General features: G+C 47.3%; 7 protein-coding genes across 53 annotated transcripts in view; 4 read left to right on the top strand and 3 right to left on the bottom strand.

Moving 5' to 3' along the window:
- Nucleotides 1–17,381: 17,381 nt before the first annotated feature.
- Nucleotides 17,382–24,788, bottom strand: LOC118078657 (BTB/POZ domain-containing protein KCTD16-like). 2 transcript variants are annotated; one of them, XM_060270224.2, is made up of 2 exons: nucleotides 24,466–24,788; nucleotides 17,382–19,750 (listed from the first exon to the last, which is right to left on the bottom strand). In XM_060270224.2, exon 2 carries the CDS (start codon nucleotides 19,692–19,694, stop codon nucleotides 18,891–18,893), a length of 804 nt encoding a protein of 267 aa, XP_060126207.1. In that variant the 5' UTR covers nucleotides 19,695–19,750; nucleotides 24,466–24,788; the 3' UTR covers nucleotides 17,382–18,890. The 2 variants fall into 2 exon arrangements, with proteins under 2 accessions (XP_060126207.1, XP_088521364.1); XM_088665238.1 differs by having other exon boundaries at nucleotides 17,382–19,705; nucleotides 24,466–24,531.
- A 12,765-nt stretch (nucleotides 24,789–37,553) lies between these two features.
- On the top strand, nucleotides 37,554–105,602 carry OGT (O-linked N-acetylglucosamine (GlcNAc) transferase). Of its 3 annotated transcripts, none has more exons than XM_060270359.2 (22): nucleotides 37,554–37,901; nucleotides 44,718–44,868; nucleotides 47,753–47,996; nucleotides 50,035–50,103; nucleotides 55,365–55,481; nucleotides 56,076–56,155; nucleotides 58,912–59,107; nucleotides 61,878–62,018; nucleotides 63,911–64,011; nucleotides 65,145–65,298; nucleotides 65,860–65,961; nucleotides 71,677–71,856; nucleotides 73,005–73,163; nucleotides 75,768–75,857; nucleotides 79,114–79,239; nucleotides 82,471–82,641; nucleotides 82,739–82,855; nucleotides 84,888–85,049; nucleotides 89,380–89,532; nucleotides 94,165–94,417; nucleotides 99,673–99,796; nucleotides 103,748–105,602. In XM_060270359.2, the coding sequence occupies exons 1-22, from the start codon at nucleotides 37,865–37,867 to the stop codon at nucleotides 103,920–103,922; spliced, it is 3,102 nt and encodes a 1,033-aa protein (XP_060126342.1). In that variant the 5' UTR covers nucleotides 37,554–37,864; the 3' UTR covers nucleotides 103,923–105,602. The 3 variants fall into 3 exon arrangements, with proteins under 3 accessions (XP_060126342.1, XP_060126341.1, XP_088521361.1); XM_060270358.2 differs by having other exon boundaries at nucleotides 37,587–37,901; nucleotides 44,688–44,868; XM_088665235.1 differs by having other exon boundaries at nucleotides 37,655–37,901; nucleotides 50,035–52,135.
- A 3,621-nt stretch (nucleotides 105,603–109,223) lies between these two features.
- MAP7D3 (MAP7 domain containing 3) lies at nucleotides 109,224–171,529 on the top strand. Of its 28 annotated transcripts, none has more exons than XM_088665220.1 (21): nucleotides 109,224–109,360; nucleotides 115,321–115,467; nucleotides 115,970–116,071; nucleotides 118,212–118,292; nucleotides 123,508–123,671; nucleotides 125,443–125,554; nucleotides 126,731–126,751; nucleotides 130,804–130,905; nucleotides 135,130–135,207; nucleotides 138,266–138,391; nucleotides 141,781–141,902; nucleotides 143,951–144,078; nucleotides 146,857–147,107; nucleotides 158,173–158,308; nucleotides 160,521–160,671; nucleotides 161,852–161,956; nucleotides 163,696–163,749; nucleotides 166,428–166,509; nucleotides 167,806–167,995; nucleotides 169,190–169,467; nucleotides 171,166–171,529. In XM_088665220.1, exons 3-21 carry the CDS (start codon nucleotides 116,050–116,052, stop codon nucleotides 171,171–171,173), a joined length of 2,211 nt encoding a protein of 736 aa, XP_088521346.1. In that variant the 5' UTR covers nucleotides 109,224–109,360; nucleotides 115,321–115,467; nucleotides 115,970–116,049; the 3' UTR covers nucleotides 171,174–171,529. The 28 variants fall into 28 exon arrangements, with proteins under 28 accessions (XP_088521346.1, XP_088521344.1, XP_088521339.1 ...); XM_088665218.1 differs by having other exon boundaries at nucleotides 135,130–135,228; XM_088665213.1 differs by having other exon boundaries at nucleotides 135,130–135,228; nucleotides 141,757–141,902.
- On the top strand, nucleotides 150,750–154,103 carry LOC148686538 (uncharacterized). Its single transcript, XM_088665234.1, has 2 exons — nucleotides 150,750–151,093; nucleotides 153,134–154,103. The coding sequence occupies exons 1-2, from the start codon at nucleotides 150,892–150,894 to the stop codon at nucleotides 153,769–153,771; spliced, it is 840 nt and encodes a 279-aa protein (XP_088521360.1). The 5' UTR covers nucleotides 150,750–150,891; the 3' UTR covers nucleotides 153,772–154,103.
- A 6,574-nt stretch (nucleotides 171,530–178,103) lies between the features above and the next one.
- On the bottom strand, nucleotides 178,104–219,219 carry FHL1 (four and a half LIM domains 1). 6 transcript variants are annotated; one of them, XM_088665230.1, is made up of 7 exons: nucleotides 219,161–219,219; nucleotides 215,599–215,712; nucleotides 194,937–195,118; nucleotides 189,189–189,363; nucleotides 185,123–185,292; nucleotides 182,195–182,381; nucleotides 178,104–180,819 (listed from the first exon to the last, which is right to left on the bottom strand). In XM_088665230.1, the coding sequence occupies exons 2-7, from the start codon at nucleotides 215,657–215,659 to the stop codon at nucleotides 180,665–180,667; spliced, it is 930 nt and encodes a 309-aa protein (XP_088521356.1). In that variant the 5' UTR covers nucleotides 215,660–215,712; nucleotides 219,161–219,219; the 3' UTR covers nucleotides 178,104–180,664. The 6 variants fall into 6 exon arrangements, with proteins under 6 accessions (XP_088521356.1, XP_060126350.2, XP_088521359.1 ...); XM_060270367.2 differs by lacking the exon at nucleotides 215,599–215,712; XM_088665233.1 differs by lacking the exons at nucleotides 215,599–215,712; nucleotides 219,161–219,219 and adding an exon at nucleotides 204,084–204,183.
- A 17,546-nt stretch (nucleotides 219,220–236,765) lies between these two features.
- On the top strand, nucleotides 236,766–267,132 carry MOSPD1 (motile sperm domain containing 1). 3 transcript variants are annotated; one of them, XM_088665206.1, is made up of 7 exons: nucleotides 236,766–236,873; nucleotides 237,658–237,905; nucleotides 243,077–243,152; nucleotides 244,667–244,884; nucleotides 261,625–261,786; nucleotides 262,609–262,685; nucleotides 266,641–267,132. In XM_088665206.1, exons 2-7 carry the CDS (start codon nucleotides 237,752–237,754, stop codon nucleotides 266,662–266,664), a joined length of 711 nt encoding a protein of 236 aa, XP_088521332.1. In that variant the 5' UTR covers nucleotides 236,766–236,873; nucleotides 237,658–237,751; the 3' UTR covers nucleotides 266,665–267,132. The 3 variants fall into 3 exon arrangements, with proteins under 3 accessions (XP_088521332.1, XP_060126357.1, XP_060126358.1); XM_060270374.2 differs by lacking the exon at nucleotides 262,609–262,685 and having other exon boundaries at nucleotides 261,625–261,763; XM_060270375.2 differs by lacking the exon at nucleotides 262,609–262,685.
- PABIR2 (PABIR family member 2) overlaps nucleotides 247,433–275,658 on the bottom strand; it is a 54,524-nt gene continuing 26,298 nt past the window's right edge. For 4 of the 10 annotated variants that reach the window (XR_009557013.2, XR_015948750.1, XR_015948752.1 and 1 more), the window contains 2 exons: nucleotides 274,384–274,927; nucleotides 273,115–273,550 (listed from right to left, as the gene is read on the bottom strand). Coding sequence is in view for 4 of the 10 variants with exons in the window: in XM_060270372.2 (XP_060126355.1) it covers nucleotides 274,774–274,927 (154 nt within the window). In the remaining 6 variants the exon portion in view is untranslated. Of the gene's footprint in view, nucleotides 247,738–273,114; nucleotides 274,928–275,658 lie in introns of those variants that run through there. The other 6 variants (XR_015948749.1, XR_015948753.1, XM_060270370.2 and 3 more) reach the window with 4 other exon arrangements.

The raw sequence follows: 275,658 nt of genomic DNA, 5'->3' as shown, positions 1-275,658 counted from the left end.
TTATCAGCGACAGGGGTTGGAGGATTTGACACACAAGTCCACAAATCCTTTCCTAGCAACCACATTCTTGCCCTTTCTCTCCACTCTGCATAGTTGTCGCCATTCAACCTCTGGAACGGCACGACAAATGACTCCTGGAGCTGCTCCGCCATCTTGTCCATCCCCGGGCTCCGTGTCCAGCACTGTACTGTACTCACTCAGAATAGCTGACGTTGCTCCTCCGGGTAGACAGCGGATCCCAGCCTCCAGTTCAGGGTCTTTCTGCTAGCTAGTGCATCTGTTAATTGCCGACTGCAAAACAACAGGTTTCTCCCAGCTAGCTCTTTACACCGGCTTTCTCCAAGGCTTTTACAGCTGCAATCACCTTTTATTGCTTTGGTGATTGATTAGGTTCAGGACCTCTTATCTCCCAGAACCTGTCATCCAGAACCTGTGACAGGTGGATCCATGACCTGTGACCCATAACCTGTGATGAATATAGGACTCCTTTGAGTTATTTATGACTCAATTAGGAGCCACTAATTACCGCCCGGCACGCTTTCTCTAGCGCCTCTGCTCCGTAGACCCGGGCTGGCAGTAAAACATACAGCAGAGCCTTCTTCTTCTCTCACACACAGCGGAAACTTGTATAGCCGTTGGATAAAAAGCCTCTTAAGAACACACAGAGTCCAAGGTGTTCTAATAACTACTGAAGTTTATTTTAGAGAGAAAACAACAAACAACCTGGTGAGCTCGCAGACATCTTGTGACCGTCTCCCAGGCAAAAACGAAACCAACTGTTACACAAAGAAAACACTTCCAGTACATTCTGTACATTCTGTAACGTGATATCTTCCTCAGTGGTCAGGTGCTACACAGTACACAGTTAACCCCTTGGTTACTTGTTACTCCTCACAGTCACTAGTACACGTCCTGTGCGTAAACACATGCTGGCTTAGGCAGGGGTAACATAAACAGGGCTATAGGGGACAATGGTGATTTACGCATCTTCCCCCCTCCTCCTTCACATAGTCTATGCATATTGTCAATTCCTGTCAAATTCATATCTCTGGGTGTAGACTCTAAACACATGTTGGCTCAACAAAGCCTTTAGCCTTCAGTTGACGCGTCAAACTAGCAACTTCCAGCAGCCTTGAGTGAGACTACGCGTCAGGCATAGCAGCTGATAAGCCCTCTGTGTTCCAGACAGGGCCAGCTCATCCGGCCTTGATAGCTTAGCATTCTGCCTGGCTTCCCCTTTGGCACACAGAGGCATAGAGACAAAGAAAAAGCATTTTACGCAAGTTATCCCAGGGCTAAAGCCTATACAGTCAGAATTATCATAGAATCATAGAGTTGGAAGAGACCCCAAGGGCCATCCAGTCCAACCCCCTGCCAAGCAGGAAACGCCATCAAAGCATTCTTGACATGTGCCTCTGCTTAAAGAACTTCAAAGAAGGAGACTCCACCACACTCCTGATCAGTTTCTGTTATTTGGTTCTCATGGGAAACTTACAGATTCTTGCTTCACACAATTAACTCAAGGCAGTGTCAATTTACTCTTGGCAGAAAGCCAAGGTCTGCCTGACCTGGAAACTAATCGGTTCACACACGCCTTGATACCCAAACACCCTGGTTTCGAAATGCATTGGTTCGCACACGCCTTGGTACCCAAACACCCTGGTTCTCAAAAACTTTGGTACCCAAATGCCCTGGGTCTCAAACGCCTTGGTAACCAAATGCCCTGGTTCCAAAATGCATTGGTTCCCAAACTCCCTGGTTCCCAAACTCTCTGGTTCACAAATGCATTGGTTCACAAATGCTTTGGTACCCAAACGCCCTGGTTCCCAAACTCTGGTTCACAAATACTTTGGTTCACAAACGCCTTGCTACCCAAATGCCCTGGTTCTCATACACCTTGGTAACCAAATGCCCCAGTTCCCAAATGCCTTGATGCCCAAATGCCCTGGTTCTCAAACACCTTGGTAACCAAATGCTCTGATTCCCAAACACCCCAGTTCCCAAATGCCATGATACCCAAATGCCCTGGTTCCCAAATACAATGTTTCCCAAATGCCTTTGTACCCAAACGCCCGTGTTCCGAAATGCATTGGTTCCCAAACGCCTTGTTCCCAAATGCCCTGGTTCCCAAATGCCTTGTTACCCAAATGCTTTGGTTCCGAAATGCATTGGTTCACACATGCCTTGCTACCAAAACACCCTGGTTCTCAAAAACCTTGGTACCAAAACGCCCTGGTTCTCAAAAAACTTGGTACCGAAATTCCTTGGTACCAAAATGCCTTGGTTCCCAAACGCCCTGGTAGCCAAACGCCCTGCTTCTCAAAAATCTTGGTACCAAAATGCCTTGGTACTAAAACACCTTGGTACCCAAACACCCTGGTACCCAAACGCCCTGGTACCCAAACGCCCTGATTCCCAAATGCATTGGTACCCAAACGCCCTGCTTCTCAAAAATCTTGGTACCCAAATGCCTTGGTACCCAAACACCTTGGTACCCAAACACCCTGGTTTCCAAATGCCCTGGTTCCCAAACGCCGAAAACCCGGAATGAAGTGTTCCGGTTTCTGGATCTTTTTGGGAAGCCGAATGTCCAATGTTGCCGTCGGGGTTTCTTTTCCAGGGTGCCTCAGCTTCCGAACATGTCGGACGTCAAACGGACTTCAGTTTGCCGCTTTTTCATTTCCTTTGTTTTTGCGACTGTGCGGAACCCGGTTCACAAACGCCTTGGTACCCAAATGCATTGGTTCCCAAACGCCTTGCTCCCAAACGCCCTGGTTCCCAAACACCCTGGTTCCCAAACTCTCTGGTTTACAAATGCATTGGTTCACAAATGGCTTGGTACCCAAATGCCCTGGTTCTGAAACGCCTTGGTAACCAAATGCTCTGATTCCCAAACACCCCAGTTCCCAAATGCCTTGATACCCAAATGCCCTGGTTCCCAAATACAATTTTTCACAAATGCCTTGGTTCCCAAATGCCTTGATACCCAAACGCCTGGTTCCCAAACGCCCTGGTTCCCAAATGCATTGGTTCACAAACGCCTCGGTTCCCAAATGCCCTGGTTCCTAAATGCCTTGTTACCCAAATGCTTTGGTTCCGAAATGCATCGGTTCGCACACGCCTTGATACCCAAACACCCTGGTTTCGAAATGCATTGGTTCGCACACGCCTTGGTACCCAAACACCCTGGTTCTCAAAAACTTTGGTACCCAAATGCCCTGGTTCTCAAACGCCTTGGTAACCAAATGCCCTGGTTCCCAAATGCATTGGTTCCCAAACTCCCTGGTTCCCAAACTCTCTGGTTCACAAATGCATTGGTTCACAAATGCTTTGGTACCCAAACGCCCTGGTTCCCAAACTCTCTGGTTCACAAATGCATTGGTTCACAAATGGCTTGGTACCCAAATGCCCTGGTTCTGAAACGCCTTGGTAACCAAATGCTCTGATTCCCAAACACCCCAGTTCCCAAATGCCTTGATACCCAAATGCCCTGGTTCCCAAATACAATGTTTCACAAATGCCTTGGTTCCCAAATGCCTTGATACCCAAACGCCTGGTTCCCAAATGCCCTGGTTCCCAAATGCCCTGGTTCCTAAATGCCTTGTTACCCAAATGCTTTGGTTCCGAAATGCATCGGTTCGCACACGCCTTGGTACCCAAACACCCTGGTTCTCAAAAACTTTGGTACCCAAATGCCCTGGTTCTCAAACGCCTTGGTAACCAAATGCCCTGGTTCCCAAATGCCCTGGTTCCCAAATGTATTGGTTCCCAAACTCCCTGGTTCCCAAACTCTCTGGTTCACAAATGCATTGGTTCACAAATGCTTTGGTACCCAAACGCCCTGATTCCCAAATGGCCCTGGTTCCCAAATACATTGGTTCACAAACGCCTTGCTACCCAAATGCCCTGGTTCTCAAACGCCTTGGTAACCAAATGCTCTGATTCCCAAATGCCCCAGTTCCCAAATGCCTTGATACCCAAATGCCCTGGTTCCCAAATACAATGTTTCACAAATGCCTTGGTTCCCAAATGCCTTGATACCCAAACGCCTGGTTCCCAAATGCCCTGGTTCCCAAATGCCCTGGTTCCTAAATGCCTTGTTACCCAAATGCTTTGGTTCCGAAATGCATCGGTTCGCACACGCCTTGGTACCCAAACACCCTGGTTCTCAAAAACTTTGGTACCCAAATGCCCTGGTTCTCAAACGCCTTGGTAACCAAATGCCCTGGTTCCCAAATGCCCTGGTTCCCAAATGTATTGGTTCCCAAACTCCCTGGTTCCCAAACTCTCTGGTTCACAAATGCATTGGTTCACAAATGCTTTGGTACCCAAACGCCCTGATTCCCAAATGGCCCTGGTTCCCAAATACATTGGTTCACAAACGCCTTGCTACCCAAATGCCCTGGTTCTCAAACGCCTTGGTAACCAAATGCTCTGATTCCCAAATGCCCCAGTTCCCAAATGCCTTGATACCCAAATGCCCTGGTTCTCAAACACCTTGGTAACCAAATGCTCTGATTCCCAAACACCCCAGCTCCCAAATGCCATGATACCCAAATGCCCTGGTTCCCAAATACAATGTTTCCCAAATGCCTTGGTTCCCAAATGCCTTGGTACCCAAACACCCGTGTTCCGAAATGCATTGGTTCCGAAACGCCTTGTTCCCAAATGCCCTGGTTCCCAAATGCCTTGTTACCCAAATGCTTTGGTTCCGAAATGCATTGGTTCACACACGCCTTGCTACCAAAACACCCTGGTTCTCAAAAAACTTGGTACCGAAATTCCTTGGTACCAAAATGCCTTGGTTCCCAAACACCCTGGTACCCAAATGCCCTGGTACCCAAACGCCCTGGTACCCAAACGCCCTGATTCCCAAATGCATTGGTACCCAAACGCCCTGCTTCTCAAAAATCTTGGTACCCAAATGCCTTGGTACCCAAACACCCTGGTACCCAAACGCCCTGGTTCCCAAACGCCGAAAACCCGGAATGAAGTGTTCCGGTTTCCGGATCTTTTTGGGAAGCCGAATGTCCAATGTTGCCGTCGGGGGTTTTTTTCCAGGGCGCCTCAGCTTCCGAACATGTCGGACGTCAAACGGACTTCAGTTTTCCGCTTTTTCATTTCCTTTGTTTTTGCGACTGTGCGGAACCCGGTTCAGCTCTTGATGGTGTGACTGCGGAAATGGATCAACCCCCCCCCTATCCTAACAAGGACTATCACCACTGCAGGTCGGGGTGGGGGAATTGATTTTTATTTTATTTTTCATCTACAAGACTGTCTCCTTTCTTTTATAGCACAGTCCACTGAGGATCACTTCTGTTGGAAGGTTCCACGAGAGACCCTCAGAGCTGGTATTTTTGGAGCAGCTCGCTTTGCCACGCCCGTTTCTTGTCGGGGAACGAGGCGGGCACCTGGATTCTCCGAAAGTCCTCGATGCACTTGCCCAGCTCCGACTGGAGGGCCTTCCTCTCCTCGCCACGCTCCAGCCCGTTCTCCTCAACGCCCACCTGCTTTGCCTCCTCCAGCTTCTGGAGGGGCTTGGAGAAGTCCAAGGTGGTGGGCCGGGGCGGGATGCACTCCTCGGGGGCCTCTGGCCACGGCAAGGACCCCCAAGACCACCCGGTTTCCGGGAGGGGGCCTTGATCCGGAGGAAGGGGCAAAGCCGGATCTGGTTCAGGGAAGAAGTCGGCGGAAGAGAAAGGTCTCTCCTGGGCGGCTTCCTCGGAGCTCTGGAGTGGGTCTGGCGGGGCTGGCTCGGTGGTGGCCCCGGCTGGGAGCGTGGGGAATCTTTCAACGGTGGTGGTTGGGGGGCGCTCTACGGCAGCTGGCGGGGTGGTTGACGTAGTGCTGGTGGGGACGGCCGATGCTGGAGGAGAGGAGGAGGAGGAAGAAGCAGAAGAAAGACGAGGAGGAGGAGGAGGAGGAGGAGGAGGAGGAGGAGGAGGAGGAGGAGGAGGAGAGGAGGGAGAGATGAGTAAATAATCATAGAATCATAGAATCGTAGAGTTGGAGGAGACCACAAGGGCTATCCAGTCCAACCCCCTGCCAAGCAGGAAACACCATCAAAGCATTCTTGACATATGCCTGTCAAGCCTCTGCTTAAAGACCTCCAAAGAAGGAGACTCCACCACACTCCTTGGCAGCAAATTCCACTGCCGAACAGCTCTTACTGTCAGGAAGTTCTTCCTAATCATAGAAATAGGAAATAATTTCTATGCCAAGCAGGAAATAATGATGAATATGGGGTCAAGCCACTCCTCCTACTTCTTTGTAACCTCCAGCCTCCAGCCTGCCTTCCGGGACCCCCCCTGGTTTCTGATCGGGGGCTCGGTTTCTTATTGTACCTTATGCCCCAAACTGGCACGTCTTTATTCGTTGAGGAGGGCCTTTGCCGGAAGCCTTGAACTTCATAGATTCAAACGCGCCTGCAATCAGCTTCCTGCCATGTGATTTCCTCACGTGAATCTTTTGTCTGTCTATGGCGTTTATTTCTACCAAGGTGAGCTCTAAAAGGGTGATTTTTCTATCTCACCTGGAGGCACGGCTGCCGCATCGGTGCAGAGGTCCAAAATGGGCTCGGAGGAGGAGGCAAGGCTTTTCCGGATGTCCTTCTCCGTTCTCGCCGGGGCCGCAGGAGGTGCCACGCCGAGACAGAGGCTTCCTAGGGCGCGGTATAAATAAAAAAAAATATTGTTATTACTACTACTACTACTACTACAGAAAGAGAGAGAGAGGACTCTAGAAAGCAACACTCTAGAAAGGAACGCACCTAGAAAGGAACGCTGTGATCACTAAAAGTCAGCATGGGTTTCTGAAAAATAAGTCATGTCAGACTAATCTGATCTCATTTTTTGACAGAATTACAAGCCTGGTAGATGAAGGGAACGCTGTGGATGTAGCCTATCTTGATTTCAGCAAGGCCTTTGACAAGGTGCCCCATGATATTCTTGTAAATAAGCTGGTAAAATGCGGGCTAGACAATGCTACTATTCAGTGGATTAGTAACTGGCTTACTGACCGAACCCAAAGGGTGCTCATCAATGGCTCCTCCGCATCCTGGAGAGTAGTGACTAGTGGGGTGCCACACCACAGGGTTCTGTCTTGGGCCCAGTCTGATTCAACATCTTTATCAATGACTTGGATGATGGGCTTGAGGGGATCCTGAGCAAGTTTGCAGACGATACCAAATTGGGAATGGTGGCTAATACCTAAGAGGACAGGATCACACTTCAAAATGACCTTAACAGATTAGACAACTGGGCCAAAGCAAACAAGATGAATTTTAACAAGGAGAAATGTAAGATACTACACTTGGGCAAAAAAATGAAAGGCACAAATACAGGATGGGTGACACCTGGCTTGAGAGCAGTACATGTGAAAAGGATCTAGGAGTCCTGGTAGACCACAAACTTGACGTGAGTCAGCAGTGTGATGCAGCAGCTCAAAAAGCCAATGCAATTCTGGGCTGCATCAATAGGAGTATAGCATCTAGAGTTAGGGAAGTAATAGTACCATTGTTTTCTGCTCTGGTCAGACCTCAACTGGAGTACTGTGTCCAGTTCTGGGCACCACAGTTCAAGAAGGATACTGACAAGCTGGAACGTGTCCAGAAGAGGGCAATGAAAATGGTCAAAGGCCTGGAAACGATGCCTTATGAGGAACGGCTTAGGGAGGGAGCTGGGTATGTTTATCCTGGAGAAGAGAAGGTTAAGGGTGATATGATAGCCATGTTCAAATATATGAAATGATGTCATATGGAGGAGGGAGAAAGATTGTTTTCTGCTGCTCCAGAGAAGTGGACACGGAGCAATGGATTCAAACTACAAGAAAGAAGATTCCACCTCAACATTAGGAAGAACTTCCTGACAGTAAGAGCTGTTCGACAGTGGAATTTGCTGCCAAGGAGTGTGGTGGAGTCTCCTTCTTTGGAGGTCTTTAAGCAGAGGCTTGACAGGCATATGTCAAGAATGCTTTGATGGTGTTTCCTGCTTGGCAGGGGGTTGGACTGGATGGCCCTTGTGGTCTCTTCCAACTCTAGGATTCTATGATTCTATGACTAAGACGAGCATCTCCCTCCACGACTTTATTTCGCAGTTGCTGAAAGTACATATAACCAACAATCACATTGAGAGCTGTCCCAATGTGAGCGACTGATTCAAAGATTTAAAATCTCAAGCTGTCGGCGGGGCTGCCAAGAGAGGGTTTCCCCCCCCCCTTCCTGTTATAGCTCAGTCCCTTCTCTCCAGCTAATAGGATTACGGGAAGCTGGGATGACCCGCGACCCAGCTCTCCGTCTCTTTGAAACCAGATTTTTCCTTGATTGAAAAGATCACTGTACACATTTAAAACCACTGGCAGGAAATGTGAAGGTGGCTTGTTATGTCAACATTGATTTCTACATGTGATTTGTATAACTGTTTGGAAAATGCAGAGATGCAGTTAATTGGGGGATATGGTAAGAACCCGTGGAGGGAAGGAAGTCAGTCTGAGGGTTCTAAGAGAGAGAGAGAGAGAGAGAGAGAGAGAGAGAGAGAGAGAGAGAGAGAGAGAGAGGGAGGGAGGGAGGGAGGGAGGGAGGGAGGGAGGGAGGGAGGGAGGGAGGAAGGAAGGAAGGAAGGAAGGAAGGAAGGAAGGAAGGAAGGAAGGAAGGAAGGAAGGAAGGAAGGAAGGAAGGAAGGAAGGAAGGAAGGAAGAAGGACCCTGGCTTGCACATTTCATAAAGATTTGAGCGAGAGAAAGAGAAAGAGACAACAACAACAACAACAACAACAACAACAACAACAACAACAACAACAACAACAATTTATTTATACCCCGCCAATCTGGGCGGCTTACAACAGAAAAATGAAATAAAGTAATCTATTAAACATTAAAAGCCTCCCTAAACAGGGCTGCCTTCAGATGTCTTCTAAAAATCTGGTAGCCGTTTTTCTCTTTGACATCTGATGGGAGGGCGTTCCACAGGGCGGGCGCCACCACCGAGAAGGCCCTCTGCCTGGTTCCCTGTAACTTGGCTTCTCGCAACGAGGGAACCGCCAGAAGGCCCTTGGCACTGGACCTCAGTGTCCGGGCAGAACGATGGGGGTGGAGACACTCCTTCAGGTATACTGGACCAAGGCCGTTTAGGGCTTTCAAGGTCAGCACCAACACTTTGAATTGTGCTCGGAAACGTACTGGGAGCCAATGTAGATCTTTCAGGACCGGTGTTATGTGGTCTCGGCGGCCACTCCCAGTCACCAGTCTAGCTGCCGCACTCTGGATTCAAAGGTAGCCCCATGTAGAGCGCATTGCAGTAGTCCAAGCGGGACATAACTAGAGCATGCACCACTCTGGCGAGACAGTCCATGGGCAGGTAGGGTCTCAGCCTGCGTACCAGATGGAGCTGATAGACAGCTGCCCTGGACACAGAATTAACCTGCGCCTCCATGGACAGCTGTGAGTCCAAAATGACTCCCAGGCTGCGCACCTGGTCCTTCAGGGGCACAGTTACCCCATTCAGGACCAGGGAGTCCTCCACACCTGCCCGCCTCCTGTCCCCCCAAAACAGTACTTCTGTCTTGTCCGGATTAAACCTCAATCTGTTAGCCGCCATCCATTCTCCAACCGCCTCCAGGCACTCACACAGGACCTTCACCGCCTTCACTGGTTCTGATTTGAAAGAGAGGTAGAGCTGGGTATCGTCCGCATACTGATGAACACCCAGCCCAAACCCCCTGATGATTTCTCCTGTCTTTGTATGTTGGTCTCTTTGGGAAGCTGCTGATCTCCAGACGAGTGGAACTCGTCCTGTCCAGTTCTGGGCACCACAGTTCAAGAAGGATACTGACAAGCTGGAACGTGTCCAGAAGAGGGCAACCAAAATGGTCAAAGGCCTGGAAACGATGCCTTATGAGGAACGGCTTAGGGAGCTGGGTATGTTTAGCATGGAGAAGAGAAGGTTAAGGGGGGATAAGATAGCCATGTTCAAATATATGAAAGGATGTCATATGGAGGAGGGAGAAAGATTGTTTTCTGCTGCTCCAGAGAAGCGGACACGGAGCAATGGATTCAAACTTCAAGAAAGAAGATTCCACCTCACCATTAGGAAGAACTTCCTGACAGTAAGAGCTGTTCGGCAGTGGAATTTGCTGCCAAGGAATGTGGTGGAGTCTCCTTCTTTGGAGGTCTTTAAGCAGATGCTTGACAGCCATCTGTCAATAATGCTTTGGTGGTGTTTCCTGCTTGGCAGGGGGTTGGACTGGATGGCCCTTGTGGTCTCTTCCAACTCTAGGATTCTATGATTTTATGATTCTAAGAACAGATTGAGCAAATATTCATCGTTTGGGGTTTTCTTTAACTTCCCCAGAGGGGTAGAAATAATAATAAAATTTTGCTGTTGTTGTTGTTGTTGTTATCATTATTCTTTCCAAAAAAAGCATTTAATACTAAGAGAATGAGATACCACTGTATTTCGATACAGCGACGGGGGAATTTCTACAATCCCTATCCAGACTTTATTTAAATAATAGCAGCCGGCTGGAACTGAAATGGGAGATTGCCATGTTTATATATGAGATAGATCTCTTTCTCTAAAGCTGCCATTTGCTGATTAATTTCCCTCCCTCCCTCCCTCCAGGTCAGGGGTCACCAAACTTTTTCTGCAGGGGGCCAGTCCACTGTCCCTCAGACCTTGTGTGGTGCCGGACTATATTTGGAAAAAAATATGAACAAATTCCTATGCCCCACAAACAACCCAGAGATGCATTTTAATTAAAAGGACACATTCTACTCATGTAAAAACATGCTGATTCCTGGACCGTCCGCGGGACGGATTGAAAAGGCAATTGGGCCGCATCCGGCCCCCGGGCCTTAGTTTGGGGACCCCTGCTCCAGGTCCTCCAGCTTGTGGTCAGGATTACCCAAAGGCTTCAGGAGAACATCCCCATTTCCCAGGTAAGTAGAATCATAGAATCATAGAGTTGGAAGAGACCCCAAGGGCCATCCAGTCCAACCCCCTGCCAAGCAGGAAACACCATCCAAGCATTCTTGACATATGCCTGTCAAGCCACTGCTTAAATACCTCCAAAGAAGGAGACTCCACCACACTCCTTGGCAGCAAATTCCACTGCCGAACAGCTCTTACTGTCAGGAAGTTCTTCCTAATGTTGAGGTGGAATCTTCTTTCTTGTAGCTTGAATCCATTGCTCCGTGTCCGCTTCTCTGGAGCAGCAGAAAACAACTTTTCACCCTCCTCTATATGACATCCTTTTATATATTTGAACATGGCTATCATAGAATCATAGAATCATAAAGTTGGAAGAGACCCCAAGGGCCATCCAGTCCAACCCCCTGCCAAGCAGAAAAGACTGTCAAAGCATTATTGACAGATGGCTGTCAAGCCTCTGCTTAAAGACCTCCAAAGAAGGAGACTCCACCACACTCCTTGGCAGCAAATTCCACTGTCGAACAGCTCTTACTGTCAGGAAGTTCTTTCTAATGTTTAGGTGGAATCTTCTTTCTTGTAGTTTGAATCCATTGCTCCGTGTCCGCTTCTCTGGAGCAGCAGAAAACATTTTCTTGCTAAAATTCTTATGACCTCCTGCCACCCCCACCATGTATTTCCTGATCTGATAAACTATTATTCTCTCTTTTCTTTTCCCACTTTTTTTCAGATTGCTTGATCGAATTTAAAAAAAACACAGCAAAAAATCTGCCGTGACAAAGAGGCAACCAAAATTATCTCTATTTTTCTTTTAATAATCTTTGCCAATGTTATATACGCTTCTATTTGTATGTCCAAACACAGGAGTTGTTCAAACGCTTCGCTAATGTCATCTTCCTGCAATAATCCTCTAAGTATTTTCTGTACACATCCCATTTTTGAATAAATCTCAGCATTATCTCCCAAGTTTTTCTGTTTTTTTGCAAACTCCAATCACTTACTTTCCCCACTCTCAATTTTGTTGGGATTTTCTCTCCCTTCCAATTTGTTGCAATCAATATTCTTGCTGCTTCCGCCACATACAATAATATTCCTTTTTGCATTTTTTTGGTATGTCTGGTCCCGGAATCCCCAGGAGGAAATGGAAAACTGAATATTATTATTTTAAAAAAATCAAATCAATGAAACCGTGTCAAGCTTATAATAGGTGCTATACATCCTATATCAGGCATCCCCAAACTGCGGCCCTCCAGATGTTTTGGCCGACAACTCCCATGATCCCTAGCTAACAGGACCAGTGGTCAGGGATGATGGGAATTGTAGTCCAAAACATCTGGAGGGCCAAGGTTTGGGGATGCCTGTCCTATATACATAGGATGGATATAGGAAGGGTATATATCCATAGGAAGGGTACACATCCTATACCCTTTTTAAAAATGCTGGCTCTTCTTTTAATAGGGTTAGAATCATAGAATCATAGAGTTGGACGAGACCACAAGGGGCATGCAGTCCAACCCCCTGCCAAGCAGGAAACACCATCAAAGCATTCTTGACATATGCCTGTCAAGCCTCTGCTTAAAGACCTCCAAAGAAGGAGACTCACTCCACCACACTCCTTGGCAGCAAATCCCACTTCCAAACAGCTCTTACTGTCAGGAAGTTCTTCCTAATGTTGAGGTGGAATCTTCTTTCTTGTAATTTGAATCCATTGCTCCATGTCCGCTTGAGCAGCAGAAAACAACCTTTCACCCTCCTCTGTATGGCATCCTTTCATATATTTGAACATGGCTATCATATCACCCCTTAACCTTCTCTTCTCCAGGCTAAACATACCCAGCTCCCTAAGCCGTTCCTCATAAGGCATCGTTTCCAGGCCTTTGACCATTTTGGTTGCCCTCCTCTGGACACATTCCAGCTTGTCAGTATCATTCTTGAACTGTGGTGCCCAGAACTGGACACAGTACTCCAGGTGAGGTCTGACCAGAGCAGAATACAGTGGTACTATTACTTCCCTAAATCTAGATGCTATACTCCTATTGATGCAGCCCAGAATTGCATTGGCTTTTTGAGCTGCTGCATCACACTGTTGACTCATGTCAAGTTTGTGGTCTACCAAGACTCCTAGATCCTTTTCACATGTACTGTTCTCAAGCCAGGTGTCTCCCATCCTGTATTTGTGCCTTTCATTTTTTTTTGCCCAAGTGGGTTGTTGGTTTCGTTTTGATTTTATGTATTTGGTATTTTATGTGAACCGCCCTGAGACCTTCAGGTATTGGGCGGTATGGAAATTAATTAGTAATAACAGCGACAATAATACTTGTCTATGATATGTGCTACAACAAAGCAATAATCTTTATAATCTTAATAATAATAATAATAACTTATTTATACCCTGCCCATTTGGCTGGGTTTCCCCAGCCACTCTGGGTGGCTTCCAAAATAAAAATGAAATGAAATAATCTATAAAGATGAAAAGCCTCCCTAAACAGGGCTGCTTTCAGATGTCTTCTGAAAATCTGGAAGCTGTTTATCTCTTTGACATCTGATGGAAGGGCGTTCCACAGGGCGGGCGCCACCACCGAGAAGGCCCTCTGCCTGGTTCCCTGCAACTTGGCTTCTCACAACGAGGGAACCGCCAGAAGGCCCTTGGCACTGGACCACAGTGTCCGGGCAGAACGATGGGGGTGGAGACGCTCCTTCAGGTATACTGGGCCGAGGCCGTTTAGGGCTTTCAAGGTCAGCACCAACACTTTGAATTGTGCTCGGAAACGTACTGGGAACCAGTGTAGATCTCTCAGGACCGGTGTTATGTGGTCTCGGCGGCGGCTCCCAGTCCCCAGTCTAACTTCCGCATTCTGGATTAGGTGTAGTTTCTGGGTCACCTTCAAGGGTAGCCCCATGTAGAGCGCATTGCAGTAGTCCAAGCGGGAGATAACTAGAGCATGCACCACTCTGGCGAGACAGTCTGCGGGCAGGTAGGGTCTCATCCTGCGTCCCAGATAGAGCTGCCCTGGACACAGAATTGACCTGCGCCTCCATGGACAGCTGTGAGTCCAGAATGACTCCCAGGCTGCGCACCTGGTCCTTCAGGGGCACAGTTACCCCATTCAGGACCAGGGAGTCCTCCACACCTGCCCGCCTCCTGTCCCCCACAAACAGTACTTCTGCCTTGTCAGGATTCAACCTCAATCGGAATAATGTCTATGAGATGTGCTAGAAGCAATAATCTTTAATAATAATAATAATAATAATAGGCAAAGTTAACAGAGAAATGGAATAACCGCCCTGATCAAACCTTTACAGTGGAACCTCGGTTTATGAACACCTCGGTTTATGAATTTTCGGCCGCAGACCCATCTGGAACGGATTAATTCACTTTCCATTACTTTCAATGGGAAAGTTCGCTTCAGTTTATGAGCGCTTCAGTTTATGAACAGACTTCCGGAACCAATTACACCCATGCTTCGGGTTAAGTACGCTTCAGGTTGAGTACTCTGCGGACCCGTCTGGGACGAATTAATCAACTTTCCATTACTTTCAATGGGAAAGTTCACTTCAGTTTATGAACGGTTACTCCGCGGACCATCTGGAACGGATTAATTCACTTTCCATTACTTTCAATGGGAAAGTTCGCTTCAGTTTATGAACGCTTCAGTTTATGAACAGACTTCCGGAACCAATTGTGTTCATAAACCGAGGTTCCACTGTATTAGAAAATGGGGCATGGATAAAAAATATCTCATGGATTATTGTAGCGATATGTTGCTGTACGATGTGTCTTATGCCATTGTACCAAGTCCCTACCCAGGACTGATCTTGTCTTGGGTTGGACTTGTAAACCCCGGGGCTGTCCCCCGAAACAGGGGATTAGGCCCCTTAAATGGACTTTGGACATAAGGGGTGTCAGGAAAGGCGCCTGGTTTTGAACCTGTGTGACCGCTGTCTACCCGTCCCCATTTGCGGTGTGCTAGTGATGTCATAGAATCATAGAGTTGGAAGAGACCACAAGGGCCATCCAGTCCAACCCCCTGCCAAGCAGGAAACACCATCAAAGCATTCTTGACATATGCCTGTCAAGCCTCTGCTTAAAGACCTCCAAAGAAGGAGACTCCACCACACTTCTTAGCAGCAAATTCCACTGTCAAACAGCTCTTACTGTCAGGAAGTTCTTCCTAATGTTGAAGTGGAATCTTCCTTCTTGTAGTTTGAATCCATTGCTCCGTGCCCGCTTCTCTGGAGCAGCAGAAAACAATCTTTCACCCTCCTCTATATGACATCCTTTCATATATTTGAACATAGCTATCATATCACCCCTTAACCTTCTCGTCTCCAGGCTAAACATACCCAGCTCCCTAAGCCGTTCCTCATAAGGCATTGTTTCCAGGCCTTTGACCATTTTGGTTGCCCTCCTCTGGACATGTTCCAGCTTGTCAGTATCCTTCTTGAACTGTGGTGCCCAGAACTGGACACAGTACTCCAGGTGAGGTCTGACCAGAGCAGAATACAGTGGTACTATTACTTCCCTTGATCTAGACGCTATACTCCTATTGATGCAGCCCAGAATTGCATTGGCTTTTTGAGCTGCTGCATCACACTGCTGACTCATGTCAAGTTTGTGGTCTACCAAGACTCCTAGATCCTTTTCACATGTACTGCTCTCAAGCCAGGTGTCACCCATCCTGTATTTGTGCCTTTCATTTTTTATTTGTTTATTTATTTATTTGCCCAAGTGTAGTACTTTACATTTCTCCTTGTTAAAATTCATCTTGTTTGCTTTGGACCAGTTGTCTAATCTGTTAAGGTCATTTTGAAGTGTGATCCTGTCCTCTGGGGTATTAGCCACCCCTCCTAATTTGGTGTCATCTGCACACTTGCTCAGGATGCCCTCAAGCCCATCATCCAAGTTATTGATAAAGATGTTGAATAAGACTGGGCCCAAGACAGAACCCTGTGGCACCCCACTAGTCACTACTCTCCAGGATGAGGAGGAGCCATATATGAGCACCCTTTGGGTTCGGTCAGTAAGCCAGTTACAAATCCACTGAATTGTAGCATTGTCTAGCCCGCATTTTACCAGCTTCTTTACAATAATATCATGGGGCACCTTGTCAAAGGCCTTGCTGAAATCAAGATAGGCTACATCCACAGCGTTCCCTTCATCTACCAGGCTTGTAATTCTGTCAAAAAATGAGATCAGATTAGTCTGACATGACTTATTTTTCAGAAACCCATGCTGACTTTTAGTGATCACAGCGTTCCTTTCTAGGTGCTCACAGACCGTTTGCTTAATGATATGCTCTAAAATCTTTCCTGGTATTGATGTCAGGCTGACTGGAGGTATGTTTCCCCCCCCCCTTTTTTTCTTTTTTCTTATAATTTCTTTTTCTTTTTCTTTCAATCTTTGTACTCTTTTGTATGTACATGTTTTCACTCTTTGTGCTTTTAAATAATAAAATTTATTTTAAAAAAAGAATTAGATAGTTGCGCCTTCTCACGAGAAAAAAAGATACCCTGGCGCCCACTCGCCCCTGCCGATCTCGGAGGGGGAGGAGCGGGTCTGAGTAGCCCGATTTCGGGCCGATCCTGGCGCCCCCTCGCCCCCGAACGACCATAGATTTCCTTGCCCCACTGTGGCCCCTCCCCCCATGCCTTGGCCCCTCCCCCCCCGATTTTGATCCTGGCTACACCCCTGCTAAGTAGACTCCAGATGTACATCTTTGTAACTTTTCTACGTAAGCCTGCCTTTCTGAGATTATGCTGTTAACTCAGATTTGAAAAAAGAGCTGTAGAACCGTAAAACAAAACTCATTTCTAAAACGTATAAATTGCTATTGGATTATGAAGGGATTGATGAAACGGTTACAGTTTCTATGATCAAATGGGCACAGGACTCTGCTTATCCGATTACATGCTCGGAGTGGGAAAATTTGTGGAAAATCAATATGAAATTTACTTCGAGTTGTAACATAAGAGAAAACATGTTAAAGATGAACCACAGGTGCTCCGCTGCTCCAGAGAAGCGGACACGGAGCAATGGATTCAAACCACAAGAAAGAAGATTCCACCTCAACATTAGGAAGAACTTCCTGACAGTAAGAGCTGTTCGGCAGTGGAATTTGCTGCCAAGGAGTGTGGTGGAGTCTCCTTCTTTGGAGGTCTTTAAGCAGAGGCTTGACAGCCATATGTCAAGAATGCTTTGATGGTGTTTCCTGCTTGTCAGGGGGTTGGACAGGATGGCCCTTGTGCTCTCTTCTAACTCTAGGATTCTATGATTCTAGGTGGTACCTCACACCTTCCAGATTATCTAAAATGTATAAGAACATCGCAAATATTTGCTGGAGGTGTGGGGGAAACGATGGAAACCTATTTCATATGTGGTGGACGTGTGAAAATATTAAGAAATCCTGGGATAAAATTCATGACGAGATCCAAAAAATCTTGGGAATGAATATTCCATAAAGACCAGATATTTTTTTTATTAAGTATCACCTTTCAAAAAGATATTCCCACACAATCAAGAGAAATCCTTCTATATTCTTTAGCAGCGGCTCGTATTGTTATTGCCAAAGGATGGAAAGAAAGAGAAGCCCCCAAAATTACAGAGTGGCAAAATAAACTTCAGGAATTTGCCGAAATGGCACAGTTAACAAATAGTTTGAGAGGAAAGGTTAAAGAAGAATTTGTTTAAAAAATGGGATAGGTACAAGAAATACATTAAAAAATACAGCGAGAACTAAAATTTTATGATAGCGTTTGAGTAAAAAGGGAAGAAAATTGTCTGGATTTGTAGAAATTGGGATGTTTAAAGCAACATGAGTGTGAAACGATATGTAAATATAGAGACAGCATTGATTGTACATACATTCGACGATAAAAGGAAAAAAAGTATGCTGATGGAGTTAACAGGAAGTCCAAAGATAAAATATTTCTTTTTATTTTATGTATTTGCATACGTAGTTTTTTCTTTTTTGTTTTTTTGTTTTGTTTTTTGTCTTGTTTGTGTGTGTGTGTGTGTGTGTTTGATGTAGTTATATAATTTTCTTTTCTTTTCCCTTTCTCCTTTTTGTTGAGAAAGGAGGGTTGGAGATATTGTATGGAAAGTGGAAAAAAAACAATGTATATGTAAAAAAATGTATAGGTTTGGTGAAGGAAAAATAAATAAATATTATTATTAAAAAGAGAGAGAGAGATTATGCTGTTAACTCAGGATGTCATGTGAGTAAACTCTATCTTATTTTAATGCTATTGTGTCGTGTGTTTCTTTTAAGAGGGACAAAGGGAATTTGCCAGGAAGTATAATATTGTTGCAGAGGTTCTAACAAACCTAATGCTCACGCTTTGCTGCGCACAAAAGGGGAATGTCGCTCTGCTGATATTGGAAGCTCGCTAACACAAGCTTGGATAGGGTCTAATAATATATCCTAATCCACATCCCTAACATTCCCACACAAATTACCGGGCCGGGAATTCCTCCTTTGACTGACCGCATGGACCCGAGGGGGGATTAGCGCCCTGGGGAGCTGGGCTACTGAGGAGTCTCTCACTCCGTCATTTCCCCCCCTTACATGACATCTGCATGATGTATCTGTGCTGGGTGCATGGTGCTTCCTCAGAAGAGAAAGGGAGAACTGATAAAAGAGGGGGCATCCCTTCATTTGGGGGGGGGCGAGTCCTGTTGCAACCATCTTTCAGATCGACACCGCCATTTGGATCCTCTATTCCCGACGGCGTCTCGGTTTGGCAATCTGAGGGAATTCCCCTTGGCGAAACGGATACATCGTTACACACACACACACACCCCACACACACATCCAAGTCCGCAATTCGGAGAAAGCCAGGGAGGAGGGTTGGTGCTACTCTGAAGGATCCAGAGAGGGTTCGGTTCAGGAAGCGAGCGAGGAGAGGCCAGAGGGTTTGTTGGTTTGTCTACACTCTACGGGGTGTGTTTGGGTTTGGCTCAGCCCGAGCGTCACTCACGGTAGAAGACGTATTCGGCATACGAGGTCCAGATCTTGCAGTCCGCCGGCTCGACGGCACAGGTCCCTGTTGAGTTGCTGGCCACCATCTGAAACCCAGCGCCGGCTAGCTGGTCAAAGGCTTTCTCCAGGAAGGTGAACTTGAGGTAGTAGCGGGACGTGTAGCGCCCCGGCGCTCGGTCGGGGTCCCGGCTCTCATTCAGCGCCTCGCCAAAGACCTCCCGGGCCAATGCCGTCTTGCCGCAGACCGTGATCCTCGCCACCCGGCGGAATTTGGCATCTGCCTGGCCGTCTCGGCCCAGGGCATACGAGCCCCGGCAGGCGATCGTGATGAAACCGGATATCCGTGTGCTTTGTCCGCCGGGTGAGATTCCCGGGGCGTCGGGCCCGGGGGAAAGATCCTCGGAGTCACTTTGGCCCTCCTCGTCCGAGTCCTGCTGGCCGGCTTCGGGCGCCAACGTCCGGGCCAGCTCCGGGAGTTGGAAGAACTCAGCTTCGCGCCGCAGCCGGCCTCTCTCCGGGAAGTTTTCTGGCAGCACGAGGCAGCGGTCTCTCATGTAGTCAAGGATGTAGCGGAAGAGGAAACCGTCTCGGTCGACGAAGACGCGGTTCTTGCTGTCCCGGGCCAAGGGCTGGCTGCCGTTGGGGGCGAACATCTCCCAGAGCAACGAGTCGGGGACGCTCAGCAGGGTGCTATGGCGAGTCAGGTAGACTTGACCACCGACGTTCAGCTCCACGATCTCTGGGAAGGCTGAGCCGGGCTTGGGGCTGCCACTCCCGGGGTCCGCCAAGGCCATCTCCTATCCGCCTGAAAAAGAACCAGCCGAGGTTGCAGTATCATCAGAGAAATGACCTGTTTAAACGAGATAGAAAGAATTACGGCTTTGAGAACAGAAAATCAAAATTCCAAACGAAGTTAGTGGAAGGCGAAGAAAAGTTGTTGAACAAGATGTATGACCTCCTGCTAGACTGGAACACAAAAGACGAGGCAACAAAAGAATGTATGATAAAAATGGGCTGTGGACCTGGGACACAATATCAATCTTGATCAATGGCAAAATCTGTGGAACCACCAAATTAAATTTACTGCTTGTACAACATCTTTATCAATGACTTGGATGATGGGCTCGAGGGCATCCTGAGCAAGTTTGCAGATGACACCAAATTGGGAGGGGTGGCTAAGAGCAAAAAGCACGCCGACCTAGTGGTGAGAAGAAAATATCCTTAAATAAGAGATATGGGGGAATGATAAATGATCTTCAATGTCTGTATACTAATGCACAGAGCATGGAAAATAAACAAGATGAACTTGAGCTCTTGGTACAGCAAACTAAATATGACATAATAGGCATTACTGAAACCTGGTGGGATGAGTCTCATGATTGGAATATAGAAATAGAGGGATACAATCTATTTCAGAGAAATAGACCAAACAGGAGAGGAGGAGGAGTAGCGTTATATGTCAGGGATGTGTATACCTGTGAAGAGATCCAGGATTTAAAACTTCAAAGCCAAGTTGAGAGTATCTGGGTCAAAATAAAGGGAGAGAAAAATAACAGTGATCTCATTGTGGGAGTTTACTATAGACCCCCAAGCCAAACTGAGGACACAGATGATGCCTTCCTGGAACAGATGACCAGGCATTCAAAAGGAGGTGAGATAGTAGTAATGGGGGATTTCAACTATCCTGATATTTGTTGGATGTCAAACTCAGCCAAGAGCATAAGGTCGAACAGATTCCTCACTGGCCTTGCAGACAATTTCATTGTCCAGAAAGTGGGAGAAGCAACAAGAGGATCAGCCATTTTAGATCTGGTCCTAACCAATAGTGATGACCTGGTAAGTGGAGTAGAAGTGGCAGGATCATTGGGTGGGAGTGATCATGCTCTTCTGGAGTTTATTGTTCAACGGAAAGGAGCAACCAAGCATACTAAGACTCAACTCCTAGACTTTAAGAAAGCCGACTTCAGAAAACTTAGGGAAACGCTGGGTGAGATCCCATGGACAGAAATACTAAAAGGGAAGGGAGTTCATGATGGTTGGGAGTTTGTTAAAAGAGAGATATTAAAAGCACAACTTCAGGCAATACCAATGAGACGGAAACATGGAAGGTGCCTAAAGAAGCCAGGGTGGCTATCTAAAGAACTTTTAACTGAGTTAAGATTTAAAAGGGATATGTACAAAAAATGGAAAAGGGGGGAAATCACCAGAGAGGAATTCAAACATATAGCCAGCACGTGTAGAGACAAAGTCAGAAAAGCTAAAGCACAGAATGAACTCAGGCTCGCCAGAGAGGTTAAAAGCAACAAAAAGGGCTTTTATGGGTATGTCCATAGCAAAAGGAAGAACAAGGAAACAGTGGGGCCACTTAGAGGAGAAGATGGTGAAATGCAAACAGGGGACAGAGAAAGGGCTGAACTCCTCAATGCCTTCTCTGCCTCAGTCTTCTCCAAAAAAGAAAACAATGCCCGACCTGAAGAATATGGAGCAGATGATTCAGCAGGGGAAACACAGCCCAGAATGAGTAAGGAGGTAGTACAAGAATACTTGGCTAGTTTAGATGTACTCAAGTCTCCAGGGCCAGATGAACTACATCCAAGAGTATTAAAAGAACTGGCAGAGGTGATTTCAGAACCACTGGCAATAATATTTGAAAATTCCTGGAGAACAGGCGAAGTTCCAGCAGACTGGAGGAGGGCAAATGTTGTCCCTATTTTCAGAAAGGGGAAAAGAGAGGACCCAAACAATTACTGCCCAGTCAGCCTGACATCAATAGAAAGATTCTAGAGCAGATCAATGCGCCATCAATAGAAAGATTCTAGAGCAGATCATTAAGCAAATGGTCTGTGAGCACCTAGAAAGGAACGCTGTGATCACTAAAAGTCAGCATGGGTTTCTGAAAAATAAGTCATGTCAGACTAATCTGATCTCATTTTTTGACAGAATTACAAGCCTGGTAGATGAAGGGAATGCTGTGGATGTAGCCTATCTTGATGTCAGCAAGGCCTTTGACAAGGTGCCCCATGATATTCTAGTAAAGAAGCTGGTAAAATGCGGGCTAGACAATGCTACCATTCAGTGGATTTGTAACTGGCTTACTGACCGAACCCAAAGGGTGCTCATATATGGCTCCTCCTCATCCTGGAGAGTAGTGACTAGTGGGGTGCCACAGGGTTCTGTCTTGGGCCCAGTCTGATTCAACATCTTTATTAATGACTTGGATGATGGGCTTGAGGGCATCCTGAGCATGTTTGCAGACGACACCAAATTGGGAGCGGTGGCTAATACCTAAGAGGACAGGATCACACTTCAAAATGACCTTAACAGATTAGACAACTGGGCCAAAGCAAACAAGATGAATTTGAACAAGGAGAAATGTAAGGTATTACACTTGGGCAAAAAAAAATGAAAGGCACAAATACAGGATGGGTGACACCTGGCTTGAGAGCAGTACATGTGAAAAGGATCTAGGAGTCTTGGTAGACCACAGACTTGACATGAGTCAGCAGTGTGATGCAGCAGCTCAAAAAGCCAATGCAATTCTGGGCTGCATCAATAGGAGTATAGCATCTAGATTTAGGGAAGTAATAGTACCACTGTATTCTGCTCTGGTCAGACCTCACCTCGAGTACTGTGTCCAGTTCTGGGCACCACAGTTCAAGAAGGAGACTGACAAGCTGGAACGTGTCCAGAAGAGGGCAATGAAAATGGTCAAAGGCCTGGAAATGATGCCTTATGAGGAACAGCTTAGGGAGCTGGGTATGTTTAGCCTGGAGAAGAGAAGGTTAAGGGGTGATATGATTTTTGTTGTTTAGTCGTTTAGTCGTGTCTGACTCTTCATGACCCCATGGACCATAGCACGCCAGGCACTCCTGTCTTGCACTACCTCCCGCAGTTTGGTCAAACTCATGTTCGTAGCTTCGAGAACACTGTCCAACCATCTTGTCCTCTGTCGTCCCCTTCTCCTAGTGCCCTCCATCTTTCCCAACATCAGGGTCTTTTCCAAGGATTCTTCTCTTCTCATGAGGTGGCCAAAGTATTGGAGCCTCAGCTTCACGATCTGTCCTTCCAGGGAGCACTCAGGGCTGATTTCCTTAAGAATGGATAGGTTTGATCTTCTTGCAGTCCATGGGACTCTCAAGAGTCTTCTCCAGCACCATAATTCAGCCATGTTCAAATATATGAAAGGATGTCATATAGAGGAGGGAGAAAGGTTGTTTTCTGCTGCTCCAGAGAAGCGGACACAGAGCAATGGATTCAAACTACAAGAAAGAAGATTCTACCTAAACATTAGGAATAACTTCCTGACAGTAAGAGCTGTTTGAGAGTGGAATTTGCTACCAAGGTGTGTGGCGGAGACTCCTTCTTTGGAGGTCTTTAAGCAGAGGTTTGACAGGCATATGTCAAGAATGCTTTGATGGTGTTTCCTGCTCGGCAGGGGGTTGGACTGGATGGCCCTTGGGGTCTCTTCCAACTCTATGATTCTATGACAGGCATATGTCAATAATGCTTTGATGGTGTTTCCTGCTCGGTAGAGGGTTGGACTGGATGGCCCTTGTGGTCTCTTCCAACTCTACGATTCTATTGTATTTTGGTGTTTTGTTGGAAACTGCCCAGAGTGACTGGGGAAACCCAGCCAGATGGGCGGGGTATAAACAAACAATTATTATTATTATTATTATTATTATTATTATTCCAAATAGGAAACTGCCTTGTATTAACTACAATGGCATTGTAAACTTTAAAACACTTAATTCTATATCAATAAAGACATTTATTATTATGAATCGTTTGCGTCATAAGTCATCTATTATTCTTTCACGTAGCAGTCTTTGTAAATGGTGTTTCTAAAGGAGCTTTTGCTATCGCCCAATGCCAATGGGCTTGCATTATTAAGTTCATGAATAAAAATAATTCAGCACGCGCGGATTGAAACGCCCTGCCGTCCACCTTGAGCCTGCCTGCAAAAGAGCCACGTGTCCCGTCCTCACGTGTGTGATCTGCCTAGAACCGAGTCTCCCCGGGGGAGGGGATTTTGCGCCGCGTCCCACGCGGCTCCCTCACCCCCGTCGGATCGCCTGGTTCGTCGCGCAGGACGCGGCCGCCGCACCCGTCGGAACGCCCTGACACGCGCACAGACTCCGGCGAAGATGCTATTGGCCCCTCCAAGAACTGCTCCCACAGCACGGCCATCCAGCCTAGGACTTGGGGGGGGGCAGAGAGATCCTTGCACCCGTGGGAAAGGGCTTGGGAAGACCGAGGGGGGCCGCCGGTTTGCGTCCACATGCCCCCCCCCACCCACTCCGAATTCTCTCCTTTCGGATCCTGCGGCGTCCGACTGCGCCAAAACGCGCGCCCGTTCCCACCTGGCCGGCGGCTGGTCCTCTCCAAAGCGGGCGCGCCCAAGCGCGGCACCCTAGGAACCGCCGCCGGTGCTCATCCCTCCTCGTCGTGCCCCCCCCCCGGCGAGAGCCGTTCCCCCCGCTTTGGGTTCACATGCCCCAACGCCCCCGCCCCCACCAAGCAACTTCCTTTCGGATGCGCCAAACGCGCGCCCGGGGTTCCCACCTTTCCAGCCGGTCCTCCTCTCCAAAAGCGAGCGCTCCCACGCGGCAGCCTAGGAATCGCCGCTGCTCATCCCTCCTTAACCCCCCCACGGGAGCGGCTCCCCCCGCGACGCACCCCCCCCCCCCAGCCAGGCGCATCCAGAATGGGGAGCCAGGAGGGATGGAGTAGCGCGCCGTGCGCCTCCGCGACAAGGGCACAGAGATGGCGAGCCGCGGCCTGCAACGTCCGCGCTGCTGCCGCGCGCTCGCCCCCGCCTCCGCTGGCCCCCAGCCCGGCTTGGCCCCGTTTTGATCCGCTGTAATCCTCGGCAGCCCCCCTTGCCCCCCCTCTGCTCGCTGAAGGCGTGCGCAGAGGCGGAAGCGGCATTATCCAAGCAGTCGCCTCGGGTGCCCAAAGAGGGCAACCGAGCGCTCGCTTTTCTCCGCGCGAACTGGGGCTAGGACTAGGGGTTTGGGATAGGAGTTTGGGATAGGGAGGGGTTAGAAATTGAAAGAGGGTCAAAATTGGGAAAGGAGTACGACAAGGTTGTATATTGTCTCCCTGCTTATTTAATTTATATGCAGAATTCATCATGCAAAAGGCTGGATTGGATGAATCCCAAAATGGAATTAAGATTATATATTGTCTCCCTGCTTATTTAACTTATATGTCGAATTCATCATGCGAAAGGCTGGACTAGATGAATCCCAAACCGGAATTAAGATTGCCGGAAGAAATATCAACAACCTCAGATATGCAGATGACACAACCTTGTTGGCAGGAAGTGAAGAGGAATTCAATAACCTTTTAATGAGGATGAAAGAGGAGAGCGCAAAATATGGTCTGAAGCTCAACATCAAAAAAACCAAGATCATGGCCACTGGTCCCATCACCTCCTGGCAAATAGAAGGGGAAGAAATGGAGGCAGTGAGAGATTTGACTTTCTTGGGCTCCTTGATTACTGCAGATGGTGACAGCAGTCACAAAATTAAAAGACGCCTGCTTCTTGGGAGAAAAGCAATGACAAACCTAGACAGCATCTTAAAAAGCAGAGACATCACCTTGCCAACAAAGGTCTGTATAGTTCAAGCTATGGTTTTCCCAGTAGTGATGTATGGAAGTGAGAGCTGGACCATAAAGAAGGCTGATCGCCAAAGAATTTATGCTTTTGAATTCTGGTGCTGGAGGAGACTCTTTAGAGTCCCATGAACTGCAAGAAGATCAATCCTATCCATTCTGAAGGAAATCAGCCCTGAGTGCTCACTGGAAGGACAGATCCTGAAGCTGAGGCTCCAATACTTTGGCCACCTCATGAGAAGAGAAGACTCCCTGGAAAAGACCCTGATGTTCGGAAAGATGGAGGGCACAAGGAGAAGGGGACTCCCTGGAAAAGCCCCAGACGTTGGGAAAGATGGAGGGCACAAGGAGAAGGGGACTCCCTGGAAAAGACCCTGATGCTGGGAAAGATGGAGGGTACAAGGAGAAGGGGACGACAGAGGACGAGATGGCTGGACAGTGTTCTCGAAGCTAGCAACATGAGTTTGACCAAACTGCGGGAGGCAGTGGAAGACAGGAGTGCCTGGCGTGCTCTGGTCCATGGGGTCACGAAGAGTCGGACACGACTAAACGACTAAACAACAACAGGGATAGGAATAGGAATAGGGGTTAGGGAGAGAACTACGGGTTAGGGCGGGGGTCAGCAAACTTTTTCTGCAGGGGGCTGGTCCATTGTCCCTCAGACTTTGTGGGGGGGCAGACTATATTTTGAAAGGAAAAAAAAATGAACGAATTCCTATGCCCCACAAATAACCCAGAGATGCATTTTCAATAAAAGGACACATTTGACCCGTGTCAAAACACCAGGCAGGCCCCACAAATAACCCAGAGATGCATTTTAAATAAAAGCACACATTCTACTCATGCAAAACCATGCTGATTCCCGGACCGTGTGCAGGCCATATTTAGAAGGCAATTGGGCCACATCCGGCCCCTGGGCCTTAGTTTGGGACCCTGGGTTATGGCTTTTCTCTGCGCAAACTGGGCAGAGGAGAGGGTTTACAGCGTCCAGCCCTTGCTCCCCCCTACCCACAAACATGGGATGGGCCTCCTGCTCTCCGTCCTTCAAGGGAGGGGGGGAAGAAGGCAGCATGGTGCAAAGGTTAGAGGGTTGTGCCGAGGGGTCAGCAAACGTTTTCAGCAGGGGGCCAGTCCACTGTCCCTCAGACCTTATGGGGAGGGGGGGCGGACTAGATTCTGAAAATAAAAAAAGAATGAATTCACGTTCCACAAATAACCCAGAGATACATCTTCTATATATATATCATAGAATCATAGAGTTGGAAGAGACCACAAGGGCCATCCAGTCCAACCCCCTGCCAAGCAGGAAACACCATCAAAGTATTCTGGACATATGGCTGTCAAGCCTCTGCTTAAAGACCTCCAAAGAAGGAGACTCCACCACACTTCTTGGCAGCAAATTCCACTGTTGAACAGCTCTTACTGTCAGGAAGTTCTTCCTCATGTTGAGGTGGAATCTTCTTTCTTGTAGTTTGAATCCATTGCTTCGTGTCCGCTTCTCTGGAGCAGCAGAAAACAATCTTTCTCCCTCCTCCATATGACATCCTTTGATATATTTGAACATGGCTATCATAAGCCGTTCCTCATAAGGCATTGTTTCCAGGCCTTTGACCATTTTGGTTGCCCTCTTCTGGACACGTTCCAGCTTGTCAGTATCCTTCTTGAACTGTGGTGCCCAGAACTGGACACAGTTCTCCAGGTGAGGTCTGACCAGAGCAGAATACAGTGGTACTATTACTTCCCTTGATCTAGACGCTATACTCCTATTGATGCAGCCCAGAATTGCATTGGCTTTTTGAGCTGCTGCATCACACTGTTGACTCATGTAAAGTGTGTGGTCTACCAAGACTCCTAGATCCTTTTCACATGTACTGCTCTCAAGCCAGGTGTCACCCATCCTGTATTTGTGCCTTTCATTTTTTTTTGCCCAAGTGTAATACCTTACATTTCTCCTTGTTCAAATTCATCTTGTTTGCTTTGGCCCAGTTGTCTAATCTGTTAAGGTCATTTTGAAGTGTGATCCTGTCCTCTTAGGTATTAGCCACCGCTCCCAATTTGGTGTCGTCTGCAAACATGCTCAGGATGCCCTCAAGCCCATCATCCAAGTCATTAATAAAGATGTTGAATAAGACTGGGCCCAAGACAGAACCCTGTGGCACCCCACTAGTCACTTCTCTCCAGGATGAGGAGGAGCCATTGATGAGCACCCTTTGGGTTCGGTCAGTCAGCCGGTTACAAATCCACTGAATGGTAGCATTGTTTAGCCCGCATTTTACCAGCTTCTTTACAAGAATATCATGGGGCACCTTGTCAAAGGCCTTGCTGACATCAAGATAGGCTACATCCACAGCATTCCCTTCATCTACCAGGCTTGTAATTCTGTCAAAAAATGAGATCAGATTAGTCTGACATGACTTATTTTTCAGAAACCCATGCTGACTTTTAGTGATCACAGCGTTCCTTTCTAGGTGCTCACAGACCATTTGCTTAATGATCTGCTCTAGAATCTTTCTATTGATGGCGCATTGATCTGCTCTAGAATCTTTCTATTGATGTCAGGCTGACTGGGCGGTAATTGTTTGGGTCCTCTCTTTTCCCCTTTCTGAAAATAGGGACAACATTTGCCCTCCTCCAGTCTGCTGGAACTTCGCCAGTACCCCAGTAGTCACTTCTATCCAGGATGAAGAGGAGCCATTGAGGAGCACCCTTGGGGTTTGGTCATATATAAAAATGGTGAAGGTGCATGTGTGTTATTCCCCACTTTTCTCCCACAAGCACTTACCCGATCGTCCACAACCTCAAACTCACATGTAAGCAGGTCATCACCTTACTGTCATTCTCTTAAATGAAAAGCAGAGGAAGTTTTCTTTTTGGGAATATATATATATATATATATATATTACCAGAAAGATATGGAGGTCTCGTACACCCCAGGTAGTGTGGTTGCTGACCTTGAGCCAGACATCTTGGAGAGTGAAGTCAAATGGGCCTTAGAAAGCACTGCTAATAACAAGGTCAGTGGAAGTGATGATATTCCAGCTGAACTATTTAAAATTTTAAAAGGTGATGCTGTTAAGGTGCTACACCCAATATGCCAGCAAGTTTGGAAAACTCAGCAATGGCCAGAGGATTGGAGAAGATCAGTCTACATCCCAATTCCAAAGAAGGGCAGTGCCAAAGAATGCTGCAACTACCGCACAATTGCGCTCATTTCACACGCTAGCAAGGTTATGCTTAAAATTCTACAAGGCAGGCTTAGGCAGTATGTGGACCGAGAACTCCCAGAAGTGCAAGCTGGATTTCGAAGGGGCAGAGGAACCAGAGACCAAATAGCAAACATGCGCTGGATTATGGAGAAAGCTAGAGAGTTCCAGAAAAACATCTACTTCTGCTTCATCGACTATGCAAAAGCCTTTGACTGTGTCGACCACAGCAAACTATGGCAAGATCTTCAATAAATGGGAGTGCCTGATCACCTCATCTGTCTCCTGAGAAATATCTATGTGGGACAAGAAGCTACAGTTAGAACTGGATATGGAACAACTGATTGGTTCAAAATTGGGAAAGGAGTACGACAAGGTTGTATATTGTCTCCCTGCTTATTTAACTTAAAGTGCCTGGCGTGCTATGGTCCATGGGGTCACGAAGAGTCGGACACAACTAAACGACTAAACAACAACAATATAAGGTTCATCCTCTGGATCATAACAAGAAAAATTATTTTGTAAGGGGTGGGGAGAAGCCACACTCCTTAGGATTCCCTATCCAGGAACATATCCAGCCATGGAGATCAATCTCCTGCACTGTGTCGCTGCAATTCTCCTTGTGATTTGCTGGTTCCCGGTCCTCAGAAAAATGTCCCGGGTGCGAATCAGCAAGGGCCTGATCCACCGCCTGGACCACCTGGTGATGATCGTCTGAAGTGTCGAGGAGACGGCCAGATTGTTTTCTGCTGCTCCAGAGAAGCAGACACGGAGCAATGGATTCAAACTTCAAGAAAGAAGATTCCCCCTAAACATTAGGAAGAACTTCCTGACAGTAAGAGCTGTTCGGCAGTGGGATTTGCTACCAAGAAGTGTGGTGGAGTCTCCTTCTTTGGAGGTCTTTAAGCAGAGGCTTGACAGGCATATGTCAAGAATGCTTTGATGGTGTTTCCTGCTTGGCAGTCCAGTTGGACTGGATGGCCCTTGTGGTCTCTTCCAACTCTATTATTCTATGATTCTATTATTCTACTCCCGGGTCTTGGGCATTGAAGTCTTCTCCTTCCAGGGGCTGGGGCTGGAAATGGCGATCCGTTTATTATCTACAAAATCTTATTTATGGTCCCAGCATGGTCCCTGGAGGAACGCTTTTGTTTGAGGGATCAGCAGTCTCGTGAGCGGAAAGTTCATGTTCAAATGGTGGTTTTCTAAAAAATCTTTTAAAAATCTAATTTACATTAAAAAAAACCAACCTGATTGAATTTTTAAAAATCAAAGAAATCCGGGTTCTGGGTATGGAAATTGTTTTCTTTCAGGTGATGGGAATGACTACCCATTTATCATCTCCAAAATAATCTTCTTGTAAAGAAGCTGCTAAAATGCGGGCTAGACAATGCTACCTGTGAGGGAGAGCAGTTACAGACAGCCTCCTCCCATCCTGAGCACAAGTTCATCTCCCAGCGCCAGTGGAAGCGGGGAGGGGGATGTCTCTAGCGGGGAATCAGGAAGTAGAAGGCACAGCTCAGGTAGGGTAGCAGAGCCACTGCTCCGCTCAGGAGAGGAAATGGGAAGCAGGGAAAGCGCGACCAGAAGACCGCTCCCGCCGACCCCGGAATTGCGCAAGAAGTGCCGGGGGCGGAGATTCAATGTGCCCAGGCTACTTTGCTGGAGGAAAACTCGGGAATCTCCATTCGGAGGTTCTGACCCAGACTGACAACATGTACATAGTACTGACTCTGCACTGTAAATAGTTTGCACTGAATAAAAGCATGAAAAGGCAACGTCGTGAGGAGTCTTTACTCTAGAGTAGCCGCTACCGCGCCTGTGACAGCAACCTCCGAATCTTTTTGGCTACTCTGGAGTTAGCAGGATGAGCGCGCAAGAGGTGGAACAATGGCGGCAAGTCGCAGAGAAGGCTGAGCAAGAGTTGAAGAACCTGGCAGCGCAGGCTCAGCAACAGCTTAATGCAGCTAAAGCAGAGACACTGCAATCGCAGGAGGAGATCAAGAAACTTGCCGATCAGGTGAGAGCGCAAGAGGCTAAAGAGCAGCAGCTTAGAACTTTGGTGGGGCAGCTGCAAAGCCAGTTGGATGAGAAGAGACTGAGGGGGTGTGTGTGCCCCAAATGCTGCCAGCAAGGAGGGGACAAGCCCTCGTGACAAAGTTTAACGGAGACCCCAGAGAGTACCTGGGCTTTGAGACTGAAATTCAGTACGCGCTGGAACTGCATGATGCGGAGTTCCCAGATGATGCGCACAGAGTCTCTTTTATAGTGGAGCATTTAACAGGAGGGGTGCGCGAATGGGTGAGACCGTTAATCGCGTCAAAAAATCAGTGCATGAAGAATGTTAAACAGTTTTTAGAAGCCTTAAAAGTGATGTATGCCAGCGATAGCCAGATGGAGGCAACTAAAGAGGAGCTTCACCATTTGACACAGGGGAAAATGACTGTGAGAGAATACTGGGCGAAGTTTACCATGTTGGTCCACAAGCTGGGGTGGGATTTACACAGTGACCCAGTCCAGTCCGCTTTCTACCTGGGATTGCACGCAGATGTGAAAGATGAGCTATCGAGAGGTCCCAAGCCCCAGAATATGGATGAGTTAAGCAAAGCAGCGTTAGCGGTGGGGGTGAGGCAAGAGTCCCGATGGAACGACAAGCAGGCAGCGCGCGCAGCCCGGCCCTGGTTCCCACGCTCACAGGAGAAGGCACCCCCCCGGCAGCACCCCAGGCCCCGCCCCACGCCATCCCAGATCCGGAACCCATGCAAATTGATGGAGCGCGCGCGCGGGCTTTTCAAACCCCAGCGGCGCCAAGACGCAAGGAGGGAAGGGGAGGGAACTGCTTCCTCTGCAACTCCCCTAGCCACCTCGTCAGACACTGCCCCCACCGCAGGGAATGGCAAGGGAGGGCGGGAACGGTCGTGCCCTCCCCAACTGAGTCAGCGCAGATACAGGGAAACGAGACAGCCTGGCTGCAGGAGACAAGGGCAGCAGCCAGGCGCAATTGTCGGACAACAGCCCTAGCCCACCCACCCGTGCAGCGCGGAGCAACATCAGCCCACCCCACCCCAGAGCAGGAGTGGTACTTGAAGTGACGATGATGCTGCCCAATGATTACCCCCTGACCGTTCTGGGTCTGATAGATTCGGGAGCGTCAGCGAACTTTTTTTCGAGAGACTTTGCAGAAGCACATCAGATCCAACTTCTGCAACTGGATTCCCCCCTGCACGTCTCCACCATTGACGGCAGGGAGTTGCTGGGAGGGGCCATCACCTATCAGACCCCCTCCCATGAGAATGACGGTGGGACGGCACTCAGAGATTCAATGTCACCACCATCTCAGACCCCCCTCCCATTGTGCTGGGCATGAGCTGGCTGGCGCGCCATGACCCGTCCATCAGTTGGCACCAGAGATGCCTCACGTTTGGTTCAGATTATTGCCTGGAACACTGCATGCAGCGCCAACCAGGGGAAGGGCCTCCGATAGCCACGGTGGCCACCATGCAAGTCAAGGGAGGGGAGGCCATCCCCAAACCTTACTGGGACCTGCAGGAGGTCTTCAGCGAAGCGGAGTCCGACCACCTGCCCCCGCACAGGCCCTTTGACTGTCAAATCAACCTGGTGCCAGGGGCCATGCTACCCCCAGCAAAGCTGTACTCCATGTTGGATCAGGAATTGGAGGATCTATAGGCTTTCATTGACAAGAACCTCAAGAGGGGGTTCATCAGAGAAAGCAAGGCAGCAGGGGGCAGCCCAGTCTTCTGGGTGGACAATAAAGACACGCACCAGCGCCGCCTGGTGGTGGACTTCAGACGCCTCAACTCCATGTCGGAACCAGTTGCCTTCCCCATGCCGAGGGTGGACGATCTCCTGACAGCGGTACGCCGGGGGAAGATCTTCACCAAACTGGACCTGCGGGGGGCGTACAACCTGGTCAGGATCCGAGAGGGAGATGAGTGGAAAACCATGATGTTTACACCACTGGGATCCTTTGAATATTTGGTGATGCCTTTCGGATTGCAGGGGGGCTCAGCCTGCTTCCAGGCCTTCATGCACCACGTCCTGGGGTCCCTGCTCTTCAAGAACTGCGTGGTCTTCCTGGATGATATCCTTATTTACTCTAGTGACCCCGTACAGCACGTGAAGGACGTCCGAGAAGTCTTGCAGCGCCTCAAAGAGAACCACCTGTACGTGAAACTGGAGAAGTGCAGGTTTCACACCAAGGAGGTGGAGTTCCTGGGCTACAAGCTATCGGACAAGGGGCTAGCGATGGACAAGGACAAGGTGCAGGCTATCCTGGACTGGCAGAGCCCCAGGACACGCAAGGACGCCCAACGCCTCCTCGGCTTTGCCAACTTCTACAGGAAGTTCATCAAGAATTTCTCCCATGTCACGGCTCCCATCACAGACTGTTTGAGAGGCAAGCAAAAGTTCAGGTGGACACCGGAGGCGCAAGCAGCGTTCGAGGGCCTCAAGAGAGTGTTCGCCTCCGACCATAACTTGTTTCACGTGGTGCAGGATGCACCCCTACGTGTTGAAACAGATGCTTCTGATAGAGGGGTGGGCGGCGTGCTGCTGCAACTGGATGCCAACAGGGAGTGGAGGCTGTGTGCCTTTTTCTCCAGGAAGCTGAGCCAGCCCGAACGCAACTACACCGTTTTCGACAAGGAGCTTTTGGCCATCCACGCGGCTTTTAAGCACTGGCGCCACTTCCTGGTGGGCGCCAAGCACCCCATCCAGGTGTGCACGGACCATAAGAACCTGGAGTTCTGGAGAATGGCCAGGGTGCTCAACCAGCGGCAGATACGGTGGGTGGAGTTCTTTTCCCACTTCAACTTCTCCATCCACTACATACCGGGGGAGCAGAATGTCAGGGCAGATGCCCTGTCCCGCAAGCCAGAGTACATGGAGGAGGAGTTGCCACCAGCACCCCGGCACGTGTTTCCCCCATCGACATGGACATGCGGGGCAGCAGTAGTGAGTGAAGCAGAACTCATCGCACTGACGGCAGGAGATGAGTTCGCCACCCGCATCTTCCGAGACCTGCAAGGGGGGAGGGGGCAAGTGAAAGACTTTGAGGAAAGGAGGGGGTTGCTCTTTTACAGGGGAGCCCTGTACCTGCCCACCAACCAGCTCAGAGGTAAGTTCCTCAAGCAGATGCACGACAACCCGATTGCAGGACACTTTGGAAGGGACAAAACCACACACTTGGTCATGAGACACTTCTGGTGGCCAGGGGTGCGGGAGGATGTTCGGGACTATGTAAGGGGTTGTGACACCTGCCAGAGGGCCAAAGTGGTTAGAGCAGCGCCAGCAGGGTTGCTGGAGCCCTTGGCCACGCCACACAGGCCATGGGAAGTAGTGTCCACGGACTTCATCACAGATCTGCCTTCCTCCAGGGGCAAGACCGCAGTGTTGGTGGTGGTGGACCTCATGTCCAAGATGTGCCATTTTATACCATGTGCAAGTGCGGTCTCTGCAGAAGAGACAGCCAAACTTTTTGTGGACCACATATTCCGACTGCATGGATTACCCTTAAGGGTTATATCGGACAGAGGCCGCCAATTTGTTTCCAGGTTCTGGCGGCGGTTCATGAACCTCCTGCAGGTGGAGGTCAGCCTGTCTATGGCCCGGCACCCGCAGACCAATGGACAGGCGGAGCGGGTCAACGCCATTCTGCAGCAGTAGCTGAGATGCTACGTCAGCCAGAGGCAAACGGACTGGGTGGATCGTCTGCCACTGGCAGAGTTTGCCTATAACAATGCAGTGCACGTCTCCACAGGGGTGTCGCCCTTTAAGGCCAAGTACGGGCGGGACCTCCGATCGTTCCCAGAGAGGGAGTGGGAGGAGGAGGAGGAGAGCCCCGCAGCTGAGGATTGGGCAGAGGAACTGGAGTCTGTGCATCAACAGTTGAGGGAGCATTTGGAAAGGGCGAACGAAGCATACAAGAAGGGGGCAGATTGCCACAGGAGACAGGGGGAGGTTATCAGGGTGGGAGACAGGGTTTGGCTGTCCTCTGAGGGCCTTCCGACCCGGGGGAGGTGCAAGAAGCTGGCACCCAGGCCCCGAGAGTGGGGGGGGGAACAAGGAGGCACAAGGCCACTCAACGTAGCCACGGAAATTCTGGATTCCCGATGGGGAGGGGGAGGTCTAGAGTACCTCATGGCATGGGAGGACACCCCACCGTCCCAGAATGAATGGGTGCCCGCCACGGAGATACAGGAGGAATTCTTAGTGGAAGAGTTACATGCCCTCTTTCCTCACAAGCCCAAGCCTTGGCACATGGAAAGGGGAGATGGGGTGGCCTCAGATGGGGAGGGGGGAACCCATCAGACGGGGGCGCCACAAGCAGTTCACCATGGCAATGGGAGGCGAGTTTTGAGGAAGTAGAGGAGGAGGGGTGGTTCTACCCGGTGATGCGAACGCCTGGCCCAGTGGAGGACTGGGAACAAATCTTCACCCCCACGGACTCGGATGCCACTGACTTTTTAGGTTTTATGTCGCCACCGGGGAGGGAGGCGCCGGAACCGAATTGGGAGCAACTTTTCACCCCCACCAGTTCAGACGCCACAGACTTCCAATCGTCACCCTCGCTCTCGGAGCCCTAGAGAGGGGAGGGAGGGGGGCCTGGGGGTGGATGTGAGGGAGAGCAGTTACAGACAGCCTCCTCCCATCCTGAGCACAAGTTCATCTCCCAGCGCCAGTGGGAGCGGGGAGGGGGATGTCTCTAGCGGGGAATCAGGAAGTAAAAGGCACAGCTCAGGTAGGGTAGCAGAGCCACTGCTCCGCTCAGGAGAGGAAATGGGAAGCAGGGAAAGCGCGACCAGAAGACCGCTCCCGCCGACCCCGGAATTGCGGAAGAAGCGCCGGGGGCGGAGATTCAATGTGCCCAGGCTACTTTGCTGGAGGAAAACTCGGGAATCTCCATTCGGAGGTTCTGACCCAGACTGACAACATGTACATAGTACTGACTCTGCACTGTAAATAGTTTGCACTGAATAAAAGCATGAAAAGGCAACGTCGTGAGGAGTATTTACTCTAGAGTAGCCGCTACTGCGCCTGTGACACTACCATTTAGTGAATTTGTAACCGGCTGACTGACCGAACCCAAAGGGTGTTCATCAATGGCTCCTCCTCATCCTGGAGAGTAGTGACTAGTGGGGTGCCACAGGGTTCTGTCTTGGGCCCAGTCTTATTCAACATCTTTATCAATGACTTGGATGATGGGCTTGAGGGCATCCTGAGCAAGTTTGCAGATGACACCAAATTGGGAGGGGTGGCTAATACCCCAGAGGACAGGATCACACTTCAAAATGACCTTAATAGATTAGACAACTGGCCAAATCAAACAAGATGAATTTTAACAAGGAGAAATGTAAAGTACTACACTTGGGCAAAAAAAAAGGAAAGGTACAAATATAGGATGGGAGACACCTGGCTTGACATGAGTCAACAGTGTGAGGCAGCAGCTCAAAAAGCCAATGCAATTCTGGGCTGCATCAATAGGAGCATAGTGTCTAGATCAAGGGAAGTAATAGTACCACTGTATTCTGCTCTGGTCAGACCTCACCTGGAGAACTGTGTCCAGTTCTGGGCACCACAGTTCAAGAAGGATACTGACAAGCTGGAACGTGTCCAGAGGAGGGCAACCAAAATGGTCAAAGGCCTGGAAACAATGCCTTATGAGGAACGGCTTAGGGAGCTGGGTATGTTTAGCCTGGAGAAGACAAGGTTAAGGGGTGATATGATAGCCATGTTCAAATATATTAAAGGATGCCATATAGAGGAGGGTGAAAGGTTGTTTTCTGCTGCTCCAGAGAAGCGGACACGGAGCAATGGATTCAAACTACAAGAAAGAAGATTCCACCTCAACATTAGGAAGAACTTCCTGACAGTAAGAGCTGTTCGGCAGTGGGATTTGCTACCAAGGAGTGTGGTGGAGTCTCCTTCTTTGGAGGTCTTGAAGCAGAGGCTTGACAGGCATATGTCAAGAATGCTTTGATGGTGTTTCTGCTTGGCAGGGGGTTGGACTGGATGGCCCTCGTGGTCTCTTCCAACTCTATGATTCTATGATAGGTAAAAGGTAAAGGGACCCCTGACCCTTAGGCCCAGTCGTGACCGACTCTGGGGTTGCACGCTCATCTCGCATTATTGGGCGAGGGAGCCGGCGTATAGCTTTCAGGTCATGTGGCCAGCATAACAAAGCCATTTCTGGTAAACCAGAGCAGCACATGGAAACGCCGTTTACCTTCCCGCTGTAGCGGTTCCTATTTATCTAATTGCATTTTGATGTGCTTTCGAACTGCTAGGTTGGCAGGAGCTGGGACCGAGCAACGGGAGCTCACCCCGTCACAGGAATTCGAACCGCCGACCTTCTGATCAGCAAGCCCTAGGCTCAGTGGTTTAACCACAGCGCCACCTGGGTCCCAGGTGATTCTATGATAGCCATGTTCAAATATATAAAAGGATGCCATATGGAGGAGGGAAAAAGGTTGTTTTCTGCTCCTCCAGAGAAGCGGACATGGAGCAATGGATTCAAACTTCAAGAAAGAAGATTCCACCTCAACATTAGGAAGAACTTCCTGACAGTAAGAGCTGTTCGACAGTGGGATTTGCTGCCAAGGAGTGTGGTGGAGGTCTTTAAGAAGAGGCTTGAAAGGCATCTGTCAAGAATGCTTTGATGGCGTTTCCTGCTTGGCAGGGGGTTGGACTGGATGGCCCTTGTGGTCTCTTCCAACTCTACGATTCTATGATCATGATTCTACGAATCTTACTTTTGCTTAGTCTCTGCGCGCGCAATTCCTGAGCATCCACCAGGGCGCATGCGCGCTGGGCCAATCTCCCGCAGTGGGTCAGATTGGCTCGGCGGAGGGATACACGCGAACCCGCTTCCAGTCTCGGTCGTTTCGGCTCCTCTAGTCCCGGCTGCTTCGGCGTCCCGTCTCCCTTCTTCTCTCCAACGTCTCCGTCGGCGGCAGGTCGACGCTTCCGCCCGCCCCGAGGAGCGGGAATCGGTGGGACTACGTTTTTCCAAAGGAGATCCGGCTCCAGCTCGCGTCTCCCTCTGCGCCCCCCCCCCCGCCGCCATTTCGCGTGTAGCCGCCGCCGCCGGACGTGGAGCAGCCGAGTCGTTCGCTGGAGCCATGGCGGCCTCCGTGGGCAACGTTGCCGACAGCACAGGTACGGGAGGCCTCCTTCGTGTCTCTCAGGAGGGAGCCGCAAGTCCTCGGCTGCGAGGGAGGCCTTTCCCCTCAGGCGCCGCGGCCGGCCTGGGCCTGCTAGGCCCGAGCGCCTCTGGGAGTAGGCCGTCGACTGAGGGGAAGCTCCGCAGGCCTGGCCTCCGACGGGGAGAGGGCCGGCCCGCGGTGGGGGTGGGGGGAACCTACGGCCCTCTAGTTCAGGCATCCTCCGATCAGTGATTTTTTTAAAAAATTCATTTCCCCATTTAAAAGAAATAGCCATTTTTACAATTTCCGCAATATTGTATCACTTTTTCACATGATATACACACAATATGAATTTCCGACATGTCCGTAGCTACTTAGGGGAGGGGGAAAAGGGGGGAGGGGAAACACACACAAACACACACACAAAGGACAACAACAAATATTGGACTTCCACACTCCCTTTTGCTGTTTTTAAAGGAAATTTTATGCCGGGCATCCCCAAACTTTAGCCCTCTAGATTTTTGGCCCACAACTCCCATGATCCCTAGCGAACAGGACCAGTGGTCAGGGATGATGGGAATTGTAGTCCAAAACATCTGGAGGGCCAAAGTTTGGGGAAGCCTGCTTTATGCAGTTTGTTACTCTTCATGGTTCCAATAGTCTCTTTCGTATTTTGCTTGCTATGTTCTCATTTGCTATGTCCTTTTATCACTTGTTTTCTTTATTAGATATACATTGTATTTTGTCTTTCCCTGGAATTAGCCCAATGAAAGAGTTTTTATTTCCAACTATGAGGTGTATTCGTTTGTCAGTATTTTCTAGTTCAGGCACCCTCAAACCGTGGCCCTCCAGGTGTCTTGAGCGTACAACTCCCATGATCCCTAGCGAACAGGACCAGTGGTCGGGGATGATGGGAGTTGTAGTCTCCAAACATCTGGAGGGCCGCAGTTGGCTCTAGTTGTTTTGGGACTACAACTCCCATCATCCCTACCTAACAGGTCTGGGGGGGCAGGGATGATGGGAGTTGTAGTCTCAAAACAACTAGAGCCAACTGCGGCCCTCCAGATATTTGGAGACTACAACTCCCATCATCCCTGAGCACTGGTCCTGTTCGCTAGGGATGATGGGAGTTGTAGTCCCAAAACAACTAGAGCAAACTGTGGCCCTCCAAATGTTTGGAGACTACAACTCCCATCATCCCTGCCCCCTGGACCTGTTAGCTAGGGATGATGGGAGTAGTAGTCCCTAAACAACTAGAGCAGGCACCCCCAAACTGCGGCCCTCCAGATGTTTGGAGACTATAACTCCCATCATCCCTGCCCCCCGGACCTGTTAGCTAGGGAGAGGGCCGGCCCGCGGTGGGGGTGGGGCGAGGGGCTCCACCTTGGCTTTGAGACAGGCACCCCCACCCTACGGCCCTCTAGTTCAGGCATCCTCAAAGTGCGGCCCTCCAGGTGTCTTGGGCCTACAACTCCCATGATCCCTAGCGAACAGGACCAGTGGTCAGGGATGATGGGAGTTGTAGTTCCAAACAGCTGGAGGGCCGTAGTTTGGGGGTGCCTCCTCGAGTTGTTTTGGGACTACAACTCCCACCATCCCTAGCTAAATAGGTCCGGGGGGGCCAGGGATGATGGGAGTTGTAGTCTCCAAACATCTAGAGGGCCGAGTTTGCCCCCAGGCACCCGCAAACTGGGCCCTCCAGATGTTTTGGGACCACAACTCACATGATCCCTCGCTACCAGGAGCAGTGGTCAAGGATGATGGGAACTGTAGTTTCAAAAGACAGTGGCTGGGGAAGATGGGAATTGTAGTCCAAAACAGCTGGAGGGCCGAAGTTTGGGGGTGCCTGCTCAAGGGCCTAATCCAGCACTCTAACCCAGGCACCCCCAAACTATGGCCCTCCAGATGTTTTGGCCTACAACTCCCACGATCCCTAGCTAACAGGACTAATAGCCAGGGAAGATGGGAATTGTAGTCCAAAACATCTGGAGGGCCGAAGTTTGGGGGTGCCTGCTCAAGGGCCTAATCCAGCACTCTAACCCAGGCACCCCCAAGCTACGGCCCTCTAGTTCAGGCATCCTCAAACTGCGGCCCTCCAGATATCTTGGCCTACAACTCCCACGATCCCTAGCTAACAGGACCACTGGTCAGGGATGATGGGAGTTGTAGTCCAAAACAGCTGGAGGGCCGCAGTTGGGTGCCTGCTCTAGTTGTTTTGGGACTACAACTCCCATGATCCCTAGCTAACAGGACCAGTGGTCAGGGATGATGGGAGTTGTAGTCCAAAACAGCTGGAGGGCCGCAGTTGGGGGGGTGCCTGCTCTAGTTGTTTTGGGACTACAACTCCCATCATCCCTAGCTAACAGGTTCGGGGGAGGGGGCAGGGATGATGGGAGTTGTAGTCTCCAAACATCTGGAGGGCCGGGTTTGTCCCCAGGCACCCCCAAACTGGGCCCTCCAGATGTTTTGGGACCACAACTCACATGATCCCTAGCTACCAGGAGCGGTGGTCAAGGATGATGGGAACTGTAGTTTTAAAAGAGTCGGAGGGCTGAGTTTGCCTATGCCTGACCCTAGTGACAACCATGACAACAATTGATGATGATGATAAATTGATTATTTATACTTCGCCCATCTGTTTTGTTTAAAAAAAATAATTTTTATTCATTTGACATATATTTGCATTGCATGACCTCATATGCTCATATCAAATCTAGTTGGCTCTCCAGAGCCTCCCTTCTGCCCTATGGTTTTTTATAAACATGCATGCCTCCCATGCATTTTGCATCCTTTCCTATTCTAGTGATGTCATTCCCGAAAGTTATTCCATTATCCATCCTGAATTCGGTCGCCATTTCATAGAATCATAGACTCATAGAGTTGGAAGAGACCCCAAGGGCCATCCAGTCCAACCCCCTGCCAAGCAGGAAACACCATCAAAGCATTCTTGACATATGGCTGTCAAGCCTCTGCTTAAAGACCTCCAAAGACGGAGACTCCACCACACTTCTTGGCAGCAAATCCCACTGTTGAACAGCTCTTACTGTCAGGAAGTTCTTCCTAATATTCAGGTGGAATCTTCTTTCTTGTAGTTTGAATCCATTGCTCTGTGTCCGCTTCTCTGGAGCAGCAGAAAACAACCTTTCACCCTCCTCTATATGGCATCCTTTAATATATTTGAACATGGTTATCTTATCACCCCTTAACCTTCTCTTCTCCAGGGTAAACATACCCAGCTCCCTAAGCCGTTCCTCATAAGGCATCGTTTCCAGGCCTTTGACCATTTTGGTTGCCCTCCTCTGGACAAGTTCCAGCTTGTCAGTATCCTTCTTGAACTGTGGTGCCCAGAACTGGACACAGTACTCCAGGTGAGGTCTGACCAGAGCAGAATACAGTGGTACTATTACTTCCCTTGATCTAGACGCTATACTCCTATTGATGCAGCCCAGAATTGCATTGGCTTTTTGAGCTGCTGCATCACACTGCTGACTCATGTCAAGTTTGTGGTCTACCAGGATTCCTAGATCCTTTTCACATGTACTGCTCTCAAGCAAGGTGTCTCCCATCCTGTATTTGTGCCCATCCTGTATTTCTTGTGCCCATCCTGTATTTCCCATCCTGTATTTCTTCTGGCAAATCTTCAGATCACCGTGATAGCAATGTAGATTGCTTAGAGTTGTCTTTCTAATGCAATTTGAATTCATTGCAGTTTTTGTGGAAGGCTTGATCTCACTGGTTCTTCCCGTCAGTTTCGCCTACACCAGGCATGGCCAAACTTGGCCCTCCAGCTGTTTTGGGATTACAATTCCCATTATCCCTGACCACTGGTCCTGTTAGCTAGGGATGATGGGAGTTTTAGTCCCCAAACAGCTGGAAGTCCAAGTTTGGGAAATCTTTACCTATTCCCCGCCCACCTGGCTGGGTTTCCCCAGCTACTCTGGGGAAATATTGAAATAGCCATTTTGTCTGGCTGCAAATCTTCATTTTTAGGGGAGCTTCTTCTTTCCACTAAGCCAGGCATCCCCAAACTTCGGTCCTCCAGATGTTTTGGCCTACAACTCCCATGATCCCTAGCTAACAGGACCAGTGATCGGGGAGGATGGGAATTGTAGTCTAAAACATCTGGAGGGCCGAAGTTTGGGGAAGCCTGCAGTAAGGCAAATAAATAGGAGCAGGAGGGGGAGCTGAAATTGAGGCACTTTTTCTTCTTTCCACTCGTTTGCGCTCTCTTTTTCATGCACGTTTCAACGTGGGTGATGCGCAAGGAGCGCCTTTGTTGAATTCACTTTGCCTATAGAGCCTATGCGCAGTAGGCCTGAAAGAGCTTCTCCACCCCGGACGCCTCTCTCGAGGGCTTTCTGGCACTTCCCTCCCTGCAAGATGTGAGGTTGCAGGGAACAGGCAGAGGGCCTTCTCGGTGGTGGCGCCCGCCCTGTGGAACATCCTCCAATTAGATGTTGAGGAAATCAAGAATTAAAGAAATTATACGGGACGCGGGTGGCGCTGTGGTCTAAACCACAGAGTCTAGGGCTTGCCGATCAGAAGGTTGGCAGTTTGAATCCCCGTGACAGGGTGAGCTCCTGTCGCTCGGTCCCAGCTCCTGCCAACTTAGCAGTTTGAAAGCACGTCAAAAGTGCAAGTAGATAAATAGGGACCGCTCCAGCGGGAAGGTAAACAGTGTTTCCATGCGCTGCTCTGGTTCACCAGAAGCGGCTTAGTCATGCTGGACATATGGCTCGGAATCATAGAATCATAGAATCCTAGAGTTGGAAGAGACCACAAGGGCCATCCAGTCCAACCCCCTGCCAAGCAGGAAACACCATCAAAGCATTCTTAACATATGCCTGTCAAGCCTCTGCTTAAAGACCTCCAAAGAAGGAGACTCACTCCACCACACTTCTTGGCAGCAAATTCCACTGTCGAACAGCTCTTACTGTCAAGAAGTTCTTCCTAATGTTGAGGTTGAATTTCTTATACGGTAGTTTGAATCCATTGCTCCGTGTCCGCTTCTCTGGAGCAGCAGAAAACAACCTTTCACCCTTCTCTATATGGCATCCTTTGATATATTTGAACATTGCTATCATATCACCCCTTAACCTTCTCTTCTCCAGGCTAAACATACCCAGCTCCCTAAGCCGTTCCTCATAAGGCATCGTTTCCAGGCCTTTGACCATTTTGACCATGCGCTGCTCTGGTTCACCAGAAGCGGCTTAGTCATGCTGGCCACGACTCGGAAGCTGTCTGCGGACAAACGCCGCCTCGGCCAGTAAAGCGAGATGAGCGTCATAACCCCAGAGTGGTCCGCAACTGGACCTAATGGTCAGGGGTCCCTTTACCTTTACCTTACGGTCTTATACACTGAAAAATACAGTCACTAGGCAGGGCAGCAGCTTGACCAAGCCGCCCCCTGGGACGTATAGATAAGTGGATTTACGCTTCTTAGATCTTCTCATCTGGGGTTGCCGGTTCACTCTCTCCCCTCCCCCCACCCAAGCTGCACCTCATTGTTCCTACCTCTATTGCGGACTGGCGAAGCGGGGTGGAATTTTTTTACTGTTTTGTTAGAAAAATTTCCATTTCTAAAAATGCATTGCTTTGTAAAGGAAGCAGAAAGAATGGATGAAATGTCAACCACACGGGGCATTTCGGATTCACTTTTTGGAGATCATTATCCACAGCATCTATAGTGCTATACGAAACCCAGGTGTGCTCAGACCCTAGTAGATTTGGGGCACTGGAAAACCTTCGCATTCGGAATTTCCCAGAAAACTCACATTGTCTTCTATTTTGGAAATGTACATACAGGTTTTGTTCCTTTTTATTTTTTGCGGGGGCCCTCAGGAGAGTGAGGCCCTCAGCTAGAGCTTGTTTAGTTTATACAGGCGAAACTCAGAAAATTAGAATATCGTCAAAAAGTGCATTTATTTCTCGCCGCGCACAGCTGGCATGGGGCGCAGCTTCGGAGGTTTCCGAAGCTGCGCCCCATGCCGGGGAAGGCAGGCGAGGCGGCGGCCGGGAGAAGAGAGCTTCTCCGGGCTGCCGCCTCGCACACAGCCGGCATCGGACAGGGCCGCCATCCCCCGGAGCCCATAGGAATGCATTGATTAAGTTTCAATGCATTCCTATGGGAAACTGGGACCCGTGGAACGAATTAAATTTGTCTAGCGAGGCACCACTGTACAGTATATACTTTCAGGTCCTTTTTTGTTGCTCTATATTTTCTTCCAGTGCTTTGAGGCTAGGCAGTACCCTTTCACCTTTACCATGGAGCAGGCATGGCCCAACTTGGCCCTCCAGCTCTTTTGGGATTACAACTCCCATCACCCCTAGCTCACAGGACCAGTGGTCAGGGACGATGGCCACTGTAGTCCCAAAACAGCTGGGGGGGGGCGAGTTTGGCCACCACTGTTCTAGATCAGGCGTGGCCACACTTGGCCCTCCAGCCCTTTTGGGACTACAACTCCCATCGCCCCTAGGTCACAGGACCAGTGGTCATGGACGATGGGCACTGTAGTCCCAAAACAGCTGGGGGGGGGCGAGTTTGGCCACCACTGTTCTAGATCATCATTATTGCTAGCTAGCAGGACCAGGGGTCAGGGATGGTGCAAACGGTAGTTTGCTGACCCCTGCTTTTGACATTTAGCCGATCTGTTTGCGTTCGCCCTGCAGACCCCCTTGGAGTTTTGCATCTCACCAAGCATATTTCCCCTTTTTCTTTGCACACCACCGTCTGTTGGCTTTTGCCTCCCCCCTTCTAACTTTTTGTTTCCCCCCTCCGAATGTCTTGGTGATCCTTCAGAACCAACAAAACGTCTGCTTTCCTTCCAAGGGCTGGCAGAGTTGGCTCACCGGGAGTACCAGGCAGGGGACTTCGAAGCGGCCGAGAGGCACTGCATGCAACTGTGGAGACAGGAGCCCGACAACACTGGTGTACTGTTGCTGCTCTCATCCATTCACTTCCAATGTCGCAGGCTGGACAGGTAGGAGGCTTGTTGTTGTTGTTGTTTAGTCGTGTCTGACTCTTCGTGACCCCATGGACCATAGCACGCAGGCACTCCTGTCATGCACTGCCTCCCGCAGTTTGGTCAAACTCATGTTCGTAGCTTCGAGAACTATGGAGGCTGGGGCCATCTAATTGGTTTTAATTGGATCCTGACTCGTATTCAGGAGGCAATTTCGTTACTGTTTGATTTTATAGCCAGTGTGGTGTAGTGCTTAAGAGCGGCAGACTGGTAATCTGGGGAACCGGGTTCGCGTCTCCGCTCGTCCACATGCAGCTGCTGGGTGACCTTGGGCTAGTCACAGTTCTCTGATGTCTCTCAGGCCCACTCACCTCACAGAGTGTTTGTTGTGGGGGAGGAAGGGAAAGGAGAACAGGAGAACGTTAGCCGCTTTGAGACTCCTTAGTGTAGTGATAAAGCAGGATATCAAATCCAATCTATCTACAGTGGTGCCTCGCTAGACGAATTTAATTCGTTCCACAGGTCTTTTCTTATAACGGAAAATTCGTCTAGCGAATCCCATAGGAATGCATTGATTTTTTAATTTTTTTTTGCCCATAGGAACGCATTAATTGAATTTCAATGCATTCCTATGGGAAACCGCGATTCGCTAGACGGATTTTTCGTAAAACGGATTCGTCTAGTGAGGCAACCTCCGCTCGAAAAATCCTTTCGTTAAGTGGAAATTTCGTTAAGCAGGGCATTCGTTAAGCAAGGCACCACTGTATATAAAAATGGGGAAGGCGCATGTGTGTTATTCCCCACTTTTCTACCACAAGCACTTACCTGATCGTCCTGAAATTTGGCCACAACCTAAAACACACATGTGAGCAGGTCATTATGTACTTGCACTTACCAGCTGACACACCGAACACAGGTAAAAACCTGGATTTGCGGTCAACAAAATTGGACATTCAACGAACAATGGACAAACACACTCCCACAATCCCTCATGCCCAGGAGACCACGCCTCCAACAGAGAGCAAACCGCCCCGAGACCAAGCCGCTCCTCAGGGAACCAAGCTCGACTCGGAGATCGCACATCCGAGACCAGGCCGCTTCCCAGGGACCTGCACCCGCCCAGGGGATCACATACCAGCGACCCCCGGCTAATCCCTGTGACTGCCACCCCCCTGTGTTGATCCATGACATATCCCATCCCCTCCTTCCCCCACCCCTGGCACATATAATAGAATCATAGAGTTGGAGGAGACCACAAGGGCCATCCAGTCCAACCCCCTGCCAAGCAGGAAACACCATCAAAGCATTCTTGACATCTGCCTGTCAAGCCTCTGCTTAACGACCTCCAAAGAAGGAGAGACTACCACACTTCTTGGCAGCAAATTCCACTGTCGAACAGCTCTTACTGTCAGGAAGTTCTTCCTAATGTTTAGGTGGAATCTTCTTTCTTGTAGTTTGAATCCAATGCTCTGTGTCTGTTTCTCTGGAGCAGCAGAAAACAACCTTTCACCCTCCTCACCCTCCTAGGGAGCCAGTGTGGTGTAGTGGTTAAGAGCGGTAGACTCGTAATCTGGGGGACCGGGTTCGTGTCTCCGCTCTTCCACATGCAGCTGCTGGGTGACCTTGGGCTAGTCAAACTTCTTTGAAGTCTCTCAGCCCCACCCACTCCACAGGGTGTCTGTTGTGGGGGAGGAAGGGAAAAGGAGATTGTTAGCCGCTTTGAGACTCCTTCGGGTAGTGATAAAGCGGGGTATCAAATCCAAACTCCTCCTCCTCTATATGACATCCTTTTATATATTTGAACATGGCTATCATATCACCCCTTAACCTTCTCTTCTCCAGGCTAAACATACAACCATCTCGTCCTCTGTTGTCCGCTTCTCCTAGTGCCCTCAATCTTTCCCAACATCAGGGTCTTTTCCAAGGATTCTTCTCTTCTCATGAGGTGGCCAAAGTATTGGAGCCTCAGCTTCACGATCTGTCCTTCCAGTGAGCACTCAGGGCTGATTTCCTTAAGAATGGAGAGGTTTGATCTTCTTGCAGTCCATGGGACTCTCAAGAGTCTCCTCCAGCACCAGAATTCAAAAGCATCAATTCTTCGGCGATCAGCCTTCTTTAGGGTCCAGCTCTCACTTCCATACATCACTACTGGGAAAACCATAGCTTGAACTATACGGACCTTTGTAGGCAAGGTGATGTATCTGCTTTTTAAGATGCTGTGTAGGTTTGTCATTGCTTTTCTCCCAAGAAGCAGGCGTCTCTTAATTTTTGTGACTGCTGTCACCATCTGCAGTAATCAAGGAGCCCAAGAAAGTCAAATCTCTCACTGCCTCCATTTCTTCCCCTTCTATTTGTCAGGAGGTGATGGGACCAGTGGCCATGATCTTGGTTTTTTTGATGTTGGGCTTCAGACCATATTTTGCGCTCTCCTCTTTCACCCTCATTGCAAGGTTCTTGAATTCCTCTTCACTTTCTGCCATCAAGGTTGTGTCATCTGCATATCTGAGGTTGTTGCTATTTCTTCCGGCAATCTTAATTCCGGCTTGGGATTCATCTAGTCCAGCCTTTCGCATGATGAATCCTGCATATAAGTTAAATAAGCAGGGAGACAATATACAACCTTGTACTCCTTTCCCAATTTTGAACCAATCAGCTCAAAAGGAAGATAAGGTAACAATATTTAAAGTACATCAACATGCAGAAAACAAAAACGTTTGTAACAAACCAGAAAGGGAAGATGAGGGAAGTCCCGGGGTGGGGTGAGGGGAATGTAAAAGGTAAAATTGAATAATTCTTGTTTGTGCTTCATTATAAAAGACAAAATTTAATATTTTTTTTTAAAAAAAGAAAGTACCTATTAGATTAAATGCCAGACGATATTGCATCTCCCCCCCCCCCCCAGGTCCGCTCACTTCAGCACTTTGGCAATCAAGCAGAATCCGCTGCTGGCCGAAGCCTACTCCAATTTGGGGAACGTGTACAAGGAACGGGGCCAGCTGCAGGAGGCGATTGAGCACTATCGGCACGCCCTGCGCCTCAAGCCGGACTTCATTGACGGATACATCAACCTCGCCGCTGCTTTAGTTGCCGCAGGCGACATGGAAGGAGCGGTGCAGGCCTACGTCTCTGCCTTGCAGTACAACCCTGTAAGTTGAATTCCACCGGGAGAAGGAGTTTGGGAACCAATGCATTTTGGAACCAGGGCATTTGGTTACCAAGGCGTTTGAGACCCAGGGCATTTGGGTACCAAAGTTTTTGAGAACCAGGGTGTTTGGGTACCAAGGCGTGTGCGAACCAATGCATTTCGAAACCAGGGTGTTTGGGTATCAAGGCGTGTGTGAACCGATTAGTTTCCAGGTCAGGCAGACCTTGGCTTTCTGCCAAGAGTAAATTGACACTGCCTTGAGTTAATTGTGTGAAGCAAGAATCTGTAAGTTTCCCATGAGAACCAAATAACAGAAACTGATCAGGAGTGTGGTGGAGTCTCCTTCTTTGAAGTTCTTTAAGCAGAGGCACATGTCAAGAATGCTTTGATGGCGTTTCCTGCTTGGCAGGGGGTTGGACTGGATGGCCCTTGTGGTCTCTTCCAACTCTATGATTCTATGATTCTAAGTTGCGGCTTTGAACTGGCGCAATTCCAAAAGCAATTCCACCTTCAGATTCTTATTCAGAAAGGACCAAGTCTCTTAGGAAGTGGGAGGTGGCGAGTGCAAGGAGATCAAGAGGTGCCGCTGTGGCGGGAAGGTAAATGGCATTTCATAGAATCCTAGAGTTGGAAGAGACCCCAAGGGCCATCCAGTCCAACCCCCTGCCAAGCAGGAAACACCCATCAAAGCATTCTTGACATATGGCTGTCAAGCCTCTGCTTAAAGACCTCCAAAGAAGGAGACTCCACCACACTTCTTGGCAGCAAATTCCACTGTTGAACAGCTCTTACTGTCAGGAAGTTCTTCCTAAGGTTTAATCTTCCTAATTTCTCCGCCGTTTCACCAGAAGCGGCTTAGTCATGCTGGCCACATGACCTGGAAGCTGTATGCCAGCTCCCTCGGCCAGTAAAGTGAGACGAGCGCTGCAACCCCAGAGTCGTTTGTGATTGGACTTAACGGTATGGGGTCCTTTACCTTTACCTTTTAATAATAATAATAATGATAATAATGATAATAATAATAATAATAATAATAATAATAATAATAATAATAATAATAATTTATTATTCATACCCCGCCCATCTGGCTGGGTTTCCCCAGCCACTCTGGGCGGATTCCAACAGAAAAATGAAATAAAATAATCTATTAAACATTAAAAGCCTCCCTAAACAGGGCTGCCTTCAGATGTCTTCTAAAAATCTGGTAGCTGTTTTTCTCTTTGACATCTGATGGGAGGGCGTTCCACAGGGCAGGCGCCACTACCGAGAAGGCCCTCTGCCTGGTTCCCTGCAACTTTGCTTCTTGCAATGAGGGAACCGTCAGAAGGCCCTCGGTACTGGACCTCAGTGTCCGGGCAGAACGATGGGGGTGGAGATGCTCCTTCAGGTATACTGGACCGAGGCCATTTAGGGCTTTAAAGGTCAGCACCAACACTTTGAACTGTGCTCGGAAACGTACTGGGAGCCAATGTAGATCTTTCAGAGAGCCCTGAGGCACCCCACAAGTGAGAGCCCAGGGGTCCGAACACTCATCCCCCACCGCCACTTTCTGAACACGGCCCAGGAGGGAGCTGGGTATGTTTAGCCTAGAGAAGAGAAGGTTAAGGGGTGATATGATAGCCATGTTCAAATATATAAAAGGATGTCATATAGAGGAGGGTGAAAGGTTGTTTTCTGCTGCTCCAGAGAAGCGGACACGGAGCAATGGATTCAAACTTCAAGAAAGAAGATTCCACCTCATCATTAGGAAGAACTTCCTGACAGTAAGAGCTGTTCGGCAGTGGAATTTGCTGCCAAGAAGTGTGGTGGAGTCTCCTTTGGAGGTCTTTAAGCAGAGGCTTGACAGGCATATGTCAAGAATGCTTTGATGGTGTTTCCTGCTTGGCAGGTGGTTGGACTGGATGGCCCTTGTGGTCTCTTCCAACTCTATGATTCTATGATTCTAAGCTGCTCGAGAACCAAGGCCCCACCGTATATGATCTTTTGATGTTGCCACTGCCTCTTTTTTGGGGACTGACCCAATGCGTTTCAATTTCCAGGACTTGTACTGCGTACGTAGTGACCTGGGGAATCTGCTCAAAGCCCTGGGTCGCTTGGAAGAAGCCAAGGTAGGTGTTCTGTATTATGCGTTTTAAAACATCAGTCTTTTGAGAATGTGAACGCTTGCGCCACGTCTTCGATGCGCCGCTGCTGACCTGCGAGACTCCCGGGAAATGGCTGAGAAAGCCGAAGGCCTCGAATTCCCCCAGCGTAGTTGCGGGGCCCCCCCGTTAATACTTGATTTTAAGACGTTGAGTCTTGCCGCAGAACGAGACTCTTGTGATGTGACTCATTCTCTGATCTGGAAAGAAACATTCCTTCCAAACTGAGGCTTGCCTGCTGACATAGTCCGCGATTCCTGTGTGAGAAGCAGGCGCTCTTCTAAAGGCCTTTGCGGCTTGTAAGTGGAGAAGAACCTTATCGAATGTTTCCTTCTGAATATGGCATTGAGAAAAAAAAGACTATTCTTTAAACTCCCCACCCCCACCCCTCTCCCCGTTTCCACAGTGGAAGAAAGGCTGGCAAACATTCCTGCTCCCGGTTTGCTTCCTTCAAACAATCTTGCCTTTGCCCAAAGGGTCGAGCGACGTGGCTGGTTTGCTCGGGAGATGAGCTGATGAAAGAAAAACGTGCGGCCGAGAGTGGGAAGGTGGCTTCTAGCAGTCTAGCAGGATAATTCGGACCCCAAAACGGCTCTCCGCCAAGCGGGGGAGGCCTTTCCAATGGGACCCCAAATTTGCCTTGTTACAAGCCACCTTAACGCAGCTGCCGGGGCGCGGAGGAACGGGGAGTAACTCCAGAGGGAGGTCCTTCGCTTCCAGCCCCCACGCGCCAGCGTCCGAGTGGGGTGCGTCAGCAGTGTAGCTTCCGACTGGTTGCCGTTCTGGGCGGGGCGGGGCGGGGAGAGGAGAAAGGCTGGTTTCTGGGAGAATCCGCTCTCGGACAAGTTCTAAGCACCGATTGGGCAGGCAGCCGCTCCGGGCAGCCCCATTGCATTGACTCTGAATGGGGGTGTGTGGTGTCCAAACGCCTTCTCCGACGCGCCAGGCGGACAGCTAACTCGAATCGCACGCCACTGCAGCTTCTATTGTGACCGGTCACCGCGCTTGCCTTAGGTTTCTTGACTTCTTCGTTTCAGAGCTCTGGAGAGACCCGCCTAGCTTGAAAGTGTTATTCTGTTTTTTTGCGAGAACACCATTAAACCGGGGGGGGGGGGAGGTTGAAATACATATATATATATATATATTCTGAACAAACGGCAATGTATTTCTTTGGCCATCAGCGCATTTGCGAGACCAAACCAGCCCAATCTTTCCCACCCGAATTGAAATTTCAATCGTTTTGGGAGTTTCGGAGAGCCTTTCTTCCAGTTTACTGTTGGCCCCTCCCCCCATTAACCCCTTTCCCTTCTGCATGCCCCCCGTTACAGACCCCCCCCCCGTGTTAAAGACGTACCCCGAGATTTTTGATTGCTTTGTTGCAACTCTTTACTAATGATCTTGTTTTATTTTCTCTCTCGTTTTTGGTTCTCCACCACTGATATTACATTTAGAAGGTTTCAGGTGGGGGAAAACCTTTTCCATGCGTAAGGATGGAGAGGGAGCTCGCGGGCTGGATGTAAGAGCAGAGACTCTCCTCCTCCTCCTCTTCCAGGAAGGAACGCACCGAAAACTGACATGAGAAATATGGTAACGGGTTTGTAACCGCCACGACACAAAAACACCATTTGTTCCGTGCCTGAATCTTCTGTCTTGTGGCTTCGGAAACTGCTTAAGTATTTTCTGTACGGGCGAGTAACATTAAGAGAGCGATCGATAGTCCTAGCCACACGTTTCTTTCCAAGGAATAAACGTAAAAAAAAAAAAGTACCTTAAGATTTAAGAGAGGTAATTGGGAAAGGACTTATAGCTAAAAGCACCTAACTCTTCCCGGTGGTTCATTTTTTTGATCCTTTTTCCTTCTTTGTTTGGATTGCAGCGTTCTGCTCTGCCGATGACGCGCTGTGGTCCTGCGGTAGCGCAAAGGCGGCGCAGCGGAAACGCGCACAGCGTGCGACGGGGCCCTTGTGAACGGCGGGCCGGACGATTCATCTCCACCCAGGTGGCTCCCTCTAGGCCTCTCGGCAAAATCGGGTCGCGATGCATCGAGGTTTCTGGCACAAATTTAAGGGGAACCCCCCCCCCAGTTTCTATGTGGGCCTGTCCGGCAGATGAATCGGTCTAGTTGTCCGCTCACAGCACCCGGGGCGTTGCGGCAAAGCGTGGCAGTTGGCAGCGAGGGCGCGAGCGGTGTGCTGTTAGGGGGCGCCGGCGACTTCTTGCGCTCGCATTGCAGGGACCGGGCACCTTCGTGCAAAGCTGTCATTTGAGGTTGTGAAGGTAACGTTCAGGTGTGCATCCTACACAGGTGAGTTCAGGGGCGGAGAGCCCGTTTTCTGTTCTTGAAGAAGAGAGAGAGAGACCGTGTATTTCATGAAGCATCCTGGATCTTCTGTTGCAGGCACGTCCAACAGGTAGATCGTGATCTACCGGTAGATCACAGGACGTCTGTAGTAGATCACTGGCTTCCCCCAAATAAGCTCAACAACTATGGCTCCCCTAAAAAAAGCTCAACATTTTTGCCCTGCAGCCCATCAAAATGGCGCTTTCCTCCTCCTTAAGAAAAGCTCAACAACTTTGGCCCGAACCCCCCAAGAGGGGGTAGATCACTGCCAGTTTTAACTCTGTGAGTAGATCGCAGTCTCTTGGGAGTTGGCCACCCCCTGTTCCATTGCAATTTCTATTTCCAGCGGTCCCTTGGTTCTCAAACCGAATCCGTTCCGAAACCAAAGAGTTAATCGACTCCGGACTTTTAAAAACAACCCCGAAAAACAGCCATTGGACACGAATTTTGCTATCTAACGAGATCACGGAAAGCAACAATGTACTGTACTATACGAGAAATAAGAGCATTGCAGATTATAAAAATTAAAAGTAATCCCCCCCCTGACCTTGAAGATAGTCACAAGACGACTGGGCGTATAAGACGACCCTCAACTTTTCCAGTTAAATTACAGAGTTTGGGATATACTCGTCGCATAAGAAATACAACCTGGCGTATAAGACTACCCCAGACTTTTGAGAAAGATTTTCCTGGGTTAAAAAGTAGTCTTATATGCAGGAATATACAGTATTTGGATTGGGGGGGGGCGGCTTTTTTTTTAACCGTTTCTGCAGTCACACAATCAATCAGTAGCTGAACCGGGGTCCACACAGTCACAAAAACAAAATACACTGGGACCTCGACTTACGAATTTAATCCGTTCCGAATGCACACCCGTAGGTGGAAAACTTCGTAAGTCGGGTTTCCCATAGGAAAAGCGGTTTCCCATAGGAATGCGCTGGAAACTGAAAAATTAGTAAGTCTGGGAAACCGCGTCTAAAAACTCGTAAGTCGGGGAAGCCGCGAACGGGTTTTCCGTTTGGGTGTCGGGAAAATCGTAAGTGCGTGGCCACTTTTTCCGCTCGCGACTCGAAAACGTCGGATGTCGAGGAGCTCGTAAGCCGAGGTCCCACTGTAATCGAAAAAGGCTCCGATTGCAAAAACCAAAGCACCAAACTTAATCTGTTCCGGAAGCCCGTCGGACTTCCGAAATGTTTGGAAACCAAGGCACGACTTCTGATTGCGCGCAGGCGCCCCAGAAACAATTGCCGACAGTTCAGTTCAAAACAATTCAACCTCTGGCTTCCCAGAAGCTCCAGAAACCGGAATGCTTCCTTATGGGTTTTTGCCGTTTTGGGAACCAAGGCGTTTTGAGTAGCAGGGATTTTGTGACTCCCAAAAGGGAGCCGCTTGTCCATTAGGGCGATTCATAAAAAGGGATTATATAGATCAGGCACGTTGAACAGGTAGATTGTGATCTACTACTGGTAGATCACTGGACATCTGTGGTAGATCACTGGTAGATCACTGGCTCCCCCCAAAGAAGCTCAACAACTTTGGTTCCCCTAAAGAAAAGCTCAACACTTTTGCCCTGCACCCTCTAAAACAGGCATCCCCAAACTTTGCCCCTCCTGATGTTTTGGACTACAATTCCCATCTTCCCCGACCACTGCTCCTGTTAGCTGGGGATCATGGGAGTTGTAGGCCAAAACATCTGGAGGGCCGTAGTTTGGGGATGCCTGCTCTAAAATGTGGCTTTCCTCCTTTGAACCCCCAAAACAGGGCTTTCCTTCCTAAAAAAAGCTCAACAACCTTGACCTGAACCCAAAAAGGGGGGGGGGTAGATCACTGCCAGTTTTTAACTGTGTGAGTAGATCGCAGTCTCTTGGGAGTTGGCCACCCCTGATATAGATCATGTAGCTATAGGATTATATAGTTGATGCCTATCAGTTGATATCTTAACCCTGCTCCACTGAATTGACATTTTTGCCTTCACGTCATAGGAAAACAGCCAAGTAAACAGCTATATTCGTGGAGGAGGGTCAAGATATTAATTGATACGCATGAAATTTCAGAGAGAGCTATACAATCCCTAGCGTAGTAAGAGAAGACCTTTGGAGAAGGCCTTTTCAAAAAAGAGGTGTTTTTTTATTAACTGCTCTACTGAACACCCAATGCTTTTCAGTAGAGCAGGGTCAAGATATTAACTGATATGCATGAAATTTCAGAGATAGTTCTATAATCCCTAGTGTAGTAAGATAAGACATTTAGAGTAGGCATTTTGTTAAAAAAGTAATTCATAAAATGCCCTATTGTCCATATGAAGAAGATGCCAAACCTTTCTGTAAAAGAAGAATTAACCATTCTGGGTTTTCGGCGTTTGGGAACCGAGGCGTTTGAGTAGAAGGGATTTTGTGACTTCTGAAAGGCAACCCCTGCTCGTCCGTGTGAAGAGGATGGAAGCAAGGTTTTTGGCGTTTGAGAACCAAGGCCCCGCTGTCATTTCGACTTAACTGGAGAATATTTGGGAGAGCCGGGCCCCAAGGTCACCTGACCTCGGCCAGGATGCTCTCCAAACCGCATCACAATCCAAACTGGCGGCGTATCAGAAGCCAGTTGCGAATGCGAAAGCCGAAAGGAATGGCTTGCTAGGAAAGAATTGCTATATATATATTGAAGGGTTAGCTGAACTGACAATGGTGGATTTGCACTCGGGTCCCGGTTTGCGCGGCACAGCATCACCCGCCAGCACGCTAGTTTTGGCGCCAGCGAGCGAGCCTCTACCGCAGGATCACTTTTGGCCGGTCGGAGGAGGGAGACTAACTGTGACTTTTCTCTTGCTTTTCTTTTGTGCAAATACCCCCCTTCCCCCCTGTGCCTACCTACCTACCTTGCGAACCCTCCCAAGGCCTGCTACCTGAAAGCCATCGAAACCCAGCCCAACTTTGCTGTGGCATGGAGTAACCTCGGCTGCGTGTTCAACGCGCAAGGGGAAATCTGGTTGGCGATCCATCACTTTGAGAAGGTAACTGGGACGGGGTTTCTGGGCTCTAGATGGGAAGGCCTGGAAAAATAATAACGAGAATGATAAACAATCCAATCTAAGCCCCATTAATCGGGCTAGTAGCATTCTCCTCTCTTTCCCCCTTTTTGAAAATAGGGACAACATTTGCTCTCCTCCAGTCTGCTGGGACTTTGCCTGTTCTCCAGGAATTCTCAAAGATTATTGCTAGTGGTTCTGAAATAATAACGATAATGATAAACAATCCAATCTAAGCCCCATTAATCGGGCTAGTAGCATTCTCCTTCTTTTAAACCATTTTTTTATTCATTTTTTCATTCATAACAATCCAATCTAAGCCCCATTGGTCTAGTCGCATTCTCGCTGCTGTCGTTGCAGACATAGAATCATAGATAGATAGATAGAATCATAGGTAGATAGATAAGGTAAGATATATAGATTTGATAGGGTAGGTAGTTAGATAGGCAGATAGATAGGGTAGGTAGGTAGATTAGGTAGGTAGGTAGGAGGCAGCCTAGGTCAAAGTTGACCCTCTTACTTGAAAGTAACCATGCTGTTATATTAGTAACCAAAATCTGTTGTCTTCAATATTCTCAGGCGGTGACCCTGGACCCCAACTTCCTGGATGCGTACATTAATCTGGGTAATGTCTTGAAAGAGGCACGTATATTTGACAGGTAAGCAAATAGGCGTATAGCTTATATGGGCGTATATAATGGTTTTTAATAGTTTTGTGTATAATCACATTACCGTATATGCTGGCGTATAAGACGACTGGGCGTATAAGGCGACCCCCTAATTTTCAAGTTAAAATATAGGGTTCGGGATATAATCGCCATATAAGACGATTATAGCCCTTTCTTTGGCAGGGAGGGGAGGCTGTCTTCTCCAGCACTCAAGTCTGCAGCTGGGGAAATGCTGGTTTGTTTGTTTTTTTAGTTATTGAGAGGGGGAAAGAAGTCAGGGAGAGGAGAGAGTGATAAGAGAGGCAGAGACATCGAGGCAGGCAGAGCCAGCGAAAGGGGGAAAGAAGCCATAGAGAGTAGAGCAGAGAGATCCCTTCGCTATGCGCTGACAAAGAGAGAAGAGGCGGCAGCTTGACACTGGAAAAGGGTTGGAAAATGGAATTATTGCTGGACAGTTTTGTACTACAGCATTTAAAGAACTAGGGAGGCATCAAGGGATGATTGAGGAAGAATGGTGGGTAGGCTGGGTCAGGGTGGGAGCGGGTTGAGGGGTAATAATGGAGGTAACTTTCTTGACTTAGATGGTCCGAAACTGGAATGACTTACGGAACTCGCGGAAGAATCTGGGAGACCCTCAGTTTAGATGTTAGTATGATAGAATAATTAATAAATTGATGGAAATTTCTTGGTAAAAATTGTTGAGGCTAAGAGGAGAAATAGAAGATAGAAGGAAGGGAAAATAATTTTTGATTTGGATAAATTGATTAATTGTTGGTGGGAAACAGATGATATTTTTAGCATAGAATATTTGAGTGCTGACGATAAAATGTGTTAGATTAATTTAAGACATAAGATGCAAACTGATTAATTGGAATTTTAAAATGGACCCTGTGAGGGGGGAATTGAGGAAGTCAACAATGTAAAGCAAATAATATAAGATTTGAGATGTTTTTCTTTTTTATGTTTTTGTTTGTTTGTTTTTTTCCCCGTTTTGAGTTTTTTTGTGATTTTGTATTTGGAAAATGAATAAAAATTATTTGGGGGAAAAAGGTTTCCTTTTTGGGATAATCAACCCCCCCCCTTTTTTTTACAGAATGCTAACATTCTCTTAATATTGACAACTGGAAGCAGGTTTCCTTTTTGGGACTAATAAGTTTTCAGAAATGCAGGCTATTAGAAATGCATAGACCAATAATGGTGAAATGATGGTGGGTTTTCACAAGTTAACTGTTTCTGTTTGGACACCTTTTCTGCTGTACTTCACTGGAAGGAGAAAAAGAATCATTTCCTTCATAACAATTTAAACAATCTCTTTCACTAAAACAATAACATTATGGCATAATGTTTGTACCGTTTTATCAAATAGGAAGGTTGCCCTGTCGGAGTCATCAAATCCCTTGTTTACAGAAAGGTTCAGCCTCATTGGCATCCTCTTAACATCAACAACCGGAGGCTTTTTTTTTTTATCATAAATTTTCAGAGTTGTTTTGATCGTTCTATCAAAAAGGAAGGCTTCATTTTCAGAGTACAGTGGTACCTCTACTTACGAATAACTCAACTTACGAATGTTTCTACTTACGAACGGAGCTCCGTCCGTCATCTTGGATGCGGTTTAGATAGGGTTTTTTCTACTTACGAATTTTTAGATAGGGTTGCTTCGACTTACGCATTTTTTCTCCCAATGCATTCCTATGGGATTTGACTTACAATTGTTTTCGACTTACGAATGTGCGTTTGGAACGCGTTAAATTCGTAAGGAGAGGTACCACTGTACAGTGGTACCTCGGTTTATGAACACAATTGGTTCCAGAAGTCTGTACTGAGGCGTACTTAAACCTGTGGGAATGTTCAGGAATGTGGATGAGGAGATATTGTTTAAGATGTCCTATCCCTGCTTGCGCTAGCAAGCACCAAACTTCAGCAGAGTAAAAACATTCCGCTTTTGCAAAATGCACAGCAGAAAAGCGTTTGCGCAGGCTTGATTTAAGCCTGTCAAATAAAGTGTCTTTTCCTGGTATTTTCCCCTTTATCCCTCTTAAAAGAAAAGACACGACACAATGCTCTTAAAAGTATAAAAGATGTTTACTTACAATCTTCCTGAGATACAGCATGCTCAAGAGGTAGACGTGCTTAGGTCAAAGGTAATATATACATTGTGAAGTTCACTTATAAGAAGTGAGACTCCATCTCATCTCTCTCTAGGCTGGAGGCCTTGAGAGAGAGAGTAACCTCACTAGATGTTGAGTCCTTGAAGTGAAGTGATCATATAGAATCATAGAATCCTAGAGTTGGAAGAGACCACAAGGGCCATCCAGTCCAACCCCCTGCCAAGCAGGAAACACCATCAAAGCATTCTTGACATATGCCTGTCAAGCCTCTACTTAAAAACCTCCAAAGAAGGAGGTCCAAGAGTCCATGAGTGAGAGTAAGAGAGGGAAATGGCGTCAAGCTTCTGAATTTATCTCCGCCTGTCCCATCTAATAAGCTAATTAACTAGGCTTAGTCATGTGTTCCTCCTCAGACCTCCAAGTGGACTATCTAGGGATTGTTGTGACTTGACTGCACTTAACCCTTTGCATCCCACAAAACCGAGGTATGACTAATCAAATCCCTTTTTTAATGGGAAGGTTCAGCCTTGCTGGTATCCTCTTCATCATCCTCCCAAACCCATTTTATTTATTTTTTAATCAGATTTTTATCCATCCTGGTGACAATGAAACTAAACCCAGTCCTTGATCTTATTTCAGAGCTGTTGCAGCCTACCTACGGGCCCTGAGCCTGAGTCCCAACCACGCCGTCGTCCACGGCAACCTGGCCTGCGTGTATTACGAACAGGGGCTGATCGATCTGGCAATTGATACCTACAAGCGGGCCATCGAACTCCAGCCCCACTTCCCTGACGCCTACTGCAACCTCGCCAACGCGCTCAAAGAGAAAGGCAGCGTAAGAAACGGGGGGGGTCCCTTTTGACTTGGGGTGCGGGGCATAGCTGCCACGTACCCTGTTTCCCCCGGGAAACCCCTGTTTTTACTTACCTTTTCCCGGTGGTCTCCCGTATCACTTCGTCTCCCGTTTTTCTCCGTTATTTTTTTCTTTCCGATTTGCCCTATGGGCACCAAAAATAGCCGCCGCTGGCTTCAACAGTCGCATCTACGCATGTCTGGAAGTGCATAGACATGACTTCCGGTGTCAGTGGCGGCCATTTTTGGTGCCCATAGCGACTTTCGAAGCCGGTGGCGGCCATTTTTGGTGCCCATAGAAGGGCAAAGCGACACCGGACGTTACGTCGACGCAACTTCCGGTGTCACACGGCTGCCGGTCCCGGATTCTGCAGTCCGGGACTCGGAAGGTAAGGGTGTGGGGGGCACATGTTTTATAGATGGTATTTAAGACCGGCCAAAATAGCTAAAATGTAGAAAGCAAAGGCAAACCTGTGCTGGAGGTGCGGTCAAGCAGACGGAACACTTCTACATGTCTGGTGGGCCTGTGAAAAAAACATTTCTGGGGTATAGTGTATGATAAACTTAAAAAAAAAATGTTTCAATATAACTTTGTGAAAAATACAGAAGCTTTCCTTTTTTAAATATATAAATATTTTTATTGGTTTTAACTTTTAACAGCATAGAATAAGAAGAAGAACAAGATATAAGAAAAACAAAAAAGCAGAAAAAGATAGAAAAAAACAAATTACAAATGAATCGAATAGATTGGCTCGTTTGAGCATACTTAGCAATAAGATCTCGTTTACATAACAATTTAAATGCCCCCTTGCCAATTCTTAACTCCTTCAACTTCCTCCCTTCCACGTTTCTATTTTTATTACTTATTTAGCACCTCTAAGTCTTTATACCATTCTTCCTTAAATTACACATTATAAACCATTATTCTAATTCCCTTTACATCTCTAAATTCCTTTACTTCATCGTATCTTCTAAATCTGGAAAACTAGAAATAAACTATGTACATATTATCTTAATTCCTCGTCCTCAAATCTAAATTGCTTCTGCCACCTCTTTTTACTTCCACCTCCTTTAAAATTTATTTTTGATTTTATAATTCTTCTCCAAATAAATTTCAAACTTCTTCCAATCTTCTTCCTCCGACTCCTCACTCCGATCCCGGATTCTCCCAGTCCAGACAGTTCCATGAATTCTATCGGCTTCATCTGCCAATCGTCGATCGTAGGAATATCTTCTGATTTCCAGTTCCTTGCTAACACAATTCTCGCTGCTGTTGTTTCTTGGGCAGTTCTTTCCTTGTGATACCAAGTAGAAAAGCTTCTGGGTTCTTAACAAACGTGTTTTAAACACTTTCTTCAACTCATTATAAATCTTATCCCAGAAGCTTTCCTATTAGGCGGTGGTGTCCAAACGTTTTTGAAAGAGGGCCAGATTTGAAGAAGTAAAGGGCCATAAGTGATGGCTGACCAAAGTTGTTGACCTTTTTTGAGAATTGTTGAGCTCTTTTTTAGGGCTCAAATCAGGGGTCAGCAAACTTTTTCAGCAGGGGGCCGGTCCGCTGTCCCTCAGATCTTGGGGGGGGGCAGACTATATTTTGGGGGGGGGAATATGAATGAATTCCTATGCCCCACAAATAACCCAGAGATGCATTTTAAATGAAAGGAAATGTTCTACTCATGTAAAAACATGCTGATTCCCGGACAGTCTGTGGGCCGGATTTAGAAGGCGATTGGGCCGCATCTCAGTTTGGGGACCCCTGGCTTAAATTGTTAAGCTTGTTTTAGGATTGAAGTTGCTGAGTTGTTGTGGGTTTTTTTGGATTTTACCCCAGGAAATAAACTCCCACAGGCCAGATTAAACTGATTAGGCCCCCAAAACGGACTTTGGACATGCTTGCTATTAGGAATAACAGACACAGGTACAGCAAAAAAGGATCGGAAAATATTCCATAGCCCCATATAAAATCAACAGTACACAGTAAATAAGGAGGCCATTTACAGCATAAAAGAAGTCTTTTTATTTTTATGTTCTGTTTTCTTTGTGTAAGGGGATAGGAATTTAATTTGGATAATTAAATTTTCAATGGTGGTGAGTTTGTTTGTGTGTATGAGTTGTGCTGAACTATGTTGTAAATAAAATAAAAATTAAGAAATAAAGATACTGGTCCTTTTTGCTTTCTGAATGTCAGAGGGTTTGCTGAATAAAACCTTCCGGATGATGGTGACTTCGAAATCCCCCCTTTTTTGGGGGGATTTGGGGTACAGAAACTTTAAAGAAGTCATTTTTTTTTAAAAAAATACAATTTTTAATAAATGTTCCTATTTTCCTTCTTGTCACGTTCATGTCAAATCATCATTACATACAACTTTGCTCCTACCGAGCGTCGACTCCCACCCCCTTTCTATATCACCCTATAAAAATTGTCCAGTTTCCACTTAATAATAATAATAATAGTAATAATTTAAACACCCAATGTTTAATAGTAAACATTTAAACACCCAATGTTTTTCAGTGGAGCAGGGTCAAGATACTAACTGACATGCATGAAATTTCAGATACAGCTAAATAATCTCTTGTGTAGTAAGAGAAGACATTTGGAGAAGGCATTTTATGAACCACCCTAATACCAAGGGCTCTGTTACCTTCAGGAGCTGAGGGTCACATCAAACCTCAATCTGGCCCCGATTCGGGGGCCATCACAGCCTGCAAAAGAGATACTAATATTCGCGTAAAAACTGTTTTGTGTTTTGAAGGTTGCCGAAGCTGAGGAATGCTACAACACGGCTCTCCGTTTATGCCCGACTCACGCGGATTCTCTTAACAACCTGGCAAATATCAAGCGAGAACAAGGGAATATTGAGGAGGCTGTCCGCCTTTACCGGAAAGCTCTTGAGGTACGTAATAGTACGTAAAAGTAATAGTGCCACTGTATTCTGCTCTGGTCAGACCTCACCTGGAGTACTGTGTCCAGTTCTGGGCACCACAGTTCAAGAAGGATATTGACAAGCTGGAACGTGTCCAGAGGAGGGCAAGCAAAATGGTCAAAGGCCTGGAAACGATGCCTTATGAGGAACGGCTTAGGGAGCTGGGTATGTTTAGCCTGGAGAAGAGAAGGTTAAGGGGTGATATGATAGCCATGTTCAAATATATAAAAGGATGTCATATAGAGGAAGGAGAAAGGTTGTTTTCTGCTGCTCCAGAGAAGCGGACACGGAGCAATGGACTCAAACTACAAGAAAGAAGGTTCCACTTAAACATTAGGAAGAACTTCCTGACAGTAAGAGCTTTTCGACAGTGGAATTTGCTACCAAGGAGTGTGGCGGAGTCTCCTTCTTTGGAGGTCTTTAAGCAGAGGCTTGACAGGCATATGTCAAGAATGCTTTGATGGTGTTTCCTGCTTGGCAGGGGGTTGGACTACAACAACAACTACAGTACAAGTAATGCCAAATGGTGATTTATTTCGCGGCCAGCCTCCGCCACATTTGAGCATCAAAGAGGGGCTCTTTAAAACATGGATCATTTGACAGTCTGATCTCCTATGCATGCTAAACAGGCAGTCCATAGGTCCTCTATTATTACCGTGTTTCTCCGAAAATAAGACACCGTTTTATATTTGTTTTCCCTAAAAACACACACACCGTGGCTTATTTTCAGGGGATGTCTTATTTTTATTATTATTAAGTATGGTACAATTTAACCTACAAGGTTAAACTGCCTATCACTATGGCTTATTTTTGGGGTATGGCTTATATCCCTTGAATGCTTAAAAATTCCGCTATGGCTTATTTTATGGCTACGTCTTATTTTTGGAGAAACAGGGGTATTATTATTATTATTATTATTAACTAGCTGGCCCTGGCACACATTGCTGTGCCTTAGTCTGTTAAATGGAGTCCCGCTTCAGACCCCCCCTGACCTTCAGAGTCCCCCTGTTTTAGACCTTTAGATGTTTAAACAGGCGTATCCCTGTTCCGACCCATTACTTCTCTCGGCCCCTCTTCCCCCCACCCCGCAGCTCATCCCTGTGATTGGGGCCACCCTGTCCTGACCCATGACCTAATCGGCCCCCTTCCCCCCCCCAGTCCCCACCCAGATAGGCCCCCTCCTCCATTCGGGCTTGTCTTGCAAGCGGCCTAGTCTGTACAGTTGAGCCGAAATACAGTGGGGAGGGAATGTTTTCTAGGTGCGTTACCAGTGTAGGCATCTCTAGAGGGCGCTGTTGCGGAATCTCTGGGATTTCCCAGCTTCCCCGGCCCCCTGAGTTTAGTGCTCCAAACCAGTGGAGTTTTACCTGGTTTTCTTGGCACGTGTGCGTGGAAACACCTGCCTATACCCATGTGTCGTTGTGGCCAAGTTTGAACGCGATCGGGCAAGTGGTTTGGGAGAATGCCGCGGTTTAACAAACATGGACTCTCTACATTTTTATATACCATATATATACATTTTATATACCATATATATACCATATAAGACGACTGGGCGTATAAGACAACCCCCAACTTTTCCAGTTAAAATATAGAGTTTGGGATATGTTCACTGTGTAAGATATACAACCCGGCTTATAAGACGACCCCTGACTTTTGAGAAGATTTTCCTGGGTTAAAAAGTAGTCTTATATGCAGGAATATACAGTATTTGGATTGGGGGGGGGGTATATAGATTTTGACAAGTCCTTCCCAATGGGGATTTATTTCACACCCGCCACCTCTGAGCCTCAAAGAACAGCCTCTGTCTCTTTAGAATGCAACCTTCTTGGGGGAACTAAGAGCGAGCTTCTTCCCCACAGGTCTTTCCGGAGTTTGCGGCTGCGCATTCGAATTTAGCCAGCGTTTTGCAACAGCAAGGGAAGCTCCAGGAGGCCCTCATGCACTACAAGGAGGCCATCAGGTGAGTTTCCAAAGCCAAGGGAAAAATAGATTGAAAGGGCTCTTCCTTATTGTATTTTAATCTTTTTCTGGAAGATGCCCAGAGTGGCTGGGTACAAATAAATTATTATTATTATTATTATTATTATTATTATTATTATTATTATTATTATTATTATTCCTCCTCCTCCTCCTCCTCCTCCTCCTCCTCCTCCTCCTCCTCCTCCTGCTCCTGCTCCTGCTCCTGCTCCTGCTCCTGCACTGGTCTGATGCCTGCGGGAAAGCTCTCCTTTTGTGGATAATGCACTTTCTCTTTTTTCTTTTAAGTTTTCTATTTTCAGCTTTTTATGGTTATTTCCATACACTCCAAACATTTTCCATATACTGTATACACGATCAGCAAGGGGGAGGGGGGATGAGCCCGAAATCTGGCTTTTCCCCTCCCCTCCTCCTCCTCCTCCTCCACCGCGATCGCAGGGGCTGTCCCTTCCTCCCCCTTTGCCATGCCGCGGACAGTAGCTCACTCTCACACCCCTTCCACCTGTCCTTCCTTCCTTCTTTCTCCCCTTCTTTCACTCTCTCACCCCTTCTTTCCTTCCCTCCCTTTCTTCTCTTCCTCCCTCCCTCCCTCCCATCCCTTCCCTCCCTCCTTCCCTTTCTCTTCCTCTCTCTCTTTTTCACCCCTTCCTTGCTTCGTTCTCTCTCCTTCCTTCCTTCTCTCTCTTCCTTCTCTCTCTTCCCTCCCTCCCTCCTTCCCTCTCTCTTCCTCTCTCTCTCTCTTTCACCCCTTCCTTCCTTGTCTCTTTCTCATACCCCTTCCCTTCCTCCCTCCCTTCCTCCCTCCCTCCCTCCTTCTTGAGGCCGTCCTCAAGGTCTGCTTGCTTTGGAGGTCTTTAAGCGGAGGCTTGACAGGCATATGTCAAGAAAGCTTTGATGGTGTTTCCTGCTTGGCAGGGGGTTGGACTGGATGGCCCTTGTGGTCTCTTTCAACTCTAGGATTCTATAATCATAGGCATTTTCAAAAAAGAGGTTTTTTTTATGAACTGCCCTTGCTATATAGGATAGCAAGAGCCCTCTCAACCCTTACATTTGCAGCGTAACTTTCAACGTGTTTTTGTGCCAAAACTATGCTTTTTCTCATGCCCTCCGCTTCAGGATCAGCCCCACATTTGCAGACGCCTATTCCAACATGGGGAACACCTTAAAGGAAATGCAAGATGTCCAAGGAGCTCTGCAGTGCTACACAAGAGCCATCCAAATAAATCCTGCATTTGCCGATGCCCACAGCAACCTCGCTTCCATCCATAAGGTGAGCTTTGCGTCTCTGCTAAATCTCTTTAAACAAAAAAACGGCAGGGGGGGGGTGACGACGGGGAAATCTGACCGAGAAGTGTCGCAAAAAGAAAAAGGGGGAAATTGCGAGGAGGCAGAGGGGCACGCTGATACATTTATGGTGAAAAAAACAGATTTTTTTGTTTTTCCCCGGTTTATTCTGGCGCGGCGGCCATTTTGGAATTGGGCAGAACGGAGCATGCTCAGAAGCGACTTTTGATGCTGCTCTGCCCAGTTCCAAAATGGCTGCAGTGCGACTTCTGGCGCGGCTGCCATTTTGGAACTGGGCACAGCAGCATCAAAAGTCGCTTCTGAGCATGCTCCGCCGAGTTCCAAAATGCGGCAGCGCTACTTCCGGTCAAAACATCTGGAGGGACAAAATAGACGAAGCCTGTGCTATCCCCAAATTCTCTCTTATTTTTTTTACAAGTCCAGCGGGTGTGGATTGTCGCGCCTTCTGTTTCTGCTTCATGTTTGGTTTGGATGGTTGAGACAAAAAGCAGGTGGCGATTGCTGAAATATCCCTCCCTTTTTCTAGGATTCCGGAAACATCCCAGAGGCAATTGCTTCCTATCGCACCGCCCTGAAACTGAAGCCGGACTTTCCTGACGCTTACTGCAACCTGGCACACTGTTTGCAGGTGAGGCGGAGTTTTTCACCATATTAAGGGCCAATGCGTCCGGGGTTTCCGGTGTTCCAAGGTACCACGGTAATGGTAAAACCATTACCTAATTCAGGAATTGTCCAGTAGCACCTTAGAGACTTAACTTAGTTTGTTCTGGGTATAAGCTTTCGTGTGTAGGCAGACTTGACATGAGTCAGCAGTGTGACACAGCAGCTCAAAAAGCCAATGCAATTCTGGGCTGCATCAATAGGAGTATAGCATCTAGATCCGGGGAAGTAATAGTACCACTCTATTCTGCTCTGGTCAGACCTCACCTGGAGTACTGTGTCCAGTTCTGGGCACCACAGTTCAAGAAGGAGACTGACAAGCTGGAACGTGTCCAGAAGAGGGCAATGAAAATGGTCAAAGGCCTGGAAACAATGCCTTATGAGGAACGGCTTAGGGAGCTGGGTATGTTTAGCCTGGAGAAGAGAAGGTTAAGGGGTGATATGATACCCATGTTCAAGTATATAAAAGGATGTCATATGGAGGAGGGAGAAAGGTTGTTTTCTGCTGCTCCAGAGAAGCGGACACGGAGCAATGGATTCAAACTTCAAGAAAGAAGATTCCACCTAAACATTAGGAAGAATGGTGTGGGATGTGAGTAAAGCAGTAATGAGGGGCTTCTTAATACAGCAAAACGGTTTCCTGAAAAGAAAGAAAGAAAAGAAAAAAGAAGAAATTCTGAAATGCCTCATGGAGAATGAGAGAACCCTGATTGAGAAACCGGAGGACCGACAAACTAAGAATAATATAAAGATGTTGCAGGCGCAGTTCTCTATGTTAATCAGTCAGGAAATCGAATGGAAAATAAAGCAAATGAGACAAAAGAATTTCGAATCAGCAAACAAAACAGGAAAACTGTTAGCTTGGCAATTACGAAAATGTCAAAACCAAAATATAATTACAAAAATTAAAACAGAAGAAGGAATGACGGAAGACCCGAAAGAAATTAATAAAGCCTTTCAGAATTCCTATAGAGATCTATATTGCAAAAGAAAAGAAGATGAAGGTAAAATCAAAGATTATCTTGAGAAACATAGCTTGAAGCAGATTCCGGAAAAGGAAAGAAGAAAGCTTAATAATAGAATAACAATATTAGAAGTACAACAAGCAATAAAAAGAATGAAACAAGGAAAAGCCCCTGGACCAGATGGACTTTCAGCAAAATATTATAAAGCATTGAATGGACAATTAGTAGAAGTGATGAATAACATTCTTACGGGTGGAAAGATCCCAAACACATGGAAAGAAGCATATATAACACTGATCCCGAAACCAGGTTTGGATGGATTGGAAGTGAAAAATTACAGGCCAATATCACTGTTGAATAATGATTACAAACTATTTGCAGATATAATGTCCAAGAGATTAAAAGAACTTTTGAGTGAGATAATACATAAAGACCAAGCCGGCTTTCTTCTTGGTAGACAGATAAAAGACAACGTTCGACATATAATAGATGTAATTGAATATCTGGAAACCAAGATTGATAAGCCAGCGGTGTTAATGTTTGTGGATGCAGAAAAAGCTTTTGACAATATATCTTGGCAGTTTATGAAGAAGTATCTGGAAATGATGGGAGTAGAGGGATCTTTTCTGAACGGAATCGAAGCGATATATTCGGAGCAAAGAGCAAAATTGATAATAAATAACACATTAACAGAATATTTCGACATCACAAAAGGTACAAGACAAGGATGTCCATTATCGCCATTATTATTCATCATGGTCCTGGAGGTATTACTGAATAGATTAAGAGAGGTCTCACTGATTAGAGGAATTAAAGTTGGTGCCAAACAATTTAAATTGAAAGCTTTTGCAGATGATTTAGTTTTGACATTGGAAAACCCCAACGAAAGTGTTGCAGAAGCTATAGAGGAAATTGATAAATTTGGACAGTTGGCTGGATTTAAGTTGAATAGACAGAAAACAAAAATAATGGTGATGAATATGACGACTGAGGAAAGGGAAGAAATCCAACAGAAATATGGAATCGTTGTGGCGAAGAAAGTACAATACCTGGGTATATGGATGACAACAAAGAATATCAACTTATACAATGATAATTATGAACTAGTATGGAAAGAGGTAAAGAGAGACATGGAAAGATGGACTAGAAGGAAGCTGTCATTCCTGGGAAGAATTGCAGCAATTAGATGAACGTGCTACCCAAGATGTTATTCCTATTTCAGACTATACCTATAATAAAAGGCACAGGACAACTTAAAGAATGGCAAAAAACCCTGATGAGATTCGTCTGGCAAGGGAAGAAACCAAAACTCCATGGTGGATCTCACCAGTAGAGGTATTGACGGTTTAAAAAGTGAATATGGGAGGAGGGCCACATATGAAGAGATTCTGATCAAAACAGAGAAGGGTTGGAGGTTGAAACCTTATGAGGAGATTAAAGAGGTGTTGATGAGATGGATACAATATCACCAAGTAAATGATGTACTTAAGGATGATAAAAAAATAGGTTTTGAGGACAAAAGGTCCAAATTTCAAATAGAATTGTTGGAAGGCAGAGCTAAACTACTGTCGAAAATGTACGATCTGTTGTTAGACTGGTATACAAATGATGAACTGACAAAAGATGCTATGATTAAATGGGCAAAAGATTTTGGGCATAATATTGAATATGATGCGTGGTTGAAATTGTGGAATCAAACATTGAAGTTTACAGCATGTACCGCCTTGAAAGAGAATGTTTTGAAGATGATGTATAGATGGTATTTAACACCAGTAAAATTGGCTAAGATGTATAGAATGAGTAGTAAAACTTGCTGGAAATGTAAAGAAAAGGATGGTGAATTTTATCATATGTGGTGGACATGTGACAGAGTTAAAAGATTTTGGGAAGTGATATACAGTCGTACCTCGGGTTACGAACACCTCGGTTTGCGAACAGTTCGGGTTATGAACTGCGCAAACCCGGAAGTGTTTTCGCCGCGCGTGTGTGCGCAGAAGCGGCGCATGTGCGGTCTGCGCAAAATGGCGCTTCGGGTCGCGTTTGGTTTACGAACTATTCGGGTTACGAACTGCGATCCGGAACGGATTGCGTTCGTAACCCGAGGTATTACTGTATAATGAATTGAAAAAGATTTTTAAATACACCTTTCCCAAAAAACCAGAGACATTTTTGTTAGGAATTATGGGAGGGGAGATTGTGAAAGAAGACCAAATAATGTTTATGTATGCGACAACCGCGGCCAGGACTTTGTTGGACCAAAAATGGAAAAATCAGGAAATACCAACGATTGATGAGTGGCAGATGAAACTGATGCTGAATCAGCAAAACTGACATGCAGGATCCGAAACCAGGGAGAGACAAAGTTCTGAAAAGACTGGAGTAAATTTGTGGATTATATGGAGAAGAACTGTAGAAGTTTAAAAACACTTGCAGGATTGAAATAAATCCTACGAAATGACTGAAGTGAGGACAATAAACTGCGAAACAGGAGTAAATAAGAAAACCGCGGGAAGGGAGGGAGGGAAGTCAAAGCTCGGCAGAGCAAATTGAGATGGGTGAATCTAAGATGAATTGTGTCAAAAATGTTGTTTTGTTTGTTTTATTTGTTAATTTGGAAAAATTGAATAAAAACTATTATAAAAAAAGGAAGAACTTCCTGACAGTAAGAGCTGTTCGGCAGTGGAATTTGCTGCCAAGGAGTGTGGTGGAGTGAGTCTCCTTCTTTGGAGGTCTTTAAGCGGAGGCTTGACAGGCAAATGTCAGGAATGCTTTGATGGTGTTTCCTGCTTGGCAGGGGGTTGGACTGGATGGCCCTTGTGGTCTCTTCCAACTCTATGATTCTATGATTCTATAAGCTTTCGTGTGCAGGCAGAATTCTTCAGATACACCGAAGTGGAAGTTCCCAGACCCTGATATATAGAGGGAGGGCGGGGCGGGGTTTTTCTCTGAAGGGTAGTAGGACTCAATAGGTATGGCCAACCTGCTGGCAACTGTGAACGACTGAAAAAGCAAGGGATGACCCAAAATAGCTTTAGTATGTGCAATGAAACAGAATCATAGAATCATAGAATCCTAGAGTTGGAAGAGACCACAAGGGCCATCCAGTCCAATTATTTTATTTCAGGTTTGGCCTGTTTGTCCGCTCTCTATATTGTTTGTCAGCTCTCTATATTGGACAAACAGGCCAAACCCTACGCCAAAGGATAAATGGACATCAACCTGACATCGGGAATCGCAAGGCAGAGAAGCCAGGAGGAAAACTCTTCCATCTCCCGGGACATTCAATATAGGATCTCCGAGTGGCTGTCTTGTTGCAAAAGAATTTCAGAAATAGACTTGCTGAAATACAACTTATTGCTAAACTGAAAACTATGGAGAGACCCTGGTCTGAATAGAGACATGGGATTCTTGTCTCATGACATATGCTAAAGCTATTTTGGGTCATCCCTTTGCTTTTTCCCACAGGAGTAATTGCAGTCCGTCACAGTCACCAACAGGTTGACCATACCCATTGATTCCTATTACCCTTCAGAGAAAAGCCCCGCCCCACCCTCCCTCCATATATCAGGGTCTGGGGACTTCCTCTTCACTGTCTCTGAAGAAATGTGTATGCACACAAAAGCTTATACCACGCTTTTGGCCTACAACTCCCATGATCCCTAGCTATAAGGACCAGTAGTCAGGGATGATGGAAATTGGTCCAAAACATCTGAACAATCTGAACTTATGAACAAACTTTGTTGGTCTCAAAGATGCTACTGGACCATTTTTTTAATGTCTTTCGGCTGCATCAGACCAACACAGCTACCTGCCTGAATCGAGAACCTTGTTGTTGTTGTTTAGTCATTCAGTCGTGTCCGACTCTTTGTGACCCCATGGACCAGAGCACGCCAGGCACTCCTGTCTTGCGCTGCCTCCCGCAGTTTGGTCAGACTCATGTTGGTAGCTTCAAGAACACTGTCCAACTGTCTCGTCCTCTGTCGTCCCCTTCTCCTAGTGCCCTCCATCTTTTCAAACATCAGGGTCTTTTCCAGGGAGTCCCCTTCTCCTTCTGCCCTCCATCTTTCCCAACATCAGGGTCTTTTCCAGAGAGTCCCCTTCTCCTAGTGCCCTCCATCTTTCCCAACATCAGGGTCTTTTCCAGGGAGTCCCCTTCTCCTTGTGCTCTCCATCTTTCCCAACATCAGGGTCTTTTCCAGGGAGTCCCCTTCTCCTTGTGCCCTCCATTTTTCCCAGTATCAGGGTCTTTTCCAGGGAGTCCCCTTCTCCTTGTGCCCTCCATCTTTCCCAACATCAGGGTCTTTTCCAGGGAGTCTTCTCTTCTCATGAGGTGGCCAAAGTATTGGAGCCTCAGAGTCAGGATCTGTCCTTCCAGTGAGCACTCAGGGCTGATTTCCTTCAGAATGGAGAGGTTTGATCTTGCAGTCCATGGGACTCTCAAGAGTCGCCTCCAGCACCAGAATTCAAAAGCATCAATTCTTTGGCGATCAGCCTTCTTGATGGTCGAGCTCTCACTTCCATACATCACTACTGGGGAAACCATAGCTTTAACTATACGGACCTTTGTCAGCAATGTGATGTCTCTGCTTTTTAAGATGCTGTCTAGGTTTGTCATTGCTTTTCTCCCAAGAAGCAGGCGTCTTTATGGTCCAGCTCTCACTTCCATACATCACTACTACGGTAGAACCTAATTCAGGGTTTTCTTTGCCTCCTTTAAGATCGTCTGTGATTGGACCGATTACGACGAGAGAATGAAGAAGCTTGTCAGTATTGTGGCCGACCAGCTGGAGAAGAACCGGCTCCCTTCGGTGCACCCCCACCACAGCATGCTGTACCCGCTCTCTCACGGCTTCCGAAAGGCTATCGCTGAGAGACATGGGAACCTTTGCCTGGACAAGGTAGGTCTATGCCGTGAAGAGGTCCGCGCCGTTCCGTTCCGCCAGAGGTTGAATGCTTTCATGTTTGCTTTGGATATATAATCATATATAATAACTAGCTGGCCCGGCTACGCTGTGGCCTTTTGTGTTAAATGGACCTTTTCCTGTTAAATGGACCTTCAGAGTCCCCCTTCGTTTTGGACACAATCATTCCTCCCAATACGCGTGTTCTGTTGAACTTTGCCCTGTCCCAACCCTGGCTCGCCTACCCACGTGTTTTGTGAAATCCCCCCACCCCGCCCTACACATTTATGCTACCTAAAGGCACGGACCTTTAAAAGGCCCATACTTGAGAGCAGTACATGTGAAAAGGATCTAGGAGTCTTGGTAGACCACAAACTTGTCATGAGTCAACAGTGTGATGCAGCAGCTAAAAAAAGCAAATGCAATTCTGGGCTGCATCAATAGGAGTGTAGCGTCTAGATCAAGGGAGGTAATCATACCACTGTATTCTGCTCTGGTCAGACCTCACCTGGAGTACTGTGTCCAGTTCTGGGCACCACAGTTCAAGAAGGATACTGACAAGCTGGAACGTGTCCAGAGGAGGGCAACCAAAATGGTCAAAGGCCTGGAAACGATGCCTTATGAGGAACGGCTTAGGGAGCTGGGTATGTTTAGCCTGGAGAAGAGAAGGTTAAGGGGTGATATGATAGCCATGTTCAAATATATAAAAGGATGTCATATAGAGGAGGGTGAAAGGTTGTTTTCTGCTGCTCCCATCTTGTATTTGTGCCTTTCATTTTTATTTTTTTTTGCCCAAGTGTAGTACTTTACATTTCTCCTTGTTAAAATTCATCTTGTTTGCTTTGGCCCAGTTGTCTAATCTATTAAGGTCATTTTGAAGTGTGATTCTGTCCTCTGGGGTATTAGCCACCCCTCCTAATTTGGTGTCATCTGCACACTTGCTCAGGATGCCTTCAAGCCCATCATCCAAGTCATTGATAAAGATGTTGAATAAGACTGGGCCCAAGACTGGGCCCCGTGGCACCCCACTAGTCACTTCTCTCCAGGATGAAGAGGAGCCATAAGAACAACTTCAAAGATGTGGCCTCATCTCCGCCCCCCCCATGTCATTTCTGTAACTTGGCTTCCTTGAAACCCCTTTCCAGATCAACGTGCTTCACAAGCCGCCCTACGAACATCCCAAGGACCTGAAAGGCAGCGAGGGCCGGCTCCGCGTTGGCTACGTGAGCTCCGACTTTGGGAACCACCCCACTTCGCATCTCATGCAGTCCATCCCAGGCATGCACAATTCGGACAAGTTCGAGGTGAGGTGCACAAGAGGGCATCAGAGCGCCGAGACTCTGAACCTCGGGGTCACGGGTCTGAGCCCCACGTTGGGCCACACAAACGAATACGGCTTAAGACCCTCGTACCTATGGAATTGCCTCTCTTGGTATGCCCCACAGAGGATCTTACGGTCTGTAAATAATAACATCTTAGGGGTCCCAGGCCTTGGGGAGATTAGGCTGGCCTCGACCAAGACCGAAAAGGCCTGGTGGAACGCTCGGCCACAAGAGATCAAGGGCCCTGTGGGATTTGACTTATTTCCGCAGGGCCCGTAAGACGGAGTTGCTCCGCCGGGCCTTCGGTCATGGCTCAGCCTGATTCCCCTTCTCCGTTTGTATAAAAACTAGTGTGAAAGAGGCCTCCCAGCATTCTCCCAGGCCTTACCTTCCAAGTCCCGGATTTTTGAAGCCGGCGGCGGCCATTTTTGGTGCCCAAAGAAGGGCAAATTGAAATGTTCTCCTACTGGTTTCTCACAAGACAGAGAAATCAGTAGGAGAACCCTTCAATCTCCCTGGACATTCTATACAACACTTACCTTCCAAGTCCCGGACTGCAGAATCCAGGACCGGCAGCCGTTCGACACTGGAAGTTGCGTCGACGCAACTCCCGGTGTCGCCCCGCCCATCTATGGGCACCAAAAATGGCCGACACTGGAAGTCGCGTCTATGCACTTCCGGACATGCGTAGACGCGACTTTTGAAGCTGCCGGCGGCCATTTTTGGTGCCCATAGAAGGGCAAATCGGAAAGGAAAAAATTGGCCGCCGGCAGGAGAAAATAACGGAGAAAAACGGGAGACGAAGTGATACGGGGGACCACCGGGAAAAGGTAAGTAAAAATGGGGGTTTCCCGGGGAAAACGGGGTACTTGGCAGCTATGTCCCAGGCCCATATAAGAGCGGCGCAAACAGTTGGGCCTGATTAGCGTTGACTGTTCCCAACTCTAATCCTGCGGAAAGCCATTTAATTGGATTTGAATTTAATCCCGACTTGGTTTTAGGAGGTAATTTCATTATTGCTTGATTTTACACCAGTGTTATATAGTTGATGTTATCCGCCCTGAGTCCGGTTTCGGCCGGGGAGGGTGGGGTACAAATTAAAGTGTTGTTGTTGTTGTTGTTGTTGTTGTCATTGTTGTCATATTGATTAGACGAGGCATCCCCAACCTTCAGCCCTCCAGATGTTTTGGACTACAATTCTAGGGTGGATTTGATTAAATTACGATTTAAATCACGATTTAAATCACTTGTCAGTAAAGCTTGATTTAAATCATAGTTTTCTACATAAAGACTAATTCGTGCCGGTATAACTTGAATATGCAAGTAGATGAAGATTTTTAGAATAACAACTTTTCAGATTAGTTTTTTTACCCCCAGTTTAATAGGTTAATCATTCATATTTGGACAACTTTTCTGTTGTACTTAGGAAGGAGAAAAATAATCATTACCTTAATAATAACAATTTAAATAGATTTATTCAACTGAAACAGTAACATTACAGCATATGTTATTTGCTTAAACAAACATCCATGTTTGTTAACTAATTTGGCTTAACAAAAACTCATATATATATATATATATATATATATATATATATATATATATATATATACACACACACACACACACACACATACATACATACAAACTTTGACTGTCAGCCCAGCCCACACATGAAAAACTTAAATACTGTCCACTCCAAACAATCAGAAAAATAATTGTTTCTATTCTATTCACTGAACTTCTTGAAACTTGGCACTGAAGGGGTTGTTTCTGTATTCATAGGTTTGTAGAACAATAGGATTAAGGTCTTTTTCTCAACTCTGTTCATGTTATATATAACATTTTTGCTGTGAAGAAGAGGCATGTGATCTCTGCTGAGTCAAATTCAGCTTTGAGAACTGCAAAAGTAAACCAAGCATCTGTGATAATATGTTGTAGGCAGAGAAACTGCCCAATAATCTTACAAAAACCTCTGGAAGAGCATGACATTGTGAATGGATGAATGGAATTTATTTACCCCCAAAATTAAACATATACAACCTTATTCTACGTAATTAAAAAACCAATCTTTATTTCACGATGGAATAACCTTTAGATGGTAATATATTTTCCTCAAAAAGCATTTTATTTTTTAAAAAATCCGATTTAAATAAAAATAAAATAAAATCAAAATAATCGGATTTTTTTTATTTTTTTTCAAAAAATCATTGATTTTTATCCACCCTGTACAATTCCCATCATCCCTGACCACTGGTCCTGTGAGCTAGGGATCATGGGAGTTGTAGGCCAACACATCTGGAGGGCCGCAGGTTGGGGGTGCCTGGATTAGACTGTTTGCTTCACTAAAACCCAAAGTCAGGAGCTGTTGTGGGGATAAGCCACAAGAGGGAAGGTCTTGGGCAAAGATTCCCGCATTGCAGGACTAGATGAGCCCCGTGGCCCTTTCAAACTCCCCAGTTCTATGATTCCATATTAGCGATTGCTTCGTCATAGAGGAAAGCTGTGATGGTTCATGCGCTTCGTAAATTCTGGCCTTTTCCTGCGACGCTTGGGAAAGTTGTAAGCAATTCCTCTCTTTCCTAGGTCTTCTGCTACGCCCTCAGCCCCGATGACGGCACAAACTTCCGGGTCAAGGTGATGGCTGAAGCAAATCACTTTATCGACTTATCTCAGGTGAGAGCTCTCTCTCTCTCCCCCCCCCCCCATATATTCTAAATATGCTCTTGGCCGGGCAACCTTTTCCGGAAGATATTTGTCATTCCGAGGAGTTTAGTGATCTGATATAATAATAATAAGAATAAGAATAAGAATAAGAATTTTTTTATTTATTTATACCTCGCTCTCCCCAGCCGAGACCGGGCTCAGGGCAGCTAACAGCAAATATAGGTAAAGGTAAAGGGGTTCAAATATATTAAAGGATGCCATATAGAGGAGGGTGAAAGGTTGTTTTCTGCTGCTCCAGAGAAGCGGACACGGAGCAATGGATACCTAAACATTAGGAAGAACTTCCTGACAGTAAGAGCTGTTTGACAGTGGAATTTGCTGCCAAGAAGTGTGGTGGAGTCTCCTTTGGAGGTCTTTAAGCAGAGGCTTGACAGGCATATGTCAAGAATGCTTTGATGGTGTTTCCTGCTTGGCAGTCCAGTTGGACTGGATGGCCCTTGTGGTCTCTTTCAACTCTATGATTCTATGAAATATCCCGGGGGTTCTCAGAATGGTAGACTGGCAAAGGCTTAAAATCTCCAATTGCATTTGCACAAAACAAAAGGGTTATTAGCCTGTCTTTCATGGGCTTGTGTCCTGGCAATGCTTGCTCCTCTTTTGTGATGTCAGTCCTCTTTGGCACTTTCGTCCAAAAGAGGCATGTCTCATCACAGTTGAAAAACTCGCTGGGGAACGAAGCCCTGCGACTCGACATAATCTTTAAATCCCAAAACAAATTCGTCATCATTAATTTGTTGGCACTGGCAGCTTCATCACGTCTCACAACACTGTGGATGCCAGTTCTCGTCTTAAATTTTTCAAACCACCCAGGGCTTGCCTTGAAACTCTCAACCTCAGCACTTGCTCCGGGGGGGGGGGAGGTTGCGATGAGCTCAGCATGCAACTGTAAAGCTTTTTCACAAATGATGCTTTCAGGAATGCTGTCGCCAACCTCCTGTTTTCCAGTTATCCAAATTAAAAGGATTTATTTTCCCATTTCTTCCATTGTCTTTTAACACCCTTTCCAACACCGGCCCCCTTAATAGCATCCTTATTTTTTTTAAAGATGGTACCAATTGTAGATTTGGGCATCCCAAACTGCGTTGCCAGATCACTTATACGGACCCCGCTTTCATGTTTGGAAATAATTTCCTTCTTCACCTCAACACTTACCAGAGTTTTCTTGCCTTTGCTCCTTTTCTTCATGTCAGCAGTCCCAGGAAGCTGAACTGGGCTCCACACGATCCCCAAATCAATTTAAATCACTAATTGGTGTCCAAACTTCATTCAAAGAGGGCCAGATTTGATGAAGTGAACAAAGTTGTTGAGCTTTTTTTTAGGATTGAAGTTGGATATGAACTTGGGACATGCCTGGCCTTCGCCCTAAACCTAAATAGCCCTTGCCCTGGCCTTCAATCTAACCCGATCCCCAACACTCACCTTTGCCCTAACTGTAAACCCTAAGCCAGGCACCCCCAAACTGCGGCCCTCCAGATGTTTTGGCCTACAACTCCCATGATTCCTAGCTCACAGGACCAGTGTTGTTGATGTCTTCTGCTTCTGTTAGGTCCTTACCACTTTTGTCCTTTATTATGGTAATCTTTGTACGAAATGTTCCTTTCATATCTCCAATTTTCTTGAACAGATCTCTGGTTTTTCCCCATTCTGCTGTTATCCTCTATTTCTTTCCATTGCTCGTTTAAGAAGGCCGTCTTGTCTCTCCTTGCTATTTTTTTGGAAATCTGCATTCAATTTCCTGTATCTTTCACTATCTCCCTCACATTTTGCCTGCCTCCTCTCCCCCGCTATGTGTAAGGCCTCATTGGACAGCCATTTTGCTTTCTTGCATTTCCTTTTCCTTGGGATTGTTTTCGTTGCTGCCTCCTGTATAATGTTACGAGCCTCCATCCATAGTTCTTCAGGCACTCTGTCCACCAAATCTAAATCCTTAAACCCGTTCCTCGCTTCCACTGTGTATTCATAAGGGATTAGTTTTACATTGTGTCTTACTGGCCCAGTGGTTTTTCCTACTTTCTTCAGTTTAAGCTGGAAGTTTGCTATAAGAAGCTGATGATCTGAGTCACAGTCAGCTCCAGGTCTTGTTTTTGCTGACTGTATAGAGCTTCTCCATCTTTGGCTGCAGAGAATATAATCAATCTGATTTCGATGCTGCCCATTTGGTGATATCCATGTGTAGAGTCGTCTCTTGTGTTGTTGGAAAAGAGTGTTTGTGATGACCAGCGTGTTCTCTTGACAGAACTCTATTAGCCTTTGCCCTGCTTCATTTTGAACTCCAAGGCCAAACTTGCCAGTTGTTCCTTTTATCTCTTGATTCCCTACTTTAGCATTCCAATCCCCTGCAATGAGAAGAACATCCTTCTTTGGTGTCATTTCTAGAAGGTGTTGTAAGTCTTCATAGAATTGGTCGATTTCAGTTTCTTCAGCACCGGTAGTTGGTGCATAAACTTGGATTACTGTGATGTTAAAAGGTCTGCCTTGGATTCGTATCGAGATCATTCTGTCATTTTTGAGATTGCATCCCAATACAGCTTTCGCCACTCTTTTGTTGACTATGATGGCCACTCTATTTCTTCTACAGGATTCTTGCCCACAGTAGTAGATATGATGGTCATCTGAACTGAATTCATCCATTCCCGTCCATTTTAGTTCACTGGTGCCCAGGATGTCAATATTTATTCTTGCCATCTCATTTGTGACCACATCCAGCTTACCATTATCCATGGTTCTTAGATTCCAGGTTCCTATGCAATATTTTTCTTTACAGCATTGGACTTTCCTTTCGCTTCCAGGCATATCCGCAACTGAGCGACCTTTCGGCTTTGGCCCAGCTGCTTCATCAGCTCTGAATCTACTTGTACTTGTCCTCCGCTCTTCCTCATTAGCATGTTGGAAGCCATCCAACCTGAGGGGCTCATCTTCCAGCGTCATAACTTTTATATGCCTGTTGTCTTTGTCCATGGAGTTTCTTGGCAGGGATCCTGGAGTGGCTTGCCAGTTCCTTCTCCAGGTGGATCACGTTTAGTCTAAACTCTCCACTAGGACCTGCCCATCTTGGGTGGCCCTGCATGGCATAGCTCATAGCTTCTGAGTTATTCAAGCCCACCCATCTGGCTGGGTTTCCCCAGCCACTCTGGGCGGCTTAAAGACATGAAAACATCAAGCATTCAAAACGTCCCTAAACGTGCTTCTCATGTTTGTGTTTTAGGTCCCGTGCAACGGGAAGGCGGCCGACCGCATTCACCAAGACGGCATACATATCCTGGTCAACATGAACGGCTACACCAAAGGAGCCCGCAACGAGCTGTTTGCTCTCCGGCCGGCCCCAATCCAGGTAAAGGAAGTCAAAGGGAAATGTTCATCGTACAGTGGCCCCGTGGTTCTCAAACTTCATCTGTTCCGGAAGTCCGTTCCGAAACCAAATATATAACAGCTTAGGGAGCTGGGTATGTTTAGCCTGGAGAAGAGAAGGTTAAGGGGTGATATGATAGCCATGTTCAAATATATTAAAGGGTGCCATATAGAGGAGGGTGAAAGGTTGTTTTCTGCTGCTCCCGAGACTTGGACACGGAGCAATGGATTCAAACTACAAGAAAGAAGATTCCACCTCAACATTAGGAAGAACTTCCTGACAGTAAGAGCTGTTCGACGGTGGAATTTGCTGCCAAGGAGTGTGGTGGAGTCTCCTTCTTTGGAGGTCTTTAGGCAGAGGCTTGACAGGCAGATGTCAAGAATGCTTTGATGGTGTTTCCTGCTTGGCAGGGGGTTGGACTGGTCTCTTCCAACTCTAAGATTCTATGATTCTAACTGTTTTAAGAACGTATTGGAAAATGGAGAAAGAATAAGGTAAAAATGAAGTACATTACACACACACACACACACACACACACACACACACACACACACACACCCCTCACCCATCTGGCTGGGTTTCAACACTAGAAAGAAACTTTACATCGGATAATGATAGGAAGTCTGGTTTACATTAGGAAAAAGGAGACTGCGCAAATTTAACCCAAGCTTAATTTTTGCCCGTTCATAGAAGATTTGCACATGGACCCTTTCTATTTTGTTGAATTAAGAGTAGTCTATTGTTAATTCAGGTAGGTAGCCGAGTTGGTCTGACAGAGCATATATATATATATATATATATATATATATATATATATATATATACCGTGTTTCCCCTTTTTTAAGACGTAGTCATAAAGTAAGCCAGGGCAGCAATTTTAAACATTTGTAAAATGTAAGACATACCCCGAAAATAAGACGTACCTCCGTGCCTGCCAGCTCATGGCCTGGAACTGGCGGCTGCTGCAGCAGCAAGCGTGCGGAGCACCCAAGCCAGCGGCTGGCCCACTGCCGAGCCTGGCCGAGGAGCCTTACACCCCGCCGCCCGGAATCGGCTGCTGCTGCAGCGCCGAGCACGCGACATCGCCGAGCACTCGGAACGCGCGGCAGCGCCAAGCAGAGTCCCTGAAACAGCGGCCAGGCCTCTGCTGAGCCCGGCCGAGGAGCCTTACACCCCACCGCCCGGACCCGGCGGCTGCTGCAGTGCCAAGCACGCGACATCGCCAAGCACTCAGAACGCGCGGCAGCGTCAAGCAGAGTCCCTGAAACAGCGACCGGGCCTCTGCCGAGCCCGGCCGAGGAGCCTTCCACCCCGCTACCCGGAACCAGCAGCTGCAGCGCCAAGCACGCGGCATCGCCAAGCGCTCGGAGCATGCGGCAGCGCTGACCGGAGCCCCCGAACCAGCGGCCGGGCCTCTGCTGAGCCCGGCCGAGGAGCCTTCCACCCCGCCGCCTGGAACTGGCGGCTGCTGCAGTGCCGAGCGCGCGGCAGCCCCGAGCGGAGCCCCTGAGCCTGTGGCCAGACCTCTGCCGAGCCTGGCCGAGGAGCCTTCCATCCCGCCGCCCGGAACCGGCAGCTGCGGCAGCGCTGAGTACTCGGAGCGCACGGCAGCGCCAAGCGGAGCCCTTGAACCAGCGGCCGGGCCTCTGCTGAGCCCGGCCGATGAGCCTTCCTCCCTGCCGCCCAGAACCGCCGCTGCTGCATCGCCGAGCGCGCAGAAGCGCCAGGCGAAGCGCCAGGCGGAGCGGCCCGCCACCCTGAACCAGCTGCTGGAGCGCACCGAATGCTCAGCAGCTCGGAGCACCCAGCAGCGCCCTTGCCCCTTTCTTCTTCTTCTTCACTCTCTTTTTTTCCCCATACGCCCATCCTGTCAACAGCATATCCTCTGCTTTACCGGTAGGTGATAGAGATAAATGAGAGAAAAGCTACATCAGCAGAAAATAGACAGATTTCTGTCTGACCTTTATTTCCTAGGAAAGTCTTCCCACTGCAAAAGTAGACTGCAGCATTAACTCAGATCTCATGCACATTCAAAGAACTTGCTTTCCCTCAAAGAATTCTGGGCATTATACAGTAGTTTACTCCTCATAAATTTACAGTTCCCAGCCAACCCTTAACAAACTACATTTTTGCATACATTGTATTGTTCTAATACATACAACAGCCTTGTCAGGTAGGACAGAGCCCAGCAGCGCCGTGTGCAGCGCCCAGCAGCGCTCTGAGCCAGCGGCCCGGCCCGGCCAAGGAGACCGTAAGGTAATAAAAACCATAATAAAAAAATAAGATATCCCACCAAAAATAAGCCACCCTGTGTTTTTTTGAGGAAAAAAAGTTATAAGACGGTGTCTTAAAAAAGGGGAAACACGGTGTGTGTGTGTATATATGTGTATATGTGTGTGTGTGTGTGTGTGTGTGTATATGAGAGGGCAGTGCCAAAGAATGCTCCAACTCCCGCACAATTGCGCTCATTTCACACACTAGCAAGGTTATGCTTAGAATTCTACAAGGCAGGCTTAGGCAGTATGTGGACCGAGAACTCCCAGAAGTGCAAGCTGGATTTCGAAGGGGCAGAGGAACCAGAGACCAAATTGCAAACATGTGCTGGGGTTATGGAGAAAGCTAGAGAGTTCCAGAAAGACATCTACTTCTGCTTCATTGACTATGCAAAAGCCTTTGAGTATGTCGACCACAGAAAACTATGGCAAGCTCTTAATGAAATGGGAGTGCCCGATCACCTCATCTGTCTCCTGAGAAATCAGACAGGAGATAAACAACGCACTCAGATTTCTGTTGTAGACCGCCTTTTCTGTGATGTAGGTATGGGGTATGGGGTGGCCTTGGACATAGACTTGGATATAGACTTAAAAAGTCTATTTGTCCTGGGTCCTCTTCCTGCCTCCTGTGTGGGGGGAGGGAGCACCCTGTTGCAACAGCTTTAATAAACATCAGGCTTACTAGCAGCTCTGCTTCTCAATATTCTCTGTTTGGTCTCTTTGTTATTTTCTCCTACCGATAGAGAACCTACAAAAGGACTCCGTACGGGCTCTTGGGGTACCCCATAATGGAAAAGGAACAGTTTTCTTTATTTACAGCATTCTTATTCTGTTGGAAGTCACCGAAAGTGGCTCGGGAAACCCAGCCAGATGGGCGGGGTAGAAATAAATGATTATTTTTATGATGATTCTTAACAACCCTCATTTCTTTGCCTTCCAGGCAATGTGGCTGGGTTACCCGGGAACCAGCGGGGCCTTATTCATGGATTACATTATCACTGACCAGGAAACGTCCCCGGTGGAAGTGGCGGAGCAATATTCGGAAAAACTGGCTTACATGCCCCACACCTTCTTTATTGGCGATCACGCCAATATGTTCCCGCACTTGAAGGTATTTGGGAAGAGGGCAACGGCCTGGTTCGTGTCACAGTCTCCCCCCCCCCCAAATTGCCGCGGTTTTTCAGACTCATGACATGTCTTTCTTTCAGAAAAAAGCCGTCATCGACTTCAAATCGAACGGGCACATCTATGACAACCGGATTGTTTTGAACGGCATCGACCTGAAGGCATTCCTCGACAGCCTGCCTGACGTGAAAATAGTGAAGGTCAGGGAAATCCGGGCTTTGGAGTCTAGCTCCTATTAATGATTAACGACAATGACAACAACAACTTTTATTTGTATCCCACCCTTTCCAGCTGAAACCGGGCTCGGGGCGGCTAGCATCAAATAGATCACATTACCGTGTTTCTCATATTATAAGACACGTCTTATATTTATTTTTTCCTCAAAAAAACACACTATGGCTTATTTTCAAGGGATGTCTTATTTTTTTCCTCCTCCTCCTCCTGCCGCGGCCGGCATTGCTGCTGCGCCTATCACTATGTCTTATTTTCGGGGTATGGCTTATATTCCTTGAATGCTTAAAAATCCTGCTATGGCTTATTTTATGGGTATGTCTTAAAATATGAGAAACAGGGTAGTATAAAATCAAACATTATTATTATTATTATTATTATTATTATTATTATTATTAAATCCTTACTGCAAAATAAATGCCTCCAAAGAAAACCATACATAAAGAATAATATCCAATAAAACAGAAAGAAAAAATAAACAAGGAAAAGAAAAAATGCAAAGAAAAGTAGACAGGAAAAGAATAAAGAAAAGTATTGTACAGTTGCCTGTTGATTTCCTCTTGAAGGCCAAGACAGAGAGAGCAAGGCAGGCAAACTGAAATTAAAACTGCAGCGCAGACACGCAGGCAGTTTTTTTTTAAAAAAACTGACATCCCCTCCCGTCTCAGGTGAGGTCTGACCTATTACTTCCCTTGATCTAGATGCTATACTCCTACTGATGCAGCCCAGAATTGCATTGGCTTTTTGAGCTGCTGCATCACACTGCTGACTCATGTGAAGTCTGTGGTCTACCAGGACTCCTAGATCCTTTTCACATGTACTGCTCTCAAGCCAGGTGTCTCCCATCCTGTATTTGTGCCTTTTTTTTGCCCAAGTGTAGTACTTTACATTTCTCCTTGTTAAAATTCATCTTGTTTGCTTTGGCCCAGTTCTCTAATCTGTGAAGGTCATTTTGAAGTGTGATCCTGTCCTCTGGGGTATTAGCCACCCCTCCCAATTTGGTGCCGTCTGCAAACTTGCTCTGGGTGCCCTCAAGCCCTCAATTAATAACAATAACAAAAAAATTCCTTCAGTAGCACCTTAAAGACCAACTAAGTTTTTATTTTGGTATGAGCTTTCGTGTGCCAAAATAAAACTTAGTTGGTCTTTTAAGGTGCTACTGAAGGAATTTTTTTATTTTGCTTCGACTCAGACCAACACGGCTACCTACCTGTAACAATAACAATAATAATAGATTATTTATACCCGCCTATGTGGCTGGGTTTCTCCAGCCACTTTGGGCAGCTTCCAGCAAAAGATTAAAATAGAATAAGGAGGAGCTCTTTCAATCGTATTTTTCCCCATGGCTTTTAAAATCGTGGCATGTTGCCAAATGCAAGATGGTTCTTCTAAAGCCATAGTGGTTTCTTGGTTCTCAAATTTCATCCATTCCAGAAGTCTGCTTGGAAACCATGGCGTTCAAAAACCAAGGTGCACTTTCGCATGGAAATAATAATAATAATAATAATAATAATAATAATAATAATAATAATAATAATAATAATTTATTTATACCCCGCCCATCTATCCGGGTTCCCCCAGCCACTCTGGGCGGCTTCCAACAGAATATTAAAATACAGAAATCCATCAAACATTAAAAGCTTCCCTAAACAGGGCTGCCTTGAGATGATTTCTAAAGGTCTGGTAATGCAAAACGGATTAATTATTTCCCCCCCAGTTCATTATATATCATTTCCCTTTTTTAAAAAATCGCCTTGCAATCCCGCCGTGTATGATAGCTCCCCCCCTTTAAAATGCCCGAAACACGGACACAATAAAGCCACAAGAGGGGTTGCCGCATCGGAAACCAGATTGTAGCCAACTTTGTAGCCAAATCCTTTTCACTCTCTGTGCTATGCTTCTCATGCACAGGAATGGCAGCGAGGCAGTGAACCTGCGGCCGGATGGGCGGGGTGTGTGAATGCCGAATTCTCATTATTATCCCGTTATCTTGCCTTCCAGATGAAATGTCCGGACGGTGGGGATGAAGGCGCCGCAGGCCTCAGCATGCCCGTCATTCCCATGAACACCATTGCCGAAGCCGTGATTGACATGATCAATCGTGGACAGATTCAGATCACCATCAACGGCTTCAACATCAGCAACGGGCTGGCAACGACTCAGGTGAGAGGGTTGGGATAACGACCATTTGTTATTTACACCCCATCCATCTGGTTGGCTTTGGGGTGGAAGGGACTTTCTGTTTAAAATATTTTTTGCTCCCTCCACGTATACATCCTCTAACAATATTTCTCTAACCGTTTTCCCTATTCCCTCCCCCCCCCCTCTCCGAGACTTCCCTCCTATTCCCATTTTGTTTTATTTCCATATTACTCGCCCTGTGTGTTGTCTTGCTTTTGGTGATATAAAATTGGGTTGGTTTATTCCAGGCATCCCCGATCTTCTTCCCTACAGATGTTTTTGAGACTACAGTTCCCATCACCCCTGACCACTTGTCCTGTTAGCTAGGGATCATGGGAGTTGTAGGCCAAAAACATCTGGAGGGACAAAGGTTTATTCAAACCCTGGCAGTGAGTCCAATTTTTTTATGTTGCCTCTTCATATAAGTTGTAAATGCTATCCTTTTCATGTAATTTATCTGTTAATTTTGCTGGCCATTCTTCTTTCGCTGGTATTTCTTCTGTTTTCCAAGCTTGTGCTAATATAATTTTTTTAATGATAATTTTTATTGATTTTTAATATAAGCAAAACAAAACAAAACATAACATACATAATCCATCCCCCTTCCCTCCCTCCCCCCACAAGTCCACTTCTGCCACCAGTAGACCCTGCGGGTGTTGAGAGCCGAAGGCGGTCCATTTTAAAGCTGAGTTTGTCCTCCCCCCCTCCCTCCCCCAACCCCCACCCTGCCACCAAGGGGCCCGGGGGTGGAGAGAGTATTGAGGTTTGGATTTCCCCCAGCTATTCCTTCAAGATAAACACACAAACAAACAAACAATTAAAAAATCTCCTATTCTAAATTTCTTAACATTGTATTTGTGACTTCCTCAGATCCCTTCTTCCTGGTTTTCTTAGTTTCTTAATATAATTGTGGCGGGTTTTCTCAGTGCTAATATAATTTTTGCTGCTGTTGTTGCATGTTGTTGTTAATCGTGTCCGATTCTCCGTGACCCCATGGACCATAGTACGCCAGGCACTCCTGTCTTCTACTGCCTCCCGCAGTTTGGTCAGACTCTTTGCTTGGCAGGGGGTTGGACTGGATGGCCCTTGAGGTCTCTTCCAACTCTATGATTCTATGTTGGTGGCTTCAAGAACACTGTCCAACCATCTCCTCTGTCATCTTCTCCTTGTGCCCTCCTTCTCCTTGTGTCATCTCCTTCTCCTTGTGCTCAATCTTCCCCAACATCAGGGTCGTGATTTAAATCATCTTTTTTACAGAATTTTTTTAGTGGAACTCTGAACAAGGCAAAAAGAACTATTACTCGGAGACTTGACAATGCCGAATTAGAACAATAAGATGCCTTACTCCCGGAGAATTATAGATGTCTAAAATCGTGGCCGGATGTTACAGCTGCCCCTTGCTTATCTAACATCCCTAACGAAGCTTATAGATGGGCCTTCTCTAGAGCCCGCTGTGAGGCAATTTGCCGGTGCTGAACGGCAAATTTACGCGGGTACCAATTCATGAGCGCCTTTGCCCTTGCAGGTCTAACAAGGTCGAATCTGTCACTCCCGTTATTTTATTTTGTGAATTTTATCATGAAGAAGGAGCTCAACTTATTTTACCCCTTTTATCAAAATTTAAACCCTTACAATTTATTTGGAATCCCCCCCCCCCGAATCTGGAAGATTCCTCAAGCCCAGTGTCATATGACGTGGCCAATTTCTGCAATTTAGCTATTGTTGTTGTTGTTGTTTAGTCGTGTCCGACTCTTCGTGACCCCATGGACCAGAGCACACCAGACAACTCCTGTCTTGCACTGCCTCCCGCAGTTTGGTCAAATTCATGTTCGTAGCTTCGAGAACACTGTCCAACCATCTTGTCCTCTGTCGTCCCCTTCTCCTAGTGCACTCCATCTTTCCCAACATTAGGGTCTTTTCCAGGGAGTCCCCTTCTCCTTCTGCCCTCCATCTTTCCCAACATCAGGGTCTTTTCCAGGGAGTCCCCTTCTCCTTGTGCCCTCCATTTTTCCCAACATCAGGCTCTTTTCCAGGGAGTCCCCTTCTCCTTGTGCCCTCCATCTTTCCCAACATCAGGGTCTTTTCCAGGAAGTCCCCTTCTCCTTGTGCCCTCCATCTTTCCCAACATCAGGGTCTTTTCCAGGGAGTCTTCTCTTCTCATGAGGTGGCCAAAGTATTGGAGCCTCAGCTTCATGATCTGTCCTTCCAGTGAGCACTCAGGGCTGATTTCCTTCAGAATGGATAGGTTTGATCTTCTTGCAGTCCATGGGACTCTGAAAAGTCTCCTCCAGCACCATAATTCAAAAGCATCAATTCTTCGGCGACTAGCCTTCTTTCTGGTCCAGCTCTCACTTCCATACGTCACTACTGGGAAAACCATAGCTTTAACTATAAGGACCTTTGTCGGCAAGGTGATGTCTCTGCTTTTTAAGATGCTGTCTAGGTTTGTCATTGCTTTTCTCCCAAGAAGCAGGCGTCTTTTAATTTCGTGACTGCTGTCACCATCTGCAGTGATCAAGGAGCCTAAGAAAGTCAAATCTCTCCCTGCCTCCATTTCTTCCCCTTCTATTTGCCAGGAGGTGATGGGACCAGTGGCCATGATCTTGGTTTTTTTGATGTTGAGCTTCAGACCATATTTTGCGCTCTCCTCTTTCACCCTCATTAAAAGGTTCTCCTCACTTCCTCCTCCTCACTTTCTGCCATCAAGGTTGTGTCATCTGCATATCTGAGGTTGTTGATATTTCTTCCGGCAATCTTAATTCCGGCTGGTAAATGACTTTATCTCAGCTGAATTGATCATATCAAATTAACACTGGTGGGCTCCTCTTCTGGCGGCACTTTTTACGATAGTCAATAACTCAGGCGAAATACCGTCTAGCTGGAAACTTGCAACCGTAGTCCCGATCTTGCCTTCTCATTATAGGCCAATCAGTCTGATTTCAGTTCTAGGAAAACAATATCAAAGGCAACACAATGACCATAAACCATATACAATATGGAAATCTTTATGGAATTCCTCAAAACATCAAAAGTAACAAATTATAATCTTTGAAAATATCCTAATGTTTCTTGAAAGTCTTTAAATGAGGCGCCAGGCCAAACTTTATCCAATGGCAAACAAGCTGCAAATGTGAACACTTTGAACAGTGATTCTGGATAACGCCCACTGTTTTGTAGAACTCTTCATCAGCACAATTGAAGGATATAGAATTGCTTCATTAAACCAATCTTTTGTTCTATTAGAAGTGTATCCTTCATAGCATTTGTCATACACATCTAATAGAACAAAAGTCCTGGTATTTGAGAAGAGATTCTCCCTGAGTAAATGGGTACCGGGCGGTCACAAACTTTTGTTGTTGTTTAGTCATTTAGTCGTGTCCGACTCTTCGTGACCCCATGGACCAGAGCATGCCAGGCACTCCTGTCTTGCACTGCCTCCCGCAGTTTGGTCAAACTCATGTTGCTAGCTTCGAGAACACTGTCCAACCATCTCGTCCTCTGTCGTCCCCTTCTCCTTGTGCCCTCAATCTTTCCCAACATCAGGGTCTTTTCCAGGGAGTTTTCTCTTCTCATGAGGTGGCCAAAGTATTGGAGCCTCAGCTTCAGGATCTGTCCTTCCAGTGAGCACTCAGGGCTGATTTCCTTAAGAATGGAGAGGTTTGATCTTGCAGTCCATGGGACTCTCAAGAGTCTCCTCCAGCACCAAACTAAAGCAGACTAAATTCTTCCAGTACCTAGGGCTTCTATTCCATCATTCTATTCTATTCTATTCTATTCTATTCTATTCTATTCTATTCTATTCTATTCTATTCTATTCTATTCTATTCTATTCTATTCTATTCTATTCTATTCCATCATTCCAAGTTTAAGGTTTGATGTTTTATTCTGTTTTTATTCTGTTTTTAATCACCCAGCTGGATGGACCAGGTATAAATATAAATAAATTATTATTAGAATCATAGAGTTGGAAGAGACCACAAGGGCCATCCAGTTCAACCCCCTGCCGAGCAGGAAACACCATCAAAGCATTCTTGACAGATGGCTGTCAAGCCTCCGCTTAAAGACCTCCAAAGAAGGAGACTCACTCCACCACACTCCTTGGCAGCAAATCCCACTGTCGAACAGCTCTTACTGTCAGGAAGTTCTTCCTAATGTTGAGGTGGAAGCTTCTTTCTTGTAGCTTGAACCCATTGCTCCGTGTCCGCTTCTCTGGAGCAGCAGAAAACAACCTTTCACCCTCCTCTATATGACATCCTTTGATATATTTGAACATGGCTATCATATCACCCCTTAACCTTCCCTTCTCCTTCAGATCAACAACAAGGCAGCGACAGGCGAGGAGGTGCCGCGCACGATCATCGTCACCACCCGCTCCCAGTATGGTCTGCCGGAGGACTCCGTTGTCTATTGCAACTTCAACCAGCTTTACAAGATCGACCCAGCCACCCTGCAGATGTGGGCCAACGTGAGTGGCAAATCCTATTATTATTATTATTATTATTATTATTATTATTATTATTATACATTTTATTCATTTCAAATCACAACATAACACAAAGGAAACTCACATCATATTCCATAACAACAGTAATCTTCATTTTTACAAAAGGCAAATCAAAAAAGGAAAAAAGGAAAAAAGAATCCCCCTCCCTTTTCACCCCCCTTCTTTCCCCCTCCCTCTACCCCTCCCCCTCCCTGGACTTCCTGTCAGTACCTGATATATGATCAATATTTTAACCCAGATGTACATAAGTCAATAAGATCTTCTACATTCAACATCTAATACATTATTTTTTCCTTGGGGCGTCTCGGTTAAACAAAAGTTCTAATAATCCATTCTCCAAGATCATTCAAATGCTTGCATAGACAACAAACCTTTACTATACGTTTGCACCTATTGTTTGTATCTTCCCCAAAGTGCCTCTTCGATTGCACGGAGCCCGGACAGCCCCATGGTTTCCCCCCAGAGCTGAGGGTGATGAAACAATCGCTGAGACAGCTAGAAAAATTCCTTCAGTAGCACCTTAAAGAGCAACTAAGTTTTTATTTTGGTATGAGCTTTCGTGTGCATGCACACTTCTTCAGATATCTGGTACCTGAAGAATACCATGGTATCTGAAGAAGTGTGCATGCACACGAAAGCTCATACCAAAATAAAAACTTAGTTGCTCTTTAAGGTGCTACTGAAGGATTTTTTTTTATTTTGCTTCGACTCAGACCAACACGGCTACCTACCTTTAACTGAGACAGCTAGAGCGCCGGTGGCGAGAAACTCGTTCTGAATCGGACCAGACACGGGTTAGACTAGCTCAACGTCAAGCCTGCCAAGTGGCGATGGCGAAGGCGAAGAGAACTTCCTTCGCTGCCTCTATTGCATCTGCAGAAAACAGCAGCAGGAGACTTTTCAGGTGGTTCGCAATTTCACAGAGCCATCTCGTAAAGACCCCAAGATCTCCTGCGATGATTTTGCAAAGGTTTTTTTTGCAGATAAAGTCGCTCAGATTCCACCATGGGATCAGGGATGGGGCAGGAGAGTGCTAAGAGTCCTGACTGGTCGAGTTAGGTAAAGATACAACTCTAGGGTCGCGATGCTCATCTTGCTCCTATAGGCCGAGGGAGCCGGCGTTTGTCTGCAAGCAGCTTCCGGGTCATGTGGCCAGCGAGATTAAGCCGCTACTGGAGAACCAGAGCAGCGCATGAAAATGCTGCCGTTTACCTTCCCGCCAGAGTGGTCCCTATTTATCTACTTGCATTTTGACGTGCTTTCAAACTTGCTAGGTGGGCCGGAGCCGGGACCGAACCACGGGAGCTCACCCCGTCGCGGGGATCTGAACCACCAACCTTCTGATCAGCAAGCCCTAGGGCTCTGTGGTTTAGACCACAGCGCCACCCGCATGGAATCCATTCCAGTCTGTTCCACTTGCTTGGACAAGTGAAACCAACCACCTGTCTCCTTGATCCTTGCACATCCTGGCTCATGAAAGCGAGCTGGGAAGGGCTGGGCGATGGGACCCACTGGGTGGCGAATGCGGGTTGGTAAATGCTTCCCTCTATGAGGGAGTCTTCCCACACCCGCTGAAAGAGGCAGTCATTAAACCACTTCTTAAAAAAAATATCTTTGGACCTGGCCAATATGGCCAACTATCGCCCAGTCTGAAATCTTCCATTCTTGGGCGAGGGGATTGAACAACTCCAAGCACGCCTGGAAGATGCGGACCATTTGGATCCCTTCCAGTCGGTGATTCAGGCCTCATCATGGGACTGAAACTGCCTTGGTCGCACTGGTTGATGATCTTCGGTGGGCTAGGGACAAAGGGGAGAGCTGTTTCCTAGTCCTGCTGGATCTCTCGGCAGACTTTGATACAATCGGCCATGACAACCTTCTGGACCGTCTAGAGCAGGCATAGGCAACCTTGGCTCTCCAGATGTTTTGGAACAACAACTCCCATGATCCCTACCCACTGGCCCTGTTAGCTAGGGATCATGGGGCTTGTAGTTCCAAAAGATATGGAGAGCCAAGGTTGCCTATGCCTGGTCTAGAGGGGCTGGGAGCTGGGGGCACTGTTATACAGTGGTTCCGCTCCTTCCTTCTGGGCCATGTTCAGAAAGTGGTGGTGGGGGATGAGTGTTCGGACCCCATGGCTCTCACTTGTGGGGTGCCTCAGGGCTCCGTCCTCTCCCCCATGCTTTTTAACATCTTGGAGAGATCATCAGGGGGTTTGGGCTGGGTGTTCATCAGTATGCGGATGATACCCAGCTCTACCTCTCTTTCAAATCAGAACCAGTGAAGGCGGTGAAGGTCCTGTGTGAGTGCCTGGAGGCGGTTGGAGGATGGATGGCGGCTAACAGATTGAGGTTGAATCCTGACAAGACAGAAGACGGAACAGGCTGGTGTGGTCCTGAATGGGGTAACTGTGCCCTTGAAGGACCAGGTGCGCAGCCTGGGAGTCATTTTGAACTCACAGCTGTCCATGGAGGCGCAGGTCAATTCTGTGCCCAGGGCAGCTGTCTATCAGCTCCATCTGGTACGCAGGCTGAGACCCTACCTGCTTGCAGACTGCCTCGCCAGAGTGGTGCATGCTCTGGTTATCTCCCGCTTGGATTACTGCAATGCGCTCTATGCAGGATGATACCCCACCTGAAGGGGCATCTCCACCCCCATTGTTTGGCCTGGACACCGGGGCCCCTCTCTCTCCCGAGGTCCTTCTGGTGGTTCCCTCCCTGCAAGAAGCGAGCGTACAGGGAACTAGGGTGATGCCCTTCTCAGTGGTGGCTCCCTTTCCCATCGGATGTCAAAGAAATAAACCAGCAGACTTTTAGGAGGCACCTGAAGGCAGTCCTGTTTAGGGGAGTTTTTAATGTTTGATTTTTTTTTACTCTGTTTAATATTCTGTCGGGAGCCGCCCAGAGTGGCTGGGAAAACCACTGGAAAAAATATTATTATTATTATTATTATTATTATTATTATTATTATTATTAATCAAATGCCATTAGTCAGCCAACTTTTTCCTGAAGCATGGGTTTTGCGAGATGCTGCACTGTGAGTTCACGCCATCTCTTGACTTAAGGCAGCCCTGTTTTGGGAAGTTTTGAACGAAGGGATGTTTTAATGTATTTCTAACCCAGGTGGCGCTGTGGGTTAAACCACAGAGCCTAGGTCTTGCCGATCAGAAGGTCAGCGGTTCGAATCCCCGCGACGGGGCGAGCTCCCATTGCTCGCTCCCAGCTCCTGCCAACCTAGCAGTTCGAAAGCACCTCAAAGTGCAAGTAGATAAATAGGGACCGCTCCGGCGGGAAGGTAAACGGCGTTTCCGTGCGCTGCTCTGGATCACCAGAAGCAGCTTTGTCATGCTGGCCACATGACCTGGAAGCTGTACGCCGGCTTCCTCGGCCAAATACGTGAGATGAGCGCCACAACCCCAGACTCGGTCATGACTGGACCTAATGGTCAGGGGTCCCTTTACCTTTAACCTTTTGTTGGAAACCGCCTATACCTGCCAAGTTCCTGGCTGAAAAATAAGGGACCGGACCGGAAGTAGCAGACCGGAAGTAGCGCTGCTGCCATTTTGGAACTGGGCGGAGCATGCCCAGAAGCGACTTTTGAGGCTGCTGTGCCCAGTTCCAAAACAGCTGCCGCGCCAGAAGTCGCGCTGCAGCCATTTTGGAACTGGGCAGAGCAGCATCAAAAGTCGCTTCTGGGTTTTATTATTTATTATATTGGGTTTCTTCTTTATATTTTCCCTTCACTCTTCTATATAAAATGAATAAGAATCCTTTATGAATAAGGTATGAAATGGGAGATAAGATGTAATTCTATGATGTCTAGTTAAGATTTGGAAATGTTATGAGTTAATTATTAATAAGGATGGAAGAAGGGGAAGGGAAGAAGTTCGAAGAAATAAGATGTGGTAACATTATCCTGCATTTTTGCATTTCTTTTTTAAATTTTTCTTTTCTTTTTCCTTGTTTTTTCTTCATGTAAAACCTAATAAAAATTACAGTATTCAAAAAACCCCAAAGTCGCTTCTGGGCATGCTCCGCCCAGTTCCAAAATGGCCGCCGCGCCAGACTAAACCGGGGGGAAAAAATCCGTTTTTCCGGCTGGGAACAGCCGGGAAAACGGGGGTTTCCCGGGGAATACGGGAGACTTGGCAGCTATGAAGCCGCCCAGAGTGGCTGGATGGGCAGGGTAGAAATAAATAACAACAATGATAATAATTACTACTACAGTACTACTACTCCTGGAAGCCATGCAGAGTGGTTGGGGAGACCCAGCTGGATGGGCGGGGTAGAAATAAATAATAACAACAACAACAACAATAAGAACAACAACAATAATAACTACTACTACTGGAAGCCACGCAGAGTGGACGGGGGTTTCCCGGGGAATACGGGAGACTTGGCAGCTATGAAGCCGCCCAAAGTGGCTGGATGGGCGGGGTAGAAATAAATAACAACAACAATAACAATAATAAAAACAACTGCTATTACTACTGCTACTGGAAGCCACACAGAGTGGCCGGGGAGACCCAGCTGGATGGGCGAGGTAGAAAGAATAAATAATAATTGTTCTTGTCGTTGTTGTTATCTCTTGCAGATTCTGAAGCGTGTCCCAAACAGCGTCCTGTGGCTGCTGCGTTTCCCGGCCGTGGGGGAACCAAACATCCAGCAGTACGCGCAGAACATGGGCCTCCCCCAGAACCGGATCATCTTCTCTCCGGTGGCCCCCAAAGAGGAGCACGTGAGGAGGGGGCAGCTGGCCGACGTCTGCCTGGACACCCCCCTCTGCAACGGCCACACCACTGGCATGGATGTCCTCTGGGCTGGAACCCCCATGGTGACCATGCCAGGTGAGGTGGCGGTTCGAAGTCGGTATTGGGGTGATGGCGACGATTGTGCATACCGTGTTTCTCATATTTTAAGACATGTCTTATATTAATTTTAACTCAAGAAAATAAGCCTATGGCTTATTTTCGGGGATGTCTTATTTTTTGCCGAGCCCCGACTGAGCGGGAACCAGCAAAGGCAGCAGCCCGCTGGGCTGGGGTTTGCCTTCCTTGTGAGTCTGTTCTTTCACCTCTTGGCGTCGCTATCACTCACTCACGTCAGTCTCTTTCTCCTCCTCTCTCTCCTCCCGCTTTGCAATACTATGCACTCTGTCGTCTTCCTTCCTGGTTGTTAATCAGCCCAGCCCAGCTCAGAAGCACGCTACTCCATTTTTCTGTTCTTACTCATTAATTGCACATAAAGGTATTGTCCATTTTATTCAAGATTTGGAGGTTGGAGTTTAAAATTCAATGTCTCTTCGACGTTATCCTCTTTTGTATAACTAGAAGGGCTTCCTTTGTTTTCTCCCTTCTGGTCCCCGATATAAACTCCACCGGCGCCTCTTCCTTGAAGTGGGGTGGGTGGGCTTCAGGGGCTTCTCCAGCCGCGCTGCAGGCTATTGTTTCGCCCTGGTTCACCCCAGGGCTTTTAGGGGGTCGCTTAGCCTCGCGTTGCCCCTAGACCCCTTAGGCAGCGGCTTTGTGCACGGAGCTTTTCTCGGAGCTCCCGCAGAGCGCGTCCGATGCGAGCGCGAGGAAACTGGAAGTCGGCTCCCGCGCGCTTTGCCGAGCCCCAATGGAGCGGGAACCAGCAAAAGCAGCAGCCCGCCGCTGGCTTGGAGCTTGGCAAAGCGCGCGCTGCTGCCTTTGCCGGCTCCTGCTGGGTCGGTACTTTGCGCGGCGTGCCCTGCCATACCGTACCAGCATGTCTTATTTTCGGGGTATGCCTTATATTTCGCCAGGTCTTCAAAATCCTGCCATGCCTTATTTTTTAGGGATGCCTTAAAATATGAGAAACACGGTACTGTCCTGGTATTGGGTACCCAGACACAGTGCGTCGAGTCAGACCTGGGGTTCCCACTGGGCGAGTGGGTTCTGGGGGGCGGTCGGGAGGTTGGCCGGCGTATCCCAAGGGCTCAGTTGTGAGCCAGGTGGTTAAGCTAGTGGGAGGGAAGGAAGACTCAGGGGTTATCCAGTTTGTTTTTTAAAAAATAATAATTTTTATTGAGTTTTACATAAAGAAGAAGAAAAAAAGAAAAATTAAAAAAAATACAAATAATAAAAAAGGCAAAAAGACAGTATTATCACATCTCTTCAAACTACTTCCCCTTCTTACAATCCTTGTTAATAATTAGTTCTTACCATATCCAAATTTTAATGAAACATCATAATATTACATCCTATCTCCCAATTCATAACCTTATTCTTAAACTAGTGTATTTCAGCCCGTTCAATAACGGGCGCTAGAACATCCCAGGGTTCGGAGAAGTGCTTGCGCAGCGCTTCTCCGAACCCTGGGACCTGTCCTTGCTGTCGGCGATGGGACCCTTGGTCTGACCTAGTGCAGCAGTTCTTGTGTTCCTAGGCAGCAATGATTTCTAGAAGAGTTTCACCAGAAGTGCGAGGGCAGCTGTGCCATTAAAGATCAAGGGACCATTGATAGCCCCACCAGGTTTGGGGGCTCTTGCATTAGCTCAGCATTACATTAGCAATTTATTTCAAATTATAAATTCATTATAGTGAGAGAAGAACAGAGTGTGGGACACATTTAGAGGAGGAGTTATTTGCATAATTTGCCTCCTGTAATGTGCAACTATATTCTTGGATGCCAAAACCCATGATTGCAACGTGGTGGATTTTTTTTTTAAAGCAAACCCTTTTATTTTCCAATATGTACTGTATGAATACAAAATACAAAAAAGAAGAAATACAAAAACTTTCCAACCGAAATACAGAGTCAACTTATAAAATAAACAGGCGCTAGAACATTCGGCCTTTTTCGGTGGCAGTGGTGCGTGGGGGGCTTTTATTCCTTGTCTAATTGATTGTTCCTTCTCCCCTCCCTTTGATCCTTAATTTATCCCTATCCCCCCCCCCCGTTCTCAAACCCGAAGCCAAAGTCCCCCCCCCTTTTTTACCTTTACAGCCCGGGCTCGGCTGGGGGGGTATTTCTTCCTTTACCCCCTCCGAAGCTTGTGTTTGGAGTGCAGATCCCTCCCCACCCTGTTTTCGCGCACTTTTTGCGCCTGCCGTTTCCTAATTTTTCCCTGTCAATAGCGCTGCTGCTACCAGGGCCCAGTGGCCGAATTCTGGCTCCTGGATGGCCCGGGCGGCTGCTCCGGGGTGTATGCCCAGTTTTTCGGGGTGGGGTGGGGGCTCCCGCTACTTTTGTTGGCCTCCGCGGCTGTTTTTCAGTCACCTGCTGCATCCGGGAGGGAGCTTTGCCGTCGGGGGGGCTTGCGCCCACCCCGGCGCTTTCTGAGGGTCCCACGGTTGGCGCCGAGCATTCGGTGGCCTCCCCCGTGCCTTTCCTGGCCGTTCCGGCCCAGCGGGGGTCTCCCGGTTGCTTGCGCTGTTTGTGCCTCAATTTTGGGCCTGTTAGTGAGGAGAAGCCGGGGCCTCGATTTTTTGGTCATCCCGGCTTCCTCCTCAGGCCCTTGGGCACGTTGAGAAGAGGGCCTGCCCTGCTTAGGGGCCTTGCTGCCTGCTCCTGCCTTCCACTGGTGGCCTGCTTTATCTTGCGCTGCCTGGGCCTCCATTTTGGGCCTGTTGGTGAGGAGAGGCCGGGGCCTCGATTTTTTGTCACCCCGGCTTCCTCCTCAGGCCCTTGGGCACGTTGAGAGAGGGCCTGCCCTGCTTAGGGGCCTTGCTGCCTGCTCCTGCCTTCCACCTGGTGGCCTCTGTTTTAACTGCTTATTGAGCCAGTGCAGGGCAGAGGGGTGGGGGGTGGGGTGGGGAGAGTGTGCGTGCGTGCATGCGTGCAGTCTCTGCGTCCAATCCCTGTGTCCCTGGGGCACTTGCTCAGTAGCGCGGAAAACGGGACACAGGGAATCTGGATGCAGAGACATAGGGACTTTATTATATAGGATAATTCCTACTCATCTTACATAAAAAAGTGAAAGAGAAATAGAAAGAAAAAACCCAAGTAAAAATATAAAAGACATACTGTACTCATATTTTCCAATTTGATTGATTGATTGATATTTATTACGGCCATTGGCCCATCACACAACAATTCCCATACCAACATATATGTACTTAAACCTCCAAATTTAAAACAGCCATAAACTTACAAAAAAACAAAAAACCAAAACAGGAACAAAAACAAAAAACCAACAACATACAATACAATAAATTTGCAACATAACCATCGCCCTCTGCTCATAAATTAATAAAAGACATCAATGATGATATCACCTAATTACATCCTAAAGCATAAATTAAACATTTCGGACTTCCTCATTTCCCCTTCTTGATTTCCTTATTAATAATTAATTGTTGCAGTTTCCAAATCTAAAATAACGTTCTTTCTCCCAATTTTAAACTTCTTTTTAATCATTTACCCTTCATACTTCTCTTTACTTTTATTACCTAATATTCTTTACCCAAAAATATTCATAATTAATTTTCAAAATCTTTCCCCCCCTTTTTATTCCCACCCTCAAAACTAAATCTACCCCCTTTCCTTGGAATCGATGTCTCCAGAGATTTCAGCCAGCTCCTTAATACTTTCCGAGTTCAGACCGTGTTTTATCCTCCTATAAAAATCACCCCATTTCCTCCTCATCCCACTCCTGCTCTGTCCCAGTCCCAATTTTGCTCAGCCCTCCCCCCCTGCTGTATTCCCCACATATTATCTTCAATCTCATTCTCTTTCTGCCCCCCAGAAAGGGGTTATCAAGTTTGGGCAATGGGCCCTTCTGCTCGGGCCACCAAGATGTTGCCCAACAATTGCATTTTAAATTTTAATGCGTTTTAATCTGCATCTTAATTAATTGCTTTTTATGTTTTATTGTAATTTCATTGGTGATAGCCGCCCTGAGCCCGGTTTTGACTGGGGAGGGCGGGGTATCAATAAAAATGTATTGTTACTATTATTATTAACAACAGGGGCCTGCAAACTTTGTCGGCAGGGGTTAGGGATAGGGGTTAGGGATGGGGCTAGGGGCTAGAGATAGGAGTTAGGGGTAGGGGTTAGGGCAGGGGCTCCCAAACTAAGGCCCGGGCGCCGGATGCGGCCAATCGCCTTCTAAATCCGGCCCACGGACAGTCCGGGAATCAGCATGTTTTGATATGAGTAGAATGTGTCCTTTTATTGAAAATGCATCTCTGGGTTATTTGTGGGGCCTGCCTGGTGTTTTTACATGAGTCGAATGTGTCCTTTTATTGAAAATGCATCTCTGGGTTATTTGTGGGGCCTGCCTGGTGTTTTGACATGAGTAGAATGTGTTGTCCTTTTATTGAAAATGCATCTCTTGGTTTTTTGTGGGGCATAGGAATTTGTTCATATTTCCCCCCCAAAAAATATAGTCTGGCCCCCCACAAGGTCTGAGGGACAGTGGCCCGGCCCCCTGCTGAAAAAGTTTGCTGACCCCTGCGCTAGAGATAGGAGTTTGGGGTTAGGGGTTAGAAATAGGAATTAGGGTTAGGGGCTTGACATAAAAGGTTAGGGATAGGAGTTAGAAATATAGGGCAGGCATCCCCAAACTGCGGCCCTCCAGATGTTTTGGCCTACAACTCCCATGATCCCGAGCTAACATATGTCAAGAATGCTTTGATGGTGTTTCCTGCTTGGCAGGGGGTTGGACTGGATGGCCCTTGTGGTCTCTTCCAACTCTATGGTTCTATGATTCTAGGACCAGTGGTCGGGGATGATGGGAATTGTAGTCCAAAACATCTGGAGGGCCGATGTTTGGGGATGCCTGGGCTAGAGATAGGAATTATGGATAGGGATAGGGGTTAAGGATAGGACCACCTCAGCAGGGGTCCGGTCCACTGTCCATCAGACCTTGCGGGGGGCCGGATTGTATTTTTGGGGATAAATACGAACGGATTTGTATGTCCCATAAATCACCCAGAGATGCATTTTCAATTAAAAGGACACATTCTATCCGTGTCAAAACACTCCCGATTCCTGGACCACCCGCAGGCCGGATTTAGGAGGCGATTGTGCCAGATCCAGCCCCTGGGCCTTAGTTTGCCGACCCACGCTCCACAAGACGAGGACAGACCATGTTTGCGAGGGAGCTTTTCATGACCGGCTGCCCTCCGTTTTGCAGGGGAGACCCTCGCCTCGCGTGTTGCCGCCTCCCAGCTCAGTTGCCTCGGGTGCCCCGAGCTCATTGCGAAGAGCCGGCAGGAATACGAAGACGTCGCTGTGAAACTGGGGACCGATCCGGAATAGTAAGTAGACGTGCAACTAGGGGTGGAAGAGGCCGCAGCACTGGCTGCGCAGCTCACGAAACCCAATTGTAGCATTCAGCATCCTATTTATTTCTTTGGAGAAAAACCTTTCTGCAGTACAGTGGCGCCGTGGCGCTCAAATACTTTGGCACTCAAAATGACTCAGAAGCCAAACGCTGCAAGCCCAGAAGGAAGTGTTACGGTTTGTGGACTTTCCCCCCGGAAGCCGAATGTGCTCTGTTCTGAAGGCCACACTTCCTTTTCGAGTGCCACACTTCTGTTTTCAATGCCGCACTTCCGTTCCGAGTGCCACATTTGCGTTTTGAGAGCCACACTTCCGTTTTGAGTGCCACACTTCCTTTTTGGTGCCACGCTTCCGTTTTGAGTGCCACACTTGCGTTTTGAGTGCCACACTTCCTTTTTGGTGCCACGCTTCCGTTTTGAGTGCCACACTTCAGTTCTGAGTGCCACACTTCAGTTCTGAGTGCCACACTTCGGTTCTGAGTGCCACACTTCGGTTCTGAGTGCCACACCTCCTTTTTGAGTGCCACACTTGGTTTTGAGTGCCACACTTCCAATTTCAGTGCCACACTTTCGTTTTGAGTGCCAGACTTCCGTTTTGAGTGCCAGACTTCCGTTTTGAGTGCCACACTTCTGTTTTAAATGCCACACTTCCGTTTTGAGCGCCACACTTGCGTTTTGAGTGCCACACTTCCATTTTGAGTGCCACACTTCCGTTCTGAGTGCAACGCTTCCAATTTCAGTGCCACGCTTCCAGTTTCAGTGCCACACTTTCGTTTTGAGTGCCAGACTTCCGTTTTGAGTGCCAGACTTCCGTTTTGAGTGCCACACTTCCGTTTTCAGTGCCATGCTTCCAATTTCAGTGCCACGCTTCCGTTTTGCGTGCCACACTTCCTTTTTTTGTTCCACACTTTTGAGTGTTGCAGTGAGGTCTGTCCGTTTTTGCTATGTTTTTTGCGTGTTTGTGGCTCTCTCCGTTTTGTTTTTGTGACTGTGTGGAGCCCAGTTCAGCAACTGGATTGATCGATTGCGTGGCTGCGGTACATTAGCTATTGCTTTCCTTTTACGGATCCATGGTCTTGTTGGAGAGCAAAATTCATGTCAAATGACTGTTTGAGGAGTTGCTTTTAAAAGTCTGGAAGGGATAAATCCCTTTTGCATTCCTTTCCATGGGAAAGCGTGCCTTGGTTTTGGAACAGACTTCGCAAACGGGCTACCTGTTTTACAGAAAGGTTACCTGTACCTGTTTTACAGAAAGGTTCAGGCTTGCTGGCCTCCTTGGTTTCGGAAGGCTTTGGTTTTGGAAAAGACTTCCCAAACAGGTTAAGCTTGAGAACCAAGGGACCACTGTATATAGGAGAATTTGCAAGGTTGAAAGCGTCACTGGAGAGAGCAAAATTAGTTTCTTTATTTTCCCTTTAAAAAAAAACAATTTATTAAATTTTCAAATAAACACATTTTGTTGTTGTTTAGTTGTGTCCGACTCTTCGTGACCCCATGGACCATAGCACGCCAGGCACTCCTGTCTTGCACTGCCTCCCGCAGTTTGGGCAGACTCATGTTCGTAGCTTCGAGAACACTGTCCAGCCATCTCGTCCTCTGTCGTCCACCTCTTTCCAGGGAGACTTCTCTTCTCATGAGGTGGCCAAAGTATTGGAGCCTCAGCTTCAGGATCTGTCCTTCCAATGAGCACTCAGGGCTGATTTCCTTCAGAATGGATAGGTTTGATCTTCTTGCAGTCCATGGGACTCTCAAGAGTCTCCGCAAGCACCAGAATTCAAAAGCATCAATTCTTCGACGAACAGCCTTCTTTGTGGTCCAGCTCTCACTTCCATACATCACTACGGGGAAAACCATAGCTTGAACTATACGGACCTTTGTCGGCAAGGTGATGTCTCTGCTTTTTAAGATGCTGTCTAGGTTTGTCATTGCTTTTCTCCCGAGAAGCAGGCGTCATTTAATTTCGTGACTGCTGTCACAATCTGCAGTGATCAAGGAGCCCAAGAAAGTAAAATCTCTCCCTGCCTCCATTTCTTCCCCTTCTATTTGCCAGGAGGTGATGGGACCAGTGGCCATGATCTTGGTTTTTTTTGATGTTGAGCTTCAGACCATATTTTGCGCTCTCCTCTTTCACCCTCATTAAAAGGTTCGCCCATTCCCTTCCATTTTAGTTCACTGATGCCCAGGATGTCAATATTTATTCTTGCCATCTCATTTTTGACCACATCCAGCTTACCATTATCCATGGTTAAATAAACACATTAAACAATAACAAAACATTCAACAACAAACACAACACACGATAAACACAAACCTTTCTCCTTTTAGCATCTATTCAACTATCTCAAATTCCCTGTGCTCTGCCGAGCTTTGACTTCCCTCCCTCCCCTCAATCGGTTTTCTTATCCACTCCTGTCTCGCAGTTCCTTTACTCCCTCTGCTTAGTCATTTCGTAGGATTTATTTCAGTCCTGCAAGTGTCTTTAAACTTCTACAGTTCCTCTCCATATAGTCCACAAATTTACTCCAGTCTTTTTGGAACCTTGCCTCTCCCTGGTTTCGGATCCTGCTAGTCAGTCTTGCTAATTCCGCATAATCCATCATTTTCGTCTGCCGCTCTTCAATCGTCGGTAACTCCTGAGTTTTCCATTTTTTGGGCTAGCAAAGTCCTAGCCGCGGTTGTCGCATACATAAATAGTACTTGGTCTCCTTTTACAATCTGCTGTCCTATAAGTCCTAATAAAAAAGCCTCCGGTTTTTTGGGAAAGGTGTATTTAAAAATCTTTTTCAGTTCATTATAGATCATTTCCCAAAATCTTTGAATTTTTTCGCATGTCCACCACATATGATAAAATTCACCGTCCTTCTCTTTACATTTCCAGCATGTTTTACTACTCATCCTGTACATCTTAGCCAGTTTTGCTGGTGTTAAATACCACCTATACATCATCTTCAAAACATTCTCTTTCAGGGCGGTACATGCAGTAAACTTCAATGTTTGATTCCACAATTTCAACCACGCATCGTATTCAATATTATACCCAAATTCTTTTGCCCATTTTATCATCACATCTTTTGTCAAAGCAAAATAAAAAAATTCTTTCAGTAGCACCTTAAAGACCAACTAAGTTTTTATTTTTGTATGAGCTTTTGTAAGTTCATCTTTTGTATACCATTCTAACAACAAATCATACATTTTTGACAAAGAGCAAAATCAGTTTCATGGTGAAGCCTTTCCTCATACAGTCGTATCTCAGAAGTCAATCGGAATCCGTTCTGAAAATCTGCCCAGCTTCTGAAACGTTTGGAACCCCAAGGGTGCGGCTTCCAGTATCGGAAGCCCCGTCGGGCGCTCGGGTTCTCGAAGAGCACGCGCAAAGCGGAAAAGTCCAGAGGAGGGCAACCAAAATGGTCAAAGGATGTCATATAGAGGAGGGTGAAAGGTTGTTTTCTGCTGCTCCAGAGAAGCGGACACGGAGCAATGGATTCAAACCAAAAGCAGAGGCGTTTCCTGCTTGGCAGGGGGTTGGACTGGATGGCCCTTGTGGTCTGGAGCAGCAGAAAACAACCTTTCACCCTCTATATGACATCCTTTTATATATTTGAACATGGCTATCATAGAATCATAGAGTTGGAAGAGACCACAAGGGCCATCCAGTCCAACCCCCTGCCAAGCAGGAAACACCATCAAAGCATTCTTGACATATGGCTGTCAAGCCTCTGCTTCAAGACCTCCAAAGAAGGAGACTACACCACACTCCTTGGTAGCAAATCCCACTGCCGAACAGCTCTTACTGTCAGGAAGTTCTTCCTCATGTTGAGGTGGAATCTTCTTTCTTGTAGTTTGAAAGTCCTTTTCTTTTAGGAACGTTGATTAAGAAACAAATGACTCGTAATTAATTCTTACTAAACGAAGGCTTTTCTCCCCTAGCCTGAAGAAGATCCGCGGCAAGGTATGGAAGCAGAGGATATCCAGCCCCCTCTTCAACACCAAGCAGTACACCCTAGAACTGGAGCGCCTCTACCTCCTGATGTGGGAGCACTTCTCCGCCGGCCACAAGCCGGACCACATTCTCAAGCCCGCCGAGACCGGGGAATCGGCCTAAAGAACCCGGAGCCGCAAAATGGAAATCCGTCAGGATAGGCATCCCTCCTTCCGGAGCAGAGGGAAGCGGCAGCCCAAGGATACGATTTGGGTGGCGACCGGAGACTCTAGCTCTTGCATGACCGGGAGGCCAGTGATTTCCGACCCCCCCCCCCGAAAATCCCTATTTTCCCAGATCTTCTTGCTGTGAGGAGGCGCGAACGAACGGGCAGTCGATTCGGATTTCCCGTGAACGAGTCTCTCCCCCCCCCTTCCTATACGAATCTGGAGCTTTTAAAGATAACGTTTTTAAGAATTCCTCTCGGTCCGCCAGTGGCTCTCTTTAAGTCCACCAACCTTCTTCTGAGGTTGGCGGGAGGGAAAACGTGCCGCCGCTGCTTTTACGGGTTTTATAAACCACTTAAACCGACATCCGCTTTCTTACTGTCGGACTTCTTGCTGGTTTCTTTGGCTTTAATTCAGGCCAGGTCGGCTGCGCGCAAAAAGCAAACGCGATTTTAAGGCCGAAAGTTTTGGGTCCCCCCCCCCCAGCTTCAATCCATGCTGGTTCAATTGTGCCGAAAAAGCAAACGCAATTTTTTAAGACGTAGCAGTTTGCATTTTTCCCCCAGCTTCAACTCGCGCTGGCTTAACCGCACAGGAAAAAGCAAACGCAATTTAAGACGTAACATTTAGGCTTTTTCAGCTTCAATTTGTGCCGGGTTGACTGCGCTGTAAAAAAAAAAAGTAATTTAAGGCGTAAAGTGGGGGGGCATCCTTCCAGGGCGGCGTCAAATTATGTACAGAGGCTGAAAACAGAATAAAAAGAGCGTTGGTTTTTGCCCAGGTTGGCGCATTCGGACGTGCATTTCTCAGTTGACGGAACAATTACGTGCTTTGGCTTAGTCAAATGCAGCTCTTCCAGGTAAGTATGGGTTTCCACCTCCGCTTCAGTGAGCTTGTTGGGAAGATTGTGGTTATTTTTTCACGTCCGAAGTGTTGTTCAACGGCTTTCAGCCCATCAAATGATCGATTGGAGGGGAAAGTGTGTATACTTTTTATTTCCCAATGGGCTATTTTCCAAATGGCTTCCCCGCCCGACGCCGAAAAGATTCAGAGCGGCGCATTTCCCACGCTCTCAGTGCCGATAATTGATAACCTGTGGCCGGCCGGACGCGCCTTTCGTTATATTCCCAATTTGAACCTCAGGTGCGTCGCCCCGAGCTGTGCTTAAACCTTTTGTAGTTTCCCTTTGTTTGGGCTTAATATAGGCTGGATTATATCGATTATCTGTATATAGTTAAGATCAGCGAGAAGCATCGGTCCCAAGCCCCGAGGTTAAATCTTCAATCTTTGCAGCGCCAGTTCTCTTCGTTTGGGCTGGATATAGATAATAATACTGGCGAGAAGCATTTAGTCGCCCCCCGAGCCCAGTGCTCAGAAAATTCTGAATTTTGCCACCAGCGGAGAAAGGCTATGCATCTACTTGGGAGTAAACGAGGGAGATTAGGCCCGGAGATGAGGGAATTAAGCTTTTGCTTTCCACCAGAAGATGTTCTGGAAAGGTTAACCACTGTGTGTAGTTTTTAAAAGGCGAGGGAAGAAGGGGTCTTCCCTCCTCTTGTGTTTCTTTCTGCTTGCTCACTGTAACGGCTTCTATTTCCAGATAAGTGTCGGACAAATAAAAATGAAAATCACTGACTCGGAGCGTTTCCTCTGTATTTTTGGCAATACTTTTTGTTGAGTTTGCTTATTCCTGCGGTTATTTGGATTCATTCTTCAAAACAAGAGGCAGCTCGGGAAAGGAATCCGCCCCAGGACCAGCCCATAATAATTCATTATCATATTTATACCCGGCTCATCTGGCTGGGTTTCCCCAGCCACTCTGGCCGGCTTCCAGCAAAGACTAAAAAGACATTGAAACATTCTGGAGATTTCATCCTGGAGAGTAGTGACTAGTGGGGTGCCACAGGGTTCTGTCTTGGGCCCAGTCTTATTCAACATCTTTATCAATGACTTGGATGATGGGCTTGAGGGCATCCTGAGCACGTTTGCAGACGACACCAACCCCACTTCCCCGCCAAAAAAGGGCTAGAAAATAATGTATGAGTTTCAGCACAGGGAGGAAAAGAGAGGGGGGAGGGAAGGGGGGGGGTCACTCAGCAAAGCAGTACATTCCGAACCTACACAGTATTTATATCGTCTTTTTCCCTTTCCATGGTGCAGGGGTCCCCAGATTATGGCCCGGGGGCACATATGGCCCCCAAGGCTCTTTTATGTGGCGCCCGGGGACCCCCGCTGCAGCCGCCCGCTCTTACCGGCGCGGCTACTGACTTCCGACCTGGAAAAGCAACGGAAATAGCTTGTGCGCACGCTCGGCTCCCCGGTTTACAGACACTTGACAGGAGAGGACTGTTTTAAAAGAAAATGACCATTGAAAAGAAGAAGTGAAGGCAACAAGCCCTGCCCACTCCCACATTCCACACTATCTAATCCTCCCTCCTCCCCTCCCTTACTAGCACTGTCTCTCCTACTACATACAGCCATTGTGAAGGCTAGAAATTCCTCAATGTTGTGACTGTGATCGCTGCCCCCCCTTAGAAAACAAATAGCATGGCAGCTCCCATGGGTTTATGGTCTTCTCCTTCCTTTCAGCTTTAGAGTGAATTAGGAAATTAAATTAGAGTGATTTAGGAAAAGTCTAATCCACTTGCACTGTTTTATCTAGGAGTCTTGGTAGACCACCAACTTGACATGAGTCAACAGTGTGATGCAGCAGCTCAAAAAGCCAATGCAATTCTGGGCTGCATCAATAGGAGTATAGCGTCTGGATCAAGGGAAGTAATAGTACCACTGTATTCTGCTCTGGTCAGACCTCACCTGGAGTACTGTGTCCAGTTCTGGGCACCACAGTTCAAGAAGGATACTGACAAGCTGGAACGTGTCCAGAGGAGGGCAACCAAAATGGTCAAAGGCCTGGAAACGATGCCTTATGAGGAACGGCTTAGGGAGCTGGGTATGTTTAGCCTGGAGAAGAGAAGGTTAAGGGGTGATATGATAGCCATGTTCAAATATATAAAAGGATGTCATATAGAGGAGGGTGAAAGGTTGTTTTCTGCTGCTCCAGAGAAGTGGACACGGAGCAATGGATTCAAACTACAAGAAAGAAGATTCCACCTCAACATTAGGAAGAACTTCCTGACAGTAAGAGCTGTTTGGCAGTGGAATTTGCTGCCAAGGAGTGTGGTGGAGTCTCCTTCTTTGGAGGTCTTGAAGCAGAGGCTTGATGGGCATATGCCAAGAATGCTTTGATGGTGTTTACTGCTTGGCAGGGGGTTGGACTGGATGGCCCTTGTGGTCTCTTCCAACTCTATGATTCTATGATTACCACAGACGTCCAGTGATCTACTGGTATATCACGATCTACCTGTTGGACCTGGCTGGTATACAAGATCTCAAAGTATCTGTCATATTACAGAAGAATTTCAGAAACAGACTGGAAAGAGAAGTTGCCGAATTGCAATTTTAGGATTCTATGAACCACCCTCTTGCCCCTTACATCATCATCACTTTTAATTGGTGGTGTTGTTGTTAAGTCGTTGAGTCGTGTCTAAGAGCAGGCATTTAAAAAAAAAAAAAGTTTTTTACAAGAAAGAAGATTCCACCTCAACATGAGGAAGAACTTCCTGACAGTAAGAGCTGTTCGACAGCGGGATTTGCTGCCAAGGAATGTGGTGGAGTGAGTCTCCTTCTTTGGAGGTCTTGAAGCAGAGGCTTGACAGCCATCTGTCAAGAATGCTTTGATGGTGTTTCCTGCTCGGCGGGGTTGGACTGGCTGGCCCTTGGGGTCTCTTCCAATTCTAGGATTCTATGATTACCACAGACGTCCAGTGATCTACTGGTATATCACGATCTTTCTGTTGGACGTGGCTGCTATACAAGATCTCAAAGTATCTGTCATATTATGGAAGAATTTCAGAAACAGACTGGAAAGAGAAGTTAAACAGGGAGGGGGGAAAGTATTTGATTCCCTGCTAAATTTGCCCAAAGAAATGTCCAGTCCATAATTTTAATGGTCGGTTTATTGGTTCAGCCCTTCGCAACATTAGCTGCTGCCTAAGTGAAGCGCGTGTCCAGAGCATGTTTTGTTTACTGCAACTGAGTGTTCTAGCGCACATGAGCAACTTCAATAGAGGAGGGGTACATTTATTTCGGGACATTATCATACAGGTTATAACACTTCTTTTCATATTAATAACGCTATTTTATATATAAATTTATATACATATAAGTGTGTTTTTGTTTATATACACACACATATATATATTATATATAAAATTTATATACATATAAGTGTGTGTTTGTTTATATATATACACACACACACACACACACACACACACACATATATATATATATATATATATATATATATATATATATATATATATAATATAAAATTTATATCCATATAAGTGTTTTTATATAGACACACACACACATATTTTATATATAAAATTTATATACATATAAGTTTGTTTTTATATATACACACACACACACATTTATATATTTTATATATAAAATTTATATATATATATATATATATATATATATAAGTTGTTTGTTTTTATATATACACACACACATATTTATATATTTTATATATTTATATATATATATAAGTGTGTGTGTGTGTGTGTTTATATACAGACACACACACACACATTTATAATTCATATACATATAAATTTTCTGGGGGCCCCGCCGCCGCCGAAACCGCCTGGCTTCCCCCGACGAATCCTGGCAACTGCCGTGGACGCCGGGCGTCTGGGAACCGCAGCGCCCCAAGGAGGAAACTACAGTTCCCGGCAACCCCGGAGGAGAAGCGAGCGACGGGCTTTCCACGTCAGGATGACGCGGCACGTGTACGTCCTCCTCCGGCGGGGGACAAGAAGCGACGCGCGACTCCGCGGGGTTTCAATTTCCCGGGTTTGAGGTAATTTTTGGCGGGCAAAAGGGAGATTCGAACCCGCCGCTCCAGAGAGAGAGAGAGAGCTCTAAAGGGGGAACGAGGCGCCGCCGGGGGCGGAGTCAGGCGCGCACGCACGCACGCACGCCACGCCCCCTAAACCCACGGGCGGGTGCGAGGCGTGACTGCGCGTGCGCCTCCCGTCCGTCCGCCGAAGTCGGGTGAATTTTTGGCGGGAAACACTGCCGAGGGCGGGGCTCGAGCGGACGCCGCTCCTTTTCTCTGACGTAGTCCCGCCGGACGCACGCACGGCGGGGCGCTGAAGGGCGCATGCGCAACGCCGCCGCCTCCGCGCCTCAAAGTCGGTGGCCGCCGCCTCAGGGGTCCGAAGATGGCGGAGGGCAACGGCGTCGCCGCGGGCCCCGAGAGCCTCGCCGCCGCCTCGCCTCCGCCCCTGCCGCCCCTGAGGGGGCTCCGAGAGAAGATGGGTGAGGGGAAGGGGAAGGGAGGGGCAGGGGCGGGGCAGGATCCGACTCTTCTCGCCCCACACGCATAGGCACCCCTGCGACACCCCCCCCCCCCCGACGGGATATGCATGAAATTTCAAATATAGCTATATAATCCCTAGTGTAGTTTAAAAAACAACAACACGTTTTTTTACAAGAAAGAAGATTCCACCTCAACATGAGGAAGAACTTCCTGACAGTAAGAGCTGTTCGACAGTGGGATTTGCTGCCAAGGAGTGTGGTGGAGTGAGTCTCCTTTGGAGGTCTTGAAGCAGAGGCTTGACAGCCATCTGTCAATAGTGCTTTGATGGTGTTTCCTGCTTGGCAGGGGGTTGGACTGGATGGCCCTTGGGGTTTCTTCCAATTCTAGGATTCTATGAACCACCCTCTTGCCCCATCATCATCACTTTTAATTGGTATTGTTGTTGTTGAGTCGTGTCCGATTCTCGCCCCACTCACATAGGCACCCTGCGACACCCCCCCCCCCACGGGATATGCATGAAATTTCAAATATAGCTATATGATCCCTAGCGTAGTAAGATAAAGACCTTTGGAGCACAGAAGGCTTTTTTTTTAAAAAAAGTTTTTTACAAGAAAGAAGATTCCACCTCAACATGAGGAAGAACTTCCTGACAGTAAGAGCTGTTCGACAGTGGGATTTCCTGCCAAGGAGTGTGGTGGAGTGAGTCTCTTTCTTTGGAGGTCTTGAAGCAGAGGCTTGACAGGCATCTGTCAAGAGTGCTTTGATGGTGTTTCCTGCTTGGCAGGGGGTTGGACTGGATGGCCCTTGGGGTCTCTTCCAACTCTCGGATTCTATAATTCTATGAACCGCCCGCTTGCCCCTTACATCATCATCACTTTTAATTGGCATTGTTGTTGTTGAGTCGTTGAGTCGTGTCCGACTCTTCGTGACCCCGTGGACCATAGTCAACCTTGTCTTCCACTGCCTCCCGCAGTTTGGTCAAACTCATGTTCGTAGCTTCGAGAACACTGTCCAGCCAGTCCGCTTCTCCTTCTGCCCTCCATCTTTCCCAACATCATTGTCTAACCCTAACCCTGCCCTGATCTCCTGACAGGGAAGTCCCCACTTCATTGATCACACAGAAAGCAAATGGTTTAGTTGTGGAGGTGTGGGGGTGGGCTAGCCTCTCACAACCCCAAAATGAGGTCCATATCTGAGAAAGGAGGTCCCATTATGAACTGTGCCGTCTTGGACAGGAAGATAGCCCTTTTGTGGGCTTCCCTACATTAAAAAATCATCTGAAAATGGAAACCTAACGTCGTCGCCTTCTACTTTTTCTTTGGCGATCCCTCGTAGCTGAGGGATCTCAACATGGATTTTAACAGTGAGTCTGTACGTGACGGCGAAGGCCAATTCCGGATCCGCACCAGGGATCTCAACATGGATACTGACAAGCTGGAACGTGTCCAGAAGAGGGCAAAGGCCTGGAAAAAATGCCTTATGAGGAACGGCTTAGGGAGCTGGGTATGTTTAGCCTGGAGAAGAGAAGGTGAAGGGGTGATATGATAGCCATGTTCAAAGATATGAAAGGATTTCATATGGAGGAGGGTGAAAGGTTGTTTTCTGCTGCTCCAGAGAAGCAGACACGGAGCAATGGATTCAAATTACAAGAAAGAAGATTCCACCTCAACGTTAGGAAGAACTTCCTGACAGTAAGAGCTGTTCGGCAGTGGGATTTGCTGCCAAGGAGTGTGGTGGAGTCTCCTTCTTTGGAGGACTTTAAGCAGAGGCTTGACAGGCATCTGTCAGGAATGCTTTGATGGTGTTTCCTGCTTGGTAGGGGGTTGGACTGGATGGCCCTTGTGGTCTCTTCCAACTCTATGATTCTATGATTTGTGTATCTTTTCGTATTAGTGATGGCATGTTTGTTAACTATCTGAACCTTAAAGACTTGGCAGTGCCGCAGAGTTAGGGCGAAGGGTACCACGAACATGAATGCATGGGCAGAGGAAGAATGCGAACTCACTTATGAAGGAAGAAGCTCGGGGGGGGGGGGTCTAAATACAATAGTAATGCTTTTATCCACTCACATAATAGAGACATCATTGTGAGTTATTTCAGAGTTGGACTGGGAATGCGTTGTGATTTGCACCACTAGGATCTATTGTCTCGGGAAGTTTCGAACGACTGAGGTTTCCGTGCATTTTTAATCTTGTTGTTTAGTCGTTTAGTCGTGTCCGACTCTTTGTGACCCCATGGACCAGAGCACGCCAGGCACTCCTGTCTTGCACTGCCTCCCGCAGTTTGGTCAAACTCAAGTTCGTAGCTTCGAGAACACTGTCCAACCATCTCGTCCTCTGTCGTCCCCTTCTCCTTGTGCCCTCCATCTTCCCCAACATCAGGGTCTCTTCCAGGGAGTCCCCTTCTCCTTGTGCCCTCCATCTTTCCCAGCATCAGGGGCTTTTCCAGGGAGTCCCCTTCTCCTTGTGCCCTCCATCTTTCCCAACGTCAGCGGCTTTTCCAGGGAGTCCCCTTCTCCTTGTGCCCTCCATCTTTCCCAACATCAGGGTCTTCTCCAGGGAGTCCCCTTCTCCTTGTGCCCTCCATCTTCCCCAACATCAGGGTCTTCTCCTAGGAGTCCCCTTCTCCTTGTGCCCTCCATCTTCCCCAACATCAGGGTCTTCTCCAGGGAGTCCCCTTCTCCTTGTGCCCTCCATCTTTCCCAGCACCAGGGTCTTCTCCAGGGAGTCCCCTTCTCCTTGTGCCCTCCATCTTTCCCAACGTCTGGGGCTTTTCCAGGGAGTCCCCTTCTCCTTGTGCCCTCCATCTTCCCCAACATCAGGGTCTTCTCCAGGGAGTCCCCTTCTCCTTGTGCCCTCCATCTTTCCCAACGTCTGGGGCTTTTCCAGGGAGTCCCCTTCTCCTTGTGCCCTCCATCTTTCCCAACGTCTGGAGCTTTTCCAGGGAGTCCCCTTCTCCTTGTGCCCTCCATCTTTCCCAACGTCTGGGGCTTTTCCAGGGAGTCCCCTTCTCCTTCTGCCCTCCATCTTTCCCAACGTCTGGGGCTTTTCGAGGGAGTCCCCTTCTCCTTGTGCCCTCCATCTTTCCTAGCATCAGGGTCTTCTCCAGGGAGTCCCCTTCTCCTTGTGCCCTCGATCTTTCCTAACATCAGGGTCTTCTCCAGGGAGTCCCCTTCTCCTTGTGTCCTTCATCTTTCCCAACATCAGGGTCTTTTCCAGGGAGTCCCCTTCTCCTTTTGCCCTCCATCTTTCCCAACATCAGCCTTGGCATTCCCTCGCTGGATTTAAGCAATGTTCGCTTCCTGTCTAGAACGGCGTTGCTTAAAGGCCTTCCGTAAGCCACGCAGAGCTGCGTTCCTCTTAACCAGGCAATTGCTTGCATGCAACTGACTTGCTACTTCCTCTTTGGGATCGAAGGAATTCATATGACCTGCTTGCTCATTATTGTATACATTGCATGGAAACCTTAGGTATTGTTTAGTCGTTTAGTCGTGTCCGACTCTCCGTGACCCCATGGACCAGAGCACGCCAGGCACTCCTGTCTTCCACTGCCTCCCGCAGTTTGGTCAAACTCATGTTCGTAGCTTCGAGAACACTGTCCAACCATCTCGTCCTCTGTCGTCCCCTTCTCCTTGTGCCCTCCATCTTCCCCAACATCAGGGTCTCTTCCAGGGAGTCCCCTTCTCCTTGTGCCCTCCATCTTTCCCAACATCTGGCTCTTTTCCAGGGAGTCCCCTTCTCCTTGTGCCCTCCATCTTTCCCAACATCAGGGTCTTTTCCAGGGAGTCTTCTCTTCTCATGAGGTGGCCAAAGTATTGGAGCCTCAGCTTCACGATCTGTCCTTCCAGTGAGCACTCAGGGCTGATTTCCATCAGAATGGATAGGTTTGATCTTCTAGCAGTCCATGGGACTCTCAAGAGTCTCCTCCAGCACCAGAATTCAAAAGCATCCATTCTTCGGCAATCAGCCTTCTTGATGGTCCAGCTCTCACTTCCATACACCACTACTGGGAAAACCATAGCTTTAACTATACGGACCTTTGTCGGCAAGGTGATGTCTCTGCTTTTTAAGATGCTGCCTAGGTTTGTCATTGCTTTTCTCCCAAGTAGCAGGCGTCTTTTAATTTCGTGACTGCTGTCACCATCTGCAGTGATCAAGGAGCCCAAGAAAGTAAGATCTCTCACTGCCTCCATTTCTTCCCCTTTTCTTTGCCAGCAGGTGACGGGACCAGTGGCCATGATCTTAGCTTTTTTTGATGTTGAGCTTCAGACCATATTTTGCGCTCTCCTCTTTCACCCTCATTACAAGGTTCTTGAATTCCTCCTCACTTTCTGCCATGAAGGTTGTGTCATCTGCATATCTGAGGTTGTTGATATTTCTCAACCATTTAATTTGTATACCGTCTTTTTATCTTATATCAAGGTGGTTTACAAGCTGGAGAAACAAAGATGACCTTTAAAGCCCTGTTTCCTGAATCTTCTCCAACCTCGCTCCTCTGTTTTGTCTTGGTCCTGTCCTTCCTAAGTTGGCTCATTCTCTTCTACCCATTCTCACTGGTTCCGCCTCTTTTTAGAGGGTTTGCGGTGCGCATGCTTGTGAAATTTATTGAATCATAGAATCATGAAAGCAGCAGAAAACAACCTTTCACCCTCCTCTATATGACATCCTTTTATATATTTGAACATGGCTATCATAGAATCATAGAGTTGGAAGAGACCACAAGGGCCATCCAGTCCAACCCCCTGCCAAGCAGGAAACACCATCAAAGCATTCTTGACATATGCCTGTCAAGCCTCTGCTTAAAGACCTCCAAAGAAGGAGACTCCACCACACTCCTTGGCAGCAAATCCCACTTTCGAACAGCTCTTACTGTCACGAAGTTCTTCCTAATGTTCAGGTGGAATCTTCTTTCTTGCAGTTTGAATCCATTGCTCCGTGTCTGCTTATCTGGAGCAGCAGAAAACAATCTTTCTCCCTCTTCTATATGACATCCTTTTGTATATTTGAACATGGCTATCATATCACCCCTTAACCTTCTCTTCTCCAGGCTAAACATACCCAGCTCTCCAAGCCGTTCCTCATAAGGTATAAGGCCTGTGAATTTGACAAACGACACGTACAGGCAAAAAGTTCCCGCTGAGTAGGAGAGCAATTTCCTCACATAAGGGGGCGGGGGAAAGGGAAAGAGGAAGCTGGTCTACTTCCCTGTATTGAGAGCAAGGAAGGAAAAAACAGAGAAACATGAAAAAGCATAATTCCTCAACGCAATGAGGTGGGGGATCATGAAAACAGGAAGAGATCAACATCTGTTTTAGTATAGTGCAGGGGTGGCCAACTCCCAATAGACTGTGATCTACTCAGAGTTTAAATCTGGCAGTGATCTACCCCCCCCCCCTTTTTAGGGAGGAGGAAGGCCCATTTTGGGGGGTTCAGGACCAAGTTGCTGAGCTTTTTTTAGGGAGGAGGAAATCCCCGTTTTTAGGGGTTCAGCAGGGCAATGTTGTGAAGCTTTTTTAGGGAGGAGGAAAGCCCCATTTTTTTAGGAGGGAAGGGCAGATTAGTTGAGCTTTTTTAGAGGAGCCAAAGTTGTTGAGCTTACCGTAGAATCATAGAACTGTAGAGTTGGAAGAGACCACAAGGGCCAGCCAGTCCAACCCCCTGCCGAGCAGGAAACACCATCAAAGCATTCCTGACATATGGCTCTCAAGCCTCTGCTTAAAGTCCTCCAAAGAAGGAGACTCCACCAGACTCCTTGGCAGCAAATCCCACTGCCGAACAGCTCTTACTGTCAGGAAGTTCTTCCTAATGTTGAGGTGGAATCTTCTTTCTTGTAGTTTGAATCCATTGCTCCGTGTCCGCTTCTCTGGAGCAGCAGAAAACAACCTTTCTCCCTCTATAGGACATCCTTTGATATATTTGAACATGGCTATCATATCACCCCTTAACCTTCTCTTCTCCAGGCTAAACATACCCAGCTCCCTAAGCCGTTCCTCATAAGGCATCATTTCCAGGCCTTTGACCATTTTGGTTGCCCTCCTCTGGACACGTTCCAGCTTGTCAGTATCCTTCTTGAACTGTGGTGCCCAGAACTGGACACAGTACTCCAGGTGAGGTCTGACCAGAGCAGAATACAGTGGTACTATTACTTCCCTTGATCTAGACGCTATACTCCTATTGATGCAGTCCAGAATTGCATTGGCTTTTTGAGCTGCTGCATCACACTGTTGACTCATGACAAGTTTGTGGTCTACCAAGACTCCTAGATCCTTTTCACATGTCCTGCTCTCAATCCAGGTGTCTCCCATCCTGTATTTGTGCCTTTCATTTTTTTGGCCCAAGTGTAGTACTTTACATTTCTACTTGTTAAAATTCATCTTGTTTGCTTTGGCCCAGTTGTCTAATCTGTTAAGGTCATTTTGAAGTGTGATCCTGTCCTCTGGGGTATTAGCCACCCCTCCCAATTTGGTGTCATCTGTATTTGTGCCATACGATATACGAAGAAATTTTAAAAAATTATCAGAGATCCCAGCATGTCTTGCACAAAGCCTGCCACTGGAAATACATTGTGGATTTTCACTGTGATAACTGCGATTGTGGTCTGTTTTACAGTCGCTGCAGCCCAGGTGTTAGCCGAAGAAAGAAGAAGCCAAAGTGGTCCTAGTCCTGTTTCAGTCCAGTCTCCAGTTAGCATGAAATCTTCAACCAGGCCAGGTAAAATCCTTGCTTTAATAAAAAAAAAAGTCCCATTCCTCAGTTGTGGCTCTTCACAGTCCTTCCGGTTTTTAGCTCACAAATCTGGGCTGCTACTGTTTTAAGTTGACAGTAAGAGCTGTTCGGCAGTGGAATTTGCTGCCAAGGAGTGTGGTGGAGTCTCCTTCTTTGGAGGTCTTTAAGCAGAGGCTTGACAGGCATTTGTCAAGAATGCTTTGATGGTGTTTCCTGCTTGGCAGGGGGTTGGACTGGATGGCCCTTGTGTTCTCTTCCAACTCTAGGATTCTATGATTCTATGATTCTAAGTTGCAGATTGTCCTTCTCAAAAGAGTCCCATTTTGACATCTTTCAAAAGCTACTTGCGGGGAGGAAAATGAAGGTGACCTGGAAACTGATGGGGACTGCCGAGACCACATAACACCGGTCCTGAAAGCATACCTGCCAAGTTGCTGTCCGAGAAATAAGGCCGGAAGTAGCAGACCGGAAGTAGCGCCGCCGCCATTTTGGAAATGGGCGGAGCATGCTCAGAAGCGACTTTGGATGCTGCTTTGCCCAGTTCCAAGAAGGCCGCCGCGCCCGAAGTCGCACTGCGGCCATTTTGGAACTGGGCAGAGCAGCATCAAAAGTCGCTTCTGAGCATGCTCCGCCCAGTTCCAAAATAGCTGCCGCGCCAGAATAAACCGGGGGGAAACAAAAAATAATCAGTTTTTTAGCTAGGAACAGCTGGAAAATCAGGGATTTCCCGGGGAATATGGGAGACTTGGCAGCTATGCTACGTGGGCCAGTGAGGATGCTGTTTTTGTTTTGGAAAGCAGAAAATGCCCACACAACAGGGCATGGGTTGGCAACCTAAGGCCCGGGGGCTGGATCCAGCCCAATCGCCTTCTCAATCCGGCCCACGGACGGTCCAGGAATCAGCGTATTTTTACATGAGTAGAATGTGTGCTTTTCTTTAAAATGCGCTTTGGCAGACTATGTCGGTGCTGCGTGTTAGTTCCAGCGAAGGTATTATTCTGAGTTTATTTCTGTTCTCCCCCTCCAAAAAAGTGCAGCAGCTTTGGGGCACCCCCCCCCAAACAAAAAAGCAAAGCAACTTTTGCACCCCCCAAAAAAACCTCCAAAACTTTGGTCAGCAGCTCCCCCCAAAAGCTCAACAATTCTGGGCCCTTTGTGATAAATAAGGGGTTTTTGGTTAGGTTAGGTTAAATAATTAGTTTTTTGTTTATTAAATACAGTTATACCATATATAAGACGACTTATATATGGCGTATAAGACGACTGGGCGTATAAGACGACCCCCAACTTTTCCAGTTAAAATATAGCGTTTGGGATATACTCGCCATATAAGAAATACGACCCAGTGTATAAGACGACCCTCGACTTTTGAGAAGATCTTCTTGGGTTAAAAAGTACTCTTATACGCAGGAACATACAGTATATTACAATTATACATTTTTGTTATTTAAACTATAAATATCTCGAAATTATGGTTTTTTTCCTCGAAGTGACACATCACCCGAGTTATGCTCGTTTTTTTGGCGAATTTTGACACAGCAAGCTCAAAAGGTTGCCCATCACTGTCCTAGGGCTTGCCGATCAAAAGGTCGGTGGTTCGAATCCCCGCGACGGGGTGAGCTCCCGTTGCTCGGTCCCAGCTCCTGCCAACCTAGCAGCTCAAAAGCACGTCAAAGTGCAAGTAGATAAATAGGAACCGCTACAGCGGGAAGGTAAACGATGTTTCCGTGCGCTGCTCTGGTTCACCAGAAGCGGCTTTGTCATGCTGGCCACATGACCTGGAAGCTGTACGCTGGCTCCCTCGGCCAATAATGCAAGATGAACGCTGCAATCACAAAGTCATAGAATCATAGAGTTGGAAGAGACCACAAGGGCCATCCAGTCCAACCCCCTGCCAAGCAGGAAACACCACCAAAGCATTCCTGACATATGGCCTGTCAAGCCTCTGCTTAAAGACCTCCCAAGAAGGAGACTCCACCACACGCCTTGGTAGCAAACTCCACTGTCGAATAGCTCTTACTGTCAGGAAGTTGTACTCCTGGGAAAAGAAAATGGTGCCCATTGGTCCCTTGTTCCTCCAGAAATCTCAGCTCTGTAACCAGTTCAACTTTGCCGTTCTTTCCAGTGATTGATGGTTCCACGTTGAGAACAGAAGAGAGGCAAAGGCTGGCCAGGGAACGGCGAGAGGAGCGCGATAAGCAGCAAGGTAGGCATATTTTTAAAAGTACAGATAAAAATGCTTGCAAATATGCGGTACGTCCTGTTTGCATTTGTGTGGCAGACAGGGCGGATCTGATTTCAGTCAAATCGATTTAAATCACTCGTCGTTCAGACCTGATTTAAATAATCTTTTTTACAGAATTTTTTTAGTGGAACTCTGAACAAGGCAAAAAGAACTATTACTCGGAGACTTGACAATGCCGAATTAGAACAATAAGATGCCTTACTCCCGGAGAATTATAGATGTCTAAAATCGTGGCCGGATGTTACAGCTGCCCCTTGCTTATCTAACATCCCTAACGAAGCTTATAGATGGGCCTTCTCTAGAGCCCGCTGTGAGGCAATTTGCCGGTGCTGTACGGCAAATTTACGCGGGTACCAATTCATGAGCGCCTTTGCCCTTGCAGGTCTAACAAGGTCGAATCTGTCACTCCCGTTATTTTATTTTGTGAATTTTATCATGAAGAAGGAGCTCAACTTATTTTACCCCTTTTATCAAAATTTAAACCCTTACAATTTATTTGGAATCCCCCCCCCCCGAATCTGGAAGATTCCTCAAGCCCAGTGTCATATGACGTGGCCAATTTCTGCAATTTAGCTATTGTTGTTGTTGTTGTTTAGTCGTGTCCGACTCTTCGTGACCCCATGGACCAGAGCACACCAGACAACTCCTGTCTTGCACTGCCTCCCGCAGTTTGGTCAAATTCATGTTCGTAGCTTCGAGAACACTGTCCAACCATCTTGTCCTCTGTCGTCCCCTTCTCCTAGTGCACTCCATCTTTCCCAACATTAGGGTCTTTTCCAGGGAGTCCCCTTCTCCTTCTGCCCTCCATCTTTCCCAACATCAGGGTCTTTTCCAGGGAGTCCCCTTCTCCTTGTGCCCTCCATTTTTCCCAACATCAGGCTCTTTTCCAGGGAGTCCCCTTCTCCTTGTGCCCTCCATCTTTCCCAACATCTGGCTCTTTTCCAGGGAGTCCCCTTCTCCTTGTGCCCTCCATCTTTCCCAACATCAGGGTCTTTTCCAGGGAGTCTTCTCTTCTCATGAGGTGGCCAAAGTATTGGAGCCTCAGCTTCATGATCTGTCCTTCCAGTGAGCACTCAGGGCTGATTTCCTTCAGAATGGATAGCTTTGATCTTCTTGCAGTCCATGGGACTCTCAAGAGTCTCCTCCAGCACCATAATTCAAAAGCATCAATTCTTCGGCGATCAGCCTTCTTGATGGTCCAGCTCTCACTTCCATACATCACTACTGGGAAAATCATAGCTTTAACTATACGGACCCTTGTCGGCAAGGTGATGTCTCTGCTTTTTAAGATGCTGTCTAGGTTTGTCATTGCTTTTCTCCCAAGAAGCAGGCGTCTTTTAATTTCGTGACTGCTGTCACCATCTGCAGTGATCAAGGAGCCCAAGAAACTAAAATCTCTCCCTGCCTCCATTTCTTCCCCTTCTATTTGCCAGGAGGTGATGGGACCAGTGGCCATGATCTTGGTTTTTTTTGATGTTGAGCTTCAGACCATATTTTGCTTTCTCCTCTTTCACCCTCATTAAAAGGTTCTTGAATTTCTCCTCATTTTCTGCCATCAAGGTTGTGTCATCTGCATATCTGAGGTTGTTGATATTTCTTCCGGCAATCTTAATTCCGTCTTGGGATTCATCTAGTCCGGCCTTTCGCATGATGAATTCTGCATATAAGTTAAATAAGCAGGGAGACAATATACAGCCTTGTCGTACTCCTCTCCCAATTTTGAAACAATCAGTTGTTCCATATCCAGTTCTAACTGTAGCTTCTTATATATACCACCTTATACAGAAAACCAACTGACCGACAAACATATCTACATGCTTCTAGCTACCATCCCAAACATACCAAACAATCCATCGTATACAGGCAGGACATACGTTACAACCGCATCTGTTCCAACTCTACAGACAGAGAATCTCACCTAAGAGATCTACAGCAAACCTTTTTAGAACTAAAATATCCACCTGATGAAGTTAAACAACAGATCAACAGAGCCAGACAGATACCTAGAGAGAACCTGCTGCAAGACAGACCCAAAAAAGAAAATAACAGAACACCACTAGTCATCACATACAGCTCCCAAGCTAAAACAGTACAACGCATCATCAGAGATCTACAGCCTCTCCTGGACAATGACCGCTCCCTTTCTCAAGCTCTGGGAGGAAGACCTTTCATTGCCTACAGACAGCCACCCAATCTTAAACAACTCCTCACCCACAATAATACAACCACCAGACTTAACATGGACACTGGTACCAGAGCCTGCAATAAACCCAGATGCCAACTTTGCTGCCACATACACCCAGACAACACCATTACTGGCCCCAACAACATCCAACATACCATCTCAGGACTATTTAATTGCTCATCCTCTAACATTGTGTATGCCATCAAATGCCAACAGTGCCCTTCAGCTCTCTATATTGGACAAACAGGCCAAACCCTACGCCAAAGGATAAATGGACATAAATCTGACATCAGGAACCAGAAGACAGAAAAACCAGTAGGAGAACACTTCAATCTCCCAGGACATTCTATACAAGATCTCAAAGTAGCTGTCTTACTACAAAAGAATTTCAGAAATAGACTGGAAAGAGAAGTTGCTGAATTGCAACTTATCACCAAGCTCAAAACCATGGAGGGACCTGGTTTGAACAGAGATATCGGGTTCTTATCTCATTATACATGATAAGCGATCTTCAGCCATCTCAACCCTTGCTTTTTCATGCAAAACCATTTGCAGTCGTTTGCGGTCATCAACAGCTATCAGTCAGTCAATCACCCATTTCCACCACCCTTCTGAGTGATCCCCCCTCCCCATCCCCACCCCTCCCCACCCCTTCTCTACATAAGTGCCTGGAAACTTCCATTTCACTGTATCTGAAGAAGTGTGCATGCACACGAAAGCTCATACCAAAATAAAAACTTAGTTGGTCTTTAAGGTGCTACTGAAGGAATTTTTTTATGTAGCTTCTTGTCCCACATGAAAAACTTAAAAGGAATTCTTATTTCCTGATGAATAATAATTCCCTTTGCTAATAATCCTTAGGAGGCTGATTGGCCTGTAATTAGCCGGATCCGATCTGGTCCCTTTCTTGAATAATGGGATGATGATTGCTAATCCCCAGTCCTCGGGGATAGTGGCTGATTGATCTATGCTAGTAAACAGGCCAGCTAACACAGGGCCGCCCCATTCAACAATAGCCTTGAGGAGTTCTGGTGATATGTTGTCTGCGCCGGGGCTTTTCAAGGTTTAAGAGATTGGATAAGCCTATAGATCTCTTCAGTTGTTACCGGGGGCCATTCAGCGCCAATATCACTCGAAGCATAGAATCATAGAGTTGGAAGAGACCACAAGGGCCATCCAGTCCAACCCCCTGCCAAGCAGGAAACACCATCAAAGCATTCCTGACATATGGCTGTCAAGCCTCTGCTTAAAGACCTCCAAAGAAGGAGACTCCACCATACTCCTTGGCAGCAAATCCCACTGCCGAACAGCTCTTACTGTCAGGGAGTTCTTCCTCATGTTGAGGTGGAATCTTCTTTCTTGTAGCTTGAATCCATTGCTCTGTGTCCGCTTCTCTGGAGCAGCAGAAAACAACCTTTCTCCCTCCTCTAGATGACATCCTTTGATATATTTGAACATGGCTATCATATCACCCCTCAACCTTCTCTTCAGTACTGCTTCACATGTACTACTACGTTGTCCTTTTCATGAGGACATACGCGTGACTCTTATTACACCTGTTTTGCAAAAGTCCATGAAAGAATCCGAACACCATAGTTTAAAACGACTGGGAGAGGACAAGAATCCCAAGACTCCATGAAATGTAGCCAAATTCTGTGTGGTGTCTGCAATCAATCGCAGGAAGCGAGTGGTATCCCATAATGATCAAACCCCTAAATGTTAACTACAGGGGGTAGGCCAGCGGTACCCAAACTAAGGCCCGGTTGCCAGATGCGGCCCAATCGCCTTCTCAACCCCCCCCCCCCCCGTGGAAGGTCCAGGAATCAGCATGTTTTTACATGAGTAGAATGTGTCCTTTTATTTAAAATGCATCTCTAAGTTATTTGTGGGGCATAGGAATTCATTCTTTTTTATTAAAAAAAATACAGTCCGGCCCCCCACAAGGTCTGAGAGACAGTGGACCGGCCCCCTGCTGAAAATGTTTGCTGACCCCTGGGGTAGGCTAATAATTAATTTTGATTTTTATATTTCAATCCTTGTTATATTCATACTGTCCTCTGTATTTTTGATATGTTTTATGACAGGCATCCCCAAACTTTGGCCCTCCAGATGTTTTGGACTACAATTCCCATATTCCCTGACCGCTGGTCTTCTTAGCTAGGGATCATGGGAGTTGTAGGCCAAAACATCAGGAGGGCCGCAATTTGGGGGTGCCTGTTTTATGATCTGTGATATTGTGCGTGTTGATCCTGGTCTGCGACCGTATTAATAAATTCATTCATTCAATAATTACCTTGGGACTATAATGTCACTTCAATAGAAAGTTTTTAGAAAGATTTTTTTCCTCCAAAAGCATTTTATTTTAAAAATCCGATTTAAATTTTTAAAAATCTGATGATTATTTTTTTTGAAAAAAAACCTATTGATTTTAATCCACCCTGTGCTGAACATTGATACTTGACAGACAACACATGCAGGGGGGGAAATATCACTTAAGTAAAGGTAAAGGGACCCCTGACCATTAGGTCCAGTCGTGACCGACTCTGGGGTTGCGCGATCATCTCGCATTATTGGCCGAGGGAGCCGGCGTACAACTTCCAGGTCATGTGGCCAGCATGACAAAGCCACTTCTGGCAAACCAGAGCAGCGCATGGAAACGCCGTTTACCTTCCCGCCGGAGCAGTCCCTATTTATCTACTTGCACTTTGATGTGCTTTCGAACTGCTAGGTTGGCAGGAGCTGGGACCGAGCAACGGGAGCTCACCCCATTGCGGGGACTCGAACCGCCGACCTTCTGATCAGCAAGCCCTAGGCTCTGTGGCTTAAGCCACAGCGCCACCTGCGTCCCACATTACTTAAGTAGTAAACTATATTTAGAAAGATTTTTTTCTCCCAAAGCATTTTGTTTAAAAAAAACCGATTTAAATTTAAAAATCCTTTTTTTAAAAAATAAATAAATTGATTTTTATCCTCCCTGGTTGAAATTTGCAGCGGCCAAAGAAACCCAGATATTGGAAAAGGAGAAGAAGGCCAAGCTCCAGTACGAGAAGCAAATGGAGGAGAGGCAGAAACGACTGAAGGAGCAGAAGTTGAAGGAAGAACAAAGGAGGGTAGCTGTAGAGGAGAAGCGGAAACAGAAGCTGGAGGAGGACAAGGTATTGTAGAGCTGAATGCTAAGTGGTAGACAAACTTGTCCCCCTCCAGTTGTTTGGGGACTACAACTCCCATTGTCCCTAGCTAACAGGACCAGTGGGCAGGGACGATGGGAGTTGTAGTCTCAAAACAGCTGGGGGGCCAAGTTGGGCCATGCCTGCGTTAGAGAGACACCACGATAGTGGCACTAGTTAAGCGGTCTTAATCCTCTTTTAGAGTACAGTGGTACCTCGGTTTAAGTACACAATTGGTTCCGGGAGTCCGTACCTAACCTGAAGCGAACTTTCCCATTGAAAGGAATGGAAAGTGGATTAATCCGTTCCGGGCGGGTCTGCGGAGTACTCAACCTGAAGCGTACTTAACCCGAAGCATGGGTGTAATTGGTTAGAACAGGGGTCAGGAAACTTTTTCAGCAGGGGGCCGGTCCACTGTCCCTCAGACCTTGTGGGGGGCCGGACTATATTTTGAAAAACAATATGAATAAATTCCTATACCCCACAAATAACCCAGAGATGCATTTTAAATTAAAGGACACATTCTACTCATGTAAAAACATGCTGATTCCCAGACTGTCCGCGGGCCGGATTTAGAAGGTGATTGGGCCACATCCGGCCCCTGGGCCTTAGTTTGGGGACACCTGGGTTAGAATCATAGAATCATAGAATCCTAGAGTTGGAAGAGACCACAAGGGCCATCCAGTCCAACCCCCTGCCGAGCAGGAAACACCATCGAAGCATTCTTGACATATGGCTGTCAAGCCTCTGCTTAAAGACCTCCAAAGAAGGAGACTCCACCACACTCCTTGGCAGCAAATCCCACTGCCGAACAGCTCTTACTGTCAGGAAGTTCTTCCTAATGTTTAGGTGGGATCTTCTTTCTTGTAGTTTGAATCCATTGCTCCGTGTCCACTTCTCTGGAGCAGCAGAAAACAATCTTTCTCCCTCCTCTATATGACATATATTTGAACATGGCTATCATATCACCCCTGAACCTTCTCTTCTCCAGGCTAAACATACCCAGCTCCCTAAGCCGTTCCTCATAAGGCATCGTTTCCAGGCCTTTGACCATTTTGGTTGCCCTCCTCTGGACACGTTCCAGCTTGTCAGTATCCTTCTTGAACTGTGGTGCACAGAACTGGACACAGTCCTCCAGGCTTGGCAGGGGGTTGGACTGGATGGCCCTTGTGGTCTCTTCCAACTCTATGATTCTATGTTTCTTCTGCTTAACTTTTTGTATCCTTCAGGATACAAAAATTAAGGTTGGAACATTTGTCTCTTCTCGTGAGTGTATTTTCTGCTTATAATTTGTCATGCATTATTATATATGCAAGGGACCCGGGTGGTGCTGTGGGTTAAACCACTGAGCCTAGGGCTTGCTGATCAGAAGGTCAGCGGTTCAAATCCCTGCGACGGGGTGAGCTCCTGTTGCTCGGTCCCAGCTCCTGCCAACCTAGCAGTTCGAAAGCATGCCAAAATGCAAGTAGATAAATAGGAACCGCTACAGCGGGAATGTAAACGGCGTTTCCATGTGCTGCTCTGGTTTTCCAGAAGCGGCTTTGTCATGCTGCCACGTGACCTGGAAGCTGTACGCCGGCTCCCTCGGCCAATAATGCGAGATGAGCGCCGCAACTCCAGAGTCGGTCACGACTGGACCTAATGGTCAGGGGTCCCTTTACCTTTACCTATTATATATGCCTTCATCATCGTAATTTTCCAGACAGTAACGCGCTCACAGTTCCCGCTGCCTAACTCCAGAGATTTTTTTCATCGACAGGAGCGCTACGAAGCGGTTCTCCATCGGACACTGGAGCGGAGCCAGCGGCTGGAAACTCGACAGAAGAGGTGGTCCTGGGGAGGCTCCGTCACCGATTCGGACGGCAAGCCGGGTAGGTATCTGTGGCTACCTTTCTGTCGGCCTAGAGAGACACTGCCACCCAGAGAAGTATTCTCCTCCTCTTCCTCTTTTCCTCCTCCTCCTCCTTCTCTTTCTCTCCTCCAGTGTGGTATAGCGGTTAAGAGCGGTGGACTCGTAAATCTGGGGAACCGGGTTCGTATCTCCGCTCCTCCACATGCAGCTGCCGGGTGACCTTGGGCTAGTCACACTTCTCTGAAGTCTCTCAGCCTAACTCACCTCGCAGAGTGTTTGTTGTGGGGGAGGAAGGGAAAGGAGAACGTTATAGCCGCTTTGAGACCGTAATAAAGCGGGATGTCAACTCCAAATAATAATAATAATAATAAAAATAATAATAATAATAATAAAAATTGTTATTTATACCCCGCCCAGATGGCTGGGTTTCCCCAGCCACCCTGGGCGGCTTCCAACAGAGAAATAAAACACAATAATCTGTTAAACATTAGAATCATAGAATCCTTCAGTGGCAGCTTAAAGACCAACTAAGTTTTTATTTTGGTATGAGCTTTCATGTGCATGCACACTTCATCAGATACACTGAAGCAGAATCCACCAGACCCTGATGTATAGAATCATAGAATCCTAGAGTTGGAAGAGACCACAAGGGCCATCCAGTCCAAACCCCTGCCAAGCAGGAAACACCATCAAAGCATTCTTGACATAGGCCTGTCAAGCCTCTGCTTAAAGACCTCCAAAGAAGGAGACTCCACCGCACTCCTTGGCAGCAAATTCCACTGCAAATTCCAACTCTAGGATTCTATGATTCTATTCTATGATGATGATGATGATGATGATTATTATTATTATTTGGGAGAGCCCTGGTTCAATACATCACATCTCAGGTAAGAGCTGGGAATGTTACCTGCCTGAATCTCTGAACATCTCCTGCCAGCCAGTGTTGGCAGTACTGAGCTACGTGAACCCAGTGCTCTGGCCCAGTACAAGACAGTTTCCTATGTTGTTAGGTACTGGCCGATTGGGGATTTAACTAACGCTACATCTCGTAATGGGGTTGTTCAATGAGGGTGCCAGTTGTTTCAGACTAAGAACCGTAATCCTGCCTTGCCCCTTCTTTCTGACTGTTTTCCTTGTGAATTCTCTCATGCTCGTTTCATCCTTGTGATTTTCGTTTGCAAACTTTCTTTCGCAGAGTCACCAATTCCAGATGAAGGTAGGTCTCGGATCTACAGTACAGTATTTGCCTGCTTGCTATTATTTAACTAACCCCACCGGCCTTGGCATTCCCTCGCTGGATTTAAGCAATGTTCGCTTCCTGTCTAGAACGGCGTTGCTTAAAGGCCTTCCGTAAGCCACGCAGAGCTGCGTTCCTCTTAACCAGGCAATTGCTTGCATGCAACTGACTTGCTACTTCCTCTTTGGGATCGAAGGAATTCATATGACCTGCTTGCTCATTATTGTATACATTACATTGCATGGAAACCTTAGGTATTGTTTAGTCGTTTAGTCGTGTCCGACTCTCCGTGACCCCATGGACCAGAGCACGCCAGGCACTCCTGTCTTCCACTGCCTCCCGCAGTTTGGCCAAACTCATGTTCGTAGCTTCGAGAACACTGTCCAACCATCTCGTCCTCTGTCGTCCCCTTCTCCTTGTGCCCTCCATCTTCCCCAACATCAGGGTCTCTTCCAGGGAGTCCCCTTCTCCTTGTGCCCTCCATCTTTCCCAGCATCAGGGGCTTTTCCAGGGAGTCCCCTTCTCCTTGTGCCCTCCATCTTCCCCAACATCAGGGTCTCTTCCAGGGAGTCCCCTTCTCCTTGTGCCCTCCATCTTCCCCAACATCAGGGTCTATTCCAGGGAGTCCCCTTCTCCTTGTGCCCTCCATCTTTCCCAACATCTGGCTCTTTTCCAGGGAGTCCCCTTCTCCTTGTGCCCTCCATCTTTCCCAACATCAGGCTCTTTTCCAGGGAGTCCCCTTCTCCTTGTGCCCTCCATCTTTCCCAACATCAGGGTCTTTTCCAGGGAGTCTTCTCATGAGGTGGCCAAAGTATTGGAGCCTCAGCTTCACGATCTGTCCTTCCAGGGAGCACTCAGGGCTGATTTCCTTCAGAATGGATAGGTTTGATCTTCTAGCAGTCCATGGGACTCTCAAGAGTCTCCTCCAGCACCAGAATTCAAAAGCATCCATTCTTCGGCAATCAGCCTTCTTGATGGTCCAGCTCTCACTTCCATACACCACTACTGGGAAAACCATAGCTTTAACTATACGGACCTTTGTCGGCAAGGTGATGTCTCTGCTTTTTAAGATGCTGTCTAGGTTTGTCATTGCTTTTCTCCCAAGTAGCAGGCGTCTTTTAATTTCGTGACTGCTGTCACCATCTGCAGTGATCAAGGAGCCCAAGAAAGCAAGATCTCTCACTGCCTCCATTTCTTCTCCTTTTCTTTGCCAGCAGGTGACGGGACCAGTGGCCATGATCTTAGCTTTTTTTGATGTTGAGCTTCAGACCATATTTTGCGCTCTCCTCTTTCACCCTCATTACAAGGTTCTTGAATTCCTCCTCACTTTCTGCCATCAAGGTTGTGTCATCTGCACATCTGAGGTTGTTGATATTTCTTCCGGCAATCTTAATTCCGGCTTGGGATTCATCTAGTCCAGCCTAGCGCCTTGGAATATTCTCTGGTGTCTGGTGTAATATACCTGTTCACCCACCCAGTCTGCTACCCTGCTATTTCTACGAACTGTTTCTGAGACCCCAGAGTTGCATGTCCCAGGCGGACATCCTTTTAGAAGTTATCCCCGTGTCTTAAAGAGTTGGAATGAATGAATGAATCGACCTTTATCTGCATCAGCCCCCAGCCGTAGCAAAAAAACAATGAAAAGGTAAACCACCGTGAAGGGCAGATATTTAAATGTATATGCACCGACAACCTTCACATATACAAGGAGATTCAAACATGTGTACAAAATCTCATGCTCGAAGTCTGAAAAGTCCAGTATAAAGTGCAAGAATCAAGTCCGATAAGCAAGTGCGATGATGTACCCTGCATTCTTATCTCTTCCCATGCGTTCTTATCTCATCTGACAGGCCGGCCAGCTTCTCCCCCCTTTCACAGTAAAGAGCTTCTGGGACAAGATGTATAATGAGTTAAAGAAAGTGTTTAAAAACACGTTTGTGAAGAGGCCAGAAGCTTTTTTACTCGGAATTTCAAGGAAAGAATTGCCAAAGAAATACATTATGTTTTTTCCTGTATGCCACAGCAGCAGCTAGGATTATATTAGCTAGGAACTGGAAATCTGAAGCTATTCCTACGGTGGACGACTGAATGGCAGATGAAGCTGATAGAATTCATGGAATTGTCTGAACTGACTGGGAGAATCCGAGATCGGGGAGAGGAGACGGTGGGAGAAGATTGGAAGAAATTTAAGATCTATCTGGAGCAGAAATATAAGAATAGAAATGGACAATCATAGAATCGTAGAGTTGGAAGAGACCACAAGGGCCATCCAGTCCAACCCCCTGCCAAGCAGGAAACACCATCAAAGCATTCTTGACATATGGCTGTCAAGCCACTGCTTAAAGACCTCCAAAGAAGGAGACTCCACCACACTTCTTGGCAGCCAATTCCACTGTCGAACAGCTCTTACTGTCAGGAAGTTCTTCCTAATGTTTAGGTGGAAGCTTCTTTCTTGGAGTTTGAATCCATTGCTCCGTGTCCGCTTCTCTGGAGCAGCAGAAAACAATCTTTCTCCCTCCTCCATATGACATCCTTTTATATATTTGAACATGGCTATCATATCACCCCTTAACCTTCTCTTCTCCAGGCTAAACATACCCAGCTCCCTAAGCCGTTCCTCATAAGGCATCGTTTCCAGGCCTTTGCCCATTTTGGTTGCCCTCCTCTGGACACGTTCCAGCTTGTCAGTATCCTTCTTGAACTGCGGTGCCCAGAACTGGACACAGTACTCCAGGTGAGGTCTGACCAGAGCAGAATACAGTGGTACTATTACTTCCCTAGATCTAGACGCTATACTCCTATTGATGCAGCCCAGAATTGCATTGGCTTTTTGAGCTGCTGCATCACACTGCTGACTTATGTCAAGTTTGTGGTCTACCAGGACTCCTAGATCCTTTTCACATGTACTGCTCTCAAGCCAGGTGTCTCCCATCCTGTATTTGTGCCTTTTATTTTTTTTGCCCAAGTGTAGTACAGTGGTTGGGTGACCCAGAATGGACAATAAAATAGGGGTGATAATCTCTCTCTCTATATATATATTTATTGATTTTATAAAGGGTACAAAAAGAAAAAAGGAGGGTGTACAAAAAAGGGGTACAGAAATAAAATAAAAAATAAAAGTTTCTATAACAATATCGTATATAATTCTTATTCTATCGGCTTCCTCCTCCCCCCCCAACGTTTCTATTAATGACTAATACAGCGCTCTCTTCTTCTTAAACCATTTCTTCATCTAAAATACTTATTATAGAACATTATTTGATCCATTTTACACACTCATTCCCAATATTTCAAAATCTCATTCGGATCTGGAAATCTTAATAGTTCTGGTTCACTTAAACATAGTCCCTTCTTACTGAATCTAATTGCTTCTATAGCCTCTTTGTACTTCCACTTCCCTCATTGTTCCCTCATATAAAAGGATGTCATATAGAGGAGGGAGAAAGGTTGTTTTCTGCTGCTCCAGAGAAGCGGACACGGAGCAATGGATTCAAACTACGAGAAAGAAGATTCCACCTCAACATTAGGAAGAACTTCCTGACAGTAAGAGCTGTTCGACAGTGGAATTGGCTGCCAAGAAGTGTGGTGGAGTCTCCTTCTTTGGAGGTCTTTAAGCAGAGGCTTGACAGGCATATGTCAAGAATGCTTTGATGGTGTTTCCTGCTCGGCAGGGGGTTGGACTGGATGGCCCTTGTGGTCTCTTCCAACTCTACGATTCTATGCTTCTTTTGATTTCAATTGATTTTTCATCTGGTGATATGATTTCAACTTCATCTGATCATTCACTCCTATTAAGATATCCATATATTTTAACCACTTAACTTCCATATTCTTAACTTTGGCCTCTAAAGGTGAGATCCACCTGGGTGTTTTTCCTTTCTAAACAATCTTTATATCTGGCCCAAACATCAAACAGTCATTTCCTTATCATGTGGCATTGGAATGCTTTGGTTTGGGGAACCGATTTCCGGAGCCGATTCAGGGAGAACTTCAACCCAGGCTGTGCTAAAGTCGTAATTCCTTTTTTTCAGGCAGCAAGCGCTCTACCTCCTCAGCAAACCTCAAGCAAGCAGAAAATGTCATCAGCAAGCGCCTGTCGTCTTCGGCAGCACGTCTGAATTCTCCCAGCAAGGGTGAGTGTATATGTTTGCAAAACAGCCACAATCCAGTATGCTTTCCCCCCTTTACAACCTCTTTGTGATATTTTGGCCTGAAATTCCCCCCCCCCTTTTTTTTTACTCATTTTGTTAACCCAGTGGACTGTGCATATCTCCACCCATTGGTTGCTGGATGTGACGAGGTCCATTAGAACAGAGGAATCATGGTAAACACATCATAGAATCCTAGAGTTGGAAGAGACCCCAAGGGCCATCCAGTCCAACCCCCTGCCAAGCAGGAAACGCCATCAAAGCATTCTTGACAGATGGCTGTCAAGCCTCTGCTTAAAGACCTCCAAAGAAGGAGACTCCACCCCACTCCTTGGCAGCAAATCCAACTGCCGAACAGCTCTTACTGTCAGGAAGTTCTTCCTAATGTTGAGGTGGAATCTTCTTTCTTGTAGCTTGAATCCTTTTTAAAAAAAATACTTTATTAAGATTTAAGGTTAAAATACAGTCCACACATACTCAAAGATCGCAATCGTACCAAACATAAATTCAAATATACAAAATCATATAAATCATAACATACAGAATCATACAAAATCATATCCTATATAATAATGTCCATGTTGTCCCTGCGTCCAGATGTCCCGTGTGTCCCTGGGGTACTGCGCATGTCCCCCAGAGACACAGGGATTGGACGGAGGGACAACCAGGGACACAGGGATTGGACCCGTGCTCTCGGGACACAGGGAACAGCCAACTGCCGCTCCGCCAACCGCCGCTCCGAAGCCCAGTCTCATGCCGGAGGTGCGCGGTGAGGCGGCGGGGGAGAGAAGCGCTCCCCCCCCCCGGCAGCCTTGCCGCACACCTCCGGCATGGGACGGCGCTTCCTCGGGGAACCCGAGGAAGCCGAAGCGGCAGCGGGCGCGGAGGGAGGCCCGCTTTGGCTTGGCAGCGGCGGGAAGAAGGGGAGGAATTCCTCCCCTTTTTCCCGCCACCGCCAAGCCAGTCCCGGAGCCGAATTGCGGCGCGGCGGGGTTTTTCGCTGTTTGCCTCCCCCAGGGGAAGGCAAACGGCGAAAACCCCCCGCTGCGGACTGGCTTGGCGGTGGCGGGAACATCCCGCCACCGCCAAGCCAGTCCCGGAGCCGAATTGCGGCGCGGCGGGGTTTTTCGCTGTTTGCCTCCCCCAGGGGAAGGCAAACGGCGAAAACCCCCCGCTGCGGACTGGCTTGGCGGTGGCGGGAAGACCCGCCACCGCCAAGCCAGTCCCGGAGCCGATTTGCGGCGCGGCGGGGTTTTTCGCCGTTTGCCTCCCCCAGGGGAAGGCAAACGGCGAAAAACCCCCGCTGCGGACTGGCTTGGCGGTGGCGGGAAGACCCGCCACCGCCAAGCCAGTCCCGGAGCCGATTTGCGGCGCGGCGGGGTTTTTCGCCGTTTGCCTCCCCCAGGGGAAGGCAAACGGCGAAAAACCCCCACTGCGGACTGGCTTGGCGGTGGCGGGAAGACCCGCCACCGCCAAGCCAGTCCCGGAGCCGATTTGCGGCGCGGCGGGGTTTTTCGCCGTTTGCCTCCCCCTCAGGGGAAGGCAAACGGCGAAAAGCCCCCGCTGCGAACTGGCTTGGTGGTGGCGGGAAGACCCGCCACCGCCAAGCCAGTCCCGGCAGGCCGCTTCCTCTAGCGCCCGTTTTTAAACGGGCTAAAATCCACTAGTATATTATAATATACAAAATCATATAAGTTGTGTAATAATAAAGAAAAAAGGGGGGGATGGGGGGAAGGATGTATTAGGGAGAAAAGAAGAAAAGAAAAAAGAGAAGGAAAGGGGAGAAGAAAGACGAATGAAAAGAGAAGAAAAGAGAAAAAGAAGAGAGAGAAAAAGAGGAAACATACATTTATCTCATCATTCTCATCCAGAAACAATCAATGACAATATTATCTAAATTCCTTAAAGATCTTGATCTAATACCTTTATTTCTCCCACTAAAGACTCCCACTTATCCCTATTCTCAGATTTCTCTAGATATTGTTTCCTATTACTGCATTCCCCATTAAATATAATTCAATACGCATGTCCAATATCCATTTCATAAAGTATCAAATTAATAGCATTAATAGCATTTAAATTGTAAAACAAAATATAATAAGATAATAAATCTCTCCTTTCCCTCATCTCCATATGTTCTTATTTTCTTTTGGCTCAATACGGGGTGCTAGAAATAGACCCAAGACTTTACCATGGGGCACTGTCCCTTCATGTACTCCCCAAATTTATCCCAATTTTGCTGAATTTTTTTTAGAATATCCTCTAATTGAATTAGTCAGGTTGTCTAAATCCAAATAACTTAATAATTTCTCCTGCCATTCCAATATGCTGGGTATTTCTTTCTGTTTCCAATAGGATGCGATCAGAGTTCTCGCCGCTGCTGTTGCGTACAAGAACAATGTCTCATCCTGTGGTTTGATTGTACTATCTGTAATCCCCAGCAGAAAGGATTCAGGGCTTTTCTTTATGTTATATTTAAGTATTTTTTAATTTCTTCAAGAACTTGATTCCAGAATTTTTTAATTCCCTCACAGTGCCACCATGCATGTATGTATGTCCCCGTTTCCCCCCTGCATTTCCAACATAAATTATCTTTGGTCTTATACATCTTGTGGATTTTGACAGGGGTTAAGTGCCACCTATAGAACATTTTGACCATGTTCTCTCTGACTCCCTCTGAGGCTGTGAATTTCCATTGGTTGCTGGATGTGACGAGGTCCATTAGAACAGAGGAATCATGGTAAACACATCATAGAATCCTAGAGTTGGAAGAGACCCCAAGGGCCATCCAGTCCAACCCCCTGCCAAGCAGGAAACACCATAAAAGCATTCTTGACATATGGCTGTCAAGCCTCTGCTTAAAGACCTCCAAAGAAGGAGACTCCACCACACTCCTTGGCAGCAAATTCCACTGTCGAACAGCTCTTACTGTCAGGAAGTTCTTCCTAATGTTGAGGTGGAATCTTCTTTCTTGTAGCTTGAATCCATTGCTCCTTGTCCGCTTCTCTGGAGCAGCAGAAAACAACCTTTCTCCCTCCTCTATATGACATCCTTTAATATATTTGAACATGGCTATCATATCACCCCTTCACCTTCTCTTCTCCAGGCTAAACATACCCAGCTCCCTACCCCCCCCCCCCCCAGTTTTGATCCTCATGCGGATCCAGGATTGTTCATAGAAACATAGAATCATAGAGTTGGAAGAGACCACAAGGGCCATCCAGTCCAACCCCATGTCAAGCAGGAAACACCACCCAAGAATTATTGACATATGGCTGTCAAGCCTCTGCTTAAAGACCTCCAAAGAAGGAGACTCTGCCACACTTCTTGGCAGCAAATCCCACTGTCAAACAGCTCTTACTGTCAGGAAGTTCTTCCTAATGTTGAGGTGGAATCTTCTTTCTTGTAGTTTGAATCCATTGCTCCGTGTCCGCTTCTCTGGACCAGCAGAAAACAACCTTTCACCCTCCTCTATATGACATCCTTTTATTTATTTGAACATGGCTATCATATCACCCCTTAACCTTCTCTTCTCCAGGCCGTTCCTCATAAGGCATCGTTTCCTTATGATTCTATGATACAGGGTTGTAGCTAATTAGAAAAGGTAGTTCACAGGCCCTGTCAATTAAAAAAGTGGTTGAGAAATTTCCACCCTAGAAATAATTGCTTTCTGAATTAATTGAGAGTGTGCTTCCTGTTTCCATCTACAGTGGTACCTCTACTTACTAATTTCATGCGTTCTGAATGCACCTTCGTCAGTCGAAAAAGAAGGAGACCCCACCACACTTCTTGGCAGCAAATTCCACTGTCGAACAGCTCTTACTGTCAGGAAGTTCTTCCTAATGTTTAGGTGGAATCTTCTTTCTTGTACAGTGGTACCTCTACTTACGAATTTAATGCGTTCTGAATGCACATTCGTCAGTCGAAAAAAATTGTAAGTCGAATCCCATAGGAATATCTAAACATTCGTAAGTGGAAAAAATCCTATCTAAACCACATCCAAGGTGGCAGGCGGAGCTCCATTCGTAAGTAGAAACATTCGTAAGGAGAGTTATTCGTAAGTCGAGGTACCACTGTACGTGGAGTTTTATACGCGCCGTAATTCAAATTGAAGAGCGCGATCGTCTTCTCTCAGTCTTCATAACTGGCTCGATTGATATACATGCTACTATACTCAAAGCTAATCGTGGCCCGCTTTTCTCCTTGCAGGTTCAACGAAAAGAAGTTCTTCGTTAAACAGACTGAATAACAAAGTTCCTCCCAATTCCGAGCAGCCAGAACCCAAAGGTTTGCAAGCGGAGCAGAAAGGTGCAAAAAGCAGGTTTCCTCCCCGCTCGCCCGCCCCCCCCCCCAAAAAAAACAGGAGAAGTGGGGAAATTGGTTGCTAATGAAGGCCGTTTTTTAAATAAACTCTGGTCTTATTGATAAGAACGTTTAATATTCAAATATAACAGTAGTTCACTAGGCAGAGGGCCTTCTCGGTGGTGGCGCCTGCCCTGTGGAACGCCCTCCAATTAAATGGCCTCGGTCCAGTATACCTGAAGGAGCGTCTCCACCTCTATCGTTCTGCCCGGACACTGAGGTCCAGCACCGAGGGCCTTCTGGCGGTTCCCTCGTTGCGAGAAGCCAAGTTGCAGGGAACTAGGCAGAGGGCCTTCTCGGTGGTGGCGCCCGCCCTGTGGAACGCCCTCCCAACAGATGTCAAAAAGGAAAACAACTACCAGACTTTTAGAAGACATCTGAAGGCAGCCCTGTTCAGGGAGGCTTTTAATGTTTAATAGATTACTGTGTTTTATTTTTCTGTTGGAAGCTGCCCAGAGTGGCTGGGGAAACCCAGCCAGATGGGCGGGGAATAAATAATATATTATTATTATTATTATTATTATTATTATTATTATTATTGTTATTATTATTATTAATGTAAAGCACGCCAACCCACCAGGCTCTTTGCCTACATTAACTACATTAAGACGAAAAAGAAATATGCAGGCATAAAATAAAATTAAAAAATTCCTTCAGTAGCACCTTAAAGACCAGCTAAGTTTTTATTTTGGCATGAGCTTTCGTGTGCATGCACACTTCATCAGATACACTGTTACATGCACACGAAAGCTCATACCAAAATAAAAACTTAGTTGGTCTTTAGGGTGCCACTGAAGGAATTTTTTTATTTTGTTTCAACTCAGACCAACACGGCTACCTACTTGTAACTAGAACTATGCAGGCATACTTAATGTCAGTGGGGCTTCCGCAGGAGGACATATGTATGTCTGTCATTTGTGCGCTACCGTGTTTCTCCAAAAACAAGACACCGTCTTACCTTTATTTTTCTTCAAAAAAAACCACTATGGCTTATTTTCGGGGTATGGCTTATATTCCTTGAATGCGTAAAAATCCTGCTACGGCTTATTTTATGGCTACGGCTTATTTTCCGGAGAAACTGGGTAGCAGTTCAGGGTGGCTGAAAAACAGATTTTCAAAGCATCTATTTTGACCTGTTTCTTGCTTTGATATAAATTGGGCTTGACATTTTATTTTATTTTTAAACTATTGAGCTTCCGTTAAGAAGAATGTGTTTTAAATCTTATGTGAGTGTACGCCAGGGGTCCCCAGACTTACCCGGCTTTGGGCCGGTGCCGGGGGGTGGGTGGCGCGCTTCCAGATCAGGGAAAAACCACCGAAAATCGTTTGTGCACATGCGTAGGCCTCCCCCCGACCTGGAAATGACCTCTTCTGGGTTGGGAGAGGCCCATACGCATGTGCACAAACGATATTCGGCGCTTTTTTCCCCGATCTGGAAGTGCGCCGCCTCGCTGCGCGCCGTAAGAGCGGGCAGTGGGCGACGGGGGTCGTCGCGGGCCGGATTGGGAGGCCAATTGGGCCGCATCTGGCCCGCAGGCCGTAGTTTGGGGTCCCTGGTGTACACCATGGGTAGGCAGACTAAGGCCTGGCCCAATCGACTGCTGACGGTCCAGGAATCAGCGTGTTTTGACATGAGTGCTTTTATTTAAAATGCATCTCTGGGTTATTTGTGGGGCATCAGAATTAGTTCATTTGCACACACACACACCCCAAAAATGAGGGGCAAAGGACTGGCCCCCTGCCGAAAAACTTTGCTGACCCCTGGTCTCCACGATGTTCTTTCTTTCTATTTTTTTAAAAATAATTTTTATTGGTTTTATATAAAAACACAAAAAAGACAAGACATAAAAAACATTTCTACCCACCTTCCCTCCCTACCCCCACAAGTCCCCTTCTGCCACAAGTGGATCCTGCGGGTGTTGAGAGTCGAAGGTAGTCCATTGCAAAGCTGGGTTTGTCCTCACCTCCCTCTCCTTAGCCCCTGGACACCCCCCCCTGCCACCAGGAGGCCCCAAGACAAAAGGATAGATTGGGATAGGGAACCCCCAACTATTTATATATAATCCTCCAACATAATACAACAACAAACAAAAAATTAAAAATACTTACTTTGCTAAACATTGTATTTGCGACTTCCTCAGATCCCTTCTTCCTGATTTTCATAGTTTCTTAATATCATTATAGTGGGTTTCTTAGTTCCAATTCTTATTCTTAAAAATCAACATTATTTCCCTCCTTCTTCATGACGCCTCCCCACAGGCCCCCTCCTGCCACAAGAGGAACCTATGAGGTGCGACCATCCAAGGGAGGTCTATTTTTGTAGTTGGGTTTCCTTCCACCCCTCCCTCCCCCCCCCAGAGCCCCCCCCCTGCCACCAGAGGCTTCAGGTCGATAGGGAGGAAGATAGGTGGCCATCCGCCCAGCTACCTACCTAAACATAACATTACTACTAAGCAAATCTAAAATTTCTTTCCCCAGCCCATTCCTCCACTCCCACAAGAAATATCATTTATTCCATATTATTAATATCTCTAACCAAACATCTTAACATTATTCTCTTGAACACCCTCTCCCCCCCCCCGGAGTCTTTCCCCCATTTGGTCCAGCATTTCCTTCATCAAGCCTGACAGTAAGAGCTGTTCGGCAGTGGAATTTGCTACCAAGGAGTGTGGTGGAGTCTCCTTCTTTTGAGGTCTTTAAGCAGAGGCTTGACAGGCATATGTCAAGAATGCTTTGATGGTGTTTCCTGCTTGGCAGGGGGTTGGACTGGATGACCCTTATGGTCTCTTCCAACTCTAGGATTCTGTGATTCTATGATTTCAGAACCGTTTTTCAGCCGGCCTAAGTACCAATTTACCATTTTTTCATCTTTCTTTCTAAATGCATTTTGACTTGCGATTTGACTTTCCTCCGTTTGGCCGCTTGCTTCGTTTTTTAATTTATTTCCCGTTGCAATCCTCTTTGGTCTCTTCCCGCCCTCCAGCTCACCGTTCGCAGGCCAGTCCTCTGGAGAGCAACGTGCTCAGCCGCTTGCTCACGCCCACCCAGGCCTCCCTAGCCAGGAGCAAGAGTGCCGCCGCTTTATCAGCCGATGGCCAAGACCCCTCAGGTAACAAACCACACCAGGATGGAAAAAAAGAAATGATTTTAGACACATTCTACATGGGTCTGCCGTTGCACTTCGTTTGGAGTGGAGCACCCGGCCAATGCACTTATCTGCTCTGGTCAGACCTCATCTGGAGTACTGTGTCCAGTTCTGGGCACCACAGTTCAAGAAGGAGACTGACAAGCTGGAACGTGTCCAGAAGAGGGCAACCAAAATGGTCAAAGGCCTGGAAACGATGCCTTATGAGGAACGGCTTAGGGAGCTGGGTATGTTTAGCCTGGAGAAGAGAAGGTTAAGGGGTGATATGATAGCCATGTTCAAATATATGAAAGGATGTCATATGGAGGAGGGAGAAAGGTTGTTTTCTGCTGCTCCAGAGAAGCGGACATGGAGCAATGGATTCAAACTTCATGAAGGAAGATTCCACCTCAACATGAGGAAGAACTTCCTGACAGTAAGAGCTGTTCGGCAGTGGAATTTGCTGCCAAGAAGTGTGGTGGAGTCTCCTTCTTTGGAGGTCTTTAAGCAGAGACTTGACAGGCATATGTCAAGAATACTTTGATGGTGTTTCCTGCTTGGCAGGGGGTTGGACTGGATGGCCCTTGTGGTCTCTTCCAACTCTGTGATTCTATGATTCTAAGCCTCTTCTTCCAACTCAATGAAAGATACAGCGAGGACAGACAAAAGGAGTTCGTCGTAGAAACATCAAAACAAGAGGAAAACCTAAACCCAGGCACCCCCAAACTCGGCCCTCCAGCTGTTTTGGGACTACAACTCCCATGATCCCTATTTAACAGGGCCAATGGCCAGGGATCATAGAATCATAGAATCATAGAGTTGGAAGAGACCACAAGGGCCATCCATTCCAACCCCCTGCCAAGCAGGAAACACCATCAAAGCATTCTTGACATATGCCTGTCAAGCCTCTGCTTAAGGACCTCCAAAGAAGGAGAGTCCGCCACACTCCACTGTCGAACAGCTCTTACTGTCAGGAAGTTCTTCCTCATGTTTAGGTGAAAGCTTCTTTCTTGTAGTTTGAATCCATTGCTCCGTGTCCGCTTCTCTGGAGCAGCAGAAAACAACCTTTCTCCCTCCTCTATATGACATCCTTTTACATATTTGAACATGGCTATCATATCACCCCTTAACCTTCTCTTCTCCAGGCTAAACATGCCCAGCTCCCTAAGCTGTTCCTCATAAGGCATCGTTTCTAGGCCTCTGACCATTTTGGTTGCCCTCTTCTGGACACGTTCCAGCTTGTCAGTATCCTTCTTGAACTGTGGTGCCCAGAACTGGACACATAATGATTCCATAAGAAGCCGAAATGCCTTCCCTTATACCCCTTCCCCTCCCACCACCACATTGCATTCGAAGCCCAGCTGCTATATTCTTTTCTTAACCAGGGTGGATAAAAATCAACAATTTTTTTAATTTGAATCGGATTCACCCCCCCCCCCCATTAAATTGGATTTTTAAAATGAAAGGCTTTGGGAGAAAATCACCTTAGTAAAGATTTTCTATTTGAGTTATATTATAGTCCAAAGGCATCAGGAAAAACAGATTTCTTTTAAGGTTTTCACGTGTGCTAAAACTCCTCTTTAAAAAATGCCACACGTTTAACCACGTCAGTTAACAAACATGGATACAGATGCTATCAAATGATTGCTTCGGTGAAATCCTAATTTACGACTCGTGATGAATTACGATGGTTGCCTTCTAAGTTTTTATTTTGGCATGAGCTTTCATGTGCATGCACACTTCTTCATTCACACTTCTGCATGCACACTTAGTTGGTCTTTAAGGTGCTACTGAAGGAATTTTTCTTTATTTTGCTTCGACTCAGACCAACATGGCTACCTACCTGTAACTAGATGGTTGCCTTCCTCATGGACAATTAACCTAGAACAAAAAACAATTTTCACTGTTGGTTGTGGGGGGGGAAACATTTTATTTTAATGGCCTGTTCTTCTATTTTCTTTTCCTCTTGTGGTTTGTGTGCTTCAAAGGGTGGCAGTCTGTTTCCAGGATCTCTTGAATGAATGAATGAATGAATGAAACCTTTATTTGCGTCAGAAGGAACATGACTATATACACAGAGCAAAATAAAAAGTCAATATAAAACATAGGCAAACTCAGGCCCTCCAGATGTTTTGGGACTACAATTGCCATCATCCCTGCCCACTGGTCCTGTTAGCTAGGGACGATGGGAGTTGTAGTCCCAAAACAGCTGGAGTGCCAAGTTGGGCCATGCCTGCTCTTAACTAAGTGGTAGACAAACTGGGCCCCCTGCAGTTGTTTGGGGACTACAACTCCCATCATCCCTAGCTAACAGGACCAGTGGTCAGGGACGATGGGAGTTGTAGTCCCCAAACAGCTGGAGGGCCAAGTTGGGCCATGCCTGCTCTTAACTAAGTGGTAGAGAAACTTGGCCCCCTCCAGTTGTTTGGGGACTACAACTCCCATCATCCCTAGCTAACAGGACCAGTGGTCAGGGACGATGGGAGTTGTAGTCCCCAAACAGCTGGAGGGCCAAGTTGGCCATGCCTGTTCTTAACTAAGGGGTAGACAAATTCGCCCCCTCCAGTTGTTTGGGGATAACCCTAACCCTAACTCCATCATCCTACAACTCCCATCATCCCTAGCTAACAGGACCAGTGGTCAGGGACGATGGGAGTTGTTGTCCCAAAAACAGCTGGCGGGCCAGAGTCCGCCAATGCCTGGTTGAGAGTGTCTCCTTTCCTAAATGTAAAATAATTATTAAGATTTCTAGATCATAATGATATTTTGAAATATCGGGAATGTGTGGTTAAAATGGATCGAGAAAGATATTTATAATGAGTATCTTAGAAGAAGAAATTATTCAAGAAGTAGAGAGTTGCTATATTAGTTATAGAATCATAAAGTTGGAAGAGACAACAAGGGCAATCCAGTCCAACCCCCTGCCGAGCAGGAAACACCATCAAAGCATTCTTGACATATGCCTGTCAAGCCTCTGCTTAAAGACCTCCAAAGAAGGAGACTCCACCACACTTCTTGGCAGCAAATTCCACTGTCGAACAGCTCTTACTGTCAGGAAGTTCTTCCTAATATTTAGGTGGAATCTTCTTTCTTGAAGTTATAAATAGAAGCGTGGAGGGGGGGAAGGAGGAAGTCGACAGACTTAAGAACTATATTGGATATTGTTAAAGAAACATTTTTGCTTTTTGTTCTTTGTTTTTTATATTTTGTATTTTTTTCTGTATTTGTTATAAAACCGATAAAAATATATTATTATTATTTTTAAAAAAGAGAGTGTCTCCTTTCCTTCTCTCTCTCTCCTCTTTCCCCCTCCGTGATCTGTTTGCCCTGCCAAATCCCCAACTTTATAGAATCTCCCCTCTGTCCCCGTTCAGCTCCCAGCAGCGCCGTCAGTTCCCCGGCCCACGCGCCCAAAGTGCCCTTGCGGAGCCGCAGCACCGACCGACTGAAGACGGCCGCCTCTCCGTCGGGAAGCATCTCGCCAGAAACGGCACAGGTCAGTCGGCCGCGTTTGGGTACCTTTTGGCTGGTTCCATCAAAATTCCGACGGCTTCCTCAAAGCTGACGCTTCTCTCGCAGCAGTCTGAAGGAGGGTGTCCCAGGTTCTCTTAATGGTCCAGGCCTCTTTCTGAACCAAGGGAAGTAATAGTACCACTGTATTCTGCTCTGCTCAGACGTAACGTGGAGTACTGTGTCCAGTTCTGGGCACCACAGTTCAAGAAGGATACTGACAAGCTGGAACGTGTCCAGAAGAGGGCAACCAAAATGGTCAAAGGCCTGGAAACGATGCCTTATGAGGAACGGCTTAGGGAGCTGGGAATGTTTAGCCTGGAGAAGAGGTTAAGGGGTGATATGATAGCCATGTCCAAATATGTAAAAGGATGTCATATGGAGGAGGGAGAAAGGTTGTTTTCTGCTGCTCCAGAGAAGCGGACAGGGAGCAATGGATTCAAACTACAAGAAAGAAGATTCCACCTCAACATTAGGAAGAACTCCTGACAGTAAGAGCTGTTCGGCAGTGGAATTTGCTGCCAAGGAGTGTGGTGGAGTCTCCTTTCGAGGTCTTTAAGCAGAGGCTTGACAGGCATATGTCAAGAATGCTTTGATGTTGTTTCCTGCTCGGCAGGGGGTTGGACTGGATGGCCCTTGTGGTATCTTCCAACTCTATGATTCTATGATTCTAATATGGAGGTGGTTAGGGGTGTTGAGGTGGGATTTCTGTGTGTGTGTTGGGGTGTGGGGGTGGATTGGGGAAGGTGGAACGGTGGGCCTGTTCTTGAGGCGGACTGGTGTATGCTGGTGGCGAAATCTGGGTGGTGGGATCGGTGGGTGTGGGATCGATGGGGGGGGAGAGATCCGTGGGGTGGGGAGTGTGGATTGGTGTGCTCTCTAGAGGGGGTCCGGCGGGATCGGGTGGGCGGGATCCGTGGGGTAGGGGGGTTTGTGGAGAGGTCTAGGCCTCTTCTGGAGGCGGCCTGGTCCCCGCCCGGGGGGTTGGGAAGGGATCGGCCGGGTGGAGTGGGGAGTGACTGGGGGAGAGTGGATCGGCGGCGGTGAAATCTGCGGGGTGGGGTGGAGGGTTGTGGAGAGGTGTAGGCCTCTTGTGGAGGCGGCCTGGTCCTTGGGCCGGTAGGATTGACGGCGGCATGATCGGCGGGGTGGGGTGGGAATGCCTGGGGGCGGTGGGATCATAGAATCTTAGAGTTGGAAGAGACCACAAGGGCCATCCAGTCCAACCCCCTGCCAAGCAGGAAACACCACCAAAGCATTCTTGACATATAGCCGTCAAGCCTCTGCTTAAAGACCTCCAAAGAAGGAGAACTCCGCCACACTCCTTGGCAGCAAATTCCATTGTCGAACAGCTCTTACTGTCAGGAAGTTCTTCCTAATGTTGAGGTGGAATCTTCTTTCTTGGAGTTTGAATCCATTGCTCAGTGTCCGCTTCTCTGGAGCAGCAGAAAACAACCTTTCTCCCTCCTCTATATGACATCCTTTGATATATTTGAACATGGCTATCATATCACCCCTTTACCTTCTCTTCTCCAGGCTAAACATACCCAGCTCCAGGTTGTACCCAATCCAGTTTATAGATTGTTATTATTATTATTATTATTATTATTATTATCATTATCATTATCATTATCATTATCATTATCATTATCATTATCATCATCATTGGATAATTTTACAATACAAATTGCTTCTTGCTTTTCTCATTTCCTTATGTCCCGCCTGCCTTTTAGAAAGGGGCCATAGCTGCCAAGTCGCCCGTATTCCCCGGGAAACCCCCATTTTTCCGGCTGTTCCCAGCCGAAAAAACTGAATTTTTTTGTCCCCCCGATTTATTCTGGTGCGGCGGCCATTTTGGAGCAGGGTAGAGCAGCATCAAAAGTCGCTTCTAAGCATGCTCCGCCCAGTTCCAAAATGGCGGCAGCGCTACTTCCGGCCTGCCACTTCCGGTCCAGTCCTTTATTTCTCAGGCAGGGACTTGGCAGGTATGAAAGGCGCTGCTTACCAGTATGTATGTCTCTGTTCTTCCCGCAGAAATCGGAGCTCGCGCAGCCGCCCTCGTCTACCGGGAGACGCACTCCGTCGCCATCTTTGCCCGGTCCCAGGCGGTCTCCATCTCCTGCCAACGTGGGCAAACGGGCTCCGTCTCCAGCCGCAATCAGGTTTCTATTTAGCTCCTCTTCACCAATCTTACTCTAGAGTAAAAGCAGCTCGATCCTCCCTGCCACCCTCGGCTGTTCTCTTCGTCCCCAAAGGCGCAATGGCGTTTGAGCTCCCGGGACGTTTCCGAGGACAATTCAAAGCATCGGTGCTGACCTTGAAAGCCCTCAACGGCCTTGGCCCAGTAGATCTGAAGGAGCGTCTCCACTTCCGAGGGCCTTGTGGCGGTTCCCTTCCTGTGAGAAGCAAGGTTACAGGGAACCAGGCAGAAGGCCTTCTCAGTGGTGGCGCCCACCCTGTGGAACGCATAGCTGCCAAGTACCCCGTTTCCCCCAGGAAACCCCCGTTTTTACTTACCTTTTCACGGTGGTCCCCCGTATCACTTCGTCTCCCGTTTTTCTCCGTTATTTTTTTTCTTTCCGATTTGCCCTTCTATGGGCACCAAAAATGGCCGCCGGCGGCTTCAAAAGTCGCATCTACGCATGTCCGGAAGTGCATAGACGCGACTTCCGGTATCGGTGGCGGCCATCTTTGGTGCCCATAGAAGGGCAAAGCGACACCGGAAGTTACGTCGACGCACCTTCCGGTGTCACACAGCTGCCGGTGCCGGATTCTGCAGTCCAGGACTTGAATGGTAAGGTGGAACGCCCTCCCGTCAGATGTCAAAGAAATAAACAACTATATTATGACATTTAGGAGACATCTGAAGGCAGCCCTCTTAAGGGAAGCTTTTGATACTGGACGAATCATTGTATTGTATGTGGTTTGGAGGAGGAACAGTCCTCCTCCTCCAAACACGGCGAGTTGAGTTGATGCCAAAGAGCTCGATTTTGGTCTCATCTGAGCTGCAACCCTTGTTCATTGGCAAACTGCATATGGGCCTGTACATGTGCTGTCTTGAGCGAGGGGACCTTGCGGGCTCGGCAAGATCTCAGTCTCCTTCACAGTGTAGCGTGTTACCAACTGTTTTCATGGTCCCAGCTGCCCTGAGATCATAGAATCCTAGAGTTGGAAGAGACCACAAGGGCCATCCAGTCCAACCCCCTGCCAAGCAGGAAGCACCATCAAAGCATTCCTGACAGATGGCTGTCAAGCCTCTGCTTAAAGACCTCCAAAGGAGACTCCACCACACTCCTTGGCAGCAAATTCCACTGTCAAACAGCTCTTACTTTAAGGAAGTTCTTCTTAATATTGAGGTGGAATCTTCTTTCTTGTAGTTTAAATCCATTGCTCCGTGTCCACTTCTCTGGAGCAGCAGAAAACAACCTTTCACCCTCTAGATGATATCCTTTTATATATTTGAACATGGCTATCATTTCACCCCTTAACCTTCTCTTCTCCAGGCTAAACATACCCAGCTCCCTAAGCCGTTCCTCATAAGGCATCGTTTCCAGGCCTTTGACCATTTTGGTCACCCTCCTCCGGACATGTTCCAGCTTGTCAGTATCCTTCTTGAACTGTGGTGCCCAGAACTGGACACAGTACTCCAGGGGAGGTCTGACCAAAGCAGAATACAGTGGTACTATTACTTCCCTTGATCTAGACCAGGCATCCCCAAACTTCAGCCCACCAGATGTTTTGGACTACAATTCCCATCATCCCTGACCACTGGCCCTGTTAGCTAGGGATCATGGGAGTTGTAGGCCAAAACATCTGGAGGGCTGCAGTTTGGGGATTCCTGATCTAGATGCTATACTCCTATTGATGCAGCCCAGAATTGCATTGGCTTTTTTAGCTGCTGCATCACACTGTTGACTCATGTCAAGTTTGTGGTCTACCAAGACTCCTAGGTCCTTTTCACATGTGCTGCTCTCAAGCCAGGTGTCTCCCATCCTGTATTTGTGCCTTTCTTTTTTTTGCCCAAGTGTAGTACTTTACATTTCTCCTTGTTAAAATTCATCTTGTTTGCTTTGGCCCAGTTGTCTAATCCATTAAGGTCATTTGGAAGTGTGATCCTGTCCTCTAGGGTATTAGCCACCCCTCCCAATTTGGTGTCATCTGCAAACTTGCTCAGGATGCCCTCAAGCCCATCATCCAAGTCATTGATCAAGATGTTGAATAAGACTGGGCCCAAGACAGAACCCTGTGGCACCCCACTAGTCACTACTCTCCGGCAAGAGGTGGAGCCATTGATGAGCACCCTTTGAGTTCGGTCAGTCAGCCAGTTATAAATCCACCGAATGGTAGCATTGTCTAGCCCGCATTTTACCAGCTTCTTTACAAGAATATTTCACTGTTGTAAAAAAGGAGCTGGACCTATTGAAATGCAGCCTTAACCCCGGAGTCAGAATCATAGAATCGTAGGGTTGGAAGAGACCACAAGGGCCATCCAGTCCAACCCCCCGCCGAGCAGGAAACACCATCAAAGCATTCTTGACATATGCCTGTCAAGCCTCTGTTTAAAGACCTCCAAAGAAGGAGACTCCGCCACCCTCCTTGGCAGCAAATCCAACTGCCGAACAGCTCTTACTGTCAGGAAGTTCTTCCTAATGTTTAGGTGGAATCTTCTTTCCTATAGAACTTCCTATCTGGGCTAAAGAGTTGGGAGCTAAGGAGTTGCCTGCCTCAGAATAGACTGTATTTTTCAGTGCACCCCCCCCCCTAATTTTTATTAAGTTTAAAATTGGGGGTCGTCTTATACACGGAACGTTGCCATTGTTTATTTATTAAATTTGGGCTGAAAAAAAATAGGGGTCGTCTTATGCACGGGGAAATACGGTAGCTGTGCATTGGTCCGCGCCATTTAGATCTCCAATTGATTGATCCCTTTTCCTCGCCAGACAAAAGTCTCACCCGAGTTCGCCCAAGCGACAGTGGCCCCCGTCTCCTGTTTTGGCCTCTAAGCCAGCGCCGATTCAGCGCCCCTCCATCACCCCGAACGTCCTTAACCTTGCCAAAAAGCAAAGTGACCCGGCATGCCGACCAAAGGAGAGGCTGGAGCATCCCGAGGGTCGGGGTCCGGGCCCGGCGGCCGTGCCACACCCCTCCTCGGAGAGAGAAGTGGCTGCCGCTGCTCCAAAGACCAAAGAAGGTAAGAGAATCTGCGTGATCCGCTCGTCTGTCGTTCCGCTCATCGCCCCTTCCCGGGTCGAGCTCAAAGGTTTTCCTCACTGGAAATAATAATAATTAATAATAACAATCCTTTATTGTATCCCACCCTCCCCGGCCGAGCCCGGGCTTGCGGCAGCCAACATCAAATCTAAACATTGATATAAAATCAAACCATAATTACCGTAACAGGTAGGTAGCCGTGTTGGTCTGAGTCAAAGCGAAATTAAAAAAAATCCTTCAGTAGCACCTTAAAGACCAACTAAGTTTTTATCTTGGTACAAGCTTTTGTGTGCATGCACACTTCTTCAGATACACTTGAAACAGAAGAGTCAGACCCTTATGTATATACAGTGGTGCCTCACTAGACGAATTTAATTCGTTCCACGGGTCTTTTCTTATAACGAAAAATTCGTCTCGCGAATCCCATAGGAATGCATTGATTTTTTTATTATTTTTTTGCCCATTGGAACGCATTAATTGAATTTCAATGCATTCCTATGGGAAAGCGCGATTCGCTAGACGAATTTTTCGTAGAACGAATTCGTCTAGCGAGGCAACCTCCGCTCGAAAAATCCTTTCGTTAAGCGGAAATTTCGTTAAGCAGGGCATTCGTTAAGCGAGGCACCACTGTACAGAGGGTGGGTGGGTGGGAATGGGTGATGGGCTGATGGGAGTGGTAAACCTGTAGATGGCTGTTAACGACTGCTGATGACTGCAATTGGTCCTGTGGGGGAAAAGCAAGGGCTGAGGCGCTAAAGAAAGCTTGATCATGCATAATGAGATAAGAATCCCATGTCTTTGTTCATCCCAGGTGGCTCCATGGTTTTAAGCTTGGTAATGAGTTCCAATTCAGAAACTTCCCTTTCCAGTCTGTTCCTGAAATTTTTCTGTAATAAAACAGCTGCTTTGAGATCTTGTATAGAATGTCCTGGGAGATTGAAGTGTTCTCCTACTGGTTTCTCTGTCTTGTGGTTCCTGATGTCAGATTTATGTCCATTTATCCTTTGGCGTAGGGTTTGGCCTGTTTGTCCAATATAGAGAGCTGAAGGGCACTGTTGGCATTTGATGGCATACACAATGTTAGAAGAGGAGCAATTAAATAGTCCTGAGATGGGATGTTGGATGTTGTTGGGGCCAGTAATGGTGTTGTCCGGGTGTATGTGGCAGCAAAGTTGGCATCTGGGTATAAAATTTACAGAATGCTGTTACAGATGAGCTGTCAGGAATGTCCCGTGACAAAATGTGGTCAAACGTGTATAATGCCGTTGATTTTTTGCACGACGTTTACATTGATTTTCTCGGCAGTTCTAGATGGTGAAGAAAATCTGTGCAGTTTCTGAATAGTTTTCAGATAGGAAGCATATGGGCCTCTGTGTGGTTCAGACCAGTCCAAGGCGACTAGGGGGTTGCAGTGCTCATAGGGGTTAGGGATAGGGGCTAGAGATAGGCCGAGCGCAGAGAGGGAGGGAAGGCCGCAGCCCCGCCGCTCCTCTCACATATGTTCTAGCGCCCGTTTATTTAACAGGCTCAATGACACTAGCGGATCCATAAAATGATAGCAGTCATAAAGGTAAAGGTAAAGGGACCCCTGACCATTAAGTCCAGTCGTGACCGACGCTGGGGTTGCGGCGCTCATCTCGCGTTATTGGCCGAGGGAGCCGGCGTACAGCTTCCAGATCATGTGGCCAGCATGACCAAGCCGCTCCTGGCGAACCAGAGCAGCGCACGGAAACGCCTTTTACCTTCCCGCCGGAGCGGTACCTTTATTTATCTACTTGCACTTTGAGGTGCTTTCGAACTGCTAGGTTGGCAGGAGCTGCGGCCGAGCAACGGGAGCTCACCCCATTGCCGGGATTCAAACCGCCGACCTTCTGATCAGCAAGCCCTAGGCTCTGTGGTTAACCCACAGCGCCACCTGGGTCCCTATATAAAAACCCATCAGCCCGTCACGGGGATTCAAACCGCCAACCTTCTGATCGGCAAGACCCAGAGCCTCGGGGGTTTAGACCACAGCGCCACCCGCGTCCCTATAGGAGGCATAGCAGGTGATGTATGAATGGTTTTTGTAGTTAAACACAAAGACGGTTTGACTTCTTACTGACTTGCTTCTCCATATCTTTTTGCCGGCAGCCAACAGTCTCAGGGCTTTAGATACAATATTCTCAGCCTTTACTATATGCCATTCTTTGAGGGCTCCCCTTTCCACTGATCATATAAAATAGGAATCGGAGAGAAGGCGATCCCTGCTTCTCAAATGCTCCTCGGTCTCGAACCTTAAACTCGGTCGTACAAAAATAGCACACCTACCTACTAATTTTTTTTAATGAGTAATTGCGCACTTGTTTTTTTTTTAATCACATGGCATTCCATAGACTTCGCCTCAACACCCTAAAACAATTTGCTGTATTTTCCCATGTACCTGTATAAGACTATAAAAAGGTCAAGGGACCCCCTGACCGTTTGGTCCAGTCCTAGACGACGAGAGGGAGGGAAGGCCGCGGCCCCGCCGCTCCTCTCACATATGTTCTAGCGCTCGTTTATTTAACGGGCTCAATGACACTAGTGGATCCATAAAATGACAGCATTGGTACCCCGACCATTAGGCCCAGTCGTGACCGACTGGGGTTGTGGCGCTCATCTCGCTTTACTGGCCGAGGGAACCGGCGTACAGCTTCCGGGTCATGTGGCCAGCATGACAAAGCCGCTCCTGGCGAACCAGAGCAGCACACGGAAACACCGTTTACCTTCCCGCCGGAGTGGTACCTATTTATCTACTTGCACTTTGAGGTACTTTCGAACTGCTAGGTTGGCAGGAGCTGGGACCGAGCGACGGGAGCTCACCCCGTCGCGGGGATTTGAACCGCAGGCCTTTTGATCAGCAAGCCCTGTGGGTTTAACCCACAGCGCCACACACCCCAAAAGAGTTTGAAATTGGGGGTTGTCTTGCACACAGAATGTTGCTGTTATTTATTTCTTAATTTTGGCTTCAAACAAATGGGGGTCGTCTTAGACATGGGGGCGTCTTATACCCAGGAAAATAGGGTAATCCTCACTTCTACAGATTGATACTGATTTGCCCAAAAGGCCTATGTTCTGTTATTCCCTTGTTGACTTCCCCAGCATAACCACATCTTACCTCGTACTTAGAATCATAGAATCATAGATTTGGAAGAGACCCCAAGGGCCATCCAGTCCAACCCCCTGCCAAGCAGGAAACACCATCCAAGCATTCTTGACATATGTCTGTCAAGCCTCAACCTTGTCCATACCAGTGTTTTCAGCACAGTAGTCTTTTCTGTTTAAGTTTAATTCTTGCATGCCACTGTCCACATACTTTGTGCAGTACAAAATGGACTATTTTGGGGAACGGAATTTAGCTCTTTGTATCAAGCGGTCTCTCGCCTCAAAAACTAACTGCATCGTGCCCTCGAAAGTTAATCATAGAAACTCTATGATTCTATGAAAACCAACGCTCTGACTGTATTGCAACATTTGGGAACAAGGCTCAGTTTGAATATCAAGGAGCAAATATATCTCTTATTTCCCATGCCTGATGCCTCTGGAATTGCGCTCAATTGGCACTTCTGAAGTTTGTGGTCCTACTAATACGAAGGGGGGGGGGATGGATTTCTCAGGCGTTGCGACCTCCGACTTAGGAAGTCAGTGTAGGAAGAACAGCGTAGGAAGTTCCCCTGAAAAGTTGGTTTCATTGTGTGTGCAGTTGCTTATTGGTTCCCCCCCCCCTGGGGGGGAATCAATGCGGAATGAAGGCCTCAATCATCTCCCCTCCTTGCCCCGCTGCGCAAAGGAGCACGTCCTCCAACCCTCCGAGCAGGATGGACACACCCTCTTGTCACCTCTCAAAAAAGAGACATTTCGGAGGAGATGTCCTGGGCATTTGTCTCCCCGGAGAAGGGGCTACCTTAGCAGAAAAAAGGAGGCATCTCTCTCTACGAACAGCCACAGGTGAGTTGGGTTGCTTGGCTGCTAAATTCGATGTCAAATGCACGCGATTTGGACGCATGATTCTCCTGGAGGGCTTCCCTCCAGGTTTAATGCTTGAGGCCGATTGTTGTACGACTAACCCCTCTAGCGCAAGTCTTAAAATCGTTCTTCTCCCCTGCTCCTCAGCTATTACGTAGAGCACGCTCAGTGTTACGTCAGGTACGTCCAACAGGTAGATCGCGATCTCCTGGTCGATCGTGGGGTGTTCCTGGCTGGTCTCCTTGTCCCCAAAATAAAAAAGAATTTAAAAAAGCTCAACTGCTGCTTCCTTTCCTAAAAAAAAAAAAAAAAAGCTCAAGCACTGTGGCTTCCAAAGAAAAGCCTAAAAACGTTGGCTTCCTTAAAAAAAAAAAAGCTCAACCATTTTGCCTTTCCCAAAAAGCTCAGCGGCTTTTGCTTCCTAGCAGGAAAAAGTGGGCCATCCGATTAAGTTCCACGATCGGACTGCAGATTCGGGGCCTTAAGCTGCGTTTTATATAATAGACTTTTGATTATGTTCTGTGCATATCACAATGCTCCTTCAGTTCCATTCATTCATATATTCCGTTTCATTCATTCATATATTCCATTCCATTCATTCATGTTTCATTCATTCATATCTTCCGTTTCCTTCATCCATCTATTCCTTTCCATTCATTCGTTTGCTTCTGAGAAATAATGCTCCTTCAGTTCCATTCATTCATATATTCCATTTCATATCTTCCATTTCATTCATTCATATATTCCGTTTCATATCTTCCATTTCATTCATCCATCTATTCCTTTTTATTCATTCGTTTGCTTCTGAGAAATAATGCTCCTTAAGTTCCATTCATTCATATATTCCGTTTCATATATTCCATTTCATTCATTCATATATTCTGTTTCATATCTTCCATTTCATTCATTCATATATTCCATTTCATTCATTCATTCATGTTTCATTCATTCATATCTTCCATTTCCTTCATCCATCTATTCCTTTCCATTCATTCGTTTGCTTCTGAGAAATAATGCTCCTTCAGTTCCATTCATTCATATATTCCGTTTCATATCTTCCATTTCATTAATCCATCTATTCCTTTCCATTCATTTGTTTGCTTCTGAGAAATAATGCTCCTTCAGTTCCATTCATTCATATATTCCATTTCATATCTTCCATTTCATTCATTCATATATTCCGTTTCATATCTTCAATTTCATTCCTTCATATATTCCGTTTCCTTTATCCATCTATTCCTTTCCATTCATTTGTTTGCTTCTGAGAAATAATGCTCCTTCAGTTCCATTCATTCATATATTCCGTGTCATATCTTCCATTTCATTCATTCATATATTCCGTTTCATATCTTCCATTTCATTCATCCATATATTCCATTTCATTCATCCAGCTATTCCTTTCCATTCATTTGTTTGCTTCTGAGAAACAATGCTCCTTCAGTTCCATTCATTCATATATTCCATTTCATATATTCCTTTTCATTCATTCATATATTCTGTTTCATATCTTCTATTTCATTCATTCATATATTCCATTTCATTCATTCATGTTTCATTCATTCATATCTTCCGTTTCCTTCATCCATCTATTCCTTTCCATTCATTTGTTTGCTTCTGAGAAATAATGCTCCTTCAGTTCCATTCATTCATATATTCCGTTTCATATATTCCATTTCATTCATTCATATATTCCGTTTCATATCTTCCATTTCATTCATTCATATATTAGGTTTCCTTCATCCATCTATTCCTTTCCATTCATTCGTTTGCTTCTGAGAAATAAAAGCTCAACAACTTTGGCCCAAAGCGGGTCAATCTCTGCCAGTTTTTTCATTTACACTGTGAGTAGATCGCCGTCTTCTGAGAGTTGGACGTCCCTGCTAGTCTCGTACAAGTCTCCACGGTTTGTCTTCCCCTCCCCTTTGCTACTACGTAGAGCACGCTCAATGTCACGTGTCGACACTATTTCACGCCCTGCGCAAAATACGCCCCGGCTTCAGACCCGCATGTTTTCCTTTGCAGAGCCGCCGTCCTCCTACACCTTCCTACCGGAGTTGCCGCCCTCCGTCTTCGGCCCCTCGCCTCCCGCTGCCTCGCCTTTCTGCCCTCAGGATTTCCAGCCCGCCTCCTCCGCCGCAAGGAAGATCCTTTTCGGATTCGATCCCATGTCCCGGATCCGCGCTCCCTCTCGCTCCTCAGGCGATGCGCCTACCGCCCCTTTCCACACCGATTTAATGGACGGCGCATACTCCTCAAGCATGCTCCCTCCACCTCGGGATCTCGGGGAAGACCAGGGAGCTCACGGGGGTTTCCCACGCAACTTTGCTCTGGAGGCTTCACGGCAGGGAGATGGGGCGGCTGTTAGCCCTCTCCGGTGCTTTAGTTTCCCATCCCCTCAGAGGACTGGCTCGAGCTATATTTATACGTCCCGTTCCACCATCAGTCGGAGGTTGCCAAATAACCAGCCGGCAACCGCGGCGACGGAGCCCTACATGCTGGAGAAACTGCTCCACACCTTTCAAACCATGCGCTGCAGCGTCGACAACATCAGCCAGGAGCTCCGGGTGCTGAACACGCACCTAGCCGACCTCTCGCGCCACTTTAGCACCCTGCCTCATCCCGGCCACGCTCCTCGCAACGGCCCCGAATACTACGGCTGAACGAGACCCGAGGTCGCCCGGCCTTTCCAGAGCAGGCCTTGTGCGCTCGGACCCATAAAAGGCACCATTTATCGACAGGGACCAGCTCTTCCCCCTGACGCACCCATAGCTGTGAACAGCCAGGGAAGAGATTGTGGCGGCCTCGCGCATTTATAATGCTGCGGTCGTGTGGCTTGGAATGCTCGGCACCGTCCGATTCCGACGTCTCCTTTCCTCAATTTGATACTTTATATTGCCCCACCGCTTGAAATCCAAAAGCAACGCTAGAAATTTGTCTCCAGTGGTGTACATGTGTGACCTTTGGCAATAAAAAAGTGTCTCTTTGAATGCACAGAGCAGTCTTCTCTTATTTTAGCCGCATCTCAGCAAGTGTCGTGCGTATTAAAACATGGGTGGGCCTCCCAAACGTCTTGAAGATTTAGAACAGTAGCACTCTCCATGCTGTACTGTGTTTTTCTGTGTATAACACTAGGGGTTTCCCCCCAAAAAAACATTAGGCTCATCTTGTACACAGACGTAGCTGCCAAGTTCCTGCCTGAAAAAGAAGGGACCGGACCAGAAGTAGCAGACTGGAAGTAGCGCCGCCGCCATTTTGGAACTGGGCGGCGCATGCTCAGGAGTGACTTTTGATGCTGCTCTGCCCTGTTCCAAAATGGCCACCGCACCAGAAGTCGCGCTGCGGCCATTTTGGAACTGGGCAAAGCAGCATCAAAAGTCGCTTCTGAGCATGCTCCGCCCAGTTTCAAAATGGCCGCTGCGCCAGAATAAACCGGGGGGAAACAAAAAAAAATCCGTTTTTTTCCGGCTGGGAACAGCTGGGAAAACGGGGGTTTCCTGGGGAATACGGGAGACTTGGCAGCTATGTACACAGGTAGTGCTGAAGGGTGTTTCCTTAATTTGGAGTCCCCCCCCCAAATAGGGGGCATCTTGTACACAGGGGCGTCTTATAGACAGAAAAATACGCGATACAGTGGTACCGCGCAAGACGAAAACAATTCGTCCCGCGGGTCGTGCCGTCTTACAAAATTTTCGTCTTGCGGAAAGAAATGGCAGACGGCAAAAAAGTGCCTTTTTTTTTGTCTTGCAAGACACGGCCGTAGAAAGCTCCGTCTTGCGAGGCAACAAGAAAGCTCCCGTCTTGGGGGCACTGTCATACAGTGGTTCCGCTCCTTCCTCCTGGGCCGTGTTCAGAAACTGGTGGTGGGGGATGAGTGTTCAGACCCCTGGGCTCTCACTTGTGGGGTGCCTCAGGGTTCGGTCCTCTCCCCCATGCTTTTTAACATCTACATGCGGCCGCTGGGAGAGATCATCAGGGGGTTTGGGCTGGGTGTTCATCAGTATGCGGATGATACCCAGCTCTACCTCTCTTTCAAATCAGAACCAGTGAAGGCGGTGAAGGTCCTGTGTGAGTGCCTGGAGGTGGTTGGAGGATGGATGGCAGCTAACACATTGAGGATGAATCCTGACAAGACAGAAGTACTGTTTTTGGGGGACAGGAGGCAGGTGGATGCTCCCTGGTCCTGAATGGGGTAACTGTGCCCCTGAAGGACCAGGTGCGCAGCCTGGGAGTCATTTTGGACTCACAGCTGTCCATGGAGGCGCAGGTCAATTCTGTGTCCAGGGCAGCTGTCTATCAGCTCCATCTGGTACGCAGGCTGAGACCCTACCTGTCCGCGGACTGTCTCACCAGAGTAGTGTATGCTCTGGTTATCTCCCGCTTGGACTACTGCAATGCGCTCTACGTGGGGCTACCTTTGAAAGTGACCCGGAAACTACAACTAATCCAGAATGCGGCAGCTAGAGTGGTGACTGGGAGCGGCCGCCGAGACCACAAACGGCCTCGGTCCAGTATACCTGAAGGAGCGTCTCCACCCCCATCGTTCTACCCGGACACTGAGGTCCAGTGTCAAGGGCCTTCTGGCGCTTCCCTCATTGCAAGAAGCCAAGTTACAAGGAACCAGGCAGAGGGCCTTCTCGGTGGTGGCACCCACCCTGTGGAACGCCCTCCCGCCAGAGGTCAAAGAGAACAACAATTACCAGACCTTTAGAAGGCATCTCAAGGCAGCCCTGTTTGGGGAAGCTTTTAATGTTTGATGGATTTCTGTATTTTAATATTTTGTTGGAAGCCGCCCAGAGTGGCTGGGGGAACATGGCCAGATGCGCGGGGTATAAATAATAATAAATTATTATTATTATTATTATTATTATTATTATTATTATTAACAAAGAATCGCTAGACGCTTTCGTCTAGCAAGGTATTCGTCTTGCGAGGTACCACTGTATTGTGTGACATGTTCTATAGGATAAGGGCCGGTGAGTTGATCTGCGTGGGTTCTGCATTATTCAAACTTGAGAGCAAGAAACGTTTGAGCCCAGGAGCAGCTAGAAGTTCTACAAGTCTCTTAGTTGCTTTACAGTCTTAAATTCACAAAGAATGCAGGGAAAGTTTAACAAGGGGTTGGCAACTAAAATTGTTCTTGGACACCAGAAAGAGTTGGTTGGGGTGGCAGGGAGGATATAGATAGGGGAAAAAATTAAGATTTTGCTGCAGGGCGCGTGGGGTTCCGGAATGAGTTGTCCCTCTCACTTCCCTTCCCTGCAGGAAATGGACCTGGACGGTTGGTCCAATGTAAGTCTACGTTCCCTATAGTTGTAGTCGTTCTGAAGTCATGGAGACAAGCTCCTAAAAAAGCATGGGTAGGCAAACTAATCATGGAATCATAGAGTTGGAAGAGACCACAAGGGCCATCTAGTCCAACCCCCTGCCAAGCATTAAAGTCAATGTTTGCCCAAGTGTAGTACTTTACATTTCTCCTTGTTAAAATTCATCTTGTTTGCTTTGGCCCAGTTGTCTAATCTGTTAAGGTCATTTTGAAGTGTGATCCTGTCCTCTGGGGTATTAGCCACCCCTCCCAATTTGGTGTCGTCTGCAAACTTGCTCAGGATGCCCTCAAGCCCATCATCCAAGTCATTGATAAAGATGTTGAATAAGACTGGGCCCAAGACAGAACCCTGTGACACCCCACTAGTCACTACTCTCCAGGATGAGGAGGAGCCATTGATGAGCACCCTTTGGGTTCAGTCAGTAAGCCAGTTACAAATCCATTGAATGGTAGCGTTGTCTAGCCCGCATTTTACCAGCTTCTTTACAAGAATATCATGGGGCATCTTGTCAAAGGCCTTGCTGAAATCAAGATAGGCTACATCCACAGCGTTCCCTTCATCTACCAGGCTTGTAATTCTGTCAAAAAATGAGATCAGATTAATCTGACATGACTTATTTTTCAGAAACCCAGCTGACTTTTAGTGATCACAGCATTCCTTTCTAGGTGCTCACAGACCGTGAATATCATGGGGCACCTTGTCAAAGGCCTTGCTTAATGGCCCCATTGCCTTCTGATGGTCCAGGAATCAGCGTGTTTTGACATGCATCTCTGGGTTATTTGTGGGGCATAGGAATGCGTTCGTTTTTTCTCAAAATATAGTCCGGCCCCCCACAAGGTCTGAGGGACAGCGGACTGTCCCCCTGCTGAAAAAGCTTGCTGACCCCTGGTTTGGACACTGCTGAGCTAGTGGTCTGACTTGGTAGATGGCAGCTTACTAGGTCCCTATATAAGCTTGCCTTATACTAAGTTAGAACCACAGGTCATGTTCCCCAGCATGGTTAACTGATGGCGGTACACCAGGATCTCAGCAAGAAGCACTTCTCACTACCCAATGTCTTTATCCAGGTGGATAAAAGTCAATGTTTTTTAATCGAATTTTTAAAATCATAGAATCGTAGAGTTGGAAGAGACCACAAGGGCCATCCAGTCCAACCCCCTGCCGAGCAGGAAACACCATCAAAGCATTCCTGACAGATGGCTGTCAAGCCTCTGCCCAAAGACCTCCAAAGAAGGAGACTCCACCACACTCCTTGGCAGCAAATCCCACTGCCGAACAGCTCTTACTGTCAGGAAGTTCTTCCTAATGTTTAGGTAAAGGGACCCCTGACCATTAAGTCCAGTCGCGGACGACTGGGGTTGCGGCGCTCAATCTCACTTTACTGGCCGAGGGAGTTGGCATATAGCTTCCGGGTCATGTGGCCAGCATCACCAAGCCGCTTCTGGCGAACCAGAGCAGCGCACGGAAACGCCGTTTACCTTCCCGCTGGAGCGCTACCTATTTATCTACTTGCACTTTGACGTGCTTTCAAACTGCTAGGTTGACAGGAGTGTATGTGTGTGTGTGTGTGTGTGTGTGTGTGTGTGTGTGTGTGTGTGTGTATTGGTTTTTGCAAATGTTTCCCAAACATAACATCCCATCTGATACAACATAACAAACCTTTGGCTGTCGCAGGCTAGACAGGATGCATGACTTAATAAAAGGCACCCTTTTCATTCGGACCCCTTCTTTTCCCAGATGCAAGTAGCAAAACCACTCTGGCAACCACGACGGCCGAAGAGGCGGCGAGGATATTGGCAGAGAAGCGCCGTCTTGCAAGGGAACAGAGGGAGCGGGAAGACCAGGAGAGAGCTCAAAGAGAAGAGGCAGAAAGGTACTTGTTTGTGTGTGTGTGTGTAATTTTTATTGGTTTTTCCCAATATTTTCCAACCAAACATCCATCTTGTAATAATAATATCTTGCAGGCCCATCTATATCTTGCAGGCCCTGAAACTCAGAGCTCTCTCGACTGGCTAACTAGACGCGGATTTCACTAAACGTTCCCCAGTGGACAAAACACACATGATGCATCCTAGTTTTTTTTTACCAAATTCTGTTTTATATCGCATGTTTTTATATCCAACGTTTTGTAAGTGTTTTATATGTTCTGTATAATAGCAGTAGGTTACCGCTGCTATTATTATTATTATTATTATTATTATTATTATTATTATTATTAATGTTTTGTGTGTTATGTGCTATGGCCAACCGGCTAATGCAATAAAATTTTGATTGATTGATTGGTAATAATAATAAAGGTAAAGGGGCCCCTGACCATCAGGTCCAGTAGTGACCGACTCTGGGCTTGCGGTGCTCATCTCGCTCTATAGGCCGAGGGAGCCGGCGTTTGTCCGCAGACAGCTTTCGGGTCATGTGGCCAGCATGACTAAGCCGCTTCTGGCGCACCAGAGCAGCGCACGGAAACGCCGTTTACTTCCCCTATTTATCTACTTGCACTTTGATGTGCTTCCGAACTGCTAGGTGGGCAGGAGCTGGGACCGAGCAATGGGAGCTCACCCCGTCGCAGGGATTCGAACCACCGACCTTCTGATCAGCAAGCCCTAGAGACTCTGTGGTTTAACCCACAGCGCCACCTGGGTCCCTAATAATAATAATAATAATAATAATAATAATAATAATAATAATAAAGCACTGGGGTACATTCATATGATAAGTGATGTTATACAATTTATACCCCGCCCATCTGGCTGGGTTTCCCCAGCCACTCTGGGCGGCTTCCAACAGAAAAATAAAACACAGTGATCTATTAAACATTAAAAGCCTCCCTGAACAAAAGCCTTGTATACAAATTATAAAACCATTTGGCTCTTTCAGCCTAAGACTTCCCTCCTCCTCGACTAATGGTTTTCCAACTAAACCTCTGGTATGCATTTTATTATTATTATTATTATTATTATTATTATTATTATTATTATTATTATTGAAAAACGTTATTGAGCATAAGAACATTATACACCAAAAAGCAAACAAGCAAAAATTCCAAATCACACAACTTTTTATCAAGAAATCCTAGAATCATAGAGTTGGAAGAGACCACAAGGGCCATCCAGTCCAACCCCCTGCCAAGCAGGAAACACCATCAAAGCATTCTTGACATATGGCTGTCAAGCCTCTGCTTAAAGACCTCCAAAGAAGGAGACTCCACCACACTCCTTGGCAGCAAATTCCACTGCCGAACAGCTCATACTGTCAGGAAGTTCTTCCTCTTCCAGAGCAGAATACAGTGGTACTATTACTTCCCTCGATCTAGACGCTATACTCCTATTGATGCAGCCCAGAATTGCATTGGCTTTTTTAGCTGCTGCATCACACTGCTGACTCATGTCAAGTTTGTGGTCTACCAGGACTCCTAGATCCTTTTCACATGTACTGCTCTCAAGCCAGGTGTCTCCCATCCTGTATTTGTGCCTTCCATTTTTTTTGCCCAAGTGTAGTACTTTTTTAGCCAAGTGTAGCTTTTTTAGCTGCTGCATCACACTGCTGACTCATGTCAAGTTTGTGGTCTGCCAAGACTCCTAGATCCTTTAATGGTTGTTGACTAGAATGTAACTTAAAGGGAAAATCTTTGGAAAGGTTTTCTTTCCTCCAAAAGAAAATTGAAAACATTTGTAAAAAGAAATTTAAATCTGTTTTCTGCTGCTCCAGAGAAGCGGACACGGAGCAATGGATTCAAACTACAAGAAAGAAGATTCCACCTAAACATTAGGAAGAACTTCCTGACAGTAAGAGCTGTTCGGCAGTGGAATTTGCTACCAAGGAGTGTGGTGGAGTCTCCTTCTTTGGAGGTCTTTAAGCAGAGGCTTGACAGGCATATGTCAAGAATGCTTTGATGGTGTTTCCTGCTCGGCAGGGGGTTGGACTGGATGGCCCTTGTGGTCTCTTCCAACTCTACTATTCTATGATTCTATGAAAAAGGTCTGATTTAAATTTTACAAAATATGATGATGATGATTTTAAAAGCATTGATTTTTATCCACCCTGTGTAAAAGGAAGGATCTGAGCTGCTGTCGATTTATTTGGAACAGGATCAGAAAGGAAGAAGTCGCCATGCGAACCCTCGAGAAGCAGGCCCAGCTGGAAGAGGCCCTTCGGGAACCGGAAGATGAGCGGAGGGCAGGGGAAGAGGAGCCCCAAAGGCAGGAGGAGCAAGAGAAGATGGCTGAGCTCCAACTTCAGGTTTGGACTCACGGCACAGAGTGGAAAGAGGCTAGATACTGGGAAATATTTTAGGTCTCTGGGATGCTCAGCAGTCTGCAAAAAGCACCCTTTGGGGGATTGACGGCAGCTGTCCCAGGATCCAATGGATCTTAATTTTCATTTTGTTGTTGTTGTTTAGTCGTGTCCGACTCTTCGTGACCCCACGGACCAGAGCACGCCAGGCACTCCTGTCTTCCACTGCCTCCCACAGTTTGGTCAAACTCGTGTTGCTAGCTTCGAGAACACTGTCCAACCATTTCATTTTAGGCTTCTAAAATACAGAATACAGTGGTACTATTACTTCCCTTGATCTAGACGCTATACTCCTATTGATGCAGCCCAGAATTGCATTGGCTTTTTGAGCTACTGCATCACACTGTTGACTCATGTCAAGTTTGTGGTCCACCAGGACTCCTAGATCCTTTTCACATGTACTGCTCTCCAGCCAGGTGTCTCCCACCCTGTATTTGTGCCTTTCATTTTTATTTTTTTTGCCCAAGTGTAGTACTTTACAGTTCTCCCTGTTAAAATTCATCTTGTTTGCTTTGGCCCATTTCTCTAATCTGTTAAGGTCATTCTGAAGTGTGATCCTGTCCTCTGGGGTGTTAGCCACCCCTCCCAATTTGGTGTCGTCTGCAAACTTGCTCAGGATGCCCTCAAGCCCATCATCCAAGTCATTGATCAAGATGTTGAATAAGACTTGGCCCAAGACAGAACCCTGTGGCACCCCACTAGTCACTACTCTCCAGGATGAGGAGGAGCCACTGATGAGCACCCTTTGGGTTCGGTCCGCCAGCCAGTTACAAATCCACTGAATGGTAGCATTGTCTAGCCCGCTTTCCATTTTTAAGTTTGGAAGGGAGGCGTTGCTTTGGAAGGCGATGCACAACATGACCGTTCCAGAGTTGAGGTTGAAGGATCGTCGCTTCGACACTGGCGATCTTTGCTTCTTGCAGTACACACTGGCATTAGTTCGCCTGTCTCCCCGAGCGACGTGCCAGATTTTCCGGAGACCCCGTTGACGGAATCTCTTGCAACGCGCTGGACATCTTGCATTTTGGAGAGCTGTCCCTGTTTTGCTATTTCCTTTCGGGTGGGGTTTTGGGAACGGAAGGGTTCCGCCAGTGATTCCTCTCTCTCTCCCCCCCCCCAACTTTAGCGAGAAGAGGCGGAGGCAACAGCTCTGAAGGAAGCCGAGAAACAGCGTCGGGAACGGGAGTGGATCGTGCAGCAGAACAAGCAAGAGCGGCTGCAGAGGAAAAAGGTGAGACTCCTGCCTTTGTTGCTCTCAATCCTTTCCTTCAGTGTGATGTAGTGGTTAAGAGCCAGTGTGGTATAGCGGTTAAGAGCGGTAGACTCGTAATCTCGGGAATCGGGTTCGCGTCTCCGCTCCTCCACATGCAGCTGCTGGGTGCATAGCTGCCAAGTACCCCGTTTTCCCCGGGAAACCCCCGTTTTTACTGACCTTTTCCCGGTGGTCCCCCGTATCACTTCGTCTCCCGTTTTTCTCCGTTATTTTCAACTGCCGGCAGCCATTTCCCCCCTTTTTTCTGATTTGCAGCAGAAAACAACCTTTTACCCTCCTCTATATGACATCCTTTTATATATTGGAATCTTCTTTCTTGTAGTTTGAATCCATTGCTCCGTGTCCGCTTCTCTGGAGCAGCAGAAAACAACCTTTCTCCCTCCTCTATTTGACATCCTTTTATACGGTATATTTGAACATGGCTATCATATCACCCCTTAACCACTGTATTCTGCTCTGCTCAGACGTAACGTGGAGTACTGTGTCCAGTTCTGGGCACCACAGTTCAAGAAGGATACTGACAAGCTGGAACGTGTCCAGAGGAGGGCAACCAAAATGGTCAAAGGCCTGGAAACGATGCCTTATGAGGAACGGCTTAGGGAGCTGGGTATGTTTAGCCTGGAGAAGAGAAGGTGAAGGGGTGATATGATAGCCATGTTCCAATATATCAAAGGATGTCATATAGAGGAGGGTAAAAGGTTGTTTTCTGCTGCTCCAGAGAAGCGGACACGGAGCAATGGATTCAAACTACAAGAAAGAAGATTCCACCTCAACATTAGGAAGAACTTCCTGACAGTGAGAGCTGTTCGGCAGTGGAATTTGCTGCCAAGGAGTGTGGTGGAGTCTCCTCCTTTGGAGGTCTTTAAGCGGAGTCTTGACAGCCATCTGTCAGGAATGCTTTGATGAAAACCTTGTGGCAGCTGCAAATAGAGTTTGCTCCCCCATGTTCTGTGATTTAAATATCTTAGATAATAGGGTCAACTATGTTACAAAGCTAATAATCCCAGCCCAACATAGGACATTTATGCTGGCCCGACTTTCCCTCGGCATTTTAAAATAAGATGCTTTTGGAGGGGAAATATTTCTATGATATGATAGCCATGTTCAAATATATAAAAGGATGTCATATAGAGGAGGGTGAAAGGTTGTTTTCTGCTGCTCCAGAGAAGCGGACACGGAGCAATGGATTCAAACTACAAGAAAGAAGATTCCACCTAAACATTAGGAAGAACTTCCTGACAGTAAGAGCTGTTCGGCAGTGGAATTTGCTGCCAAGGAGTGTGGTGGAGTCTCCTTCTTCTTTGGAGGTCTTTAAGCAGAGGCTTGACAGCCATATGTCAAGAATACTTTGATGGTGTTTCCTGCTTGGCAGGGGGTTGGACTGGATGGCCCTAGTGGTCTCTTCCAGCTCTATGATTCTATGATTCTATGACAGGCATATGTCAAGAATGCTTTGATGGTGTTTCCTGCTCGGCAGGAGGTTGGACTGGATGGCCCTTGGGAGTCTCTTCCAACTCTAGGATTCTATGATTCTACTCCCTGCTTGCATTCAAGGGTCTCCAAGCTGCGAAAGGAAAGGGCCAGATGGGCGTGGTCACAAGAATACATTATTATTATTATTATTATTATTATTATTATTATTATTATTATTAACTGAGTCTTGGTGTTCTCTAAGTGGTGTGACTTTTCTTGGACAGAGAATAGAAGAAATAATGAGGAGGACCCGGAAGGCAGAGCAGAACGACACCAAGGTAAATGTCTTCCAACGTCGGCTAAGGCGCCTGATTTCTGTTGCTAGTGTGCAAGGAGAACGTTGTTTTCTCTGACCTCCCACAGCCGTGCCCTGATCTCATTTCATTTCATTAGAATTTCTATTGTTTATTTTACACATATTTTCATACAAAACATCACAGTCTGCAAAAAGAAATGAAACATTTGGCTCCAATTTTGCACAAATACTTGCCTTGTATTGCAGGCACAGGCAAACTCCTGCCCTCCAGATGTTTGGGACGACAATTCCCCTAAGTGGATTTGTAACTGGCTAACTGACCGAACCCAAAGGGTGCTCATCAATGGCTCCTCCTCATCCTGGAGAGTAGTGACTAGTGGGAAGAACCACAGGGTTCTGTCTTGGGCCCAGTCTTATTCAACATCTTTATCAATGACTAGGATGATGGGCTTGAGGGCATCCTGAGCAAGTTTGCAGACGACACCAAATTGGGAGGGGTGGCATCTGCAGAAAACAGCAGCCGGAGACGCTTTCAGGTGGTTCCCAATTTAGCGGATGATCTCCTGCAATGATTTTGCAGATAAAGTCGCTCAGATTCGGGAAGAGGTAGACTCCACCGTGGGAGCAGGGGAGTGCTAGAGTCCTGTCTAGTCAGGTTGTGTGGGATCAATTCCAATAACATCCTCCGAGGATGTGGACAGGCTGCTTGCACAAGTGAAACCAACCACCTGTCTCCTTGACCCTTGCCCATCCTGGCTTATAAAAGCGAGCCGGGAACAGCTGGGCGATGGGCTTTGCAGGGTGGTGAATGCTTCTTTCTGCGAGGGAGCCTTCCCAGACCTGCTGAAAGAGGCGGTTATTAAACCGCTTGTTAAAAAACCATCTTTAGATGTGGCCAATATAGCCAACTATCGCCCAGTCTCAAATCTTCAATTCCTGGGCAAAGTGATTGAGCGAGTGGTTGCTGAACAACTCCAAGCACGCCTGGAAGAAGCGGACCATTTGGATCCCTTCCAGTCGGGATTCAGGCCTCATCATGGGACTGAAACTGCCTTGGTCGCACTGGTCGATGATCTCCGGAGAGCTAGGGACAAAAGGTGAGAGCTGTTTCCTAGTTCTGCTGGATCTCTCAGCGGCTTTTGACACCATCGACCATAACCTCCTTCTGGACCGTCTAGAGTGGTTGGGAGCTGGGGGCACTGTCATACAGTGGTTCTGCTCCTTCCTCCTGGGCCGTGTTCAGAAAGTGGTGGTGGGGGATGAGTGTTCAGACCCCTGGGCTCTCACTTGTGGGGTGCCTCAGGGTTCTGTCCTCTCCCCCATGCTTTTTAACATCTATATGCAGCCGCTGGGAGAGATCATCAGGGGGTTTGGGCTGGGTGTTCATCAGTATGCGGACGATACCCAGCTCTACCTCTCTTTCAAATCAGAACCAGTGAAGGTGGTGAAGGTCCTGTGTGAGTGCCTGGAGGCGGTTGGAGGATGGATGGCGGCTAACAGATTGAGGTTGAATCCTGACAAGACAGTACTGTTTTGCGGGGACAGGAGGCGGGCGGGTGAGGGGGACTCCCTGGTCCTGAATGGGGTCACTGTGCCCCTGAAGGACCAGGTGCGCAGCCTGGGAGTCATTCTGGACTCACAGCTGTCCATGGAGGCGCAGGTCAATTCTGTGTCCAGGGCAGCTGTCTATCAGCTCCATCTGGTACACAGGCTGAGACCCTACCTGCCTGCAGACTGTCTCGCCAGAGTGGTGCATGCTCTAGTTATCTCTCGCTTGGACTACTGCAATACGCTCTACATGGGGCTACCTTTGAAGGTGACCTGGAAACTACAACTAATCCAGAATGCGGCAGCTAGACTGGTGACTGGGAGCGGCTGCCGAGACCACATAACATCGGTCTTGAAAGACCTACATTGGCTCCCAGTATGTTTCCAAGCACAATTCAAAGTGTTGGTGCTGACCTTTAAAGCCCTAAACAGCCTCGGTCCAGTATACCTGAAGGAGCGTCTCCACCCCCATCGTTCTGCCCGGACGCTGAGGTCCAGTGTCAAGGGCCTTCTGGCGCTTCCCTCATTGCAAGAAGCCAAGTCACAGGGAACCAGGCAGAGGGCCTTCTCGGTAGTGGCGCCCACCCTGTGGAATGCCCTCCCACCAGATGTCAAAGAGAACAACAATTACCAGACCTTTAGAAGGCATCTCAAGGCAGCCCTGTTTAGGGAAGCTTTTAATGTTTGATGGATTTTTTGTTGGAAGTCGCCCAGAGTGGCTGGGGTAACCCAGCCAGATGGGCGGGGTATAAATATTATTATTATTATTATTATTATTATTATTATTATTATTATTATTATTTCTTTGACATCTGCTGGGAGGGCGTTCCCTCTGCCTGGTTCCCTGTAACTTTGCTTCTCGCAGGGAGGGAAGTGCCAGGGGAGAGGGGACTCCGTCCCCGTCCCCAGTCCGGGATGGCGTTTCTCCTTCACTGGTCTTTCAGGACCAGTGTCATATGGCCTCAATCAGACTTGTTTTAAATCCTTTATTTTACAGAAAGGTTGAACCTTGCTGCCATTCCTCTCAAGAATGACAACTCGAGGAAGGTTTCCTATGGCTTTTAATGCTCTTCTGATGCCAGCTGGGCACAGGACTATTCTATAACAAGCAGCACATCTTGCAACTGATTCTTTCTGCTTCCTCTCACGCAGAACGAGGACAAGTCCAATGAGGAGGAGGACGAAGGCGTCGAAGAAGACGACGAGCTGGGCCTCGAAAAGCAAGATCAGCCTGGTAAGGGATTTCAGTTGAATCGATAAGGTTCGACTTTACTTTTGTTGTTGTTGTTGAGTCGTTTAGTCGTGTCCGACTCTCCATGACCCCATGGACCAGAGCATGCCAGGCACTCCTGTCTTGCACTGCCTCCCGCAGTTTGGTCAAACTCAAGTTCGTAGCTTCGAGAACACTGTCCAACCATCTCGTCCTCTGTCGTCCCCTTCTCCTTGTGCCCTCCATCTTTCCCAACATCAGGGTCTTTTCCAGGGAGTCCCCTTCTCCTTGTGCCCTCCATCTTTCCCAACATCAGGGTCTTTTCCAGGGAGTCTTCTCTTCTCATGAGGTGGCCAAAGTATTGCAGCCTCAGCTTCAGGATCTGTCCTTCCAGTGAGCACTCAGGGCTGATTTCCTTCAGAATGGATAGGCTTGATCTTCTTGCAGTCCATGGGACTCTCAAGAGTCTCCTCCAGCACCATAATTCAAAAGCATCAATTCTTCGGCGATCAGCCTTCTTTCTGGTCCAGCTCTCACTTCCATACATCACTACTGGGAAAACCATAGCTTTAACTATACGGACCTTTGTTGGCAAGGTGATGTCTCTGCTTTTTAAGATGCTGTCTAGGTTTGTCATTGCTTTTCTCCCAAGAAGCAGGCGTCATTTAATTTCGTGACTGCTGTCACCATCTGCAGTGATCAAGGAGCCCAAGAAAGTAAAATCTCTCACTGCCTCCATTTATTCCCCTTTTATTTGCCAGGAGGTGATGGGACCAGTGGCCATAATCTTGGTTTTTTTGATGCTGAGCTTCAGACCATATTTTGCCCTCTCCTCTTTCACCCGCATTACAAGGTTCTTGAATTCCTCCTCACTTTCTTCCATCAAGGTTGTGTCGTCTGCATATCTGAGGCTGTTGATATTTCTTCCGGCAATCTTAATTCCGGTTTGGGATTCATCCAGTCCAGCCTTTCGCATGATGAATTCTGCATATAAGTTAAATAAGCAGGGAGACAATATACAACCTTGTCGTACTCCTTTCCCAATTTTGAACCACTCAGTTGTTCCATATCCAGTTCTAATTGTAGCTTCTTGTCCCACATAGAGATTTCTCAGGAGACAGGTGAGGTGATCAGGCACTCCCATTTCTTGAAGAACTTGCCATAGTTTGCTGTGGTCGACACAGTCAAAGGCTTTTGTGTAGTCAATGAAGCAGAAGTAGACATTTTTTCTGGAACGAGTACAACCTTGTCGTACTCCAATATACAACCTTGTCGTACTTATTATTTTTATTATAATTAGTATTTCTACTACTATTTCAGAAAAAGCAAAATATGACTCCTCCCTCAAAGATGGTCCGGAGGCTGTGTGTGATTGGACCGCGTCGGAAGAAGAGAGATCAAAAATGGAACCGGATGGTGTCTTTGTAAATGGGGATGAGCAGGAGGAGGTTGACCGGAGGAACAATGGTGGTGGGAATTTGATGTATTTGACTCAGGCAAAAGAAGCCAGGTAAGCTCATAGCTGCCAAGTACCCCGTTTCCCCCGGGAAACCCCCGTTTTTACTTACCTTTCCCCGGTGGTCCCCGTATCACTTCGTCTCCCGTTTTTCTCCGTTATTTTCTCCTGCCGGCGGCCATTTTTTCCTTTCCGATTTGCCCGTCTATGGGCACCAAAAATGGCCGCCACCGGCTTCAAAAGTCGCATCTACGCATGTCCGGAAGTGCGTAGATGCGACTTCCGGTGTCGGCGGCGGCCATTTTTTGTGCCCATAGATGGGCAGAGCAACACCGGAAGTTGCATCGACGCACTTCCTGACATGCGCACAAGCGAATTTCGAAGCCGGCGGCGGCCATTTTTGGTGCCCATAGAAGGGCAAAGCGACACCGGAAGTTATGTCGACGCAACTTCCAGTGTCACACGGCTGCCAGTCCCGGATTCTGAAGTCCGGGACTTGGAAGGTAAGGGTCCAAGGTGTACTTAAACTGAAAGTACTCAAACCGAGGTATGACTGTACGTTGTGACCCCACTCCTGCCCCCCCTCCAAAAAAACAGCCCTGTACAGTGGTCCCTTGGTTCTCAAACTTAACCCATTCCGGAAGTCCGTTCCAAAATCAAAGCATTCCACAACCAAGGTCATGCAAAAGGGATGAATCCGTTCCAGACTTTTAAAAGCAGCAGTTTAACACTAATTTTACTCTCTGACGAGACCATCGAACCATAGAATGAAAGCAATCATAGAATCCTAGAGTTGGAAGAGACCAAAAGGGCCATCCAGTCCAACCCCCTGCCAAGCAGGAAATGCCATCAAAGCTTTCTTGACATATGGCTGTCAAGCCTCTGCTTAAAGACCTCCAAAGAAGGAGACTCCACCACACTCCTTGGCAGCAAATTCCACTGCCGAACAGCTCTTACTGTCAGGAAGTTCTTCCTCATGTTTAGGTGGAATCTTATTTCTTGCAGCTTGAATCCATTGCTCCGTGTCCGCTTCTCTGGAGCAGCAGAAAACAACCTTTCACCCTCCTCTATATGACATCCTTTTATATATTTGAACATGGCTATCATATCATAGAAATATTTTCTCTCCAAAAGCATCTTATTTTTAAAAATCCAATTTAAATTTTTTAAAAAATCCGATTTATTTTTTTATTTTATTTTTTTATTTTAAAAAATCATTGCTTTTAATCCACCCTGCTCTTTTCTCAGCCCCCCAGCAAAGGACATGGTCGCCGAGAACTCCGAAATCTTGCTCGTCAACGAAGCGGATCGCTCCGCTGGATTTCTGTCCAACCTGAATGGGAACTCTACCGCATGGAATTTTGAAGAAATCATTGACCTCGGCATCCACCCCAAGACAACCATTGCTGCGGAGAAAGCCGCCCAGAGCTTGAAAGACGCCGCTGTTGTACCTGCGAGTCCCAGGCTGGCTTTTGAAGACGGAAGTCCCAGGAATTCCTTCACCAATCCGATAGAGACCGCATCAGGTATGAGGATAGCGATGATTTATTTGTTTATTTCTACCCCGCCCATCTGGGCGGCATCGACAGAATAATAATAATAATAATAATAATAATAATAATAATAATAATAATAATAATTAAATGGTCAAAGGCCTGGAAACGATGCCTTATGAGGAACGGCTTAGGGAGCTGGGTATGTTTAGCCTGGAGAAGAGAAGGTTAAGGGGTGATATGATAGCCATGTTCAAATATATAAAAGGATGTCATATAGAGGAGGGTGAAAGGTTGTTTTCTGCTGCTCCAGAGAAGCGGACACGGAGCAATGGATTCAAACTACAAGAAAGAAGATTCCACCTCAACATTAGGAAGAACTTCCTGACAGTGAGAGCTGTTCAGCAGTGGGATTTGCTGCCAAGGAGTGTGGTGGAGTCTCCTTCTTTGGAGGTCTTTAAGCAGAGGCTTGACAGGCCTCTGTCAAGAATGCTTTGATGGCGTTTCCTGCTTGGCAGGGGGTTCCTCATAAGGCATCGTTTCCAGGCCTTTGACCATTTTGGTTGCCCTCCTCTGGACACGTTCCAGCTTGTCAGTATCCTTCTTGAACTGTGGTGCCCAGAACTGGACACAGTACTCCAGGTGAGGACTGACCAGAGCAGAATACAGTGGTACTATTACTTCCCTAGATCTAGATGCTATACTCCTATTGATGCAGCCCAGAATTGCATTGGCTTTTTTGGCTGCTGCATCACACTGCTGGCTCATGTCAAGTTTGTGGTCTGTCAAGACTCCTAGATCCTTTTCACATGTACTGCTCTCAAGCCAGGTGTCACCCATCCTGTATTTGTGCCTTTCATTTTTTTTTTGCCCAAGTGTAGTACTTTACATTTCTCCCTGTTAAAATTCATCTCATTTGCTTTGGCCCAGTTGTCTAATCTGTTAAGGTCATTCTGAAGTGTGATCCTGTCCTCTGGGGTATTAGCCACCCCTCCCAATTTGGTGTCATCTGCAAACTTGATCAGGATGCCCTCAAGCCCATCATTCAAGTCATTGATAAAGATGTTGAATAAGATTGGGCCCAAGACAGAACCCTGTGGCACCCCACTAGTCACTTCTCTCCAGGATGAAGAGGAGCCATTTACAAGAATATCATGGGGCACCTAGTATGCGGCAGAATGCGGCAGCTAGACTGGTGACTGGGAGCGGCCACCGAGACCGGTCTTGAAAGATCTCCATTGGCTCCCAGTACCTCTCCGAGCACAGTTCAAAGTGTTGATGCTGACCTTTAAAGCCCTAAACGGCCTCGGTCCAATATACCTGAAGGAGCGTCTCCACCCCCATCGTTCCGCCCAGACACTGAGGTCCAGCGCCGAGGGCCTTCTGGCGGTTCCCTCAATGCGAGAAGCCAAGTTGCAGGGAACCAGGCAGAGGGCCTTCTCGGTGGTGGCGCCTGCCCTGTGGAACACCCTCCCATCAGATGTCAAAACGGAAAACAGCTACCCGATTTTTAGAAGACATCTGAAGGCAGCTTTTAATCTGTAATCGATTATTTCATTCTTCTGTTGGAAGCCGCCCAGAGTGGCTGGGGAAACCCAATTTTGGACATTATTCTTTGGGGGGGGACCTAGTTTTACACACGGGGGAAAATACAGTAACTAATTGCAATGAACCCCCCCCCCTGTCTTCCGTTTCTTATGAGTTCTTTCCTTCTCTCTCGCTTTTGAACAGAACTGTGAACCCTAGGACCCTCGAAAGACTCCCGATTCTCCGCTGTAGGAATTCGGGCTTCCCCCCAAGTCATATGAAGGCCCTGCTTTGGAAAAGCTGCTTGTCGAAAGCAAGTTTGGCGCCGGAAAAGAAATCAAGTCTACCCCACCTAACTTTGGAAGCCTTCAAGGTAGACTCTTGTTGCTGTTATGAGTTTTTTGCCAGCAGCACTTTTTGAACGCCGGTTTCTCGAAGGGACGGGAAGGAAATGTTTTCCCTTCTGCGAGTTGTTCATTCTTGCGTTAGTAGCTTGTATTGGAGATTTACCAAACGTTGTTGCACAGCCTAATAAAACGGAACCTAAACCTTTATTGAAAGCAAAAAACCGCCTCGTCCTCGTCTTCACTGGTTTCGCGCTCCTGCTTTGTTATTGAAAGAGCGTGGTTTCAATCGCTAAGAGCGACCCGTCTTCCTTGGGGACAGGTTGGGAAAAAATCTAGCTTAGAGCTAAGATCTCTTCCAGCACTTGGCAACAAAGGTCTCACTCAGTGGCGAGTTGCGTATTTTCCCATCTATAAGAGGCTCTCGTGTATCAGACGTCCCCCCTATTTTGGGGGACTCAGATTTAAGAGAATGGGGGGAGATGTATCTGTGTATAAGAGGCCCCCCCTAATTTTCAAGATTATAGGGGGGAGTGTTAGGGCAAAATTCTGGGTGCGAGAATGCTCAGCCACCCAGCTCATCAGGCAGGGCCTGTGGTCGTTGCGGAGTATAAAAACAGGAAGGATTCCAGCCACGATCCGGAGCAAACAGCAAGGTTTATTATTACTGCGCAGCAGGTTCAATGCCAGACTGAACCCCGTGCACAGGGCTGCAAGAACTTTTAAAAGTTCCCACCACCATCCCATAATGCACATCGAAATCATCTTGCATACATCACTTGTGACAGGGTAAAATGTCAGAAAAGGGGCAAGGGGCATTAGCATACAGGTAGACAGTAGGTTAACAGGATTAACATAAGGTAACAATGCACGATGTCCCAGGACATTGATAAGCAAGTACCAGTAAGTATATGGGAGGGGGATCCTTGAGTACCTGGCGGGGGAAAACAATGGGTCCAGTTGTGTGTATTGCCTCTGGCTTCGGAGGGTCGGGAATGGCAGGAGATGGTACCTGAATGTATTGTGGATTATGGCTGTTGCCAGCATCCCTGAGAGCCCTTGGCCAGAGTCGCAATAAGGGGGTTTCATTTAGAAATACAGACACACGGTATTCATTCATAAAGAAATATGGTTAGAGTCTCAGGCAACAGAGAAAGGGTAGGAAAGGGAGCCTTTATTACACAGGGCTTGATCTTTTTTTATTTATTTTTATTTTTTATATATAAACAAACTTTATTAAGATAAAAAATTACATAATATAAATGACAAACAAACATAACCATAAACATAAACGACAAACAAAGGATTAAATAAAGAAGATAAAATGAAATAAACAATACTCACTCAAATAACAAGAGGGGTTCGTGTTGGTGCGATACTAGAGTGGTGTTGTAGGATCAGACGGGGTCCCCTTGAGGGCATTTGTGCCAATCTTGATTCCCAAATGAAGCCTCGTTTGGGTGCCCCCCCTATAAAATTCCCTAACAGGGGGTAACCTAGATTGTTTTCTGCTGCTCCAGAGAAGCGGACACGGAGCAATGGATTCAAAAGAAGATGCCACCTAAAAATTAGGAAGAACTTCCTGACGGTAAGAGCTGTTCGGCAGTGGGATTTGCTACCAAGGAGTGTGGTGGAGTCTCCTTCTTTGGAGGTCTTTAAGCAGAGGCTTGACAGGCCTATGTCAAGAATGCTTTGATGGTGTTTCCTGCTTGGCAGGGGGTTGGACTGGATGGCCCTTGTGGTCTCTTCCAACTCTAGGATTCTATGATTCTAGGTCCAGTCGTGACCAACTCTGGGGTTGCGGCGCTCATCTCGCGTTATTGGCCGAGGGAGCCGGCGTGCAGCTTCCAGGTCATGTGTCCAGCACGACAAAGCCGCTTCTGGCGAACCAGAGCAGCACACGGAAAGGCCGTTTACCTTCCCTATTTATCGACTTGCACTTTGACGCGCTTTCGAACCACTAGGTTGGCAGGAGCTGGGGCCGAGTGACGGGAGCTCACCCCGTCGCAGGGTTTCGAACCGCCGACCTTCCGATCAGCAAGCCCTAGGCTCTGTGGCTCAACCCACAGCGCCACCTGCGTCCCAACCTAGTCTTGCATAGAGGAAAATGCGGTATTTTGGTGAGATCGCCAACCGTGATCGAGTGCCGTCTTTGCAGTGTGGTGCAGTGTGCTGTCGGGGCTGCAAACATGCCTGGGAGGGGGGGTGACAAAAAACCCCTGGGCTGATCAGCCTCGTGGTGGGCAGATTTCCGCGATGGGCACAATCGCAGTGGGGGGGTGGCACACACCGGACTGGATGGACTGGATGGCCCTTCCTCCCCTTTTTCCCGCCGCCGCCAAGCCAGGCCCCGAGTTTTTTGGCCAAGTGTAGTACTTTACATTTCTCCTTGTTAAAATTCATCTTGTTTGCTTTGGCCCAGTTGTCTAATCTGTGAAGGTCATTTTGAAGTGTGATCCTGTCCTCTGGGGTATTAGCCACCCCTCCCAATTTGGTGTCGTCTGCAAACTGGCTCAGGATGCCCTCAAGCCCATCATCCAAGTCATTGATCAAGATGTTGAATAAGACTGGGCCCAAGACAGAACCCTGTGGCACCCCACTAGTCACTACTCTCCAGGATGAAGAGGAGCCATTGATGAGCACCCTTTGGGTTCGGTCAGTCAGCCAGTTACAAATCCACTGAATAGTAGCGTTGTCTAGCCCGCATTTTACCAGCTTCTTTACAAGAATATCATGGCGCACCTTGTCAAAGGCAAGGAGGAATGTGTTAACATAGGAGGAATGTGTTCGGGCAACAGGCAGATACAGGATATTGTATTGGGAAGTACATTCTAAGCAGCTACCGTGTTTCTCCAAAAATAAGACACCGACTTTTATTTGTCCTAAAAAAAAAAAACGGTGGCTGATTTTCAGGGGATGTCTTATTTTATTTTTTATTAAGTATGGTACAGTTTAACCTACAGTTTAACCTACAGGGTTAAACTGCCTATCACTATGGCTTATTTTCGGGGTGTGGCTTATTTTCGGAGAAACCGGCAGAAACAACAGAACAATAGAGCTTTGGTTTGCATAGTCTGCCACCTGGGCAAGTCCGGCGCATAGCTGCCAAGTACCCCGTTTTTCCTGGGAAACCCCCGTATCCTGACAGTAAGAGCTGTTCGGCAGTGGAATTTGCTACCAAGGAGTATGGTGGAGTGAGTCTCCTTCTTTGGATGTCTTTAAGCCATCTGTCACGAATGCTTTCGTGGTGTTTCCTGCTTGGCAGGGGGTTGGACTGGATGGCCCTTGGGGTCGCTTCCAACTCTAGGATTCTATGAATTAAAAAAAGAAACAAAATCTCTACTGCTCTACGCAATGACAGTGGCCAGGGTTCTAGTGGCAAGAAAGTGGAAGAATGAGACCTTATCCACAATAACGCTTGAATGCTAACGCTTGAATATCTACACCTGGCGAAGCTAACTGACTCCATTAGTTACAGGTAGGTAGCCGTGTTGGTCTGAGTCGAAACAAAATAAAAAAATTCCTTCAGTAGCACCTTAAAGACCAACTAAGTTTTTATTTTGGTATGAGCTTTCGTGTGCATGCACACTTCATCAGATACCAATTAGGGGATCGTCGACACAAAAAGTATCGGCAGAATGGAGTGTTTACAAAAAGTATCTAAAAATGTACTGCCCAAATCATTCTTTATTAGCGTGTTGCACTTTTTTTTTTAGGAAGCAATGAATGAATGAATGAAATGGAAGATATGAATGAATGAAACGGAAGACATGAAACGAATGAAACCGAATGAGCACTGCAATATACACCCAACAGAATAGGAAGCAGTAGTTGTTGAGCTATTTTTATTCTTTTTTTATTTTGGGGGGAAGCAGCTACCGTGCTACCTCAGATCTCTGAGGGGCCGGAGATCAAGCATTAATGGCCCACGATCTACCAGTAGATCGTGATCTACCTGTTGGATGTGCCTGTTCTACATGACTGTGGAACAGGAATGTTTTGGAAATTGGGCACAAAATCAATTGGGCCTTTCTCTGAAAAGGAAGGGGCTTTTGTCCCCAATTTCTCGGCGTCTTCCGGTGTTGTGAACCTCCACCTTTTCCCCTCAAAGAACGAGGAACCTTCTGGGAATTCCCACCTCCTGTGTTTTCCCCAAAATAAGACGCTGTCTTATATTTATTTTTCCTCTTATTCCAGCGGAAAGGGCTGTGTGTGTCCATGTCTTATTTTTGGGGTATGGCTTATATTGCGCAAAAGCGTAGAAATTCTGCTACGGCTAATTTTAGGGGTATGACTTATTTTCGGGGGAAACACAGTATGTACTATCGGGTTGTCTTTTAGGGCTTCTACTAGAGGTTTAGATTTATCCTTTTTTCCCAGTCACCTGGTTGGGATTATCTTATGGATAATGATCTCATTTTTCTTTTAATATAATATTAAATTTTCCCTTTGCCCTTTATAACAGGGGTGGCCAACTCCCAAGAGACTGCAATCTAAACTGGCAGTGAACTGCCCCCCTTTTTGAGATTCAGGTCAAAGTTGTTGAGGTTTTTTAGGCAGGAGGAAAGCACCGTTTTTAGGGGCTGCAGGGCTTAAATGTTGAGCTTTTTTATCATAGAATCATAGAGTTGGAAGAGACAACAAGGGCCATCCAGTCCAGCCCCCTGCCAAGCAGGAAACACCATCAAAGCATTCTTGACATGTGCCTGTCAAGCCTCCGCTTAAAGACCTCCAAAGAAGGAGACTCCACCACACTCCTTGGCAGCAAATCCCACTGTCGAACAGCTCTTACTGTCAGGAAGCTATTCCTAATGTTGAGGTGGAATCTTCTTTCTCGTAGTTTGAATCCATTGCTCCGTGTCCGCTTCTCTGGAGCAGCAGAAAACAACCTTTCTCCCTCCTCTATATGACATCATTTATATATTTGAACGTGGCTATCATATCACCCCTTAACCTTCTCTTCTCCAGCTAAACATACCCAGCTCCCTAAGCCGTTCCTCATAAGGCATCGTTTCCAGGCCTTTGACCATTTTGGTTGCCCTCCTCTGGACACGTTCCAGCCTGTCAGTATCCTTCTTGAACTGTGGTGCCCAGAACTGGACACAGTACTCCAGGTGAGGTCTGACCAGAGCAGAATACAGTGGTACTATTACTTCCCTCGATCTAAATGCTATACTCCTATTGATGCAGCCCAGAATTGCATTGGCTTTTTTAGCTGCTGCATCACACTGTTGACTCATGTCAAGTTTGTGGTCTACCAAGTCTCCTGGGTCCTTTTCACATGTACTGCTCTCAAGCCAGGTGTCTCCCATCCTGTATTTGTGCCTTTCATTTTTTTTGCCCAAATGTAGTACTTTACATTTCTCCCTGTTAAAATTCATCTTGTTTACTTTGGCCCAGTTCTCTAATCTGTTAAGGTCATTTTGAAGTGTGATCCTGTCCTCTGGGGTATTAGCCACCCCTCCCAATTTGGTGTCACCTGCAAACTTCCTCGCTCAGGATGCCCTCAAGCCCATCATCCAAGTCATTGATCAAGATGTTGAATAAGACTGGGCCCAAGACAGAACCCTGTGGCACCCCACTAGTCACTACTCTCCAGGATGAAGAGGAGCCATTGATGAGCACCCTTTGGGTTCGGTCAGCCAGCCAGTTACAAATCCACTGAATGGTAGCAGTTGAGCGTCCTGAATCTGCGCTCTGAGAGTGGACCTTAATCTGAGCCTTTTTGGAAAAGCAAAGTTGTGGAGCTTTTCTTAGCAAGATTCGTGTGGAACGGCAAGGAACCTAGAAATAAAGCACCAACTTTTAACAGATAGAAGAACAAGGGGAGGATCCGCACTGCCTGATCTAGAACTCTACCACGCAGCAGCAAGCTTAGCTTGGCTGGGGGAGTGGATCAAATGAAAAAAACCCGATATATTGGATTTGGAGGGCCAGGATGCGGAGGAGCCATCGATGAGCACCCTTTGGGTTCGGTCATTCAATTCATCTTGTTTGCTTTGGCCCCGTTGTCTAATCTGTTAAGGTCATTTTGAAGTGTGATCCTGTCCTCTGGGGTATTAGCCACCCCCCCTCCCAGTCACGATCTACCTGCTTTATAACAACCCAATGAAATTCCTTCATCCCATAGATCTTTGCTCAAATTGAGCCTTGACCTCCTCCTGTTCCCCTCCCTGACTTCCAGATGTGATCACTTTTATTTGAACATTTATGAATCGCCCTGTTGACCATAAAGGTAAAGGTAAAGGGACCCCTGACCATCAGGTCCAGTCGTGACCGACTGTGGGGTTGCGCGCTCATCTCGCATTATTGGCCGAGGGAGCCGGCGTATAGCTTCCAGGTCATGTGGCCAGCATGACAAAGCCTCTTCTGGCAAACCAGAGCAGCGCACGTAAACGCCGTTTACCTTCCCGCCGGAGCGGTTCCTATTTATCTACTTGCATTTTGACGTGCTTTCGAACTGCTAGGTTGGCAGGAGCTGGGACCGAGCAACGGGAGCTCACCCCGTCGCAGGGATTCGAACCGCCGACCTTCTGATCAGCAAGCCCTAGGCTCAGTGGTTTAACCACAGCGCCACCTGCGTCCCTATTGACCATATCTCCATACTTAGGATCTCATTTTCACCCATGCCGAGTTTTTTCCCCTGTTACCAGTTTGTCCTCCTTCGTCCATCAATGGTTTGATGTTCCCACACGAGGTTTCCAGGAACGGGGAAAGAGAACGGGACTCCTCTCCGTACGGGAACCCACGAAGGTTCCCGCCGTCAGCGTGCCAAAACGAAATACAAAGCCAGGCGAGTTGCAGCAAAGCTGGATCTTTATTTGAGATTTCTGCGGCAGCACGCTCGAAGCCAGTCTCCCCGAGGAGGAAAGGAGAAGACCCCCCCTCAAACGGGAGACGTTTATTACTTTTTATACAGTACTAGCTGGCCCTGCACGCGTTGCTGTGCGTTAGTCTGTGAAATGGAGGGTAATAGCCCCCCTTCAGATCCCCCTGAGCCTCAGAGTCCCCCTGAGTCGAGGCGAGACACTGTGGAGAGGGCAGGTTTCATCCCTGTGTCGTCGTCCCCTGTTCTGACCCATTACATATCCCTGCCCTCTATTCGCCCCCCCCCTTACCTCCACTTGGCCTAGTTTGGAAAGCGGCCTAGTCTGCAAAGCCGAGGTGAGATATTGTGGAGAGGGCAGGTTTCATCCCTGTGTCGTCCCCCCCCTGTTCTGACCCATTACGTATCCCTGCCCTCTATTGCCCCCCCCCCTTACCTCCACTTGGCCTAGTCTTGAAAGCGGCCTAGTCTGTCTGATAATGGCCGCCTGTGTGGTTTAAGTTGCTTGGTTGATGATGATGTCATTTGGTTTGTGGGTGTAGCTTAGATTTCTCAGGAAGGGAGGGGTGTACTGTGGGAGGAATTCCACTTGAGGGCGCTGTTTGACTTGGTGGAAAAGCGGGTCAAATCCTGCCGAGGTGTGTGATTTGAGGTTTTTCATGTCCCCTACAACCCTCGGGGAGTGGCCTGGATCACTGTGTCAAAATATCAGGACGATCGGTCAAGCGGTTACAGAGAACATAGCGGCCGTCAATTTCAAGATTTTTACATTTATATATATATAGATTGCTTCCCGTAACGCCCCTTCCCTTAATCCCCCCTTGAGACACTCCACCGGAAGGGATGTGATAACAGGTACAATATCAGGTAAGAATGGGTGGAAGAAATTGTGTGTCGTAAACCTTTGCATTTGATTCCTTAATGCACATCGATGCATTAATGTTCTGTTAATCTGCGAAGGCGAGGTTTTCTGGACACGGGTCTGGGCCGGACTGTGTGGTTTTGATCAGACCTGCGTATTGACATACTAGCTTGTTTTCACGTGAGTCGAATGTGTCCTTTTCTTTAAAATGAACCTCTGGGTGATTTGTGGGGCATAGGAATTTGTTCATTCCCCCCCCCAAAAAAAAAATACACACAAGGTCTGCATATTGACATACTATCACCTAGGGCAGGCATCCCCAAACTGCAGCCCTCCAGATGTTTTGGCCTACAACTCCCATGATCCCTAGCTAACAAGACCAGTGGTCGGGGAAGATGGGAATTGTAGTCCAAAACATCTGGAGGGCCAAAGTTTGGGGATGCCTGACCTAGGGCTTGTTTTCACATGAGTCGAATGGGTCCTTTTATTAATTTGTGGGGCATAGGAATTTGTTCATCCCCCTCCCCCCCAAAAAATACAGTCCAGCCCCCCACAAGGTCTGAGGGACAGCGGACTGGGCCCCTCCCGAAAAAGTTGGTTGAACCCTAATTTGGATTGTCAAAACAAATGCCGTATGAAGGCATCATCGCTTGTGGAAAGGGACGTTGCAAAGGGCTCGGGCTGGCTGTTTCCTGGCTTTTGTGTGATTTTTGACATGGAAGAGCACACAAGGATTCCCCCCCCCCCCGTCCCACCCCACTCTAGGATTCAGTGTAATACAAGCACAGAGGGCCTTTTCGGTGGTGGCACCCTCCCCCATCAGAGGTCAAGGAAATCAGCAACTATCCTGCTTTTAAAAGACGTAGAATCAGAGTTGGAAGAGACCACAAGGGCCATCCAGTCCAGCCCCCTGCCAAGCAGGAAACACCATCAAAGCATTATTGACATATGGCTGACAGCAACGCGTGGCCGGGTCATCTAGTAGAATAATAGAATCATAGAGTTGGAAGAGACCACAAGGGCCATCCAGTCCAACCCCCTGCCAAGCAGAAAACACCACGAAAGCATTCTTGACATTTGCCTGTCAAGCCTCTGCTTAAAGACCTCCAAAGAAAGGAGACTCCACCACACTCCTTGGCAGCAAATTCCACTGCCGAACAGCTCTCACTGTCAGGAGATTCTTCCTAATGTTTAGGTGGAATCTTCTTTCTTGAAGTTAGAATCATAGAGTTGGAAGAGACCACAAGGGCCATCCAGTCCAACCCGCTACCAAGCAGGAAACACCACGAAAGCATTCTTGACATATGCCTGTCAAGCCTCTGCTTCAAGACCTCCAAAGAAGGAGACTCCACCACACTCCTTGGCAGCAAATCCCACTGTCGAACAGCTCTTACTGTCAGGAAGTTAAAGCAAGGTTAGTTTGGCAGCAAATTCCACTGTCGAACAGCTCTTACTGTCAGGAAGTTTAAGCAAGGTTAGCGCTAGTTAGGATGCTAAGGCAGAGCTTTTATTGAACGTCGCCTGTCAGATGGGGAGGGGTGAGATGCCGGGCACCTCTTAAGGACGGGCATGGGAAAGCCTACAACGCGGGCAGGCGTGTCGCAGGATCGAACCCCTCCAGGGAAGAGGCGAGGCCGCGCCCCGCCCCCCCTTTACCCCCGGCTCCTCCCCTTACAGCTTCTTCGCGCAGGTGGGGCAGTAGACTTGCTCAGCGTGGAAGACGAAGGGCTTGTTGGCCAACGGGACGGAGCACTTTTTGCAGTTGAAGCAGTAGTCGTGCCAGGAGTGGCCTTCGTGGCTCACCACGTTGGTGCCTTTCCCGAAGCCTGTGGGTTCAGAGGAGGAGCGGGGAAGGAAAGGGTTAAAAAGGACGGGGAGGGAAAGCACACAGCTCACTTCCTCCGGGCATAACAGGCAAACTTGGTCTTGGGACTACAAATCCCATCGTCCCTAGCTCACAGGACCAGCGGTCAGGGACCATGGGCATTGTAGTCCCAAAACAGCTGGGGGGGGGCGAGTTTGGACACCACTGTTCTAGTTCAGGCGTGGCCACACTTGGCCCTCCAGCCCTTTTGGGATTACAACTCCCATTGTCCCTAGCTCACAGGACCAGCCGTCAGGGACGATGGGCATTGTAGTCGCAAAACAGCTGGGGGGGGCGAGTTTGGCCACCACTGTTTTAGATTAGGCATGGCCACACTTGGCCCTCCAGCCCTTTTGGGATTACAACTCCCATCATCCCTAGCTCACAGGACCAGCGGTCAGGGACAATGGGCTTTGTAGTCCCAAAACAGCTGGGGGGCCGAGTTTGGCCACCACTGTGCTAGGCAGTACCCTTCCACCTTCACCATGGAGCAGGCATGGCCCAACTTGGCCCTCCAGCTCTTTGGGACTACAACTCCCATCATCCCTAGCTCACAGGACCAGTGGTCAGGGACGATGGGCATTGTAGTCCCAAAACAGCTGGAGGGCCGAGTTTGCCTAGGCCTGGAAGAAGGGGCAGGGGAGTTTGGGGACGGGTAGGTGGGCTTCTCTCCCACGAGCCCCTCTCAGGTCTCCCAAGACTCGCAGGCTTCCTCAAACTCAGCCTACCACTCTCATGATCCCTAGCTAGCAGGACCAGCGGTCAGGGACGATGGGCATTGTAGTCCCAAAACAGCTGGGGGGGCGAGTTTGGCCACCACTGCAGTAGTGCAGGCAGGAGATAACCAGAGCATGCGCCACTCTGCGCAGCGAAGGGTCTCATCCATCTGCGTCCCAGATGGACCCAGAAGGAACCTGCGCCTCCATGGGCCCAAAACGGGCTGCGCAGCTGGTCCTTCAGGGGCACAGTCCCCCCCCCCGTTCAGGACCAGGACAGGGGCTGCTGCCTTGCCAGGATCCGACCTCAACCCGTTAGCTGCCGTAGAATCATAGAGTTGGAAGAGACCACAAGGGCCATCCAGTCCAACCCCCTGCCAAGCAGAAACACCATCAAAGCATTCTTGACATATGCCTGTCAAGCCTCTGCTTAAAGACCTCCAAAGAAGAAGGAGACCGCCACACTCCTTGGCAGCAAATCCCACTGCCGAACAGCTCTTACTGTCAGGAAGTTCTTCCTAATGTTTATGCTGCCTTGCCAGGATCCGACCTCAACCTGTTAGCTGCCACCCGTCCTCCACCTGCCTCCGGGCACCCGCCCCGGACCCATCCCTGACCCACCTGTGATGGGGTTCTGGCAACCTCTGCATTTTTTGGCCACAAAGGACTTGTAGCAATCGACGCAGTAGAATTGGTCCTCCACGGCCGTGAAGCGCTGCCCTCCGAGTTTCTTGGAGCAGGTGGCACAGACAAAGCACTCGGAGTGGTACGGCTTCTCCTGGTAGGCCACCCCTCCACAGGTGATGGCCTGGCATGGGGACGGAGGTCAGAGGTCAAGCGCTGCTCGGACTCCCGCGGAACCATTCGTCCCAGCTGCCCTAATATTCTTGTAAAGAAGCTGGTAAAATGCGGGCTAGGCAATGCTCCCATTCAGTGGATTTGTAACTGGCTGACTGACCGAACCCAAAGGGTGCTCATCAATGGCTCCTCCTCATCCTGCAGAGTAATGACTAGTGGGAAGAACCACAGGGTTCATACACTGTAGTTTCCTAGAATCATAGAGTTGGAAGAGACCCCAAGGGCCATCCAGTCCAACCCCCTGCCGAGCAGGAAACACCATCAAAGCATTCTAGACATATGCCTGTCAAGCCTCTGCTTAAAGACCTCCAAAGAAGGAGACTTGGCAGCAAATTCCACTGTCGAACAGCTCTTACTGTCAGGAAGTTCTTCCTAATGTTGAGGTGGAATCTTCTTTCTTGGAGCTTGAATCCATTGCTCCGTGTTCGCTTCTCTGGAGCAGCAGAAAACAATCTCTCCCTCCTCTATATGACATCCTTTGATATATTTTAACATGGCTATCATATCACCCCTTAACCTTCTCTTCTCCAGGCTAAACATACCCAGCTCCCTAAGCCGTTTCTCATACGGCATCGTTTCCAGGCCTTTGACTATTTTCGTTGCCCTCCTCTGGATACGTTCCAGCTTGTCAGTATCCTTTTTGAATTGTGGTGCCCAGAACTGGACACAGTACTCCAGGTGAGGTCTGACCAGAGCAGAATACAGTGGTACTATTACTTCCCTTGATCTAGATGCTATACTCCTATTGATGCAGCCCAGAATTGCATTGGCTTTTTTAGCTGCTGCATCACACTGTTGACTCATGTCAAGTTTGTGGTCTACCAGGACTCCTAGATCCTTTTCACATGTACTGCTCTCAAGCCAGGTGTCACACATTCTGTATCTGTGCCTTTCATTTTTTTTTTCCCAAGTGTAGTACCTTACATTTCTCCTTGTTAAAATTCATCTTGTTTGCTTTGGCCCAGTTGTCTAATCTATGAAGGTCATTTTGAAGTGTGATCCTGTCTTCTGGGGTACTAGCCACCCCTCCTAATTTGGTGTCGTCTGCAAACTTGCTCAGGATGCCCTCAAGCCCATCATCCAAGTCATTGATAAAGATGTTGAATAAGACTGGGCCCAAGACAGAACCCTGTGGCAATATCCTTCACAGTTCAAGAAGGATACTGACAAGCTGGAACGTGTCCAGAGGAGGGCAACCAAAATGGTCAAAGGCCTGGAAACAATGCCTTATGAGAAAAGGCTTAGGGAGCTGGGTATGTTTAGCCTGGAGAAGAGAAGGTTAAGGGGTGATATGATAGCCATGTTCAAATATATAAAAGGAAGCGGACACGGAGCGATGGATTCAAACTACAAGAAAGAAGATTCCACCTCAACATTAGGAAGAATTTAGGAAGAACTTCCTGACAGTAAGAGCTGTTTGACAGTGGGATTTGCTGCCAAGGACTGTGGTGGAGTCTTCTTCTTTGGATGTCTTTAAGTGGAGGCTTGGCAGCCATATGTCAAGAATGCTGTGATGGTGTTTCCTGCTTGGCAGGGGGTTGGACTGGATGGCTCTTGTTGTCTCTTCCAACTCTAGGATTCTATGAATCTATGATTCTAAGCCCAATATTCCATTGTGTGTATGCCTATTTCTGCACACATCCTATATAACTAAGTCCAAGTGTCTCTGCCTCCAGTCCCTGTGTCCCTGGGTTTGTGCTACTGCACATGTGCCCCACGGACACAGGGATTGGACGCAGAGACTGGACGCACACATGCACGCACGCTCCCCCCCCCCTGCCTACCGTTTCCCTCGCGGTGCAATCTTGAGGCTGAGTGTCTGGCTGACTTTGGTTGGCTACGGCGGCGGCCACGTAGCGCGGCAGCGGCGGCCGGGGGGGGGGCGAATGACAGGGAGAGCGTCGGTGGGAGCAGCTGCCGGAGGCCTGGTTCTGCAGCGGCGGACAAGGAGGGGGCTCGAGCCCAGGGGGAGGGCAGCAAGGAAAGAGGGCCCTGGCCGCCCCTACCTTCTCCCCTCCCCTGCCTAGGCATGGACGGAGGAGGAGGAGGAGGAGGAGGAGGAGTAGCAGCGCCGGAGGAGCAGCGCGGTGGCAGCCCAGGAGAGTCCCGACGTGTGTGGGTGGCATAGCTGCCAAGTCTCCCGTATTCCCCGGGAAATCCCTGTTTTTCCAGCTGTTCCAGCTTTTCCCCGGTTTATTCTGGCGTGGCGGCCATTTTGGAACTGGGCGGAGCATGCTCAGAAGCGACTTTTGATGCTGCTCTGGCCAGTTCCAAAATGGCTGCAGTGCAACTTCTGGCACAGCGGCCATTTTGGAACTGGGCAAAGCAGCATCAAAAGTCACTTCTGAGCATGCTCCGCCCAGTTCCAAAATGGCGGCAGCGCTACCTCCGGTCTGCTACTTCCGCCCAGTCCCTTATTTCTCCGACAGCAACTTGGCAGGTATGGTGGGTGGAGAAAAGAAGGGAGGGGGAGAGAGAGAGCGGGAATGGGCGGGGGGAATCGCACGTTCTAGCACCCGTTAATTTAACGGGCTTCACGATACTAGTTGTTTCATATTTGATAACAGTTGGGAGTCCAAGAATACGTCTCAGGAAGCTGATGATGTTGGCACAGCTCCGAGCCCTTTGAAGAAAAGCCAGGATCCGAATGGGATCCAGGTAAGCGGGGGTCGGGGGGTCGGCCCGACTTACCTGCTTGCATTTCACGCAGGTCTTGGCAAATTTCTGCTCATGGCAGGAGGTGCAATAAATCTCGTCGTCCTTGGGGAAGAAGCTGGCGGTGCCAATCACCTGCTTGCATTGGCTGCAGGTGAAACACTCCTTGTGCCAAACTGTCTTCTTGTATTCCACATTCTGGTCACCTGCAAAGAGAGAGAGGTGGGGAAGGAGGTGGCACTCGCTGCTAGATTGGTGCAATTCATGGCGCTGAGAAAACATTCGACCGATAGTCATTGTTTCTCGATACAAATAGAAAAGTATAAAAAATATAAAGCTGAAGGCATCAGAGGGATACATAAATGAAGTATGACCTGTTGGGGTTTTGGAATAGTCAAGTTACTTTAGAGCCGGTCTCATGCAAATACTGTCCGTTTAAGAGAAACAGGTGCCGGTGTTTCTGTTAATTGCTCACAGGCATGGGCTCTGCTTCTTGTATATCTGCCAGAAAGCCTTCTGTATCTCTTAGTTAGATCTTTCCGTTGGATTCCTCTCTTAGTTAGATCTCTTAGTAGATCACTCTCTCAGTTAAATATCTCTCAGTGTGATTTAATTCTCAGTTTAAGAGATTCCCAGTTGAATCTTAGTAAGAGAGACTCTCCGTTTAAGAGATTCCCAGTTGAATCTTAGTCTTACCTTCCAAGTCCCGGACTGCAGAATCCGGGACTGGCAGCCGTGTGACACCGGAAGTTGCGTCAACGTAACTTCCGGTGTCGCTTTGCCCTTCTATGGGCACAAAAAATGGCCGGCGCCGGCTTCGAAAGCCGCTTCTACGCATGTCAGGAAGTGCGTCGACGCAACTTCCAGTGTCGCTCTGCCCATCTATGGGCACCGAAAATGGCCGCTGCCAATACCGGAAGTCACGTCTATGCACTTCCGGACATGCGTAGACGCGACTTTTGAAGCCGGCGGCGGCCATTTTTGGTGCCCATAGAAGGGCAAGTTGGAAAGAAAAAAAATGGCCGCCAGCAGGAGAAAATAATGGAGAAAAACAAGAGACAAAGTGATACGGGGGACCACCGGGAAAAGGCAAGTAAAAACGGGGGTTTCCCGGGGAAAATGGGGTACTTGGCAGCTATGATCTTAGTATGAGAGTTGTTTAGTTATAAAGCTAGTTTGCTAAGAGAGAAAGCATTTATCTATAGTTTAAAGTCTCTTTAGAGTCAGTTTGTTTTTCAATTAAAGAAACCCAAACGTTTGTATTTTCATCTGCATACTTTTACAAGTGTGCAGCTAGTAAGGGGTTTCATATAAGGGAGACAATTCCCTACGCTCTTGGTGGTGTTTTCTTAGCCAGGTCGACTTCTGACTGCGTATACTCTGCGTGAAGCGTACTTTAAAGGGCAGCTATGAACTGGGATATATGATTGAGATTAAGCAAGTTTCAATACCCAGTTTTCTCCAATATTATTCTTGTTATATATATTTTTTCCAAAATGACCGCGCTACCGAACATCCTACAGGTAACCCACATCAAGGCATTCGGTTATACGTTTCCGACACTTGAGCGCCAGGAAGAGGAATTGAGCCACCGAGAAGAGTATTTCCCCAGTGGGCTTGTTGAGCAAATATGCTGCATGCCGTTCTCTTAGTCGGGAACTAAAGTGAGATAAATATGGGGTTATAAGATATTGCCTTAAATCGTTACAAAAGGGACAACTCGGTAAAATGGGTTCTGTGGATTCGTCCTCGCCCAAGGCACAATGACACGTTCTCTGACCGTATGGGACTCCTCCAAATCTTCCCCTCGAAACCGCCAAATCGAGAACATTCAGTCTGGCTGTAGTAAGTAATCTGCGGTATTCCACGTAGTGGATATCCGCCAGGTACCGGGCTGGTGCAACCTGATACACCTGCTCCCCTAAGAACATCCTAGATTTCACGCAGGCTATGTCCTCCTGTCTGGCGATATCGCCCAATCTCTGAGCGATCACCGCTTTAGCGCGGCAGTACGTCATGGACTCAATATAAAGGGAGGACAGACCGCATTTCTGCACTTCCTCTACCACTTCCCCTTCCCATGGAGTTTTAAAAGTATCCCTCAGAATTGAATATTCAAAACACAAGATAGTGGATAGGGATAGGGGTTAGGGATAGGAACATCTTTGAGCTGAACCTCCCCCAAAACGGGGGTAGATCACCGTCTGTTTTTTTAATACTGGGAGTAGATCGCAGTCTCTTGAGAATTGGACGTCCCCGCAATACAGCCTCAAACATTAAAATGTTTCCCTCAACAGGGCTGCCTTCAGATGTCTTTTAAAAGTAGGATCGTTGCTTATTTCCTTGACATCTGAAGAGCAGGTGCCACCACCGAGAAGGCCCTCTGCCTGGTTCCCTGTAACCTCACTTCTTGCAGTACTGAACATAGCTGCCAAGTCTCCCGTTTTCCCGGGGAAATCCCCGTTTTCCCAGCTGTTCCTAGCTGAAAAAACAGATTTTTTTTGTTTTTCCCCGGGTTATTCTGGCGTGGCGGCCATTTTGGAACTGGGCAAAGCAGCATCAAAAGTCACTTCTGAGCATGCTCCACCCAGTTCCAAAATGGCAGCAGCGCTACTTCCGGTCTGCTATTTCAGGCCCGGTCCCTTATTTATCTGACAGCAACTTGGCAGGTATGGTGATGAAAAATAGTGGTCTAAATCTCTTGGACTCTAAAATTGGATAGGGGTCAATGTCCCCTCAATAGAAGATTGGTTCAACAAATGATGTAAACTCATCGAGTTGGCCAAACAAATTATGTGAATTCGTCGAGTTGGCTGAAATGACCGTGACCGTGAGATTTACATTGGATCGGAAACTTCAGAAGGAATGGAACTAGTTTGGAAGAATGACCAAACATTGATCTGAAACAAATGGATTGATACGCGTGGATTCAGTTCGTAAAGGAGTGGGGAAAGAAGATTCCACATAAACATGAGGAAGAACTTCCTGACAGCAAGAGCTGTTCGGCAGTGGGATTTGCTGCCAAGGAGTGCGGTGGAGTCTCCTTCTTTGGAGTTCTTTAAGCAGAGGCTTGACAGGCATATGTCAGGAATGCTTGGATGGTGTTTCCTGCTTGGCAGGGGGTTGGACTGGATGGCCCTTGTGGTCTCTTCCAACTCGAGGATTCTATGATTCCATGTGCTTAAATCTCATTAAAAGGAAGGAATACATTAAATTATTGTTCAAAATGTATGAAAGGATGTTATGTTGTCAGAGTATCTGATGACGTGTGTATTACACATGAAGCCTTATACTTTGAAAGGTTATATTTAGTTGAACTTTAAGGTGCCACTGGAACTATTTAAAAATATTATTTTCGTCGTTATTTATTATGACATCACACACACACACACACACACACAATGACAAGTTCAAAATGTATGAAAGGCTGTCGTGTTGTGGTAGAGGGAAGTCGTGGAAACAGAATGAGAGAGGAAACGGGGATTTTTATCAAGGTCACAATTGACACTAGATTCTGCATAACAATGAAATGAAATCAAGATGGAAATTAAAAAGAAGAAGAAGAATGGAACCTCGGTTTATGAACACCTCGGTTTACGCATTTTCGGTTTACGAACGCCGCAGACCCATCTGGAACGGATTAATCCACTTTCCATTACTTTCAATGGGAAAGTTCGCTTCGGTTTATGAATGCTTCCGGAACCAATTGTGTTCATAAACCGAGGAACCACTGTATTGCATGGAATATAATGGGGTGGGGGGTTGGCAAAAAGCTTGTGTGCTCTTTCAGGTCCAAAATCCCATATCAACCCTGAAAGCCAAGAAACAGTTTGCAACTCCGCTTTCTGCAAGATGGTGTTTCCTGCTTGGCAGGGGGTTGGACTGGATGGCCCTTGGGGTGTCTTCCAACTCTAGGATTCTATTTTTCTTTTTTCTCTTTTTTGCTTTGACTTTTTTATTCTTCTTATTTCAATTGTATAACATCACTTTTCATATGAATGTACCCCAGTGCTTTATTATTATTATTATTATTATTATTATTATTATTATTATTATTATTATTATCTTCATATGAATGTATTTTAATGATGTCAGATCTTACCTGCCACAATGGGCTTTTGGCAGCCCTTGCAGTGTGGGGCCTGATCCATGGTACACTTGCTGCACCAAACTTTGTTGTGCTCCTTCAGCATGAAGGGCTCGTTGACCAGAGACGTGGAGCACTTGAAGCAGCGGAAACAATTATCGTGCCAGTAGCGGTTCTTGAAATGCAACTCCTGGAGGGAGGGAGAAGGGGAGGAAGGCAGCAGAATTGAGGTTGAATCCTTACAGAAGTCCTGTTTTGGGGGGGGGCAGGGGGGACTCCCTGCTCCTGATCGATCGATCTACTATCTATCTCCTATCCATCCACCTCTCTACTTAACCTATCAACTTATCTAGCTCTTATATCTGTCGATCTAATCTATCTATCTCTACCGATCATCATAGCTGCCAAGTCTCCCGTATTCCCCGGGAAATCCCCGTTTTTCCAGCTGTTCCTAGCTGAAAAAACGGATTATTATTTTTTGTTTTCCCCCGGTTTATTCTGGCGCAGCGGCCATTCTGGAACTGGGCGGAGCATGCTCAGAAGCGACTTTTGATGCTGCTCTGCCCAGTTCCAAAATGGCTGCAGTGCGACTTCTGGCACGGCGGCCATTTTGGAACTGGGCAAAGCAGCATCAAACGTCACTTCTGAGCATGCTCTGCCCAGTTCCAAAATGGCGGCAGCGCTACTTCCGGTCTGCTACTTCCACCCTGTCCCTTATTTCTCCAACAGCAACTTGGCAGGAATGCCGATCATCTATCACAGGGGTCCCCAAACTTACGTTGCCGAGGGCCGGTGCCGCCAGCGCCAATTGCGCTGGGGGCCGGAGCATGTGGGAGCGGTTTGCAGCACACCTCCGGGTCACCGGAACAGCAGAAAGAGCGTGTGCACATGCGCGCAAGCTATTTCCGGCGCTCTAGCGACCCGGGAGTGGGCAGCCATGCCGTTGAGAGCACGCGGCAGCAGGAGGGCGGGGGGTGCCGGGGGCCGCATAAGAAAGCCTCGCGGGCCTCATCTGGCCCCCGGGCCTTAGTTTGGGGAAGCCCGATCTATCATCTTTCTATCTAATAAACCACCTATCTACCTACCTACCTATCTTATCTATCGTATCTTTTCTTATCTTATCTTATCTTTCTATCTATCTTATCTATCTACCTATCTATCTAATCTTATCTATCTATCTAATCTATCAATCTATCTATCTAATCTATCTATCTAATCTTATCTATCTATCTATCTACCTATCTACCTAGCTATCTTATCTACCTACCTACCTACCTACCTATCTAATCTATCTACCTACCTATCTTATCTACCTATCTATCTATCTAATCTATCTATCTAATCTTATCTATCTATCTTATCGATCGATCGATCGATCGATCTTATCTATCTATCTATCTAATCTTATCTTATCTATCTTATCTATCTCATCTATCATCTATCTATCTATCTATCTAATCTATCTATCTATCTATCTATCATATCTATCTACCTACCTACCTATCTACCTATCTACCTATCTTATCTATCTATCTTATCTATCTCTCTACCAACCTACCTACCTAGCTATCTTATCTATCTACCTACCTACCTACCTAGCTATCTTATCTACCTACCCACCGACCTACCTATCTTATCTTATCTATCTATATACCTATCTATCTATTGTCTATCTATCTATCTAATCTACCTACCTACCTACCTACCTTATCTATCTGACAGCCGTTCCCATTTCTCTGCACATTTTCGCCTCCTCCACCCGACGATTTTCAATGCTTCCCATTTAAAGGCAAGAGGTGTAACTCCCTAGGGAAACCAGCCCAATAAGTTTTGCATGTTCACGTGTTTTTAGCAAGGCCATCTATTGGTTCTTATCCGGCAGTTCCCAGCCCGATTTTTTCCATCGCTTCTCTTTATCCAAGAGAGGTAGTGCGGGATAACAGTCACGAGGAGGCTGTGTCATATTCAGGCATGTCCCAACTCCCAATAGACTGTGATCTTTATCAATGTGATCTTGATCAATGACTTGGACGATGGGCTTGAGGGCATCCTGAGCAAGTTTGCAGGTGACACCAAATTGGGAGGGCTGGCTAATACCCCAGAGGACAGGATCAAAATCTGGGGGGGCACAGAAGCAACCTAATCTCTTAACTATCTACCTGTTATGAAAGAATTGATCATTTTGATCAAGCTAGAAAAACAAAAGACATCTGGGTTTCTGAAAAATAAGTCATGAAAGACTAATCTGATCTCATTTTTTGACAGAATTACAAACATGGTAGATGAAGGGAATGCTGTTGGTGTAGCCTGTCTTGATTTCAGCAAAGCCTTTGACAGGGTGCCCCATGATATTCTTGTAAAGAAGCTGGTAAAATGCAGACTAGACAAAGCTACCATTCAGTGGATTTGTAACTGGCTGGCTGACTGAACCCAAAGGGTGCTCATCAATGGCTCCTCTTCATCCTGGAGAGTAGTGACTAGTGGGGTGCCACAGGGTTCTGTCTTGGGCCCAGTCTTCTTCAACATCTTTATCAATGACTTGGATGATGGGCTTGAGGGCATCCAGAGCAAGTTGGGAGATGACACCAAATTGGGAGCGGTGGCTAATACCCCAGAGGACAGGACCACACTTCAAAATGACCTTAACAGATTAGACAACTGGGCCAAAGCAAACAAGATGAATTTTAACAGGGAGAAATGTAAGGTACTACACTTGGCCAAATAAAAATGAAAGGCACAAATACAGGATGGGTGACACATGGCTTGAAAAGGATCTAGGAGTCTTGGTAGACCACAAACTTGACATGAGTCAACAGTGTGATGCAGCAGCTCAAAAAGCCAATGCAATTCTGGGCTGCATCAATAGGAGCATAGCATCTAGATCAAGGGAAGTAATTGTTGTTGTTGTTTAGTCATTTAATCGTGTCCGACTCTTCGTGACCCCATGGACCAGAGCACGCCAGGCACTCCTGTCTTCCACTGCCTCCCGCAGTTTGGTCAAACTCATGTTCGTAGCTTCGAGAACACTGTCCAACCATCTTGTCCTCTGTCATCCCCTTCTCCTAGTGCCCTCCATCTTTGCCAACATGAAGGTCTATTCCAAGGATTATTCTCTTCTCATTAGGTGGCCAAAGTATTGGAGCCTCAGCTTCACGATCTGTCCTTCCAGTGAGCACTCAGGGCTGATTTCCTTCAGAATGGATAGGTTTGATCTTCTTGCAGTCCATGGGACTCTCAAGAGTCTCCTCCAGCACCAGAATTCAAAAGCATAAATTCTTTGGCGATCAGCCTTCTTGATGGTCCAGCTCTCACTTCCATACATCACTACTGGGAAAACCATAGCTTTAACTATACTGACCTTTGTAGGCAAGGTGATGTCTCTGCTTTTTAAGATGCTGTCTAGGTTTGTCATTGCTTTTCTCCCAAGAAGCAGGCGTCTTTTTATTTCGTGACTGCTGTCACCATCTGCAGTGATCAAGCAGCCCAAGAAAGTAAAATCTCTCACTGCCTCCATTTCTTCCCCTTCTATTTGCCAGGAGGTGACAGGACCAGTGGCCATGATCTTGGTTTTTTTGATGTTGAGCTTCAGACCATATTTTGCGCTCTCCTCTTTCACCCTCATTAAAAGGTTCTTTAATTCCTCCTCACTTTCTGCCATATAGGTTGTGTCATCTGCATATCTGAGGTTGTTGATATTTCTTCCGGATCACTGCCCCTTTATGGATCACTGCCTTGTCGTGGCGAAGGGGCTTAAATAACTTAGAGAAGTTATGTTTTGACCAAACGTGATCCACCTGGAGAAGGAATTGGCAAGCCACTCCAGTATCCCTGCCAAGAAAACTCTATGGACAAAGTCAACAGGGAAGTAATAGTACCACTGTATTCTGCTCTGGTCAGACCTCACCTGGAGTACTGTGTCCAGTTCTGGGCACCACAGTTCAAGAAGGAGACTGACCAGCTGGAATGTGTCCAGAAGAGGGCAACCAAAATGGTCAAAGGCCTGGAAACGATGCCTTATGAGGAACGGCTTAGGGAGCTGGGTATCTTTAGCCTGGAGAAGAGAAGGTGAAGGGGCGATATGATAGCCATGTTCAAATATATCAAAGGATGTCATATAGAGGAGGGAGAAAGGTTGTTTTCTGCTGCTCCAGAAAAGCAGACACGGAGCAATGGATTCAAACGACAAGAAAGAAGATTCCACCTCAACATGAGGAAGAACTTCCTGACAGTAAGAGCTGTTTGACAGTGGAATTTGCTGCCAAGGAGTGTGGTGGAGTCTCCTTCTTTGGAGGTCTTTCAGCAGAGGCTTGACAGCCATGTGTCAGGAATGCTTTGATGGTGTTTTTGTGTGTTTTTTTCCCATCAGGCGGATATTTTAGTTCCAAAAAGGTTTGCTGCAGAGTTGGGACAGAGCCTGGCAAAACACAATGGATTGTTTGGTACATTTGGGGCGGTAGCCAGAAGCATGTTGATATATTTGCCGTTCATTTGGTTTCTGGCCTCACCCTGTGCCAACCCTGTCTTTTTATAGTAGTGTTCCTTGTTAGGTTGATGGTGGGGTAAAAGCCATTCCATTGAATGTCCTGTGGAAGGTGCCCAGGGTTCCGCTGACCATGTGTCCAGAATCATACAGTTGGAAGAGACCACAAGGGCCATCCAGTCCAACCCCCTGCCAAGCTGGAAACACCATCAAAGCATTCTTGACATATGGCTGTCAAGCCTCTGCTTAAAGACCTCCAAAGAAGGAGACTCCACCACACTTCTTGGCAGCAAATTCCACTGTCAAACAGCTCTTATTGTCAGGAAGTTCTTATACATTACCTCCTCTATTGCCCTATTTACTCGGGCTTTAGAAACCGAACTCTATAATCAATCCTGAAGATAGAGTAAAAATTTTACTGTCAGGAAGTTCTTCCTCATGTTGAGGTGGAATCTTCTTTCTTGTCGTTTGAATCCATTGCTCCGTGTCCACTTCTCTGGAGCAGCAGAAAACAACCTTTCTCCCTCCTCTAGATGACATCCTTTTATATATTCGAACATGGCTATCATATCACCCCTGAACCTTCTCTTCTCCAGGCTAAACATACCCAGCTCCCTAAGCCGTTCCTCATAAGGCATCGTTTCCAGGCCTGTGACCATTTTGGTTGCCCTCCTCTGGACACGTTCCAGCTTGTCAGTATCTTTCTTGAACTGTGGTGCCCAGAACTGGACACAGTACTCCAGGGGAGGTCTGACCAGAGCAGAATACAGTGGTACTATTACTTCCCTTGATCTAGACACTATACTCCTATTGATGCGGCCCAGAATTGCATTGGCTTTTTGAGCTGCTGCATCACACTGTTGGCTCATGTCAAGTTTGTGGTCTGCCAAGACTCCCAGATCCTTTTCACCCCACTAGTCACTACTCTCCAGGATGAGAAGGAGCCATTGATGAGCACCCTTTGGGTTCGGTCAGCCAGCCAGTTACAAATCCACGGAATGGTAGCATTGTCAAGTTGGTGGTCTACCAAGTTTGTGGTCTATTCATCAGGAAAGAAGGACTTGTTTCCAGTTTTTCATGAGTACCGTTTGGGGACTCCAATTCCCTGAGCACTGGTCCTTCTAGCTAGGGATGACGAAGTCCCCAAACAGCTGGAGGGACAAATTTGCCTTTGTCCTCTCCCGCCTCCCTGAACATCCCCACGCTTATTTTTTTTGGGAGGGGGGTGAAGCATGGGATGGAAAGATCCATTCAGCAAACAAGCAAACTGTTCAAATAACCACCTTGGAATCGGCTCCGATCGGCTTCCTGCACTCGGCGCAGGTGTTGGCGCAGAACTTCTCGAAGCACTTGACGCAACAATGGCGGCCTTCCTTCTGCACATACTTCTTCCCGTGCAAGTTGTCGCGGCAATAGTGGCAGTCGAAGCGCTCCGACATGGTGCCCACCGTGTAGCTGGCAGGCCCTGTGGCAGTAAGAAGACAACGACAAAAAAAAAGTTTATTGTGAAAATAAAGGAAAGAAATGATTCTTTGTTAAATAGTTATTCTTACTTTCCAAGTCCCGGACTGCAGAATCCGGGACCGGCAGCCATTTGACACCGGAAGTTGCGTTGACGTTATTTCCGGTGTCGCTTTGCCCTTCTATGGGCACCAAAAATGGCCGCTGCCGGCTTCGAAAGTCGCTTCTACGCATGACCGGAAGTGCGTCGACGTAACTTCCGGTGTCACCCTGCCCATCTATGGGCACCAAAAATGGCCGCCGCTGACACCGGAAGTCGCGTCTATGCACTTCCGGACATGCGTAGAAGCGACTTTTGAAGCCGGCAGCGGCCATTTTTGGTGCCCATAAAAGGGGAAATCAGAAAGGAAAAAAATGGCCGCCGGCAGGAGAAAATAATGGAGAAAAACGGGAGACGAAGCGATAGGGGGGGGCACTGGGAAAAGGTAAGTAAAAACGGGGTTTCCCGGGGAAAACGGGGTACTTGGCAGCTATGGTTATTATAGATTCCAGATTCTAAGGAGATTTTTTAATTATCTTATGTTTGTATGTAAAAATAGATTTAGGAATAGTAATGTAATAAATGAATTAGAAGGAAGAATGGAGGAATGAACTACAAAGTGCCATATTAGTTATAAATAGAAACTTTGAAGGGGGGATGGAGGAAGTCAACATAGTAAAGGAATTAACAGGGGAGCTAAATCTGGTTAAGGGGTATTATCTTGTTAAGGTCAAAGAATATGGCTCCCCAAAAAGTGAGTTTGGGTGTATCTTATTTTTCTTTTTCTTTTAAAAAAATTTTAATTGTTCTTTTTTGTATCTTCTTTTTTGTTCTTTGTCTTTTTTCTTTGTAATGCTCAGAAAATCAATAAAAATATATTTTTTAAAAAACAAACAAACAAACCGTTTATTGTGAGGACCGTGCCTGTATACAAATACCGACACGACAATACTGAAAAATGCTAAAATTTGTTGCATACTACCGTATCCCAACGAAACCTCCATCCCACAAAACAGGAAGAGAAGGAAAACAAGCAACGAGTTAAACAGACGATGAAGGGGTCATGACTTTATCATCCATAAATCTTTCCCTGGCTTTCATGGTCTTCATCACAAAGACCGCTACCACATGGGTAATTCGTGGGTTAGCATCAACTAACAAAATTTTTACTCTATCTTCAGGATTGATTATAGAGTTGGGTCTCTAAAGCCAGAGTAAATTGGGCAATAGAGGAGGCAATGTATAAGAACTTCCTGACAATAAGAGCTGTTTGACAGTGGAATTTGCTGCCAAGAAGTGTGGTGGAGTCTCCTTCTTTGGAGGTCTTTAAAAGCAGAGGCTTGACAGCCGCATGTCAAGAATGCTTTGATGGTGTTTCCTGCTTGGCAGGGGTTTCGACTGGATGGCCCTTGTGATGTCTTCCAACTCTATGATTCTATGATCCTCTTTAATTTTCATGAAGCAAGGGCATAAACGGTGTTCTGCTGGGATTTTTGTAAATCATAGAATCATAGAGTTGGAAGAGACCACAAGGGCCATGAACACATTGGTTCTCCTTAGCTGTCCTTAGGAGGGAATGCTCGGTGAGGCCCCCTGCTTGCTTGCTTCTCTTGTTCTGAGCTTGCGGGCCTGACCCTGTAGCTGTGAGAGCTTCAGAGAGGAATGGCATAGAATCCTAGAGTTGGAAGAGACCACAAGGGCCATCCAGTCCAACCCCCTGCCAAGCAGAAAACACCATCAAAGCATTCTTAACATATGCCTGTCAAGCCTCTGCTTAAAGACCTCCAAAGAAGGAGACTCCACCACACTCCTTGGCAGCAAATCCCACTGTCGAACAGCTCTTACGGTCAGGAAGTTCTTCCTCATGTTGAGGTGGATTCTTCTTTCTTGTAGTTTGAATCCATTGCTCCGTGTCCGCTTTTCTGGAGCAGCAGAAAACAACCTTTCTCCCTCCTCCATATGACATCCTTTTATATATTTGAACATGGCTATCATATCACCCCTTCACCTTCTCTTCTCCAGGCTAAACATACCCAGCTCCCTAAGCCGTTCCTCATAAGGCATCATTTCCAGGCCGTTGACCATTTCGGTTGCCCTCCTCTGGACACGTTCCAGCTTGTCAGTATCCTTCTTGAACTGTGGTGCCCAGAACTGGACACAGTACTCCAGGGGAGGTCTGACCAGAGCAGAATACAGTGGTACTATTACTTCCCTTGATCTAGATCAGGCATCCCCAAACTTCGGCCCTCCAGATGTTTTGGACTACAATTCCCATCATCCCTGACCACTGGTCCTGTTAGCTAGGGATCGTGGGAGTTGTAGGCCAAAACATCTGGAGGGCCGCATTTTGGGGATGCCTGATCTAGACGCTATACTCCTATTGATGCAGCCCAGAATTGCATTGGCTTTTTGAGCTGCTGCATCACACTGTTGACTCATGTCAAGTTTGTGGTCTACCAAGACTCCTAGATCCTTTTCACATGTACTGCTCTCAATCCCATCCTGTATTTGTGCCTTTCATTTTTTTTGCCCAAGTGCAGTACTTTACATTTCTCTTTGTTAAAATTCATCTTGTTTGCTTTGGCCCAGTTGTCTAATCTGTGAAGGTCATTTTGGAGTGTGATCCTGTCCTCTGGGGTATTAGCCACCCCTCCCAATTTAGTGTCATCTGCAAACTTGCTCAGGATGCCCTCAAGCCCATTAGTTCTCCTGTGTCTCCCCAAAGTTTTTGGAGACCCCATGGATGGAATCTTTCAAGGAGTTGGAGACGGCATTGATAAGAGGTCCGTGTTTCGCAATAGAATTCTATGATTCTATGATCTACTCCCAGTATAAAAGAATCTGGCAGTTATCTACAAGTACCTGTTATTATTGGAGGGAGGGGGAGCATGCCTGAGATGGGCAGATTGAGTTTTTTTAAAGCTCCCCCCCCCATAACTTTTTGTACACGATAAGGATCCGGCGATCTACCGGTTCTTAAGTTCTTAAAGAAATGGGAGTGCCTGATCACCTCATCTGTCTCCTGAGAAATCTCTATGTGGGACAAGAAGCTACAGTTAGAACTGGATATGGAACAACTGACTGGTTCAAAATTGGGAAAGGAGTACAACAAGGTTGTATATTGTCTCCCTGCTTATTTAACTTATATGCAGAATTCATCATGCGAAGGGCTGGACTGGATGAATCCCAAGCTGGAATTAAGATTGATGGAAGAAATATCAACAACCTCAGATATGCAGATGACACAACCTTGATGGCAGAAAGTGAGGAGGAATTAAAGAACCTTTTAATGAGGGTGAAAGAGAAGAGCGCAAAATATGGTCTGAAGCTCAGCATCAAAAAAACCAAGATCATGGCCACTGGTCCCATCACCTCCTGGCAAATAGAAGGGGAAGAAATGGAGGCAGTGAGAGATTTTACTTTCTTGGGCTCCTTGATCACTGCAGATGGTGACAGCAGTCACGAAATTAAAAGATGCCTGCTTCTTGGGAGAAAAGCAATGACAAACCTAGACAGCATCTTAAAAAGCAGAGACATCACCTTGCCAACAAAGGTCCGTATAGTTAAAGCTATGGTTTTCCCAGTAGTGATGTATGGAAGTGAGAGCTGGACCATCAAGAAGGCTGATCGCCGAAGAATTGATGCTTTTGAATTATGGTGCTGGAGGAGACTCTTGAGAGTCCCATGGACTGCAAGAAGATCAAACCTATCCATTCTGAAAGAAATCAGCCCTGAGCGCTCACTGGAAGGACAGATCCTGAAGCTGAGGCTCCATTACTTTGGCCACCTCATGAGAAGAGAAGACTCCCTGGAAAAGACCCTGATGCTGGGAAAGATGGAGGACACTAGGAGAAGGGGACTCCCTGGAAAAGACCCTGATGTTGGGAAAGATGGAGGGCACAAGGAGAAGGGGACGACAGAGGACGAGATCATAGAATCATAGAGTTAGAAGAGACCCCAAGGGCCATCCAGTCCAACCCCCTGCCAAGCAGGAAACACCATCAAAGCATTCTTGACATGTGCCTGTCAAGCCTCTGCTTAAAGACCTCCAAAGAAGGAGACTCCACCACACTCCTTGGTAGCAAATTCCACTGCCCAACAGCTCTTACTGTCAGGAAGTTCTTCCTCATGTTGAGGTGGAATCTTCTTTCTTGTAGTTTGAATCCATTGCTCCGTGTCCGCTTCTCCGGAGCAGCAGAAAACAACCTTTCACCCTGATGGCCGGACAGTGTTCTCGAAGCTACGAACATGAGTTTGACCAAACTGCGGGAGGCAGTGGAAGACGGGAGTGCCTGGCGTGCTCTGGTCCATGGGGTCATGAAGAGTCGGACACGACTAAACGGCTAAACAGCAACACATTTTCTCCTACCGATAGGGAACCCACTTACAGACTCTAGAGGGGCTACTGGGTACCCCATAAGGGAAAAAGGAGCAGCGGATTTTTAAAATAACATGACCTGACCCAGAGCTGGGCAGCCTATTGCTTCGTAATCCCCAAAGGAACACATTGTTCCAACGGCTGGAACGCTGTCTCCCCTCCTCCTTGCCAAAACTTCCAGCTATGTTAACCTTGACCCGTTGTATCCCATTAATCCGGCTGGCTCATCCATCAAGAGACAGGACACAGGAGACAGGCAAACCTTATGGGCCAAAACGGCTTTGGAAGTTGATCGTCTTTCCAACAGCGTCATATCCTAGATTCCTGGCGTTTTGGAACTCAACGTTCAACAAAGTCAGGCCGATTGCCAGAGAGAGGTCGCTGTGAGACGGACCCCAAAGAGAAAACAACAACATGCCATACAAGCTCCCGAGTTGAAACAGTTCAATGCCTTGTCGGAGATTTGCAACCTTCCTAGGTCGCAACAAAGGTTCCCTTTCCAAGCTCTGGGAGGAAGACCGAATCCAAAGGGTGCTCATCAATGGCTCCTCTTCATCCTGGAGAGAAGTGACTAGTGGGGTGCCACAGGGTTCTGTCTTGGGCCCAGTCTTATTCAACATCTTTATCAATGACTTGGATGATGGGCTTGTGGGCATCCTGAGCAAGTTTGCAGGTGACACCAAATTTAATACCCCAGAGGACAGGATCACACTTCAAAATGACCTGAACAGATTAGACAACTGGGCCAAAGCAAACAAGATGAATTTTAACAGGGAGAAATGTAAAGTACTACACTTGGGCAAAAAAAATGAAAGGCACAAATACAGGATGGGTGACACCTGGCTTGAGAGCAGTACATGTGAAAAGGATCTATGAGTCTTGACAGACCACAGACTTGACATGAGTCAGCAGTGTGATGCAGCAGCTCAAAAAGCCAATGCAATTCTGGGCTGCATCAATAGGAGTATAACGTCTACATCAAGGGAAGTAATAGTACCACTGTATTCTGCTCCGATCAGACCTCACATGGAGTACTGTGTCCAGTTCTGGGTACCACAGTTCAAGAAGGATACTGACCAGCTGGAACCTGTCCAGAAGAGGGCAACCAAAATGGTCAAAGGCCTGGAAACGATGCCTTATGAGGAACGGCTTAGGGAGCTGAGTATGTTTAGCCTGGAGAAGAGAAGGTTAAGGGGTGATATGGTAACCATGTTCAAATATATCAAAGGATGTCATATAGACGAGGGTGAAAGGTTGTTTTCTGCTGCTCCAGAAAAGCGGACACGGAGCAATGGATTCAAACGACAAGAAAGAAGATTCCACCTCAACATGAGGAAGAACTTCCTGACCGTAAGAGCTGTTCGGCAGTGGGATTTGCTGCCAAGGAGTGGAGTCTCCTTCTTTGGAGGTCTTTAAGCAGAGGCTTGAAAAGCATATGTCAGGAATGCTTTGATGGTGTTTCCTGCTCGGCAGGGGGTTGGACTGGATGGCCCTTGTGGTCTCTTCCAACTCTATTATAATTCTAACTTCAAGAAAGAAGATTCCACCTAAACATTAGGAAGAACTTCCTGACAGTAAGAGCTGTTCGGCAGTGGGATTTGCTGCCAAGAAGTGCGGTGGAGTCTCCTTCTTTGGAGGTCTTTAAGCAGAGGCTTGACAGGCATATGTCAAGAATGCTTTGATGGTGTTTCCTGCTCGGCAGGCGGTTGGACTGGATGGCCCTTGTGGTCTCTTCCAACTCTAGGATTCTATGCCATTCCTCTCTGAAGCTCTCACAGCTACAGGGTCAGGCCCGCAAGCTCAGAACAAGAGAAGCAAGCAAGCAGGGGGCCTCACAGAGCATTCCCTCCTAAGGACAGCTAAGGAGAACCAATGTGTTCATGGCTAACTTGTTTCTGCAATGTTGTCTCTGGCACGAAATCTAATCTAAATATAGGCGCATGATCCCATTGTTTCCCAAGTCGCTTGCCCTTTAACTCATTTATCCGGAATTCGGTCCGGCTATTTTGGGTCATGGCAACGGTGTGTGGAGCATATTCAACAAATGGGAGGGAGGAAAACTGGGAAGCAAATAGCTTTTGGGGGGGGGAGTGCGCTAATGTCTCTGGAAAGATGCGAAATGATTTCCGCAGCCTCCGTCTGCCCGTCAGCTGGCAAAGTGGGGTTGAAGCTCAGTTCAAGAAGGATACTGACAAGCTGGAATGTGTCCAGAGGAGGGCAACCAAAATGGTCAAAGGCCTGGAAACGATGCCTTATGAGGAACGGCTTAGGGAGCTGGGTATGTTTAGCCTGGAGAAGAGAAGGTTCAGGGGTGATATGATAGCCATGTTCAAATATATAAAAGGATGTCATCTAAAGGAGGGAGAAAGGTTGTTTTCTGCTGCTCCAGAGAAGCGGACACGGAGCAATGGATTCAAACTACAAGAAAGAAGATTCCACCTAAACATTAGGAAGAACTTCCTGACAGTAAGAGCTGTTCGACAGTGGGATTTGCTGCCAAGGAGTGTGGTGGAGTCTCCTTCTTTGGAGATCTTTAAGCAGAGGCTTGACAGGCAGATGTCAAGAATGCTTTGATGGTGTTTCCTGCTTGGCAGGGGGTTGGACTGGATGGCCCTTGGGGTCTCTTCCAACTCTATGATTCTATGATTCTAAGATTCTATTAATTGTATTTTCACCATGCTCTGTATTATCTAAAAATGAAAGCATTTATTTAAAAAACAGGACTGCACAGCAACAATCTAGTCTCATCATGTTCAGTGGGACTTATTCCCGAACCGACGGTGCAAACATAGGCACCCCTTGCTTGTACCTTGTACCTAAAACTCTGCACAAGCCTGCATCAGAGTTCCTAAACATTAGGAAGAACTTCCTGACATAAGAGCTGTTAGACAGTGGAGTTTGCTGCCAAGAAGTGTGGTGGTGTCTCCTTCTTTGGAAGTCTTTAAGCAGAGGCTTGACAGCCATATGTCAAGAATGCTTTGATGGTGTTTCCTGCTTGGCAGGGGGTTGGACCGGATGGCCCTTGGGGTCTCTTTCTACTCGAGGATTCTATGATAAGAGAATTGTAGAGTTGAAAGGGATCCCTGAGGGTCATCTAGGCAACCCCCCGGGGCAAGGCAGGAATCTCCACGAGACCATTCTGTTTTTCCCCTCTGCTTCAAGACCTCCAAAGAAGGAGACTCCACCATACTCCTTGGCAGCAAATCCCACTGTCAAACAGCTCTTACTGTCAGGAAGAACGCAACAATGGAGACCGGAGGCGGAGGAGGGAAGCCCAGCAGAGGGATGATAAAGCCACCTCTGAAATTTCACACATATCAGTGAATACCGTGTTTCTCGTCAAACAAAGACGTACCAACAAAAGAAGACAACTTTTCGCGAGTTGATTAAATAGAAGACCTACCCCCAAAATAAGCCGCAGTGGGGGAGCAGGTGTGGCAAGAAAAGGAAGGCGTTTAAGCGCCTTCAGAAGAGCCGGCAAGAGGCAAAAGCGCTCTTTGCCACCGCTGCAGCGCTCAGGGCGCCCGACCCCCAGCCGCCTCTTGCCGGGCCCCCCTCTGCCGCCGCTTCTCTCCGCGTCTGCTTCCTGCTCCGCCGACGCAGCCGTGCTCCGTGGATCACGGCGTTTCTTCTGCTCCCCAGCAGCGTGCAAATGGGAGGGCCGGAAGCATCGAATCATAGAATCCTAGAGTTGGAACAGACCCCAAGGGCCATCCAGTCCAACCCCCTGCCGAGCAGGAAACACCACCCAAGCATTCTTGACATATGCCTGTCGAGCCTCTGCTTAAAGACCTCCAAAGAAGAAGGAGACTCCACCACACTCCTTGGCAGCAAATCCCACTGTCGAACAGCTCTTACTGTCAGGACGTTCTTCCTCATGTTGAGGTGGGATCTTCTTTCTTGTAGTTTGAATCCATTGATCCGTGTCCGCTTCTCTGGAGCAGCGGAAAACAACCTTTCACCCTCCTCTATATGACATACCTTTGATATATTTGAAAGATAAAGTTTTTTTACCAACTGCCCTACTGCCCACCCCTTAGCACCTATCATAGAATCATAGAGTTGGAAGAGACCACAAGGGCCATCCAGTCCAACCTTCCCTGGAAGGAATATCATTTTACAGAGGGTCCCCTTATTTGCCAGAAAGCCTCCCCCCCCAATATCATGAGGCTCAAAGGAAGAATATCCAGCCCAGTGAAATCCTGTCAAAACAGCAAGCCAGCCAGCCAGCCCGAACTCTTGCCCAAAGCACAAAAGACAACGAAAAGCCATATATATATATTTGGGGGGGGGGCGCAGAGGGGTTACCTGCGTGCCTGTGATAAGCCATCCTTCAGCGAGGACCAATTCCCGAACCAGCCCTCCTTTAGGAGCTCGGCTGATAAGACCTTGTCTCAGTTGGAGAGTTCAGGGAGACTATTAATATTTTTGGGGGGGGGGACACAAGAGATGTCCACACCCCCTTTGCCTGGGACTTCCGCGGAAAAGATCTTACCATTTTAGGTGATCTCAGGGGAGAAGAATAGGGCACCGCCAACGGGATATAAATACCTGCCCGGCTACTTCAGTCTCCGAAAATTCCCCAAAGGCTGAGTAACCCTTGTAGGAATCTGAGCCCTCTTGGCGTGGGTGCATCATTTCGGGAAGTTTTGAATGGCTGTCCTTTTTAATCTTTTGTTGGAAGCGGCTCAGAGCAGCTGGGGAGAGCCAGCCGGATGGGCGGGGCAGAAATGACCTATCATTATTATTATTATTACTAGTGTAATTCAGCCCGTTAAGTAAATGGACACTAGAACTTCCCGGGGTTCGGAGAAGCGCTTGCGCAGCGCTTTTCCGAACCCCGGGACCTTTCCTTCCTGTCGGCGGCAGGGGGACAGGTACGAAGGAGGAGAAAGCAGCCCTTTCTCCTCCTTCCTTCCTCTCCCCCAGCCGCCGACAGGAGGGACAGGTCCCGAGGTTCGGAGAAGCGTATGTGCAGCGCTTCTCCGAACCCGGGGACCTGTCCTTGCTGGACGCACACATGCGCTCTCCCCCCCCCCCGCCAACACTCAGTCTGGCTGGGAGCAGCGGTTGGCGGCTGCAGAGAAACGGTAGGTGGGGTGGGTGGGGAGAGCGTGTGTGTGTGTGTATGCGTTCAGTCTCTGCGTCCAATCCCTGTGTCCGTGGGGCACATGCACTATAGCGCGGACACAGGGACTGGACGCAGAGACACTTGCACTTTATTATATAGGATTATTATTATTATTATTATTATTATTATTATTATTATTATTATTAGTATGGTTCAGGCTGAGCATCATAGAATCATGGAGTCATATGCAGGAGGGAGAAAGATTGTTTTCTGCTGCTCCAGAGAAGCGGACACGGAGCAATGGATTCAAACTACAAGAAAGAAGATCCCACCTCAACATTAGGAAGAACTTCCTGACAGTAAGAGCTGTTCGACAGTGGGATTTGCTGCCAAGATGTGTGGCGGAGTCTCCTTCTTTGGAGGTCTTTAAGCAGCAGAGGCTTGACAGGCATATGTCAAGAATGCTTGGATGGTGTTTCCTGCTTAGCAAGGGGTTGGACTGGATGGCCCTTGGGGTCTCGTCCAACTCTAGGATTCTATGATTCTATGTAATTATAGGTTTGATAGTGTTGTGCAGGCTTCCCCAACCTTGGCCCTCCAGATGTTTTTGGCTACAATGATCCCTAGCTAGCAGGACCAGTGGTCAGGGGTGATGGGAATTGTAGTCTCAAAACGATCTGGAGGGTTGAGGAATATTGTGTATATCAGTTCCTGGCGAGCGTAAGAAAACGGAGACAAATGGAGACTTGGCTTGCTTTTCCAAACAGGAACGAAGTATAAGCACGGGGCCTCGGAAAGAGGTTTCCAGGGTGTTAGTCATCAGGGAAGAAGCCGCAGGGAGAAAGAGCTTTATTTGGAAATGTCAGAGATGTAGGGGCACAAAAAGGGAGGCTTTTGGCTGCTTCGCGGCAAAGCAGGTTTGGAAGAAGGCGGCAACTTTCCCTCTAGACCAGGCATATTTGGGATGCTCGACTTAATTGCTGAAGACAGGCCTGGCCAAACTCGGCCCTCCGGATGTTTTGGGACTACAATTCCCATCATCCCTGACCACTGGTCCCGGACGATGGTCGTTGTAGTCCCAAAAGAGCGGGAGGGCTGAGTTTGGGATGCTTGACTTAATTGCTTAAGACAGGCCTGACCAAACTCGGCTCTCCGGATGTTTTGGACTACAATTCCCATCATCCCTGACCACTCGTCCCAGACGATGAGAGTTGTCGTTCCAAAAGAGCTGGAGGGCTGAGTTTGGGATGCTGGACTTAATTGCTTAAGACAGGCCTGGCCAAACGCGGCCCTCCGGATGTTTTGGGACTACAATTCCCATCACCCCTAGCTCACAGGACCAGTGGTCAGGGACGATGGGCACTGTAGTCCCAAAAGAGCGGGAGGGCTGAGTTTGGGATGCTTGACTTAATTGCTGAAGACAGGCCTGGCCAAACTCGGCCCTCCTTCGGATGTTTTTTGACTACAATTCCCATCACCCCTAGCTCACAGGACCAGTGGTCATGGACGATGGGTGTTGTAGTCCCAAAACAGCAGGGGGAGGCCAAGTTTGGCCACCACTGTTCTAGATCAGGTGTGGCCACACTTGGCCCTCCAGCTCTTTTGGGATTACAACTCCCATCACCCCTTGCTCACAGCACCAGCGGTCAGGGACGATGGGCATTGTAGTCCCAAAACAGCAGGGGGAGGCCAAGTTTGGCCACCACTGTTCTAGATCAGGTGTGGCCACACTTGGCCCTCCGGATGTTTTGGGACTACAACTCCTATCATCCCTAGCTCACAGGACCAGCAGTCAGGGACGATGGGCGTTGTAGTCCCAAAACAGCTGGGGGGCCGAGTTTGGCCACCACAGTGCTAGGCAGTACCCTTCCACCTTGACCATGGAGCAGGCATGGCCCAACTTGGCCCTCCAGCTCTTTGGGGACTACAACTCCCATCGTCCCTAGCTCACAGGACCAGTGGTCAGGGACGATGGGCATTGTAGTCCCAAAAGAGCGGGAGGGCTGAGTTTGGGATGCTGGACTTAATTGCTGAAGACAGGCCTGGCCAAACTCGGCCCTCCGGATGTTATGGGACTACAATTCCCATCGTCCCTGACCACTGATCCCTGTGAGCTAGGGACGATGGGAGTTGTAGTCCCAAAAGAGCGGGAGTGGGAGATCCCACCTCAACATTAGGAAGAACTTCCTGACAGTAAGAGCTGTTCGACAGTGGAATTTGCTGCCAAGAACTGTGGTGGAGTCTCCTTCTTTGGAGGTCTTTAAGCAGAGGCTTGACAGCCATATGTCAGGAATGCTTTGATGGTGTTTCCTGCTCGGCAGGGGGTTGGACTGGATGGCCCTTGTGGTCTCTTCCAACGCTATGATTCTATGAAAAGCCTCCCTAAACAGGGCTGCCTTCAGATGTCTTCTAAAAGTCTGGTAATTGTTTTTCTCTTTGACATCTGATGGGAGGGCGCCACCACCGAGAAGGCCCTCTGTCTAGTTCCCTGCAACTTGGCTTCTCGCAACGAGGGAACCGCCAGAAGGCCCTCGGCGCTGGACCTCAGTGTCTGGGCAGAACGATGGAGGTGGAGATGCTCCTTCAGGTATCCTGGACCGAGGCCGTTTAGGGCTTTCAAGGTCAGCACCAACAATTGGAACTGTGCTCGGAAACGTCCCAGGAGCCAATGTAGGTCTTTCAAGACCGGTGTTATGTGGTCTTGGCGGCCGCTCCCAGTCACCAGTCTAGCTGCCGCATTCTGGATTATTTGTAGTTTCCGGGTCACCTTCAAAGGGAGCCCCACGTAGAGCGCATTGCGGTAGTCCAAGCAAGAGATAACCAGAGCATGCACCACTCGGGCGAGACAGTCTACGGGCAGGGAGGGTCTCATCCAGCGTACCAGATGGAGCTGGTAGACAGCTGCCTTGGACACAGAATTTACCTGCGCCTCCATGGGCAGCTGTGAGTCCAGAATGACTCCCAGGCTGCGCACCTGGTCCCACAAAAATAGATTATAGTTGTTGTTTTTATGAGTCATCATGAATAGCTCGAAATACAGTGGATAATCGTAAAAATCTACATTGAATCGGGTGGTTTCAAAGGGGTCACTTTAAGACAGGCACCCACAACCTCCGCCCCTCCAGATGTTTTGGACTACAATTCCCATCACCCCTGACCACTGGTCCTGCTAGCTAGGGATCATGGGAGTTGATGGCCAAAAACATCCGGAGGGTTTTAAGCAGAGGCTTGACAGGCACATGTCAAGAATACTTTGAAGGTGTTTCCAGCTTGGCAGGGGGTTGGACTGGATGACCCTTGTGGTCTCTTCCAACTCTATGATTCTATGATTCTTCCACTGCCTCCCGCAGTTTGGTCAAACTCATGTTCGTAGCTTCGAGAACACTGTCCAACCATCTCGTCCTCTGTCGTTCCCTTCTCCTTGTGCCCTCCATCTTTCCCAACATCAGGGTCTTTTCCAGGGAGTCCCCTTCTCCTAGTGTCCTCCATCTTTCCCAGCATCAGGGTCTTTTCCAGGGAGTCTTCTCTTCTCATGAGGTGGCCAAAGTAATGGAGCCTCAGCTTCAGGATCTGTCCTTCCAGTGAGCGCTCAGGGCTGATTTCTTTCAGAATGGATAGGTTTGATCTTCTTGCAGTCCATGGGACTCTCAAGAGTCTCCTCCAGCACCATAATTCAAAAGCATCAATTCTTCGGCGATCAGCCTTCTTTATGGTCTAGCTCTCACGTCCATATATCACTACTGGGAAAACCATAGCTTTAACTATACGGACCTTTGTTGGCAAGGTGATGTCTCTGCTTTTTAAGATGCTGTCTAGGTTTGTCATTGCTTTTCTCCCAAGAAGCAGGCGTCTTTTAATTTCGTGACTGCTGTCACCATCTGCAGTGATGAAGGAGCCCAAGAAAGTAAAATCTCTCACTACCTCCATTTCCTCCCCTTCTATTTGCCAGGAGGTGATGGGACCAGTGGCCATGATCTTGGTTTTTTTTGATGTTGAGCTTCAGACCATATTTTGCGCTCTCCTCTTTCACCCTCATTAAAAGGTTCTTTAATTCCTCCTCACTTTCTGCCATCAAGGTTGTGTCATCTGCATATCTGAGGTTGTTGATATTTCTTCCGGCAATGTTAATTCCAGCTTGGGATTCATCTAGTCCAGCCTTTCGCATGATGAATTCTGCATATAAGTTAAATAAGCAGGGAGACAATATACAACCTTGTTGTACTCCTTTCCCAATTTTGAACCAGTCAGTTGTTCCATATCCAGTTCTAACTGTAGCTTCTTGTCCCACATAGAGATTTCTCAGGAGACAGATGAGGTGATCAGGCACTCCCATTTCTTCAAGGACTTGCCATAGTTTGCTGTGGTCACACAGTCAAAGGCTTTTGCATAGTTGATGAAGCAGAAGTAGATGTCTTTCTGGAACTCTCTAGCTTTCTCCATAACCCAGTGCGTGTTTGCAATTTGGTCTCTGGTTCCTCTGCCCCTTCGAAATCCAGCTTGCACTTCTGGGAGTTCTCGGTCCACATACTGCCTAAGCCTGCCTTGTCGAATTTTAAGCATAACCTTGCTAGCGTGTGAAATGAGCGCAATTGTGCGGGAGTTGGAGCATCCTTTGGCGCTGCCCTTCTTTGGGATTGGGATGTCGACTGATCTTCTCCAATCCTCTGGCCATTGCTGAGTTGGTCTATATACCAACTGGTGTATACCATACTTTCTTTAAGAACTTGCCCTAGTTTGCGGTGGTCGACACAGTCAAAGGCTGTTTGCCTACCCATGGCATAATAGAAAGGGAGAGAAGAGGGACGAGGGAAACTGCAAAGGCTTGGAGGAAGATTCGAAGCTGCTGCTGCTGATCTATGCCTCCAGCCAAACTCTCTTTTGCCAAACACCTCTCACCAACCGGTCAAGGATGTTCAGTCACAGCAACATGTGAGCCTGGAGGAAGCCAAAGAGAATTTCGGACCCGAAGGTTCGCAGAAAGGAGCAGCAGATGGCAAATGTCTAAAAGGAACTGATATGTATACCAAGAGAATATATATATATATATATATATATATATATATATATATATATATTCTCTGGGAATATATATACTCCCTTCTCGCTCTTCTGTGATGGGAAGAGCCCCTGGGCACCGAACCTTCAGAGGTACAGAAGGGGCACTGGGGGGGGGGGAACTACGCAGCTTTCTCTCCTGTTCCACCAAATCTCAGCTGAGAAGAGATTCAAACTACAAGAAAGAAGATTCCACCTCAACATTAGGAAGCACTTCCTGACAGTAAGAGCTGTTCGGCAGTGGGATTTGCTGCCAAGGAGTGTGGCAGAGTCTCCTTCTTTGGAGGTCTTTAAGCAGAGGCTTGACAGGCATGTGTCAAGAATGCTTTGATGATGTTTCCTGCTCGGCAGGGGGTTGGACTGGATGGCCCTTGGGGTCTCTTCCAGCTCTATGATTCTATGAGTCTATGGTTCTAAGATCGCAGAATCACATTGAATGAGTTGCTCCCCACTCCTTGACTTAACCTACCTATCATCTATCTATCTATCTATCTATCTATCTATCTATCTATCTATCTATCTATCTGCTATCTAATCTATAATCTATCACAGGTAGGTAGCCGTGTTGGTCTGAGTCGAAGCAAAATAAAAAAATTCAGTAGCACCTTAAAGACCAACTAAGTTTTTATTTTGGTATAAGCTTTCGTGTGCATGCACACGTCTTCAGATACCTAATCTATCAATAATCTAATCTATAATCTATAATATCTATCTATTATAGATATAATCTATTATAATCTATTATAGATACCTATAATATTATATAGATACCTATAATATTATATTATATATACCTATACCTATAATCTATCAATCACTCATCTATCTATTTTGGGCCACCAAAATTGTCAAAGGCCTGGAAACAATGCCTTATGAGGAATGGCTTAGGGAGCTGGGTATGTTTACGCTGGAGAAGAGAAGGTTAAGGGGCGATATGATAGCCATGTTCAAATATATCAAAGGATGTCATCTAGAGGAGGGAGAAAGGTTGTTTTCTGCTGCTCCAGAGAAGCGGGCACGGAGCAATGGATTCAAACTACAAGAAAGAAGATTCCACCTCAACATGAGGAAAAACTTCCTGACAGTAAGAGCTGTTCGGCAGTGGGATTTGCTGCTAAGGAGTGTGGTGGAGTCTCCTTCTTTGGAGGTCTTTAAGCAGAGGCTTGACAGGCAGGTGTCAAGAATGCTTGGATGGCGTTTCCTGCTTGGCAGGGGGTTGGACTGGATGGCCCTTGTGATCCCTTCCAACTCTAGGATTCTATGAATCTATGAAAACTTTTTCAGAGCCCGAAAAGGCGAGATCCTGTGGGGAGGATTAAGCGGAAAGGTTACCCTGTAAATAGTTGGCATGGCACCCAATGCAAGCCAAAGGGTGTTCTAAAATAAGTCACGGGGCAGTGAGCCATCAAACAGCCCCGGGAGGACATGCAAATCTTTCCAACTCAGAATAATTGCCTTAATCCCTTTTGTCCCGGGGCCAACTTTAGAGCTTAGTTTCCCTGGAGTTTGGAAGACAACTCGGCACACACAGAGGGAGGCAGCGAGATTCAATGTTCGGCCAACCAATAGTTGCTGCTACTCAAAATAGCTGTCCATGGAGACGCAGGTCATAGAATCATAGAATCCTAGAGTTGGAAGAGACCCCAAGGGCCATCCAGTCCAACCCCCTGCCAAGCAGGAAACACCATCAAAGCATTCTTAACATATGCCTGTCAAGCCTCTGCTTAAAGACCTCCAAAGAAGGAGACTCCACCACACTCCTTGGCAGCAAATCCCACTGTCGAACAGCTCTTACTGTCAGGAAGTTCTTCCTAATGTTTAGGTGGAAGCTTCTTTCTTGAAGTTTGAATCCATTGCTCCGTGTCCAATTCTCTGGAGCAGCAGAAAACAACCTTTCACCCTCCTCTATATGGCATCCTTTCATATATTTGAACATGGCTATCATATCACCCCTTAACCTTCTCTTCTCCAGGCTAAACATACTCAGCTCCCTCCCTAAGCCGTTCCTCATAAGGCATCGTTTCCAGGCCTTTGACCATTTTGGTTGCCCTCTTCTGGACACGTTCCAGCTTGTCAGTATCCTTCTTGAACTGTGGTGCCCAGAACTGGACACAGTACTCCAGGTGAGGTCTGACCAGAGCAGAATACAGTGGTACTATTACTTCCCTAGATCTAGATGCTATACTCCTATTGATGCAGCCCAGAATTGCATTGGCAGCTCCATCTGGAACGCAGGATGAGACCCTCTCTGCCCAGAGTGGTGCATGCTCTGGTTTATCTCCCGCTTGGACTACTGCCATGCGCTCTGCGTGGGGCTACCTTGGAAGCTGACCTGAAAATTGCAGCTAAGCCAGAATACGGCGCCAGGAAACACCAAGACAAGTCCTGAGAGACCTGCCTTGGCTCCCCATACAAAGTACAAAAGATATTTCTTCGGCTTTACGCCCATCATAAAACACAACACAACAAAATAAATCCAATCAAACAGCGGACTCGTACGAGCCACAAACAATATAACACAATTCAGTTCACGAGGACAAATATTGACAATTCAAAAAGAAAAGTTTAAGATTATGATTAAAAATTTAGGCACGACGCTAAAATCAATATCTGATGTCATTATAGAAAATTCTTATAACTATACATAATCAGCTAACATTCCATTCCGTCCCTTGTCCGAGAGGACGGCTGTTACGAATTTAGCAACCTGTAGAGTAATATGCCTGTTGTCTTTGTCCATGGAGTTTTGTCTCCCTGCTTATTTAACTTATATGCAGAATTCATCATGCGAAAGGCTGGACTAGATGAATCCCAAACCGGAATTAAGATTGCCAGAAGAAATATCAACAACCTCAGATATGCAGATGACACAACCTTGATGGCAGAAAATGAGGAGAAATTCAAGAACCTTTTAATGAGGGTGAAAGAGGAGAAAGCAAAATATGGTCTGAAGCTCAACATCAAAAAAAACCAAGATCATGGCCACTGGTCCCATCACCTCCTGGCAAATAGAAGGGGAAGAAATGGAGGCAGTGAGATATTTTACTTTCTTGGGCTCCTTGATCACTGCAGATGGTGACAGCAGTCACGAAATTAAAAGACGCCTGCTTCTTGGGAGAAAAGCAATGACAAACCTAGACAGCATTTTGAAAAGCAGAGACATCACCTTGCCGACAAAGGTCCGTATAGTTCAAGCTATGGTTTTCCCAGTAGTGATGTATGGAAGTGAGAGCTGGACCATCAAGAAGGCTGATCGCCGAAGAATTGATGCTTTTGAATTCTGGTGCTGGAGGAGACTCTTGAGAGTCCCATGGACAGCAAGAAGATCAAACCTTTCCATTCTTAAGGAAATCAACCCTGGAAGGACAGATCCTGAAGCTGAGGCTCCAATACTTTGGCCACCTCATGAGAAGAGAAGAATCCTTGGAAAAGACCCTGATGTTGGGAAAGATGGAGGGCACAAGGAGAAGGGGACTCCCTGGAAAAGACCCTGATGTTGGGAAAGATGGAGGGCACAAGGAGAAGGGGACTACAGAGGACGAGATGGTTGGACAAGTGTTCTCGAAGCTACGAACATGAGTTTGACCAAACTGCAGGAGGCAGTGGAAGACAGGAGGGCCTGGCGTGCTTTGGTCCATGGGGTCACGAAGAGTCAGACACAACTAAACAACAACAATGAATAAGTTTAAATGTAAAATGAGTATTAAGATTCTTAGAATATAATGATTTATTGTAATATTGTGTATGGGAGATGAAAAATTTTGATGGTTTTTTTTTCTTTTTTTAGAATTGGAAAGTGCGATATTAAGTATGAACAAGAAGCGTGGAAGGGGGGGAGTAAGTACATAGTACAGGAACTATATTCGATAGAGATAAAGAATTGTTTTTCTTTTGTCTTTTTCTTTCTTTTTTTCTTTTTAATGCTGTTTTGTTGTGTGTTTTTTCATATATTCTGGTATTTTCTTGTATTTCTTTTCTGTATTTGTTATAAAACCAATAAAAATATATTTTTTAGAAAAAAAGAAATAAACAACTATATAACTTTTCTAAAAGTTAGATACTGTAGCTGTTTATTTCTTGGACATCTGGTGGGATCCTGGTGTTTTAATGTATTTTTAACATTCTGTTGGAAGCTGCCCAGATGGCTGGGGAAACCCAGCCAGATGGGTGGGGAAGAAATAATAAATTATTTTTACTACTATTATTACTACTATTATCAACTAAACATTAGGAAGAACCTCCTGACAGTAAGAGCTGTTCGACAGTGGGATTTGCTGCCAAGGAGTGTGGTGGAGTCTCCTTCTTTGGAGGTCTTTAAGCAGAGGCTTGACAGGCATATGTCAAGAATGCTTTGAGGGTGTTTCCTGCTCGGCAGGGGGTTGGAATGGATGGCCCTTGTGGTCTCTTCCAACTCTATGATTCTATGATTCTAATAGTATAACCACCTAAACATTAGGAAGAACCTCCTGACAGTAAGAGCTGTTCGGCAGTGGGATTTGCTGCCAAGGAGTGTGGTGGAGTCTCCTTCTTTGGAGGTCTTTAAGCAGAGGCTTGACAGGCACATGTCAGGTATGCTTTGATGGTGTTTCCTGCTTGGCAGGGGGTTGGACTGGATGACCCTTGGGGTCTCTTCCTACTCTGTGATTCTATGATTCTATGATTTTCCATCTGGAGATTAATCAACCAACGGAAGTGTGGATTCTTCTCGCTATCATCCTGTTTGCAGTTATTTTAACTGCATGCCAGGAACTGTGCCAGCTTGGCTGGCACCACGATAGAAGCTTCTGCGATATAAATCACCTTTCATTTTTACGCAGCTTCCTACGCAGGCAGGTCAAAGGCTGGGCAAGGCTCCAGTCGCAGCAGAGGTTTTCCAAAAGGTATCCATTTTGGTGCAGCGAACATGCAGCTCTCGCTCTGCTTGTGCCAATCGGGGGTCCTGGCAAAGCCCTGCCCTTTTATGGCCCTCGGTTGTCTCATTCAGGACCCCTTAACATATTTTTATTGCATCTCCCCATCGTTCAGGGGCGTCGGGGGGGGGTGGTTTCTGTCTGCAGCAGGACTCTTAAAAGTCATGGAGTTTTTTGGGGGGTGGCAGGTCAGGGCCGTCTTGACCCAGGGGCGCAAGGGGTGCGGGGCACCTGGGTGCCAAATTCTGGGGGACTCCAGAGAAGCGGACACGGAGCAAACTGCAAGAAAGAAGATTCCACCTCAACATTAGGAAGAACTTCCTGACAGTAAGAGCTGTTCAACAGTGGGATTTGCTGCCAAGGAGTGTGGGGGAGTCTCCTCCTTTGGAGGTCTTTAAGCAGAGGCTCGACAGGCATATGTCAAGAATGCTTTGATGGTGTTTCCTGCTTGGCAGGGGGTTGGACTGGATGGCCCTTGTGGTCTCTTCCAACTCTACAATTCTGTGAGACATCTCAGGAGCAGTTTTTTCTCGAGAGCGATTTTGGCCTGAAATGGGAAGCCTGGACTTGGAAGCCGTCTGATTTTTCCTCGTCATTTCGTATGATATTTACTGTTTTCTATTAGGTTCTGTAATTTCGGATCCTGCGGAATGATTTATCTGAGTGGATGGACCAACCGAGGAATTTCGTTGTTCTCGCAAGGGGACAAGGACAATTAAGATATCTTATCATCCTATCATCTTAGCATCTTAGCTTATCTTAAAGATGTTAACTGAGGGGGGAGGGAGAGAAGAAGAAGAAGAAAAAGGCTTGTTCTCTTTTTTCCCCCAATGTCATTTTGAACACCTTTTTAAATTCTTACTCAATATTACCCCAGAACTTTTTGATTTTATCATGTCGGATCTGCAGCAGGACTCTGAACAACCATGGAGTGTTTTTTTTTTAGCGGTGGCGGCAGGTAATACCAACTGAGACCCTCCGCCCATCTCCTCCCGAGCCACGAAACCAAGAGCGCCCCCCCCAAAATTGCCTTCGTCATAGACGTCCATTTCTGCGTTTCCGCTCCCTTCGCCGTCATTTTTCTCGCACATGGGGGCGACCTTCGCCGGAGCCTGGGCCCTGCCCTCTCCTCCGGGCGTTCTCTCTGCGACAGCCAGGAGAGAAGATGTCACAGTTAACAGGAGAGATGGAGGACCAGGGAGGCATCCGGGGTTGCTTAGCAACCACCTATCGGATGTCGCCGAGGCCTCCGGGAGGAGGCTGGCAGTCCAAAAGGGTATTCCCTGGTCTCCCACTACTTTGGGTGAGGGCGACTTTCTTTCCTTCTCCTTTCCCCCTAGAAAGGAACGCTGTGATCCCTAAAAGTCAGCATGGGTTTCTGACAAATAAGTCATGTCAGACTAATCGGATCTCATTTTTCGACAGAATTACAAGCCTGGTAGATGAAGGGAACACTGTGGATGTAGCCTATCTTGATTTCAGCAAGGCCTTTGATATTCTTGTAAAGAAGCTGGTAAAATGCGGGCTACACAATGCTACCATTCAGTGGATTTGTAACTGGCTGGCTGACCGAAACCAAAGGGTGCTCATCAATGGCTCCTCTTCATCCTGGAGAGTGACTAGTGGGGTGCCAAAGGGTTCTGTCTTGGGCCCAGTCTTATTCAACATCTTAATCAATGACTTGGATGATGGGCTTGAGGGCATCCTGAGCAAGTTTGCAGATGACACCAAATTGGGAGGGGTGGCTAATACCCCAGAGGACAGGAACACACTTCAGAATGACCTTAACAGATTAGAGAACTGGGCTGAAGCAAACAAGATGAAATTTAACAAGGAGAAAGTAAAGTTGGGCAAAAAAATGGGCAAAAAAATGAAGGCACAAATACAGGATGGGTGACACCTGGCTTGAGAGCAGTACATGTGATAAGGATCTAGGAGTCTTGGTAGACCACAAACTTGACATGAGTCAGCAGTGTGATGCAGCAGCTAAAAAAGCCAATGCAATTCTGGGCTGCATCAATAGGAGTATAGCATCTAGATCAAGGGAAGTAATAGTACCACTGTATTCTGCTCTGGTCAGATCTCACCTGGAGTACTGTGTCCAGTTCTGGGCACCACAGTTCAAGAAGGATACTGACAAACTGGAACGTGTCCAGAAGAGGGCAACCCAAATGGTCAAAGGCCTGGAAACGATGCCTTATGAGGAACGGCTTAGGGAGCTGGGTATGTTTACGCTGGAGAAGAGAAGGTTAAGGGGTGATATGATAGCCATGTTCAAATATATAAAAGGATGTAATATAGAGGAGGGAGAAAGGTTGTTTTCTGCTGCTCCAGAAAAGCGGACACGGAGCAATGGATTCAAACTACAAGAAAGAAGCTTCCACCTAAACATTAGGAAGAACTTCCTGACAGTAAGAGCTGTTCGACAGTGGGATTTGCTACCAAGGAGTGTGGTGGAGTCTCCTTCTTTGGAGGTCTTTAAGCAGAGGCTTGACAGGCATATGTCAAGAATGCTTTGATGGTGTTTCCTGCTTGGCAGTGGGTTGGACTGGATGGCCCTTGTGGTCTCTGACCAGAGTAGAATACAGTGGTACTATTACTTCCCTCAATCTAGACGCTATACTCCTATTGATGCGGCCCAGAATTGCATTGGCTTTTTGAGCTGCTGCATCACAGGAAACTCCCTTAACCAAACCACAGCTGTCAACTTTCCCTTTTCTTGCTTATTCCGGCGCCGTTTCCCGCTGCTATCCTGAATTGGATATACCGTAGACTGTCCCCGGGACAGGTGAGGCTGATGATCCCTTATTTTCTAATCCGAAAGTGGACAGCTATGGCCAGGGTGGCAAGATTGCCAACAACGCGCTCAGAAAGAAGGGGGAGATTCTAAGGATCCGAAAGAGGGAGGCGCTCCCCTCGCACAGGATCCAAGCGCTGAAGACCCCAGAAAGGGAAAGAATTAAGTGTCCCACGAATGCACGCAGCGGCAATTCACAACACACAGGGACCCTGAGGACAACCGCATTTTATTTTATTTAACACATTTTATTCATTTCAAAACACAACAGAACACAAAGGAAGCTGACATCATATTCCCTAACAACGATAATCTTCATTTTTACAAAAGGCAAATCCAAAAAGGAAAAAAGGAACCCCCTCCCTTTTCATCCCCCCTTCTTTTCCCCTCCCTCTACCCCTACCCCCCCCCCGGACTTCCTGTCAGTACCTGATATAATCATAGAGTCATAGAATCCTAGAGTTGGAAGAGACCACAAGGGCCATCCAGACCAACCCCCTGCCAAGCAGGAAACACCATCAAAGCATTCTTGACATATGCCTGTCAAGCCTCTGCTTAAAGACCTCCAAAGAAGGAGACTCCACCACACTCCTTGGCAGCAAATCCCACTGCCGAACAGCTCTTACTGTCAGGAAGTTCTTCCTAATGTTTAGGTGGAATCTTCTTTCTTGTAGTTTGAATCCATTGCTCCGTGTCCGCTTCTCTGGAGCAGCAGAAAGCAACCTTACACCCTCCTCTATATGACATCCTTTGATATATTTGAGCATGGCTATCATATCATAGAATCATAGAATCCTAGAGTTGGGAGAAACCACAAGGGCCATCCAGTCCAACCCCCTGCCGAAGAGGAATGAAGATGGGAGATGGAGTCTGGAGAGCACCAGGTTGGGGAAAACTGACATCGGAAATCGAGACCGAAGGACTGCCAGCTCCAAAATTACAGCCTCTGTTGCTGGAGGTACCTCTGGGATAGCTCGGTTGGTACAGCAAGAGACCCTTAATCTCAGGGTCATGGGTTCGAGCCTCATGTTGGACGAGATTCCTGAATTTCAGAGGGTTGGATTAGATGACTCGAATGGTCCCCTCCAATTCTACCATTCTATGATTCTAATAGGGAGCCGGGTATGTTTACGCTGGAGAAGAGAAGGTTAAGGGGCGATATGATAGCCATGTTCAAATATATCAAAGGATGTCATCTAGAGGAGGGAGAAAGGTTGTTTTCTGCTGCTCCAGAGAAGCGGGCACGGAGCAATGGATTCAAACTACAATAAAGAAGATTCCACCTCAACATTAGGAAGAACTTCCTGACAGTAAGAGCTGTTCGGCAGTGGGATTTGCTGCCAAGGAGTGTGGTGGAGTCTCCTTCTTTGGAGGTCTTTAAGCAGAGGCTTGACGGGCATATGTCAAGAATGCTTTGATGGTGTTTCCTGCTTGGCAGGGGGTTGGACTGGATGGCCCTGGTGGTCTCTTCCAACTCTATGATTCTATGATTCTAAAAAAAGTGGCACGTTAATTCCCCGGCAATTGACAATGCACAGGGACCTTCTAGTTCCGCTGGGAATTTGGGGATCCAAAGAAGCAGACACTTTCCCTCCAGAAGATGTTGGGGAAGAGGCATTTCGCCCCCCTCCCCCAAGCTAACAGTTCGAGACGGTCGCATGCAGCAGCCAGCCAGAGACTCGGACATTGGTCCTCGAACACTCTGGCTGGAAGATGTGCTTGGAGAGATGTGTAAGAGGAGACAGACAGACAGACAGACAGACAGACAGACAGACAGACAGACAGACAGACTCACTCTGACCCGCTGCCTGGATGATGCCCAGGAATAGAGGCTCTGGAGCGGCTGCTTTGTTCAGGAGGCAGGGAACTGAGATCTGGAACGGCTGAGCAAGAGGGTTCATGCTGGCTGGGTGGAGCCAGTGACCGGTTTACATATGAGATAAACAAGGGACCCAGGCGGGGCTGTGGGTTAAACCACAGCGTCTAGGGCTTGCTGATCAGAAGGTCGGCGGTTCGAATCATAGAATCCTAGAGTTGGAAGAGACCACAAGGGCCATCCAGTTCAACCCCCTGCCGATCAGGAAACGCCATCAAAGCATTCTTGACATATGTCTGTCAAACCTCTGCTTAAAGACCTCCAAGGAAGGAGACTCCACCAGACTCCTTGGCAGCAATTCCCACTGTCGAACAGCTCTTACTGTCAGGAAGTTCTTCCTAATGTTTAGGTGGTTATACTATTAGAATCATAGAATCATAGAGTTGGAAGAGACCACAAGGGCCATCCAGTCCAACCCCCTGCTGAGCAGGAAACGCCATCAAAGCATTCTTGACATATGTCTGTCAAGCCTCTGCTTAAAGACCTCCAAAGAAGGAGACTCCACCACACTCCTTGGCAGCAAATTCCACTGTTGAACAGCTCTTACTGTCAGGAAGTTCTTCTTAATGTTGAGGTGGAATCTTTCTCGTAGCTTGAATCCATTGCTCTGTGTCCGCTTCTCTGGAACAGCAGAAAACAACCTTTCACCCTTCTCTAGATGGCATCCTTTGATATATTTGAACATGGCTATCATATCACCCCTGAACCTTCTCTTCTCCAGGCTAAACATACTCAGCTCCCTAAGCCGTTCCTCGTTTCCAGGCCTTTGACCATTTTGGTTGCCCTCCTCTGGACACATTCCAGCTCGTCAGTATCCTTCTTGAACTGCGGTGCCCAGAACTGGACACAGTACTCCAGGTGAGGTCTGACCAGAGCAGAATACAGTGATACTATTACTTCCCTTGATCTAGACGCTATACTCCTATTGAATCCCTGCAATGGGGTGAGCTCCTGTTGCTCGGTCCCAGCTCCTGCCAACCTAGCAGTTCGAAATCACGTCAAAGTGCAAGTAGATAAATAGGGACCGCTCCGGCGGGAAGGCAAACGGTGTTTGTGTGCGCTGCTCTGGTTCGTCATGCTGGCCACATGACCCGGAAGCTGTCTGCGGACAAAGGCCGGCTCCCTCGGCCTATAGAGCGAGATGAGCGCCGCAACCCCAGAGTCGGACATGACTGGACCTGAAGGTCAGGGGCCCCTTTACCTTTACCTTTAAACAAGCTATAGTTTGGGGCTCCACTCTCTTGCCCCCACCCCCCCAAAAAAATTAAGGGGGGGGAAACGGTGCACATTTCCAAAAGAGAAGATAAAAAACAAATAAAATAAAACCAACATACAGCAACAATGTTTTGTGTTGTGTAGACTCCTGTGATGGAAGTAATGGGCCCTGCCTGCTAGCCTGCTCCCTAAAACTTGACATGAGTCAGCAGTGTGATGCAGCAGCTAGAAAAGCCAATGCTATTCTGAGCTGCATCAATAGGACTATAGCGTCTAGATTAAGGGAAGTAATAGTACCACTGTATTCTGCTCTGGTCAGACCTCACCTGGAATACTGTGTCCAGTTCTGGGCACCACAGTTCAAGAAGGATACTGACAAGCTGGAACGTGTCCAGAGGAGGGCAACCAAAATGGTCAAAGGCCTGGAAACGATGCCTTATGAGGAACGGCTTAGGGAGGGAGCTGGGTATCTTTAGCCTGGAGAAGAGAAGGTTAAGGGGTGATATGATAGCCATGTTCAAATATATGAAAGGATGTCATATAGAGGAGGGAGAAAGGTTGTTTTCTGCTGCTCTAGAGAAGCGGACACGGAGCAATCGATTCAAACTACAAGAAAGAAGATTCCACCTCCTGACAGTAAGAGCTGTTCGACAGTGGAATTTGCTGCCAATAAGTGTGGTGGAGGTCCTCCTTCTTTGGAGGTCTTAAGCAGAGGCTTGACAGCCATATGTCTATGATTATATGACTATGACTATGATTCTATGATTATATGTTGGACATATGATTATATGTTGGACATATATTCGATGTGTGTGTGTGTGTGTGTGTGTGTGTGTGTGTGTGTGTGTGTGTATGCAATATTAAAATAACAGCAGCAGCAATAATAATAATAATAACAACAACAACAACAACAACAACAACAATAATAAAGCTTTCTTGGGCTCCATGATCACTGCAGATGGTGACAGCAGTCATTAAATTAAAAGACACTTGCTTCTCGGGAGAAAAGTGATGCCAAAACTAGGCAGCATCTTAAAAAGCAGAGAGCTCCTCCGCAGGATCTGTCCTAGAAACAATACTCTTCTCCCCAAAGGTGTCCTGTTAATGCACAAGTCTACTCCAGGTTGCGAGCAACGCAAGCAAAAACAAGGAAAGGTCACGATTCTGGAATTATAGAATCATAGAATCATAGAGTTGGAAGAGACCACAAGGGCCATCCAGTCCAACCCCCTGCCAAGCAGGAAACACCATCAAAGCATTCCTGACATATGCCTGTCAAGCCTCAGTTTAAGACCTCCAAAGGAGGAGACTCCACCACACTTCTTGGCAACAAATCCCACTGCCAAACAGCTCTTACTGTCAGGAAGTTCTTCCTCATGTTTAGGTGAAATCTTATTTCTTGTAGTTTGAATCCATTGCTTCGTGTGAAGGGCCAAACTCCATTAAGTACGGCCCTTCATTAAGTTTGGCCCTTCACATCAAGTCAGCAACACCCTGTGAAAACTCATCTGGATCCCATATACAGCTCGCGGTTCCAGCTCAGGGCGGCTTTCTGGTTTTTTCCCCCTTCCATTGCTGTAATTCAAAATTATCTCCCCGCTGCGTATGTACACAGTTGAGATAGCTGCACAAAGGGGAAATGACTGAAGCGTCGAGGAATTTTTCGGTTCGAGAGGGAGACTGAGTTTGGGGCGGGGGAAGGGGAGAGAGAGACAAAAGCTTATTTGGAAAGCAAGGAGCAAAGTGCCTTTTCAATGTTCCTATATCATAAAATCCTAGAGTTGGAAGAGACCCCAAGGGCCATCCAGTCCAACCCCCTGCCGAGCAGGAAACACCATCAAAGCACTCTTGACAGATGCCTGTCAAGCCTCTGCTTCAAGACCTCCAAAGAAGGAGACTCCACCACACTTCTTGGCAGCAAATCCCACTGTCGAACAGCTCTTACTGTCAGGAAGTTCTTCCTGATGTTGAGGTGGAATCTTCATCTTGTAGTTTGAATCCATCGCTCCGTGTCCACTTCTCTGGAGCAGCAGAAAACAACCTTTCACTCTCCTCCATATGACATTTGCTACCAAGGAGTGTGGTGGAGTCTCCTTCTTTGGAGGTCTTTAAGCAGAGGCTTGACAGCCATATGTCAAGAATGCTTTGACGGTGTTTCCTGCTTGGCAGGGGGTTGGACTGGATGGCCCTCGGGGTCTCTTCCAACTCTAGGATTCTGTGATTCTAAGATTCTATTTATTGTATTTTCACCATGCTCTGTATTATCTGAAAATGAAAGCATTTATTTAAATGGCAGGGGGTTGGACTGGATGGCCCTTGTGGTCTCTTCCAACTCTAGGATTCATAGTCCGACCCCCAGTCACCCACGCAGATCACGGGCTTCACCTGCAGCCGCAGCTGCCTCTCGCCAGGCTCTCCGCGCTGCGCTGCGCTCCCCGAAGCGGCTCCCGCGCAGCCGCCTCTTGCCGGGCCCTCCTCCGCCGCCGCTTCTCTCCGCGGCTGCTTCCAGCTCCGCCAACGCAGCCGTGCTCCATGGATCACGGCATTTCTTCTGCTCCCCAGAAGCGTGCAAATGGGAGGGCCGGAACCATAGAATCATAGAATCATAGAGTTGGAAGAGACCACAAGGGCCATCCAGTCCAACCCGCTGCCAAGTAGGAAACACCATCAAAGCATTCTTGACATATGCCTGTCAAGCCTCTGCTTAAAGACCTCCAAAGAAGGAGACTCACTCCACTCCTTGGCAGCAAATTCCACTGCCGAACAGCTCTTACTGTCAGGAAGTTCTTCCTATGTTTAGGTGGAATCTTCTTTCTTGATTCTATGATTCTAAGATTCTATTTATTACATTTTCACCATGCTCTGTATTATCTGAAAATGAAAGCATTCATTTAAAGGGCAGGGGGTTGGACTGGATGGAACTTGGGGTCTCTTCCAACTCTAGAATTCTATGATTCTATGATTCTAGTGGCAAGGAGTGCTAGTAAAACCATGGAAGCTCACTGTCAGAAAAGCTTCGCATTGGCTGGGAGAGAATCCTGAGCCTGCGATGTGTCTTTGGCCGCTGCCCAATAGGAAATAGAACCCATTTTGCCGGGTGTCTATCAGTTCCTGGCAGGCGGAATAAAAAATAGAGACTTGCCAACTTTTCCCAACGGGAACGAAGTAGAAGCATTGAGCCTCGGAAGAGATTTCCAGGGTGTTAGTCACCGGGGAAGAAGCCGCAGGGAGCAAAACCTTTATTTGGAAATGTTGGAAATGGAGGAACACAAAATGGGGAGGGTGTTTGACCGCTTCGCTGGAAAGCATGTTTGGAAGAAGGCGACAACTTTCACCCTAGAAGCTCGCTTTAGAAGGCTCCTCCTCAACGCCAAACATGGTATCGCCTACTTCCTTCAGAGTGTTCTAATAACTGAAGGTCTGCAAGATATAACTTCCATGTTCATAAATGGAGAAGGCAAACATGTACATAAAGATAGAAACCACAGAGGACAGGATCACACTTCAAAATGAACATAACAGATTAGACAACTGGGCCAAAGCAAACAAGATGAATTTTAACAGGGAGAAATGTAAAGTACTACACAGGTGAAAAAAAAAGAGAAAGGCACAAATACAGGATGGGAGACATGTGGCTTGAGAGCAGTACATGTGAAAAGGATCTAGGAGTCTTGGTAGACCACAAACTTGACATGAGTCAACAGTGTGATGCAGCAGCTCAAAAAGCCAATGCAATTCTTGGCTGCATCAGTAGGAGTATAGCATCTAGATCAAGGGAAGTAATACGTAGTACCACTGTATTCTGCTCTGGTCAGACCTCACCTGGAGTACTGTGTCCAGTTCTGGGCATCACAGTTCAAGAAGGATACTGACAAGCTGGAACGTGTCCAGAAGAGGGCAACCAAAATGGTCAAAGGCCTGGAAACGATGCCTTATGAGGAACGGCTAAGGGAGCTGGGTATGTTTAGCCTGGCACTCCCATTTCTTTAAGAACTTGCCATAGTTTGCTGTGGTCGACACATCATTGCATAGTCAATGAAGCAGAAGTAGCCTTTTTTCTGGAACTCTCTAGCTTTCTCCATAATCCAGCGCACCTGTCCATCTTGGGTGGCCCTGCATGGCATAGCTCATAGCTTCTCTGAGTTATTCAAGCCCCTTCGCCGCGACAAGGCATTGATCCATGAAGGGGATTGAATCATCTAGCGGGCACTGAAATAAGAAATGTACTAGAGAGTTCCAGAAAAACATCTACTTCTGCTTCATTGACTACGCAAAAGCCTTTGACTGTGTCGACCACAGCAAACTATGGCAAGTTCTTAAAGAAATGGGAGTGCCTGATCACCTATGTGGGACAAGAAATCTCTATGTGGGACAAGAAGCTACAGTTAGAACTGGATATGGAACAACTGCTTGGTTCAAAATTGGGAAAGGAGTACGACAAGGTTGTATATAGTCTCCCTGCTTATTTAATTTATATGCAGAATTCATCATGCGAAAGGCTAGACTAGATGAATCCCAAGCCGGAATTAAGATTGCCGGAAGAAATATCAACAACCTCAGGTATGCAGATGACACAACCTTGATGGCAGAAAGTGAGGAGGAATTCAAGAACCTTTTAATGAGGGTGAAAGAGGAGAGCGCAAAATATGGTCTGAAGCTCAGCATCAAAAATCCAAGATCATGGCCACTGGTCCCATCACCTCCTGGCAAATAGAAGGGGAAGAAATGGAGGCAGTGAGAGATTTTACTTTCTTGGGCTCCTTGATCACTGCAGATGGTGACAGCAGTCACGAAATTAAAAGATGCCTGCTTCTTGGGAGAAAAGCAATGACAAACCTAGACAGCATCTTTAAAAGCAGAGACATCACCTTGCCGACAAAGGTCCGTATAGTTAAAGCTATGGTTTTCCCAGTAGTGATGTATGGAAGTGAGAGCTGGACCATAAAGAAGGCTGAGCGCCGAAGAATTGATGCTTTTGAATTATGGTGCTGGAGGAGACTCTTGAGAGTCCCATGGACTGCAAGAAGATCAAACCTATCCATTCTGAAAGAAATCAGCCCTGAGCGCTCACTGGAAGGACAGATCCTGAAGCTGAGGCTCCATTTCTTTGGCCACCTCATGAGAAGAGAAGACTCCCTGGAAAAGACCCTGATGTTGGGAAAGATGGAGGACACTAGGAGAAGGGGACTCCCTGGAAAAGAACCTGATGTTGAGGAAGATGGAGGGCACGAGGAGAAGGGGACCCCCTGGAAAAGACCCTGATGCTGGGAAAGATGGAGGGCACGAGGAAAGGGGACTCCCTGGAAAAGACCCTAATGCTGGGAAAGATGGAGGGCACAAGGAGAAGGGGACGACGGAGGACGAGATGGTTGGACAGTGTTCTCAAAGCTACAAACTTGAGTTTGACCAAACTGCGGGAGGCAGTGGAGGACAGGAGTGCCTGGCATGCTCTGGTCCATGGGGTGATGGAGAGTCGGACATGACTAAACGACTCAACAACAACAACAAAGACCAATGCACATTGTGCAGACCAATGTGCACAAAAGAAAACTATGCTTCCTGCCTAGAGAACAGGGTTTCTAGGACTGAACAAAATGCAAGAGGCAGATCAGAGTTATCCCTCTTATGGACAATAAGCAGCTAAAGAGCTGAAGGTTGTGCCTGATTCTCAAAGCGAGACTTTTATATGTGTTGAGTGTATGTCCCTCCTTTATCCACCCAGGTAGAATCATAGAATCATAGAATCGTAGAGTTGGAAGAGACCACAAGGGCCATCCAGTCCAACCCCCTGCCAAGCAGGAAACACCATCAAAGCATTCTTGACATATGCCTGTCAAGCCTCTGCTTAAAGACCTCCAAAGAAGGAGATTCTACCACACTCCTTGGTAGCAAATTCCACTGCCAAGCAGCTCTTACTGTCAGGAAGTTATTCCTAATGTTGAGGTGGAATCTTCTTTCTTGAAGTTTGAATCCATTGCTCCGTGTCCGCTTCTCTGGAGCAGCAGAAAACAACCTTTCTCCCTCCTCTATATGACATCCTTTTATATATTTGAACATGGCTATCATATCACCCCTTAACCTTCTCTTCTCCAGGCTAAACATACCCAGCTCCCTTATATCCCTTAAGGTATATCTTAAACAAGCAAGTACTGACAAAGCTTTCACTGCAGAATAGAGAGATAAGAATGCTTTGAGCAGTAGCTAATATAGGGTGGCAATGACCAGGGCCAGAATAATCCTGGTCAGGCCACGCAGGCCCTAAGAGCAAGAGGAACTCCATTTTGTATATTCAATTCTAAATCTCTCTGTCTCTGATAGAAAGCAAACAGGCACAGCATGTTTGCACATCTAATGCAAAGATCTAACCACACACAGCACTTCTAAGAAATTCTAGCTACACCACACTTTGTTACTTTGTTCCATCCTGTCTAGCATAAACCACAAGAGCACATCCTGTATAAGCTTTGTAACTTACATGGGGGTGGGGGTGGGTAAGTTTTGTTATAAAAGCACTCTGTGTATGCCCATGTGTCGGGCAGAATGAGAAACTCATTCTCACTGCCACAATTTATTGCAATTGTCTGACAATTCTAATAAATGTTTTAATAAATCTGTTTTATAATATGTACAACTGCCTGAGATTTTGTCTGGTCAATTTGGGAAGCCAATCATCCATATTACATTTCTGGTGTCCTAACATTTCTGGTGCAAGCGTGACTCGGATGAGGGCTTTTCCCTGAACCAGAGGCAGTCCCCTTTTTGCCCCACTGGACAGGGCGCAGATTCCTAACGGCGCCTCTGGTCTGGTGCACACCGGCAGACTTTTTCCGGAGGATCAGAAGTGGCCCTTGAGTTTCCGTGCCCTGGACGAAGAGGCAAAAGGACCGAGGTTGGAAGGGAAGAACAGGAAAAGCCGGCTGGGGTAAGTAGAAAGGGAAAAGGTACCTTGAAGGGAATTGGCCCCCTTTAATGAGGGGAAGGGAGATCCTGATCACATCTCCAGCGTGTTGGTAGTACTCAGTTAATCAGAGGTCAACTGGGAAAACCAGGCGCTTTGGGTAAGAGGCAAAGGGAGGAGGAAAATGTGTATGTTAGTAGTCAGTAGGGAGGAGGTCCCCTGACAAATAGATACTTAGGAAACAAGGAAAAACTGGGAGGTAGAGTGTGGTAAAGTGTCCAATGCATGGTATGTGTGGCAAAGTTTGCAGTGCGTGCTGTGAATGAGGGGATACTTTACAGGGCCATAAATGGGAGGAGTATGGTCAAGAGGAGGGAAAAATGTGATTTCCCTAGAATTCATGATAGATAAATTCAGAATGCTATAAAAGAAATTTAATTTACAAGTCCTGCCAACAACAAGTTCAGAGAAAAAAGGTGGTGCAAACCAGTATTCCCCCAAAGAGAAGAAAGGCATTGTGAGAAAGAAGATGAAGAGAAAGGCAGTGGTTAAACAGCAACAAATGATGGCTCAAGGACCAGTGAGGAACCAGAAGGGGTTCAAATGTCACTGGTGAAGGTCAGTTGCTAGGGAAAGGAACCACTGGACCTTAAAGGACGGAGATGTCTCGGTCAATGTAAAAGAGGAAGGAAGAGTGTTCGGAGAAAGATGGGACAAGGGGGTCCCAGCAGAAGAGAGTTCGTTGGCTTGGCAGGCATGGCAAGGAGCCGTGGCATGGGCGTAGGCAGGGGGGGCAGGAGGGGGCAATTGCCCCCCCTAGAAGCAGGGCCACTGGCCAGCCTGCCCCACTGCCCGCCCGGTGCCGTCTCCCTTCTCCCTGGCTGGCTGTGGGGCGGGCGGCGGGAAAGCACCAGAGCCGCGCAAAGCGTTTGGCTGGCTTTCCCTCCCTCCGCCCCACAGCCAGCAAGGGAGAAGGGAGACGTCCCTTCTAGCCGGCTGGCTGTGGGGCGGGCGGAGGGAAAGCCAGGCAACCGCTTTGCGCGGCTCTGGGGCTTTCCCTCCACCTGCCCCAGCAATTGCAGAGGGGGAGGAGGGGATCGGAGCAGCCCGATTTCGGGCTGATCCTGGCTCCCCCTCGTCCCTTCCGATCGCGGAGGGGGAGGAGGGAGTCGGAGCAGCCCGATTTCGGGCTGATCCTGGCTCCCCCCGTCCCTTCCTATCGCGGAGGGGGAGGAGGGAGTCGGAGCAGCCCGATTTCGGGCTGATCCTGGCTCCCCCTCGCCCCTTCCTATCGCGGAGGGGGAGGAGGGAGTCGGAGCAGCCCGATTTCGGGCTGATCCTGGCTCCCCCTCGCCCCTTCCTATCGCGGAGGGGGAGGAGGGAGTCGGAGCAGCCCGATTTCGGGCTGATCCTGGCTCCCCCTCGCCCCTTCCTATCGCGGAGGGGGAGGAGGGAGTCGGAGCAGCCCGATTTCGGGCTGATCCTGGCTCCCCCTCGTCCCTTCCGATCGTGGAGGGGGAGGAGGGAGTCGGAGCAGCCCGATTTCGGGCTGATCCTGGCTCCCCCTCGTCCCTTCCTATCGCGGAGGGGGAGGAGGGAGTCGGAGCAGCCCGATTTCTGGCTGATCCTGGCTCCCCCTCGTCCCTTCCGATCGTGGAGGGGGAGGAGGGAGTCGGAGCAGCCCGATTTCGGGCTGATCCTGGCTCCCCCTCGTCCCTTCCTATGTGGCCCTGCCCCCGCCCCTTGGCCCCCCCTTGCTCCCCGCCCCTTGCCCCCCCCCTGATTTTCATCCTGGCTACGCCCCTGAGCCGTGGTCAAGGTGACCTAGGAGTTACCTGTTGGACTTTGTTATAAACATAGGCACCCAGTATTCTGTTTTTAAATATCCTTGAAACAGCCCCAAAAAGCCAAAAGAAGCATCAGACTGATTTTATGCCTAAAAGGGCTGTACAAACAGACAGCGGAGGATTTGTTCAGAAAAATCATCTCTGCAACCTTTAGAATGCTATTCACCACACTAGAAATGAGGCTACCCCCCCCCCCCCACACACACACAGGAAACTGACAAAATGCCAGTAACGGTGCTCAGAAAATGTTTTCATATGCTTCAGCTGGCTTCAAAAGAAAAGAAAAGAAAAATCATGTACTTAAGTAGTTCACAACGCAAGAGACAATAGATTTTATTTGAACAATTATAATCTTTTCCCCAAGCCCTGTTGAATCTGTGCAGACAGTAGTTTTGGGGAAACTTACAAAAAAAAGGAGACATTTGAGTCCTTCTAAAAGCAAACTACGTTTAAAGGGTTTTACCCTCCTACCTGCAACCCCATTTCATATGTTTTTGTGACAGCAACATGTTGGAAAATTTGTAGAACTGCATATTTTAATGAAATGAATGTCTGTCAACTAAAGAATTCAGGATAAGGTAGAAGGAAGTTATACTGAATTGAGATTTTGTGTGTAAAGGCATTGTCTGTTTGAATCTAACACTACGTAGGAAGACAGGCTGCAACATCTCAATAACTCTCAAACCTCCGGCAGAGATGTGTGGCATAACCCCCCTTATTTGGTTACACAAGCGATTCTGCATGATTTGTATTTGCACAACTTGTTTTCTCCTGCAACCTGCACTTAGAGACTGTGGCTGTGCCTGGCTGGTGTTGCCATTTCGGACATTCTATTGTGTGACATTGTGTGACCAAGACCGTTGCTGTGAAAGTAGGGAGAAAAAGATGTTATGCTTTGGAGGTCCACGTTTCAGCTTACAAAAACACTACTGCTCTAAATGCTTTGACTTTAAAAAAAAATTATGTCTCACGGAAATAGCCCGTTGCTACAAAGCAGCTGTAAGTTTCTTCTTCTTCTAGAAACCACAAGACTTTGCATAATTTGAAAAAAAAACAGGCTTCAGTATCCTAGCAGAACTCAGCCGTCGGCAGCTGGATGGGAGGCAAATACGGATTTAAAGGACCCCTCCTTAACCCTGCGCATACATGAAGTTCTGTGGAAGGAAAGAGAAACCACGGGGAGAACCTGAAAGATGGACCAGACGTGGAATCCTGTTGCAAGCCTTGTGAAATTCTGCAAAGACTGCTGTAAGGCACTGCTGCTATATCCCAGAGATGACTTCTCAACTAACTGCTGCTACATCCCAGAGAAGACTTCTGTGTGCCAGACACACCTCAATGTCCAATACGTGGGACGCACTACCTCGGAGAGTTTGGTGGTGGACTTACCAGCAAGAAGTTCTAAAACAGCAGCGGCAGCTACAAGGACAATCTCTCTCTCTCCCCCCCCCCCCTTCTTTGTTTTTTATCTACAGGAAATCACTCGAGCGAACAGCGTGTAGCCTTGCGGAGCCTGACACGATGGTTCCAGCCTGACGCTAGTGAGTCCCTGAGTGAATCCTTGAAGGAAGGGAGATGAGACCCTCTTCATTCCTAGGTGGTGAGGTATCCATTCCATCCGGTGAAAGTGCCTGAGATGACCCCCTGGATCCACACCCTGCTGTGCCTAATCAGAAGTGGGTACCCAGCGCACGGTGCACCAGTTTCCCCTTGCAGCGTCTGACCGGCAAAAGACGCCCAGCGCATGGGAAACCGAAGTAGCCCCTGCTGTGACACTCCGGACGCTGTCACTCGACGCACGGGTTGAGGAATGTCCATCTTATGCAACGCCAACCATCAAGAAGGCACAGTAAATCTTAGACCCTTATGTATGTATGTATGTATGTATGTATGTATGTATGTATGTATATTTGTATGGGAGGCATCAATTGAGTGGGACCCACAGTAGAATTCTACCTGCCCCCAAAGCAGTATCCTTAATTTGGAAGGAAGGGCAGTGTACCTGCCTCACTTGAGCGAACAGACCCAAAACAGTTTCAGAAATTGAACCATGGAAAATTATGGGAAGGGTTCCAGCAACTCCCTAGGTGATACAAGGCTATAGCTGGGTTGGGGATGTAACTGGAAGAAGTTGGCCAGGTGCACCCCTCAGTTCTGGCTTTGGAAATGAGGGGAGTAGCTTCTGGTAGCCCACTGATGTCTAATGTAAGCCTCTCCTGACTCTGGCAAACTGGAACAATAGCCATTCTTTCTGTAGCCAAATGCTCAGCTAGGACAAACCTCCAATTGTTATATATATATATCTTCCTGGCCTTTAGAACTGTGTAGGAAACTCTTGAGACCCACTGGTTTGCATTGAAGCCCAGTACTGAGCTGAGAGAGAACTGTGTATTTTCCTGCTGACATAAAGTTTTGGAAACAGTGGCCAAAGCCCCTCGGCTTTTAGATTTCCAGCAACTATAGTATCCCAGTATCTCTGAAGACTAGTGTGGCCATTATAGATTCATGGCCCACCTGAGAGAAAGAGCCCTTTGTTGCCAAAAGTCTGTATTGTGATTTCTAGGGGAGTGGGTGAATCACTATTGGGAAAAATCTGGATTTAAAACTCAGCTTTTGTTGTGCCTCTAATGGAAATGCAATGTAGTAGAAAGTGGCAATAGTGCTTGGATGTTTGTATAATGCAGAGATGTGTTTCCAGTTAGGTCTAACACAAAGGCTAAAAACTTCAACAGAAAATGCTTAGGAGTTATGGAAATAGATTAATCAAAAGGCTTAAATTCAGCAAGCATTTTTACTCTGGTTTATAGCATCAAGCTGAAGCGGGAAAAGAAAAACTTTCATGGTTACTTTACACTGACAGTTCTGCAGACTGAATGCCTTAATCTATGATGGTGTCTATCCTAACAATGAATTATTCTTCCCCCCTTAGGAAAGATTTCCAACCCCATGTGTATGTGTGGTAGCACTTTTAAGAAACTGTTTAGTAGTGCACGTTATTCATTTGTTTTAGAAACACTAGCTTGTATACCTTAAGTTAAGAAGTTTCAAAATGAAGGTCTGAATGTGCCAGGTAACAAAATGTAGGTCTGTTTGTGAAATATTTTGCTATTTGATTTAAGAAAGTAATGCACTAATGTCTTTAATGACTGCTAGTTCCTAGCACCTTCTTAGTTCTGGTGACCCTAAGAAACATTTAACAGCCTTGGTCAGGTATTTTAACTGTTCAGTAGAAAAGGCAGCCCCCACCCCGAAGTTATCTATCTGCCTTGCACTATTTCCCTGGAAGTCAAAAACCTAACATTTGAGCAAGCTTCCAGTTAGCCTTCTTCTGCCCTACATACTTCTTTGAAGCCCAGCAATCTTCTGAGGGTTCTGAAGTCTCTCAATAAAGCATGAGGTTTTGGCTAGACTCTCAGGACTAGATGCAGCTGGCCAGGTAGCCCTTCTGAACTCCTCCTGCTGTGTGTACATCAATCAGGCTCAACACGTGGTGACCGATATTGGACGGATCAGGGAACTAACATCTGTATACAACCAGAGTAAACGTGTTGAGAGTGATGTTAAAAACATTAAGAAGCAGGCTGATTTGTACCACAAGGTTAGCCTAGACGGTGAAGGTCTGCCCAGTGTATGGAGTTAGATTAGTTCTTGGCTCCCAGGTTGGTCATAGTTAAAAGAGATTCTGCTCGTAATATCAATTTTCTTTCTTATTGTCTTAGCCCTATGCAGAACCTTGGTCTGTAAAAAGCTTCTGGTAACCCTTCTGAGACAAGCTGAGTAACAAGCTGGGAAAAGTCAGCAGAAACTTCCTCACTTACTTTGCTCTCTGTTGCCCATCCTTTGGCCTAACATTGGAGCATGGGAAGCTGCTGGCTCCTCTGTAGAATCATAGAGTTGGAAGAGACCACAAGGGCCATCCAGTCCAACCCCCTGCCAAGCAGGAAACACCAGGAAACACTGTAGTGTGATGGGTCAATCAAATGGAGATGCAGAAACACACCTGTTCTTCATCTCCATATTGAAGAGGAGGGAATATAGGGTGGCAATGACCAGGGCCAGAATAATCCTGGTCAGGCCACGCAGGCCCTAAGAGCAAGAGGAACTCCATTTTGTATATTCAATTCTAAATCTCTCTGTCTCTGATAGAAAGCAAACAGGCACGGCATGTTTGCACATCTAATGCAAAGATCTAACCACACACAGCACTTCTAAGAAATTCTAGCTACACCACACTTTGTTACTTTGTTCCTTTGTTCCATCCTGTCTAGCATAAACCACAAGAGCACATCCTGTATAAGCTTTGTAACTTACATGGGGGTGGGTAAGTTTTGTTATAAAAGCACTCTGTGTATGCCCATGGGTCAGGCAGAATGAGAAACTCATTCTCACTGCCACAATTTATTGCAATTGTCTGACAATTCTAATAAATGTTTTAATAAATCTGTTTTATAATATGTACAACTGCCTGAGATTTCGTCTGGTCAATTTGGGAAGCCAATCATCCATATTACATTTCTGGTGTCCTAACACTATCTTAGTACAAAAGCAGCTTTTTCAACTCTATTCAGAACCAATTCAAACGTTCTGGGGGGGGGGAGTATGCAGTATAGCAGGCGTGTCCAACAGGTAGATTGTGATCTACTGGTAGATCACGGGGTGATCCTGGTAGATCTCTGGCCCCCCAGTGATCTCCTTTAAAAAAAAAGCAAAAAAAAGCAAAAAACCAAAACCACAACTTTGCCTTTCTCCCAAAAGCTCCCCAACTTTGGCTTCCTCAAAAAGCTCAACAACTTTTGCTTCCCAAAAAAAGCTCAAAAACTTTGGGTAGAATCATAGAATCATAGAGTTGGAAGAGACCCCAAGGGCCATCCAGTCCAACCCCCTGCCAAACAGGAAACACCATCAAAGCATTCTTGACATATGGCTGTCAAGCCTCTGCTTTTAAAGACCTCCCTAGCTAACAGGACCAGTGGTCGGGGAAGATGGGAATTGTAGTCCAAAACATCGGGAGGGCCGAAGGTTGGGGGTGCCCGATATACACGGATACCATTGTCTCGCGCAACAAAAACTGGCAAGGCAACCGAATAAAATTTCTTCGTCCCATATATCTTTGCTCAAAGGGAGCTTTGACTTCCTCCCGTTCGCCTCCCTGACTTCCATATGCAATCACTTTTATCTCTGCATTTCTAAATCACCCTGTTTACCTAATCCTCTCCAGATGTTTTGAGACTACAATTCCCATCGTCCCTGACCACTGGTCCGGCTAACTAGGGATCATGGAAGTTGTAGGCCAAAAACATCGGGAGGTCCAAGGTTGAGGAAGCCCGCCTTATCTCCATACTAAATAGACTTACTTCTAAGATTTATAATCGGCTCATTTTTTATATATGCACAAGTCATAGAATCCTAGAGTTGGAAGAGACCACAAGGGCCATCCAGTCCAACCCCCTGCCAAGCAGGAAACACCATCAAAGCATTCTTGACATATGCCTGTCAAGCCTCTGCTTAAAGACCTCCAAAGAAGGAGACTCCACCACACTCCTTGGCAGCAAATTCCACTGTCGAACAGCTCTTACTGTCAGGAAGTGCTTCCTAATGTTTAGGTAGATCACTCCTAGGTTTTTTTTTACAACAATGGGTAGATCCCTGCTGGTTTTTTAATACTGCGAGTAGATCGCAGTCCATTGGGAGTTAGATGTCCCTGCTATAACGGATTCGGGCAGAATGGTGGCAGCGTAGCGCCGAGGGAAGACATCAATTTAAGCGAGAGAGACCCTGGAGGGGATGGGACGCAGGAAGCGGGTCCTTTGCTAAAATTTACTGCGTGTAATCTTTTAAGAGAAAACATAATGAAAATGATGTATAGATGGTATCTTACACCACTAAGATTTCTCATAACCAGGATAATAAATGTTGGAAATGTAAGAAAGAGGAAGGCTCATTTTATCATATGTGGTGGACTTGCCCACTAGTAAGGGATTTCTGGGAGAAGATTTATAATGAATTAAAGAGAGTGTTGAAAAACACATTTATTAAGAAACCAGAATCCTTTCTATTGGGTATAGTCGGGAAAGAGATTCCTAAGAGAAATGTTAATTTCTTTATGTATGCTACAACGGCGGCAAGAGTACTATTAGCCAAGAACTGGAAGACCCATGAATTACCAACAGTGGACGATTGGCAAATGAAAATGATGGAAGTATATGGAACTGGCTGAGATGACCAGGAGAATCCGCGACCGGGGAGAAGAAGCGACAGAAGAAGAGTGGAAAGACTTTAAAATTTATTTGAAAAAATATGCTATAAATTGTATATCAAGAATAGATTTAGAATTGTATAGAAGCTGAGGATTTAAAATCTAAGTGAAGTATATAGAAAGGATAGATTTGAAATTTTAAGAAATTTATATAAAAATGCATTAGAAATTGCTAAAAGATAAAAATGAAATGAAGCTAAGATGGAGGGAACTCGAGGAGGTCCCCATATACAATGTTAAAGAAATTTGGATTTATATTTAGATGCTTGTTTTCTTTCTTTATTGTTATGTTATTGTATTTTAATGTGTTTCATTGTCTTTTAAGTTGCTGTTGATCTTTTGTTTTTCTCTTTTTGTGTTTACAAAATCAATAAAAATCATTTTTAAAAAATAGAAGTTTATAGAAACTGCGGGTTTGGGAATTATGTGAAGTAAATTGTTGTATGAGAGATTTGAAATCATAAGGAGTTTTAAATAACTAATTGGAAATTGCTAAAGGTAAAGGAGTAATGAACCGCAGACGGAGGGAACTCGAGGAAGTCCCCCCCCCCAATACAATGTTAAAAGAAAAGGATTTTGCATTTGGATTTTTGGATTTCGTATTTGTTTTTTTAATGTAGTGTTCTTGTGTTTATTGTTATTTTCATATTGTCGTGTCTTTTATTGTTACTTTAATATGGTGTTGTTTCTTTTTGTTGTAAAATCAATAAAAATTGTTATTAAAAGAAAAGAAGAAGCGGGGCCTTTTCAGGGATGGCCCCACTTGGCCCTCCAGTTGCCCATCGCCCCTGATCACTGCTGCTTCCGTGAGCAGCCAGCGAGGCGGGAAAGCTCCGCCCACTGCCGGCGAGAAAAGGCACCGCCTCCGTCGCCGTATTCCCGCTTTTGGGCAGCCCTAGCGACTGAGGCGGCCGAGCGAGAGGGAGGCGGAGTCCGCCGCCCTCCCGGCAACCCTAGCGCCTAGTGACGCGGAAGGGGCGGGGAAATGGGCGCGCACGTCCGCTGAGGCGAGGGAGAGAGCCCTAGCGCCTAATGATGCGGAAGGGGCGGGGAAATGGGCGCGCACGTCCGCTGACTGGGGACGCGAAAGGGCCAATGGGCGGGCCGGGCGCGCCGTCCGCTGAGGCGACCGACCGAGAGGGAGGCGGAGTCCGCCGCCTTCCCGGCAGCCCTAGCGCCTAGTGACGCGAGAGGGGCGGGGAAATGGGCGCGCCTGTCCGCTGACTGGTGGTGGCGCGAAAGGGCAAATGGGCTGAGGCGGCCGAGCGAGAGGGAGGTGGAGTCCGCCGCCTTCCCGGCAGCCCTAGCGCCTAGCGATGCGGAAGGGGCGGGGAAATGGGCGCGCACGTCCGCTGAGGCGAAGAGACGGCGCTTCCTCGGCGGCGGCTGGTGACCGAAAGAACCCGGGTCCGAGGGGTGAGTGAGGGCAGGGAGCCTAGGAGGGGTCTCCCTCCTTCCGGGCGAGGGGCCTGTTTGGGGACTACCATTCCCAGCATCCCTCACCGCTTGCTCCTGCTCGCGAGGGATGATGGGAGTTGTAGTCCCCAAACAGCTGTGAGGCGACCCCAGCCCGAAACAAAAGCGGGCCTCCTCGGGCTTGAGGGGAAGGGGCGGCTCTGTGGGGGAGGGGGGTGCTTCGCCACAGCCCCCCCCCACTTGGCGGGGTCTGGACGGGGAGGGGGCGATCGGGGGGTCTCTAGCCGATGGGGGCGGGGCTTCCTGGGGGGGCGGGAAGAGCCTGGCTCTTTGGAATTCATAGAATCCTAGAGTTGGAAGAGACCCCAAGGGCCATCTATATGACATCCTTTTATATATTTCATAGAATCATAGAGTTGGAAGAGGCCACAAGGGCCATCCAGTCCAACCCCCTGCCAAGCAGAAAACACCATCAAAGCATTCCTGACAGATGGCTGTCAAGCCTCCGCTTAAAGACCTCCAAAGAAGGTCCTTGGCAGCAAATTCCACTGCCAAGAATCTTCTTTCTTGTAGTTTGAATCCATTGCTCCGTGTCCGCTTCTCTGGAGCAGCAGAAAACAACCTTTCACCTTCCTTTGATATATTTGAACTCTTCCAACTCTATGATTGTATGAAATTCGTAAGTAGAGGTACCACTGTATATTAATTCATGGTCCACCCGGCTGCAAAAGTAGGCAAACCCCAGAGCCTTGACCTTTGCCGCTTTTTTTCTTTCTGCCTGTAGGTTTGCCAAGATGCTTTCGGATTCCTAAATCACCCTGACGAGACATTTGGGGAGACAAAGCCGCAGGCGCAGAAGCGAGGACGAATCGGGGCCAATGCAGCAGCAACGAAGGCAGCCAGAGTTAGTGGGAGGAAACCTTCCCGTCTTCCTCTTCCCCACGGAGCTTATCTTTTATGCGGACGACCAGTCGACCCACAAACAGGTCTTGACTCTCTATAACCCCTACGAATTTGCCTTGAAATTCAAAGGTGCGTGTCTCACTTACAATTCAATTTAAGGGTTTGCTTAGGGAAGAGGGATTGTCTCTCTTTTTCTTTTCTTTTTTAAATAACCTTTATTGAGATTAAAACAATACATAAAATACAGACAAATAAAAACTGCAACCGAAACATCAATCAAATCAGCCGTTATACAAATCTTACATTTTCTTCTTATCAGTTGACTTCCACTCATCTTCATCCCGTGCTACAGATATACTTATTTGTACTGCTTTAAATCAGAGGCCTGGAAACGATGCCTTATGAGGAACGGCTTAGGGAGCTGGGTATGTTTAGCCTGGGGAAGAGGAGGTTAAGGAGGTTAATATGATAGCCATGTTCAAATATATCAAAGGATGTCATATAGAGGAGGGTGAAAGGTTTTTTTCTGCTGCTCCAGAGAAGCAGACACGGATCAATGGATTCAAGCTACAAGAAAGAAGATTCCACCTCAATATTAGGAAGACCTTCCTGACAGTTAGAGCTGTTCGGCAGTGGGATTTGCTGCCAAGGAGTGTGGTGGAGTCTCCTTCTTTGGAGGTTTTTAAGCAGAGGCTTGACAGGCATATGTCAGGAATGCTTTGATGGTGTTTCCTGCTCGGCAGAGGGTTGGACTGGATGGCCCTTGGGGTCTCTTCCCACTCTACGATTCTATGATTCTAATTTCATTTTGGAATCTGTACAGAATATTTGTTGTAAACCCAAGTCTTTTCACATATTCTCCAAATTTCCCCCCAATTATAATTGCATTTCTTATAGGTACCCCCTCTTATTGCATTTGTCAGTCTGGCCAAATCAAGGTAACTGATTCCTTTTTCCTGCCAATCTCCAACTGTAGGCGTCTCCTGTGATTTCCATAATTTAGCGATTGAAATCCTTGCCGCTATCACCGAGTACAGGAATACTTTTTCGTCCTGTTTATTCCCTCATCTACCATGCCCAATAGAAATGATCTGGAGTTTTTTTAATGTTGTATTTGAGTATATATATTTTTTCAATTCCTCCAACACATCATTTTAGTACAGTGCCACGAAATATGTCAAAAGGTCCCAGCAATATGGCATCTCCAGCAATGGTTGTCTTTGGTTTTGTACATCTTATGGATTTATATTTTTTTTAAAAAAAGAAATTTTATTAAATTTTAAAAATACATAATACCAAAAAATGCATTTCAACAACAATTTCATACATAGAAAATCCCTAATACAAAACCCCCATCCCCCACAGACTTCCCTCCGCTGCTTTCTCGACTTCTTTTCTATCTATTTATACTTCTGACAAAATCTAATCTAATGTCCTCTATAATTATTCATCCCTGCGTGCATTCTTTCATTGACTAGCTCTTCCCAAATCCTTTTTTTAATTACCGCAGTGCCTCACTAGACGAAATTAATTCGTTCCACGGGTCAATTCGTGTAACAAATCTTTCGTCTCGTGAGTCCCGGTTTCCCATAGGAATGCATTGAAACTTAATCAATGCGTTCCCATGGGCGCTTGCTCTCTTGTCTGCCTGCGTGCCGGGGCTTGTCAACCCCGGCAAACAGCGCCCACCGAACTTCGGATCTGTCCCCCGATGCGCTACGGCTCGGGGAAGCAGGCAGGCAGACGGCAACGGCCCGCAGCTTCCCAGGCTGTTGCCATCTCCCTGCCTGCTTCCCCGAGCCGAAGTGCATCGGGGGACGGAGCCAAATTCCTCCCCTTCTTCCCGCTGCTGCCAAGCCAGTCCCCGAGCCGAAGTGCGGCGCGGGAGGGGGCTTTTCGTCGTTTGCGTTCCCCCCAAGGGGGAGGCAGACAACGAAAAGCCCCCGCTGCTGACTTCGCAAGACGAAGTGGCGGCCCTAAAAAACCTCATCGTCTTGCGAGGCCACCTCCGATCGCAAAACCTACTCGTATAGCGGAAAATTCATCTTACAGAGCATTCGTCTAGCGAGGCACCACTGTCTCTCCAATTTTATCTCTTAATCTAACTTCCTGCCTTTTAATCTAGGCATGTCAGCATATCTTCCTTCTCACGATATTTCCGCATATATTCATCATAACTTTTCCACCCGCTTCTCAATTTTTGCTTCAATTGCTTTCTCACCACTGCTGTCCATTTGGCCATCGGCAAATACTCGGTAAGTTTGTTCATCCGCTGCTCCACTGTTGGTATATTTGCGGTTTTCCAATATGTGGCTATTAACGTCCTGGCTGCTGTACAAGCATACAAAAAACCCTTTTTTATTCTCCTTTGATACTTCGTTATTAATCAATCCCAATAAATAAATCTCTGGGTTTTTTTGATAATTGATTTTTTCATGAGTTTCTTCAATTCCTCATGAATAGCTAGCCAGAACTTTTTGATCCCTTCGCATGTCCACCACATATGGAAAAAGGTACCGGACAGAGATTCGTTTTTAACCTATAAATTTTAGCCCATTTTGTAGGTGTTAAGTACCGCCTGTGGTACATTTTTACAAAATTTTCTCTTATATTATATGAAGCTGTGAAGTTGATATCCTGGCTCCATAGTTTTTCCCATTGCTCTAGATCAGGCATCCCCAAACTTCAGCCCTCCAGATGTTTTGTACTACAATTCCCATCACCCCTGACCACTGGTCCTTTTAGCTAGGGATCATGGGAGTTGTGGGCCAAAACATCTGGAGGTCCGCAGTTTGGGGGTGCCTGCTCTAGATGTATGGTTGTCCCGATATCTTTTGACCAATTAATCCTTGCTTCTGTTGTGCCTTCATCCCTCGAATCCCATTCCAGTAGGAGATTATATGCTCTGGATAGTATTTTAGTTTTACTTTGGATAACTTCCTTCTCAAATTTAGAAATATCTCTTGCAAAACCTTTCTTTTTATCTGCCTTGAATAGACTGCTCAGCTGTATATATTGCCAATTACTTATTCCCAAGGATTTTAAATCTTCATATTTTTTCTAATTTATATTCACCCTCGAATTCCTCTAACAACTTTCTATATGTGAGCCAATCTGATATAGTATTCAATTTCTTAATAGCATTTAATGGATTTTGACTGGCGTCAGGTACCGCTTCTAAAACATCTTAATTAGGTTTTCTTTAACTTCCTCTGACGCTGCAAAATTCCAAGGTACCTTCCAGAGTTTTTCCCCATCTGTCCATTTCTATAGATTTCCCCAACTCCATTGCCCACTTGGTTGTAGTTTCCTTAACTGCTTTCATCTTTAACCTCCCACTCCAGAATTGTATTATACATCTTAGAAATAATTTCCCGGCTATTCTGTAGTAGGTTGATCTCCAATAAGGATGGTTCATTATTAAAACCTCTTTTTTTGTGCAATATCTTCTTTGAATCTAGTTACAGGTAGGTAGCCGTGTTGGTCTTGAGTCGAAGCAAAATAAAAAAAATCCTTCAGTAGCACCTTAAAGACCAACTAAGTTTTTATTTTGGTACGAGCTTTCGTGTGCATGCACACTTCTTCAGATACACTTGAAACAGAAGAGTCAGACCCTTATGTATATACAGAGAGTGGTGGGGGTGGGGGTGGGAATGGGTGATGGGTGATGGGCTGATGGGAGTGGTAAACCTGTAGATGGCTGTTAACGACTGCTGATGACTGCAATTGGTCCTGCGGGGGAAAAGCAAGGGCTGAGGTGCTAAAGAAAGCTTGATCATGCATAATGAGATAAGAATCCGATGTCTCTATTCATCCCAGGTGGCTCCGTGGTTTTAAGCTTGGTAATGAGTTCCAATTCAGCAACTTCCCTTTCCAGTCTGTTCCTGAAATTTTTCTGTAATAAAACAGCTGCTTTGAGATCTTGTATAGAATGTCCTGGGAGATTGAAACATTCTCCTACTGGTTTCTCTGTCTTGTGGTTCCTGGTGTCAGATTTGTGTCCATTTATCCTTTGGCGTAGGGTTTGGCCTGTTTGTCCAATATAGAGAGCTGAAGGGCACTGTTGGCATTTGATTTGAAAGCCAAGTTTGCCTATGCCCGGTCTAGATACTTGCATAGAGAGAATAATTCTCATTTTAATAGACACATCAGGCCCACAATGCAGCCTGGCTTGCTGAATTTCCTTTTACAGTAACTACCGATTATTTTACGAACGCCCGCTCAGATCCTGACTCTTAATTCTTGGAAAAGCACCCAATTTAGACAAGTGTTAAAAATGCCGGTGGGAAACCTGTGGCTCCCGTCGTCTCTAGCCAACAGGAGCACTGGTCAAGAATGATGGGAATTGTAGTCCCCCAAAAAACTGGAGGGCCGGCGTTGGCCTATGCAAGGCAGCGAGGTGTACATGAAAGAATGGGGAAAATTTATAGCATATATAGATAAGATAGTTGAAACAAAATAACATCTTAAATAAGAAATTACTCACAGAAGGAAACAAACTCACAACAACAAATTAAAAAGCTTTATTGGACATACAGATAGAAAATACAGTACAATGTATAGTAAAAATAAATAAATAAATACGCATATATATATATATATATATATATATACACAAAAAGAGGATTAAACAAGAAAATATGAGTACAAAAAGAAAGAGGATGAAGGTTTAGAAATGATATGAAGAATGTTGAAAATAGACTGAAACTATAAGGAATGTTATACCGCGCAACCAAACATATGAATATAAAAACAGCAGAAGAAAGTAGTGTGGAAGTCGATCATCGGAAATTTTTGTAACTTTAGGTTTGAACTTTAAGAGTTGTTGTTATTATACTAAGTTGTATTTTTATTTGAGAATTATAGAGAATTTGTAAAGATAATGAATGTAATGAGCCCAAATGTCTGATAATGGAATATGTGGTATGCGAAAACTAATAAAAAATAATTTAAAAAAAAGAAACTCGGGCCTCCAGCTGTTTGGGGACTACAACCTCTATCATCCCTTACCCCTGGTCCTGTTAGCTAGGGATGCTGGGAATAGGAGTCCCAAAATAACTGGAGTCTGTTCTGAAGGTAAGAATGGAATTGAAATGAACGAGATCCGGCTTAGCAAACTCGGGCCTCCAACTTCCATCATCCCTTACCCCTGGTCCTGTTAGCTAGGGACGATGGGAGTTGTAGTCCCAAAAACAACTGGCGGGCCGGAGTTTGGCCATGCCTGATGTTGAGCTTCGCTTCTGTGGCAGTTCCTTGCAATTGGCCGACATACGATGACAGCCCCTTTTCTTTCCTTCCAGTTCTCTGCACAACCCCAAATAAATATGTCGTGGTAGATGCGGCGGGCGCGGTGAAGCCTCAGTGCTGTGTTGACATGTGAGTAAAAAGCTGGGTTTTTTGAGGGCATCCTGAGCAAGTTTGCAGATGACACCAAATTGGGAGGGGTGGCTAATACCCCAGAGGACAGAATCACACTTCAAAATGACCTTAACGGATTAGACAACTGGGCCAAAGCAAACAAGATGAATTTTAACAGGGAGAAATGTAAAGTACTACACTTGGGCAAATAAAAATGAAAGGCACAAATACAGGATGGGAGACACCTGGCTTGAGAGCAGTACATGTGAAAAGGATCTAAGAGTCCTGGTGGACCACAAACTTGGCATGAGTCAACAGTGTGATGCAGCAGCTAAAAAAGCCAATGCAATTCTGGGCTGCATCAATAGGAGTATAGCGTCTAGATCAAGGGAAGTAATAGTACCACTGTATTCCGCTCTGGTCAGAAATCACCTGGAATACTGTGTCCAGTTCTGGGCACCACAGTTCAAGAAGGATACTGACAAGCTGGAACGTGTCCAGAGGAGGGCAAGAAAAATGGTCAAAGGCCTGGAAACGATGCCTTATGAGGAACGGCTTAGGGAGCTGGGTATGTTTAGCCTGGAGAAGAGAAGGTTAAGGGGTGATGTGATAGCCATGTTCAAATATATTAAAGGATGTCATATAGAGGAGGGTGAAAGGTTGTTTTCTGCTGCTCCAGAGAAGCGGACACAGAGCAATGGATTCAAACTACAAGAAAGAACCTAAACATTAGGAATAACTTCCTGACAGTAAGAGCTGTTCGACAGTGGAGTTTGCTGCCAAGGAGTGTGGTGGAGTCCTTCTTTGGAGGTCTTTAAGCAGAGGCTTGACAGGCATATGTCAAGAATGCTTTGATGGTGTTTCCTGCTTGGCAGGGGGTTGGACTGGATGGCCCTTGTGGTCTCTTCCAACTCTAGGATTCTATGACTTGTGCATATATAAAAAATGAGCCGATTATAAATCTTAGAAGTAAGTCTATTTAGTATGGAGATAAGGCAGGCTTCCTCAACCTTGGACCTCCCGATGTTTTTGGCCTACAACTTCCATGATCCCTAGTTAGCCGGACCAGTGGTCAGGGACGATGGGAATTGTAGTCTCAAAACATCTGGAGGGCCGAGCCGAGGTTGAGGATTAGGTAAACAGGGCGATTTAGAAATGCGGAGATAAAAGTGATTGCATATGGAAGTCAGGGAGGCGAACGGGAGGAAGTCAAAGCTCCCTTTGAGCAAAGATATATGGGACGAAGAAATTTTATTCGGTTGCCTTGCCAGTTTTTGTTGCGCGAGACAATAGTATCCGTGTATATTGGGCACCCCCAACCTTCGGCCCTCCCGATGTTTTGGACTACAATTCCCATCTTCCCCGACCACTGGTCCTGTTAGCTAGGGATCATGGGAGTTGTAGGCCAAAACATCTGGAGGGCCACGGGTTGGGGATGCCTGTTATAAAGAGAAAAGGGGAAAATTAATGAACATTATATTAAGACAAAAAATAGCAATAACGCGGCTGTCCACACTCTCCTCTTGTTCCAGCGTGATCCGCCACCGAGACGTCCGACCTTGCCACTATGGCGTGATTGACAAGTTTCGGCTCCAGGTCTCTGAGCAGAGCCAGAGGAAAGCGCTGGGGAGGAAAGAGGTCGTCGCCACGCTGCTTCCGGCGGCAAAAGAGCCGAAGGAAGAGGAGGAGGGCAGGATCACGGAGCACCTGGCAGAGAGCGTCTTTTTCGAGCAGGCCTTGTGCCAGCCAGGTTAGTTGGAACGCCATTGCTTTTTGGTGCTATATACTGTACCTGCCTCTTTCTCTCTTTCTCTTTTTAAAAATGTTTTATTGAAGCATATTTACTTTTTAAAAATAGTTTTGATGGCTTCTTCAATATATACATCCTTTATGAAATCTCTCTCTCAAACTTTCCCTTTTTCCCTGACCTCCTCCTCTTTACCTTTACATTGGTGCCTCGCTAGACGAATTTAATTCGTTCCATGGGTCTTTTCTCGTAACGAAAAATTCGTCTAGCGAATCCCATAGGAATGCATTGGATTTTTTTTGCCCCTAGGAACGCATTAATGGAATTTCAATGCATTCCTATGGGAAACCGTGATTGGCTAGACGAATTTTTCGTAAAACGGATTCGTCTAGCGAGGCAACCTCCGCTCGATAAATCCTTTCGTTAAGCGGAAATTTCGTTAAGCAGGGCATTCGTTAAGCGAGGCACCACTGTATACATCCTTTATGAAATATCTCTCTAAAACTTTCCATTTTTCCCCTGCCCTCCTCCTCCTTACCTTTCATTGATTCATCCTGCGTCTTATTTCCCCAATGAATGAATTGACATCTATATGATGATGATGATGATGATTATTATTATTATTATTATTATTATTATTATTATTATTATTATATACCAGGGGTCAGCAAACCTTTTTCAGCAGGGGGCCAGAGATGCATTTGAAATAAAAATGCATTTACACATTCTACTTGTGTAAAACCATACTGGTTCCTGGACCGTCAGACAAAAATTGGGCCGGATTTGGCCCCCGGGCTGTAGTTTGGCTACCTATGGCAGGGGCGGGGAAAAAGTTTTGCCGCAGGCTGGTCCCTCAGACCTTGTGGGGGGCCGGACTATATTTTTCTGGGGGGGGGGGTGGAGAATGAATTCCTATGCCCCACAAATAACCCAGAGATGCAACTATATATGTAAAAATGTAGGCATTGCGCGCACAGAGGTCACAGCCAAACAGGAAACACACAACCCCCTGCCAAGCAGGAAACACCATCAAAGCATTCCTGACAGATGCCTGTCAAGCCTCTGCTTAAAGACCTCCAAAGAAGAAGACTCCACCACACACCTTGGCAGCAAACTCCACTGTCGAACAGCTCTTACTGTCAGGAAGTTCTTCCTAATGTTTAGGTTCTTTCTTGTAGTTTGAATCCATTGCTCTGTGTCCGCTTCTCTGGAGCAGCAGAAAACAACCTTTCACCCTCCTCTATATGGCATCCTTTAATATATTTGAACATGGCTATCACATCACCCCTTAACCTTCTCTTCTCCAGGCTAAACATACCCAGCTCCCTAAGCCGTTCCTCATAAGGCATCGTTTCCAGGCCTTTGACCATTTTTCTTGCCCTCCTCTGGACACGTTCAGACACCATTTTGGTTGCCCTCCTCTGGACACGTTCCAGTTTGTCAGTATCCTTCTTGAACTATGGTGCCCAGAACTGGACACAGTATTCCAGGTGAGGTCTGACCAGAGCAGAATACAGTGGTACTATTACTTCCCTTGATCTAGACGCTCTAGTCCTCTTGATGCAGCCCAGAATTGCATTGGCTTTTTTAGCTGCTGCATCACACTGTTGACTCATGTCAAGTTTGTGGTCTACCAAGACTCCTAGATCCTTTTCACATGTACTGCTCCCAAGCCAGGTGTCTCCCATCCTGTATTTGTGCCTTTCATTTTTTTTTTGCCCAAGTGTAGTACCTTACATTTCTCCCTGTTAAAATTCATCTTGTTTGCTTTGGCCCAGTTGTCTAATCTGTGAAGGTCTTTCTGAAGTGTGATCCTGTCCTCTGGGGTATTAGCCACCCCTCCCAATTTGGTGTCATCTGCAAACTTGCTCGGGATCTGCAAGTTTGTCATCTGCAAACTTGTTTTCTGCTGCTCCAGAGAAGCGGACACGGAGCAATGGATTCAAACTACAAGAAAGAAGATTCCACCTCAACATTAGGTAGAACTTCCTGACAGTAAGAGCTGTTCGGCAGTGGGATTTGCTGCCAAGAAGTGTGGTGGAGTCTCCTTCTTTGGAGGTCTTTAAGCAGAGGCTTGACAGCCATATGTCAAGAATGCTTTGATGGTGTTTCCTGCTGGGCAGGGGGTTGGACTGGATGGCCCTTGTGGTCTCTTCCAACTCTAGGATTCTATGATTCTAATTGTATATCCACCTAAACATTAGGAAGAACTTCCTGACAGTAAGAGCTGTTCGATAGTGGGATGTGCTGCCAAGAAGTGTGGCGGAGTCTTCTTCTTTGGAGGTCTTTAAGCAGAGGCTTGACAGGCATATGTCAAGAATGCTTTGATGGTGTTTCCTGCTCGGCCGGGGGTTGGACTGGATGGCCCTTGGGGTCTCTTCCAATTCTATGATTCTAGGATGCCCTCAAGCCCGCAATTAACCCCCAAAACCAAAGAGACTAAAGGGAAAGCGTCAGAAAGAAAGAAAGAAAGAAAGAAAGAAAGAAAGAAAGAAAGAAAGAAAGAAAGAAAGAAAGAAGGATAGGGATAGAGGACCACAACCATTTGACTTTTTAATGTTTTATTTGAGCATATTTACAAACAAATAGACAATAAGGTACACACACTTCACCCCCCAAAACCAATGAAAGTAAAGGGAAATGGTCAGAAAGGGAGGATGGAGGAACACGCCCATTTGACTCTCCCTTGCCAACACTTGTCACCTTGAGCGTGCTTTTAAGTTCTCGTTCCCCCTGCGTATCGTTTATTGCTGCAGCTTCGATAGTACGATTACGGTGTGACATCAAGTCACCTTTGCAAGATGGACCTTCCTCTGCTTGCCAATATGAAGAGGATGCCAGGCAGGTCGAACCTTTCTGTAAGAGAAAAAAGGATTTTATGTTCCCCCTGCTTCCTCTGGTTGTCAATAAACATTAGGAAGAACTTCCTGACAGTAAGAGCTGTTCGACAGTGGGATTTGCTGCCAGGAAGTGTGGTGGAGTCTCCTTCTTTGGAGGTCTTTAAGCAGAGGCTTGACAGCCATATGTCAAGAATGCTTGGATGGTGTTTCCTGCTTGGCAGGGGATTGGACTGGATGGCCCTTGGGGTCTCTTCCAACTCTGTGATTCTATGATTCTATGATAGCCATGTTCAAATATATAAAAGGATGTCATATAGAGGAGGGTGAAAGGTTGTTTTCTGCTGCTCCAGAGAAGCGGACACACGGAGCAAAGGATTCAAACTACAAGAAAGAAGATTCCACCTCAACATTACCGTGTTTCCCCTTTTTAAATACGTAGTCAAAAAGTAAGCCATGGCAGGGTTTTCCTATAAGTAATAGAAGTAAGATGTACCCCGAAAGTAAGCTGCCATTGTTCCTGCCCAGGGGCATCCTTCCCATTGGGCTGAATGGCACAGTGCAGCCCGGCGCCCGCCCAGCAGGGGCGCATCGAGGAGGCATGCACACTGAGCCGCCCACGTGTTGGCGGAGCTCCCTCCGTCGAGCGGCGGCGCCCCCCCCCACTTAGCCAGGCCAGCTCCCCGACGCCATGCTCTCCTCGGGGTGCAGATCTCCTTGCCTCTGGCAAAGCAGTCTTGAAGGCAGGGAGGGCCGCCGTGGGGATGTAGCCAGGATGGTGTCGCCGCCTGCTGGGTTCACAATGGGGCGGGACAGAGCAGAGAGGTGCCTTTCTCTCTGCACACTGTTGCGAATGAGACGCACCCCAGGCGGGGAGAGAGAAGCCGCGCTTACTCTGACAGCCTCCACAAAGGGAGAGAGGGACGTTAACCGGTCGAAAGGGACATGGCGTGGCTTTCTCTTTCTGGGATGCCTTTCCCTTTATTCCGTCCTGATGTGGGCAGGCCCCTTTTGCAGGCGCCGTTAGCGGATCGGTGCCTGGAGTTTGCGGAAGGAAACCTCCGCGCGAGAGTCCTGCAGAGGCAGCGATCCTCCAGGCACCGATCCTGGGGCGGGTGACTGCTCCTGGGGAAGTCGGCGCCTCAGGGCGTGAAGTAGGGAGAAAAAGCAAACTTCGCCGCTGTGCTGGAGGTGGGGGAAGAGAGACACCTTTCTCCCGTCAGCGCGGCTCGCCTCGAGTGCGCGAAAGCTGCCGGCTCCGCTGCCACCGTCCCCGAAAGCCCCTGTTTGCCTTTGTAATTTGTCTCAAGCCTCGTGCACTGACGAGGCGTGGAAGCCCTGCGTGGGAGCAGGCAGGACCCTGCCCACCTCTCCCCTGCCCTCCTGCCCAACTCTCCAGATTTCTCCTTTTGTTCCTTTTCACTTTCCCCTCTTTGCCTCTCCTCCTCTTTACGGTTCACTTGTTTTCCTCATCCCCCTTTCCCCTTCGGACACATCTTTTTCAGCCTTCGTTAGTTTGTTCCCCACTTTCCCCGCCTACCAAATTCTATTTTCCTCTCCTCTCTTTTCCACATCCTTCCTTCCCTTCCTTCCTTCCTTCCTTCCTTCCTTCCTTCCTTCCTTCCTTCCTTCCTTCCTTCCTTCCTTCCTTCCTTCCTTCCCATCTTTCTTCCTCTCCCTCGTTCTTATTCTTTCTTTCCCTCTCCTTCCTTCCTTCTTTCTCCCTTTCTGTCTTCTCTCCCTCTTTCTTTTTCTTTCCTTCTTTATTCCCTTCCTTCTTTCCTACTCTTCTTTCTCTCCCCTCTTTCCTTCCTCTCTCCCACTCCCTATTTCCTTCCTTCCTTCCTTCCCTCCCTCCCTCTCTCCTCAGAAACAGGATGCTGCTTTATACTTCTGGTCCTTAAACCCTGGAACCAGGAGAGCAGCTCCAGTGAGTCAACCTCAGCCCAGTTCCAGATCTATGCATCTGTCATCCAGAGCGCAACACACAACCATCTCCTTGAAGTATCAGAAGTCCCTTTGGTGAAGGGTGGTGGCTCACTGGCAGAACATCTGTCCTGCATGCAGAAGGATCCCACATCTTCCTGACAGTAAGAGCTGTTCGACAGTGGGATTTGCTGCCAGGAAGTGTGGTGGAGTCTCCTTCTTTGGAGGTCTTTAAGCAGAGGCTTGACAGGCATATGTCAAGAATGCTTTGATGGTGTTTCCTGCTTGGCAGTCCAGTTGGACTGGATGGCCCTTGTGGTCTCTTCCAACTCTAGGATTCTATGATTCTAATTGTATATCCACCTAAACATTAGGAAGAACTTCCTGACAGTAAGAGCTGTTCGATAGTGGGATGTGCTGCCAAGGAGTGTGGTGGAGCGAGTCTCCTTCTTTGGAGGTCTTTAAGCGGAGGCTTGACAGCCATCTGTCAGGAATGCTTTGATGCTTGGCAGGGGGTTGGACTGGATGGCCCTTGGGGTCTCTTCCAACTCTCTGAATCTATGATTCTATGATGCCAGCAAGATCGAACCCGACTGTAAAAAAGTGATTTTAACGATTCCAAAAAGCAAACCTTCCTCTTTCGCAAGATTTCATCCCGAAAAGAAATACCGTCATATTTTTAACTGCCAAGGAATTTCACCAAAGATGGACACGGACACACACACACACACACACACACACACACACACAGAGTGAGGGGAGAAAGTATTTGATCCCCTGCTCAATTGGCTTGTTTGCCTTCTGACGAAGCAATGACCAGTCCATCATTTTAACGGTAGTTTTATTGTAGCTGTAAGAGATAGAATAGCAACAGGAAAATACCCCAGAATTTATGGACTGGTCCTTTCTTCCATCAAAGGGCAAACGGGCACATTTCGCAGGGGATAAAATACTTCCCCCCTCACTGTATATCTAAAAAAGCCAATGCAATTCTGGGCTGCATCAATAGGAGTATAGCGTCTAGATCTAGGGAAGTAATAGTACCACTGTATTCTGCTCTGGTCAGACCTCACCTGGAGTACTGTGTCCAGTTCTGGGCACCACAGTTCAAGAAGGATACTGACAAGCTGGAACGTGTCCAGAGGAGGGCAGCCAAAATGGTCAAAGGCCTGGAAATGATGCCTTATGAGGAACGGCTTAGGGAGCTGGGTATGTTTAGCCTGGAGAAGAGAAGGTTAAGGGGTGATATGATAGCCATGTTCAAATATATCAAAGGATGTCATATGGAGAAGGGAGAAAGGTTGCTTTCTGCTGCTCCAGAGAAGCGGACACGGAGCAATGGATTCAAACTACAAGAAAGAAGCTTCCACCTAAACATTAGGAAGAACTTCCTGACAGTAAGAGCTGTTCGGCAGTGGAATTTGCTGCCAGTGGCACTTTTTACGATAGTAAATAACTTGGGCAAAGTACCAAAGTACCCCTCTCACATAATTTATCTGTTCATTTTGCTAATTCTGCATATTCCATGAGAATATGCAGTAAGCTTCTGACAGTAAGAGCTGTTCGACAGTAGGATTTGCTGCCAAGGAGTGTGGTGGAGTGTCCTCCTTTGGAGGTCTTTAAGCAGAGGCTTGACAGGCACATGTCAAGAATGCTTTGATGGTGTTTCTTGCTTGGCAGGGGGTTGGACCGGATGGCCCTTGTGGTCTCTTCCAACTATAGGATTCTATGATATCTGATTTCAATCAAGTCTCACTGACTCGTGATTGAAATCCCTCCTCCCTCCTGGCTTCTCCCCACCCTGCCTAGAGGAGGAGAGAGTGGGCTGGGCTGAGCTGGCCAAGCCTTATTTTTCAGCAGTCCTTCTTGAGAACCAGCCCATTCGCACCGGTCAACTTCTGGTGGTGCTCCTGTGGGCCAGAGAGCAGCGAGGACGAACTCGCTCTGCCTGCCCACAAGAAGTGGCGGCAGTAGCCTCTGGGAAGGTAAGCGTAGCGGCTGGGGCTGTGGGGTGGGGAGGAGGGCTACTCTCCTCCTCCTCACCTCTTCTTCCAGCTCCCCCCACCATGCTGCTTCTCCAGCCCGACCAAAGGTCCAAGGGACAGTGGAGCAGCCTGCGGCAAACCCCCCCCCCCGGCATCCCTCTGAGCATCCCTCTCCCAGCTGTCTGTTTTCGGCCTGTGTCTAGAACAGGCATCCCCAAACTGCGGCCCTCCAGATGTTTTGGCCTACAACTCCCATGATCCCTAGCTAACGGGACCAGCAGTCGGGGAAGATGGGAACTGTAGTCCAAAACAGGGCCCCCCAAACTAAGGCCCGGGGGCCGGATGCGGCCCAATCACCTTCTAAATCCGACCCGCGGGCAGTCCGGGAATCAGCATGTTTTTAAATGAGTAGAATGTGTCCTTTTATTTAAAATGCATCTCTGGGTTATTTGTGGGGCCTGCCTGGTGTTTTTACATGAGAAGAAAGTGGGCTTTTATTTAAAATGTTGAATCAGAAAATGTTGAATTTAAAAAGTTGAATCAGCGTGTTTTTACATGAGTAGAATGTGCCCTTTTATTTAAAACGCATCTCTGGGTTATTTGTGGGGCATAGGAATTCATTCATATTTTTTCCCCAAAATATAGTCCAGCCCCCTGCTGAAAAAGTTTGCTAACTCTCTGGGTTATTTGTGGGGCCTGCCTGGTGTTTTTACATGAGAATAATGTGGGCTTTTATTTAAAATGTATCTCTGGGTTATTTGTGGGGCCTGCCTGGTGTTTTTACATGAGAAGAATGTGGGCTTTTATTTAAAATGTATCTCTGGGTTATTTGTGGGGCCTGCCTGGTGTTTTTACATGAGAATAATGTGGGCTTTTATTTAAAATGTATCTCTGGGTTATTTGTGGGGCCTGCCTGGTGTTTTTACATGAGAAGAATGTGGGCTTTTATTTAAAATGTATCTCTGGGTTATTTGTGAGGCCTGCCTGGTGTTTTTTTCATGAGAAGAATGTGGCCTTTTATTTAAAATGCATCTCTAGGTTATTTGTGGGGCATAAGAATTCATTCATATATGTTTTCTCAAAAATATAGTCCGGCCCCCCACAAGGTCTGCGGGACTGTGGACCGGCCCCTGAAAAAGTTTGCTGAAAAAGTTTGCTGACCCCTGGTCCAAAACATCTGGAGGGCCGAAGGTTGGGGATCCCTGGTCTAGAAAGCCCTGGTGAATGGAAAAGGGGGAAACATTTATATATACCTATCTATATATTAAGATGAAAATAATACTGAAAGACAGATAAAATATGAACGGTGAAAGGAAGTGTTGTAAGAATGATGGAAGTTGTTGTTATTATTTTGTAAAATAGTGTTTATTGTATTGAAATATGCTTTTCTTTATTCTTTTCCCGTATGCTTTTGCATGCATTTTTTCCCCTTTTTCTTATTTACTTTTTCTTTCTGTTTTACTGGATATTATTCTTTACGTATTGTGAGGGACAGGGGATATCGCGAAGTCCCTCCCCTCCTGAGTTCAAGCCCATCCCCGAGCACAGGGGAAAGCAGAGAGAGTTCCGATTCCAATGGGGAAGCAGGAAGTCGTGTCCGAGGCTCAGGCAAGGTAGAGGAGCCAGGGTCCCAGGTGGGACAGGAAGGGGCGAATAAGGGGGGGAGACCCATCCCCCCAACTCCGGAATTACGCAGAAAGAGGAGGGGAAAGAGGATGGGTCTGCCAAAGCTTTTGTGTTGGAGAAAGACGCGCCAAAAGCCATTCGGAGGTTCTGGAACCGACTGACCACATCACTCCGTGTAAATAGCAATGACTTCAGCACTGTAAATACGCAGCACCAATAAAAGAATAAAATGCAGAGCTGCGTAGCGTCGTTACTCTGAAGTAGCCCACTCCGGCCACTGTGACAGCAACCTCCGAATCCTTTTTTGGGCTACTTTGGAGTTGCCGGGATGAGCATGTCAGAGGCGGAGAGATGGCGGCAGATCGCGGAGACAGCCCAGCAAGAACAGCAGCTGTCGCTGCAGGCGCAGGGGGAATTGAAGGCAGCTAAAGAAGAGACCAAGAAGGTCCAGGACGACCGGCTACAACTTGCGGAACAGGTGAGAGCGCTACAGGAAAGAGAGCAGGAATTAAGGGCGGTGGCGGTAGACCTCCAAAACAAGCTGGATGCAGAGAAAAACAAGGCGGGAGGGGCACCCCAAGTCCAAGTGCTGCCAGGAAGGAGAGCCGGGACCCTAGTAAGCAAGTTCAATGGAGACCCGAGGGAATATCAGGGCTTTGAGACTGAGATTGTGTATGCTCTTGAGCTGCACCACGATGAGTTCCCTGATGATGAGCACAGGGTAGCGTTTATTGTGGAGCACCTTACCGGGGCAGCCAGGGAGTGGCTAAGACCGTTAATCGCAACAAAGAATCCTTGCATGAAGAATGTCAAACTATTTCTAGAAGGTTTGAAAACGATGTATTCGTCCAATAGTCATATGGACCAGACTAAGGAGGAACTTCATAATTTACGCCAAGGAAATATGACAGTTCGCGCGTATTGGGCGAAATTCACCATGCTGGTGCACAGATTGGGGTGGGAACTAGAGTCACCCCCAATGCAAGCGGCGTTCTACTTGGGGTTGCATGAGGAGGTGAAGGATGAGCTCTCGAGAGGTCCAAAGCCCAGTAATATGGATCAGCTGAGCAAAGCGGCTCTGGCGGTGGGGGTGAGACAGGAATCCCGGTGGAGCGACAAGCAAGCAACGCGCGCAAAGCGGGCTTGGTTCCCACGGTCGCAGGAGAAGCCACTCCCCCAACAACCCTTTCAAGCCACGCCTGGGGCCAGCCAGGACCAGGAACCCATGCAGATTGATAACGCGCGCGCGCGCGGGCTTTTCAAACCCCAGCGGCGCCAAGACGCAAGGAGGGAAGGGGTGGGAATTGCTTTCTCTGCAACTCCCCCCAGCATCTCGTCAGAGACTGCCCACATCGCAGGGAGTGGCAAGGAAAGGCGGGAACGGTTGTGCCCTCCCCCACTGACGCAGCACCACAGCAGGGAAACGGGAAAGCCTGGCTGCAGGAGACAAGGGGCAGCAGCCAGGCACAGTCATCAGACAACAGCCCGAGCCCACCCACCCGCACAGAGAGGAGCAGAGCCAGCCCACCCCTCCCAGAGCAGGAGTGGTTCTAGAAGTGACGCTCACGCTCCCAAATGGCTATCCCCTGACGGTCCTCGCCCTAATTGACAGTGGGGCGTCAGCGAACTTCTTCTCGAGAAACTTTGCAGAAGAGCACCAGATCCAGCTTCTGCAGCTGGATTTTCCTCTGCACGTGGCGACCATTGACGGCAGAGAGCTGCTGGGAGGGGCCATCACTCATCAAACCCCCCCCATGAAAATGACGGTGGGAAGGCACTCAGAGACACTGGCATTCAACGTCACCACCATCTCAGACCCCCCCATCGTCTTGGGCATGAGCTGGCTGGCGCGCCACGACCCCTCCATCAGTTGGCACCAGAGATGCATCACTTTTGGATCGGACTTTTGCCTGGAACATTGCATGCAGCACCAACCAGGGGAGGGGCCTCCCATAGCCACGGTGGCCACCATGCACGTCAAAGGGGGTGAGGCGATACCCAAGCCGTACTGGGACCTGCAGGAGGTCTTCAGCGAAGCGGAGTCCGACCACCTACCCCCACACAGGCCTTTTGACTGCCAGATCAACCTGGTGCCAGGGGCAACTATACCCCCAGCCAAGCTGTACGCCATGTCAGACCAGGAACTGGAGGATCTGCGCGCTTTCATCGACAAGAACCTCAAGCGGGGGTTCATCAGAGAAAGCAAGGCAGCAGGGGGCAGCCCGGTCTTCTGGGTGGACAAGAAAGACACGCAACAGCGCCGTCTTGTGGTGGATTTTAGACGGCTGAATTCAGTGACAGAGCCAGTGGCTTTCCCCATGCCCAGAGTGGATGATCTCCTGACAGCGGCACGCAGGGGCAAGATTTTCACCAAGCTAGACCTGAGGGGGGCGTACAACTTGATCAGGATCCGGGGCTTCCGGTCTGCCGCGTCGGAGAAAGAAGACGCAGGGACTGCGAGCTCCGCAGTCCCTGGCATCGCGGAGGGGGGGGAATTCCGCGGGGCGCGCGGATTCCCCACAAGAACTTCGGGTCGAGCGTCCCGAAGGCTCCGAGACCGGCGGGCTCCGTTTTTGCGATTCCTCTGCTGCCCGGGGACCCAGTAGAGTCCCCGAGAGTCAGCGGAGTTGGAGTCGCGGGAGCCATTTTGGTCAACATCGGAACCTCCACAGAGCGAAGCCCCGAGTCTTCTACCGGGCAGCGGCAGATTCTCCCAAGAATTTAAAAGACATCCGTAAAGTAAGTGAAATCTTCGTGGGGACTTGTTGGACTCTAAATTTAATAATTTTGGAATATCGGAAGAGATTTAAAAACGGGAGTCGATCTCTTCCTAATGGCTGAATAAGAGGCGCATTAAACATGCCAAAGCCGAAAAAGATACTTTGTCTCTAGTACCTGAAAGAAACAAAGACTTTGTATCCCTTTACAAATCCCGGTGCCGCTACCTCCCGAGGATCAGTAAGTGCACAAAGGGAAGATTTCATTTGACAGCTGTCAAAGCTGTCAAAATTGCTAAAAGACAAGGAAATTTGTAAAAATTTGTTCAAAGTTTTATTGGCTGTAAGATTTTATTAAAAGATAAGCATTTGGACCTAAGAGTCGATTTTTTGTGGAAAAGTTAAAGACAATGGATGGAATAACCAAGATGGAGGAAAGCGTGTGAGAATGGAAATTTCCAGTGTGCTCTACCTCCTAATCTCCTGCTAGTTTGTGGTTAGAAGGAATGAAAACAATGTATTCATCAAGCTTCCAAGAGTCAGTTCTGAACTATTTAGAGATTTTGAAGGACATTCACAGGACATTGCAACACTCCAGTTTAATATGTTCAGAGACTTTGATTCAAGAGCAGGACATAGAGGACAAGGTGAAAAGCCTACCTGAAAGTAAAGAACAAGAATTGGACTTTGCAAAAACTGAGGTGGATTATAAAAAAGGTGACCTGGAGGAAGAACAACAAGGACTTGAAAAGGAAAGTGACAGCTGTCAAGAACAACAAAATGAATTAAAGACTGAAGAAAAGAGGGCTTTTGGAGGGGCTAAAAATTGGGCATGGGTAACCGAGGGAAAGGAAAGGCAGAGGGAGGGGGGGACAGAGGCCTGGATCTGGAAATGGGAAAGAATGGGTGTGGGGTAAAAATGTTTTAGTTAAAAAGTATTTTGGTGATTGATTAACGGTTTCTGAAATCTTGGCTTGATAAAGGACTGCTGATTCAAGGGGGGGAAGGACATCGGGAGGAGAAGGGGGAGCGAATAGATTTTAAACTTTAGTTTTCTGGAGGGAGGTAGAAGAATGGCTTAGGAAACAATTTTTAGATTTGTATTAATATGATTGCGTTCAGATAAGTGTTTGGATGGAGGGCCGCCTTCCCCCTCTCTTGGCTCAGAAGCACCTGGTGGCAGGGGGTGCTCTGGGGAGGAGAGGGGGGGGTGGAGGGAAGCCCAGACACAAAAGTGGAACCTTTGAAGTGCTGCGCCTCGCAGGTTCCTCTTGTGGCAGGAGGGGACTTGTGGGGGGGGCAGCATGAAGAAGGAGGAGGATTAAGTTAGTATTATAAGGATAAGATTTGGAACTGGATTAGAAAACACGCCATAAATAATTAGAGTAGTCAGGAAAACCAGGAAGAGGAGATCTGAGGAAGTCATAATTACAATGTGATGAATATAAGAATGGGGAATTTTTTTTAAATTTTTGTTTGTTTGTTTTTCTCTTTTTTTTTCGTTTGTATTTTTTATGGGTACTGTGTTTAAAGGAGCAGCTGTGGGGAAACCTGCCCCCAGAACCCCTCCGTCCTTGTCCTCTCAGTGGCAGGGGGGGGACGAGGGGGAGGGAGGAGGGGGGAGGTCAAACCCAGTCTTATAATGGACCCCTTTGATTCTCAACACCAGCGGGTGCCACAGGTGGCAGAGGTGGACTCGTGGGTGGGGGGTATTTGAAGGGACAGAAAATATACTGTATGTCTTGTTTGTTTTGTTTGTATAATAATCTAATAAAAAATTATTTTAAAAAAAAAAAAAACTTGATCAGGATCCGGGAAGGCGATGAATGGAAAACCACGATGTTCACGCCTCTGGGCTCTTTTGAATATCTGGTGATGCCCTTCGGGTTGCAAGGGGGCTCAGCATGCTTCCAGGCCTTCATGCACCACGTCCTGGGGTCCCTCCTCTTCAGGAAATGCTTGGTCTTCCTGGATGACATCCTTATCTATTCCGATGACCCAGTGCAGCATGTGAAAGATGTCAGGGAGGTGTTGCAGCGCCTGAAGGAGAACCACCTGTATGTGAAGCTGGAGAAGTGCAAGTTTCACACCAAGGAGGTGGACTTCCTGGGCTACAAGCTGTCAGACAAGGGGCTGGCGATGGACAAGGACAAGGTGCAGGCCATCCTGGACTGGCACAGCCCCAGGACGCGCAAAGATGCCCAACGCCTACTAGGCTTCGCCAACTTCTACAGGAAGTTCATCAAGAACTTCTCTCGCGTTATGGCTCCCATCACTGACTGCCTGAGAGGCAAGCAGAAGTTCAGGTGGACACCAGAGGCGCAAGCAGCGTTCGAAAGCCTCAAGAGGGTGTTCGCCTCAGACCAGAACCTGTTCCACGTGGTTCAGGACGCGCCCCTACGCGTGGAGACAGATGCTTCTGATAAAGCTGTGGGCGCCATTTTGTTGCAACTGGACGCCAACAGAGAGTGGAGACCCTGTGCCTTCTTCTCCAGGAAGTTGACCCAGCCAGAGCGAAACTACACGGTGTTTGATCGGGAACTTCTTGCGATCCACGCTGCGTTCCAGCACTGGAGACACTTCCTGGTGGGCGCCAAGCACCCCATCCAGGTGTGCACAGACCACAAGAACCTGGAGTTCTGGAGAACTGCCAGGGTGCTCAACCAGCGGCAGATACGGTGGGCAGAGTTCTTCTCGAACTTCAACTTCTCCATACACTACATCCCGGGAGAGCAGAATGTCAGGGCGGATGCCCTCTCCCGCAAGCCAGAGTACATGGAGGAGGAGGCGCCACCGGCACCCAGGCACATTTTCCCCCCGTCAGCATGGTCCTGCGGAGCAGCAGTGGTGAGCGAGGCAGAACTCACAGCACTGACGGCAGCGGATGATTTTGCCAACCGCATCTTCAGAGAACTGAGAGGGGGGGGGAGCAGGCAAAAGACTTTGCAGAACGCAGGGGGCTGCTTTTCTACAAGGGTGCACTGTACCTGCCCACCACCCAGCTTAGACGTACGGTCCTCAAGCAGCTGCACGACAACCCAACGGCGGGTCATTTTGGGAGGGACAAAACCGCTCACCTAGTCATGAGACACTTCTGGTGGCCAGGGGTGCGGGAAGATGTTTGAGACTATGTACGGGGCTGTGACACCTGCCAGCGGGCAAAGGTGGTCAGAGCAGCGCCACCGGGATTGCTGGAGCCCTTAGCCACGCCACACAGGCCGTGGGAAGTGGTGTCCATGGACTTCATCACAGATCTGCCTTCTTCCAGGGGCAAGACCGCAGTGTTGGTGGTGGTGGACCTCATGTCCAAAATGTGCCACTTTATACCGTGTGCCAGGGCGGTCTCTGCAGAAGAGACAGCCAAACTGTTTGTGGATCACGTATTCAGACTGCATGGATTACCTTTAAGGGTTATTTCGGATCGTGGCCGCCAATTTGTTTCCAGGTTCTGGCGGCGGCTCATGAACCTCCTGCAGGTGGAGGTCAGCTTGTCGACGGCTAGACACCCGCAGACCAATGGACAGGCGGAGAGGGTCAACGCCATTCTGCAGCAGTACCTGAGATGCTACGTCAGCCAGCGGCAAACGGACTGGGTGGATCGCCTGCCACTGGCAGAATTTGCCTACAACAATGCGGTGCACGTCTCCACAGGGGTGTCGCCCTTTAAGGCCAATTACGGGCGCGACCTCAGATCTTTCCCAGAGAGGGAGGGGGAGGAGGAGGAGGAGGGCCCACAGGCTGAGGATTGGGCAGAGGAACTGGAGACGGTGCACCAGCAGCTCAGAGAACACTTGGAGAGAGCCAAGGAAGCGTACAAGAAGGGGGCAGATCGCCACAGGCGACCGGGGGAGGTCATTAGGGTGGGGGACAAAGTTTGGTTGTCCTCGGAGGGCCTTCCCATCAGAGGGAGGTGCAAAAAGCTGGCGCCCAGAAGGTTGGGCCCCTTCACGGTCACGCAACAGGTCAACCCGCTGGCATACAGGCTGGCACTGCCAGAGGACATGAGGGTGCACCCAGTGTTTCATAGATCGCTGCTGTCGCCGTACAGGGAAAGCAGCAGGCTCCGAGGCAGCGAACAAACCCCTGAGGGAGGGGGGGAGAGAGAAGGCAGGGAGCAACTCAATGAGGCCACGGCCATCCTGGACTCAAGGAGGGGGGTGGGGGGCCTGGAGTACCTCATGGCATGGGAGGATGCTCCACCGTCCCAGAATGAATGGGTCCCAGCCACTCAGATACAAGAGGAATTCCTGGTAGAAGAATTTCACGCCCTCTTTCCCTATAGACCCAAGCCCTGGCACATGGAAAGGGAGGGGGAGGGGGAGGAAGCACGGGAGAGCAGTTCACCATGGCGCTGGGAAGCGGAGTTTGAGGAACCAGAGGATGAGGTATGGGTGTCACCGAGATCCACCCAGTCAGAGGAAGGAGCAGATTGGCAGAACATTTTTACCCCTACCAGCTCTGACGCCACGGACTTTTTGGGATTCCCGTCCTCCCAGGCGGAAGGGGGGGGCTCGCAGGACTGGGGGGAGGTGTTCACACCAACGGGCTCGGAAAGCACTGAGTTCTTAGGCTTCCAGTCGTCACCGACACCTGGGGGGGACCTGGGGAGGGGTGAAGGAGAGCTTGGGAGGGGGGTGGATGTGAGGGACAGGGGATATCGCGAAGTCCCTCCCCTCCTGAGTTCAAGCCCATCCCCGAGCACAGGGGAAAGCAGAGAGAGTTCCGATTCCAATGGGGAAGCAGGAAGTCGTGTCCGAGGCTCAGGCAAGGTAGAGGAGCCAGGGTCCCAGGTGGGACAGGAAGGGGCGAATAAGGGGGGGAGACCCATCCCCCCAACTCCGGAATTACGCAGAAAGAGGAGGGGAAAGAGGATGGGTCTGCCAAAGCTTTTGTGTTGGAGAAAGACGCGCCAAAAGCCATTCGGAGGTTCTGGAACCGACTGACCACATCACTCCGTGTAAATAGCAATGACTTCAGCACTGTAAATACGCAGCACCAATAAAAGAATAAAATGCAGAGCTGCGTAGCGTCGTTACTCTGAAGTAGCCCACTCCGGCCACTGTGACACGTATGGTTTTCTTTCACAGCTGCCAAGTACCCCGTTGTCCTCGGAAACCCCCATTTTTTACTTACCTTTTCCCGGCGGTCCCCCGTATCACTTTGTCTCCCGTTTTTCTTCGTTATTTTCTCCTGCCAGCGGCCATTTTTTTCCTTTCCGATTTGCCCTTCTATGGACACCAAAAATGGCCGGCGGCGGCTTCAAAAGTCGCATCTATGCATGTCCAGAAGTGCGTAGACGCGACTTCCGGTGTCGGCGGTGGCCATTTTGGTGCCCATAGAAGGGCAAAACGACACCGGAAGTTGCGTCGATGCACTTCCTAACATGCGTAGAAGCGACTTTCGAAGCGGGCGGCGGCCATTTTGGTGCCCATAGAAGGGCAAAGCGACACCGGAAGTTACGTCAACGCAACTTCCGGTGTCACACAGCTGCCGGTCCCGTAAGGTAAGTTCTTTTGATGTATTTACTTTGCAATGTAATAAAGATTAAAAATTTTTTTTCTTATTTACTAAATTCAATAAGGGGGGGGAGGGAAGGGAAGGGAAGGAATTCTGCCCCTTTCCATAGTGTCAAATGCCTTTTCCTTTTTCCAGAAAACAGAATCGCCTCATCGGGGCCAAGTTTGCTCACCGTGTTCCTCGGAATCGTCTGCATTGCGGCTCTCATGCTTCCCACGCTGGGAGAAGGGGGTTCCCTCGTGCCCCTCCACCTCCACTTAAGTGTGAATCAAAAGTTAGTAGCGGCTTATGTATTAGGTACGCATTTTTTTTTGGTCATCGTTTTGTTTTGGGATTTGGGGCTGGCCGAGTGGGAAAACGAAACATTGTAAAGGAAATGCCTGCCAAGTTCCAGCCGGAGAAATAAGCGACCGGCTGGAAGTAGCAGGCTGGAAGTAGCGCTGCCGCCATTTTTGGAACTGGGCGGAGCATGCTCAGAAGCGACTTTGAATGCTGCTTTGCCCACTTCCAAAATGGCCGCCGCGCCAGAAGTTGCACTGCAGCCATTGTGGAACTGGGCAGAGCAGCATCAAAAGTCGCTTCTGAGCATGCTCCGCCCAGTTCCAAAATGGCCGCCGCGCCAGAATAAACCGGGGGGAAACAAAAAAAAATCCGTTTTTTCAGCTAGGAACAGCTGGAAAAACGGGAATTTCCCGGGGAATACGGGAGACTTGGCAGCTATGCCTGGCAGCATTTTGTCAAGGGTGCGAGCTAGACTGGAGAGGGCCGAATTCATGCCTCCTCTACAATATTCTGTTCGGTTTGTGTCCCATGCATTTGGCAGGGGGTTGGACTGGATAGCCCTTGTGGTGTCTTCCAACTTGGCAGCTATGGTAAAGAAATGTTTTTTTTTAAAAAACAAACCTATAGTCGAGTCCCTGCTTGAGGCCCATTTCAGCAAATTGCAACCAGGGTGGATAAAGATCAATGTTGTTATTTAAAAGAATGTTTTTTAAAATCGGATTTTGTTTTAAAATTTAAAAATCGGATTTTGGAAATGAAATGCTTTTGGAGGCAGAATTTTTCTATCGTTTCAGTTTAGGTTAAATTATACTTAAGTTACATTGTTTTCTGCTCCAGAGAAGCGGACACGGAGCAATGGATTCAAACTACAAGAAAGAAGCTTCCACCTAAACATTAGGAAGAACGTCCTGACAGTAAGAGCTGTTCGACAGTGGGATTTGCTGCCAAGGAGTGTGGTGGAGTCTCCTTCTTGGGAGGTCTTTAAGCGGAGGCTTGACAGGCAGATGTCAAGAATGCTTTGATGGTGTTTCCTGCTTGGCAGGGGGTCAGACTGGATGGCCCTTGTGGTCTCTTCCAACTCTAGGATTCTATGATTCTACTCCAAAGCAGGTTTCCTCAACCTCGGCCCTCCATATGTTTTGAGACTATAATTGGAGGGCCAAGGTTGAGGAAGCCTGGTCCAAAGGCTATTCATCAGGAAATAATTCATCTCCCAAAAAGAAAACAATGCCCGACCTGAAGAATATGGAGCAAATGATTCAGCAGGGGAAACACAGCCCCGAACAAGTAAGGAGGTAGCACAAGAATACTTGGCTAGTTTAGATGTATTCAAGTCTCCAGGGCCAGATGAACTACATCCAAGAGTATTAAAAGAACTGGCAGATGTGATTTCAGAACCACTGGCAATAATCTTTGAGAATTCCTGGAGAACCGGCGAAGTCCCGGCAGACTGGAGGAGGGCAAATGTTGTCCCTATTTTCAAAAAGGGGGAAAGAGAGGACCTAAACAATGACCGCCCAGTCAGCCCGACATCAATACCAGGAAAGATTGTAGAGCAGACCATTAAGCAAATGGTCTGTGAGCACCTAGAAAGGAACGCTGTGATCACTAAAAGTCAGCATGGGTTTCTGAAAAATAAGTAATGTCAGACTAAGCTGATCTCATTTTTTGACAGAATTACAAGCCTGGTAGATGAAGGGAATGCTGTGGATATAGCCTATCTTGATTTCAGCAAGGTCTTTGACAAGGTGCCCCATGATATTCTTGTAAAGAAGCTGGTAAAATGCGGGCTAGACAATGCTACCATTCAGTTGATTTGTAACTGGCTGACTGACCGAACCCAAAGGGTGCTCATCAATGGCTCCTCTTCATCCTGGAGGATAGTGACTAGTGGGGTGCCACAGGGTTCTGTCTTGGGCCCAGTCTTATTCAACATCTTTATCAATGACTTGGATGATGGGCTTGTGGGCATCCTGAGCAAGTTTGCAGGTGACACCAAATTTAATACCCCAGAGGACAGGATCACATTTCAAAATGACCTCAACAGATTAGAGAACTGGGCCAAAGCAAACAAGATGAATTTTAACAGAGAGAAATGTAAAGTACTACACGTGGGCAAAAAAAAATGAAAGGCACAAATACAGGATGGGTGACACCTGGCTTGAGAGCAGTACATGTGAAAAGGATCTAGGAGTCTTGGTAGACCACAAACTTGACATGAGTCAACAGTGTGATGCAGCAACTTTAAAAGCCAATGCAATTCTGGGCTGCATCAATAGGAGTATAGCATCTAGATCAAGGGAAGTAATAGTACCACTGTATTCTGCTCTGGTCAGACCTCACCTGGAGTACTGTGTCCAGTTCTGGGCACCACAGTTCAAGAAGGATACTGACAAGCTGGAACGTGTCCAGAAGAGGGCAACAAAAATGGTCAGAGGCCTGGAAACGATGCCTTATGAGGAACGGCTTAGGGAGCTGGGTATGTTTAGCCTGGAGAAGAGAAGGTTCAGGGGTGATATGATAGCCATGTTCAAATATATTAAAGGATGTCATATAGAGGAGGGTGAAAGGTTGTTTTCTGCTGCTCCAGAGAATCGGACACGGAGCAATGGATTCAAACTTAAAGAAAGAAGATTCCACCTCAACATTAGGAAGAACTTCCTGACAGTAAGAGCTGTTCGGCAGTGGGATTTGCTGCCAAGAAGTGTGGTGGAGTCTCCTTCTTTGGAGGTCTTTAAGCAGAGGCTTGACAGCCATATGTCAAGAATGCTTTGATGGTGTTTCCTGCTGGGCAGGGGGTTGGACTGGATGGCCCTTGTGGTCTCTTCCAACTCTAGGATTCTATGATTCTAATTGTATATCCACCTAAACATTAGGAAGAACTTCCTGACAGTAAGAGCTGTTCGATAGTGGGATGTGCTGCCAAGGAGTGTGGTGGAGCGAGTCTCCTTCTTTGGAGGTCTTTAAGCGGAGGCTTGACAGCCATCTGTCAGGAATGCTTTGATGGTGTTTCCTGCTTGGCAGGGGGTTGGACTGGATGGCCCTTGTGGTCTCTTCCAACTCTAGGATTCTATGATTTTTTTTTAAAGTTTTCCATTGCGCTGAAACTCAGTCTTAAGTTTAAATTTTTTTTAACAATTGTTTAAATTGTTATGAATGAAATGATTCTTTTTTGCCTTCTCACGTACAGCAGAAAAGCTGTCCAAATGGAAACAGTTCACTTATGAAACATCATCATCATTTCATCGTTATCTGTCTAATGTATCTCTCATAGTAGAACCAAATCACAGTCATTTTTGATAGAACTGCAAAAACTACTCTGAAAATTTAACCTTAAGAGGATGCCAGCGAGACCGAACCTTTCTGTAAGGGAAAAAATACGATTCAAATCAAGTCTCGCTAACTAGTGATTGAAATCCTTCTTGAAATCGCTTGGAATCCAGTCCACCCTGATTGCAACCGAAAGCAAAGATGAGCTCCCTGACCTTTCGGTGTTTGTACAAACCGTGTTTCACAAATATTCACAAACATCCATGTGGCTCCCAGTGAACGAGTTTTCCTGTGTGCTCCACACCTAAGAAACCTCTCGCTGCGGGTTATTATTATTATTATTATTATTATTATTATTATTAAAATAAACTTTATTATTTGACTCAATCATTACAATAAAAATAAATTTACAGCCGTAACTTTGTACAGTTGTCTTATTCAATTCCTTCAGCGACCTCCCCCCCCATATTCCCCCCCTTCCCTTAACTACGACTTCTCAACCAAATCTGAACTTATCCTATTTATTCCAAGTAAACCCTACATAAAGGTAAAGGGTCAAGGGACCCCTGACTATTAGGTCCAGTCGTGACCGACTCTGGGGTTGCGGCGCTCATCTCGCATTATTGGCCGAGGGAGCCGGCATATAGCTTCCAGGTCATGTGGCCAGCATGACAAAAGCCGCTTCTGGCGAACCAGAGCAGCACATGGAAATGCCGTTTACCTTCCCCTATTTATCTACTTGCATTTTGACGTGCTTTCGAACTGCTAGGTTGGCAGGAGCTGGGACCGAGCAACAGGAGCTCACCCCGTCACAGGGATTTGAACCGCTGACCTGATCAGCAAGCCCTAGGCTCTGTGGTTTAACCCACAGCGCCACCTGGGTCCCTTTTAAATACCTTAATCTAATAATTACAATAATTTCAAAGAATTTATTAACGTTTTTCAGCTTCCCTGTTTTGCTTATTTCATTACATAGCTTCAAAATTAAACATGAGGAAGAACTTCCTGACAGTAAGAGCTGTTCGACAGTGGGATTTGCTGCCAAGGAGTGTGGTGGAGTCTCCTTCTTTGGAGGTCTTTAAGCAGAGGCTTGACAGCCATATGTCAAGAATGCTTTGATGGTGTTTCCTGCTTGGCAGGGGGTTGGACTGGATGGCCCTTGTGGTCTCTTCCAACTCTATGATTCTTTGATTCTTTGAGTTTACTATTTTAATATAGAACCTTTTAAATATTGGAGATAAGATTTGGCTTCTCTAACTTATTTTGTAAATAATTTGTGAATGGTTTCCAGTTCTTTTGTGATTCTTCATTTTTTATACTGTTAATTTCATCGTTTTTTTCCACCAGATTATAATAATTAAATAATTCTCTCGCTACTCTTCTTTGCTCGGGGCGCTTGTAGCCTTCCAATTTTTTGCAATTAAAATTCTCGCGGCAGCTACAGCGTAAATTTATACAGCATCTGCCCCTGGGTTTGATGTCGTCCGGTAGCATTCCTAAGAGAAATAATTTGCTAAATGAATATTTCAAGGTTTTCTTTCATTCTTTATAGATCATTTGTTTGGGAAATAACTGGACTCTGTCTTCTGATTCTTGCAGGTCTCGTCACGATGGTCATATTAAGAACATGAGCAATAACACAATTGGATGCCCATCTTTTTTTTCTTTTTTTTTACCGCATTTTAAATCTGCCTCCTGAACGTGGGCCTCTTGACTCCTGTTTGGGTGCAAAAATCATCTGGTGATTTGCATCACTCTCTCTTTTTTTGGAAAGGAAAGTTTTAACTCTGTTTTCACCGGAAAGACTCGCCGCTCGGAAGCGCTTTTCGACCGACAGCTAGGAAACGGTTGAAGGAAAAGGGAATTGGGAGAAACTTTTCTACCTTCATCTAGCCGTGCAAAAATCTCCTTTGTGCTTTCTTTTTAAAATTGCATGTTTTTAAAATTCACGCAGACTTCAGTGTTTGACCGCCATAGGAGCGCCAGCAGTTCTGTCTGCAAATGTTCCATTGGCCTGTAAATATTGCAAATTTAAATACAGAGGAAAACGCCAGGATGGCAGAATACAAAGCCACTCGCCCAATGGTAGAAGCTACCGTATTTTTCTGTCTATTTTTGGAGGCGCCAGTTTAAGAAAACAGGGTGGGGGTGGCCCGGGGGCCGGATGCGGCCCAATCGCCTTCTCCATCCGGCCCACAGACGGTCCAGGAATGGGCGTGTTTTGACATGGGTTGAATATGTCCTTTTATCGAAAATGCATCTCTGGGTTATTTGTGGGGCCTGCCTGGTGTTTTGACATGAGTCGAATGTGTCCTTTTATCGAAAATGCATCTCTGGGTTATTTGTGGGGCATAGGAATTGGTTTATTCCCCAAAAAAAGAAATTTAGTCCGGCCCCCCACAAGGTCCTAGCGACAGTGGACCGGCCCCCCTGCTGAAAAATTTTGCTGACCCCTGGACTTTACAAAAGGGGAAAAAACAGGACAGGCTTTTGCAACCATACAACTATGTTGGATGAATTCTCGGCTGCCGAATCTGCAACACAGATTTATTTCTTAAAACTTAATACATTGCAGCGGAACCTCGGTTTACGGACTTTCGGTTTACGAACGCCGCGGACCCATCTGGAACGGATTAATTCGCTTTCCATTACTTTCCATGGGAAAGTTCGCTTCAGTTTATGAACGCTTCAGTTCAGGTATCCCCAAACTGCGGCCTACAACTCCCATGATCCCTAGCTAACAGGACCAGTGCTCGGGGGATGATGGGAATTGTAGTCCAAAACATCTGGAGGGCCAAAGTTTGGGGATGCCTGCTTCAGTTGATGAGCAGACTTCCGGAACCAATTACTGTGGTGCCTCGCTTAACGAATGCCCTGCTTAACGAAATCTCCGCTTAACGAAATGATTTTTCGAGTGGAGGTTGCCTCGCGAGACGAATTCGTTTTGTGATGAATTCATCTAGCGAATCACGGTTTCCCATAGGAATGCATGGAAATTCAATTAATGCGTTCCTATGGGCAAAAAAAAAATTTCAATGCATTCCTATGGGATTCACCAGACAAATTTTTTGTTATGAGAAAAGACCCATGGAACGAATTAAATTAAATTAAATTCGTCTAGCGAGGCACCACTGTACACCCATGCTTCATGTTGAGTACTCCGCGGACCGCCTGGAACGGATTAATCCCCTTTCCATTACTTTCAATGGGAAAGTTGGCTTCATTTGATGAACGCTTCAGTTGATGAACAGACTTCCGGAACCAATTGTGTTCATAAACCGAGGTACCACTGTACAGTGAGCGGCACCGCCAATTCGTTCCAGAGGTCCGGCCGGATCCTGAGGTTTGCGCAACAGGAGGTGCCTGTTCTGTGCATGCGCGTGGCGCGGCAGAGCGCTTCCGCGCACGCGGCAAAACCCAGTAAAACACTTCCAGGTCTGCTGTTTACGTATCCCGAAGTTTACGTAGCCAGAGGGTTAGGCAAGCAGAGGTTCTACTGCAGGCATCCCCAAACTTCGACCCTCCAGATGTTTTGGACTACAATTCCCATCATCCCTGACCACTGGTCCTGTCAGCTAGGGATCATGGGAGTTGTAGGCCAAAACATCTGGAGGGCCACAGTTTGGGGGTGCCTGTACCACTGTATCCAACTTCAGGGCCCTCCAGCTGTTTTGGGACTACAACTCCCATCATCCCTGTTGGCTAGGGACGATGGGAACTGTAATCCCCAAAGAGCTGGAGGGCCGAGTTGAGCCCCCACTGCTCCAGATCAGACGTGGCCCAACTTGGCCCTCCAGATGTTTTGGGACTACAAAGCCCATCCTCCCTAGCTAAAAGGACCAGTGGCCAGGGATGATTTATTGACAGAATTACAAGCCTGGTAGATGAAAGGAATGCTGTGGATGTAGCCTATCTTGATTTCAGCAAGGCCTTTGACAAGGTGCCCCATGATATTCTTGTAAAGAAGCTGGTAAAATGCAGGCTAGACAATGCTACCATTCAGTGGATTTGTAACTGGCTGACTGACCGAACCCAAAGGGTGCTTGCTCATCAATGGCTTCTCCTCATCCTGGAGAGTAGTGACTAGTGGGAAGAACCACAGGGTTCTGTCTTGGGCCCAATCTTATTCAACTTCTTTATCAATGACTTGGATGATGGGCTTGAGGACATCCTGAGCAAGTTTGCAGATGACACCAAATTGGGAGGGGTGGCTAACACCCCAGAGGACAGGATCACACTTCAAAATGACCTTAGCAGATTAGACAACTGGGCCGAAGCAAACAAGATAAATTTTAACAGGGAGAAATGTAAAGTACTACACTTGGGAGAAAAAAATGAAAGGCACGAATACAGGATGGGTGACGCCTGGCTTGAGAGCAGTACATGTGAAAAGGATCTAGGAGTCTTGGTAGACCACAAACTTGACATGAGTCAGCAGTGTGATGCAGCAGCTCAAAAAGCCAATGCAATTCTGGGCTGCATCAATAGGAGTATAGCATCTAGATCAAGGGAAGTAATAGTACCACTGTATTCTGCTCTGGTAAGACCTCACCTGGAGTACCTGGGGTGATATGATAGCCATGTTCAAATATATCAAAGGATGTCATATAGAGGAGGGTGAAAGGTTGTTTTCTGCTGCTCCAGAGAAGCGGACACGGAGCAATAGTTTCAAACTACAAGAAATAAGCTTCCACCTTAACATTAGGAAGAACTTCCTGACAGTAAGAGCTGTTCAACAGTGGGATTTGCTGCCAAGGAGTGTGGTGGAGTCTCCTCCTTTGGAGGTCTTTAAGCAGAGGCTTGACAGCCATCTGTCAGGAATGCTTTGAAGGTGTTTCCTGCTTGGCAGGGGGTTGGACTAGATGGCCCTTGTGGTCTCTTCGAACTCTATGATTCTATTATGTTTACTGTAATCGCAGGAGGGCCAAGTTTGGCCATGCCTGTAGTAGGGGATAGCTCCTTCCATTTCCCAGGACCACTACATCTTGTAACTTGCTTTCCCAATGAAGAAGAGGTTTTGCCAACGGCAAGGTATTCATTGATTCCATCGCTACTATATTCACAAGCGTAGGTGCCAGTGGGGAGACTTATAAAGTGTGGGGAAACACGCTGAAAACATGCTTTTGAAAGCTTAACAACTTTGGGGGTGAAATTGTAAAAAAAAAGAAGCTCAACAACAAAAATTCCTTATTTTTTATTTTTAAAAAATGCTGACAGTAAGAGCTGTTCGACAGTGGAATTTGCTGCCAAGGAGTGTGGTGGAGTTCTCCTTCTTTGGAGGTTTTTAAGCAGAGGCTTGACAGGCATATGTCAATAATGCTTTGATGGTGTTTCCTGCTTGTCAGGGGGTTGGACTGGATGGCCCTTGTGGTCTCTTCCAACTCTATGATTCTATGATTTTTATCCACTCTGATCCAGGGACATAGTTGTGAAACCTTTGGCAATGCTCGACACAGCTGCCTTTGGACTAGAATGTCACTTCAATCGAAAACCATCTTTAGAAATATTTTCTCTCCGGACGTATTGTATTTTAAAAATCTGATTTCAATCCAAAAAACCCCATTTTTCTGGGGTTTTTTTAATATTAAAAAATCATTGATTTTTACCCACCCTGTCATGTGGTCATGCAGTGCTTTCAAACACTCTGAACCTACCTGGGAATGTGCCACATAAGCCTCAAGTGTTCCTATTTTAAAGAACAAGGAACTGAGGCTAAGCGAGAATGATCTACACCAGGCCCTCCAGATGTTTTGGACTACAATTCCCATCATCCCTGACCGCTGGTCCTGTTAGCTAGGGATCATGGGAATTGTAGGCCAAAACATTTGGAGGGCCGGAGTTTGGGGGTGCCTGCTTTGGATAAATCAGGCATAGGCAAACTCTGGCCCTCCAGATATTTGGGACTACAATTCCCATCATCCCTGACCACTGGTCCTGTGAGCTAGGGGTGATGGGAATTGTAATCCCAAAAGAGCTGGAGGGCCAAGTGTGGCCACGCCTGATCTAAAACAGTGGTGGCCAAACTCAAATGCCCATTGTCCCTGACCGCTGGTCCTGTGAGCTAGGGACGATGGGAGTTGTAGTCCCAAAAGAGCTGGAAAGGAGCAAACCAGGGATATTCTAGGGCAGGCACCCCCAAACTGCGGCCCTCCAGATGTTTTGGCCTACAACTCCCATGATCCCTAGCTAAGAGGACCAGTGGTCAGGGATGATGGGAATTGTAGTCCAAAACATCTGGAGGGTCGCAATTTGGGGGTGCCTGATTCAGAAAGACATGGTTCAAATGTAAAAATTTGGCTGTGTCTAGAACAGACATCCCCAAACTGCGGCCCTCCAGATGTTTTGGCCTACAACTCCCATGATCCCTAGCTAACAGGACCAGCGGTCAGGGATGATGGGAATTGTAGTCCAAAACATCTGGAGGGCCGAACTTTGGGGATGCCTGATTTAGAGAGACATGGTTCAAATGTAAAAATTTGGCTGTGTCTAGAACAGGCATCCCCAAACTGCGGCCCTCCAGATGTTTTGGCCTACAACTCCCATGATCCCCAGCTAACAGGACCAGCGGTCAGGGATGATGGGAATTGTAGTCCAAAACATCTGGAGGGCCGCAGTTTGGGGGTGCCTGCGTCCAGCACAGCCTTTCCTAATTGAGGTTTGAAAACTTCACTGCTACGGTTCCGGAGTTCCAGTACCATGTCAAACGAGCCATTCAGTGCACAGATGTATTTCAAAATTATTATTACTTCTAATGAAATAATAATAAAATGTTTAAAAAAATGTAAATGGTTAATATATAATACAGATTTCCTAAGCTGTAGGTAACATGCGGTGTAATAAATTTTAAGACCAGCAAAAGAGAAAAAGAAAACCGATAATCCATAAAATAGATAGTTCTTGAATATCATCTTTGAGCAATACTGTTTCATGATCCTATTTTAAATTAAAATTGGGTCAAAATTTAAGGAGGGATAGTTCCCTTTAACTGTTATCCGTTATCAGTTATCCGTTATCAATAACTTATCCGTTATCAATAACTTCATCATTGTTATTGATGTCACGACGTGTCTTAGTCTTGACGCGTAGTAACGGAATTTAGCTACATTCTTAGTGCGCTCTGGATTAAAATCTGCTAGCAGGGATCTAGTAAGCGTTTCTGTTGAGCGGCCTGGTAAGTTTTTTCACGAGGGATCAATTATCTCCTTCCTCATGTCTCAATACGGTGTAATAGGTATTGTACTGCTGGGACTATAGGAAACTCATTGGTAGCAAATCCCACTGCCGAACAGCTCTTACTGTCAGGAAGTTCTTCCTAATGTTGAGGTGGAATCTATTGTACTGCTGGGACAATAGGAAACCCTCTGGATACCGAGTCAGCCCTTCGTTGAGCTTAGTGTTGCCAACACTGACTGGCAGCTGTTCTCGTGGGTTTCACGCGTGTTTCTTTCCCCCTGGAGATGTCAGGGAAAGCTTAATAATTATAAATAAAATTAGAATCATAGAATCCTAGAGTTGGAAGAGACCCCAAGGGCCATCCAGTCCAACCCCCTGCCAAGCAGGAAACACTATCCAAGCATTCTTGACATATGGCTGCCAAGCCTCTGCTTAAAGACCTCCAAAGAAGGAGACTCCACCACACTCCTTGGTAGCAAATCCCACTGCCGAACAGCTCTTACTGTCAGGAGGTTCTTCCTAATGTTTAGGTGGAATCTTCTTTCTTGTAGTTTGAATCCATTGCTCCGTGTCCGCTTCTCTGGAGCAGCAGAAAACAACCTTTCACCCTTCTCTATATGACATCCTTTTATATATTTGAACATGGCTATCATATCACCCCTTAACCTTCTCTTCTCCAGGCTAAACATACCCATTTTAATTTTTTTAAAAAAAATGAATTTGTTGGATTTAAATCAGATTTTTTTTAATTTAGCGGCAGTTGAGACGCCAGCCAAAACAGAACAGTGTGCGTGGTCCAGTAGCCCCTTAAGAGACCAGCTATGTTTGCTCTGGGTCGAAGCTTTCGCGTGCATGTGGATAAAATCGTAATTAAAAATAATAATAAAGATACCACTGCGCGACATTTTACAATATGAACATTTATTGGAGGCGAGGAAACTTAACTCTCTCCCAGGCGAAAACTGGAATACAGGTCACAAGATAAGATAAGATCAGATATCTTTATTGTCATTGTCCCCTTGCGGGAACAACGAAATTGCTACATCCACTCAGATGGATGTAGAGGCCTAACTCTGCGTCCAAACCAATGCTTTCCAAAGGAAAATTCCAGGCAGGGGGAAGCCAAATGTCCTTTTTTTTCCTCCCCTTTTTCTGAGCCAAATAAGGACAAATTCTGCGCTTCAAATTCCGCGCTCTTTTTCGGAAGGGAGGAAATCGAAAGTTTCCCAAATCTGAACGGCGACAAACATTGGGAACCAGAATCGCACGGATCCAGCGGACGCGACGTCGCCTGTCGATGCAGATCAGCCAGCGCTCGCCGGACACGGGGAAAGGGCTTCAGTCATAAAAAAATACTCTTAATAAATTCACCAGACTATTATTATTATTATTATTATTATTATTATTATTATTATTATTATTTTACAGAATTATAAATAATAAATAGCGGGACACAGTAGATTACAAATCGGTGGCTTCTTTTTTAAAAAAAAGAAAAAAGAAATTTAACCCGATTGGATCTTGTGAGAAGGAATAAATCGGGCTTCTTCAACCTCGGCCCTCCAGATGTTTTTGGCCGAGAACTCCCATGATCCCTAGCTAACAGGACCAGTGGTTGGGGACGATGCGCTTTGTAGTCTCCAAACATCTGGAGGGCCAAGGTTGAGGAAGTAGCCTGGAATAGATCGTTTCTTGCACCCCAAACTGAACGACATTTGCCATGGTTTACACCGCCATTCCCCCATCTCAAGAAAAGGGCCAGGCATCCCCAAACTTCGGCCCTCCAGATGTTTTGGACTACAATTCCCATCTTCCCCGACCACTGGTCCTGTTAGCTAGGGATCATGGGAGTTGTAGGCCAAAACATCTGGAGGGCCGCAGTTTGGGGATGCCTGAAATAGGCAAACTACAGCCCTCCAGACGTTTATCCCTAGCTAACAGGGCCAGTGGTCAGCGGCGATGGGAATTGTAGTCCCAAACACCTGGAGAGCTGGAGTTTGCCCGTACCTGCTCCATCTGGTGCCCTCCAGATATTTGGGACTACAATTCCCATCATCCCTAACCACTGGTCCTGTTAGCTAGGGACGAAGGGCCTTGCAGTCAGCTGGAGGGCCGAGTTTGCCTAGGCCTGACCTAGAGTAAACTCATTGATTCCAACTCCATTCTTACCTTCGAAACAAGGGGATCGCGGCGGTGGCCGGTTTCCCGGCGACATTTTTAATGTCAATGTAAGTTGGGTGCTTTTCCGGGAATTCGGAGGAAATGCGGCTGTCGTCTTTTTGAAACTCCCCGATCCGAGGACACGCTGGCAAAAGGATTTGTCGTCAAAAGGAAAACCCAGCAGACGTTGGCCAAAGGACGAAAAGGGAAACCCATTAAAAGGAGGCTTAAAAACGCCGGGCGACATTGCCGAGGGGTAAGGTTGACGTCGTGGGTGTTTCGCACACGGCGCTCCTGATCCGGATGCCCTCGTGGATTTCATGCCGATGGTTTCTCCGTAGGCGGGCATAATAGCAAAAGGGCTGCAGGAGCAGACATCCAGGCCGGCGACAGGGCGAGTCACTTGGGGGAAAGTCCGTCCATCGAGGGGAATGGGGAAGCGGGTTTGGACTGTGTGGCCGCTGGTTCTGCTGGGGCGCAAGCGGCAGCGCCTTTGGCCAGGGAGTCAGAGTTGGTGCCGCTGGAGCTGCCGTCGAGGGCGTCTGAGAGCAGGCTGCGGACACGAGGGGAAACCGCATGTTTCAGTGAGGGCACATAAAATAAAAAACACAAAATGTTCCAGTAGCACAGGCATCTCCAGTTTTGGACTACAATTCCCATCACCCCCGACCGCTGGTCCTGTTAGCTAGGGATCATGGGAGTTGCAGGCCAAAACATCTGGAGGGTCGCAGTTTGGGGATGCCTGCGGTAGCATCTTAGAAACAGGCATAGGCAAACTCCGAGGTTTGGGACTACAATTCCCATCAGCCCTGACCACTGGTCCTGTTAGCTAGGGATCATGGGAGTTGTAGGCCAAAAATCTGGGGGGCCGCAGTTTGGGGATGCCTGTGGTAGCATCTTAGAACCAGGCATAGGCAAACTCCTAGGTTTGGGACTACAATTCCCATCAGCCCTGACCACTGGTCCTGTTAGATAGGGGTGATTGTTGTCGTTCCAAAACGGCAGCAAGGGCCAAGTTATGTATCTGCACACTTCTTCAGGTCACATTGGGTTCAAATCAAGTTGGTAGAAATCGCGGTTCAAATCGCTCATCAGTAAGGTTTGATTTAAAATCTCTTTCAACCTTACTAGCATCCAAGAAAGAAGATTCCACCTCAACATTAGGAAGAACTTCCTGACAGTAAGAGCTGTTCAACAGTGGGATTTGCTGCCAAGGAGTGTGGTGGAGTCTCCTTCTTTGGAGGTCTTTAAGCAGAGGCTTGACAGGCATATGTCAAGAATGCT

This window comes from Zootoca vivipara, chromosome Z2 (assembly GCF_965207765.1).
Source record: "Zootoca vivipara chromosome Z2, rZooViv2.hap1.1, whole genome shotgun sequence".
Classification (NCBI taxonomy): domain Eukaryota; kingdom Metazoa; phylum Chordata; class Lepidosauria; order Squamata; family Lacertidae; genus Zootoca; species Zootoca vivipara.
Note: the sequence above shows the minus strand (reverse complement) of the source record. Positions and strands in the feature narration are given on the sequence as shown.

Coding starts and splice junctions, on each gene's coding strand:
- MAP7D3 (XM_088665207.1), top strand. CDS start 109,264: ATGGCGGAGGGCAACGGCGTCGCCGCGGGCCCCGAGAGCCTCGCCGCC. Junction 123,672..125,442: donor AGAAGCTGGAGGAGGACAAG/GTATTGTAGAGC, acceptor TTTCATCGACAG/GAGCGCTACGAAGCGGTTCT. Junction 167,996..169,189: donor ACTCAGGCAAAAGAAGCCAG/GTAAGCTCATAG, acceptor CTCTTTTCTCAG/CCCCCCAGCAAAGGACATGG.
- LOC148686538 (XM_088665234.1), top strand. CDS start 150,892: ATGAAGGCCTCAATCATCTCCCCTCCTTGCCCCGCTGCGCAAAGGAGC. Junction 151,094..153,133: donor CTCTCTACGAACAGCCACAG/GTGAGTTGGGTT, acceptor TTTCCTTTGCAG/AGCCGCCGTCCTCCTACACC.
- OGT (XM_060270358.2), top strand. CDS start 37,865: ATGGCGGCCTCCGTGGGCAACGTTGCCGACAGCACAG. Junction 71,857..73,004: donor GGAACCTTTGCCTGGACAAG/GTAGGTCTATGC, acceptor ACCCCTTTCCAG/ATCAACGTGCTTCACAAGCC. Junction 85,050..89,379: donor ACGGGCTGGCAACGACTCAG/GTGAGAGGGTTG, acceptor CTTCTCCTTCAG/ATCAACAACAAGGCAGCGAC.
- MOSPD1 (XM_088665206.1), top strand. CDS start 237,752: ATGCAGCAGCAACGAAGGCAGCCAGAGTTAGTGGGAGGAAACCTTCCC. Junction 243,153..244,666: donor CCTCAGTGCTGTGTTGACAT/GTGAGTAAAAAG, acceptor CTCTTGTTCCAG/CGTGATCCGCCACCGAGACG. Junction 261,787..262,608: donor AGTAGCGGCTTATGTATTAG/GTACGCATTTTT, acceptor TTTCTGCTCCAG/AGAAGCGGACACGGAGCAAT.
- LOC118078657 (XM_060270224.2), bottom strand. CDS start 19,694: ATGGCCTTGGCGGACCCCGGGAGTGGCAGCCCCAAGCCCGGCTCAGCC.
- FHL1 (XM_088665230.1), bottom strand. CDS start 215,659: ATGTGCGAGAAAAATGACGGCGAAGGGAGCGGAAACGCAGAAATGGAC. Junction 182,382..185,122: donor CCTGCGTGAAATGCAAGCAG/GTAAGTCGGGCC, acceptor TCCCCATGCCAG/GCCATCACCTGTGGAGGGGT. Junction 180,820..182,194: donor TTGCCAGAACCCCATCACAG/GTGGGTCAGGGA, acceptor CTGAACCCACAG/GCTTCGGGAAAGGCACCAAC.